At 42.2% G+C, this 288,358-nt stretch overlaps 12 protein-coding genes and 2 long non-coding RNA genes across 26 annotated transcripts; 6 read left to right on the top strand and 8 right to left on the bottom strand.

Moving 5' to 3' along the window:
* The first annotated feature begins 26,553 nt into the window (after positions 1-26,553).
* On the top strand, positions 26,554-31,261 carry LOC134874182 (uncharacterized). The gene is made up of 3 exons (XR_010167032.1): positions 26,554-26,631; positions 29,184-29,319; positions 30,662-31,261. It is a non-coding gene; the product is annotated as an uncharacterized LOC134874182 (long non-coding RNA).
* LOC134874181 (uncharacterized) lies at positions 30,886-40,419 on the bottom strand. Its single transcript, XM_063898217.1, has 5 exons — positions 40,217-40,419; positions 37,135-37,376; positions 32,924-33,033; positions 32,198-32,416; positions 30,886-31,543 (listed from the first exon to the last, which is right to left on the bottom strand). Exons 1-5 carry the CDS (start codon positions 40,217-40,219, stop codon positions 31,407-31,409), a joined length of 711 nt encoding a protein of 236 aa, XP_063754287.1. The 5' UTR covers positions 40,220-40,419; the 3' UTR covers positions 30,886-31,406.
* Positions 40,420-41,733: 1,314 nt separating this feature from the next.
* Positions 41,734-44,064, bottom strand: LOC134874058 (large ribosomal subunit protein uL29). The gene is made up of 4 exons (XM_063898046.1): positions 43,925-44,064; positions 43,294-43,430; positions 42,207-42,288; positions 41,734-41,923 (listed from the first exon to the last, which is right to left on the bottom strand). The coding sequence occupies exons 1-4, from the start codon at positions 43,925-43,927 to the stop codon at positions 41,774-41,776; spliced, it is 372 nt and encodes a 123-aa protein (XP_063754116.1). The 5' UTR covers positions 43,928-44,064; the 3' UTR covers positions 41,734-41,773.
* Positions 44,065-95,073: 51,009 nt separating this feature from the next.
* LOC134873403 (large ribosomal subunit protein uL29-like) lies at positions 95,074-182,549 on the bottom strand. 4 transcript variants are annotated; one of them, XM_063896971.1, is made up of 4 exons: positions 182,546-182,549; positions 97,584-97,721; positions 97,052-97,133; positions 95,074-96,768 (listed from the first exon to the last, which is right to left on the bottom strand). In XM_063896971.1, coding segments are annotated over exons 1-4 (372 nt in total). In that variant the 5' UTR covers positions 182,548-182,549; the 3' UTR covers positions 95,074-96,618. The 4 variants fall into 4 exon arrangements, with proteins under 4 accessions (XP_063753041.1, XP_063753039.1, XP_063753040.1 ...); XM_063896969.1 differs by lacking the exon at positions 182,546-182,549 and adding an exon at positions 154,795-154,798; XM_063896970.1 differs by lacking the exon at positions 182,546-182,549 and adding an exon at positions 134,727-134,730.
* golga1 (golgin A1) lies at positions 102,667-127,818 on the bottom strand. 5 transcript variants are annotated; one of them, XM_063896960.1, is made up of 24 exons: positions 127,657-127,818; positions 126,397-126,698; positions 122,715-122,805; positions 120,906-120,980; positions 119,591-119,688; positions 119,474-119,506; positions 118,375-118,503; positions 117,569-117,738; positions 116,886-116,976; positions 116,675-116,758; positions 115,005-115,130; positions 114,590-114,685; positions 112,225-112,320; positions 111,844-111,939; positions 110,931-111,071; positions 110,701-110,775; positions 109,061-109,150; positions 108,770-108,872; positions 107,777-107,937; positions 106,466-106,624; positions 106,294-106,353; positions 105,378-105,602; positions 105,190-105,276; positions 102,667-105,095 (listed from the first exon to the last, which is right to left on the bottom strand). In XM_063896960.1, exons 2-24 carry the CDS (start codon positions 126,523-126,525, stop codon positions 105,015-105,017), a joined length of 2,496 nt encoding a protein of 831 aa, XP_063753030.1. In that variant the 5' UTR covers positions 126,526-126,698; positions 127,657-127,818; the 3' UTR covers positions 102,667-105,014. The 5 variants fall into 5 exon arrangements, with proteins under 5 accessions (XP_063753030.1, XP_063753031.1, XP_063753033.1 ...); XM_063896961.1 differs by having other exon boundaries at positions 114,611-114,685; XM_063896963.1 differs by lacking the exon at positions 118,375-118,503.
* Positions 128,292-135,498, bottom strand: LOC134873402 (serine/threonine-protein phosphatase 6 catalytic subunit-like). The gene is given in 8 exon segments (XM_063896967.1): positions 128,292-129,128; positions 131,380-131,589; positions 132,488-132,567; positions 132,675-132,816; positions 132,909-132,974; positions 133,117-133,161; positions 133,163-133,213; positions 135,409-135,498. Coding segments are annotated over 8 exon segments (918 nt in total). The 5' UTR covers positions 135,484-135,498; the 3' UTR covers positions 128,292-128,879.
* Positions 136,707-168,853, top strand: si:ch211-158d24.2 (multiple epidermal growth factor-like domains protein 9). The gene is made up of 6 exons (XM_063896965.1): positions 136,707-137,620; positions 142,835-143,039; positions 152,431-152,570; positions 157,848-157,997; positions 165,166-165,429; positions 166,855-168,853. The coding sequence occupies exons 1-6, from the start codon at positions 136,894-136,896 to the stop codon at positions 167,379-167,381; spliced, it is 2,013 nt and encodes a 670-aa protein (XP_063753035.1). The 5' UTR covers positions 136,707-136,893; the 3' UTR covers positions 167,382-168,853.
* Positions 169,954-174,921, top strand: LOC134872980 (lymphotoxin-alpha-like). Its single transcript, XM_063896358.1, has 4 exons — positions 169,954-170,300; positions 171,775-171,805; positions 171,928-171,987; positions 172,871-174,921. Exons 1-4 carry the CDS (start codon positions 170,088-170,090, stop codon positions 173,281-173,283), a joined length of 717 nt encoding a protein of 238 aa, XP_063752428.1. The 5' UTR covers positions 169,954-170,087; the 3' UTR covers positions 173,284-174,921.
* Positions 182,550-198,379: 15,830 nt separating the features above from the next.
* On the bottom strand, positions 198,380-218,565 carry LOC134873499 (endophilin-B2-like). 4 transcript variants are annotated; one of them, XM_063897154.1, is made up of 13 exons: positions 218,461-218,564; positions 218,157-218,360; positions 217,495-217,636; positions 215,064-215,192; positions 211,552-211,685; positions 209,933-210,025; positions 208,364-208,426; positions 207,190-207,213; positions 206,174-206,263; positions 204,981-205,081; positions 203,674-203,688; positions 201,132-201,333; positions 198,380-199,924 (listed from the first exon to the last, which is right to left on the bottom strand). In XM_063897154.1, the coding sequence occupies exons 2-13, from the start codon at positions 218,217-218,219 to the stop codon at positions 199,817-199,819; spliced, it is 1,164 nt and encodes a 387-aa protein (XP_063753224.1). In that variant the 5' UTR covers positions 218,220-218,360; positions 218,461-218,564; the 3' UTR covers positions 198,380-199,816. The 4 variants fall into 4 exon arrangements, with proteins under 4 accessions (XP_063753224.1, XP_063753226.1, XP_063753225.1 ...); XM_063897156.1 differs by lacking the exon at positions 207,190-207,213 and having other exon boundaries at positions 218,461-218,565; XM_063897155.1 differs by lacking the exon at positions 203,674-203,688 and having other exon boundaries at positions 218,461-218,560.
* On the top strand, positions 207,551-212,395 carry LOC134873501 (uncharacterized). Its single transcript, XR_010166962.1, has 3 exons — positions 207,551-207,870; positions 208,369-208,437; positions 211,546-212,395. It is a non-coding gene; the product is annotated as an uncharacterized LOC134873501 (long non-coding RNA).
* Positions 218,566-221,005: 2,440 nt separating the features above from the next.
* dph7 (diphthamide biosynthesis 7) lies at positions 221,006-230,442 on the top strand. The gene is given in 11 exon segments (XM_063897390.1): positions 221,006-221,287; positions 221,618-221,772; positions 222,241-222,374; positions 222,999-223,086; positions 224,340-224,434; positions 227,192-227,349; positions 228,346-228,418; positions 228,496-228,561; positions 228,916-228,982; positions 228,984-229,089; positions 229,833-230,442. Coding segments are annotated over 10 exon segments (1,329 nt in total). The 5' UTR covers positions 221,006-221,287; positions 221,618-221,640; the 3' UTR covers positions 230,243-230,442.
* An 810-nt stretch (positions 230,443-231,252) lies between these two features.
* On the bottom strand, positions 231,253-231,660 carry mrpl41 (mitochondrial ribosomal protein L41). The gene has a single exon (XM_063896744.1). It carries the CDS (start codon positions 231,658-231,660, stop codon positions 231,253-231,255), a length of 408 nt encoding a protein of 135 aa, XP_063752814.1.
* A 1,363-nt stretch (positions 231,661-233,023) lies between these two features.
* On the top strand, positions 233,024-283,251 carry pnpla7b (patatin-like phospholipase domain containing 7b). 2 transcript variants are annotated; one of them, XM_063897660.1, is made up of 36 exons: positions 233,024-233,048; positions 233,973-234,016; positions 234,613-234,690; positions 234,914-234,946; positions 235,273-235,327; positions 235,510-235,589; positions 235,957-236,051; positions 236,557-236,697; positions 252,347-252,506; positions 252,611-252,691; positions 253,226-253,354; positions 253,465-253,545; positions 256,579-256,699; positions 256,800-256,871; positions 257,486-257,568; positions 258,404-258,553; positions 258,722-258,799; positions 259,635-259,840; positions 262,429-262,560; positions 266,145-266,268; positions 266,783-266,972; positions 268,325-268,474; positions 268,839-268,902; positions 269,046-269,214; positions 270,599-270,781; positions 271,076-271,194; positions 275,074-275,230; positions 275,454-275,570; positions 275,937-276,006; positions 276,561-276,677; positions 277,631-277,779; positions 277,928-278,080; positions 278,172-278,288; positions 279,521-279,605; positions 279,890-280,020; positions 280,739-283,251. In XM_063897660.1, exons 2-36 carry the CDS (start codon positions 233,975-233,977, stop codon positions 280,745-280,747), a joined length of 3,921 nt encoding a protein of 1,306 aa, XP_063753730.1. In that variant the 5' UTR covers positions 233,024-233,048; positions 233,973-233,974; the 3' UTR covers positions 280,748-283,251. The 2 variants fall into 2 exon arrangements, with proteins under 2 accessions (XP_063753730.1, XP_063753731.1); XM_063897661.1 differs by lacking the exon at positions 233,024-233,048 and adding an exon at positions 233,064-233,088.
* Positions 241,193-248,932, bottom strand: LOC134874095 (uncharacterized). 2 transcript variants are annotated; one of them, XM_063898097.1, is made up of 6 exons: positions 248,620-248,930; positions 244,271-246,925; positions 243,042-244,003; positions 242,699-242,860; positions 242,514-242,603; positions 241,194-241,766 (listed from the first exon to the last, which is right to left on the bottom strand). In XM_063898097.1, the coding sequence occupies exons 3-6, from the start codon at positions 243,984-243,986 to the stop codon at positions 241,437-241,439; spliced, it is 1,527 nt and encodes a 508-aa protein (XP_063754167.1). In that variant the 5' UTR covers positions 243,987-244,003; positions 244,271-246,925; positions 248,620-248,930; the 3' UTR covers positions 241,194-241,436. The 2 variants fall into 2 exon arrangements, with proteins under 2 accessions (XP_063754168.1, XP_063754167.1); XM_063898098.1 differs by having other exon boundaries at positions 241,193-241,766; positions 243,042-246,925; positions 248,620-248,932.
* Positions 283,252-288,358: the final 5,107 nt, after the last annotated feature.

Here is a 288,358-nt window from a genome sequence, read left to right as displayed (position 1 = left end):
AGACACTACATACTGATATACACCTGAACATCAGCAGGAGAGGACTCTTTAAAGTAGAGACACTACATACAGATATACACCTGAACATCAGCAGGAGAGGACTCTTTAAAGTAGAGACACTACATACAGATATACACCTGAACATCAGCAGGAGAGGACTCTTTAAAGTAGAGACACTACATACTGATATACACCTGAACATCAGCAGGAGAGGACTCTTTAAAGTAGAGACAATACATACAGATATACACCTGAACATCAGCAGGAGAGGACTCTTTAAAGTAGAGACAATACATACAGATATACACCTGTTCATGTCATAAAGTCATGATGGTAGTCATAGGTCGGACTGAGTATAAAAACACTTTCTTCACTGCATGTCTGAATTATGACATCACATTAACACAATGACTGCACTAGTAGAACATACATGGAAATCATTTCCATCCATGTCCTGGCCTATTATGTGCTCAAAGAAAACAAAACCGCTCTAAAAAACAATAAACATGTGTAAATGACACTAGTTACCACGCAAGGGAGAATTTAATTTTCCCTTTCCCACAATTGTTAATCCTGCTCGCATTCATTTTGGTTTGGGTTATGGTCGATGTAGTATTCCACTGTTTGCCTTGTTATTACTGTGATGATTGTGTTGTGCAATGACCCATCCTCTGCAGAGCAAGGATTCATCTTCCTTCTCCAGAAGAACTGAGGTAGTGACGACTCTTAAAATGTGTAGGCTGAGACAGGAAGGTGGAGTTCACAGATAGAAATCCCCTTTTTTTAAAAACTACAAATTACTTCCAGATCACATTCCTAGTTGGCAACACCTTTTATTGTTTTTATTTTTTGAGAAACACGTTTTTTTTTTATATGCTGAGCATGAGAGGGAGAGAATTGGTGTTTCAAAATGGAAAACCTGATGGTGTTGTGGGTGGGGGGACACTAACCGCAGGGTTAAGAGAGCGAATCCATCCCAACAGCTGCCCTCAGCCTCAGCCGCAGTGCCAGCCGTGTCAGTCCCACCCCGCACCAGACGCCAGCTCCAATCAGGCACTACATCAACACCACTTTGCAGCTGTTGGGTGGGTGGGGTGGGGGGGGTGGGGGGGGTGGCTTTTGAGGTGTCGCCTCATCGGAAACAGGATTGATTTGTTTTAAATGTCAGAAAATTCTTCACAGCTGTCAAAGACATAGTCTTTTAACAGAGGGGGTGGGGGGGTCTTCCAGGAACAACACAACTGTTAAGCGGGCCTGACTGTGGAAAGCCTTACTACATACTTACATAAAAACTGATTTACGTTTATGTTATTCCACAACTCAGTCCTAAAGTGATCCATTTAATGCGGGCCGGTTTTGGAGTCTACACAAATTGAATCTACAAACTTAATAAACTCACAGAGGAGGTTGTTCACAGCTCATCTACTGTGAAGGAAATTGTAAACATAAGGAAAACAATGACAAACAACACCAGAGAGGTTGTTTTATGTTTTATTGTAGAACATGTGAGGACATAACAGAACTAAAGTGCAATACCTTGTGCCTTTCTCTAAAAGCATCACCCATCTTGGGTTTGAGAAATGCAAGAAGCATCAGAAATCATGTTGCTGATTAGAGTCACTTCTTCTACTCAAAGAAAGCTAAGTGTGTTCACTCTGCAGCTAGTCCGTCTCATTCAGTGAGGGCCAATGCAGCTTTTACTGCTCTGTTCATAAGGTGAACAGCTCAGCATGCTCAGTCACCAGTGAGGAGCTCCACAGTTGAAAGCCACTGATTCGGTCAGTAAAAATGGTGATTCAGTTTCCCAATAACAATAATTTGCTATATACTGTATGCCAGGCTTCAAAGCACATCACAGCATGGAGATCTACTTAGTCTCTACTGCTGTCTATTTACTCTTTGATGCATTTGAACATTTCTATTCGACTGAGCGCTGGTGTATAGGACAGTATTAATACACTGAAAGAACTGAAACTGACTTTAATTAAATGTATTATGTCAACAGATTTCACATAACTGTATTAGATTAATATAATTGTTTTTAACCAACCTAATCCTGTCATGTAAAATGTCTTGAAATAATACATTTAAGTCAATGTTTCAGCTATTTCAGTTTTCATTAATATGTTTCACCTATTCTATTTCATGTGTTCTATTGAACAGCATTTTTACAAAGATTTGTATTTAGCTGTGACTGTGCAGAGAATGAATGTCATTTTGCAGCGGCTTTGTTCTAATCTTTTGTGATAGTTCCAAGCAATCCCAGACATACTTGACATTCAGCACAAAGCCAGTTTCTCCCCTGGCCCTGGAGGAATGCTGGCTGAGTGACAGCAGCCTCAATCTAGGCTAATAAAGAATGTGACCATTGTTGTGATGGTCAGATCTTCTGCGTGCTCCACAGACAGCTGCTGTCAGCGGACTCAGAGCTGTGACATATTTCCGCTGCATTCAAACACACACTGGCTTTATTCATCTGACGACACCGGAGGGGAAGAGTTCTGTGCAGCGTTTGAATGATTAATATTTCCAGAGATCTCCTGAGATAAAAGAGTGTCCCGTAAAGTGTTTAGTGGTTAGATAGATAGATAGATAGATAGATAGATAGATAGATAGATAGATAGATAGATAGATAGATAGATAGATAGATAGATAGATAGATAGATAGATAGATAGATAGATAGATAGATAGATAGATAGATAGATAGATAGATAGATAGATAGATAGATAGATAGATAGATAGATATACAGATAGACAGATAGACAGATAGACAGATAGATAGATAGATAGATAGATAGATAGATAGATAGATAGATAGATAGATAGATAGATAGATAGATAGATAGATAGATAGACAGACAGATAGATAGATAGATAGATAGATAGATAGATAGATAGATAGATAGATAGATAGATAGATAGATAGATAGATAGATAGATAGATAGATAGATAGATAGATAGATAGATAGATAGATAGATAGATAGATAGATAGATAGATAGATAGATAGATAGATAGATAGATAGATAGATAGATAGATAGATAGATTAAAATCTTTAAATCTGTAAAGGTGGAAAAAAAGCATAAATGTAATAAAATTAAAACAATGAACTGCAGAAGTATACAGTGGCTTGCAAAAGTATTCACCCCCCTTGGCTTTTTATCTATTTTGGTACATTACAACCTGTAATTTAAATGTTTTTTAATCTGAATTGTATGTGATGGATCTGCACAAAATAGTTGGTGAACTGAAATGAGAAATGTATATATAAAAACAGAATTTTTTTAATATGTAAAACTGAACATTGGCATGTGCATATGTATTCACCCCCTTTGCTATGAAGTCCCTAAAAAGTTCTGGTGCCACCAATTACCTTCAGAAGACACATAATTAGTGAAATGAAGTCCACCTGTGTGCAATCTAAGTGTCACATGATCTGTCAGTATAAACACAGCTTTTCTGAAAGGCCCCATAGGCTGCAACACCACTAAGAAAGGCATCACACCAAGAAGAACAAGAAGCTCTCCAAACAAGTCAGGGACAAAGTTATTGAGGAATACAAGTCAGGGTTGGATTATAAAAAAAATATCCACATCTTTGATGATCCCCCGGAGCGCCATCAAATCCATAATCTTCAACTGGAAAGAACATGGGATAACAACAAACCTGCCAAGACAGGGCCGCCCACCAAAACTCACAGACCGGCCGAGGAGGGATTTAATCAGAGAGGCAACAGAGAGACCAAAGGTAACCCTGAAGGAGCTGCAGAGTTCCACAACAGAGGCTGGAGTGTCTGTGCATAGGACCACAATAAGCCGTACACTCCATAGAGCTGGGCTTTATGGAAGAGTGGCCAGAAAAAAACATTACTTAGTGTTAAAAATAAGAAGGCACGTTTTGAGTTTGCCAAAAGGCATGTGGCCGACATGTGTATGGCGGAAGGTGCTCTGGTCAGATGAGACTAAAATTGAACTTTTCGGCCACCAAGGGAAATGCTATGTCTGGCAGAAACCCAACACATCCCATCATCCCAAGAACACCATCCCAGTGAAACATGGTGGTGGCAGCATCAGGCTGTGGGGATGTTTTTCAGCAGCAGGGACTGGGAAACTGGTCAGAGTCGAGGGAAAGATGGATGGTGCTAAATACAGGGATATTCTATTCAGTCTGCCTGTGACTTGAGACCGGGACGGAGGTTCACCTTCCAGCAGGACAATGACCCAAAGCATACTGCTAAAGCAACCCTCGAATGGTTTAACCGGAAGAATTGAAATGTGTTGGAATGGCCTAGTCAAAGCCCAGACCTCAATCCAATTGAGAATCTCTGATTTGACTTGAAGACAGCTGTTCACAAGCGAAAACCATCCCACATCAAGGAGCTGGAGAAGTTTTGCCATGAGGAATGGGCAAAAATCCCAGTGGCAAGATGTGGCAAGCTCATAGAGACGTATCAAAAGTGACTTGCAGCTGTAATTGCCGCAAAAGGTGGCTCTACAAAGTACTGACATTAGGGGATGAATAGTTCTGCACGCTGAAGTTTTCTGTTATTTTGTCCTTTTTGTTGTTTGCTTCACAATAAATTAAAAAAAACACATCTTCAAAATTGTAGGCATGTTCTGTAAATGAAATGATGCAATCCCTCAAGCAATCCATTTTACTTCAAGGTTGTGAGGCAACGAAACATGAAAAATGCCAAGGGGGGGGAAACTTTTGCAAGCCACTGTATATATACAGTGTATATGTACAATAGAAATCTCAATCTAAAATGTTGTAGATGAGTTAGAATGTTTTATAAAAGACCAATATATTACAGTAGCAGAAACCTAGAGAGAGTTCTGTCCCCCCACGGTCTTTCTTGGACAAAATATCCATAACAGAAAATGCCTCACACAGTGCGACCAGGTGTCTTTTAAATGTGTCCTCTGACCTGCACCCGATGTGTTCCGGTATGAGTTTGGACCAGTCTGTCCTGTGCCACATTCCCACATGTGAAGAGGAGAAGGAAGCGGTCATCGTGTCTGTCATCAGAGAGAGCAGCATGTGAGAAGTCACATGCCCCTAAAGTGTTGAAAATGACCCGTCTTTGACAGTACTCTGTACAACACGCTCACTCTTGACGGTAAATGTGAAGCATTGAGAACAACTGCTGCTTAAATCAATTCCACCCTGATGTCAGAAGGGGAAACCCCTTGTCCCCTCTGGCTGCTTTGCACTGACACCATCCAGCAGTGCAGATCAGTTTCTACTCTACGAGGTTTGGCATGTTTAATTCACTTGATGCCTCCAGATCCATAGGGACATGTTAAATGTTCTATTCATGCTGCCTCTCACAGATGTCAAGTTACCAGCACACAAACCGAGCAGCTTACAAAAGACAGCTGACCGTGTCTCATGTTTTCAATAAAGTATCTCATGGCTTCTCTTGCATCATGGTGCTAAGAGAAACTCTGTTTACATTTGTCATCATCTGTGCTCAAGATGTGGTTAATTGAATTTGTAGGACCCGGGCGAACACATAAAAAGCGTCATGAAACAAAAGGGAATCATATCACTGCCCTTTTACAGGTGGCTCTGTGCAATGACCTTAGGGAACAATTATTCTGAACAAAGCAGTGATGGTCATTTAAAGTATCTTCACGGATCACACACTGCGATATCACACACTCTAATCTTTGAGACAAAGAACAAGGGACAGAGCCCTGACTTCCGGCGCCGCAGTGATTTCACCCATGAGGTCGGCCATGCCAAGCATATCAATAAAAGGAGTCCAGTCTGCGTGAGCTGCTGTCCCCAGAGACTGTGTGTTGGATCCCAGCACGCTGAATGATAAAGAGGCAAATATGAAAGTAGATTTACAGCCAGATGTTGGCAAAGCATGCTTCATTTCACTTGTAAAACAGAGAGGAAAGCAGAGTGAGCATCAAAGCCAGAATAATTCCAAAACATTCTTTTCCAGGGAATGAGTTGCCTTATGTAGGAAATGTTACTCGAGGAGTCTGCAGAGGAAAGGTCATAATAACAAGAATGTGCACAGACACTTACCTAAAGAAACAACCTGGGCCTTTCTCATATCCACCGTGAAACATTTAAGGTCACATAGAAGATCAAAGTTCTGCCTATTGTTAGCTTACATCAGACGTCTCATCTAACAGGAAGGAAGGCTCTCAGGAAATGATGTGTTTTTGTAAAGTGTGACTTTTTTCTCCTTAAAATATGTTGAATATAACCAAGGTGCAGTGGTTGTAGTGTAGATAACATAACAATGTTAAATAATATAATAACGGTTGGAAGTTGGCGGTAAGTTTTAGTGAAGTGTAAATCAGAATTTAATGACATTTATGGGATTAAAACCACACAAAACACAAGTTTATTATGACTTTCACACTTTTAATAAACATGATAAATGTAAAATGTATAATCTGTTATGCATTAGAGAAAACTTGAAGAGAAAATGGGGGGGGGTATCAGTCTGCAATGAAGGAGTCAGGGAAATATGTTCTGATGATGTACGGTGTGTGCGTGTGTGCAGAGCTGGGAGAAGTACTCAGATCTTGTACTTGAGTAAAAGTACAAGTACTCAGATCTTGTACTTGAGTAAAAGTAGAAGTACTCAGATATTGTTCTTGAGTAAAAGTAGAAGTACTCTGATCCTGTACTTGAGTAAAAGTAGAAGTACTCAGATCTTGTACTTGAGTAAAAGTAGAAGTACTCAGATCTTGTACTTGAGTAAAAGTAGAAGTACTCAGGTCTTGTACTTGAGTAAAGGAGAAGTACCAGAGTGTAGGAATACTCTGTCACAGTAAAAGTCCTGCATTCAAAATGTTCCTCCAGTGAAAGTAGAAAGTACTCTCATCTAAATGTACTACAAGTAGCGACAGTAAAAGTAGTCATTGTTTGATTGGTCCATTTCAGAATATTATCTCTGATATGTTTTATAATTATTGATCATTAAAGTGTTCTCAGAGCTGGTAAAGGTGCAGCTAGTTTGAATGGCTTTGTATACTGCAGGGTAGCTGCTGGATTTACTCCAGGTGAACTAAAGTCTGATTTAAGGGCTGATCATATTTACCATCATTAATCCAGATCTGTAAAGTAACTACAGGGATTAAATACATGTGTGTGTGTGTGTGTGTGTGTGTGTGTGTGTGTGTGTGTGTGTGTGTGTGTGTGTGTGTGTGTGTGTGTGTGTGTGTGTGTGTGTGTGTGTGTGTGTGTGTGTGTGTGTGTGTGTGTGTGTGTGTGTGTGTGTGTGTGTGTGTGATGGAAGAGAAGCCTCAGATGAATTAGGCCATGGAGGCAGATCCTGAGCCTGATCGGGGGGGAGCCAGGTGTCTGATGCATATACTGTATATCATTCAAAGTGTGCTCATACTGGATAGGTTTCACAGAGACTGGGTGAACCCTTTCTAAAAGGGCCCATGAGTCAGACATGTCCCCGAGCTCATTTTCTTGGGGATGGTCTTTGAACACCTTGCTTTGCTACTATTAGTTAATTGTGTAGCATTTTCATATACACCCCAGATATATCCCATATTTCCTCATCAGAGACAAAAGATCTATATTCTCACCCTGGGATGCTTGGTTAAGCTTGAAGATTTGCAAAAAGACGCATCATGGCGGGGTCATCCAAAATTGAAAATGTAATAGTAGTTTAAAACAAATGTTCTTTCTTACTTTAACATCAGCTCTTTGTTGGTTAGCACAATTAGAGGAGATGCTTGGATACATTTAGAGAAATCTGTACATATCTGTACACCTGTTGGTAATTAGACCAGTATTGTAAGATTTGTTTTTTTTAAACAGTTTTTCTGATAGAGATAACAGCTTAGAGCCTATGGCAGCCTGGTTTTCTACACAACCGCTCATCCAAATAACGCTTGGCACTGCACCCCCCAGGTCCTCAGTAACACACACACAAGGGGGGGGTAGGATCCAAGCGTTGGTAAGATCATCAAAACTCAGAAACATACACACACGTGACAGACCACACTAAAAATATATACCGTATATATACAGCTCCGAAAAAAAATAAAAGAGACCACTCCAAATTATTCTTAAATATTTATCTTTGCATTCCAATGTCTGTTGAATTCCATCAAAGATAGAAATTGTCAGTAGTTTATAGATTACAATCACTTAAAAAAAAGTATCATTTAACTCAAAGACATACCTATAAATAATAAATCAAGAGAAAATTATAATGCTGAAGTGGTTTCTTAATCTTTTCCGGGGCTGTATATAATGAAATAGTTCAGTCAATCAGCAGCCTACATAAATACTGAAAAAGACAAAGAATAGGAAATATCGTCGATGCAAAGTAGCAGATCATCATGTTTAAACTCAAGCTTTTAGGACAAATATATATTGATTTCTGTATTTAGTTTTACAGGGACCAGTTGCATTTCTACTGTTTTGCATAAGCATCAGTGTTACTTCCTTCAGGAGCAGGTCCAACCCAGTGGGAATCAAAGGAGGCCAGTGGAGCGCTGGGTCAAACCTTTGTGAAGCTTGTTGAGAAGGTGGGGAGCGTTTCACTAAGATCAGACCCTCCTGTGCTTGGGTTTGCACTTGCAGAATTTAAGCTAATTGCTAACTGCTAGCTGAAGGTCCTTATTCCAGAGCCGATGCAAGCTCTACTCCTGGTGAAGCAGCCTCCTGGTGGCTGGGAGGGCAGGACATAACTCTGAGCCCTTTAAGTCTGGTTTTGGTGTCCTTATCCAAGTTAAGGGCCAATGGGTAGAGAGGTTATATACAGGCCTTGTGATTTTAGACTACATTTACCCGCTTACATGGCTGTTGGGTGAAACCTTCTGTCTTTAAAATGGCAGCTTTCAGGAACTTAGAACAATAGCGTTAAAACATTATAAAAAATTGTATAGCATTTCATACAAAGAGGTTTCAATATAAAAATCAACTAATGCTGGATTCATTCCCAAAAAAAAGTATGAAACCCTTCAAAGTAGCCAAACTATAATAAAAAAATGTTCCTGGAGATACATACTTTTACATGAGGGGTCAAAGCCAAACTGCTCACATGTGCAACAAAGATGTCTATGTTCTCATCAGAACAGGGACACTTCTCAAAAATGTCACTATGTCTATATTGCTCGGGAAGGACTTGTTCAGGTTTTTATAACAAAGGACATCTGGAGTCTGGACGACTGACCCGTAAGATGGTTTTAATATACACTCAGACCCATCGCTGCTCCTTTTACACATCCTGTCTCATCTGCAATGGACTACTTGACATACCAGCACGTTTTAATTAGGACTTGGACACATCAAACCATGTCGTATAAATCTGCATTGACATCAAATAATATAGCAATGTTTCAAGAAAGCAGCTAAACAACTAAAGAATTCAAACACAGGCAAACTGGCATTTCCTTTTCCTTTATTTTTTTTTTTACTGTTCTTCTTAATTGTCAACCTGCAGAATTCAGGCTATATTTGTTTGTATAGCAATGTTCTGTGGAACACACACAAACACTCACACAAACGGTGCTTTTCCCAGAAAACGTCACACTTGATCGTTTATGGTAAAGAGAATCTTGGAGTGTGTCCACTCTCCATATGTGAAGTCTATATGCAGGTGACTAACACATTAAAGCAACTGAACTTGTCTTTCTTGTGAGAGTAAAAGGTCACATGACATTTAACACATTAACATGTTAGTGAAATGTATAACCGATCGCTTCATGCTGATTGGAGCAGCAGAGCGAAGAGGCAGCCAGTTAGTCGGTGCACAGAGCAACTATTTTGGTCCCATCAGGGCGTGAAATGGGGACCCTCCAATTTATCTCCCCTTAATTATATGAAGATAGAAGAACTGAGTAAAGTATTAAGCAAAAGACCCGTCTCAGACAGCTGCCAAACCTATTGATCAAGTTAACCGATGTCCATGTGTTGTATCCTTACGTGGATGAAATGTACTGCTTTATCCATGCACTTAAAATAGCAGGTTTACCGTATGTTTCTATTATTTTACTTAGACATTTAGAACCTAGTAGAACTCTTATTTGTTTGAGTTGCAGACTTCACCCTCAGCTCACGTCCATTGTAGACAAGCTGTCAGTGAGACAACGTTTTCTCTGATGGACAAACACACGGCTAATAGATTTTAATATCATGATCCATGATAGGGTCACTGATCAGAAAATGTTACCTATTGACACAATCTCCACAGATACAGCTGTGATACAGCCACATTCGCACTCAACCCAACAGTAAATATTGCAGTTTTAAAAAGTAGTTCAAGGTAAAAAAAAAATCAACTTTATTGTCAATCTTTCAGGTTGTGTGTACCGACAGAGAGATCGAAATACTGTTTCCCACAATCCCAGGGATTAAAATATTTAAAAATTACATATATATATATATATATATACACATGCATAATCAACATAGACACATACATATGCACACATTAAAAGGCATAAATGAGCACAACAGTCAATATATAAAAAATAACACAAAATAACAGTCTCTTCAAACGGATGCGGTTGAATATATTACAAAGAGAAAAGCACCTTAGTGCAAAAGATTGTCCATGACAGTGTAGAAAGTGTCTGGTGCTGGATATGTGTGTCTGTGTGTGTGGGGTGTTAATGTCCAGGTCCAGTGTGGGTAGGGGGAGAGGTGGAAGGGAGGGGAGAGGTGGAAGGGAGGGGAGAGGTGGGAGAGAGGGGAGAGAGTTCAGCGTTCTGACAGCCTCGTGAAAAAAGCTGTTTCTGGGTCTGGTGGAGCTCGACCTCAGGCTGCGGAACCTTCTCCCTGAAGGCAGGAGGGTGAAGAGGCAGCTGGAGGGATGGGAGGGGTCACCCACAATGCTGAGTGCTCTGTGGGTGAGGCGGGGGGTTGCAGAGTTCACGATGCGCTGCAGGGTCTTGCGGTAGGATCCGGGGGCATTAAACAATTTCTCTGGTGAAAATACATTTAATTGTTAGTCATGTAGTTAGGCATGTTGTGGTTATGAAATGCTCATGTTTTGTCTTAATAGTAAATTTGAAAATAATTCAATGTGTCTACCGCGGTGCATTCATTGACTGGTTGCAGCACGTTTTTCCTGCCCAAGCGTTGATTTCTCAGTCCAATAAGGATGTGTCGTTCAGGTAGATCAGCTGTTGTGAATATGCCTATCAGCCAAGAATCTCACGGCTGTCTTGTAGAGCCGGTAGAGTTGAGTAACTCTTCAAGTTAATCAGGCTTAAAGACTCCTTCGGGTCTTGAAACTTAAAAATTGTGAAGTGTGTATTCATGTGTGTGTGTAGGCCTGAGAGACCTCAGCAGTGTGAAATGAGAAGTGTGTTTTGGATCCCAGTTCACTTCCAGACACATTCCTCTGCTGTGCCACCAGCAGCTCTCACTTGAAACTCAGAGATCAGGACCCCTGCTGCTCCAGCAGAACTGACCTCACAATACAAAATAAATAACAAATCTGAAATTAGGTTATTCATTTAGGACTGCACTCCGAAAAAGCTTATTTTCTCAGAGCTTTCGCATCATGTGCAAAGCATTGTTCCCTCTCTGAGAAGCTCCACATGGGAAATATTTTTTTTAGGTGAAATTTATCTGGGGTCAGATCACACCAGGGGTCATTACACTCACGCTGCTCACACTGGTAAGAAAGTGTGGAAATGTGATGCTCCTCTCATGAGAAATATCTTTCTTCACTTATTAAACCACTGCCCTCAGTCAGTGCAGGTAACACTCAGATTCCAACAACTTTATACAACATGCGTGCAACTGAGTGCTCTGAACTCTTCAGCCAGCACAGTAAGCCAACACACACTCTAAGTTCATGTTACATAATGATCATGAAACCAACCATTTACTTTAGGTCTAACTTGAGGAATGATGATAGTTAAACTGTTCTTGCGTCATGTTACTGACACATCTTCCAAAGATCCTAAACGATGGGTCTAATACAGCGACAGCAGTATCAATACTGATGTTGAAGGGAAATCAAAAAGCATTGAAGAGCAGTATATCAGCCAATCAGAAGCAGAATGCACAAAATATAATCCTCCAAGGGATTGTATAGTCTTAACTAGGACCAGTGGACCAGTAGTAATTCTTACAGATATATAATTATTATAATAACTTGAAACATTTAATTTAATTTGATTATACAAGATTATATCATATTTATCCATAAAGATGTTTTACTTGTGGACTGTTTTCTTCTTTTCTCGTTAAGCATGCTCCCAATTACTATGCTATGCCCAGCTAGTGAAATCATGGTTATATGCATGCATCAGCTACACACACACACACACACACACACACACACACACACACACACACACACACACACAAATCTCACACACGTGATCTCAACAAATGATTTGGCAACCCCAATTTAGTTGCCATTGTGGTGCGTTGAACATCAGACCCAGTGGATTGCTGCCTGTGGATGGTTGATATTTGAAAAGTGGCAGAAAAATAAATGTTTTGTTGTAAACGGCCATGGGTTCTTGAAGTTCTTAATTGTGTAATTTCAGTGTGTACCTAAAGTACATTTGGTACATCCTTTCACAGCAGGGGGTGGTATCATCACCACCTTGCTGATCCACTTATCGTTCAGATACTTTGGACATTCAGGAACCTTCCTGTGATCAGGCCAACATTACAAAGCTTTCTACTTTTAGACCTGTTTCACTCAAATGTACTGTTCATTTTTATACATGTGCATCTTCTTGTTGCGTTTTGATGCAACCTCACACACAGTTCAGTTTTTTTAAAACCGCCTCAGCTTTACATTCCTTTCTACTCAACACCTGCCCCAAAAGGTAATGCTTGGTTGGACAGTGTTTTACAACCAAGCCCCAGAAAAAAAGCACAACATTATAGTTTATCACATGTACAATATCCCGAGATTCTTCTTGTTACTTTATATTATGTTTAGGCCACTAGGAGACAGGGACACTCAAGCTAACAGACAAAGCATCATCATCCCATTGGAGCCTTCTTTTCATTGACCTGATGAATTATTTAGATATATTGTCAGTTATGTAGGGTTGGATAATTATTCATTGAGGTTTAATCCTTTTCCCATAACTCATAGTCAATTGATGAACTTTTAAACAAACATCACAGTGCTGCCTCTGCTTCATCCTCCAAACCTGCAGCACAGAGGGAGTAACACTGCTGCGTTTCTCCTGGCTGAAGACACACAAACTCATAAGAAAATGTATTGAAACACCTCATCAGCCTAATGGAGATCCAAGAGGGATCAATGGGAGTCCTGACCCAGTGAAGCTACATTAAAGCCCCCCCCCCCCCACACACACACACACACACAGAACTACACACCCAACATGCTGCTGAGTCTGAGAGAGGAGAGATGATTTCATCGTGTTCAGACAAGGAGGAAAAGTCACATTCTGTTGGGAAGGACACAGCAAAAATATAGTTTTTAGAAGGGCAGCAGTGTGATGAAACATTTCCACATTCACACTCATGAGCTCACACTGGGACTGACTTCAGAGGGGACCCCTCAGGAAAGGGAAAGATGCTGACGAATTGCTCCAAAGACGTGAGGATTTACTTTGGTTTCGGTGACCTCATCTGTGAGTAGTTATGCAAAATGTGTCCAGTCCAATATAACTTGAAATCAAAACAAATACAACAGAGGTGCTTCAATCTCTCCAGCACTGCAGCTCACATGGAGTTTTGAGCGGGCATTGCATCACAGATCTGTTTTGGCGATTTGTTTTTGTTGCCAAGCTTCGTTGTGTCAGTGGGAACTTTAGTGACATTTCCAAAGTCTGGATGAATACTGAGGGGGGCGAGCTTCATGTTCATGCATTAATGAGCAGAAAACTTCACAGTGAGGGCCTTTTATTCCAGAGTTCACATGGAGTTGATAAGACATCAATGTTTATTGCCGAGGATTGATGCTTTTAGTTTCTATCCAAAATGAAATGAAGGGTGTAAAAACTGACTGTTTGGGACTTTAGAGAGTATGTGTTAACAGGGATAACATTTAGTCTTTTGTCTAGAGCGCCTGCTTAATTTCAGTGTGATTTACTGTCATTATAATGCACCATCCACTCATGATTTCTTACAGTGTATTAGATCTAGTGATGTTAAGGAACACAAGCCCGAGCTACTCTGTCAACAAATTAAGAGTGCATCACATTATCTGAAAACATTCCCCATAGAATATGTTTTAGTAAATTCCCTGCAGCTGTGGGCTGAGAGGGGATTTTTCTGTAGTGATCACTGTTGGAATCGCAGGTCATGTGACACACACTGGTCCAATAATACATTTTCCCAGTCATTACTTAAATTGGAGGGGAACTACGCCCATTTTCAAAATTCATATATGATGACTAAATCTTTTAAACATGTTAGTTAACATGGACAACTCTCTCGAAATCCAAAAAGTCTTGAACGGCTCCATAGACAATGAATTGTAAAATGTATTATGGATGAAACTGAGAGCAGCCTGTTAGCAACAATACCACAGAGCTTATTTCAGTATAAAAAAGAAACAGAATATTTTGTGAGTCCACACAATCTGTCTCCCATTGGTTTTCTGTGGAGCTGCAGGGGGGGGGGGACACTATTTGTTGAGACTGTTTATTATTGCAGCAAACACAATTTTCCCAAAGGGATCATTAAAGTGTTCCTCTTACAGTAATAGATATAAAAAAAGGGGTTACAGAAATAAACAGAAGATTGATGGTGCAGAAAGCAGCTTGTGAAAGCATTTCAACTCAACAATAACCGTTATTAAGCTGTCCTATGAGCTGTGGATGCAGGGGTTTCAAGGTTTCAAGGTTTCAAGGTTTTATTTGTCATATGCACAGCAGATACAGCGTATATGTTGGCAATGAAAATCTTATGTCGCGTGCTCCTCCAACAACTCAACATGCATGGTGCAAATAAGATAAATAAAATAGTGCAAAAAGAGAGAAGAATATTTACAATATCAACAATAAAGATTTGAGGATGTGAAATATATGCATATGTGGAATACATTGAGAGTATTTAAATACTTTACATACTCTCAATGTATTCCACATTCCACAGCAGCAACATCTACCCTCTGACAGCTATGCGTGTGGCAGCATGGGTTAAAGGTCATGTGAAGCATTGTCCCCAAAGGCCTGTGGAAAGCACACATACATGCTTACTATTATCATTTTGTAAAGGATGCTGATTTGCTAATGTGGTAAACATTTAATCATATCAGAGCAGGATGGAACGGTGGCCGACAGACGCAGACGCGCTGCACTTTTAAAACTTAGCAAAAATGAATCACAAATGTGCCCGAACACATGCAAATGAAGAAGCGTCTCTACCAGCCTGACAACACATGCATCATTCAGATTACTGCAAATACATAATGCTGCACAAAGACCCGCTGCAAGAAGCTCAAACACAACGGAAACCAGGGGACATTAAAAAGTGACGCACACAGCTGGGACCGGAGCACTTCAGGATAATGAAGTAGGACAACAGTCTCTGTTGTTAGAAACTTTCCTAAAAGTTTTATTGGCTTATTTTGATGATATTATTGCAGATCTGTTGTGAGGTAACCCAGTCATTTTAAATATACTGACAAAACTCTGAAACTGATTACAGTACAGATTACCTCTACCAACAGTGACAGATCTGGCGCACATTTTTTTTGCACGTTTTTTGTTTTTACATCGATTTTTAAAGTGTATTTTTACCTGTCAGTACCATGGTCTCTGTTTTAGGTAGAAAATACCAAACTTGATAAAAAATTTAAAAAGTGAAGAATCATCTGACATTAAGAAATGTCAAATGCCGCTTTTCTGCGCTCCAGAGGAACTGCAACATTAACACCATAATAGTCGCCTCTCTGTTGGTCCACTTTTTAAAGTTTGATTTGTTTAAAAAGGACTATAGTGGAAACACCCATATTCCAAGCATTCATGCTCTGAGAAGAATGAAAGTGCTCTTTAGCCAAGATCACTCAGTCTTATTTTATATCCATACCACAACAACACATTTGCCTTAAACGGCTTTTTAATATGGACAGCATACCAAGCTCTCTGTGCTTTGTCCCTTGATTTGGATCCCCCCCCCCCCCCCCCCCCCCCCAAGGGCGGACAGACGTTCAATCAGACATCATTGTGTGCTTCTGTGTTGTGCACCAGATCTCACCTGGAGACGATCAAACTCCGTGCTGCTGATGTAAATGGTTTGTAAATGAAAACAGACAGAACCCCCCCTCTCTGCTGTATCCAGTGCAGGTTCGCGTGAAGACAGGCGCAGTGCAGGCTGTGTGAATTCCTTCTGCACCTGTCCTCCTTTAAAGTTAAATCAGTATGACGTGGTGATAAAAGCTGCACAGAGGAGCCCCAAATCCACTGAGTAATGTTCAGATGACTCCTCACGCATGACCTTTTATTCTGCTCTTTCACCTTTTGAATTATTACCCAGAGCTGGATACCTGGATTCATGCGGCAGCCTGTTGTTACTGTGCACAGTACAGTGCAGATGGATCAGTGTGTGTACACACTCCCTCCCTGCAGAGGCCCTGCGGTTGCCTCACACGTCTTTGAAACCGCTGGAGCCACTGTGCAGCCTGGCTCTGGTTTGGTTTTTATAAATAAGATAGAGGTAACATAGTGTTAAAGATCAGACGTGCAGACGGAATGAACATGGACGAGTAATAAAAGTGCATGACGGAAAGAGAAGAATGGAGCACGGGTTCTTATACTTTTCAATGTGGGTTACACAAATACAAATAAAGTTACAATGTCAAGAATAAATCAGAAAATAGTTTGATTAATCTGCCATTCCATTCGATTTCAAAATGTTTACTTTACTCTTGCACTTATACTGAAAATGTCACTTTATCTTATTCATTGAATATTTGTTATTGAAGTTTTTGCTGATATATTCATGGATGTCTAGAAATATGTACTGATGACACTCAGACTGATGTTGTCACTTTCTTTAGCATATATGAGTGATGATTTTAATCAGAAACGATTTCCCGTACACTTAACAAAAACAATCACAATTTAGGCGTTTGACAATAAATCCATAAATCATTATTTATTTGTATTTCAATATGCCACGCCTGGCTTGGTTATGTTGCTGCCTCCTTCTCCCTAATACCCAGAAGGCTGGGGGCCTGAGCGTGGTTTATTGCTGTTGGTTTGGATCCTGTTGAGACTCTTTAACAGCCTGCACCGCAGCTCCTGGCAGAGGCCTGACAGCAAGGCAATGTATTTAGTTACTGCGGCTGCCATGTTCCCACCAAGTAACCTGGGGAAAGGGAGGAAACACACCAGAGGTCAATAAAGCTCTCACGCTGACTCCATCAGCTGTTCTGCTTCAGCCCACTGTGGAGCTGGAACAACATGGTAACCTATGGGTTAAATCCACTAAAGCCTTGTTAAAATATAATCAATATTGCCATTGTGTCACACAGACCAAGGCTTGTAACTATGACAGTATAAAACTCTGACACCTTACCCCACCCCCTAGCAGCCCTACCAACCCCAAACAAATGGAGAGTGAGCTCACAGTCTCTCAGCAACCACTGAGCGGCACAGAGAGAGTTGTGGGTAAAACCAGTGTCTGGGTGTGGATCCATGTTCAGGAATGTTACAAAATGTGATTTAATTTGAGATGAGCATAATGATTCCTCAGAGAGCCGTGCTGGAAGACTGGTGAGTGAGAGCAGGTAAGAGCAGACAGAACTTTACCGTTGGGTGTGAGTAGCTGAAGGCAGTGCCGTTAACAGCTCCAAACCACACACACATGCTTTCTGTTAAAAGGCTGCTGATAACCTTTTGTCCAAGTCACTGAAACGAAATGGCCCAATCAGTTCCAGAGGTGTGCCCCTTCTGTTTTTCTTTAAAATGTATCAGGCCGTTAAAGGGTTTTTAAAAGTGCTAGCTGTGTGAACGGATGTGCAGGACGGTCCCAGGGCAAAAGGACACGTCGGCCATAGACACCAGAGCCCTGACAGCATTTTGGCTGTGCTTGATGGTCCGCTCTGAAGATTTCAGCAGGGAATTTTTTGACAATGTCTACTGCTGGACAGAAAAATTAGGGAAAAAAAGAATTGTGTAAATACAAATAAAAGCTTTAATGGTTCAATGCGTTAAATCAAGCTGCAGTACTCAATAACCTATTGTGTGTATTCAAAACTTTAGATTAAGTGTTCACCATTGCATGTTTTAATGAGAGTTGTCATTACCAACTATAACTGTACGTTATGGGAAGTTGAGAGTCACAAAGCCTCATTTATTTCCAGTATCATGTCTCAATCCGTTTCTAAGTGTTTAATTTGATTTTTAAATGATTAACTTCTTATAGGGAGACAATCCGTCCCTGCAGCTGCACTGTATGTGAATAATGATCTTCTGTCAGGCACCTTATGCCTTTACTGCACACACTGCATTTCCCATAAAGCTGTAGTTGTGTAACTGTAATGGAAAAACAAAAGCTTTCCTTTTAGATTTGTGTCTGGGTGTTTGCCTTTATCATTGCATTTCAATTACTATACAGATGTTCCTTAAGATTTTCTATCTTATTCTATATTTTTAAATGTTTTTTAGGATTTTGTGTTTTTGTATCTGAGATTCTGAGAAGTGACAGAAGGGGAATGCTCCCCCTGCAGACTGGTAGCTGTGAGACTATGAACCATGTGAGACAAGGAAATGATGGGGAAAAAATCTGATCTGGGACACTGACTATTAATTCATGTTATTATAGATACACGGTTGTGTTGAGGACACAACCGTGTATCTATAATAGAAATTGTTCCAGTTGTGTGAAATCTTCTGTTTATATCTGTAACCACATTTTGATTTTGTTGTGTTGAGGACTGGGATTCAGAGGAGGGTCCCCCCTCGAATGTGTGTTTGTTGATTATAACTTTTTTTTAAAGGGATTTTAGTTTTTCTTTCCCTCACAGACATAATGAAACCAACTCATTAACACACTCGTTTTAAAACCACAAAAATGTCGGATTTCAGTTTTAAGTTTTAAAGTTGTTGTTTTCAAATATTCAACATGTTTCCAAATCCACAGAAACCACTCTTCACATCATAATAAACTAGATCCACTGCACAGTACCTACTTACAAACTAATATTTTAATAAAGAAAAGTAAAGCACAAAAGGAGCATGTGCAGGAGGTGTGGTAGCATTCCAAATGAGTCATCAAACATAAGGCCCAATGACATCCTTCAGACAGACAGCTGGCCAGAAATGTAGTCAGCAGTTAAAAGTGTCCTAGTGCTCCCTAAAACGCTCAGGAGCTACAGATCATCACACATCTTCAGGGACGACAATGATGTCCAAACAGCATAACCTAGCTGTTGTAACCATATGAAGTGCTGAAGTATCTCATTTCCAATCTGGATCTGTTCAGCCTGTCTGCAACCGTCTCTGTCAATTCTATCTTCTCTGGAGAGAGGCCATCGTTACATGCTGCTCATTCTTTGAGTTTTCATGGAATCAGTGGTTAAATTAGGCCTGCCACACATTCATTAAGTCTAATATAAAAATAATAGGTTCAACTTGATATTATAATCCTTATATATTTATGTGATATTTGTTGACAAAATACATTTAATTAAAGTCAACGTTTCAGTTTTTTCCTTCTGGTTTGATGAAAATGATGTGAGTTATATGAAGCTGTCTTCATAGCTTTTGCCAATAAACTTATTATCATTATATATTTATTATTAGAGATTAGAGGGCCACAGGTCAGACAGTGCTCTCCATCCCCATCCATCACTTCTTTGACAATGCTGTTCATCCTTCCAGGGGGACAGAGACGTGATGTCATGGTCTGACTGCTTTTTGTTTTACATTGAAAGTCGTTCACTCTTGTCATTGTGTGGTTCTACTTTCTATCTTTTTCAGTGTCTTCCTTTCCTCATCCTCGCTGGTCTACACTGAAGAAAGAAAAAAAAAACGTAGAATTTAATTCATTTTCAACCAATTTCACATAACTGGATTAGGTTAGATGAAATCAATAATAATAAATTGAACTATTAAACGTTACATTATTGCTTTCATCTAACCTAATACAGTTGTGGCAAATCTGTTGACATAATACATTTAATATAAGTCAACGTTTCAGTTTTTTCACCCAAATGCTGGTCGCCTGCAGTCTCCTGCACTGGGTCCACCTGCTTATCCGATGTGGCACTTGGAGACTTTCTGACAACCAGCACTGGTGTGGAGGCTTGTGTCTTCTTTCATTGTCACCCATCTGGATGTGAAAGTCTTACAGATTTACGAAGAAGAGCTTCCTGTATTGAAGGAATAGTTATACCACACCATGTGGTTGACACATTTCTTGAATTTATTGAATACAATTAAATCCTGGTTCCACTTAGTGGATTCAAACAACAAAGACATTTCTTTAGAATGTTTCAGCTCAATAGGAATAAATTCAATGCAGATTATAAACATACTTTGAAAACACAGGGGACACCAAACATGTCATCCTATCAAGGCCAAGTTTGGAACAATGCAAACATATCCATCAGATGTTTTGCGAGACACAAAGTTATGTTTTTTGCCTGACTGTGCACCATGTGTGTTGGCAGTGTGACATACTGGATATGTGATGAATGCCTACAGGAAGAACCAGGCTGAGAGCGATTCTGCTCAGAGCATGTGTGTCCACAGTCGGTTCACACTCAGTGCTCCAGGGTTCACTCCTCAGAGAGTGGGCTCCTCCAGAGGCTCCGAGCTGCTGGGCCTGAGAGGTGACCACACACTGCTACCGCACACACACAACACCTCACACACAGGGAGTGTACAAAAGGCTCTAGGCATTTAATATGTTGACTTCTCCGTTTCAGGTTCTGGACTTTTGATTTGGACTTTTCACAGATCATGCGCTGTTGCCCACGTGATGAAGGTTCCACCCTATTCTTTTGTTATGAATGCAGACGCGGAATAAACCTGCTGTTATCACAAGCCTGATCAGCTCCTTAAGTCCTTTTAGACAGAAGACATCTCACAAGGGTCACACATATACAAACCCCCTGTAACCATACGTCTGTTGCCCATTGGTGTCTTAAATATACATCAATACAAGTGGTTGAATCATCCTGTCGTCGTCTCCTTGCCTTCTCCAACGTACACCTCATACCCTGAACATCCTGGCCGTGAAGCAGTGTTCTGGCCAACACTCCAGAGTGTGTGCGATTACAAAACTTGAATAGCCCTTTACTGTCCTACACATCCACTAGCCCTCACCCACATTAATGGTCCTTCAAGCCGGATATACATCGCACTCAATCTAGAACAAGATGGATCCTCAAGGGTTTGAAGCCTTTGGTGCGCGCCCCAGACGCCCTCCTCTTCGTTTTGATGACTATGAGGTCAACCTCCATGGCCTTGGATCTCACTGGCGCGGACATGAAAGAGACCAGATGATTCACATGACGGGAGCGGCCGAGAAGGCCACCCTCACCCCTCAGTACTCCACTCCACTATGCCCGTGGCTGAACTGGAATGCTGCCCTCCACGAAAGTGATGCATGCTACACACCCAAACGTCTGCTGCATGACCAGGAGGAACAGTTATGGCCCGCGCCACGAAACCCAGCAAGCCGCAGTCTGCAGAAAAGATTTAGAGGAGATCCAGCGTGAGCAGCGCCTGCTCCAGCAAACTCATCAGCGCATGTCGGCCGACCTGGAAGAACTAAAGGAAGTCCGTGCAGACATGCAACAGCTGGTCAGCACGGTGCGCAGCCTCCAACAGTTACAAGAGGCATCTGACAACCACCTGAACCCAGTGAACGCCGACGAGGATGATGACTGGCCCCCACCGCCACCGCCGCTGTGCGACGAGGATGCAACCGGCAACCAGCCTGTGACTGAACACAACCAAACTGATTGCTGACGCTTACCTTCACTCTGTTGCTCGCCTGCTCAGCAAGTTACTCCCCGAGCAGCGAGCAGAGTTCCGCAGATGCACGTTCAGTCAGCCAAGCACTACTTACACCCTCAACGACCTAGCCGAATGGCTGAAGTAGGAATCCTGGTGCCAAGACTTCGATGGTCAGCTATCCTCCCCCATGGACAGAGATCACAAGGATAGCCCGAAGCCTCACAAGCAATTCGGAAAACGTCCTGTCACTGTGCTGCACGGGTCAGATAACACGCCCAAGGAAGTTAGATCTCCCATTAGCTTCCCGACCAATGGTAGGCCTTTACCTTACTGCGCCTATTGTGATAACGGTGAACACCATCTAAGCCAGTGTGTAGCCATAAGTAAACTCAGCAAAGACCAGCTGACAGAGTGGATAAAGTTGAATCTTCATCTTCATCTTCATCTCTCACACCAAGCCGCGCAGTGCAATCTGAAGAAGCCCTGCAGGCTGTGCAACGTTCGCCATCTACAAGTTCTACATGAAGTCAACACGGGGCAGCAGAAAGGAACAACACAGGCAGTGGTGTCTCAGGACAGATGCGAGGCGTCAACAAGGGTGTTTTACCTCGACCGACCAGCAGAGGGCCGCCGGATCCTTCTCAAAGTCGCTCCAGTGTCCCTGAACCACGGCAGGCGCACCCTCGATACATATGCAGTGCTGGACGACGGGTCGGAGAGAACGATGCTGCTGCCGACCGCCACTCAGAAACTAGGCCTACAAGGCACCCCAGAATCCCTGCCTTTACGCACCATCAGGAAGGACGTGCAAACCCTCCAGGGCAACTGTGTCTCCTTACTCATCTCAACCAAAGCTCGGCCAAAGACCTGCTATCGCATCACCAACGCCTTCACAGCTGCTCGCATAGACCTCGCTGATCATACTTACCCAATAGAATCACTCCAGAGGAAGTATAGGCATCTGGGCGGGATACCCCAGCCGTTCGAGAAAGTCAAACCACTGCTGCTCATAGGCAGTGACCACCCACACCTTATCACTCCCACTGAACCCGTACGTCTGGGACCACCCGGCGGCCCTGCTGCCATCCACACCCGGCTGGGCTGGACGCTACAGGGCCCCTCCAGTGTCATCTGCCGTCTGAACAGCCCAAAGCAGTGTCTGCTGACCTCTGTCACACCTCAGGTGAGCGAGCTAAGGAAACATGTTGAGAAACTCTGGCAGACTGATGTCATACCCCTTAGGAGTAGCAAAGTGGTGACGCACTCGCAGCAAAACCACTTAGCCGTCAGCCTCCTAGAAGACAAAACCACCCAGGTGGAGGTTGAGGGCATATTGCGTTATGCTACTCCATTGCTGCGCCGCAAAGATATGCCATGCCTCCAAGCTACCCCTGACGCCGTCATGCCTAGCTTGAGAGGAGTAGAGAGACGACTCCAAAGACACCCTGAAAGGCCAAGGTGTATCGGGCGGAGATCAAAAACTTAATCCAGGCCAGGTTGTCAAGCTCGACCAGTCAGAGCTGAACAGGGGAGATGAGCCATGGTACATCCCCCACCACCTAGTTAGCCATAATGACAAACACCGCCTTGTATTCATCTGCTCACTCCAATATCGAGGGCACAACCTGGCGACCAGCACCCATGGCGATACGTCGACTCGGCACAGAACCCATCCGACGACATCACTCGTGGCAAACCTCTCCAGGACCTGGTAAGGCCCAACAGATGGAGTCAAGGGCCCCCTTTCCTGCTTGGGGATCCTACCCCGTGGCCTGCCGATCCTACTAAGGCAGGGGGAGACCTTCCCAACGCTACTGAGCTGCGCAAGTCACCTTTCTGTGGTGTGTCATCCGTGGCTGCAAAGCAATCAGACGCAGACCTACACCGATACAGCACATTGAAGGAAGTGCTACAAGCCACTGTCCAGGAGCTGCATGGGGCGGCTACCGAGGAGAGCTGCGCTACTGCAGAGGATTACCGTCAGGCTGAGAGACTTCTTCTTAGCAGGGCTCAGCGTGACGGTCTCCTAAAAGCAGGGAAACCCGTGCAACGCGGTAGCCGCCTCCTGAACCTGTCTCCAGAGCTGGACAACACTGGAGAGCTCATCAGGGTCGGTGGTCGTCTCCGCCGGTCTGAGGATCTAGCCTACACCAGCCTACACCCCGTTGTCCTGGATCCCTCACATCCAGTGAGCTGCCTCCCCATACAGGACTTTGACAGCCGTCTGAGGCACCCAGGGCCAGAATGTGTCTTTGCTGAAATCCGACGCACGTACTGGATTCTGCGGGGAAGAGAGGCAGTCCGTCGCTTCCAAAGAAGTTGCACAGAGTGCCATTTGGAAAGCAAAGCCAACAGTACCCAGAATGGCTGACTTACCGGTGGCCCGCCTCCATCTCGTTAAGCCTGTTTTCTACTCGTCGGGCATCGATTGCTTTGGGCCGTTCGAGGTCAAAGTGGGGCGGCGTACAGAGAAGAGATGGGGAATAATATTTAAATGTCTCGCAGTCAGGGTTGTACACCTGGATGTCCTGACCTCAATTGACACCAACTCCCTTCTAATGACCCTGCATAGGTTTATAACTAGAAGGGGAACCCATGCCGAGCTCTATTCAGACCAAGGCACCAACTTTAAAGGTGGCGAGAGAGAGCTGAGTGAGGCATTTGCAGCAATGTCCGCTGACCTTAAGCGGCTCCTTGCCCCACAGAAAATCCGCTTCTGCTTCAATCCTCCGGCTGCCCCTCACTTCGGAGGTGTGTGGGAGCGGGAGATTCGATCGGTGAAGACTGCCCTGTACACCAGAGTTGGTGCGCAGCCCCTGCAGGAGGAGGTCCTCCGCACCGTCCTCATCGAAGTGGAAGAGATCCTGAACTCCCAACCGCTGGGCTACGTTCTACCCAACTGCCTGCTGATGGGGTGGCCTGATGGCTCTCTGCCTCAGGTCGTCTACCCCAAGGATGAACTCCTCAGTCGCCGGCAGTGGAAGCATGCACAGGTGCTTGCTGATCACTTCTGGGCTCGTTTCATCCGACTGTACCTACCTGGGCTGCAGGCCCGGACGAAGTGGCAGTCATCTCCAGCCAACGTCACAGAGGGCTCTGTGGCAATGATCGTGGACCCCCAGCTGCCTAGGTCCTTGTGGCCTACTGGGCGCATTGTCAAGGTTCACCCCAGTCCTGATGGTCACATCAGGTCAGCAGATGTGAAGGTCAAGGACAGATCGTACACCAGGCTGGTCGCCTGGTTGGCTATCCTGCCTGGTTAATCCGACCGAAGAGGACAGTCACCCCCCTTAAGTATTGTTTAGAGTAGTACAGTATTGCCTTTTGCGTGGTGCAAATGTACCATGTACATTCGGGGGCGGCTGTACGAGAGGCTCTAGGCATTTAATATGTTGACTTCTCCGTTTCAGGTTATGGACTTTTACTTTGTTAGTTACGGGACCTACGTCAAACTGAGCGCAACGCGCATTGTTTACGTCTTATTCCGGCGTGCTCTGGTAGTAGCACATGTCCTCCCGTGTTGCTGGGTTAGGGTGCTTAATACATTAATCATTAGCATGGACTGTAGTTGTGTTTTATAAATCAAGGGACCAGCTACTGCATTAAAAAAGAAATGTATTTGAAATAAATAAGAATTAAAGTAGCCTAAATATAAACCAGAAAAAAAATCATATTCTATATACATGTATAATTCTAAATGTATTGTAACAATGTAATCCATGCTGTCTCATGTCAAGTAATTGTGTGATGTGTTCTTTTATTTCATGTCATTTAATGTCACGTTTTGTCATTTTAATCCATGTTATTTTGAGTTATGTAATTTAATTGCGTGTGGTATCCTTTCCGAATGTTGTTTAGCGTCCTGCTGTCCTTTGTTTTGTGTTACATCACTTCAAATCTCTTATCATTTCAGGCCATAATACAGTAACTCTTATGTCACACGATAAGGGATTTGATTGGTAGTCATTAAGTGAATTGAGTTTTATAAGTTACTAATTCATTGTCAGTGTGTTAACTACAGTACAGGGCGACCAGCCCAGGGTTTGTAGCTATGAAATGTACGGGGATGCTAATAGAATAATATATAGGTCATCCAAAAAAAGCTATATTAGGATCATTTCCACCGCTTTACCTGAACCATCAATTATCTGGGCTCCCTACGGAGCTACCAGACCCTCTCAACCGCACGTCCACCATCCCTGACAGAGAAAGTACCTCATACAACCCAGTACAAAATAAATCAATACTATCATTTTAATGCTGCCAGTATCACCACTGCTGTTTAAGAGGTAAGCATGTCATGTTATAAAAATGCTCACTTGTTATCTTTTACATTATATAGCATTTAGCTTAGCTTTTATCCAAAGCAATACAGTAACTGCAGTAACCCATGAAGATTCAAACTAAGGACAAACATAACAGAGCTGACATGTTGTTTGTATTTGCCAAGGTCAAACCGGTGGGTGTTCAGTTTGCAATGGAAGATATGTAGACTCTCCTTTATCCTGATGTCAGTGGGAAGCTCCTTCCACCATCAGGAGCCAGGATAGCCAAAAGGCCAGTCTTTGTTGGTGGGTACCTGGGTCCACTCCTTTTCTCATCACTGTTTCTGTCACAGTGCAGGGGTTGTGCTGTCCCCTCCAGCAGAGGCCCAGCAGTGGGAGGGGGACACACAGGGGGACGGCAGCAAGCAGAGGGGGAGGACCTGAGGTCACTGTGGGGGGAGCTCTCTCTGTGCGCCATCACAGAGCTCGATCCACTGAAACAGCAGGTAAATAAACATTAATGTCCAGGTATCTCCTCTGCTAACTGGTGGATCCGTCTCACTACAGGGGAGGTGTAGTCATCATTAGAGAGTTGGCCATCAAGGATACAGGCAAGCTGTTGATTAATCTGTCCTGCTGGCGGAGTATTGTTACCCTTTCAATTTAAACCAGTGTTGTCCAAGTTACTGCCCGGGGGCCAAATACGGCCAGCGGGCCATTTTGAATCGGCTCTCAGCAAATTCAGGAGTATAATGGAATATGGCCCACAAATGAAACTTGTGTTTTCTTATATCATACTTCTTAAATATATATGTAGAAATATATTACACAGTAGTATTCATGTGTTAATAAGCCCACTTTTCAAATAAATTCAGTAAAGTTGAAAAACTTTTTTTCTAAAAATCAGTTAATAATAAAAAATCCCAATGACTTAGTCACACAACCAGGTTGAAATATACCCTTCATATGTGCCCTTATTATCAGCACTCTGAGGCTCCTGTTTAAGGGATGAGCTGCAACACTGTCTGTAACAAAATAAATGAACCCTATGGAGAGCTGCGATGGAGGCTGTTTTACACATATGTCTGTCTACATTTTGACCTTCCATCCACACTTTTTAACAGCTTTCAAGAAATGACAGCCTCCATTATCTTTTGTTCTGGTGTTTCATCAGGCCTAACTGATATCATACGGAAAATATATAGCTACAAAAACTCACAACAAAGACACATCGACAATCTTTTAACCTCCCAGTTTTTGAAATGCTTGCATGATGATAAAGTAGTGATTTGTTGGCAACAGATTAATGGTAAATGTAAATGAGTATAATCAATGCTTTAGTGTAATTAAATCAGTACGGGTGATAATAGAAAGCAGAATGGCTGGCTGATGTTACACAATAACCCGTAACACACCGGATCAACTAAGTCCTCATCATGGTCTACAAAGCCATTAACCACACAGGCCCCACCTACCTACAGGACTTACTTAGTACACAAGATTCAAAAACATCATGCACCCTCAGGTCATCCAGCACCAATCTCTTAGCTGTTCCCAGACAAAACTGGCCAGCATGAGAGACCGTGCTTTCTCCTCCCTCGGTCCTCGTCCGTGGAATCAGCTTCCAGAAGACTTAAGGATCTCTGCATCACTGTTGATCTTCAAGAAAAGCCTGAAGACCCACCTGTGCCTCACCGCGTTTCCCTGACTGCTTCATTTTATATTTAAACCTTTTATGCTCTTAGCTTTTTTTTTCACTGGTTGATTTCTTTATATTCTTTTATTTCATTTTAGTTTGTTTCTTTTCTCCCCCATAGCATTGTGAAGCACCTTGAGCTAACGTTGTTTTTAAAATGTGCTATACAAATACACTATGTATATTAATAACATCTCGGACCGCAACCTCCCCTCCTCCTTCAGCTGACTGCCTCACCCATCTACTCACCCTTTCACACCCCATCACCTGCAGACCAATCTCTCATCAGCCCCTCACTTTATATATCGGACCGGTCCGGATCTTCGATCTTCTGTCAGTTAATCAAACGTGGTCTTCAGTCATCCTTTTGTTGCCTGCTCCCAGCCTCCTCCTCTTTCCTTTGTGTCTCTGCATGCAAGTTCGCCTGTTAGTCTGTTTGCCAGCTCCTAGAGTCCTGTTGGGAACCTGGAAATGTCGAGTACCCCAAAGGTTTATGTTAGAAATGTAAATTATGGGTCCTCAGCTCATACAATTTGCTGGATGCTGTAACTTGCATGGCCACTGAGAGTACAGATATGGCCACATTCTGGTTAATATTACCATTGTGGATCGACAAACGTCAAAAATAGATTCAGCATCCTCAATAGCCCCCAAAACCACTCCAAAATTGTCCAAATCGGCCACATCATTTTTGTTTTACTATTAATTATTTAATGTTTACATAAGCTATCATGCCATTCATTTTAATTAACACAACATATGATAATTGTGCAAATTGCCCATCATATCCGGTAGTTCCTAAGTACTGGGGACCCCTACTACATTTGTAAAATAAAACTTTGGGGTACTCTACGTTTCCGGGTTCACTATGCCGGCAACTAGACTATATCTAACCCCTAACCACCACCACCAACTTCTTCTAACTTTCTGTTGCTTTAATGGATAATGGGGGATAAATAGCTGCTGTTTACTCACACTGCTAACCACTTGAGAAGCCTTTTTCATCAGCACACACACTCACACATAACTTCCATGTGCCTGCAGATCTCCATGATCATATCCAGACAACATGCCTATAGGAATTCTTTCTCTGGCTTTGTGCAGGAGCAGCTGTGCCTATTTCTGGTGACTCAAACAAATAATCCAATTTCATTGCCAATTGACATGAAAGTTGTTCTGTTTTCCATTCTTGCGGTGTTATTTGTACTGAGGGCAGTGCATGTTTTTGGTGCAGTTAGGATAATTGCCTTTTGGATATCCTCTGGTGATAGAGTTAAGAAATGCTCTAAGCTATCACACGGTCCCAGATCTGAGTGTTTGGATTGTTGGCAGGCTGAACATGACATATGCATCTCCTCCCAGAATGTCCCACAGTGCCCTGCAATGAGAGGCAGGCTCATCACGGACATCCCGGCGCTGCCATGGTTTCAGAACTCCATCTGTATCTGCCTCTCTGTGGTGATGAGGAGCAAGAGACAAAGGAGCCATTACTCATGAGGTAGGAGATGCTGGGGTTTGGGGCGTGGAGGCCAAGTTGAGTCATAGGAGGGCAGCCATCTGCATCAGTTCCACAAGCTGCTCCTCGGATAATATCTTCCGCGACACACCTTCGGTTTTCACCCTCCTTTCCAGAATCTGGAACAGATCTCCAAGGCTGGTCTCAGAAGTGATGTCATTTGGAGGGTGGGGAGACAAAACATTTTTTCCCAAGCAATTACAATAACTGGGGTGCATGTAAGGGCATGCCCACTGGGTCTAAACCAGGGGTGTCCAAACTTTTTTCACCATGGGCCAAATACAGAAAAATATACGAAGGTCTGGGCCCCTTACTAGAGTTGAAGTATATTGCCTCTTAAGTTTGGTTATAAGTTAGCAAAATCAATCAAATGCAGGTAAGTTAAGCTTGACATTTGAATATGCTTTAGGAAAAAAACAGCCTACACCACAGCTCTCCGTAGGGCGCGCTCAGAGTGCTTATAATAAGGGGGAAATGAAGGGTATATTTAAAGCTTGTTATGTAAATCAGTTATTGGGCCTTTTTCTTATCAACTTAGATGTGTTAGAAAATGTTTTCAACTTTAATTGCCTGAATTTATTTGAAAAGTGGGCTCTTTAACTCATGAAAACAGTGTAATATATGTTTACATATCGCCTTGTGCTTGACTTATATTTAAGTACAATATAAGACAAGCACATTTTTTATTCGTGGGCCATATGACATTATACTTTTGAATTAGCTGAGGGCCAATTTAAAATAGCCTGCGAGCCGCATTTGGCCCCCGGGCCGTAGTTTGGACAACCCTGGTCTAAACGATCAGTTATATCCATGGAATCACTGCATGCAACTAAGAGGAAAGAGAGGATGACGTTCCAGGATGTTCCAGGATGTCCTGAAACATCCTGGAGAGGTGGAGGAAAACCCTGGGCTGTTAGGAGTAAACCCCAAAAAACGACGTAAGAAGTTAGTCAGTCTGTTGAAACTGCACTACTTCAGAGCTTTATGTTCAAAATGTGTCAAGCAGCATCCAGACGCTGTTTAGGAGAAATGATTCAATAGAATTAAAAAGCTCTGATAAAGCCACTGTATGCTACACACAGACACAAAGCCCCCCCTGCTGGTGAGCTTTGACTGGTACTGAGTGACCGAAATGAAATGTTAGTAATTAGTACATTTCTTTTACTATTGTTAAATGATTTCTCATTAAGGAATCATCACTTTAATAGTCAAGTTGCCAGCTCAAAGAGTCCTAATGGGAACCCTGAAATGTTGAGTACCCCAAAGTTAGCAGCGTGTAAAGGCCTCACTGCTACAGCTCTGCATTTTTTCCGGGCTCCTGCAGGTCTTCAGCAGAGGAGACCACTGCTCAGGAGGTCCCGTCATCACCGGGGTGTTTCCCACCCACACAGCAGCCAGGACAGAGTGGGCTCCACAGCCCCCCATGATGCTCCCACACACTCCCATGCAACCAAAAAAACGAATCCTGCATGTAGTGTCTAGCAGCCGGGACAGTGTGTATACTTCCATAGTTGATGGGTAATGATCTTTGTCTAAAGGGAGGTTAGAAGAAATGAAAGCTTCATTTGGTTGGATTCTGTGTCATTTATGGCCTAATAAAGCCTTGATTTGTCAGTGTGAAGAGGTTTTAAACAGTCACAGATGTCATACCTGAACTACACCATATACAGTATGCCTCACTTTGACATAAAAAAAGTGCCTACAGGCGTCATGACAAACAACTGTTTTTCTAGTTAATACCTGTGGCCTTTGCACATGTTTTCTATACTAAATACATATTTTTTCTTAGGATTACAATAAAGTGTTTTCATGTGCTACAAACATTAATGTATTAGTTTTTGCACTACAGTGAATCCATTCAATCAATTGTTTCAGGTATTTGTGGAAAGTTTGTTTTCTTATCAGCTAAGGGGTGTCATGTTCACAGGAGGTCCAGCGCTTCAGTTTTAAACCTGTTACTTTGAGCCAAAAGTCCAATACATCCTGCTGACTAACGGTCCTCCAAGGGACACCTTCAGGTCAGAGATGTCCTGCAGTGATCCCCCACCCCCACCCCTGCAGCTGCCTGCTCACTGTGGCAGTTGTGTGTAGGGTCCGGGGGCTGGCCTGCTCTCAGTGCACAGGTAGCACAGCATGCACCACACACTGTGCTCCGGAGACATCTGCACCCCACTGCTGCTCCGGAAAGGCCTCAGAGCACAGGAGCCTGTGGGACAATGCAGGGGGGGGAGGTGTACTCAGATCTTGTACTTGAGTAAAAGTAGAAGTACCAGAGTGTAGGAATACTCTGTCACAGTAAAAGTCCTGCATTCTAAATGTTCCTCCAGTGAAAGTAGAAAGTACTCTCATCTAAATGTACTTAAAGTAGCGACAGTAAAAGTAGTCATTGTTTGATTGGTCCATTTCAGAATAATATCTCTGATATGTTTTATAATGATTGATCATTAAAGTGTTCTCAGAGCTGGTAAAGGTGCAGCTAGTTTGAATGGCTTTGTATACTGCAGGGTAGCTGCTGGATTTACTGCAGGTGAACTAAAGTCTGATTTAAGGGCTGATCATATTTACCATCATTAATCCAGATCTGTAAAGGAACTACAGGGATTCAATACATGTAGGGGAGTAAAAGTACACAATTAACCTCTGAATTGTAGAGGAGTAGAAGTACAAAGTAGCATAATATTGAAATTCTCAAGTATACTAAAAGCATCTCAAAATTGTACTTAAGCACAGTTCTTGAGTAAAATTACTTAGTTACTTCCACCTCTGGATCTGGAGACTGTGGAGAGGTGTTTAGTCTCTTTTTGCTTGTTTCTTTAACTATATTGGCATTTTTTAAACTGAATATAAGACAAAATATTACCCAGGATGAAGTATGCAGCTGCACTGATGCCGAGGATGATGAGGAAGATGGTGCCCAGACCCAAATCCCCTATGGCACAGGCGTTTGGACAGGCACAGGGGCTCTCCACCCAGATGTGCAGGGGCCCCTCAGCGGCCAGGCTCTGCTCACGGATGGAAGAGAAGGACTGTTCTGGATTGCAGTGGTAATGCACCACTGTGAGGGGCCGTTCGTCATGAACTGAAGGGGGGGGGACACAATGATCATGGTCCACAGCAGGAAGTGACGGATAAACAAGCATCCTATTATCTTTGTTTTTATTATGTTATTGCTCAATGTTCTTATTTTGCTTTTCTTTTTGGAAAGAGAACATTTGACAAGAGGCTCTTACCAAGACAAGAATACAATTACTTACAGTATATATGTTTGTTCAACACCAATTTTAATGATAATAGGGTCTAAACGGTTTGAAAGTATATTATTATATGTTTTAGGTTCATTAAGATTATTCGATTATTAAAGATAAACTATTGTTGTCCCTTTATTCTATTTAGGATCATAATTACCCCTAGAGGATAACATTGCATGTGTTCAGCATCTGAATAGCTACTGCTCTGAGATGCTTTTTATTTCCTGACACCAGTACTGTCTCTTAATTTCTTTTACCAGAAGATTGAAAGATATGTATGATCCTGTAGCTGCATCAGGCTCACTGACATGCACCATAGGTGAGGTTTTAAAGCTCACCAAAGTAGGAGACAGACAGCGTCTTCAGGGAGTCGTTGTAGTGGAACTCATTCCCCTCGTGTCTTCCATAGCAGATATGTTGACTAATGTATCTGTCCAGCTTGTGAGACCTATTAATAAAATATCCCAAAACAAGCGGGATTCACCGGGCAGAAGAATGAAGCACAGAGATCTGAACATCCTTCTGGAGACACGACACAATACTATGATTCAATCAAGAACAAGGCAGTTGTCAAACATGTACGGCCCGGAAGAAATGAAGAGACCACTTCAGCACTTGTTTTATTAGTTATACGTATGTCTTTGAGTTAAATGCATTTTATTTTATTTTATTCTATTCTATAAACTACTGACAACATTTCTCTGTGTTGGAATTCAACAGACACTGGAATGGCTGCCATATATACCTTTCCGAGAACCAGCACCTTATCGTGGTGGAGAGGTTTGTGTGCCCCGATGAACCTGGGGGCTGTGTTGTCTGGAACCTTGTTTTCCTGGTAGGGTCTCCCATGGCAAATTGGTCTCAGGTAAGGGGCCAGACTAAGATTGGTTCAAAAGACCTCATGAAAAACAAACAGAAAAGTGAGGATACCCGGAGGAAGCCCGGGGTCCCCTTCTGGAGCCAGGCCCAGAAGAATGACTCATCGGCAAGCGTCTGGTGGCAGGGCTTGCCACGGAGCCTGGCCGGGCACAGCTCGAAAAAGCAACGTGGGCAACACCTCCACTTCCCTGTCCCACAGGCCCACCACATACGGAAAACAGCGATGGGGTCAGGTGCGCTGCCAGAAGGGTGGCAGTGAAAGCAGAGGGTCTCGACGGACCAGACCCGGGCAGCGGAAGCTGGCTTTGGGGACGTGGAACGTCACCTCTCTGTGGGGGAAGGAGCCGGAGCTTGTGCGGGAGGTGGAGCGTTACCAGTTGGATCTGGTGGGGCTCACCTCTACGCACAGCGTCGGCTCTGGAAACTTACTGCTGTGTGTGCTTATGCACCAAACAGCAGTTCAGAGTATTCGGCCTTCTTGGAGACCCTGAAAGAAGTCCTGTATGGGGCTCCTGAAGGGGACTCCTTAGTCTTGCTGGGAGACTTCAACGCACACGTTGGCAATGATGGAGACACTTGGAGGGGCGTGATTGGGAGGAACGGTCCCCCGATCTGAACAGGAGTGGTGGTTTGTTACTGGACTTCTGTGCTAGTCATGGATTGGCCATAACAAACACCATGTTCGAACATAAGGATGCTCATAAATGTACGTGGTACCAGAGGAAGGAACACTTTGAGGAACTCCTGAACCCAACAACTCCGCCTTCTATGTCAGACGCAGAGCTGGAGTATGAAGAGGGATCAACTCCAATCTCACCGGGGGAAGTCACTGAGGTAGTTAAACAACTCCACAGTGGCAAAGCCCCGGGGGTGGATGAGATCCGCCCAGAAATGCTGAAGGCTCTGGGTGTTGAGGGACTGTCATGGTTGACATGTCTCATCAACATTGCGTGGAAGTCGGAAACAGTACCGAAGGAGTGGCAGACCGGGGTGGTGGTTCCCCTTTTTAAAAAGGGGGATCAGAGGGTGTGTACCAAATTACAGAGGCATCACATTACTCACCCTCCCCGGGAAAGTTTACTCTAAGGTGCTGGAAAGGAGGGTCCGGCAGATTGTCGAACCTCAGATTGAGGAGGAACAATGCAGATTTCGTCCTGGTCGTGGAACGACGGACCAGCTTTTTACTCTCGCAAGGATCCTGGAGGGGGCCTGGGAGTACGCTCATCCGATCTACATGTGCTTTGTGGATTTGGAGAAGGCGTATGACCGGGTTCCCAGGGAGATACTGTGGGAGGTGTTGCGGGAGTATGGGGTGAGGGGGTCTCTACTCAGGGCCATCCAATCTCTGTACTCCCAAAGCGAGAGCTGTGTCCGGGTCCTCGGTAGTACTGTTTTCCGGTGAAGGTTGGCCTCCACCAGGGCTGTGCTTTGTCACCAATCAGCACCTATAAATCTGAGGCCATGGTTCCCAGCAGGAAACCGATGGACTGTGCATTCCAGGTAGGGAATGAGGCCTTACCCCAAGTGAAGGAGTTCAAGTATCTCGGGGTCTTGTTCTTGAGTGATCGAACAATGGAGCCTGAAATGGGCCGGAGAATCGGAGCAGCGGGACTGGTACTGCAGTCGCTTTACCGCACCGTTGTGACGAAAAGAGAGCTGAGCCAGAAGGCAAAGCTCTCTGTCTACTGGGCCATCTTCGTTCCTACCCTCACCTATGGTCATGAAGGATGGGTCATGACCGAAAGAACGAGATCGCGGATACAAGCGGCCGAAATGGGATTTCTCCGCAGGGTGGCTGGCATCTCCCTTAGGGATAAGGTGAGAAGTTCCGTCATCCGGGAGGGACTCGGAGTAGAACAGCTGCTCCTTCACGTTGAAAGGAGCCAGTTGAGGTGGTTCGGGCACCTAGTGAGGATGCCACCTGGGCGCCTCCCTAGGGAGGTGTTCCAGGCACGTCCAGCTGGGAAGAGGCTGAGGGGTAGACCTAGGACCAGGTGGAGGGATTATATTTCTTGGCTGGCCTGGGAGCGTCGAGGAATCCCCCAGGTAGAGGTGGTTGATGTGGCCAGGGAAAGGAAAGTTTGGGGCTCTCTGCTGGATCTGTTACCTTCACGACCCTGACGGATAAGTGTGCGTGCGTAAGTGCGTGGATGGATATGTAGAGATTAATATTTAAAAAACATGTGGAGTGGTCTCTTCACTTTTTCCAGAGCTGCATGTGAGGGCAGAGGGCCGGCTTTTCAAAGGTCTTTAGCAGAAATTCAGCCCAGTACACCACCATATTAAAATCTCTCAAACAAACACAGACAGATTCTAAAAATAAAAATAGATTTTAAATGTTAAAATGTGCCAAAAGTCTATTACAGTAAAAAAAAAAAAAAAAAACTGTAATGGGAGTATATTAAGAGTGCGGTTTCTTTCTTGATTATGGAAAGTATTTATCATCATTAGTGTATTGGCCCCCTGCCGGACTCAAAATTAAGAACACTGTATCCACATGATCTCCAGAGAGGTGATTCTATAGCAGTGTTTAATCACAATATAAAATAACATTTCAGTCTTTATTTGACGGCTTTATTTATAAATTACTGGAGATTAAAATAAATATTTGACACTGTTTCACAAAAGCTATACTGGATAAATGACCGCAGTCATAATATGGTCTACTGGTTATTACTGTAACTATAACACTAGATCAGGTGAGACATATGCCTTCATGTAAAAGCATGATTTAACTGTTTCTGTTTGGGGTGGAGCACACTTTGAACTGTTAACTAATAGTTATTAACATTGTTGATTCACCTGTTGTAATAGAAACCTCTACATTATTACTAATACAATACAAATATTAAAAACAAAAGCGGACAATCTTCACATTTAAGGTGCTGGAACCGTGAATGTTTCAAAATGACTACTACTAAAATACTTTTGTAAATGGTTGTAAATATACACATTTGTGAAGCTATACTATAACTATACTGTGAGCTAAAACATCATCAGGTACAAAGTCAAATATCTCCCAGGATTAAGTAAAGCAAAAGTTTAAAGTAGCAGGAGAGGAAAGTACTACTTAAGTACAAGTACCTTAGTAATACATTTTAGCTGTACTTCTGCAATGTGCCACAGGTACAAACTCATTGTGCAGAGATGAAGTAGAAGTCCTGCGTCAGTGAAAGAGCAGAATCAGTCAGCATGTTTTTTTAATGTCAGCACCGAGTTCTGTGTATTCCACCGTATGATTCTTTTTGATGCCAAAAAACCGGGCCAATGTGAGCACTCAGAGTAGTATCCAACACATCAGCCAATGTACGAAAGCCCGGTGTAGTTATGGACTCTGACCTGAATAAAAACTTGCATCAAAGGAATTTTAAAGAATTTGCATTTTAACCCCTAAAAAGCACATCCAGAATGACTACACTCCTGTCTCCAAACGACCTCAAGAAAACTGGTCCATGCCTTTGTTTTAGCAGGCTTGATTACTGCACCAGTGTCTTCACAGGTCTGTGGAACAAGACAACTACAACTCCTCTTGCTGCAGCGTTTCTCTTATCTCTGTTATGAATTATCTTTTTATTTGATTTGTTTTTTTATTATTATGTGTTAAGGCTCTGTTAAGCACTTTGAATTTCTTTTGTGTCTGAAATGTGCTTTTTAAATAAACTAACCTTACCTGATGGCGACACATGCAGCGACGTTGGAGCAATTCCCCCCCGGCTGGTCCTCTGGCTGAGAGAAGGGCAGGCAGGGGCTGAAGGACACAAGCATCTCTACACCCGCTGACATCTTCGCGGCTGGGAGTCGCTCCAAACGCCCCAGGAAACCATCGGCATCCCCCATGGCCTTCAGGTTTATCACCCCGCTCCCGTCCTTCATGATGCATTTACAGCTGTTGACTTTGAAGCAGCCCGACTTCTTAGCGGAGTCCGGATGAGGGGAGAGAGAGGAGCAAAAGATGTTAAAACAAACTAAGAGTGTGAGCAAGACTCTTTGAAGGCTCATGATGACCCTGTGCACCGGGTGGTAGCGAGCTCTGTGTTGTTGGTAACTGAAGATCAGCTGGCAGCATGGGGAGGGGAAGAAAGCAATTAGAATGAAGGTGACTGTCATTCCAGGCATTCCTCAGGCCTGTGCACAGACCAGTGTCTTTCCAACTACAGCGCAACACAGCAAACACGTCCTCCAGTCTGGGGGCAATCCTAGACACAAACATCATTTTGCAATTTTTTTTAAGCTGCAAACGATTCAATTTAAATATCATAAAGCCTGGACAAATTGAACCAAAAAATCAGCATGATGAGGGAGGGGCACGCTTTTGAGTGAACTGTTGAGAATCCTCTTCAAAGCTAACATTCAAAGTGAATGTAGGGTGGGGGGAGACCGTTTCTAAACGTTTTTCCTCATCAGCAACAACGCCGAGACCAGTGTTGTAGCACTCGAGTCCAACTCGTGAGCTAAATTTAGAGACTCCTGACTTGACTTCGACTTGAGCACTAATGACTTGAACTCGGACTCATGCATTCGGACTCGCGATGACTGGAAAGGACTCGACTTTGTCATTAAAACCCTAAGGTCGACGAACGCGCCGACGCGTTTTCGCAACGTTTTCGATATGTTTCTATTAATATCACATTTCTGTGAGTGTTATGTTTTTCAACTTTAACAACATCTATACTTAACTTTGGTGCTGCCAGCCTTTTTGTAAATAAGCTATTCATGATAAAAATACATGGTTATGTATGTGCAAATAAAGCACATTAGAGCTGTATTTTTGTGAGTGTTATTATTAAGAGGACAAGAGTGTAGTTATGAGCACTAAAGCGCATTAAACGCCAATGACGCTGGAAGTAGGGGTGCTGAGGGGGCTGCAGCCCCCCCCTGGTGGCAAGAGGCTGCACATGCAAGGCAAAGCCATGCCGGACAAGTTCATTTATTTTGCCCTTTCGCATTAAGACTTTTGACGTCATTGGGTTTCTCAGACCCCCCAACTCAGAAGGACTTCCAGCGTCCCTGTTAGACGCTAAATTGCATATGAACGTTCATAGCGCCCGCCATTAGGACACGCCTATTAGCTGCGGGACCACAGTTGTGTTTTTTTTAAGTTTAACAACTTGTATGCTTACTTTAGTGCTGGACTTGGCCTCGGACTTGATCAATAAGGACTCGACTCGGACTTGACTTGGATGCAGTGGCGGCTGGCCAATAGAGGGCGCTAGGGCGCCGCCCCACCACTCACCTCTCACCACATTTCCTTGAATAAGACATAAAAAATGAAATAATAAAATAAAAATATTTCGAAATATATGTATATATTTTTTTAGATGTGCAAGATAAATATTTCATAGTTAATGATGAGTAAAGTTGTTTCGTTCGTTGACATTGTCTGATTGGTGACGTATTTCCGCCCTGGGGCGCAGGAATCTTTGCCCATAGACTCTCGTTAAAAGTTGTACATGCGCAGTAGCTCCTCTTCAATACAAGAGATAAGACGATGTTGGGGCGCACCTCTCCTGCGCCCCGAGCTGAATGCAGCTGGATTTGGCGGCGGGGCTGACGTCATAGCCTTCTATCATAAAGTATGTGTATTGTCCATGTTAAATATGATATATATTATTTAAATATATAGATATAGAGATATATCTAGAGATAGATAGAGAGATAGATAGATATTTATTATATATGTATATTGGCCATCTGTATAGTAATATAGCACATCTGTATATTTGTTCATACTACATCTGTTTATACTTTGCCAATTATTCCCACCTCTTTATACTGCCCTTATCTTTACATAATCACTCTTAACTGCATATACTGTGCATACTCTATATATCACACTTGTTTCTCTTTGCACTTCTATCTATCTATCTATAATGTTGTTTTTGTTGTTTTCATTTATGTAAATACACTCGTTTGATACCTTAGTACATGTATGCGTGCTTTTTATTTTATTTTATACATTTTGGAGTTATAGCCCCCCCTGGAGAAAACTCCACCAGCCGCCACTGCTTGGATGAGTAGTGGACTCGACTCGGACTTGAACACTGGAGACTTCAACCTGGACTTGGACTCGAGGCATAGTGACTTGACTACAACACTGGCCGAGACCCAACACAGGAAAGAGGTGAACCAGCTGGCCACGTGGTGCATACATGCATGCATGTAGACTACAATCTCTTCCTCAATGTGGGGAAAACAAAGGAGATTGTTGTCGACTTCAGGAGCACCCACACCCAAACCCCATAGCTTCCTAGCACTAAATCACTGTGATGTTCGATAGGCACAGCCTTAAGACTGCATGCACTCATGAGCCTGTGAGAGATTTGGTGCTCATCATCAATCCGACACTTACCGATCAACCCCAGACATAGCATTGGTGACTACCATCTCATTGCTTTCACCTCCCTTCAGGAAAAGGTTCGCACTGATCGAGCTCACAATCAGAAATATTTATTTGCTTATATTTCCTGTAAATCATTTTTGTCCACATTGTAAATTTTTACATTCTTTGATGCTATTATTTATTATTAATTACATATGCTTGTTTATTTTCAATAATGTTTGCTCAACGCAAAAAATTCCAAATTGGTTCATTCTATTCCTAAACATCTTTTCACCAGGCTGTAGAGGCTAACTCTCCCCCTGCCCTGGACCTGACTTAACACGCCACAACGCATCAGTACTTTTACACTGGACTGACGTTTGCACGATTAGTGGGACAAGTATTCACCCGGTTGTACACCCCACCCACTGACCATCGATGGTGCTGCTGTGGAGCAGATGAGCAGCACCAAATTCCTGGGGGTTCCTCTCCTGCAGGAACAACACCACGCCGCTCGCCAAGAAAGTCCAGCAGTGCCTCTACGTCATGTACCTGTACTGAGGCGCCATCGAGGGCTTCCTCAGCAGCTGAATCACTGTGTGGTTCGGAAGCTGCACAGCCTCTAAGACCCTGCAGTGCACCATGAGCACTGCTGAGAGGATCATTGGTGCCTCACTCCCATCACTCCTGGACACTTATAACCCCGACCTCACCCGCAGAGCCCTCAGCATTGTGGGTGACCCCTCCCATCCCTCCAGTTGCCTCTTCACCCTCCTGCCTTCAGGGAGAAGGTTCCGCAGCCTGAGGTCGAGCTCCACCAGACTCAGAAACATATTATATTCTGCTTTATATTTTGTTTTTTATATTTTCTGTACAATTTTTGTCCAAATTGTATATTTTTTACTTCCTTTTTAAATGCTATTTTATTTTATTTATTGTAATTACATTGCATTGTTTTTATTTTTCTTATTGTTCTGCTGCAACGCAAAAAAAATCCCAAATTGGGATCAATAAAGTAATTCTATTCTAAACATCTTTTCACCAGGCTGTCAGGAGGCTAAACTCTCCCCCCTGCCCCCATTGGACCTGGACTTTAACACCCCACACACATCCAGCACCAGATACTTTCTACACTATGGACTGTCGTTTGCACTGGATTGTGGGACACAGTATTTCAATATCTCGGTCTGTACACACAAACTGAAAGATTGACAATAAAGTTGAGTATGACATGTCATATTATTGTGGTCATATATATCATGCAGTATTATTTTGGACACTTGGTGGCAGTCCTGAGATGTGCAGGCAGCTGTGAATATGGGGGCAGAGGACAGAAAAGGGGAGGGCACTCGAAGAGGGAGTAAAGCTCATCAGGTAGAAGAGGAAAAAACTGGTACATCCATCCACTGTAAGATCACTTAACCTCACTGTTACTGGCCCCTGAAGAATGTGTGTTCAACCATAACAGAAGGTGAGCACTGATAAAATTCAGCACGCTCAGAGTTTGGGAGATAAGTATTTTATTTCATTTCAGAGGGGTTTAGTGTGGGCTTCTTCAGGAGAGGATTCACTCTTGCCTCCAGGGGCGGATCGTCCCTGAAAGGGAAACCAATATGCTCATCTCAATTCACGACACTTCCACTACCAATGTCAGGAAATGAAAAACCCTGAAGGGTCAGCACCAGCCAATCCTACTGGCATCATTAAAATTAAAATGGATAAATATTATGACTGGACCTATGTATCCAGACAAAATCACTAATCAACATTTCTTGCAGACTTGAGGGGGTAATGACACCAAAAGGCCATTGTCAAAATCTCCATGTCACACCTGCAGAAACCTTTGTGCATGGTTTGTGATCAGAATTGCTTTGATGGACAAAGACACCAGTTCAAGTGTTACTGAAGTGCAAGAGATAACGTGTGTCGGAGAGAAAACTGAACAGACTGTTTTGTCTAACAGATTTTATTTTGTCAATAGAAAAAGCCTCTAAGCTTTGACTGCAAATTTGCGGACTGAGTAGAGGAGGTCTTTCCTCTGCTGTTTCTTGGTCCGCAGAGACTCCTCATGCTTGTTGAGCCGGCGGCGCAGAGCTCTGGTCTTCTTGGGTCTCAGATCCAGGGGCTTGTACTTCTTACCCTGGAAGAAAGGAAAGTAACTTTCAGTGGAGCTGAAAACATTTGGTGAAAATGCAAAGAGACAATAGTGAAGGACAGGAACAGTTTATACTTCAAAGTGATGTCTTCATGAGAAGTATTTCACACATTGATTATTTAGGAACACATCTCAAGTCTCAGTCTTTTGGTAAGCAGTTGTGAATGCATCAGCACAACATCAGCACAACATTTATCATCTTCGACGAGAGAACCACACACAGTGGGGCTGGGGGGTGGTTACTGCCAACGGGAAACTGCTCGCTCACCTTGTAGAACTTCCTCAGGTTCTCCTTCTGTGTCTGGTTGATTACAGTCAGGACTCTGGCGATGGACTTGCGGACCACACGGCTGCAGAGAACAAAGTCACAGTGGATTAGCACAGCACATTTTACATATGCGATTAGTGTTTGCAAAACATAAATCCTGTCAGATCACCATGAGAGAATACAGAGAAGTGACTGTTCTGACATGATTAACGTCACTTCACATTTCAAAATGCTGCCATTTCAGAGAATACAAGCCTGAGCTACAATGGTTTATTAAATGTGACTAATGTTGAAGCAGTAAGCCAGTGAAGGTACACATGTACATTCCATTAACAATTGTAAGTCTGATTTATAACCGGTTTACTCTGGCAATGCATAGTATACCAGTATATGAAAGTCAGAATGTTCCTGTAGCCCAGTTAATTATTTTAACTTAATGGAAGATTTAACTTACCTCATTTACAAGTTACATTGAGGCATTAAAGCACTCACTGCAGGCAGAGAGGGGGTGCCAAACATCTAGCAATAACATTTCACTATAATACTGTACATGGCTATCTCCAACGTTAAACCACGGATTAAAAATAGTCAGTAGTCTGAACCTAAACAGCAAATTATAGCGCCAACATTGGCAGTGAAAGGTCAATACAGCAGCGCCCCCTCCCTAGACATAAACACCTCACAGCTCATAAGGGACATCCACTTACCTAGAGCATTTCACCAACTGAAATTAGTGCTGCCAACATCTCTTTAAAGATGTAAATGAGTTACAAGAAAGGCAAAGTTTAGAGATGGGACTTAATATAATTCCCAAAGAGTTGTGTTTTGTCTTTTTAAGGTTTGGCCTATGGTAGTTTCAGTATTAGCATCAACATTTATAGGCAGGTTTCAAATTAAAGTCAGAATTCTTATTAAGTGACACTGGTGTGATTCTTGTGGATGATGAATAATAGGCAGACAGTAAATGAATGACGCCCTGAATCACACTGCATGGTTCTGAATAGGCTACCTTATAGCAAGGAAGAGTTGGTGGGAAAGTGTGCCCCACAGTTAAACACATTTCCATACCGGGAACAACGTTACTTACATCTTGGACAGCTTGGAAGCGGCTCCTCCGGTAACCTTGGCCACACGGAGCTGGGACAACTCATTCTTCAAGTCATCCAGCTGCTTGAGCAGCTCTTCCTTCTTCTTGCCCCGCAGATCTCTTGCCTTGATCTTGGCCTGGACCATTACAAAATAAAAATGTATGAGAGAAAGCAGCACATTGGTCTCACGCCACCCCAGACATATCTTCCCGACACGAGTCAGACGAGGTAATGCGGCTCGTTGTGGATAACAGAGCTACTTTAGAAAACCGCTTTAAAGTAGTAATATTGTGCCTGTCCTTACATAGTAAGCAGTAGCTATCAGTTATGCTATTTACAAAGCTAATGGTTGTAGACAAGCCGTTATTGTAATGTAGCAATATTAGCTGGCAGGCTATCGTTAGCCAGACATGTATCCATTAGCCTGCTGCTAGCAGCTCAGCCCCGTCTGTCAGAAGCAGCGCTTAAGAATTTTACATTTTATTACATTCCAGTGGCAGCCTACTTATCAATATACGCAGGGATATCAACATGAATAGCTTATGTTAACGTACAACTAAAACGAATACGGTTTACTTCAGATAAACATGACAAAAAACATAGTTTTTGGGCGAGTGTCGAGCTTCTCACCATGTTCCTTCTCGCAGCCCTGTCGGAAAGGCCGGACGCACCGCGTGCAGAGAAAAAGTAGCTTCCGGAGAGTTTCTTCCTCACCGCTCAAACTTCCGTTATGAGGAAATACAAACAGCGCTACTGACGGCGAAGCGGGGAACAGCGCACAAATCAAATCAACCTTTCGGGAATATAATATAAATCCTTCCGAATAGTAAATCATACAAAACCAGAAAAACCGGGCAATCGTTAGATTTAGTTTTCTCTTCATATTCTAGACTTAAAATGCTACAACAACACAATGTTTGTGTTCTGTATTAAAAGGAAAACACCCAGACTGGAAATATTTCCAGCCTTGACACTTTAAATGTATTCCAGGTGCTTCTCATTTTACAAGATCTGAGTTTTTAAGCACTTTAGTAGAAGGTTAGTCACATCATGATGATAAGACTCTGATCATATGTATTCATCTAGTTAAGAATATGATTTAAATATGATTTAAAAATATGGAATGAGCTGGTAGCTAGAGAGGTGCCAGTTCTCCTCCTAGGCCACTGCCGAGGTGCCCTTGAGCAAGGCACCTAACCTCTATCTGCTCCCTTGGCGCCGGGTACCTGGCTGCCTCTCTGCTTTGCCACCTCTCCTCTGCATGTGGTTGTATGTGCATGTATTTCCTCTGTGTTTGTGCATGTATATCCTCTGTGTGTGTAATGTGTGTCAACACAACAGAGTAGAGAAAAGCAATTTCCCTGTAAGGGATTAATAAAGTATGTCTTCTTCTTCTTCTTCTTCTTCTTCTTCTTCTTCTTCTTCTTCTTCTTCTTCTTCTTCTTCTTCTTCTTCTTCTTCTTCTTCTAAATGTATTCAGTGTTGTTGTATAGCCTCACTGCTCACTGAACCCTTAAAAAAAGACTTTAAAAGTGTATAAAAGTACTATAAACCTCTACTATAACTTGACTGTTTCTTCAAAAATACTTTATTTTTGATTCATAAAACCCTAATCAGTACAGGTTGTAGTAAAAAGAAAGGGGGATGTTACATTCTATATGCTTGGGGAGTCATTTATATCATGTAAGAGGATTTTGTAATCAGGATACAGAAAAATGAAACTGTAAAAGTTCCCTTAAAGTTACATTTAAAAAGTACTGTTAAAAATGTACTTGCAGGATTGCTATACATTTTTAGATACAGAATACCACATGTATTACATTGCCTGTAATTGTTGTGGTTTTCTTCTTTTTGACAGTTGAGTAAGTGGACACAGCATTTGTTAAAATACTATGGATGGTCTTAATCCATATCCACAAGTAAACTAAAAAAGTTTGTATTGTTTCCTTGTCCTTCCTTGCCCTCCCCCCCATTTTCCCCCATCATTTATGTGCTCATGGCTTTCATTGTTGGTCCATAACCTGAATTAGCCTAATCAAAGGCAAATCTCTGCACGGATGATATTTTTTTGATACAAAATATGTGGCTTCTTCTTTTTTAAGTTCACATTGTTCTGCTATTTTACATAAAACATTTTAGTAACGTAATCAGGTTACATTCATTTTATTTTGTGATACATTTTTAAATAACCCCCAACCCTGTGTATTGTTTCCCCACCACACACTCCAAATGTCATGATAAAACACCCTAAAGAAAAATTGACAGAATACTTGTATTTTGTGCCTCTACTGCAGGGGTGGCCAACTCTCGAGCCGCATGCAGCTCTTTGCCCAGTCTCAGTTCATATCGAATTTTAATTGTGTGTGGTTTTTGTGCGCATATGTATCTCAGTTCACAAAGGGTTAACAACACACAAGTTCTAGGCCAATGGTTACACAGAGTTTTCGACACCGAGGTGCTTTAGCCAATCAGAATGCAGATCCTGCAGTACCGGAGGCGGGCTTTACTCCACTATGTGACAGTGAAGGGAGAGATCTGCTCTGAACGGAGAAAATAAAACTCAGATAAAACCATAATAACTCAATAAAGAGTTGTCAAATCAAAACGGTAACACTTTGCGGTTGTAGGTGGGTCATTTCAGAATTGCGGTTACATTTGGTGTCCCAGCAAAAACAATGTTAATTATTTTCTCCTAAAAAAATATTTTCAGACCCTGCTTTCAATATTATCACTAAATAGACTGTATGTAAAAAAACAACAATGTTTGGAGTACATTTTATGCACAATTTATTTGTTAAATATTCATCAAATGATTCCCACACCCTCCAAAACCATCAAAATTGCCTGTCCCAGGACAGAAATTCACATTTTCAACTTGAATAAATATTACATAATTCACCAAAATTTGCAGATTTTTTATGATAAATCTATAAATATGTATATAATCAGTTGCACAGAATGTTATTTTCCTCTAACACAGCTGATCTTGATATTTAAAAAATAAAAAATGTACCTGTCCCAGAGCTCTGTCAACTCTGTTATGTCTGGCATAAAACTACATAAAAAAACCCTACAGCATTCAAATAAAACCATGTGACCTGCACCAAGTGATGTCCCTTCCTTTTCCTCTCTTCCTTGGAGGGAACAATGGTATGTTTATCTTTCTCTCTTAATAATTTGTGCAAAATGTTGAGAACAAACCAAGAGTATATTTATTAAGCGTCAACTCTGTTTGTATGATGTTTTAGTGAATCTCTCCATCATTTCTTAAAATATATATATATGATGGAAATTCATAAAGTTGTGGTTTTAGTCATGGCATGTGTTGTCTGGTTCTAAGATAGCACATGGAGTTAGACACAAAATGGTGGAAAATGTCAACTCTGTTATTGTCAACTCTGTTACATTTTCATGATAACAGAGTTGACAGCGACTAACAGTCACGTTTTCAGTCACTTTTGACCATTTTGCTGTAGTTAATATATAATTGAGAGTTATTTTTCTGTAAAGGTGAGATGTGTGATGTCGCTTTCCAGGTCATTAAAATGTAATTGAAGATGGTGTCGGCAGCAGAAAGGCAACGGCAGTACAGGGCACGGTGAGAGGCTGACCCTGAAAGGAGGGCAGCGAATTTTAAAAAAGACAGGGAGAGATGGATGAAGAGAAGGGATGCAGGGTCAACTGGCCAAGTGGCTACTCTGACTGAAAGGGGGAAGAGGCAGAAGAGGAAATATTGGAGAAAGGCTCAGCAAAGATGCAGAACAAGGAGTGATTTGAAGCAGAAATTTGAATTTCCTGTTCAGCCTGTCCTCCCTGATAGCACTGAAGAACAACCCATGCCAGTCTCCTCTGATTGCACTGAACAGCAAACAGCAGAAATCAAGTGGGGGAGCAAAGACATGATGATTGGACAATGGTGCGTCATTAAATATGACGATGACGTTTATCCTGGAACCATTCTTGAGGTCAATGAGACGCATGCAAAAGTCACATGCATGCACAAGGCTGGGAAAAATAGGTTCTACAGGCCAATTCGTGAGGACACTTTATGGTATCCCTTTGATGATGTCCTCAGAATCATCCCACAACCTACCCAAGTGACAGCGCGCCATGTTGAAATAGACAAAGAAATATGGTCTGAAATTGCTGAATAATTCTTACTGCAGGGACTGGGGGCAGGGTGCATTTGTTATTTTGTTGCATTCTTATTGATCAAATCAATTATCAAATCAATGATTTTATAGATGAACAGGATGGTGGGGTGGAGGGGGGTGTTATATTGTGATATTGACAACATGTAAACAAATTAACAACTTAACATTTTCAACTTTATAGATGTTCTGATGCAGTCTACCAGTTAATGTACGATGTGTTCACATTTTTGAAAGACAAGTTTTTAATTTCCCTCAGAATCATCCCACAACCTACCAAAGTGCCAACGCGCCATGTTGAAATAGACAAAGAAATATGGTCTGAAATTGCTGAATATTTTTTTATGCAGGGACTATTATTTTGTTGCATTGTTATTGATCAAATCAATGAGTTTATAGATGAACAGGATGGTGGCCTACAAGTGGGTTGGGGGTGGAGGGGGTTCGTTATATTGTGATTTTGTGATATTGACAATGTAAACAAATTTACAACTTAAAATGTACAACTTTATAGATGTTGCTACCAGTCATGTAAAATGTGTTCACATTTTTTAAAGACAAGTTTTTAAAATTGCAATGTTACTGGTTTGGACTTAAGTTCATGGTGTGTCAACTCTGTTATGTCAACTCTGTTCGAGTCACGTCAACTCTGTTTGTCCTATGTTTTGTTAAAAAAAAAAGACAATTAAATGCATTTTATTGTCAACAAAAAAACAGAAGATGTGTCATGACTAACTTACTCATTACAGGACATTTCTAAGCATTTGATTAATTTTTAAATCTATAGCCTAATTATGAGAAAATGAAAGGGCCCTTGGCAACTTTTCAATGAAACGTCTCAGTGTTTTAACTCCTGAAAAAATAATATTAACCCTAGAAAGCTTAAGTTTTAATTAATTGATATAGGGACAAATGTTCTCTCAGGGAAGACATCATTTAAACATGTATTGCATTTTAGTACAATAAATATTCAACCCACTTTGTCCATAACAGAGTTGACAGATTTTACTCTTAGTTCACCGATTATCTGTTAAAATATTAAAATTCTTACATGATTAAGCGTGGCAAATACTGGAAGAGTAAAATATAAAGTATTCTCTCTGAGAAATGAAAGAAAAAAATACAGAAAAAAACTTTTTTTTTTCACTCTTGTCTAAACTCAAAATGTACCCATAATTCTGAATTGACCCAGATATGTGTGAGAGGGCCTTGAATGCTGCCTGTGTGAACCTACCTCAGTCATGATTTTTTACACAAACATTTAAATATTGTAAGCCAGATTTGTAAAGGATTGTTCAAGGCAATGAATGCCAATTTAGTTCAAAGAAGCAACATGCAGTAATATAAAAGTAGTTTTCGCATGATTAAGTGAGAGTGTGTGAGAGACAGTGCACACAATCTTAATGGCTGACAATAACTGGCCTCTGGTCTTAATACTGATTTCTGTCAATATCATGGTGTGTGACATTTACAAGAAATCTGGCTGAGCAGAGGTATGCATGTCTGTCTGTGTGACGGAGTGTGTGTCTATTGGATGGGGTGTCTTTGAGTGTGAGTGTGTGTGTGTCAATTATTGTACATTTTTAGATTTTCGTTTCCTATGTGTGAGAGATAGAGAGGGGCACAGATGGAGAGTGAGGGAGCACACCACTGGCATAGCTAGGCCTATTTTAGGTGGACTTCAGCCCACCTACAATCCTTAAAGCCTACCCAAATGAACATTTTGAAATTGAAAAAAAATATTTTAATATTTGTATTTTTTATTTCTCATATTAGTGTGAGAGTTGTGCCCCCTCCCCTTACCAAGACTACACAGTTACAGTGGGGCAAAAAAGTATTTAGTCAGCCACCAATTGTGCAAGTTCTCCCATTTAAAAAGATGAGAGAGGCCTGTAATTTTTATCATAGGTATACTTCAACTACGAGAGACAGAATGAGAAAAAAAAATCCAGGAAATCACATTGTAGGATTTTTAATGAATTAATTTTCCAATGACTGTGGAAAATAAGTATTTGGTCAATAACAAAAGTTCATCTCAATACTTTGTTATATACCCTTTGTTGGCAATGACAGAGGTCAAATGTTTTCTGTAAGTCTTCACAAGGTTTCCACACACTGTTGCTGGTATTTTGGCCCATTCCTCCATGCAGATCTCCTCTAAAGCAGTGATGTTTTGGGGCTGTCGCTGGGCAACACAGACTTTCAACTCCCTCCAAAGATTTTCTATGGGGTTGAGATCTGGAGACTGGCTAGGCCACTCCAGGACCTTGAAATGCTTCTTACGAAGCCACTCCTTCGTTGCCCTGGCGGTGTGTTTGGGATCATTGTCATGCTGAAAGACCCAGCCACGCTTCATCTTCAGTGCCCTTGCTGATGGAAGGAGGTTTTCACTCAAAATCTCACGATACATGGCCCCATTCATTCTTTCCTCTACACGGATCAGTTGTCCTGGTCCCTTTGCAGAAAAACAGCCCCAAAGCATGATGTTTCCACCCCCATGCTTCACAGTAGGTATGGTGTTCTTTGGATGCAACTCTGCATTCTTTCTCCTCCAAACACGACGAGTTGAGTTTTTACCAAAAGGTTCTATTTTGGTTTCATCTGACCATATGACATTCTCCCAATCCTCTTCTGGATCATCCAAATGCCCTCTAGCAAACTTCAGACGGTCCTGGACATGTACTGGCTTAAGCAGGGGGACACGTCTGGAACTGCAGGATTTAAGTCCCTGGCAGCGTAGTGTGTTACTGATGGTAGCCTCTGTTACTTTGGTCCCAGCTCTCTGCAGGTCATCCACTAGGTCCCCCCGTGTGGTTCTGGGATTTTTGCTCACCGTTCTTGTGATCGTTTTGACCCCACGGGGTGAGATCTTGCGTGGAGCCCCAGATCGAGGGAGATTAGCAGTGGTCTTGTATGTCTTCCATTTTCTAATAATTGCTCCCACAGTTGATTTCTTCACACCAAGCTGCTTACCTATTGCAGATTCAGTTTTCCCAGCCTGGTGCAGGTCTACAATTTTGTCTCTGGTCTCCTTTGACAGCTCTTTGGTCTTGGCCATAGTGGAGTTTGGAGTATGACTGTTTGAGGTTGTGGACAGGTGTCTTTTATACCGATAACGAGTTCAAAAAGGTGCCATTAATACAGGTAACGAGTGGAGGACAGAGGAGCCTCTTAAAGAAGAAGTTACAGGTCTGTGAGAGCCAGAAATCTTGCTTGTTTGTAGGTGACCAAATACTTATTTTACCGAGGAATTTACCAATTAATTCATTAAAAATCCTACAATGTGATTTTCTGGATTGTTTCTCATATTCTGTCTCTCATAGTTGAAGTGTACCTATGATAAAAATTACAGGCCTCTCTCATCTTTTTAAATGGGAGAACTTGCACAATTGGTGGCTGACTAAATACTTTTTTGCCCCACTGTATATTAGATGTATCCTCTTCATTTTGCTCTCAAAGTGAACCAGATGCATGCAATTCACTTTAAAATGTTTTAAAAATCTGCCCGGGGTACCCCGGACCCCCCTAGAGGATGTGAAGTCCACACCAAACAAACCTATAACAAAATACAGAAAAGCGAGAACCGCAAAAAGGATAATAGGGCCCCTTTCATTAGTTTGCCACTCCAGAGTATATTCATATAACTTCCTCTAAATACTCAAAGTGGCTGCACAGATTGGATGTAATCTCGACACCATGACAAGTATTGTACTGTACATGTCATGACCTCACACCAGCGCCAAAAAAAACGGGATATAAGCGTAACAATACATACGAAGATAATACAATGAACTTCCTGTTTTGCGTTAAATAATGTCTCACATTTTAGAACAATAGAAAGTGTCATTACAGTTTAAAAGGTTATTTGACATGTGGGGACCTTTCCTTGAATGCTGCAGTATGTAATTACGTTTGATTGTCTCATTCATTGTTGGATTCCTGCTTGAGCTGATGTTTTCTCCCGAAAGTGTTTTTCTCTGGATTTCATTTGGGTTCATCTTTCTTTTCAAAGTCATCCTTTGAAATCTTACACAAATCTGCCAAGTTATTGTAATTTCTATTAAACATGTAATTACCTAAACTGACTTTGGAACTTATGAAAAACAATGATGCAAGTGAAGTGTATGAACCCCTACACATTTGGGGCTAAAGTTAGGTTTATTAACTCTCTGACAAAGATAAGATGAGATAAGAGAAGAGGTACTTTATTAATCCCAAACTGATAAATGTTTGCGTTGCAGCAGCATAAAACAAAAGGCATTGCACATAATTTTAAATTAAAAGAGTTTAAATAAACAATTCCAAATATATATAAACATTTCAAAGTAGAAATAGCATTAAAGAGTGAAAATCATACAGTTGAGTTGAGTGCAAGGAGTGAAATATTAAATTAAATATAAATGTAAAATGTACAGTGAGAAGCTATAAGTCCAGTAAACAGAGAGAAACTGTGGTGGAAACTTCTGAAGCAATGGAGACAAAACTCAGAGAGACACTGGAGAGCAGGAACTTGATGGTAAAACACTGTTGGGTTTATTCGGAGTTACGGCCGGAGAATTGACAAGACATTTACTGTAGACACGAGTTGCCACAGCCAAACCAATTCTGAAGATCTCGACAATATGAAGAGGTTTTAACTACTTCCAAATGGATAATCAACATTCTCAGAGCAGCAGACTAAACAAGCTCAGACAATATGTTTAACTTAAACTGTCATCTAGGTCAGAGATAAGGTTTTTACCGGAGCATCTGTGTCCAGATAAACTGGAGCTGTCCATAAACAATAAAGCCCATCTTAGATCAGCATGAGCTTGTACCCACTGTGGGAACAACTAGGCTTCGAAAGCCCAGGCTTTCCCTCCTTAATGAAGATAACAGCATCTGCAAGGCCGTTAGCCTATGCCAGAGGAGGACAGAGAGGAAGGACACAACTGGCTAACTTGAAAGCAATACACAAGCAGCTGTGAGGAGACCAATGGTCACGTGTGTGAAGAGGTCACAGGCCTGAGAGAAAGGTTACAAGCTTACACAAAATATTCCCTAACAGAAACTATACAGCTGAGAGTTCACTCCAGCCTAGGGGAATTTTTGCACAGAGTTATTGCAGTGGGCAGGAATGTTCTCCTGTACCTGTCCTTGTGACAGCGGAGCTGGAGCAGTCTGTTGAGAAGGAGCCTCGCTTTCTGTCCAGCTGCAGGTGGAGATGGTGGGTGGGGTTATCCATGATGGACAACAGTTTGTTAACAACAGGGAATATAATCTTCATAGGGCTGTGTTGGGGAAACAAGACCCAAGTGCAGTAAAACATGGGGAGGCAGGTAGGGGTCCAAACAAAAGGCGAGCTTTATTCAAAAAAGCTGTTAATGAAAATACTAAGCTAAAGGAAATCCGGGACATGACAAATACTTCATTTGGTACATGAAGGACGACAGGAACAGGCAGGTATCAAGGACTAGACCAGGTGGGAAACAACGACAACCGAACAGGAGACAAAAGGGCAACAGAGACTAAATACACAAGGGTAATCACAAGACAAGACACAGCTGGAGGGGGGAGAAACACAGGGGCAACAGGTGAACACAATGACACAATCAGGCACAGGAGGGAAACGCAGACAGGAAGTGAAGCTTAACATGACACAAGAGGGGAAAACATTTCAAAATAAAGCAGGAAACAGACACAAAACAAAGATCATGACAGGCTGTTACAAAAAAGGTGTGTGTGTATTTACAAGAGACTTATTGAAAATTAGAAATGTTTTTTTAATGCAAAACAAGAATACAAGTGACATTATCCTGAAAAACCACAACCGAAAGAAATTGTATCCCGTCTCTAAATTATAATTATTTCAAAACCAGAAACAATTTCAAAGACATTATATGTGAATGCTGAAAAACATCCCACATGATTATTTTATTATTAGTCACATACATGCACACAGCAGAGCACACACAGTGAAATTGGTCCTCTGTATTTAACCCATCCTAGGAGCAGTGGGCAGCTATCGTGCAGCGCCCGGGGAGCAATGGGGAGGGGGATTGGAGGTGTCCGGTGCCTTGCTCAAGGGCACCACAGCAGGGCCTAGGAGGTGAACTGGGACCTCTCCAAGTAGCAGTCCACTTTCCATATTTTTTCAAGTCTGTTCAGGGACTTGAACCGGCGACCCTACGATTCCCAGTCCAAGCCCCTACTGACTGAGCCACTGCTGGACACTTTATAATATCTGATCATGGGTGTTCTCTTTTAACCAATTACATTTCACCGCAATCTCCAGCAGCCAATCAGCATGCTGCAGTCAAACTTTCAAATTGTTCTCCTCCTGCGGCCAGCTGTGATTTCAGGTGTTTATGCTGCGGCCGGCTCCACCCCAACAACCTCCATCATCATATCCAGTGCCCAGCAGAGCTAATCCAAAGATCACACCTCATCACACCTCCTCTTCATCCCTTCTCCCCATCTGCCTAATACTGCGAAGGTCCCCCTTTTGCAGCCGAAACAGCCCTGACCGGTCGAGGCATGGACTCCACTAGACCTTGAAGAAATACACTCCTCAATGTCAGTTTCGGTAATTTATTGACAAGGTATTACATCCATGCAATTCAATCAACACAAATATATACCGCGAAACAGAGTATAGTAGTATAATATATATATAGTATAATATATAGTATAATATAATAGTGGAAACAGTCTTACATGAATGAGTGGACGAACGTCTCAACTCCAGGCGGAGTGAATGAACAATGTTTGAACTAAAATGGCCGCTCGGCACTACCGAGTCAGAGCACGGCATAACCCGGCAGCGACAGCAGTGACACTGCCCTCTAGTGGCCGGCGATAAACTCTTCATCCCCCCCAGACCGGAAAGCTATGGGCCAGAATAGGTTAACGGTCTAGATCCCGTATCCAGCTGCCAGACTCGGGCTCGTAACGTGCAGGCGGCCTCCTCACGCGGCCCGGCCGAATCGGCTGGGGCAGCGTCGGCAGCGTCGGCGGCGTCGGCGGCGACTGCGGCACCGGGAGCAGTGCACCCAGGAAGGCACCCGTAGGAACAGTGAGGTCAGAGGACGCCTCATCAGCAGGCGTCGGTGGGGAAGCGCCAATAGCCGAGTTGCGGGGCCCGACAGCCGGCCGCTGAGCAATCCCCTGGGGCGTAGCCCAGCCCGGGTGGATAGTAGGGATGTGACTTTAAGTCCAAAACACTATTCGAAATTCGCTAGACAACATTCGAATTGTATTCGAAAATCGAGCCCCCCCCCCCCCCCCCCCAAAAAAACAAAACAAAAAAACACACACGTGCGCTCACGTGCGACATCCCCCTCCTTCAACCACCACACACGACAGAAAGAGTAGACTTAACCAAACAGTTTACTGAATCAACAAAAACATTACAGAACGGTAAAATGGGCATATTCCCTGAGCATTTATCTCAGCTACAGCATGACAACAAACAAACAAACAGTTTTATAATTGCAACCGCTGCGCTGTTTTTCATTTAACTGCCTGTTTGGCGGAACCGGGTGAAACAGTTTCAGCAACGAGATCGAATGGATTTAACAGAAATAGCAAAGTAATAGAATAGTAATAAAATAGCGAAAACCTATTGCATATTTTTATTCAGAAAAATCAACATGTCAACGTGTTCGGGGTGGAGACGTGTGCGCAGCCTATTAACTATTAAGCCGGCAGCGGAGAACACGCGCTCCGACGGCACGGACGTTGCAGGCACACACAAATAGGCGCTCGCCAACTTTGCCAGGCGGGGGTATCTTTTTTGATTTGCTTTCCACCATGTCAGTGGGTCAGTGTGGAGCGGTGGGCACACATCCTGGCAGTACTGAGTCAGTTCAGTGGTGTATGTTGCCCCCTCTGCACTGTACTCCTCTCCAAATAGGACCGCGATTGCCGCTGCAGATAAGCAATCCTTTCGGGGATGTTTTGGCTCGGAGGGCCCTTCATCACATTCCGCTGCCTCTTCGGTCTCTTGGTCATCGGCCATGGACAGGAGGGTTCTCACCTCGGCCTGAACTGTGTCACGCACCTCATCAGTTGTGAACCTCAGGTGTTTGTGCCTGGGATCTAAAAATGAGGCAATGTAGGCGACTTTTCGTGCGCTGCTGGTATCCGCAGGTGCAAGCCGCGCTTTCAATGAGGTCGCCACATTTTTTTTGAAATTTGTGACTTTGTTGGACTCCTCTGGGACTTCCTTGAGATGCTTAGACAGAAGATTTGCAACCACCGGGTAAATCATGGATAGAGAGACATTTGACTCTCCGCACAAGGCGGTAGTGGCGCATTTCAGGGAGTGCAGCACTGGCATCAGTTCCTCCATCACAGTCCAGCTATCATCGGCCAGTTCCAGTGTGCGCGCGTCTGGTAGCTTAGTGACAGTCCTGTCCGACAAGACAGCGCACACAGCCCATCTCTGCTCTAGCAAGCGTTCGAACATGTCATATATTGAATTCCATCGGGTACGGCAGCTTTGCACTAACTTGTGGCCAGGGACGTTTTGGAGCTGTTGCTTTTGCTTCAGTGCTTCTGTTGCCACCGTGCTATGGTGAAAGTGAGATACAAGGCGATTGGCAGCTTTAACGACGTGGTTTATGTTTTGCAATTTGAACCCGTCATTTGTAGCGAGTTGAAGGGTGTGCGCAAAACAAGGCTGCGAGTCCCATCCCAGCCCAGCCTGGGAATTGGCGAGAACAATGTTACTGGCATTGTCGTGTACACAGGCAGTGACTTTTCCAGTGAGACCCCAGTGATCCCTCGCATTAGACAGGACATTTGCCAGATTATCAGCCGTATGCCGCTCAGGCATGGCTTTGGTCTGCAGAACAGCGCTCCGCATCTCCCATTCAAGCATGTAATGACAGGTGACTGTGACATATGATTCAGTGGTCAGTGCCGTCCACGAATCTGTGGTTAGGGTCATTGCGTAGGATGCTTGCATTTTCAATGTGAAGTTTTTCGAGTCTGCTAGTGATTGTTTTCCGACATGGAACTTTGTATTCAGGCTCAACAAAGTTCATCAACTCTCGAAACCCCTCTCCTTCCACAAAGCTTATAGGCAGCATATCTTTTGCTACCATCTTCGCGAGAAGCGCCGTTAGCTGTTCAGCACGCCTAGCATTCATCTTAGTAGACCTCACCATGAACGCGGCAACTGACTGCTGCTGTCCCGAAGTCACTTCTACGGGGTGTCTCGCTTTCAGGTGGTTGTGCATGGTAGTGGTTGATTTATGGTATGCCAGCTTTACCTGGCAGAGATTGCATTGAACTTCATTTTCGCTGATCAAAGTAAAGGAGGACCATACAGAACTTTTACTAGCTCGCTGCATTGTTGTAGCCTGAGCAATCGCACGTTTCAAATTCTTCTTCTGTTATTTTTTGTTTACTGTTATTGTTTCGCCTACTGTACTCTACTCCTACTGTAGCGGCATCTTCTGGCAGAATTTGCATATGTCAGCTTAAATATCGTTTAGGGACTAGGAAACCTCTTCATTCTTTTTTTTACCACATGAAACGTAAGTAGGTTCGGACGTATATTTCTATGTAAACAATGCGACATTCTTTCCCAGTGAAACGCAATAGGCCTACTAGTCAATGCGGCAATACAATAAAAAAAAATTTAAAAAAAAAAAACAAAAAAAAAACAAACAATCAATGCGGCATTCGAAATGAGTATTCTTTATTCGAACGTGTCACGAATATTCGACTATTCGAAAATCGTGTCCCAACCCTAGTGGATAGGTGGGGGCTGATGACCCAGGGCAGCGGGCGACGGCGCAGCCCACTGCTCACGGGCGCAGGGTGTGGCCGGCGTGTAGGCACGGAGGAACCGCCGGTTGCGCAGTGTCAGACGTCCCGAACCGTCAACCCTGACCCGATACTGGTCGTGGCCCGGAGACTCCACCACGATCCCTGACCTGTCCCATTTGTGGGGGCTCGGGCCTTGCTGGTTCTGGAGGAATACCCTTTCGCCGAGTGCCAATGGGCGGAGCGGTCTCGAGTGAGTCCCCAGAGACTCGGTGGTACGAGACATACAGGTCCGAAGGGCGTCCTCCTTCGCCGCCCATGCCTCGCGCCATAGCAGGCGGATATGCGGGTTCGAGAACTTCTCGAGGCGGTTCACGAAGGAAAGCGAGCCACGAAGGGGGCGGCCGAAGGTGATCTGTGCTGGCGAAAGGTCGCAGTCGGGGTCAGGTGTGTTACGCAACTGCAGCATAGCGCGCAGGAAGCGGTCCTGATCAAGGCTGCCCGACGGGCCGGTGTTGGATATCAGGAGGCGCTTAGCAGTCTTAACCGCAACCTCCGCCTTCCCATTCGACTGCGGAAAGCTAACGGAAGACACACGGTGTTTGACGTGCCATAAGCGGAGGAAGTCCTCAGTGTGGCTCGCCTTGAATTCCGGACCACCGTCGCTCGAGAGCTCCTCCGGTACGCCTGAATGTCCCCGGACATCCCGGGCCAGTAAACTATGGCTCGGGCATGCTGCCCCATAGCTGAGGTCCCCTGGTGAGCGGCATGGAGATGCCGAAGGACCCTCTCACGGAGGGACGGGGGAACCACGACGCGGTCCCGATAGAGCAGGACGCCGTCCCGGGCGTAGACGGACTCACAGACCGATGACAGACTCGCCAGGGCAGGGTCGTTAACGTCAATCCCACCCTCCTGCTCGATGAGTTGGAGGATGTGGCCGAGGCATCCATCAGCCGCTGTTTCCCGTGCGAGGAGGGGCCAAGAGACGGCTCCGAGCTCCCGTGCGTCGTCGCGGATGGAGGCCATGAGTGCTGACTCCACGGTGTCAGGTCCGCTCGGCAGCCCCAATGAGAGGCCGTTCGCTGAACCCGAGGGGGAAGGATGCCTCGACGTGGCATCAGCGGCATAGTTGCTCTTGCCAGGCAGATGCACAATGTCGAAGCGCCATGGGAGGGTGCGCTGCTTGAGTCTAAACAGACACGAGTTTGTGATCTCATCCAGCGTACGGTCGCCAAAGATTTTCACCAACGGCTTATGGTCGGTGACCACGACGAGGTTGTCGGACCCCTGCGTGAAGTACCGCGTCTGTTTCAGGCCCCAGGCCACAGCTAGGGCCTCTCCCTTGACGGCCGCATAGCGCTGCTCCGCAGGGGACAGGAAACGCGAACCCGCGAGGGTGATCCTCCACCCTCCTGGACAGCAGTCCGGTATGCCCGAGGCACAGTGACAATGTTGCTGGAGCAGGAAGTAGCCAATGCCACGCATGGACCAGTCAGGGCGGAGGCAGGTACGCTTCTGCATGTCGTAGATCTCCACGCCCTCGCGGATGGCCTCCATTATGGCCTGCTTGGACGTCTGGAAGGCCTCCTCCAGAACGGGGGACCATAGGAACACACAGCGTGGGCTGAGGAACGGCTTAAATGGAGCCATCGTGTCACGCAACTGGGCATAGTTAGCCACCTGGTTGACAAGGCCGAACCAACTCCTGATGTCCGTCGTGGAGCCTGGGGTGGGGAAGTCCCGGATGGCGTCCAAGTATTTTGGGAGTGGTTCGATGGTAGATTCCGACACCCTGAAGCCAGCGAAGTCGACGCACCTCTCCGCGAACTGAAGCTTGTCCAAATTCAACACGATGCCCGACCGGCCGACACGCGTCAGGAAGTCGATGGTCCTCCACCAGTGTTGCTCCAGGTCGGTGTCATCCACACAACGTTCCTTGCGTTCATAGTCCGAGAGGACGGCGTCAAACCGACGGTTGTAGCCATCCCCTGACGACAGGAAACCCTGTGGTGCCCTGGTGTAGCGCCAACGGCCGAAGGGCGTGATGAAGGTAGTGAGGTGGCGATCCGACTCACGCAGGGGAACACTGTGGTAGCCGTTCCAGGCGTCCGTGACGGTCTTCCAGGTGCCCTTCGGGACGCGGCGTGCGAGGTGGAACGGGGACTCAGTGGCGAAGGTCTCACGTTGGCAGAACTTGTTGAGGGGGAGAGGTCCACGGTCCTGCGGGGGGAACCGTCGTGCTTCCGAGTGACTACCATACGATGGCACCACGCCACCGGCTCGCCGTATGGCACGCGTTCAATGACCCCAAGGGCTTCGTCCTGCAGGAGGTCATCGTGAACCCTCCGCTGCCAGTGTAGAGGCACCGTAGCCGCGGTGTGGCATGCCTTAGGCGTAGCTGCGGGGTCCACGTGCATCTCGATAGGTGGCCCCTCCATGCATGGTAGTGCCCGATGGGGGCAAGTATTGAATGTCGACGAGGCATATCTCCCGAGTAGCCAACCTTTCATCCGGTTATTGTTCTCTGGCGTACAAGGGAACGGCAGTACTGCGGGGCGCGCCGGGGGGACAGTGCGCTGAGGACATGAGCACTGGGCGTCCCGGGGGTCACTTGGCCCCCACGCAGCCGCCGTTGGTTGACCTCGTCGCATTGATGGACAGGGGCTGGACTGGCGTGTCAGCCGTGTCAGGGCTACGCCTGTCCTTGGGCCCCCCTGCAACGTCGTCCGACGGGAAGTTAATGGGCAAGAGGCCGAGGTTGAGCAACGACTCGTAGGAGAGGTACATGGCCCGGACTGAGCTGCTCACGTATACCATGGAACGGCAGGATGTAGTACGCCCCCCGCTGCAGGTCGTCGAGAGCCTAGCGAAGAACGCTCCCTTGATGGCTATAGGGGAGCGGTTGGCGGCCGACAGGCTGAGGCTGACGGGTCGCAGGTCGTCCCGCGCGAAACCGCAGGCCAGGAACTCCTCCAGAGACCAAAGGTCTGACTGCGCGCCAGTGTCCGCGACGGCGGATATTCGAGCTCCGTCGGCCGAGCCCCGGTTGCTGGTGCCATCCCTCAGCCCGACTGGCATGTCCATCGAGATGGTGATTAATGCCCGGGGGTGGTCTCTCAGCTGGCAGCGAATGCGCGGAATGCCTCGTCGCGTTCCTGGCGTAACTGAAGTAGTTCGGTGCGCAGGACGCATGTAGCAACTGGGATGACAGCTAGGGAACGCATGACGGTGATCAGGTCTGGCAAGGGTCCGGAAGGGGCGTCGGGGACGGCTTTCAACAGGCTGTCTCCAAGTACAGGCCCAGCACACTGAAACAGCTGGAAGGGGGCCTGTGCGTCCCCTATGCCTGAGCCGGCGCGGAATACGTTCCAATGGCGGATGAACACGTTCCATTCCTCTATTGACACGCCCACATCAACTTTGGGCCGATCGAGTCTCGGGCCATGAGGGGCTGGGGCCTGGGCTGGCGCGGCCATGACAGGCGCTGCGTGCTGGTGGCTACATCCATGAATCGTCACTATAGCAATGACGAGTGCTTCAGACAAGTCATCGGATTTGAACTCGCAGCCGGGGACAGGGCATCCAACAACGACCATGGTGTCGTCATCAAGAAATACACTCCTCAATGTCAGTTTCGGTAATTTATTGACAAGGTATTACATCCATGCAATTCAATCAACACAAATATATACCGCGAAACAGAGTATAGTAGTATAATATATATATAGTATAATATATAGTATAATATAATAGGAAACAGTCTTACATGAATGAGTGGACGAACGTCTCAACTCCAGGTGGAGTGAATGAACAATGTTTGAACAAAAATGGCCGCTCGGCACTACCGGGTCAGAGCACGGCATAACCGGGCAGCGACAGCAGTGACACTGCCCTCTAGTGGCCGGCGATAAACTCTTCAGACCTCTTAAGGTGTGCTGTGGTGTCTGATACCAAGATGTTAGCTGCAGATCCTTTAAGTCCTGTAGTTGCGAGGTGGGGTCCCCATGGATCAGACTTGTTGATCCACCACATCCCACAGATGTTAGGTTGGATCGAGATACGGGGAATTCGAAGTCAACACCTTGAACTCGTTATTGTGTTTCTCAAATAGCCTCCTTGCACGGTAACCGTAAATTCTACTTCCGCTGTTACTTGTATGCGCGTCTAAACTTCCGGTCGAACACTTCCGTGTTATGATAGCGTTTGACAGCTGGATACCGGTAACCGGCTTTTACTATTTAGAAGTGTACAATGAGTGTGTTCACAATAAAAGAAAGACGACTGACCTTTCAAAGGGTGGGGACATCGGCACTGCACTGTTGTGTACCTCAGTGTACGAATTCTTCGAGGTACAATAAGCTACTTTCCTTTCATTCATTTCCCGTTGACCCGGCGGTACGGGCCGAGTGGCTGAGGAGAATCCGAAGGGATAATTTCAGTCCGACGAAACATTCAAAGGTCTGCAGTAGGCACTTTAAAAGCACAGATTTTGTCGTGACAGCCGGGGGACTAAGAAAACTCCAAAAGGGATCAGTCCCTGTTCTGTTTTCTTGGAACGGGTTTGAGCTATCGGCACCTAGACCGAGTGTTTGGGAGAGGCGCCCGCGGCCAGATGTGGAGAGTCCCGATGTCTCTGACAACGAGATGGAAATCGCGGCTGTAGCTACTGACCACGACTACTCGGTGTTGCCACAAACGGTGATACGAGCAAGTGACTTGGTTGAGGACAACGAAGCCTTGCGTCGGAGGATTTTGGACATTGAACATTGAAAAGTCGAGCAAAGACCACGTTAAATTATAAAAGTAAGTAAAGCTATTACCACAGTAATATCACTATGTAAGCGCTAATGTTAGCTATGTAGCTACAATAATATTGTGCCATAGTTACAACTTACCTTCATAATTGTCGATATAACTGGATAGGTACATTTTGTATCCCTTATCACGTTTGCTCTTCGGTGTAGAACTGCCCATCCGAACAAGTCGGTGGACATCTGAGATGGAAATGTTTGGGAGATCCTGCAGGCATCTAGTGTAGAAACTCGCCATGTTTGACGTTCACCGATATCACACCGGAAGTTTAGAAGCGCATACAGTAACAGCGGAAGTAGAATTTACGGTTACCGTGCAACGAGGCTATTCTTCCTGAACCATTTTTGCAGTGTGGCAGGGGCGCATTATCCTGCTGAAGGAGGCCACTGCCATTGGGGAATACCGTCTCCATGAAGGGGTTAGCATGAGCACTGTTACGTGCCAGGCAGGCTGTACTTGTTGTGTGGTTCTTCCCTCCTGCTCTTTTCTCTCCTCTCCTTTTTTCACTGAAGCTAATCCGCAGCTGATCAGTGCCTCCCTGGGCACCTCAAAGTGATGGCTGATTGGATCCCCTCAGCCTCAGGGGGCCTATCAGCAGCCACGGCCAGTCATAAAGGAAGCACCAGGAAGCCTTCTTTCTCTCAGACCTGGGGTACGGTCGAATAGTCTATTCCTAGCTACTATTCCTTGACCTCTGTGTGAAACGTCACGGGGTTCAGGAATAGTGGATAGGAGAATTCAAAAGGACTTAGGAAAAAGACTGTGGTGCTTTGAGAATCCGACTGCACTTACACTATCCACCGTATTTATGATGAAGGACATTATTAATGTGCGTCTGCTGTGGGGAACTACAGCTTCTATAAAGCGGACTACTGAAAGCGCATCTACTCTGCACCGTGCTCTCTGATGGTGCTGTTTTATGCTTTATGAACGAGGACAACAGAGAGCCGCATGATCTTCATTACAAAGGCTGGAAGTGAAATAAAAAAGGAAAGTGAGTTATGCTCATCCCCCTCACCCTCCGGTCCACACGTATTATTCCACATGAATCCCGATGCCAATACGTATGATTATATGAAAAATATTTAAAATAAATACAAATGTGTTTATTATAAACTAGTTATGCCTTAACCTATCACTTTGTATATCACAATTCAAACATGTTTTGAAACGTTTAAGAAACCCCACACAGCTCAGTTTATTTGATCATTTCAGAAATAAGTAACGTTCATATTTCTCCTTTTGATTAATATAGAGCTGAACGTTCAAAACAAGGCACTTTAGCAAGTAATGGTATAAGTTTTAAATTGCTTAATAAGCATAACCATACTTTCACGAAACGCATTTCTCCGTCACGATCGGTTGTTTCCGTGAACGGCCGAATGTTGTGGCACGGGAAATGTTGCGGCCGCAAGGCATTGTGGGACAGCGTTTTCTCCTTTCCTAAAGGAAGGTGCAGTGTTTCCTAAGGTAAAGGAGGTTATAAAGGAAGTTTCAGAGCTCCTTTCCTATCATCTAGAGCAGGGGTCAAACTCATTTTAGCTCAGGGGCCACATGGAGGAAAATCTATTCCCAAGTGGGCCGGACCGGTACAATCAGAGCCGGTCCGGCGCTATTCTGGGCCCGGGAGCAACATCGCGCCAGTTACAGTACGTAGCCTAAACATTTTCCTTTAATTACCAAGAGACTTAATATTTCAATAAACAATGTTTAATCTGCATTACAAAAACAGCAGAGTTGAAAGAAAAATAGAAGCAGTTGTTTTACGGTTCACATCGGGAAAATGAAGTGAACTATTTTTTTTCTCAGGTGTTGCCTAAATGTAAGTGTGTGTGTGTGTGTGTGTGTGTGTGTGTGTGTGTGTGTGTGTGTGTGTGTGTGTGTGTGTGTGTGTGTGTGTGTGTGTGTGTGTGTGTGTGTGTGTGTGTGTGTGTGTGTGCACAAATAAGATGTCTAATGAACTTAAGATGAATAGCATTTGTAAGAGAGAGAGAGAGAGAGAGAGAGAGAGAGAGAAATTAAACAAACCACATTAGAACAAACCTCAAATCAAAACAACTTCAATTCAGGAATTGACTGAAAACCAGCTCATCATTCTCCACTGAAACCAAGGCATTTTTAAAGCACCACATATTTTGAAACTCCCCCACATTTTCTGTTAGACGAATAAAACTGAAATCAGTTTTGACCCTCGCTCTCACCATGCATTTAAAGATCAGCGCAGCATCACAAGCCATCGAGTTCCCAACTTTATTTCTCCTGCTGAGGTAGATGGCCATTTTTGCCTGGCCCAACAAACAATTCAGGAGCTGACATTTCACCTTTTGTCTCTGGGTGTACCTGTAACCAAGGATGAACACTTTGGGGGAAAAAACCTCTCCAAACAAAACAAACATCTGGGTCAGTAGCTGAAAGAGACAAAGGAGTCGATCACATTCTGAGAAACCGTGAAAGATGGTTTCCCCACAGAATGAACAGGTATCACAAATAGCTGGGTTGATCACTGACACAAAGGCCTTGACAGCAACCGCGCCATGCAGCATCCTCCACTGTAGATCCCCCATTCTCTTTTTCAGCGCTCTCAACTCAGGCCTCTGAGTCTCAGTCAGGGCCAGGCAGGCTCTCCACCGGGTGTCCACTCGGCCCTGCAGTCTGCTCTGGTTTAGCACTTTTGTCATAAAATAATACATCCTTTTGTTTGTCATGGTGCTAAACTTAAAATCAGTGACATTATTGAACCTTAACAAAAAACTATCACATGTGACGTCAGGAACACAAAGTATCTCCGGAAAAGAGTCATTTTCGTTTGGTTCAGTAAGTCTGTTACGGAAAGAAACAGCAAGTGCCAGTAATGGTTCGCTGAGCTGCTGTTTCCAACCACTCAGCAGGAGGCTGGTCACTCTGACGGACCTGATGCCCAAACGTGCCGCCAGGCCCGCAGCATTGTCCAGGCGAGGGCCACACACCTCCAGCACATGTCCCAGTGTGAGGATCTTCTCTTCACAGAGTCTCTGCTGTAGAGAAGGCCCTATTCCACACAGAAAACGAGCCCCGTGGACCACCGGCACAGTTCTCCGTTCTCTCTTTCCGGAAAAGCCCCCACACCTTGAAAAGTCCCTTGTAGAAGCATGAGAGGTTGTTCAAATGTAATCCTTTAAGGTCCATTAGGAACAGCGACTCAGCCAGGCCCAGCCCTCCACAGCGCTCCAGTACAGCACGAGCCACGGGTCTCCATACCAGGTCAGCAGGTCCAGTCAGGAACCTCTGGACGAAACGGAGCCTGAACGCAGCCCCTCTGCTTGCTAGGTGAACAAGTCCATGTCCCCCTTCTTCCTTTGGCAGGAAAAGGATGCTCTGCGGGACCCAATGCATGCGGTCCCAGAAGAAATCCACCATTAGAGCCTGCACCCTGGACAGCAGGTTTACAGGCGGGTCTGAACATGCCAACCGGTGAGCCAGCATGGAGGACGCAAGGTTGTTCAAAATCAAAATACACCCGTTAAAAAAAAGTTTTGGAAGGATCCACTTCCACTTCTTTAATCGGCATTCCACCTTTTCCACGAGCCCGTCCCAGTTTTGTAAACAAAAGGTCTCGTCACCAAGATAAACACCCAGGTACTTCAAACCTCCGCTCTTCCAAACAAGGCCCCCAGGTAAAACTAGACCATTAAAGTAGCCTGCCCCTACTGCTAAGGCCTCACTCTTCCCCCAGTTTACCCTAGCAGAAGAGAGGTTGCTAAAAACACCCACAGCATCTATTAGAGCATTGATATCAGTTTGAGTTTTCACAATCACCATTACATCGTCTGCATACGCAGACAATTTAAGAACGTGATCGCAGCCAGGAAAAGAAAAACCATGTAGTTTGGACCTTAGGTTGTGTAGGAGAGGCTCTATGGCCAGGGAGTACAGCATCCCAGACAAAGAGCAGCCCTGTCTGACTCCTCTCTCGGCTTTAAAAGGAGCACACAAACTAACGTTAATCTTCAGTACACTCTCAATGTCCCTGTACAAGACCTGGATCTTGGCTATCAGATCAGAGCCGAACCCAAAAGCCTTCAGCGTCTGCCACAAGTACTGGTGCTCAACTCGGTCAAAAGCCGAGAAATCAGACCAAGCTCACAGCCCAATGAACCGGAGAGGTCCAAAACATGTCGAATCAGAGTAACGTTGTCAGTTATCAACCTGCTGGGTACACAGTATGTCTGGTCTACATGAATGACATGCTCCATCACTTTCCTCAGCCTCGTCGCCAACACTTTGGAGAGCAGTTTGTAGTCGGTACAGAGAACGGATACAGGACGCCAATTCTTAATCTCCTGCAGGTCTCCTTTCTTGGGGAGGAGAGTGAGCACCGCCCTCCTGCAGCTCAGCGGCAACCTCCCCTTACTGAGACTGTCCCTGAGGACACTCAGCAGGTCGCCACCCATGACAGGCCAGAAAACGTTATAGTGGTCTGCAGGCAGGCCGTCTATGCCAGGAGCCTTCCCACACTGCATGCTCTGCAGGGCCTCCTGCAACTCCTGGGCAGAGAGCTCAGCTTCCAGGTCTGCCTGGAAATCTGACCTGTAGAGCTCTTTATAAAACCTGACAGCACACTGCTGAATGTTGGCCGACTCCTGAAGCAGCTGCCCAGTGTCTGACCGCAGGGAGTGCATCAGCCTCCTCTGACCGTTCTTGCGCTCGAGACCGAAGAAAAAGTGAGAGGGAGCATCCATTTTCACGATGTTCTGAAACCGGGATCTGACCAAGGCACCCTGAGCAGAAAACCCCAGCAGGTCGGACTGAGCTGCATTTCTACTTTTGAAAACCTCAACATGTTCTCGCTCTCCTGGGGAGTCTGCCAATCCCTGCAGCTCCACCACTTCCCTCTCCAGAGCCCTCAGAGATCTAGCCATGTCCTTGGTGACATTGAGAGTGTACCAGTCTGGCTAGAGACAACAGATTGTCCCTACAGTGCACCCAGGTGTTCTGCTGCTGGCCCGGGTAAAAATGCCTCCAAATGTCACACAGCTCGAAAGATTCTGTGATCCTCACTAAAGCACTCCTAGAGGCAGCATGCGGTTCCCAGTGGTTCCAGCACAGGGTTTTCTGTGCAGTTAGTTAGGAGAGGTGGAAACACAAGGGGTGCTACAGAGTATAACCAGAAAAGTAAAAGATCGGATCCTTAATCCGGTTTGATGGAAAAGACAACACTCTACAAGTAACCACAGGATCGGTCTGAAACACAATGACAGTATACTTCCTGCATTCAAAGAAAAAAAATTAAAAACTCTGCGGCGAATCGGATCTAAATCTGATTAAACCACATCAAGGAGTTTGGTCAGGCCAAAGCCTAGGGATTGGCAGCCATCGTTCAGATCTGTCCCGGAGTGAGCTGAGCATCGGAGAGGAGATCGACGAGGTGTCCATCGAGGGCCCGGAGACCAGCGACAAGGGTTTCATCGCTGCCTCACTGCTGCCTGAGGCCTGCTGCTGCACTGCTCTGCTACACTGCTCTGTGGTAATCCTACCTGCTGCCTCACTGCTGCCTGAGGCCTGCTGCTGCACTGCTCTGCTACACTGCTCTGTGGTAATCCTACCTGCTGCCTCACTGCTGCCTGAGGCCTGCTGCTGCACTGCTCTGCTACACTGCTCTGTGGTAATCCTACCTGCTGCCTCACTGTTGCCTGAGGCCTGCTGCTACACTGCTCTGTGGTAATTCTATCTGCTGCTTCACTGCTGCTTGCTGCCTATGGCGTGCTGCTACACTGCTCTGTGGAAACCCCATCTGCTGATTCATTGCTGTCCCATGCGTCATGTACTCCTCTTACCCTGCCTAGCCTGCTTGCTTGCTGGCCCTTTGGTTAATTAGCCTGCTTGCCTGCTATCCCTTTGATTAATTAGCCTGCTAGCCCCTTGGTTAGCTATCCACATTCCCTGCCAGCTAATCTAGCCAGCCTCTGCCTGCTATCTGCTCACCAGTGCCTGCTAATGTTTCTGGTGGTTACTTGCTAACACTCATGTAGACTATGGACTAACAAGTCCGTGACTGTGGATATACAACTTGTGGGTGAGTGTGACCTAACTTATCCAGCTAACTGTGCCAACTGTTAGCAGCAACTTTTTTTCCTCGAACCTAGCATGGCCTGCCTCAAACTATTCAATGTCCTCCTTCTCCTTGCTTTCCTCCTTACTGTCTCGCCCCCCTCATCAGTTGCGCACATGGGGAAGTTGATATTCTTCGACCCCCCTCATTTGCCTGACCATCAAACTGACTCAGTCAACATCTATAATAGAGACTTGGCTTCCCTGCTGTTTACACTGTCTCTGGGGTCACCATCAATTGTAAACATTACTATTCCTCCTCTGTCTTCATGTTATGTTATGAGTCTTCTCAGCAATATGATTATTTTACCTTCTAATCTTCCTACACTTGACAAATGTAAACACAATGACTCATCCTCCCTTTGCCGTGCTCTGATTGTGTTACTACTCATAATCTCTGGTAATGTTCATGTCAACCCTGGTCCTTTTGATACTGTTCCCCCCCTCAATGGTTTTCAGTCACATGATCTCTGTTTCCATGATTTTTGTGTTAGAAACAATATGGGTTTTCTGCATGTAAATGTAAGAAGCTTGGTGCCAAAAATGGACCAACTTAAAGTCTGGGTGGAATCCTCCAATCCCCATGTCCTTGTCCTGACTGAGACATGGCTCCGTAATTCTGTCTCCTATCCTGATACCAACATTAATGGCTATAATCTATTTCGCCAAGACAGATCATCTAAAGGTGGAGGAGTAGCAATCTACTCTAAAGAACAACTACACTGCTCAGTGGTACTTGCCAAGTCTATTCCGAAACAGTTTGATCTCTTGATCATTCAGATAAGGCTATCGAATAATTTTTGTATTACAGTGGCCGGCTGTTATCGCCCCCCCTCAGCCCCTGCATGTACTCTTGAGGCTCTTAGTAGAGCACTGGCACCTTTCACTAAGTCTGAGCTTGTTCTGCTTGGTGATCTCAATTGGGACATGCTTAGGCCTCCTGAGAAAGTCATACAGCAGTTAGACTCCCTTAATCTCCAGCAAATTATCACCCAACCAACCAGGCTCAACTCCAACTGTCCGGAGAAAGCTACCTTGCTGGATGTAATTCTTACTAACACTCCCCATATGTATCAATCTGGTGTGTTCTGCAGCGACCTCAGTGACCACTGTTTTATAGCCTGCATTCGCAAAAACATCTCCACCAAACAGCCCATTACCATCAGCATTAAGCGCTGTCTAAAGCATTTTAACACCCAAGCTTTCCTCCATGACCTGGCCAATATTAACTGGCACAGAGTCAGCCTGGTTCCCTCTGTGAATGATGCGTGGTCTCTGTTCAAAGACCAGTTTAGTGCTGTGGTCAATAAGCATGCCCCCCTCAAGAAACAACGGTTGAAAAATCGTCACAGCCCCTGGTTCACACAAGAGCTCACATCTCTTCTCCATCAAAAGAATGCTGCATGGAGAAAAGCCCGTCTATCAAAGTCTCCCACAGACTTCCTCAAATTCCGGCAACTCCGCAATAAGGCTACACAAGCCGTACGCCAGGCCAAATCTGGTTACTTCAAGGCTCAATTCACACAATGTAGCTCCGATCCCAATGCTTTCTGGAAAACAGTAAGAAAACTTCAGAACAAGCCCTCAGCCATGCCTGTTTCACTCAAAGTCAATGATCTTGTCATCTCAGATAAGACTGCAATGGCAGATACTTTCAATAGTCACTTTGTAAAGTCTGGCTTTGTCTTTGAGAACACACTGTCCAAAGGCCCTACTATATCGCCTTCCACAGCCCATAGTCTTCTAAGCCCCCCACACCTGCACCCTCCCACACACAGCTTCTCCTTTCGGCCTCTTACAGAGGGGGAGGTTTTAAAGGAACTGTCTGCTCTAGACCCCAAAAAATCAGCTGGGTCTGACAACCTTCCCGCATTTTTTATTAAAACTGCAGCTCCCATCATTGCAGCACCCATAACCAAACTCTTCAATCACTCATTCCATACGGCTGAAATACCCTTTGACTGGAAAGAAGCCATCGTCCTGCCCTTGTTTAAAGGTGGTGAGCAGTCAGATCCAAATAGCTACAGACCCATCTCCATCCTGCCCTGTGTGTCCAAGGTATTTGAGAAGCTTGTGAACAATCAGCTCACTAACTATCTTAATACTTTTGGTATACTCTCTGACGCACAGTCTGGGTTCCGCGCTGGGTATGGGTGCACAACAGCCACTTTAAAGGTATTGAATGACATTACATCCACGCTAGACACCAAACAACATTGTGCTGCTATTTTCATTGACCTTGCAAAGGCCTTTGACACTGTTGACCATCCCACCCTCATCAGCAGGCTGAGTAGTATTGGGGTCATAGGTCACTCGCTGGCTTGGTTCTCTCACTATCTATCTCACCGGGTGCAACGCGTAAGGTTCGATAACTCACTCTCTCACTCCCTCTCTGTCACAAAGGGTGTTCCTCAAGGTTCTATACTTGGCCCATCACTGTTTTCCATCTATATCAATAACATTCCCCTAGCTGCTGGCAATTCACTCATTCACCTTTATGCCGATGACACCATCTTATATGCCTCTGGTCCTTCTCCCTCCTCTGTCCAATCCACGCTCCAGGATAGCTTTCTCCAGGTACAACATGCCTTTACACAACTGAAACTGTCACTCAACACAACTAAGACAAAAGCCATGTGGTTTCATCGGAAGGGTGTACCCTCTCCGTCTCCCTTAAACATCTCCACCTGTGAGGGGGCAATCTTGGAGCAAGTCTCCACCTACAAATACCTGGGTATCTGGTTAGACACTACAATATGTTTTTCACATCACATCTCCCAGTTACAGTCTAAGGTGCGGGCTAAACTTGGTTTCCTTTACCGCCACCGCCACTCTTTCACTTCCTCTTCTAAACTCACGCTTATAAAAATGACTATTCTCCCCACACTTGATTTCGGTGACACTATCTATAGAACTGCCTCTAAGGGCACTCTTGCTAAACTGGACACACTCTATCACTCTGCCATCCGTTTTGCTACAAACGCCCCCCTAAATACTCATCACTGCAGTCTTTACTCTCTGGTAAATTGGCCATCGCTTCATACTCGTCGTCATATTCACTGGCTCACTCTCATTTACAAGACCATCCTTCATCAGACACCCCCCTATTTGTCCCGCCTGCTGCATCGTCTACCTACCACATATAACACTCGGTCCTCTCTTCGCATCCTGCTAACAACCCCTCAAACTAGATCCTCACTCGGCCTTGCATCATTCCAGTCAGCTGCTGCCACAGATTGGAACGCACTACAAACACACCTCAAACTGGTCACTTTCATTTCCATTCCGGCCTTCAAACACTCCATCTCACACCATCTCACTGATCCCTGCAAGTGTTTCCCCTCCGTCTAATCCTTCAGCTCAGTCTCCCATTTGTGCACCTAGGCCCGCTGATTTAATGGTTTTAATGATTTTGTATAACCAATCCTTGTTTTCTATGTCTTTGTATGTTTTTTAAGTGTCACCTATTTTTGTTTTATGTCAGGCCATCTTTGTAAATAAGAACTTGTTCTTAATGATCTGCCTGGTAAAATAAAGGTAAAATAAATAAAAATAAAAAGTCACCCCCCAGGAACAGATACTCCTCACTACTGCAGGTGCTAAGGGCATGCTTCAACTGCTCAAAAAATAAAAGCCTTTCAGAGCCCACACTGGGAGCATAAATATTAATGAAACATATTTTAACCTTCTCAAAAACAGCATTTAATTTCAACAAGTGACCTGGAATGACGTCCTCAACGGTGCAGGAAAGGGTGTGAAACCTCTGGCAAAGAGAATAGCAACCCCTCCACTATTGCTGCACTTATGGCTGAAGAAGCCCTCCCCACTCCATGCCCTCCTCCAGTCACTCTCATTGTCAGCAGTGCTGTGAGTCTCCTGGAGAAACATCACATTCAGATTCTTACTCTCCATTAAAGAAAACAAAGATGCTCTCTTGGCATCCCCTCGAGCGCCGTTAATATTCAGAGCCCGACTTTATGTCACCCATAATGAAAGTATAGCTGCATCCTAAACAAGTCAAAACGATAACTGAAGAAAAGGAAAGGAGAGAAAAGAAAAACAAGATGTACTTAATCATGACTTTCAGCAGTTTCTTCTCGGATCTTCTGCAGTATTTTCCTCAGCCTGTAGATCTCTTGTTTGCTGAAAGTAAGCTGCCCAAGGCCTTGTGTGCGCCACATGAGAACCTTGCAGAGTCGTGAAACATCAGCTGATCAACAAAAAAACCCTGAACTTTTACCGCCTTCATCCCTTTAGTATCCTTTAGGAAGCCTCGGATCCTCTGGAAGGAATACTCCTCCTCACCCCTGTCTACCTGCACTTTTGTTGTAAGCCTCACTGTCACTGTCCTCCGAGTCCTCTGAGAGTCCCTCTGGCTGAGAGGAACACAGCGACTCTGTTTTTAAAACCTTTTTTGTTAGGGCCACGTTGTTGTTGCACACCTCTGCACTTTTTCTTTTAATTGCTAATTCGAGCAAACCCTCATCCATGATGACTTCCTCCAAAACAGATTCAGCCACCCTGGCTGCGGTGTGCCCACTGTCTGTGAGTGAGTTACTGAGTGAATCGACAGCCGGACCCATAGCCACTGCAACGACAGCCGGCCCCGCCACCTCCGCAGCGTGCCCAGCCCCCACTGCAGCGACGGGAGCAACGACAGGCGGCACCGCCACCACCCCAACGACAGGCGGACCTGCCGCCGGAGCAGCGGTAGCCGGACCCGCCACCGGACAAGCGGCAGCCGGATCTGCCGCCGGACCGTCACCCGCTCCCGCAGCCGGACCGTCACCCGTTCTCCCAGGGCACGTGCGGATCAGATGTCCCTGAGCTCCACATCCAAAACATCTCAGCGTTTCAGACGTGACATGAACAGTGTAGGCAAAATCGTCAATACGAAAGCTTAGAACCAAATTGAGTTCCCCCTCATCCTTCTTTAGGATCATAAGCACCTGTCTCCTGAAAGAAACCACATGCTTAAGGTGCGGAGACTTGCAGCCGAGGGGGATCATTTTTATTGGAGACAGAAGCTGCCAGTGCCGAGCCAACTCTCTCTCCAACAACTCGTTCCGCAGAAACGGGGGTGGCAAGGGGTAGCACGGGTAGCAGCGTCCCTTTAACCACTATCCCGCTCTCCACCAGCTGATTAGCTTTCTCAGTGCTGTCTAGGAAAATGACCACAGCACTGTTCATCCGTGAGGCAGATTTCACCCTGCCATATCCCACCACCGCACCCACAGCCAAACTACACTCCTCTACCGAAACACCGCCAGGTGGAGAGAGCTTGATGGCGTGCTGGCGAGTCAGCTTCTCCAACCCGGAGCTGCTGCCACGAGACGCCATGCCGTGCCGAGTGGCTGCGGTAGCAGCCGCCTGGCAAACAAATAACCAGTGCCAAACAAACCCACCGAAATTCGGTGACGTGATGCACAAAGTTATACACAATCACCCAGTGAAAGAAACACATGCTTAAAAGGGTTTGAAAACTTACAAAACTGTTAATTACCACCAGGGCTATAATAGGCTCACCTATTTATTTGGGTTATGTTGCTATAAACATCAAGTTTTCAGCACGATTCAGGGCAGTCCAACCTGACGTGTGTGTAGCTGACAACGTTAGTACGTGAAATATCACGAACAAACTGCAATATGGAAAATAATAAAATAACACCCTAATTTCGGGTAGTGCGTGATTATTTCAATCATTTTCAGTGTCACGTCTGATATGCAAGAAAAAGGGGAAGAAGACAAAAAATACTTTTGCGTTTTGGAGACGGAACGTATTAGTAGTCTCTCCCGCCTCTCCCTCCCTCTCCCTGTCACACACACAAACGCAAACACTATTCTGTCCTCTTTTTTTCCGAATTGGCAGAGCCTAATTAAAAGTAGCCTAGGCACAGCCATTGTCTTCTTCATACTTGGACAGTATAGTTTATTTAAAGTTATGATATAGAAGAAATATTGAATAGGCTTTTTAAGGATAAGCATCTGATGTTATGCAATCAACTGGCTATGTACATTGCCTAACAACATATACAGTATATCAGATCAGCAACTGTATCAATATATATATATATATATATGCATTTATTTATTCATCATTTGTGTATTCAGGTTGAAGAAGATAGTTGCAGCTCAAAAGATGACAGGGAGAGTGCAGGGTAATTGCCAGGATGCTCAGAATCACACCATTTCAAACGCCCAAAGTCAGACAGTTACAGCCTGGAACAATTTTTGCTTATCACCCCCAGCAAAAGCCCAAAAATCTGTCTCTGCAGAGAGTGTTCATTGTAAAGATGGCACAAATCGCAAATGTCTCACATACTGTGAGGAGAGTCACACGTTATATTCTACAGTGTGTTCGGCATTTTCCAAGCCATATGAAACAAATCCCTTCATAAGTGGAATGCAGGACTGGAAGCATGTCAATCAAAGAGTAGAGGAGCATGAAAGGGGGGCCATGCATAGGGTGTGTGCTGAAGCATATTTCTTACGTGCATCAAAAGCTGATATAGCCATTCTGCTACATGGTCCCCAAATAGTGTCCCACAGAGACCAAATAAGGAAAAGACGGCAAGTGTTGGAACGAGTTGTTGAAATAGTTAAAGTCATTGGTTAGAGAGGACTTAGCTATAGAGGGACACAATCTGAAGCAGCGTACACATTGGATGACCTGAGTATTGACCATGGGAACTTTTTGGAGCTTGTAATTCTTCTTGGGAAATAGGATGTATGTCTGAAGGAACATCTCACTGAGTGCATTGAGAAAAGTAAGAAGGTGCACCAAACAGGAGATCAGGGTCGAGGCTCTCTTGTGACATTTTTGTCCAAAACCACTGTGAATAAAGTCATCTCTACAGTGCAGCAACTTATACAGGAGACCATTGCAAAAGAGGTTAGAGAGGCTCAGATGCTTTCAGTGTAGATCGACACAACCCAAGACATCACATCCCAAGACCAGTGCTCTATAGTCTTAAGGTATGTCAAAGACACAGTTCAGGAAAGGCTTCTTGCAGTAGTGAAGTGTGAAGCATCAACTGGCCAATATTTTGTCACAGTCCTTGCAGATGTCCTTGAGAAATGTGAATTGGAGATCAGCAACTGCATCAGTAATGCCACTGATGGTGCATCCAATATGCGAGGCCAATACAAAGGTTTTTCCGCTCTGTTGTCCTCGAAAGCGCCAAACCAAGTGCATGTGTGGTGTTATGCACATGTGTTAAACCTGGTTCTGGCTGACACAATTGAAGTGGCTATTGCCAGTGGATCCTTGTTCTCACTAATGAACGATATTGCTGTCTTCTTTCATGAGTCATACCAGAGGATGAATGTGTGGGAGCAGGAAAGTCAGTTGACATAAGCATCTTTCCATGATTGGAGAAACAAGGTGGTGGGCCAAGGATGTTGCCTTGAGGAAGATTTTCGGGTCCTTTGGGAAGCCAGGCCAGTGTGTCTACACTAATGTCATCAGGGCACTGAAAAATACTGAAGGCCAGTTTAACCTGAAGACACGCGCGTGTCAAAGCAAAAGGGTATTTGGAGGGTTTAATGAGGTTTGAGACAGTTCTGACTGCTCAGCTTTTCCTCAGGATCTTTGAAGTCACAACACCACTCTCTAAATAATTGCAGACGCATGGTTTAGACATCTTGACTGCTCACCGAATGGTTCTGACCACTGAAAATGCCCTCAAGAACATGTCACGAGATGTTGAGTCAGTGAAGAAAGCTGCTGATGTTCCCATGGTTCCCTCTATGCAGACATGGCTGTCCTTGACCCAAGACACTTTACCCAAGTTTGTTTATCAGGTCTGCCTGATACTGCTTTTCAAGAAGTTTCTCTCAACTCAAATATATAAAGAATAAATTGAGGAACACTAATTCCCAGGAACATCTCGAAGCATTTATGCTTATGGCCATAGAGAAGGACATCGTAATGTCCTTGTGCAGTGAGCTCATTATAGATAGAGTTGCAGAGACCAGTGCCCTGTTGAGTGAGGTTTTACTGCCACAGTATTGAGTACATTTTCATTAGCAACCTAAAAATAAAGTTTCTATCCTCCAAGTTCAAGTTAATATAGGTTAGGGCTACCTTCTTTGTGAGTGTTCTGAGATACTTTTGTTTTATTGTGGTTTTATTGATGTTTTGCTATAAATAAATACCTCAGAAATGATCATTGATTGTGTAATGTTATTATCTGTGAATATCTTCAGTCTATAAGGCTTTTGGTATAGTATCATGAAACGCTGGCAAGTGGTTATTTAAACACAAAATTGCATATGGGCTGTGGGCCTAAATTGTTGAAAAAGTCCAGGGCCTTTTTTTAGCCCCAGTCCGTCCCTGATTACCACTCTCCGCTATACTCACCAATCGAGTGAGTGAGTGAGTGAGTGAGTGAGTGAGTGAGTGAGTGAGTGAGTGAGTGAGTGAGTGAGTGAGTGAGTGAGTGAGTGAGTGAGTGAGTGAGTGAGTGAGTGAGTGAGTGAGTGAGTGAGTGAGTGAGTGAGTGAGTGAGTGAGTGAGTGAGTGAGTGAGTGAGTGAGTGAGTGAGTGAGTGAGAGCGATAGAGAGATAATTTGATCCCCTGCCAATTTAATTAGTTTACCAACTTAAAAACAAATGAACAGTCTGTAATTTTTATGGTAAGTTTATTTTCACAGTGAGAGACAGAATATCAAAAAGAAAACCCAGAAATGTACATTTAAAAAAAAGATATAAATTAATATGCATTTAATTGGGGGAACTATGTAGTTGATCCACTTGCAAAACATGCCTTAGGGGAAGGAGGTTATAAGCCAATATGTTATGCTACATGGCCCCCTCCATCATCCCCTTGATGCAGTGATGTTTCCACCTCCATGCTTGACGCTGGGGATGGTGTTCTTGGGGTCATAGTCAGCATTTCTCTTCCTCCAAAGAGTTGATGCCAAAAGTCTTGATGTTGGTCTCATCTGACCACATCACCTTCTCATAAACCTTCTCTGAATCCTTCAGAGGATCACTGGCAGCAGGGCCGGCCCCAGGCACAGATGAACTAGGCGCTCGCCTAGGGCGCCGAATTGGTGGGGGGCGCTCTCTAGTGGCACCCTCTAGTGGCACCCTCTAGTGGCGTCCTTAAGCATACATCTTTCTCTTAACAACTTTGATTAACAAAAAAAAGAAATAAAGCCCTGGTGAAATAAAACCTCATTAAAACAAAAGAACATGGCGGCGACACATATGTTGACACATAGCTTTAAGTTCATTTTAATTATGTCACATAGGGTGCTTTGGATAAACACTTTGGTTGTGAGCTATCGTTTACATGGGTGGTATATTATGCTAATATTATTTTATATTTTAAATTGCCCAGATACACTCCAGTGTAGAAGTAGTAGTGGGCTATTAATGCATATGGTCTAACTTTATTTGTACAATGTTCTAATGTGGTAGCACTATACAATAGACCAAATACAATGGTGTAACTAACAGCATGGATGGATTCTATGCTTAAATTCAGCTGCAGGTGAAGGGACATCTAGGACATCTAGTACTTCAGCAACCAGTGAAACACAGACCAGGGACACAGAGCCTGCAGCAGGTAAGTCTATTTAATAATCTTTATTTTACTTTATACTTAAAAGCTTACAAAACAATGATTTCTTTACACCTAATGCCAATTTCAAATGTTTTATTAATTGTTCATTGTTGATCTTATTAAAAAATTATGATTTAGATGTATTTACTGCCTGTCATATTATGACTCACAAGATCAGTGATAAATCTAAACATATGAACAAGAGAGAAAATCTGTCAGTGAATTGCCTATTGCCATAATATATCTGCATTAAAAGATTAACATCAATTGTATGTATTTGCCTTCAGGTGAAGGAGCAACAGACACAACCGGCCCTGCTTCTACACTACAGCCTGCAGACACCCTATCCCCCACAACAAGTTCTGATATCCATGAGTCCGTCAGGGAGCACCTATTGATCCTGCAGACTGGTCAACCCTGTCTGACTCAGTGAGTACTGAATTAGTCAATAGAGGACCATATCAAACCAATCCAGATTTCACCTTTCCCAAACGACAGGATGGACGAAGTTGCCATCAACAGTATTTTTACCGAAATTTAGTGAATGGAGAAAAATGTAGCTGGTTGGTGTACTCAAAGAACAAAAATAGTCTTTACTGCTTCTGCTGCAAGCTCTTCTCAATGAAAAGCTTTACCCTGATCAGCAGTGGATTAAATGACTGGAAAAATTGCGGCCAAGTCCTAAAAACTCCCGAGAGTAGTCCAGAATATTCGCAGCACATGTCATCCTGGAAGGAACTGGAGACCCGTCTCGAAAAAGGCCAGACAATTGATAAACTTGAAATGGCACTTCATCAGGCTGAAACGAGGACATGGCGTGAGGTCCTGACTAGGTTGGTGGCCATCATTCAGTCATTGGCAGAGCGCAATATTCCACTTAGGGGAGGGTCAGACAGGCTTTACCAGCCAAACAATGGGAACTTCCTCAAAGAGGTTGAGCTCTTGGCCAAGTTTGACCCATTCCTCAGACAACATGTTGCTGTGGCTGAATGAGGAGGAATGCACACAACATACTTAGGGAAGACTATTCAGAACGAGTTGATTGATTGTATTGGTGACAGAATTGTGCAGCATATGAGTAGGGAAATAAAACAATCAAAATATTTCTCAGTCATTTTGGATTGTACTCCTGACGTGAGCCACCAACACCAACTGTCGGTTGTACTTCGAATCGTCGCGATACAAGAAATAAGAGGGCACGTAAACGGTTACGTCATGACGCAAACTATGATTATTTTTTTTTGCAACATGCAAACCGCCCAAGCGAGCCCTATCATCCAATATGATAGAGAACAACTTTTACACATCAGGTCGCTGGTGGACAGCAATAATCCACGACGACCTGCAAACAATGGAGAGTCTCCGTGTTTACCTGCTGGAGCTCTACCTGTGGAGCGCAGGAGGAAGAGACCACGAGGTTCCCGGGCCGGGGTCCTGGTCAGGCTGAGGAAACGTGAAAACAGGCCTCCTCTACCGAGTTTACTTCTGGCAAATGTCCAATCCCTGGATAATAAGCTGGACGAACTCCGTAGCAGGGTGGCATTTCAACGGGACATTAAGACCTGTAATGTTTTGGTTTTCACGGAGACTTGGCTCGACCCCACGATACCGGACGCCGCCATTGCTCCACACGGATTCTCCATTCATCGCCAGGACCGGACAATAAACTCAGGGAAGAGCAAGGGAGGAGGTGTGTGCTTCATGATTAACAACAACTGGTGCTCAGATGTGGAGATAATTTCTTCGGACTGTTCTCCCAGCCTAGAGCACATCATGATCGGATGCCGGCCTTTTTATCTGCCGAGGGAGTTCACATCGGTTGTTCTAACAGCAGTGTATGTTCCGCCGCACGCTGACAACAACACAGCGCTGGAGGAGCTGTATGGGATTATCGACAGGACAGAGACTTCTCGGCCAGAGGCCGCATTTATTGTGGCCGGGGATTTTAACAGAGCCAACATGAAGAAAGTCCTGCCGAAATACTATCAGCACGTCAGCTGCCCCACGCGCGGTGGAAATACACTGGACCATGTTTACAGTCCTTTCCGGCATGGATATAAAGCCCTCCCCCGCCCCCCCTTCGGCAAGTCAGACCACATATCTCTTCTTCTGCTCCCGGTTTACCGGCAGAGACTGAAGAGGGACCGACCTGTGACAAGGACAGTGCAGCGTTGGTCCGAGCAGTCTGACTCTGCTCTCCGCCACTGCTTTGGCACCACGGAGTGGTGTGTGTTTGAGGAGGACGATATAAACACACACACTGACGCGGTCATTTGCTACATCGGCAAATGCATCGATGACGTCGTGCCGCGGATTACTGTACGGACATTCCCAAATGAGAAGCCCTGGATAAACGGCGAGGTCCGAGCTAAACTTAAAGCACGGGCCATCGCGCACAGCGGCAGGTGATTTGGATGAGTACAGGAATTCCAGGTATGCACTCCGGAGAGCTATTAGCAGTGCGAAAAGACAATACAGGGACAAGGTGGAGTCGAACTACAAGGGCTCCAACGACAGAAATATGTGGTCTGGACTAAAAACAATAACAGACTACAAAAGGACAACGAGTGGTGCTGAGGAAGTGTCTGCATCTCTCCCAGATGAACTGAACACATTTTATGCACGCTTTGAGAAGCCCCCGGCTGTGGAGGCACAAAAGGCCCAGGATCCCTGCTCACTGGTTTTAACCAGTGCAGATGTGTGTAGATCTCTGAAAAGGATCAACGCACACAGGGCTCCTGGACCTGATGGCATCCCTGGCCGTGCTCTCAAGGTGTGTGCAGTTCAGCTGGCAGATGTGTTCACAGACATTTTCAATAGGTCACTGCTCCAGTCTGTAGTCCCCACATGTTTTAAAGAGTCCATCATTGTCCCTGTCCCCAAAAAGACAAAACCCATCTGCCTCAATGACTACCGCCCAGTTGCACTCACCTCCATCATCATGAAGTGCTTTGAGCGGTTAGTCAAAACTTTTATCACCTCCTCCCTCCCTGACTCACTGGACCCCCTGCAGTTTGCCTACAGAGCAAACAGGTCCACGGATGATGCCATCTCCCTCACCCTCCACACTGCCCTCTCCCACCTGGACCAGAGGAACACTTATGTGAGAATGCTGTTCATTGACTACAGTTCAGCATTCAACACCATTGTGCCCTCCAAGCTCATCATTAAGCTCAGGGACCTTGGGCTCAACAGCGCCCTCTGTGACTGGATCATGAGCTTCCTGACGGGCAGATCCCAGGCAGTGCGGATGGGGAACATCACATCCTCCACCTTGACCCTCAACACCGGAGCCCCTCAGGGTTGTGTGCTCAGCCCTCTCCTCTACTCCCTGTTCACGCACGACTGCGTGGCCACACACAGCTCCAACACCATCATCAAGTTTGCTGACGACACGACCGTCATCGGCCTGATCACAGACGGCGACGAGACGGCGTACAGAGAGGAGGTCAGAGCCCTGACATCTTGTTGCCAGGACAACAACCTCCATCTCAATGTCAGCAAAACAAAGGAGCTGATTGTGGACTACAGGAAGAGGCAGAGAGAGGCACACACACCCATCACCATCGACGGGACTCCTGTGGAGAGAGTCAGCAGCTTCAGGTTCCTCGGGGTAAACATCAGTGAGGACCTGACATGGACACATCACACCAGGGTCATATCCAAGACGGCTCGACAGCGGCTCTTCTTCCTCCGCAGGCTGCGGAAGTTCAACATGGACTCCAGGATACTCTGCAACTTCTACAGGTGCACCATCGAGAGTATCCTGACTGGCTGCATCACCGCCTGGTATGGCAGTTGCACCGCCCTCAACCGTAAGACTCTACAGAGGGTGGTGGAAACTGCTCAGCACATCACCAGGACGGAGCTGCCATCCATGGAGGACCTCTACACCCAGCGGTGTAGGAAGAAGGCCGGTAGGATATTAAAGGACCCCCATCACCCCAGCAACAGTCTGTTCTGTCTGCTGCCGTCTGGCAGACGGTACCGCAGCATCCGGACCAAGACTACCAGACTCAGAGACAGTTTTATACCACAGGCTATAAGACTGCTGAACTCATGAGCTGTGTGAATGTCTACTCACATCTTTTATAGTACACACATACAGTGGTATGCAAAAGTTTGGGCACCCCTCTGAGATTTCATGACAATTTGCTTTTCCTTTATAATAGAAGATCACAGCAACAACATTTGTTTTCCTACAAAGATGTAGACGTTTTAGTGTTTTCCAGACCAAAATTCTTAGGGTAGCATTACATAGTTTTATTATAATAAAATAAAATGCAAAAAATGGGATATGCAAAAGTTTGGGCACCCTTATAAATAGCATTCATTTCAACACCTGTACGGATTTATAGCTGACAGGTTGCTGCACAAAATTGCTTTGATTAGCTCATTAGACCTTCAATTACAAAGACAGGTGGAACCAATCATGAAAAAGGCTATTTAACATAGGTAATAGCTGGCTGTGCCTGGCCTAGGTTCTTTCTTAGGGAGTGGCAAGATGGGGACCTCAAAACAACTCTCCACTGACCTGAAAGCTAAGATAATCCAACATTATAAATTAGGAGAAGGGTACAAAAAATTATCTGACAGGTTTAAACTGTCTGTCTCCACAGTCAGAAACGTAGTTGTGAAATGGAAGGCCACAGGAACAGTCCGTGTCAAGGAAAGATGTGGTAGGCCGACAAAAATAGGGGAAAGGCACAGGCGAAGGATGGTGAAAATGGTCACAGAGAAGCCACAGACCACCTCCAGAGAACTACAACAACATCTGGCTGCTGATGGTGTAGTTGTTCACCGTTCCACAATCCAGCGTACTTTGCACCAGGAAGAGCTCATTGGAAGGGTGATGTGCAAAAAGCCTTTCCTGAGTGTTAATCACAAGAAGAGTCGCATGAGGTATGCAAAAGCACATCTGGACAAGCCAGAAGCATTTTGGAACAAAATACTGTGGTCAGATGAGACCAAGATTGAGTTATTTGGTCATAACATGAACAGGTATGCATGGCGAAAAAAACACACTGCATTCAATGAAAAGAACTTGTTGCCCACTGTAAAATTTGGTGGAGGATCTATCATGTTATGGGGCTGTGTGGCTAGCACAGGTACTGGAAAACTTGTTAAAGTTGAGGGCCACATGAATTCCTTACAGTACCAGGAGATTCTTGACAAGAATGTTCTAGAGTCAGTCACAAAGTTGAAGCTACGCCGGGGTTGGATTTTTCAGCAGGACAATGATCCTAAGCACCGATCAAAATCCACCAAGGAATTCATGCAGAAGCACAGGTACAATGTTCTGGAATGGCCATCCCAGTCCCCAGACCTTAACATCATTGAAAATGTATGGATTTATTTGAAGAAGGCTGTCCATGCACGGAGGCCAAGAAACCTGACTGAACTGGAGACGTTTTGTGTGGAAGAATGGGCCAAAATACCACCTGCCAGGCTTAAGGGACTTGTCTGTGGCTACAGGAGGCGTCTACAGGCCGTTATTGCAGCAAAAGGAGGCAATACTAAATATTAATGGAATTATTTCTTAGGGGTGCCCAAATTTATGCACATGCCTATTTTTGTTTGAATGCACATAAACATGTTTCTGTTTGACCAATAAAAGTTATTTCACTACTGAGATGTTTCTGTTACCATAAGGTATAACATATGTTAAAATGAAGTTGCTGCTTCAAAAGCTCAGCAAGTGACAAACTGATGCAGTGGTTTTCCTAAGGGGTGCCCAAACTTTTGCATACCACTGTATATATATATATATATATATATATATATATATATTATACACATCTGCCATACATATCTGTTTATAGTACACATATCTATATATTACACATATCTGCCATATACATCTGTTATACGTAATATATGCATCTGTCCATACCTCCTCATTCAACAGTGTAAAGTGTTTAAATACTTTCAATGTATTCCACATATGTATATATTTCACATCCTCAAATCTTTATTGTTGTTATTGTAAATATTCTTCTCTCTTTTTGCACTATTTTATTTATCTTATTTGCACCATGTATGTTGAGTTGTTGGAGGAGCACGCGACATAAGATTTTCATTGCCAACATATACGCTGTATCTGCTGTGCATATGACAAATAAAACCTTGAAACCTTGAAACCTTGAAACCTTGACGCAGCTCCATTCGGCCTCTGAGTGGTGGAAACACAAGGGGTGCTACAGGCTAGAACCAGAAACGCAAAAGATTGAATCTTGAACTGGATCCATCCATCCATCTATCTTCTCCCGCTTTTCCGTCAGGGTCGCGGAGGTAACAGCTCCAGCAGAGAGCCCCAAACTTTCCTTTCCCTGGCCACATCAACCAGCTCTGACTGGGGGATTCCAAGACGCTCCCAGGCCAGCGAAGAGATACAATACCTCCTCCTGCTCCTAGGTCTGCCCCTCGGTCTCTTCCCAGCTGGACGTGCCTGAAACACCTCCCTAGGGAGGCGCCCAGGTGGCATCCTCACTAGGTGCCCGAACCACCTCAACTGGCTCCTTTCAACGCTAAGGAGCAGCGGTTCTACTCCGAGTCCCTCCCGGATGACTGAACTTCTCACCTTATCCCTAAGGGAGATGCCAGCCACCCTGCGGAGAATTCCCATATCGGCCGCTTGTATCCGCGATCTCGTTCTTTCGGTCATGACCCTTCTTTCTTGACCGTAGGTGAGGGTAGGAACGAAGATGGCCCGGTAGACAGAGAGCTTTGCCTTCTGGCTCAGCTCTCTTTTCGTCACAACGGTGCGGTAAAGCGACTGCAGTACCACTCCCGCCGAGAACCATGGCCTCAGGTTTATAGGTGCTGATCCTCATCCCAGCCGCTTCACACTCTGCCGCAAACCGATCCAGTGGGTGCTGAAGGTCACAGACCGATGAAGCCATTAGGACCACATCATCTGCAAAAAGCAGTGGTGCAATCCTTAGCCCACCGAACTGCAGACCCCCTCCCCCACGACTACTCCTCGAAATCCTGTCCATGAATATCACAAACAGGATTGGTGACTCTTCTGCCCTCAGCTATGTGGCGCTACACAGCCTAGACAGCGAGACAAACTGGTCGAGGAGTCTGAAGAGGCTTTCAAAGCGTTTACTTGACACAGTTGAATTTTGTGAAACTGAAAAATACAAAATAAAGACATGTTTCAACCCACTTTCATTGTTTACCTATTCTAGCATTACGCTATTTAATTTATGCTAAACAAAGGACCAGTTCAATGCTAAGCTTCACAGAATTGCTAGCTAGCACAACATGTTTCAAACTAAATGCACGATTACACTTTACACATTACAAACATGAATATATACGCTTAAAGTTACCTAAGCACATATAGTTGACCTAGTTGCAAGATAACTACTTACAGATTGTCCTGTATCAATTTCATACGTGAGCAACAGAAACAGCACATCTTTTCCCCTCGTTTACCGTTTGCACACTGACTACACAGAACGTAACTTACTGACAATTAAAAACGATACATAACTTGGCCACTAGATGACAGTATGTTACCACATAAAAGGTGATGTTAGCGACAAACCTAGGGACAGAATAGTGACAAAGCGCAGCCCTGGCGGAGGCCAACCCTCACCGGAAATCGGTCCGACGTGCTACCGAGGACCCGGACACAGCTCTCGCTTTGAGAGTACAGAGATTGGACGGCCCTGAGTAGAGACCCCCTCACCCCGTACTCCCGCAGCACCTCCCACAGTATCTCCCTGGGAACCCGGTCATACGCCTTCTCCAAATCCACAAAGCACATGTAGACCGGATGAGCGTACTCCCAGGCCCCCTCCAGGATCCTTGCGAGAGTGAAAAGTTGGTCCATCGTTCCACGATCAGACGAAAACCGCATTGTTCCTCCTCAAACTGAGGTTCGACAATCGGCCGGACCCTCCTTTCCAGCACCTTAGAATAAACTTTCCCGGGGAGGCTGAGTAATGTGATGCCTCTGTAATTGGCAAACACCCTCTGATCCCCCTTTTTAAAAAGAGGAACCACCACCCCGGTCTGCCACTCCTTCGGTACTGTTTCCAACTTCCACGCAATGTTGATGAGACGTGTCAACCATGACAGTCTCTCAACGCCCAGAGCCTTCAGCATTTCTGGGCGGATCTCATCCACCCCCGGGGCTTTGCCACTGTGGAGCTGTTTAACTATCTCAGTGACTTCCCCCAGTGAGATTGGAGTTGATCCCCCTTCATACTCCAGCTCCGCCTCTAACATAGAGGACAGAGTTGTCGGATTCAGGAGTTCCTCAAGGTGTTCCTTTTTTATATGGTTCCTGTTTCAAGATCTACATTAAGACTTCTTCTACTGAGTCTCTCCCAGTTCTGTAAAGTAGAGGGGACACAGTAGTCGTGGCGAGCTACCCAAAATAGAGCTGTGTATTAGTGAGTTAGGATTTGGACTGTGAATTGTGATTTGATATCTTGTGTGTATTGACATTTGATTTTTTGAATGATTTTTAGTTTTTCCTCATTCCCTTTACCCAATACAATTTAACACGTAAAACTTACCTGTTGGTTGTGCGGCTCCTTTATTCTTCCACTCAATGCAGATTGCAAATACCCCTTTCTCTTATAGCGAATCTAGACTTCAGATTAACTAGTCCATGAGGTAAATAGCACACTGATAGAAATATCTGTACCACCCAGTGTCTTTATTAAATGATAGTAAGCGCTGAGGCGGGTTACACACACACAACAGTCAGAGTTTTCCCCCCCATAACCCGCAGGTGTAGGGAGGCGACCCTCTCGTCCACTGGGGTAAACTCCAACAAAGCGGCACTCAACCGGGGACTTGTGAGTATCCCCACACCCGCTCGGCGCCTCACACCTTGGGCAACTCCGGAAAAGAATAGAGTCCAACCCCTATCAAGAAGTAGCTTTCACTGCCACCAGTGGCGGCTGGTGGAGTTTTCTCCAGGGGGGGCTATAACTCCAAAATGTATAGGATATATACAGATGTGCTATATTACTATACAGATGGCCAATATACATATATAATAAATATCTATCTATCTATCTCTAGATATATCTCTATATCTCTATATTTAAATAATATATATCATATATAACATGGACATTACACATACTTTATGACAGAAGGCTGTGACGTCAGCCCCGCCGCCAAATCCAGCTGCATTCAGCTCGGGGCGCAGGAGAGGTGCGCCCCAACATCGTCCTATCTCTTGTATTGAAGAGGAGCTACTGCGCATGTACAACTTTTAACGAGAGTCTATGGGCAAAGATTCCTGCGCCCAGGGCGGAAATACATCACCAATCAGACAATGTCAACGAACGAAACAACTTTACTCATCATTAACTATGAAATATTTATCTTGCACATCTAAAAAAATATATACATATATTTCGAAATATTTTTATCTTATTATATCATTTTTTATGTCTTATTCAAGGAAATGTGGTGAGAGGTGAGTGGTGGGGCCGCGCCCTAGCGCCCTCTATTGGCCAGCCGCCACTGACTGCCACCCTTGTGCCTGCGCACCTGACCCCATCACTGTTTCCCGTAGGTGGTGGGCCCGTGGGACGGGGAAGCGGAGGTGTTGCCCACGTTGCTTTTTCGGGCTGTGCCCGGCCGGGCTCCGTGGCAAGCCCGGCCACCAAACGCTCGCCGACGAGTCCTCCTTCTGGGCCTGGCTCCAGAAGGGGACCCCGGGCTTCCTCCGGGCTTCCTCGCTTTCATGTATGTTTTCCATGAGGTCTTTTGAACCAATCTTAGTCTGGCCCCTTGCCTGAAACCAATTTTCCATGGGAGACCCTACCAGGAACACAAGGTTCCAGACAACACAGCCCCCAGGTTCATCGGGACACACAAACCTCTCCACCACGATAAAGTGCTGGTTCTCGGAAGAAACATAACCTGCACTATTTTATTCTAATGTATCCCTGTTAAATGTTGCACTATTTTTAGTTATCTTTTCTTATTTGGTTTTATGTCCTATATATAATATGTTGCATCATTGGAGGAGCCTCGGACCTAATATTTTCACACTGTAGCTACTGTGCATATGATAATAAAACCCTTGAATCTGGAATTATTATTTAAATATTATTATGTTTCAAAAAATATGACGATCTAAACTTTATTTCTAAGCACAGTAAGTTGATTTGAAAAAATATTAAAGACCAAAGAAGTTTGATAGTTTATTCATTATGAGAGGTGGCCACCCTATTCTCTTCCAATTGTAACTCCAATATTTACAGATTTAACTTCGTACTTTGTTTTGGGAGTGTACATTGAAGTGGTTGGGGTAAAAAAAAGATAATGAATGAATAAAATATGGTGTTACAGTGTCAGTAATGTTGTTTACATGCATTAATGAAAGATATTGAATATTGTACCAACAAAGCAGGAAGTAGGAAGGAAACAACGCCATTATGTGACTTGTAGTAACATAAAAGTAAATCCTTTAGCGTATTGAGGTGAAAGAATAAAATGCTTCATGTGTTTCAAGACTCTGAACATAGGTTAGGTTTTTTAAAGTTATGATTCATTGATGACAACAAACTTTAAAAAATGTATATATAAAATGGCTATAAAGAACTTAAAAAATTAAATATGCACATGAACCAAATACAGGTTTGGACAAGAAACGCTTCGCTTTACCTTGTTTTATGTTTTGATTTTTTTTTATCTAGAAGTGTATAAAGTTACTGTTTTGGTCTGCATAGATTGATCAGGCCGTGTCGGTCTTAATGGTCCTGATCATTTAAAAGAATGGTCCACATGAAAATAGCAACGGTAAAAACACACTTTGACCTTCTTTAGAAATGTACCTTACAGGCTATTCTTTTTGCCAGAAATTCAACAGGGGCTACCTAAACATGTTTAAACTCGGGGTCGATCAGTGAGTTGCAACAACTTACATGAACATTAAGATAAAGGGTTAGTTACTTTTCTTACATTTCTCTAATCTGCAAACTTCAAACAAAACTTTAAACTCATACAGTATACACAGTATTTCTGATTTCACAATCAAACAACTTGTCTCGACTCACCTCGCCGCCGCACCTATTCTTACAAGCAGGGGCGTCGCTAGGAGTGCAAAACATCCGGGGCTTTAGCCCAGGGGCCCTCGCTCTGTGCTGCGGGGCTGTTTCGTAACCCCGTCACGACTCAAATGTTTTCATTTTGTTACAAGCATTACTGTCGCAGACGCAATGTGTGTGTGTGTGCTTGCGTTCATGCTACATGCATGCAAGTGACTACACTAGAGGACTACAGACTACAGAGTACAGACAACATATAGTTCAAACTTCAAACTTTCAAAGTACCTGAGAAGTTGTCTCACAACAAGAAGTGACTAGAGTACTACAGAGTACAGACAACATATACATGATGTAGTTCAAACTTCAAAGTACCTGAGAAGTGACTAGAGTACTACAGAGTACAGACAACATATACATGATGTAGTTCAAACTTTCAAAGTACCTGAGAAGTTGTCTCATAACGAGAAGTGACTAGATTACTACAGAGTAGTACAGACATTCAGACAACATATAGTTCAAACATTCAAAGTACCTGAGAAACCCTGACTAATGATGGTTTTAAGTTAACAGTTAAACTAGATATTTTAAACAAAACTATGAGGCCTAATGCCTTATCTAAAGTTGTAAACAGAGTAGAAGGCCATATGCCTGTGACACAGTGACAGTGTTATCCAAAGTGGTCTAAGTGTTCTTGTTGAGGAACAGGAGAACGTTCACGTTCTCTGGATCCAGGCAGGCTCTTTCAGTGGAAACTATATCTCCAGTTGTGCTGAATACCCTCCCACTGGGAACACTGATTCCAGGCACAACCAGGTACCGCTTGGCCAGGCTACTCAACAGTGGAAGGCTTAGGCTCCTTTCCTTCCAGAAGGCCACGATGTCATCGGTGGAACAGAGTTTTGGGAGGTTTTTGTAGGTGTGTATTTCCTGTTGTGCCCTGATGCTAATAGGCAAGGGTGGTTCCACATGAGTAACCTCTACATCCTCATCTTCATCTATGAAGATCTCCTCCATAGCTGATAGCTTTGCCAGCTTCACAGGGACTTCCTCGTCCTCATGACTATCCTGTGTCTCCGTCTCCGACTGCGTGGCTGTGACGTCCTTGGGCTCCTTTTTGACATGGACGTCTTGTCTGGCTTCAATGGCAGGAACCACTCTCTCCCAGACTTCATCTGTTGCCATTCCCTTAAATCTGGGATCCAAGGCAGTGGCTTCTTCCAGGAACTCCATTCTTTGTGACTCCTGGTAGCGTGTTTCCAGGTCATTTAGGGTGGCAGCTTTGATGTCACAAGCGAACACATAGTCAGCTTCTTCGTCTGGACTGAGGTGTTTTCTCAGTTTGTCCATCATGGGGAGAACTGGACCACTGGTGGGGCGTTTTTCTGCCGACATGATATCTGAGTGTCCTGAAGGCCAGGCCAGAAAGAATGTCTTGAAAATTAAGAAGGCTTACATCCCAACTGAGGTGAATGAATAAAAATATTATTTTTTTCGCCCAAGAGTGAAGACATATTTCCTTAGATAAATGAGCCACTAGAGCTTTTTGGGATGGATCTGGTGGGCAAACTGACCCAAACAGCAAAGGGCCACCAGTACATCTGCATGATGATTGATTATTTTACGAAATGGACAGAGGCTTATCCACTGCAGAGTAAAAATACCAATGAGGTCACTGAATGTATTCTAGACTTTTCTGACAAATTCGGTGCACCCAAAAGGATTTTGTCCGACAATCGAGTTTGTCAATCGTGTAAGCACACCTTTTCATGCCATCTGTGACTATATTCACGTTTCAGCCTTTTCTGTCAGATCAACTTTCAAATATGTGACAAACTCAGGATCGAAAGGAGTTTGTGCTCGCCCTACCATCCCCAGACGAATGGTTTGGTGAATGGGAACATGAATGGGACTATTCAAAGGTATTGTAAATTTATATGGTTTGTTTCCGAGAACCAGCACCTTATCGTGGTGGAGAGGTTTGTGTGCCCCAATGAACCTGGGGGCTGTGTTGTCTGGAACCTTGTGTTCCTGGTAGGGTCTCCCATGGCAAATTGGTCTTAGGTAAGGGGCCAGACTAAGATTGGTTCAAAAGACCTCATGGAAAACATACATGAAAGCGAGGATACCCGGCCCGGAGGAAGCCCGGAGGAAGCCCGGGGTCCCCTTCTGGAGCCAGGCCCAGAAGAAGGACTCGTCGGCAAGCGTATGGTTGCCGGGCTTGCCACGGAGCCCGGCCTGGCACAGCCCGAATAAGCAACGTCGGCAACACCTCCACTTCCCCATCCCGCGGGGCCACCACCTACGGGAAACAGCGATGGGGTTGGGTGCGCTGCCAGAAGGGTGGCAGTGAAAGCAGAGCCGGAGCTTGTGCAGGGGCTCACCTCTACGCACAGCGTCGGCTCTGGAACCTTACTTCTTGATACGGGTTGGACTGTGTTCTTCTCCGGAGTTGCCCAAGGTGTGAGGCGCCGAGCGGGTGTGGGGAAACTCACAAGCCCCCGATTGAGTGCCGCTTTGTTGGAGTTTACCCCAGTGGACGAGATGGTCGCCTCCCTACGCCTACGGGTCATGGGGGGGAAAACTCTGACTGTTGTGTGTGCTTATGCACCAAACAGCAGTTCAGAGTATTCGGCCTTCTTGGAGACCCTGAAAAGAGTTCTGTATGGGGCTCCTGAAGGGGACTCCTTAGTCTTGCTGGGAGACTTCAATGCACACGTTGCCAATGATGGAGACACTTGGAGGGGCGTGATTGGGAGGAACGGCCCCCCTGATCTGAACCGGAGTGGTGGTTTGTTACTGGACTTCTGTGCTAGTCACGGATTGGCCATAACAAACACCATGTTCGAACATAAGGATGCTCATAAGTGTACGTGGTACCAGAGCACCCTAGGCAGAAGGTCCATGATCGATTTTGTCATCGGACCTGAGGCCGCATGTTTTGGACACTCAGGTGAAGAGAGGAGCGGAAATATCAACTGATCACCATCTGGTGGTGAGTTTGGTGGAGTGGCAGGGGAAGCCTCTGGAGAGACCTGGTAAGCCCAAACGCGTAGTGCGGGTGAACTGGGAACATCTCTCTAGATGTTCCCAGTTCATCCCAAGTCCAGGAGGCCTTCAACTCACACCTCCGGCGGAGCTTTTCAGGCATCCCTGTGGAGGCTGGGGACATTGAACCAGAGTGGGCGGTGTTCAAAGCCTCTATTGCTGAAGCTGCGGCGGGGAGCTGTGGTCTCAAGGTCTTAGGTGTCTCAAGGGGCGGTAACCCTCGAACTTCCTGGTGGACACCGGTGGTCAGGGAAGCCGTCCGACTGAAGAAGGAGGCCTTCCGGGATATGTTATCCCTGGGTACTCCTGACGCAGTTGCAAGGTATCGACGGGCCCGAAGGGCAGCAGCCTCAACCGTGGCCGAGGCAAAGCAGCGGGTGTGGGAGAAGTTCGGAGAAGCCATGGAGAAGGACATTCGGTCGGCACCAAAGTTGTTCTGGAAAACAGTCCGACACCTCAAGAGGGGGAAGCAGGGAACCATCCAAGCTGTGTGCAGTAAGGATGGGACGCTGTTGACCTCAACTGATAGTGTTTTAGGGCGGTGTAAGGAATACTTTGAGGAACTCCTGAATCCGACAACTCCGCCCTCTTATGTTAGAGGCGGAGCTGGAGTATGAAGGGGGATCAAATCCAATCTCACGGGGGGAAGTCACTGAGGTAGTCAAACAGCTCCACAGTGGCAAAGCCCCGGGGGTGGATGAGATCCGCCCAGAAATGCTGAAGGCTCTGGGCATTGAGAGACTGTCATGGTTGACATGTCTCATCAACATTGCGTGGAAGTCGGAAACAGTGCCGAAGGAGTGGCAGCCCGGGGTGGTGGTTCCTCTTTTAAAAAAGGGGGATCAGAGGGTGTGTACCAATTACAGAGGCATCACATTACTCAGCCTCCCCGGGAAAGATTACTCTAAGGTGCTGGAAAGGAGGGTCCGGCCGATTGTTGAACCTCAGACTGAAGAGGAACAATGCGGTTTTCGTCCTGATCGTGGAACGACGGACCAGCTTTTCACTCTCGCAAGGATCCTGAAGGGGGCCTGGGAGTACGCTCATTCGGTCTACATGTGCTTTGTGGATTTGGAGAAGGCGTATGACCGGGTTCCCAGGGAGATACTGTGAGAGGTGCTGCGGGAGTATGGGGTGAGGGGGTCTCTACTCAGGGCCATCCAATCTCTGTACTCTCAAAGCGAGAGCTGTGTCCGGGTCCTCGGTAGCACGTCGGACCGATTTCCGGTGAGGGTTGGCCTCCGCCAGGGCTGCGCTTTGTCACCAATCCTGTTTGTAATATTCATGGACAGGATTTTGAGGTGTAGTCGTGGGGGAGGGGGTCAGCAGTTCGGTGGGCTAAGGATTGCACCTCTGCTTTTTGCAGATGATGTGGTCCTAACGGCTTCATCGGTCTCTGACCTTCAGCACTCACTGGATCGGTTCCCGGCCGAGTGTGAAGTGGCTGGGATTAGGATCAGCACCTCCAAATCTGAGGCCATGGTTCTCAGCAGGAAACCAATAGACTGTCCACTCCAGGTAGGGAATGAAGCCTTACCCCAAGTGAAGGAGCTCAAGTTTCTCGGGGTCTTGTTCTCGAGTGAGGGAACAATGGAGCGTGAGATGGGCCGGAGAACCGGAGCAGCGGGAGCGGTACTGCAGTCGCTTTACCGCACCGTTGTGACGAAAAGAGAGCTGAGCCAGAAGGCAAAGCTCTCTGTCTACCGGGCCATCTTCGTTCCTACCCTCACCTATGGTCATAAAGGATGGGTCATGACCGAAAGAACGAGATCGCGGATAAAAGCAGCTGAAATGGGATTTCTCCGCAGGGTGGCTGGCATCTCCCTTAGGGATAAGGTGAGAAGTTCCGTCATCCGGGAGGGACTCGGAGTAGAACCGCTGCTCCTTCGCGTTGAAAGGAGCCAGTTGAGGTGGTTCGGGCACCTAGTGAGGATGCCACCTGGGTGCCTCCCTAGGGAGGTGTTCCAGGCACGTCTAGCTGGGAAGAGACCGAAGGTAGACCTAGGACCAGGTGGAGTGATTATATCTCTTCGCTGGCCTCAGAGTGTCTGGGAATCCCCCAGTCAGAGCTGGTTGATGTGGCCAGGGAAAGAGAAGTTTGGGGCTCTCTGCTGGAGCTGTTACCTCCACGACCCGGACGGAAAAGCAGGAGAAGATGGATGGATGGATGGAGATATTTGTTTTCCGTGTCAAACCGCTGAACCTGCAAACACAAACCGCTCTCTGTGCATGGGTTTTTTGAGACTCCCCTGACGCTCACCCGATTTGTACTTGTAATGTTTTCTATCGATAGCCAATCAGATGTCTCCTCTATTCTAAGCCAATCTCATGAGCGTGCCCCCACGAGGGTATGATTTCTTGCGTTCGTGACGTAGCGCTTCGTATATGCATTTTGCGCTGTCCGGAGCTGACAGGTCAACTTCAACATGGCGTCTAGCACAAGTGATAAGTGTCTCTGCGTGAATGATTCAATATGCTTTAGGTATTAATTCTTGTGGCGTTAGTGATGTGTTACTGATAGCAAAGTTTGAGAACCACTGGTTTAAAGTGATCATAGATGAGTTATGGAAGAGAATAATCCAAATTAACTTTTGAAAAGATAATAGGGATAAAATGAGGACCATTTCAAACAATGGCGGGGACATGTCCTGAGCAAATAATTGGTCCAACTTCCTGATGAAACTGTCAAGAAGACTGGAGAAAAAGGCAAACACAAGATCATAATCTGACCAAACTGCTGAGAGCTGAGCTCTGACTAGAACTGTTATTTTATCATGTTGGCTTCAGTTTATAAACCATGTAGTTCTAAGGCAATTGAAAAGATGTTACAGATGATGATGAAAAACACTAAAGCCGTGTCTCAATTCAACGACCGCATCCTTCGGAGGCTGCATTCGTAGACCGCTTGCGTCACTTCCCCCGAGAGAAGGCAATTAAAAAAAAAGACAAGACTCCTCCAAATGTGACCCACTTTTCCCGGATTTAGAGGATACATCTGATGTATCCTCTGCGGTCTACCATATCCCAGGATGCAAAATGCTCACTGGTGACGAGTGTCGTTTATTCAATGTAAATAGAGGTCAGGTCTCTGCAGCTGCAGGGTGGATTTAAAAGCAGCAGCAAGCAGAGGAATCACTAATGAATGTGAATACAAATAAACAACTTCTGCTGATATGTGTTTTACTGCTGGTGATGTTAAATGACATGATGGATTTCCTCTGTGTTTGTAATGGAAGTTCTCATAATAGAAGACATGAAGCTGCAGAGATGAGGGATATATTCTTACCCCTACTTTTGAGATTAGATGAAAAAGAAAAGACGAATTGTTAAATACATTGTTTATTTCATTTATTCAGGTTTGAACCATTATTTACAACATGAAGTATGACAGTGGAATAATAGGATATCTCTGTCATTAAACAGCCTTACATTCTGTTTTAATTATATTAATAGGTTTAAACCACAGCTAGATAACTTTAGAAAACTAATATTGTTAAGAATCAATATATACAAGATGCTTTTGTTGATTAGTTAACCAAACATATTTGTATTATTACAGAAAGATTAAGACTTGTTTTAAATGGGTAATGATATGATTAAATGACATCAGCTATATAGACATCATTTACTTGTTAACTAATATAACATTAGTAATGAGGCCAAAGGAACAGCTTCATCTTTATTCTATTTATTTCATCGCCGGCAGTAATCTCCAATAAATTATTCAACAAAAAAAGGAAAAGTAAAGTGAGAGAGACACGGCTTTAATAACAGACACTTTGTATGATCAATTAGGCTGCCTATAAATATACACGCACTTGAAATAGAACAGGACCGAGCCTATATGGTCTGCTGACTTGCTCTCACTTTGCACCTGGATTTGAGACAGGTTGACCCTCTGCAAAAAAACAACCCTGTAGCTGGAAAGCTGATCTGTTGAAAAACCTCTGAAAAACCTGTTGGATGAATAGATCAAGCAGCTGACAGACAAGAAATAGACGCAAACTACAGAGAGAAATGGCATCCATCGAGGAGGACCAGTGGACCACTAAATGATTGTTCATTAAATAACCTTTAGAAGCTGTCTCACAAGAATTAACATAAATGCATTACAATGAGCAGAACAATTAATAAAGTGCACATGAATCTTAAATGGTGAACATAACTTACGAAAGTTAATGAAAATGTATTTTTGGTAAGAGTATAAAGGGATCATTTACTGTGAAAGACCAGATCAGTTTATTACTTTGAGGCGTTTAGATTTTTTTTTTAACCATCAGAGCTAATATTGCCTCAAAAAAATGCTCACCTCCCTGAAGCTGGGTTATTGTTTTTTAGCAGTTGGGTCAACTGTAATCTTTAATAATGCAGGAGGGAAGGTTCTGAAGCTCCTGTTCAAAATCAGCCCAGCTCTCCAAGATTTACAAGTTATTAGACAGCGTCACTCAACACAACTCAAGCGCGCGCCCCCCCCCCTAAATACTCTTAAATGACCAGGCAAACAGGATTTCAAAATCTTTGCAAATTTATTATGTAGAAAATATCACATTTACATTCAGTTTTCGCTCAGTACTACACGGAAGCACCTCTGGCAGAACATGTAGCTGCGAGTCTCTCCCCCCCCTCCCCCCCCAACCTGATAGGTCTCTATAGCTGGAACCCGTCCCAACATAGTGCGGCCATCACCATGCTTTAACCTCCTCTAGGCACCACGCTTAGAACTGAGGCGACAGTTCCATCTATCTCAGAGCATTGAGTCTCGTTTCGTCTCCAAGCAGGCCCTCACTTCACTGAGGAAGGTTGGCACAGTATCCCTCAGGTTCAGCTGTGTTGTCATTGGTCCATTCTTTAACCAAGTCACAAAGCCTCTAAGCTTTGACTGCAAATTTGCGGACTGAGTAGAGGAGGTCTTTCCTCTGCTGTTTCTTGGTCCGCAGAGACTCCTCATGCTTGTTGAGCCGGCGGCGCAGAGCTCTGGTCTTCTTGGGTCTCAGATCCAGGGGCTTGTACTTCTTACCCTGGAAGAAAGGAAAGTAACTTTCAGTGGAGCTGAAAACATTTGGTGAAAATGCAAAGAGACAATAGTGAAGGACAGGAACAGTTTATACTTCAAAGTGATGTCTTCATGAGAAGTATTTCACACATTGATTATTTAGGAACACATCTCAAGTCTCAGTCTTTTGGTAAGCAGTTGTGAATGCATCAGCAGAACATCAGCACAACATTTATCATCTTCGACGAGAGAACCACACACAGTGGGGCTGGGGGGTGGTTACTGCCAACGGGAAACTGCTCGCTCACCTTGTAGAACTTCCTCAGGTTCTCCTTCTGTGTCTGGTTGATTACAGTCAGGACTCTGGCGATGGACTTGCGGACCACACGGCTGCAGAGAACAAAGTCACAGTGGATTAGCACAGCACATTTTACATATGCGATTAGTGTTTGCAAAACATAAATCCTGTCAGATCACCATGAGAGAATACAGAGAAGTGACTGTTCTGACATGATTAACGTCACTTCACATTTCAAAATGCTGCCATTTCAGAGAATACAAGCCTGAGCTACAATGGTTTATTAAATGTGACTAATGTTGAAGCAGGAAGCTGGTGCATGTCTAGAAAAACACTTTTTAGGCTGAAAGAATAAAAGTTATCACTGTCATCTCAAGTCTCAGTCTTTTGGTAAGCAGTTGTGAATGCATCAGCAGAACATCAGCACAACATTTATCATCTTCGACAAGAGAACAACAGGACTTCTGTCTACCATTTATAAGATCTCTTCCTTGGCTGCCTGCCTGATTAAACCATGTCCTACCGGGAATAACGTTACTTACATCTTGGAGATCTTGGAAGCGGCTCCTCCGGTAACCTTGGCCACACGGAGCTGGGACAGTTCGTTCTTCAGGTCGTCCAGCTGCTTGAGCAGCTCTTCCTTCTTCTTGCCCCGCAGATCTCTTGCCTTGATCTTGGCCTGGACCATTACAAAATAAAAATGTATGAGGGACAGCAGCACATTGGTCACAAAGAAATAGGAAGTTCAACAGCAATGTAGCAAACAACTGTTGAACAAGCAATCCTGACATTAAACCCTTCTGTCATATTCAATACTCCCCCCCCCCCCCCCCCCCCCCCCCCACATTTTATTTAACACCCTTCTAAGCTGTAAACATCTCAGACTACTGGTTTGCAATGAGTACTGAAAATGTATTCCAAAAATGACCAAGGTTTTTGGTTTGGGTGTGTACTATCTGATGGATGGACCTAATGTAGGTTTCTCTTCATTGTGCTACAAAGTTGAATAAACACTCAATGTATTGAAAGTGGTGAACAGCTAATTTAAATGTGTAAATGCCTACTGTGGAGCTTTTTTTAATCCGGCCCGCCAAACTTGAAGAAGTTCTATTAATAAACCTTGTTGATGTTTTATTTTCCCTGCAATTCTCACGTGTCCCAATAGGTGGCGCACTCTAGATACATTGACCTTTGTTGGGGTGAGGCGTATTACTCCACGTTTGCGCTTTACTCTTTCAGCCCTTCTGTAAAGATGAGCGGAGCTAAGAAAAGGAAAGTGGACAGAGAATGTCCAGTATTTAATAAAGAGTGGACAACGAAATACTTTTCACCGAATAACGACTAGTAAAGAAATAATAACTGCTGTATGCCTGATATGCCAATAGACTGTCACGGTTTTCAAAGAATATAATATCAACTGGCACTTTGCCACAAAGCACGCTAAATATGCTAGCAAGCAAGCAGTCAACGAAAGAACGGGAGGCTACTGCGCAGAGGTTGGCAGCTAATTTACAGACTCAAGCTGCCATTCATGAGTACCAAGCAGAGGCGGCTGGCCCATAGGGGGCGCTGGGGCTCTGCCCCACCAGCTGTTGAGGGGAAAAATATTTTTTGCATATTTTTTTTTAAATCAATGTCAGTTTTACTTAATAGTGTGTGTGCCTTCATGCAATTTAAATCATTTAAACAACATTTCCACCAACTAACACTCATTAAACAGTGAATTTCCAATGACAGACCGTGTATCATTCTCTCATGGGGCGATCGGCAAAGTGCCCCTGACCGGCAGCTAAACAGCCAATCCGGTTATGGTTGCTAGGGGGAAATTATGAATAATTGGCCTATCAACGTCGCCAAATTTAACGCCGGTGGGGCGCTGGAAATTTAGCCCCAACTGCTACGTAAAATGCGTGAAGGTTTAGGATTGCTGTAGCTACATAAGGAGCCAGCGATAGTTTTTTTTCGTAGTGCGACTCCCAGACTCTGTCCTACGCTACGTGGGGAAAAAATACGCGCGACGACGAAGAGAGATGATGGCGATGGCGGTGACAACTGGAGTTCAAGAGCAGCTTCCACCAAATTCGGTGAAATCGTTAATAATATACCCTTTTGCGAGACGGACGACGGAGGAAAAACTTCTCGTTAAGGAGCTGGGACCCGACAAGCCTGAAATCAGCATTTCCCAGCAAATCAAGCTGAAAGATAAATCTTACAAACGGAGTTTTTGTCGGAGCTGGTTCAACCGCAAGACGTGGCTGGCAGGTTGTGGAGCAGCCAATGCACTTTTCTGTTTCCCCTGTATCCTCTTCAGAAGTGACCAATGTGATTCGACTTGGACAAAGACTGGACTAACTGACTTAAAACACCTCTCTGAACGGATCAAGAAGCACGATCGATCCAAAGTTCACATGGAAAACTGCGTAAAGCTAGCTGTGTTCGGAAAGATTAGCATAGCAACGCAGCTCGATGATGGGCACCGCATCGCTGTAAGAAGGCACAATGAAGAGGTAGATAAAAACCGCAATATTTTATCTAACATCATCGATTGTGTACATTTTTGCTGTGACATGCAATGACAACTGTATGGCACTGATGCTGTTTTCTCCAAGTAAATGCATTTTCCCTTGAGAGAGGGTATTAAAATAATCTGTTTATGTAAACATTTTTGAAAATAACTTGGTTCTAAATTCTTTGTATATGTTACATTTTAATAGGAAAGTTCTGTTTCATTCTCTCTTCTCAACCCACACTCACTCATTCACTCACTCACTGTTGATTTGTATAGATTCAGCTGAAATCATACCCTTGTTGTTAATTTATCCCTTGATTGTATTGTATAGTATTTGATAGCATAAAGTCTAGTATAGCTGTAAATTGTTACTTTTTCTGTGAAGCTGGAAACTGTGAAATTAAATTATTATTGTGGAACTGTAGTCATTTTCCGACTGTTCATTTGAATGCTTATGCTAGATTAGGCAGGGAAATCTGTTGGCACACTAGCCCCACCAAGATTTTTTTTCACCAGCCGCCACTGGTACCAAGGCAGGTTTTATGCTTTCATTCAAATTAGCAAAAGCCAGCAAGCCTCTAACTGAGGGCGAGCTTTTAAAAGAATGTATGGTGGAGACAGCCGGTGTCTTGTGTCCGGAGAGTGAAGATACATTTGAAAGAAATCACGCAGGACCGTGACTCGCCGTGTGGAACTGATAGATGAAGCTATAACCAGCGACTTAAATAAAAAGGCAGAGTCGTTCACGTTATATTCATTAGCACTGGATGAAAGCAACGATGTAAAAGACACTGCTCAGCTCCTCATTTTTATCCGAGGGATTACCTTTGAAATAACGGAGGAGTTTTTGACAATGGAGTCTCTGAAAGGAAAGACACGGGGAGAGGACTTGTACGACCGGTTGTCTGCTGTCATCGAAAATATGAAGATGCCTTGGAGTAAACTCATCAATGTCACTACAGATGGATCTCCAAATGTAACGGGGGAAAATGTTGGCCTGCTGAGGAGAATCCAGAATAAAGTGAAAGATGAAAATCCTGACCAGGATGTTATTTTCCTTCACTGCATCATCCACCAGGAATCTCTATGTAAAGCAGCTGAATCATGTTGTGAATACTGTTGTAAAACTTGTCAACTTTATATGCGCAAGTGGACTTCAGCACTGTCAGTTCGTTCCTAGAGGATACTGATGCGGACCACCAGGACCTACTTTATCACTCCCGTGTCCGCTGGTTAAGTTTGGGCAAAGTGTTTCAACGAGTGTGGGAACTCAAAGAGGAAATCGGATCGACCTACGTGTGTGAACAGACGTTCAGCGCCATGAACATCAACAAAGCCACCTCAGATCCAAGTTAACAGGCCAGCCACAGATCCATCCTGAGAATCGCCACAACAAAACTACTCCAGACTTTGCACTGGCTAAAAAGGGAGCCCAACAACACTGTTCCCACTGAAACTAAAAGTAAGTTTCTCTGTTGTGTTATGCAAAAAATGCATTTGAAAAATAATTTGTTAAATAAACATTATGTTACACATCACTTCTGTTAAGGAATGAGTCCCAAGGTGAATATTTTTATTGGGGATTTTATAATTTATGCTCTTATTGAATGATTTTATTTGCAGTGTTTTAATTGTAATTCTCTTTTATTTCTGTGCTGTTATTTTTGTCGACCTGTCCAGGGTGTACCCCGCCTCTCGCCCAATTTCAGCTGGGATTAACGAAGACACATGTACACGAGCGAATGTTAATCAGCCATGTTTCCACTTGCTAACTGCTAGTAACTTAGCTTATCATATCGGTAGCAAGGCTTCACAACATTACATTAGGTTTGAGCAACGTGCTGTCAACACATGCAGGACAGCTCCCTGAGAAGTGTGTGTGTACGGGTAACATTAATGGTTGAAGCTCAACATAAAGTAGTGACTGTGAATGAACAAGTAAGAAGCTCCTCACCATCTTCTCGTCGCGGTCCTGTTGGAAAGACCAGGCACAGCGCGTGCTCACAATATGTAGCTCCGGAGTATTTCTTCTTCGTGGATTTGAAATCTCACTTTGATTCTAAACAAACAGCGCCAAGTGGCGGCAGAGTGGGGGTAACGCTTATATCTGAGCTAACGACAAAGGATGAACTACACAGCAAGAACTCAAGACTCCAATAAAAGCGAAAACATATCAAAGTTAAAGATTATGAGCAGCTGAGCTCAGCTGAGGTTTGAAGCGTGATGGAAAAAGGCCTAAAAGTATGTCCTTGTGATATTTTAGTTTTTAACACATTTATAAAAAAATATCTAGTGATGTATTTCGCCTTATTATGTTGTATCAAGTGCACATCGTTGAAGGAAATTGGCTAACAACATTAAAAAGTAAGATGGGTCTGGATTCTTCATAAACATGTTTTAATACTAACAATGAACAAATGTAATATAGCACTGGGCTCTCAACTACAAGGCTCTGGGTGAAACCTGCTCCTTTGTGTCGAGTTTCCTGTCACTATGTGCTGTCAGCCATGTCCCACAAGGTGTGATTTTATCAAACCCTTTGAAGCGAAATCATAAAAAGATAACTACATAAAATCTGAAGTGATTGTAAAGTTTGATTTAAGGGTTCAAACAGAATCAGGCTAAAAAGTGCATTCTCCTTTGTTTCTCAACTAGAGAGAGTATATTAACCAGCAGAGTTTGGGTGACTACATCAGACTGCAACACGTCACAGACAGACATTGTTGCAGTCAAAGATGCACTTCTGTGTCCAAATGTAAAGAAATATTCAGCAGATACAACTTCATACACCAGAAAAACACAATTGTTGAATATACCATAACTGATAATCTGATGCAGACAGCACCCCAATGTATTTCTGCTTCATATTGCATGCAGAATATTCAAAAGAAATGCCATGACCTTTAGACATGAAGGTAATTGGAAGGCTAATTTAGAGATTCAAGGTCAACAGCAAACATGCAGATTCCCTGGGCTCTCCACAGATGTGAAAATAAAGTTCATCATGCTGGAAGTGATATCAACCTGAGGAAGCATTATGTTGGCCAGAAACACGCTGAGGCAGGAACAAGCATGTGTTGTGATCTTAGATAAGAATGATACATACTGCAAACTGGTCACATCCAAACATTTACATCCACAGATTTATAAAGATTTCAATGCATACAGTATGTACATAATTTTATATAAATAGACATGTGGAATGTATTCAATTTACATTAGCAAAGGCAGGTAAAGGTAGAGCATGTCCTCCGGTCATCATTTACATAGCATTCACTTATTTTATCACATTGTTATATTATTTAAATGGACAACTATAGCCTAAATGAGAGGTCTAAGTGGTAGGTGGGCCTCCACACATTTGCAGCTCAGGCTCAGTGACTGGATGTGAAAAAAGATGTCATAGAACAGCATTTGTATGATGTGTTTAAAGAGAAAGATCACAGATGCAGTAGACTTTTACAGTTTTTCCTTCTTTCCCAAAGTCAAAATCTGATGAATAAATACTTTGGAAATACCGTTTTAGATAATTAACGAAGTCTGAAGTGAACGAGTGTGTGGGCACCTTTTCCTAAGCCTTCTCTGAGTTGAGGCACAGAGTCTCACACTTTCAAAATTCCACCTCAAAATTATTCCAATTGGTTGTTTCAGTGTAGGACAGTGAGAGTGTAGGACAATGAGAGTGTAGGACAGTGTGAGTTTAGGACAGTGAGAGTGTAGGACAGTGAGAGAGTGTAGGACAGTGAAAGTTTAGGACAGTGAGAGTGTGGGACAGTGAGAGTGTAAGACAGTGTGAGTTTAGGACAGTGAGAGTGTAAGACAGTGAGAGTTTAGGACAGTGAGAGTGTAGGCCAGTGAGAGTGTAAGACAGTGAGAGTTTAGGACAGTGAGAGTGTAGGACAGTGAGTTTAGGACAGTGAGAGTGTAGGACAGTGAGAGTGTAGGACAGTGAGAGTGTAGGACAGTGAGTTTAGGACAGTGAGAGTGTAGGACAGTGAGAGTGTAGGACAGTGAGAGTGTAGGACAGTGAGTTTAGGACAGTGAGAGTGTAGGACAGTGAGTTTAGGACAGTGAGAGTGTAGGACAGTGAGTTTAGGACAGTGAGAGTATAGGACAGTGAGAGTGTAGGACAGTGAGTTTAGGACAGTGAGAGTGTAGGACAGTGAGTTTAGGACAGTGAGAGTGTAGGACAGTGAGAGTGTAGGACAGTGAGAGTGTAGGACAGTGAGAGTGTAGGACAGTGAGAGTTTAGGAAAGTGAGAGTGTAGGACAGTGAGTTTAGGAAAGTGAGAGTGTAGGACAGTGAGTTTAGGACAGTGAGAGTTTAGGACAGTGAGAGTGTAGGACAGTGAGTTTAGGACAGTGAGAGTGTAGGACAGTGTGTGCAGGCAGCAAATTGGAGCAAAAGCTGTGTTTCGAATGACAGTGTAAAGAAATAAAAAGCAAATGTGCTTTTACAGAGAAATGAAAGCAAGGACGTTTCATTAAAAGATAAATGCCCAACTTACTTTTGAATTGATACAAAAAAACGTTAATCATAATTAATCCTCGCTCACAACTTGGTAAACATGTCAGTGTTAGAACATTGGGTGTGCCATTTGACAGATAGTCTGGGTTCCCTTATTTGTGCAAGTTGTAAAGTAAAGTAGTCTTTTAAGAATTGTATGCCTTTTCCATTCGACCAGATACACACATTCCTATAGTGAATATATAAAATGATTTGCTGCTATTCCAGCAAGGAGAACGCAGGATGACACTTTGAGAAGCCTCAATTTCTAAATGTAGATACATTTAGATCCTTTGACAGAATTGTTAACTATTTGTCAATTTGGCAGGTATTATTAAATGATGATACTGAAACCAAATCAGCTTGGGTCACCTGTGCCAGTCGTTTAATGACATTCTCATTGAGAAGCCCTCTGTGATTTATACTTAAAGGAGAACCATGTGAGCGTTAGAAATGAATGCTGCATCACTCGTCCAGTAAAGAAGTCACAATGTTCTTCTGTTCTGACAACAGATGTGACTGTGTAGTATTGTTAAAATGATCTAAGATAACAGTCAAGTCAGTCTGTCAGCTCTTCCAAAACTTTCTCACTTCCTGACATGCTAACCACTGTGATGTTTGTCACAGAGAGAAAACATCAGACTTCATGTAGACACTTAGAACCCCAGAATGAGTGATGTGTGTTTACTCTCTGTAACATATTGCCACAGATCCATCTGCCCCGACAGTTGAGAAGGAAATAATGTCATTTAAAAATCAACTGATTAAGAAGATGCTGTGCAGCCCTTCTCTTTCCCACCGGAGCAGAATAACAGTCCTTCCCTCACAGAGCCAGAAAACCCAGAGAGGCTGTTCAGAGTTTAAAGCTAGAGCCGGCCCAGTTATGGGAGCCCCAGCAGCAGCTTTTCCCTCCTTCAGTTTCTTTCTCTCCACCGCTTCAATTCTTGCTGCTGCCACTCAGCTCCAATGAGTGGCAGAGCCTGAGATTGAAGGCCGCATGGCACCCTTTGGAGAAGGCTTGGATCCAAACCAGGACATCTAGAACATTTAACACAGCAGATAAGAATTCAAAGTTTAATCAACCAAACCACTGCACAGACAGGTGTTTGAAGCCTTAAGAGTGAAGACCAACCTTGTACTCCAGAGTTTGTTTCAACATGTCCTCTTCCTCACGAGTGAAGTTCAGCAGCACAGACACAGCACGTATTAAATGGAATGCCTGGCAGAGCAAGACACAGAGATTCAGTCTTGGTAACAGAACCAGGGTCAGTCAGTTGACAAACAGCTTCTCAGCTTGTCTCTTTGTGTCAGCCTACCTACCTCAGCCTCTCTACAGGACATAAACTTCAGTACGACGTGTTTGAGATACTCAAAGTTGATTTCTCTTGAGTCGTTGAGGTCTGATGTGTTGGTCACCGTGGTGTTGGAGGTGGGGGGGCTAAGCGTGGATGCTGGTGGCGGCTCTGGATAAACCCTCTCTGGTTTGTCGGCCCGGCTTTCTGGAAACTTCTCCTTACCTTCGGCTTCTGACTCAGGCTTTAGCTTCTACAGAGCACAACAAATAAACACTGGTCATTCAGAAAGTATCCATTTTCATATGAGTTACACTGAAATCCTTTAAACCCATTTTACCCTCATAAATCCACTTCAAAACCCCATCAGGAAAAAGTCAGAACAGGATTACAGATGGATTGGGCATAAAACCAGGCTCTGGCTGGGCTACATTCAGAACTGTCCTTAAGCCACTCTGGGTCGTCTGCAGATCATGACGTGTGTATGTTTTGACAATATATAAAGGACAGGCTGGACTGGCCACAGAGGCAAGTGAGAAATATAATACATTCTGCTGATTTCTTTTCTGAGTCTGGTTATAACGTTTTTCTTTCTTGTGTGTATGACTGAAGAACAAGTGGAGAAAAAGCCATAACAAAGACACATCTGGTATGTTACAAAACAACATATAGATGTTAATTGTGTTTAGAGTGCTTGGAGACATACCAAGTTAGTAGAAAAACTATCCAGAAAAAAAAAACCCTTGCCAAAACCTTGTTTCCCAAACTGTTTTCACAGATGATATTTTTTGAAAAAATGAGAAAGATTATCTTGGAAAAACCTTTTTTGAACCTGGATAAGAGAGAGCAGAAGTCCCGAGAGGCAACTGAGAACGATACACATCTTCACAGTCGGCAGACATATTGTGAAAAGGAAACAGCTAAGAAGACCTTCAGTGTCTCACCAGTTCCTTCTGCAGCGTCCTCTTCAGTTCTGCCAGTCTCTGCTGCAGCTGCTTGATGGTCTGCAACACAATGACAGTGTGTTTCATGTGTGGGGATGTCTGCGTCTGCAGGTTTCATTCTGAAAAACTGATTCAAGCTGGAAGAACAGCGTGGGGTAAAAAGATAACCAACCCTGTTCTTGTCAGTGAGCTGCTGCTCCAGGTCTTTGTTGACCTTCTGGATGTGATCCAGGTCATCCACCGTCACACTGCCGTTCTGATCCTCCTCACACACCTCGGGGCTGTGGAGCTGCTCTGTCAATGTTTCCACCTCCACTTCCAAGAACGAGATCTGAGCAACAGAAGGCAAACCACACTGAGCACTGTCCTGAGTATTAAGTTTCAAATACTTTTACTGCACTTCATTTTGAAATTAAGTATTGTACTTCTCCAGCCACTACACTACATAGTTACTAGATACTTCGGAGATTCAGAATAATACAAACATAAATCAGCTGCTTAGATTGAAGATTCAGGCTTTATTGTGATATGCACGGTAGCTACAGTGTGCTTTTTATTATGATGTATTATAATGGATTAAGACACCCAAAAGTATAAAACATTATTTAAGTTAGCTCCACCTTACACATTAATGCATCACTTATTATAGTCCCACAATAAAACACATTTGGCATAATGTGTACTTTTAGTTTTAGTTGTTCAAGTATAATGTGATGCTAATACATTGTTACTTCTACTTAAGTAATTTCTTAATTTCTCCACTATGGTTAAATACTTACTCAAGTAAAATATCTGTGTACCTCTTCCACCCCTGCAATGACCTCTTTGGAGATAACGTAGCATATAAAAAGCTTATCATATGTGATAATCTCAATGTAAAAAGGGTAAGCTGACGGTGGCACATTCAAAGAGAATGTGATAAATACAGGTATGAAAAACTAAGTGTGAAATCAACATTATTTTTACACTTAAACTTTTCTCTTGATGGAATAGTTTGGATATTTTGTGCGCCAACAACATTGTCTTTTATGCTAAGTGCATATTGTGTGTGAACTAATAGCAAGCCTCATAAACTGTGGAGTATCAAGGTAAAACTAAAAGGCCAACTGTAGAGAGTTCAGCTGAACTGTTCTTCACAGTCGCTGAAGTTAATGGGAATACCGATAGGAAAAGGGACAAAAGTAAAACTCCCCTCTTACGTGCTAGAAAACTAACAAGGTCAAGTGTCCGTCAATGTAATGCCATAGACACGTGTACGGAAAACGTGTGCAGAAACAAATGTGAAAAATGGGTTACAACAAAGAATCGGGACGTGGTTTATCATCCTTCACCTAGGTCAACCAAGGAACAACAAGGCTGAGATTTCCTCCAACAATGTGCCATGCAAGAGTATGAATGCATGTGGGTATGTGTGACGCTGTGTGTGACGCTGTGTGTGACGCTGTGTGTGACGCTGTGTGTGACGCTGTGTGTAGGTGCTGACCCGGGCTTGGCAGGTATCAAGGTGCTGCGTCTGGCTGAGCAGCTCCTCCCTCAGACTGCTGAGCTGGGAGTCTTTGTCCAGCTCCATCTGCTCCAATTGCACCCGCTGCTGCTCCAGTTCTGCCTGCAGCTGCACCAGGGAGGCCTGCCGACACTGCACCTCTGCAACACACGCAACAACCATCAATGATGAAACAGTTGGAACATTTAGGATTTATTTAAAAGAAACATTTAAAATCCCAAACTTGAAATATACATCTGTTTTATGATGACAAACCTGCAGAGCGACTGGCAACCTAAAGCCAACAATGATACAACTGTTGGTAAGTTCACTTCTAAGAGGCTTGGGCAACTCCCAGGTAAAGCATTTCAACCTAAAAAGCCTGGACCACTGCTCTTAGACCAACGATGCTTAGAAGTATTCACAGCTCCACTAGTGTTTTTCAGTTTGTCAGGTTGGAAAAGAAACAGCTTTGAGAACATCATGTAATCTCTCTCAAGAAAGCCCCACTTTTCAGTTCATTTAGAGTGAAATGCATATTACAGTGAAATCAGATTAGAATGTTTCTGAAGGGGAACTGCAGCCACAAAACCTGCCTGGATCACTGGACACCCATCCCCTCTGTTCTTCGATGTTAGAAAAGTCCAGTTCTTACATTTTAGTTTTCCAATGGAATCTTTTGCCAGCGCAAAGATAACTTTGTCAGTTCCCCCGTTCAGAAACATAGACAGTTTTGCTGTCTCACATTCTCATCTACTGCAGGTAATACACTGACCATGAATACGTACCTCATACAACGGAACCACAAAAACATCCAAATGAACCCTTTAAACTCAATGTGGTAGCACAGGAACTTCAGGTGGAAATGTTTTTTAAGTATGTGAAGTGTGTGTGTGTGTGTGTGTGTGTGTGTGTGTGTGTGTGTGTGTGTGTGTGTGTGTGTGTGTGTGTGTGTGTGTGTGTGTGTGTGTGTGTGTGTGTGTGTGTACGCACCATTCTGAAGTGTTTCGATGTCTTCTTCTTTCAGTGATAGCTTCTTTTTGACAGTGGACAGCTCCTGCAGTGAGCTCTGCAGGGATGTGGTCAGCTGTCCAGCCTGACACCGAGCAAAGGAAACACTTTTCATTACACTGCACATGCTTTCACACTCACACTCAGAGAGACACGCCGCTCTGCATTTCTTTTACATTGTCTTACACTCTGTAATAACCCGATAAGATTCAGTCAACTGAAAACGGTGACTGCTGGTCAGGTTTGTGAATTTTCCGTGTGTTTCTTACAGACCTGTGTTTGCAGCTCCTCCTTCTGTCTTCTGCTGTCTTCCAGAGCTTTGGCGATTTCTGTGCTCACCGTTTGCCGACTGTTGAGCTCTGCCTGAGGGACAGAGGCAAGACGTGAGGACTACAAACACACTCTGCTCTCCTTTATGAAATCAGTCTTTACAACTTTACATTTGCAGTGGATCTGACCATCCTGCTGAACGTCACAAAGTACTAGGAGGGCACAATGTGGATAAAATAACTCATTGTGACTTCTTGGCTGATATTAAATTGCAATATGCTTCATGATTGTACTCTGCTCTGCTTGTGGATGTGCTTTTATTGTATTTTTATTGAATGTGCTAATTTTCAAATGTAATTATATTCTTTGTTTGCACTTTAAACTGATTTCTAGTAACTGCACACTTTTTAAATGTATTTTATATTATTTATTTGGGGTTTTTTTGCATTATTTTTTAATCTGCCATGTCTTATGTTGGGAAGTTCAGTTGTGTTTGTGTAATCAATGTATGTGAAAAATCAATAAATACATGTTTTATAAAAATATGCTTCATGATAGTGAAGGGATTTATACTTTTTTTAATCAAAATGATCATTATAATTGGAAAATATACTAAATGATTATGTTTAGTTAGTTGTAGAATATGAATTGTAGGCCGGTATATCTCTGCAGCTCCAGATTCCTTCATTCAAATGGTATTTATACACAATTTAAGCCAAATGTGGTGCGATCAATATGAATATTGCACTAGTCCATATATAAGTACTAACAATAAGATAAGAAGACATTCTTATATAGCTTAAATATAGCTTTTGGGTTTGTAATATGGCTGTTAGAAAAGCTGTATGACATTATGTGAAGGCGGTACAAAATTTGTAGCTTTATGGGTTTACATAGTTTTCTGATCAAAAATCTTTGTGTAACTTTTGGATCCAGTTCAGTACTGAACACCTGGGATAGAGTTTGATAGATCTCTGACCAGTACTGATGAATGAGAGAGGCTTCAGTATGTTGGCATTCATCACAGGAGGGACTAACTTCAGGATACATTTGGGATAGATCGTGTTTTGAAACATGAGCTCTATGTACTACATGCTTTTAAATGACATTGTCAATAGCTGTTTTTAAAAACAGTGGGTTGAATCACTGTCTATTGCTTATTAACAAGCAAGACTCACCATAGCCAAGTCCTGGAGAACGGTTACCAACCCGAGTTTGCAGGTCTGGCTTGGTGGTCTGTCATACTCCCTTGCTCTGGAGAAACTTACCTTTATGCTTAAGGGTAAATATTCTACCTTTGAAAAGGATTTGGAACAACCTTTCTATTATTTCTCGAGGGGGAGAAAGCCACAGCAACCTTTTTATACATTTGCGATATCATGTGTAAGCCTATAAGTCTCTTATTTTGTTGATTTGATTGTAAAAACATGCAGATATATTTCCTTTGAAACATGTAATGGGACCTTTGAAGGAAGATGCCCTGATGTGTACCCGCTGTCTATCTTGCTTTTTGCTTGTTCTTCTTTTATTTATGTTGTTTATGATAAATGCAATGAGTGAACATTTTCAATAAAAAACACTTGATAAAAAAACAAACTGTGAATATGAATTATGGAAAGCTTTGTGTATGTAGGGGATCTCACCCTGCACTGTTCCAGCTCCTCAGTCCGCTGACTCAGACTGCAGGTGGCCTCGTCCCTCTGAGTGTCCAGTTCAGCCTAACACAGGAGCAAGGGAGCAACAGCTGTGTTTATATTAAGATGGTATCCATTAAACAATGTCTCTCAGGGGAACAGCATGACCACTGCATAGTGTCACATATTACAAATACATCTTTGCAGAATGAAAAGAGAACAGAGGGGGCAGAACATACCAGCCTGTCCTGCAGCAGCTGTCTGTCTGTCTGCAGGGAGCTGATGCTCTGCTGCAGGCGACCGGCCATCTCCTCACTCTGCTGCTGCAGCAAACACACCTGCTGATCCAGAAAGGCCTTCTCTGCACTCCACTCCCCCTGCTGATCACAACAAACATAAAAAATGAATAGTTAAACAAAAGCATCTGAAAACCCACTTTGAAATTTGATTTCCAACCCATTGGAAATCCATATCTATTTATTTTTTGTGTGCACATAAACAGTGAAAATATTTACTAATACATAGTGTGACAGCACAACCGTAATGGTTATATTCATACAGTGCATCCGGAAAAAATGAAGAGACCACTCCAAATGTGTCTTAAATCTTTATCTCTACATGTATGGCAGCCATTCCAGTGTCTGTTGAATTCCAACAGTCAGTGTAAAAAATAATTTACCTCAAAGACAAATCTATAAATAATAAAACAAGAGAAAATGATAATGCTGAAGTGGTCTCTTAACTTTTTCCGGGGCTGTATATACTGTATATATAAATCAGTTTATTGAATATGTTTTCAATAAATTGATTTTCCGATCAGAATACCTGCGTTAAAACAGAGAACTTTATGGATTGACATTATTTATTATTTTTATAACAAGATGACAAAGTACAGCATTTTGTAAATAATAAAATATTATTGTAATAATTAATATAATATTTTAATTTAACCATTTATTGACCTTAAACTTTGCATTTATAGTTCCCAATTATTCTATTTTCGGTGGAGCGAGCTCTACTTGTTAACTATCCTGAGGCAGTTTGCTGAGAATTAAACCCCAGAGCAACCAAAGGATTTTTAACCTCGGGTAAAAGTCTGCCTACAGTCATTTCTGGAATGGTGTAAAGACTCTTGATAGTTGTGCTTCTCACCAGTTTCTCCATGTGCTGCTGTTTCTCTGTGATCTGACGCTCTGCACTCCTCACTCTGTCACTGCTCTCCACCACTCTCTGTTCCAGATCAGCTATCTGAAACAAAAAGTTGTACAATGATTATTTATAGTATTCTATACGTGAGCAACATCAGCAGCCATTCAACATACATCAATGTATTTCCTATCAAGGTCAGGACCCATGTACTACTACTATATCTTATAAAGTGAGAGAAGTGTTTCACTCTCTTTCATGTATACTTCCTCTGCTCCCCACTACTATGTGATGTTGTTAATGAACAATGCTTTAAGGGATCAGGAAGATGAAATATGTAAATTAGTAAAGTTTTGATCTGTCACCGTGACAGTAATGTGTGCTTACCTGTGTGTCTGTTCTCTCTCTGTAGGCTCTGGAGGAGTCGTCCTTGTGCCGGAGAAGGGTCTGCAGCTCAGTGATGTTGCAGTTCAGTTTGGATACCTGGATCAGAACACACAGCATACACGGATTTATTACTTTCAATGTGAAAGGTTTTCCTTTGACAACCTTTGTGTTAGAGCTGTGTTAGAGATTATTAAATAACTTATTTAATAATATATATTTGTGTGCATGTCTGTGTGCCCTTATATAGCGGGGCAATCACACACGGCTGGTGACCTTAGACGGGAGCCAGTATAATCTTTTTGATCGTGCTCTTTTTGTAATTGTTTGGACACGAGGACATACCATTTATTTTACATTAAAACAAGAAAGCCTATGTTCGTTTGTATGCCGGATCAACAAAATAAATCTTATTCAACACGATGATCTCGGTATGTGTTTTTTGGGAACAAAGAGAGGCGATCCCCCTAATTTGAAAAGAAAGGACAAAAACGCCACGACACTTTGCATGAAAGTTGCAACAGCTTTGTCATAGTTAACCTTGAGCTTGTGATCAGAAATGAATAAACAGTAAAATAGGCAAATGTTTGTTGGTACCCATGTCTGCTAATTTAGCACAATGAGTAAATATTATATCAGTCATCATTCAAATAAGAGCAAAGAATCATACAGTGGTATGCAAAAGTTTGGGCACCCCTTAGGAAAACCACTGCATCAGTTTGTCACTTGCTGAGCTTTTGAAGCAGCAACTTCATTTTAACATATGTTATACCTTATGGTAACAGAAACATCTCAGTAGTGAAATAACTTTTATTGGTCAAACAGAAACATGTTTATGTGCATTCAAACAAAAATAGGCATGTGCATAAATTTGGGCACCCCTAAGAAATAATTCCATTAATATTTAGTATTGCCTCCTTTTGCTGCAATAACGGCCTGTAGACGCCTCCTGTAGCCACAGACAAGTCCCTTAAGCCTGGCAGGTGGTATTTTGGCCCATTCTTCCACACAAAACGTCTCCAGTTCAGTCAGGTTTCTTGGCCTCCGTGCATGGACAGCCTTCTTCAAATAAATCCATACATTTTCAATGATGTTAAGGTCTGGGGACTGGGATGGCCATTCCAGAACATTGTACCTGTGCTTCTGCATGAATTCCTTGGTGGATTTTGATCGGTGCTTAGGATCATTGTCCTGCTGAAAAATCCAACCCCGGCGTAGCTTCAACTTTGTGACTGACTCTAGAACATTCTTGTCAAGAATCTCCTGGTACTGTAAGGAATTCATGTGGCCCTCAACTTTAACAAGTTTTCCAGTACCTGTGCTAGCCACACAGCCCCATAACATGATAGATCCTCCACCAAATTTTACAGTGGGCAACAAGTTCTTTTCATTGAATGCAGTGTGTTTTTTTCGCCATGCATACCTGTTCATGTTATGACCAAATAACTCAATCTTGGTCTCATCTGACCACAGTATTTTGTTCCAAAATGCTTCTGGCTTGTCCAGATGTGCTTTTGCATACCTCATGCGACTCTTCTTGTGATTAACACTCAGGAAAGGCTTTTTGCACATCACCCTTCCAATGAGCTCTTCCTGGTGCAAAGTACGCTGGATTGTGGAACGGTGAACAACTACACCATCAGCAGCCAGATGTTGTTGTAGTTCTCTGGAGGTGGTCTGTGGCTTCTCTGTGACCATTTTCACCATCCTTCGCCTGTGCCTTTCCCCTATTTTTGTCGGCCTACCACATCTTTCCTTGACACGGACTGTTCCTGTGGCCTTCCATTTCACAACTACGTTTCTGACTGTGGAGACAGACAGTTTAAACCTGTCAGATAATTTTTTGTACCCTTCTCCTAATTTATAATGTTGGATTATCTTAGCTTTCAGGTCAGTGGAGAGTTGTTTTGAGGTCCCCATCTTGCCACTCCCTAAGAAAGAACCTAGGCCAGGCACAGCCAGCTATTACCTATGTTAAATAGCCTTTTTCATGATTGGTTCCACCTGTCTTTGTAATTGAAGGTCTAATGAGCTAATCAAAGCAATTTTGTGCAGCAACCTGTCAGCTATAAATCCGTACAGGTGTTGAAATGAATGCTATTTATAAGGGTGCCCAAACTTTTGCACATCCCATTTTTTGCATTTTATTTTATTATAATAAAACTATGTAATGCTACCCTAAGAATTTTGGTCTGGAAAACACTAAAACGTCTACATCTTTGTAGGAAAACAAATGTTGTTGCTGTGATCTTCTATTATAAAGGAAAAGCAAATTGTCATGAAATCTCAGAGGGGTGCCCAAACTTTTGCATACCACTGTATTTGCATCAGATTTCCCTTAGGGAGTGTTAGGAGAACAGTGGGTTACCTGTGTCTCCAGAGCACTCACAGTGTCAGCGTGGTTTGTCCGGACTAACAGCAGCTGTGCTCTCGTCTCCTCCAGACTCTGTTCCAGGCCACACTTCTGAAAGACAAGAACTGGACTGGTAAATGGTCTGGTTTCCAAATCCAATTTTTTTTTCCCTCTTTAGGACAGAAAAAGGATTTTGTATACTGAAAATATTTCAGATTCATTCCCTAATAAAGGGACAGGGCATAATCAGAATGAAATGTAAGGTGAGCTCAAAATGATATTCTTCTATAGAGATTAAATAAAAAGACCAACAACAACCACATCTAAGTTCTGAATATATTTAGACCTTATTTAAGATTTGTTTACAGTTTTGCAATACTTTAAGCTATGAACAATACATGCTAGTTTTCATCTTGAGGATGTTGTTCACCTCCTGGAGAAACTCCTGCAGATGCTCGTCCTGGCTCAGGTTCCCCTGGAGCCGCCTCTCAAGAGACGTCACTTTCTTCTGAAGGTCCGCTAACAAGCGCTCCTTGTCCTCCTCTGTTACAGCAGCCTGTGGATGCCATGGGAAAATATAAATATCCAAAGTTTTACTTGAATTGTTAATATTGTTATTTTATACACCTGATAAGCTATTAGTAACTAATCTGTCATGCACCCTTGTGTTTACTGTCTGCTCAAAGAGAGAAATAATAATCCTGATTGCCCAGCCTTGATCACACTCTCAAACCTGACAAGATTTTCATTCCTTAAAGGGATAGTCCGGTGAAAATTGACCCCAAGGTCTTCTTCTGCATGAAAATTTATCAAGTAAGCCCTCCAGAGAGTTTTTTTCATTCATCAACCAGTACTGAGCTTGCCCGGAAAAACCGGGGGCAACGCTAATAGCCCAAATAGCTTACAGTGCATTTGATCGGGGCAGTGCGCAGAACGCTTCCAAAACAGCATTTTTTAACCACTAATATTGCTCGAAATAGCACCAAACCTCTACAGTAGCATGACTAGGGTCCCTACACATAACACGGAGCACCAACAACGTAGTTTGCAAACCCGAAGTCTATTAAAAAGAGCTGTTTTACAAGACTCACCAACTGCCCCCCATACCAGCTCCTCTCCAAGGAAAGTCCGCACAAGTCGATTATTGAATGCCCCGGAGTTCAGTTCAAGGAGGAATGTTTGGAATGTATAATTCCATGGAAATTCATGTTTAGTGAGTGTTGACACGGAAATGAAAGGAGTTGCCTGTAACTTACATGCAACTCCTTTCATTGGAATTATACATTCCAAAGCATTCCTCCTTGAACTGAACTCCGGTGCATTCGATAATCGACTTCTGCGCACTGCCCTGATCGAATGCACTGTAAGCTATTTGGGCTATTAGCGTTACTCCCGGTTTTTCCGGGAAAGCTCAATACTGGTTGATGAATGAAAAAAACTCTCTGGAGGGCTTACTTGATCAGTTTCCATGCAGAAAAAGACCCTGGGGTCAATTTTCACCGGACTATCCCTTTAAGCCCGGATCATACTTCTGCATTAAATCTGTGCCACAACTGATGTACCCTAAACCATTGCCTGTGTTACACCTCCTCAGAAATGTAAATGCATATTGCAGTGACACAAATTGTTGTAAATCTGAATATTATGGATATCTTGCATTGGCGGGGTAAAGGGACCCCTAGGGGTACTTGATGGGATTGCAGCAGGGTGCGTAGAAAGATTAGGGATTGCAATATGTTTCCACCTAACTATTATTTTTTAAATCAATGTTCATAAAACTGCCCCCAGAACCATCAAAGCCAATGAAAGACAAGCACACTCAAGTGTCTCATTAAAAACTGTAGTCTTAACAAAAGATGTTGAAACTGCTAGAAGTGAGTCTTAATATTATTATTTTTATGTGAAGTTTAAATGCTTTTGTGTTAATGGGGAGGTATACAAATCATTTTCTATTAAGTAGCAGTTGGGTTGAAAGCTAAAATGTAGGCGAATCGTCACAGATGAGTGAGGGGTTCTAGAATAGAGACCAGCTCCAGGGGTACACAAGACAAAAACAGTTGGGAACCACTGTTTCAGATGATGCACATGAATGCTTCTGACCTTCTGTTGTTGCAACTTCAGGGCATCATGCTCAGTCTGCAGTTCATGGAGGGACCTCTCTAAAGTGGACACCATACCCTGTGACTGAAAAACAAACATCTCGCAAACTTCTCCCATTCACAGACAGCTGCATGGAACGTCATTTCGGCAGGAGTACCATTGAGAAGTTAAGTAAAGAAGTAGGGGAGTGAAGCGTGTGTTCAGGCCTGACCTTGTGGAAGTCTTCAGAGACCCGCTGGAGGACGGCCTGCAGCTCAGTCAGCTTCTGATCTGCCTCCTCTCTGAGCAGCAGCAGCTCCTCTCTGTGCACAGACAAGCCCTTTGTGTTCTTTCACTCAAACCAACAACAAAAACTAATGTAGACTTAAAAAGAGAGGACATTAGTATACAGGGGACATAACGGTGACACGATTGAGGTCTAAAAGGTTTCTTGAATATGATATCATCCACTTTTGGGAATTATTATTATTAAAGGGCAGAGACCAGTTGCACAACAGGGGTGGGGAATATGGCCAACACCCTCTATCACAGTTTATGTCATTTTCTTTCACGGTTAAAGGTATGTATCAAATAAAGTAACTATTCTGTCAATTGGTTTGAAAAAAAAACATACAATACACATTTGATTATTTTTTTGCATCATCATCAAGACTCAAAGCAGTAAACAAAAAGAAGTGTTTTACTTTTAAACTGTATATTGTGATTTTTCTGATTGTATGTTTTTTTGTTTCCTTTCTTTGTTAACTTTAAAGTTAGTCCCCAGCAGTTCCACTGGGGATTTCTCTGCCTGGGAAAGTTTAGCTATCTGATAGCACAGCTGATTCAGAAGATTTACCAAGAAGCCAAAATAAAGGAGCATAAAAATCCCATCACTCCTGCTGCATCCCTTCTTACCGCTCTATCTCCAGCTCAGTGTTGATTCTGCAGCTCTCGTCATGCTGCCGTTCCAGAGTCTGGAGTTTCCCTCTGACCTCAGACAGCCCTCGCTTTGCTGACTGAACTTCAGCCTCCTTCTGCTGGAGCTCCTGGTCCTTCCGGCTGAGCTGCTCCTCCTTCTTCAGCAACTGATAGACATACATGGTAAACAAATCATAATCTAAGAACATACATGCCCAAAATGAGTGCTGATATGAACCCAGGTGAAAATGACACCTGAACAAACACAGAGACTCTCACTTTTAAACCATAGTTCTTCCAATGACAGTAAATCCTTTCAGTTTCAAAGTTCCCATTTAATAGCTAACGGCATCTCTGCTTTGAAGCTGCGCTCTTATACTGCAGATATGTATATTTAAGCCTCTTTGAGCAATAGGAAAAGCGGTATATATAACTTATGTATTATTATTATTTAAAAAAGAAGTCATTGTAGACTCTTGGTCTAAAGTGTTGCAATATTTCAACTGTAATTTGTAATATATTGTGGAACAGTCTAAATGATCTACACCTTTTTATATTGAGTATTCTTGTGGTTGATGCCCTTTATACTGTAGATATGTATATAGACTTGCTGCTGTTTATTGTTTTTATTGAGGTACTTTTATTGTATTGTGTTTATATTTTCTTCCACCTTTATATATTTGAAGGCCTGTGCACATTTGCTGCAACTAAATAATTTCTAATGTTTGGATCATTGAATTATCGATACATTTTACTGTATGGTATTGCTGTAAATCCATCCATCCAGCTTCACATGTACGCACCATGTGTTTAACTTTAGCCAGCTCCTGCTGCTGAAAGCCCTCCAGTTCATCCAGGTCATCCCTTTTCTGGAAGAGTGCTAAGCTTTGCTCCATCATCTCCTCTAGCCGGGCTGACAGGGAAGCTTTCTCCTAAACAAACACAACAGTTATACCAATTTATGGTACACGTGCATTGTTCATTTTGAGGGTATGAGCAGGTTCCAAGGCCTAAGCCCCTGGAGAAATAAGCCCCTTACACCCACTAACATCTGGCTTTTGATTCTGCAGAGGAAAAGTGAACATTCTGCATTCAATCCTGACTCTGCAGGAGTATTTATCTGATCAGCAGTGAAAGAAACAAGACACCGGGTGGACTCACTGGTGTTTGCCACTTTCTGGACATGTAGCTCTGTGAAGTGCTTTGAATTGATTTTACAGTGGATACAGAAAAAACTGGTATTTGGAGCATTATTATAATTAAAACATGTACAAAACAGTAACCATACCTTGCTGATTTGATTATTTTGAATAAATTAACTTTTATTTACACTCAACAGAAACCAAACAGACCCATTGAAACCTCTTTTGTTAGTCTTTCCACTGCTCTGACAAACACCAACTCTGGTTTGAAAGTGTCTAATAGAACGTGACCCACCATAAAAAAAACAGATATGCATGCTGGTCTACTGGTTCTGGGAAAGGAGTCTATCCCCTCTTCGACTGGTGTCTCTGTTTTTGAAATATGCATACATGTGCTCATTTTGGTGGAAAAGGGAATGTGTGCTTTAATACCTGTAGTTCAGTTTGGTTTCAACCAATTAATAATATTTAAAAAATGTTTTCCCTTCAGCTGTGGTCACTCCTTTTACATACTTCTATAGACAGAGTAGGACACGAGCAGAACAAACTCTTGGTTTCACTTCTTTTTGCTTTCTAACATATAAAGGGACAATCCCTATAATCACTGGGTGACATGCATACTCTATGCCATGGGTGTAACTTTAAAAAATCATACATTCACTATGATAAAATCCTGTGTCCAGTCTGGAACTAGATTTCCAAACAGTTATAATAAACAGTTTATGATTTGAAAGTCATTATTATAGAATTAAAAACGCACCTTTTCCAAATCAGTCATCTTCTCCATCCATTCCTGCAGGTGAAACATATAGAGAGTGATGATTAGACATGCCATAAATCAGGACTGTGCATTAAGTGAAGCAGGGGTGGTATTTACTTCATCCTTCTTCTCCAGAGCTAGAGCCATCCCCTCTGCCATTTTGGCTCTGGTGGCCTGGTGAGTCTCATTCTGGTCTTGAAGTTTCTTTATGGAAGCTGGGCAGTGACAGTAAGAAAGAGAAACAGAAAGGGAAAGATGGGAACCATACAGAGAGTTGTGTATGAAGCCAAAGAGAACATACATTTGAAATAGCACAGACGGTGGCATTGTTAGTAGTTGTCAGATTAGGAAGTGTGTCAATCTCAAAAGCAAAGACAGGCAATAACAAGCAATGCTTAGCAGCTGACAAAAACTAAAAGCACAATTTATAACACTGCAATTATTGTGTGACCTCAGAAAAACACCCTGAGAAGTAGTAGCTGCACTTTTCATTCAAACTTAAAATACTTCATTACCAGATTGAACCAACAACAAACTCAAGATGTCACCTGATAACTAACCTCAATAATTAATAGTTCTTTACTCTGAGCTAAACCTTTAAAGTTTGCTCTTATGTCATTCAAATCCAAATGTGTTTGCCTTCAAAATTCAAAAATATTTTGGGAGAAGGGCAGACTTCTTGGCCTAAAAACTGGCACTAGGGAGGAGCATGGATTTGCTTGTAAATTTCCTGAAAACACTAAATGTCCACAGCATGCAGCTGGGTCGTACTGCTGCTACCACTCTGTCATTCCACAGTGCATCGGAAGACCTTCAGTAACGGAGCGTCCTCAAATCGGGATTCTCCTAACGTCGTCTCAAAGGAAAGGAACGCAGCTCTATATGTAGATAAATCAAGCACCATAAATGCACCGAAAACCTCTAAATTCAACCTCGGTGTCAAAAAATACCTACAGTATATTCTTAAACTGTTATCAAAAGTACATGCAATAGAAGTGTGTCCAACATACCAGAGTGGAACACAGCTTTAAGACAGGTTGTTAAACAAAGGATCTAATAGTCTAAATGCTGTTAATGCTCATCAGCGTTCCTACACATTAGGCCAGCTTTAAGCAGCAGGCAGTTCGGGTGGTTGTCATATCAGATGAAATCTAGGAAACCATTGTGTGAGGCAAATTGAGAGAAAGTGAGAACACCAACAAATGAAAAGAAAATGCTTTGATTACATTTTATCATATGTTAAGAAATAGTAGACATTTTAGATCAGAAGTAAAAGCATTCAGCGCTCCAAAAGCAAGCATATAAGCTGATTAGAGGTTCTGATCTGAAAGGCTCTATATGGCAGAAGCTGATGACAGGCTAAGTGATTGTTGGTAACAGCAGGCAGACAGAGGAGAGAGAGGAAGCTCATTGGAGGAGTAGAGGTACGTACAATCCTGTTGCCTTTCTAACGCAAATTCAAGCTTGTCCTGGGTCTTCTGCATAATTCGTAGCTGCTCAGCGTAGTCTAGTGTTGGGAGGTAGGGATGATGATGGGATGAGGTATCAACAGTGTCGCGCACACACACACACACACACACACACACACACACACACACACACACACACACACACACACACACACACACACACACACACACACACACACACACACACACACACACACACACACACACACACACACACACACACACACACACACACACACACACACACACACACACACACACACAGCAAAAGGAGAGGGAGAAAGCAAAAGGGAAAACATGATTGAGAAATAATGGAAGGGTAAACTATTAATGATTTTCTTATCTGAGAAAACCATGCTGTTTGAAAGGCTGTGTATGCGACCTTTAACCTTTACTTAGGGTACAAAGTCACATTGGCCACTCACAGGAAGAAGGGGTTATTAAGACCGAGTAAAGGAGAAGAAAACACCCTAAGCCTCAAATATGTCAGGAGAATGCACAGCAGTACATGATCATATCCATTCTGAGACATGAACATGCTCATCATCAGAAAAATACATTCTTCGTGCTGAATCCGGGTCATACGTTTTGATCATTAAAAAAAACAAAGATTTATTTGAAAGTTCAAGTGTTTATCCTGAACTTCAAAATACAATGATGTATTCAAACACAAAATAAGTATTTAAAATATTTTTTCAGGTTGAATATTATTTTGATTCAGTTGATTTTTGGAATAAAATATTTATTTTCATAATTCACTTTTATACATATTTTGATATCTGAATCCTTATTTTTTTCAGTTGCTGATTTTACGTTTTCAGATTCAAAACGAGTCTTTCAGTTTCAAATCTCGTTTTTTCAGGTTTCACATTTTGTTTCACCTTCAGATCTTTTTTTCACTTTCAGAAACAAAAAGATCTGAAAGCGAAACAAAAAGATCTGAAAGCGAAAAAAAAGATCTGAAAGCGAAAAAAAAAGATCTGAAAGCGAAAAAAAAAGATCTGAAAGCGAAAAACGATGTGGAGGCGAAAAAAAAAGTGAAACCTGAAAAAAGGAGTCTTGAGACTGAAAAAAATCAGGATTCAGATATCGGAATATGTATAAAAGTGAATTATGATAATAAATATTTTATTCCAAAAAATTGCTGAACTGGATCAAAATAATATTCAACCTGAAAAAATATTTGAAATAGTTGTTTTTTGTTAGAATACATCATTGTATTTTTCAGGATAAAAACTTGAACTTTCAAATAAATTGTATTTTTTTTGAATGATCAAAACCTATGACCCTGATTTAGCTCCATAGAAACTGAGTCTCAAATTTCTAACTTTGTGGCAAATTCAGATGATGGAGAGAGTAAATCAAAAAAGAATATACATTTACAAGATGCAGAAAAATTGTTCATGCTTCTTTTAAAATTTGATTGGACTATTGGGATGCATTTTGAGTAGAACTCCCTAAAAGTTATTTAACATGCTTCTAACAAAAACACATCTCTCCATCTTGGCCACACTACTCACAGTAGCCAACAATGATTTTTAGCATCCTTCTAAGTGGACACTAAACTTTGTTAATTTACTTTATAATTTTATATATGTAAAGCACTTCAAGCGGCATGTCTTGCATGAAAGGTGCTACACAAACAAAGTCAATTATTATTTGTATTATTATGAGACTCTGTCCTTCAGAGATAGCATTTTTTTCCTATAACTTCATCATCAAACAGCTATGATAGGATCTATGGCCGCAACACTGCTGCATGTTGGACTAACCTGATAGCTTGGCCTCCAGCTTGCGGATCTGATCATTCCTTCTGAGAAGCTGTGCAGGCAGGTCGTCCCTGGAGCTGCTGCCATCAGATGCCTACACACACACACACACAACACACAACACACACACACACACACACACACACACACACACACACACACACACACACACACACACACACACACACACACACACACACACACACACACACACACACACACACACACACACACACACACACACACAAAAAAAATCCAGTCAAAACCCCTCAAATCTGTCGGTAGCTTCACTCTACTGGCTACTTTATAATCTGGTGGTTGTTAGTCGGACATTTTCAGGAAGTCCACACATCAATCCAAAAGTGAATCATTGATGTCTCATATCAAGGTGTTCTGTACAATCCCACACAAATCCGGATCTGCAGAACTCAGACAACACCTCCGCAGATTTTAATACAAAAGAGATCTTTGTTTTCCTTAATAAATATTGTCCATCACATCACCAAAAAATGTAGGTTCTGCCGATTTTCATTCTGGATCATCGCTGGGAACTATTTAAAATATATCTCCAGAATTGGGTGTGAATACCAGGGTATTACTGCATGTCATATTTGGCTAGTCAGCTGCAGGTAATACTATGAAGTGGTTGCAGAAAGGAAACACCAGTCATGGTCACGCAAACCAGTCTGTCGAACTGAGGCCCCCCCCACTACTGTGTAGGCACTAGAAACACAGTGTTAGCTGGCAGCAGGCCTCCTCAGTGACTTCACTAAATTATTTAGCTAAGTGAAATTGAGTTGACTATACAGCCTCAGGAGGCTGGCCAGCCCTGTGACTGTGCCCTGCCGGGCTACCGCCACGAAAACAGGTCAATTTAGCATCCAAAAAGAACAACTCAGAAACTAAAGACAGGCAGGTCAGCTGTGTGTGTTCTGGTGTGACACGAGAAGTGAATCAACAGGGCTTCATGTTAGACTGGTTGGTTTGGGAATGAGTAACACCATATCCTGCCTACATGAAATGAACACAATGTCAGGCACACCCTGGCCCTGCCTACCTAGAACTACCTGACTTTGACTACTTCAAAAGCTGTCAGCCAGGGTTTCCATCATAGCACTGACATTCATTCCTGCAATATTCTATGAGTCTCCAAAACTACAGTGGCAAAAAAAGTATCTGAACCCTTTGTAAGGTCCTGGTTTAATGCATGAATTGGTCATTAAAATTGATCTGATCTTCACCAAAGTCACAAGGATAGACAAACACATTGTGCCTAAGCTATTAACACACAGATATTTATAATCTTTTATGTCTTGGAGGGAAAAGTAGGGGAACCTTTGATTTGTTATAACTGGTAATACCTCCTTCTGCAGTAAAAACCTAAAACAAGCGCTTCCAGTAGCTACGATCAGACCTGAAACACGGGGGATGGGGAAATGGAATGGAACCATTCGGACCAATTGGAACATTCTTCCTCACAGAACTGCTTCAGCTCAGCCATACTATCAGCATGTCTGGTCTGAACTGATCTTTTGAGGTCATTCCATTCGGACACCAGTCTGACTTTATCCTGGAGGATACCTTGATGAACTTCAGAATTCATTTTTCTTTTGGTGATGGCAAACTTTCCGAGTCATCAAAACAGCCCAGATCATGGTGATCCCTCCACTTCATTTTACACATAAATGTAGGTTATTGAAAAAGGGTTCACTTGTTCTTGTGACTGTTATTCAGAGTGAAGAATGGGAGAATATGTATGACAAGGCTTCATCCTTGATCACTATAATTTTTCAATGTATTTTCTATTACGGAAAATAAATATGTACTACTGTCCTGTTGAAAATACTCAATTACTTCTTTGAGAAGTTTCCGCTCTTTTTGTCACCCTGAGTATGGCAAAACTAATTGTAAACATTACAAAACAACTTTAAGGTTTTCCTTTTTGTAATTGCTGTGTTGATTTAGCATACTATATTAAATGATGTATTTAATCATTAAAAATGGTTCTGTGAACTGCACAGAGATGTGACACTGAGGACATGTGTTCATTTGGCAGTGGTGCTGCACATAAGAACAGGCCACAGAGGGGATTACTGCCGCTGGACCCCGGCCATCAGCATCAACAGAGTATAGACTGCTGGCCTTAATATCAAAGTGCTTTTTATGGTGGACATACAAAGCATCTACAAATATTAAGGGTGCTTTGTTCAGCAGGTTCTGTTTATCCACTCAAATAAACTCAATGTAATGCAGTTCAATGAAGGACCTTTTAGGCCACAATCCGATTATTTATTAGAGTTACTGACATTAATCAATTTGTTGAGAATAAAGTGATTTCATTCAACATAATACATTTTTTTATGGAAGATGCTGTGATCACTGCCATGTTTCACACATTATTTGTGAAGCAGAGGTGTGTTGATTGGCTACTATTCCTGCAGTTCATAGAAACCTTGACGTGTTATCAGATCAGGAATATGGAGATGTTTGTTTCACCTTTCAAAGCTCTGGCACTGAGGACAGATTTTAAAATAGCCGAGCAATGGTTTTCCAAGATGTGAGGAGTATAGTGTCAAAAAGCTTATTTTAAAAGGAAATAAAAAGGAACATCCTACAACTTTTAAAGGTTAAAGATATTAATATTTAATATGATACTACTCAACTGTGAAAGCAGCTGTTAAAAATGTTGGTGGATCTGGGGTACCGGCTGGTGTCATTAGGGAGACTACATATCAACAGGGGAATGGAGTTTGAAATGTGCATTATCAAAGAAGCTACCAAGTCACACTGTGGGAAATCAAATGTAGTCTTTTTGAAACTTGACCTCAGTGAGCTTGAGGGCCGAACACAGAAACAACTTTAACTATCACAAGAAGTTTATCATTTTGAGAAAATTGTTCTAACTCAAGTAGATGGTGGAGTCCACACCACAACTATGACGACAACAGCCAACAATGACGTTGGGATCACTTAAGAGCAATTTGAGGAAAATAAGAAACATTGAATTCAAATTGAATCCATCTGAAATTTAAATATATTCATACATCAGGGAGGGTTAGTTGATAGTCTTTGGATTAGTTAAATAATCTGGTGCTGAAAGACACACAGTTGCAGGACGAAGCATCGGTCAATCATAAACTTCAGTTTTTATTCGTATTATTTCCTTATCTTAATTTCTTTCTGATGGTAACGTACAGCAGTAACAGGACATTGATACTTATTATGGGGCCTCGGCATGTTTATCGTTACTCAGTGTTGATGCTTCCATCACAATGTTTATCGTGAAATAATACAAAAGAACACAAACATATTATATGGAAAGATTGATAATAACAGTTTGATTTTTCTCTAAGACAGTCAATAAATCATCCAGCAAGAACAAAGCTGTTTAGTTTCTTCTTGAGGAACAGGGCTAACCATTAAACACTTATTATGATTTTAGATTAACACTTAATAGTTAATTACTGAACTATCTTGTAAAGTGATAAAGTAGTCCCTAAAAGTTGTCCCTATATTCCGCTGTGGGTTGGAACACAAAGGTGTGACGGTGTTAGGCAAACACAATCTAATAAAGTATCCAAACAGTGGTCGATTAGCATCGAGAAGGGAGCAAACCATCTACAAAACATGAAAACATCTGATTGCATTAGAATAGTAACTTGTGATGAGTTGGTGAAGTACTTACAAAGTCATCCCCCGAGTCTGCCCCCACCGAGGTGATGGACTCCTTGCTGATGGTGCGCGGTATCCGAACACCACTCCGAGGTGCTGTGGCCGCCTCCTCTGCGATCTTCTTCTTCAACTTGGCAAACATGTCTGTCCTTTGAGTGTCTCTTTTTTGGTGCAATTTGCAGTTTCTGGAGAGAAAAGGACTTCCTGCGACACATGGAAGTTTATGGCTCCTTGTTCTGAAGGCTGAAACAGAGCTGCGTCCTTATACAGTACAACTTGAAGCAAGTTGATTCTGGTAATTCCATTCTGTTACAGCTAGGAAAAGAAAAAAGACACTTATCAAAATGTAGGAAACAGTCACATGTCACATTGTTTTAATGAGTCCAGCAACAAGATCATTCAAGAGCTTTTCTGAATCCGTTATTATCATTTTATAATTGACAGGCTGTTTGGGCAAAAATAATGAGAGAAAAAAGATGGAACATTTTGGTTGTTAAGTCTTTCTACTTTATAGGCCGTTTCTTACAAAAAAATGATAATGAGGTAATAAGTAAATAGTTTACTAGGATTTATTTTACTGCACTGGAAAATAGCCATGTTTGTCAAATTGGTATGTCACTCCAAATGTTTCTTAGGTCTTTATCTCTACATGTATGGCAGCCATTCCAATGTCTGTTGAATTCCAACACAGAAATGTTGTCAGTAGTTTATAGAATACAATACAAAAACATGATAAGCATATACCTCAAAGACATATCTATAATAGTAAGACCGGAGAAACTGATAATGCTGAAGTGGTCTCTAATTTTTTTCCGGAGCTGTAGCCTATGTCCCAAAGCTGTCCAAAAATGTGAAAATCATTTTCAACCTTCTGAATGCTTTCCATTCTGCACCAGAGACTCCAAAGGTCTGGGTTAAAATGCTTCTTCATAAGGTTGAGGAAATGATATTGTGGTGTAAGTATGCGATTCATCAAAAAGGATAGCATTAGGGAATAAAACAATATTTTGAGTTTATACTTATGTGTTTCCGTGTCAAAGCTACTGCGTATCCTTACTGACTCAACCTTCTAGCCAAAGTGATTTCACAAAACGCTGCAAAGCTGTCTGTGTTTTGTTAGTATTATTCCATTGGAAATGCACAATGACACTGTCAGACTGTGTTTTGACAGACAGCTAGCCAGCTAGCTCTTCTAGCCATAACAATAAGAGTCAACCTTACCACCACCGGGCGATGCTAGCTGTCGTTAGCTTGCTAGTCGCCTTTCTCTTACCATATTAACTTCAGTCCGTAGCGTTTTCAAATGTTCAATGAATGTACGTTCGCTTCTTTGCCGTATACACTTAACGAATAGCTATCCTTGTGACAGTCGATATGTGCTAGCTGACAAGCTAACTGCCGCTAGTTGGTGAGCTACACGTAATCATCCAAAACAGATGACTGCTGACGACACGACAGGGCCTCTGTTCATTGGCTACAGAGCTGAGAGGAATATAGGCGCATGTGCTCATTAGAGGACAGGGGAGTAACAGCCAGTCAGAGATGCACAATCGAGATGAACAATACATATACTTCAACATCTCTGTAACCTTGTAAAATGTGTCTAATTAAATAAAAAGTGTATAAGAGTATGTCAACAACAAATATCAAATGATTGAGAAACGCTTAATTCTGCAGTGGCTTTGACAAATGGAATCCATGCCTCTCCCTACTCGAAGTAACTGAATTTGCAGAGGTGAGAAAAAGTAATCACATATTTACGTAAGTAAAAGTACCCGTTATAAATAGTGAAAACACCCTATTATAAGTAAACGTCTTACATTTAAATTCATACTTAAGTAAAAGTACAGAAGATCAAACCATACTCAAGTACAATATGAATACAAAAGTAGAAATACTCCGGCTCTGTTCAACATTTACAATTGATGGATTTCTTTATTTAAAAACAGAATGGTGACACAGAAAAAGAATAATTACAAGCATCCAAATCTAGAAATCACAGAGAATATTCAAATGTATCACATGCCTTACAGAAATCTATCAAATGGATATAGCCACATTTTTTTACACATTTACTGTTATGTTTATATGTTTATTTATAATATAACATTTTAACACTAAGTGTGCCAATTTGTGCAGTGCTTTATTATCTGACATCCAGTTTTAATACATAAGCATAACAAAATTAATTGAAACATTGTATACAACACTGCACCTGCAATTTCTCAGCAGAGGGAATTTCAATAGATAACTAAAATCTAAATTTATAAATATGAACATTTTACAAGGGTCATTTTCATCCTTCCTCTAAAACAGCACAGCGACACTGCTGCGCCACCTCACTTCTCTGTACTGGGAATAACAACGGGCAGTTGGCACAGCAAAGTGCACTGTCAATACTCTAAATGTACAATAAAAAATTCATATGGGTTTATAAGTGCTGATGCCACTGTCTGTGCACTGAACAAATAGCTGCTTGGTTTGGTTTTAATGTGCTTACAGGAAGTAGGGTGTAGTTGTTCGGGGTGGGATAACCCTCTCAGAGTCAGGCACTGCTCTGAAGAGCTTCGGCTCTCTTGTGTTAGCATCTTTAAAGACCATAATGGAGGCGATGTTGCCGCAGCGATAGCAGTAGTTCGGAGCCGACCACACTGTGACCAGCTTCTCATCGAACATGAACTTGTAGCCTTCGTGGACAAGTTGGTGTGCCCTGCAGATCAGCTTCAGGTTGTTGATGTGAACAAACTGTAGTTTTTGAAAGATACAGAAAGAAGAAGAAAAAATGTTAAAAATTTGACAGACTTTAATACCCTGATTAGTTAACAAATGCTGTGCTCAGATCACGGTCAGTATTGGGATTTTGTCATATGAAGTGACATTTTATTAGTGAATTCAAATTTAACAACACACCACAGATAAAATGACTGACTTTGCATTATCTTTGAGTAAATTGAACTGCGAATAACATAATACCTACTGCCTATTTGCTCAAAAATGACTGAGGGGCCAAGTTCTGTGTTTGGAGTCAGGAAAAATCCGGTATTTCACGTACCAAAAAGCACTTTGCATTGCTGCTATTACTATGGGGCTTGCACACTGTGTGTATTTTCAGTATTGCATCCGGACAGTAGTGAGGGGGACTCAATCTGTTGTTGACTTAAACTCATGACGACTGGAATCAGGGTTTTACTAATGCTAAACTTGACAGAAATAAATGACTTAAGGCTCTACTTGAAATTGAATGACTTGACTTGATCTGAGACACGTTGACCTGAACTACTTGTGTAATTTTACATTTTCAGCTTAAATATTGAATATAAAAAAAGTTTATGTTGACAGTTGGGGAGGAGCAAATAAAATAAATGCTACAATTGCATAGATGATAATACAAGACGTGCAAAACAACAGCTTTAGAATTCTATAGGTGAAAATGTCTTCATGTTTACTACAGAGTATTTATCATACACATTGGGGGTGGGCATTCGATTACATTTTCTTAATCGATCGTTGGGAGAATTAACGATACATTTACGATTAATCATTAATATTTTTATATTAAAATTCATTATTTATTTAACTTTTTATATATTAAAAATGCAATGAAAATACAAAAGTACAGCGTGTTTTTCCTCGATGAGATCTTTATTACAAAAAGAAAACTCTTGTGGCAGTTAAACTGGACGTTCAATGGTTAAACTTGAAGGTTTAACAGCGGAGCCTGCAGCTGCGAGCCAGCGCTCTTAAACACAATTGACCCTCGTTTGTTCCTAAATAATAATCAAAAAACAATCATGTTAAACAATAACTCAACCAAAAACATAATAATACTTCGGTCTGTCAGGTTTTGTCAAAATGTAACTCAAAACTATCCAAAAGGCACCGAGTCGAGAAACAGGGTGAGAGAGACATTAACCTACCTAACAATTAATTAGTCTACTTAAAGCTGCAGTCAGCAGGATTGTTTTGATCATATTCACTGAAACCGACACTATGCTCCCACAGAACAACATAAATCATCCGGTTTTAGAAAAACAAACGCGTCTCTACCTCCACCTAGAGCCTGTTATTTGTTTTGCAAAAATCCACCGCGCCCGGTTCTTCTGGTCCAATCAGCGCAGGGCTACAGTTTGTGCACACACAACAGATCCCCCCTCGCGCACGTTACAATATCACATGCACACGCCTGTAGTTCGCACTCGCAGGTGTGTTGGATTATACGAAGCGTGATGGCGGAGAGAAACACTAACAAGCTTCCAATTCCTCGGTTAACAACTGAAACTAGGAGGTCCAAAACAACCAAGGAAAAGAAAACCCCTGTAGAAAAGAAGGAAACCAAGAAAGAAGGCGACCGTGCAAGTGATAAAACCAGAATCAACATCGGACCGGCATTAAATTAGATCGATGCTGAAGAGACGGGCACGTTCACAGAAATCTGGTGCACACGCACTGACGAGCACCAACTCGATGGGAGGGAGCTTAGGGGCAGTGGGGGAGGGGCGTGAGAGTAGTAAACATTCAAAATGTAGGTTAGCCAGTCTTGCCGACTGCAGCTTTAACAAAGCCTCATAAAAAATAACTAGTAACTCTATACAACTTCAGCACCAGTCTACTGATTTTTGTTGATAAAGATAAGCATGTTAACATGCTCTGGGGTCACTTGGCCAGCCTGGGGAACCTTCCCATCCCACGCCACACTTCGCCGTGAACTCTTCATGATTACTGTTGAAAGCAACGGAAACTCGCAGGTAACTGAGCATGGCGTTTTAGTCAAATATTGCCCCCCGGGTGGTAAATTCTTTAATTGCTTTCACACTATGCAACACAACCTGCATTAGTTTTATCGATAAAAATCTAACGTGATCGACAAAATTCTTAATGATCCAATTATCGATCGTCAATTAATCATGCCCATCCCTTATACACATGTTTTTGTTGATGAGCATATAAGAACTCAAGTTTACATGTTTACTCTTGGAACAACGTCAGGGCGACCTACCTCATTTGTGACCTTTGCACCAAAGAGCCAGCCGGCTCCTCTGGGGCTGATGGCCCAGGTGTCCACGTCTTCAGGGTCGGACCACACCAGGTCACAAAATGCTCCTTTGTGAGGGATCTCCTGGTTCCGCTCAATGGTTCGAATTTGATCCAGAGTTTTTATGTCTGGGGAGAGGCCTCCGTGGACACACAGGATCTGCTCGTCCATCAGCTGAAAACAAAATACAGATTTAGGGCGTCATATGCTAAACAATTGAAATGTGTTGTCAATGGTTACACACCATTCAAACAATATGGAAGTGATTCAATAAGGACACCATTGGGAAAGACAGAAAACAGGCAAACGTACACAGAAAACTGTATTTAAGGGTTTCAGGGATTTTCAAGTTTGAAAACTATTTAAAGAAAGGGCTCCTTCTAAGTTTCTTTTAACAGAATTCAGAAAGCTGAAAAGCAGTGACCTAGCTGCTACTGAGGTCAGATATAGATGGATATAACGTATCAAACTGTATGTTTTTTAAGGAACCAGCTCATTATTGGACGCTTTGTTAGTGAGGAAAAGCACATTCTAATGATCTATCACATCATATTGTTGTGTAACCCACGGCTGATACTGTATTCAGTGGTAACATATATCACCTGGAAAACAATTTTGCTTACTAGACGAAAAAGGCAATTTAATTTTTAAGTGCATATCCATTGTTGTGGCATGGTTTATGATTTCAAAAAATGTGGCGGTGAAAGAGAAGAATTTTATTTAAATTAAAGAGAAAAATGGAGTGAAATCATCTTCTCATTTCTGTGCAATAAAAAAAACTGGCCAACCCCCCAAACATGTTGTGATGGTGTCCCAGTAAGTTGCCTTGCTGTAACATTGTCCATGTAAATAATAAGGGCTACAAAGTGAACAATTTTGAGCTTCTCTAGTGATACATGATGGATTTACTCTCTACTGAGAAATAATTTACCATCAGAAATAAACAGGAAGCCCTTTAGAGAACGCTATGTTTTATAGGCATGATGAACCATCATTTATCAGGTCACATATCAATCTTTCTTCTTTAATAACAACAACCAAAGTTAAAGCCCAGTCACAAGTCAATACTTACAGCTGCAACTGTTAACATATCAAACACTTTGGTGCAGTAACGCCAGGCATTTGCATTCCCATACTTGGTCTGGCACTCATCTGAAAGACAGAGTGCACATTTTATTTCCAACAGAAGGGTGTGATTATTGCCCAGGATGTGAGATATGTGATAGTGCAGATTGAACATTGGCATAAATCCAATCTACCATAAAAGCCATAAACCTGGGTGATCTGTCTGCTCTCATGGTTTCCACGTAGAAGTGTGATGCGGTCGGGCCATTTGGCTTTCAGCACCAGCAGGTAGGTGAACGTCTCCAAACTGTAATAACCTCGGTCAACAAAGTCGCCCTGCAGATGACAGAGGATTACTATCAACATCAGTCGAATAGAACACATTGAGACAGATGCATTTAAGTTCAAACTGATTTCAACGCACAAACCATGAATATGTAGTTTGTGTCAGGAACCTGGCCGCCCGTTCGGAAGAGTTCACAAAGATCATAAAACTGTAGAAACAAAGAGATACACGTTTAGTGCAGGCATCACATTTTATGTGTAACAGAGACCAAAATCTCTGTGAACCGCAGGCTCTGTGCGGCACCATCAGGGGAGACGAGGAGTTTCCTGCCGAGAACTTCTGGGTTTTACCTGTCCGTGTATGTCACCACATACTGTTACAGGAGTGGAGACAGGGCTGCACGTTGGACTCTTCCAGCAGAAGGTCACACACGTAATCACATAACCTCTGTATGGATAAAAACACAACACAGACATAAACCATGAGTCATCTTTTACCACTAGCATGCTTTTCACTGACAAAACTTTCAGGACAAAGTATTTCACTTGATTTTCCTTCAAAATGCTGTTCTTAGTGAACAGCGTGTGAAATCGTTTACAGCCTGTGAACCAAGACTAATAAGATTGATTTAAGGTTATCAGCTCTTTATGGTAGGGTAACACTATAACTGTTCAATGAAAAAGAAAATCTAACATGTAATAATGTCGTTAAATGAACAACTAATAGGGGATCGAAAGATTTAGAATTTTTATCAAAGATCACAAACTTCTACTATCGGGCTAAAACCTACTAAATAAATGTATATTAATAAGAAAAGGGAACTTCCATGTGATGAGCACGGACCTAACAAATGCGGGTCGGACTTGGATACGGAATCCTGTTACTTTCGTAGTATAGCTACACCCACTAGTGTCTATAAAATAAGATATGATGGCATTGACGGCTTGGTCAGAAGGCCACAGTAAGACTCTGACTTATAGCCAGCCGAAGAATTCCAGTGCTGTGCTACAAGTGGTTTTAACACTGCAAAAACAATAAGTCAATGTGGGGATGTACACACATTAGGTTATCGGTGTAGGAATATATATATATATATATATATATATATATATATATATATATATTTATTTTTTTACATTACACTGCATGTTCAGAGGCCCAAAAGCAGCTGGAGAGATTTATAGAAGGGTTATTAAAATCCTCATAATTCTGACTGGTTCTAGTTGACATTCACTTTCACCAGCAGATTGAAAACTTCAAACTCACTGAACTGTGAGTACAACTGCATCTATCTATGTAACATATTCATTATTACCTTACTACTTATTTAAAATATGGTGCCAAATGTACTCTAATAGTAGTTTTATTAGTAGTTTTCCTACTATCAAATGCTGTCCGCTGCCACTCTTACCACTTTCAAATCCAGGCTGAAGACCTTTCTTTTTGCCGCTGCTTTTAAATGAACTCTTCATATCTGACGCTGCACTGTAACTTTAACATGTATTTTATATATTAGCTTGTTTTATGTTTATTTTATTGTCTTTGCTTTTTAATGACAGCAATATTTCTTAATGCTCTTAATGTCTTTCATTTTTGTAAAGCACTTTGAATTGCCTTGTGTTGAAATGTGCTATATAAATAAACTGGCCTTGCCTTGTAGAAGGGAAGTATGTTGTTCCTTAAATTTACAGATTTCCCTTAGTTTTATTCCACTCATGGGAGTTATAAAACAAAGCATGTACACTTTATGCAGTTTTTTGTCAATGGGAAAAAGTATGTTTCTATTTTACCTCTTACTCAAAAATAGATGGGCTGTCACTCGCAGCTGCTTTACCAATACTTACAGTAACATGAAACCCAAAACACAATCAAAAGTCAACACAACAATCTACCATCAGGTTCCCTGACATCTTCATACGGTCTAATTATTCTTTCTTTATACATTTTCTTAAACCTTAAGATGTTCCTACAGCCCATTAAATCATTTGGTAAAGAATTACACAGTTAACAGAGATACACATCTGCTTTAAAGTGCAGACTGATGCTTATAGTTACATTGTGTGTTTTGCTTCAAGCACAACTAATGTAGTCTGTAATTCAATTAAATCTTTACATTTTAACAGCCTTGAAGTATATTGATGTGTTCTCTTGGGGATGTGCATTACGCAACCATTTCACTGCTTTTTCTGTAGTGTAAATTAAGGGTTTGAGTTAATCATACAGTATGTGTTGCCCCACACTTCAACACAGTAAGTATACTAAATGCTTCATTGATCACAAGTCTTACCATAAATCCCTGTGAGGGACAGTGTTATGCTTTCAGACAGCTGCCATCCCACCATCATGACAGGCAGCCTCACTACGTCACTGTGGTTATCTGCTCATTTTACCCTCAGCAAGGAACGACATGTCATTCCCAGTGTTAGTACATATAAGACGACAGTTGGACTTGTGTTTTTGTATTGCAGCTAAACTGAGCATTTGTTTTGAACTGTGTTCACTTCCTGGCCGAGAGATGGAGTCAGCAGGCTAACTTACTAGCTAGCTCACGTTAGCTAACAGATAATTACGCTGTTACAACATACCATCAGAAGTCAATCACATGTCTCAACAAAAAAACATTTTCATAAAGACACATTTACCTTCAAGTCATTTTCTGGGAGATATTTACACTGTTTGGCAATCTCTGCATATTTATCCAGATCTAGAGGCGCCATGGTGCCGAGCTTGTAGTCATGCGCAACTTCCTGCAACAACTCCGCGCGCTCCCTCTACTGCCACCTGCCGCCTGTGATAACCAACAGCTCTCACTGTCACCTTCCACAGCCGAAGAAACACAATCTGTCTTCAAGTGTTTTATTCATTCGGTTCCCACCGGAGGTATAACAGTGTTTGACTTTGCTTTAGTGAGTTTATCATAACCGTATTAATAATCTTTATTCTTCACTATATTTGCAACACCTGTGTAACATGCAGCAGTATTTTTTGCAGTATTGTATTTCAATTTGTTCTTTAGAATTATTTTAAATATTTGTTTATGTCTTCGTATAAAGTATGTTGCATTGTTGGAGGAGCGTCAAACTTAAGATTCCCATTGCCAACATTGTGGCTTTTGTATGACAACAAAGTCAACTGTACTTAAAATAATACAGATTTGACTTCACGAGCAACGCAGAATAAACACAAAATTCAAATAATATAAGGGAGAAGGAAAGCAATAGCGTAATAAACAATTTAAGTTGTTGAATATTTGAAGAAACTGACTTCAAAACTGTTCATTTTACAGATGCAGATTCACATTGTGACCACCGCAGGGCAGTGCAGGCTGATATAAACTAGATGCCAACCACTTTCTCTTTGTACATGCATGCATACATTGAAAATGCAGACATAACACCATATACCACTGCAGGAGAATAAACATTCTTCATTAGACACTCATGACAGCACACGTCAATACAGACACATAAGCATACTATTACTTCCGTTCAAAAATGTAAAAACAAATATAATAGAAGCGTTACAATGTGAAGGGCAGATACAGTTGCGGCCTACAGAGAAGTGTGTGACGCATTTTAAAAGTGTAAAAATAACAATTAAAACAAATTAAAATGTAATATACATTATGGGCTAGTTATAAATGTCCGCGGTGTCCTAAAGTCACCTGAAGGTAGTGAAGAGGCTGCTTTATTTCACCAGGCAGTCATTAAAGATGCATTTATTTTTTAATGAGTGATTTCGAAAATAAATTCACATAGAAAGAGGTGTTAAAGCGGAGACAAAGGAAGGTTCTGGACCTTTCACTATAAACATTTATCCCACAACAAGCTGCCACAGCATTTCCATGACATAAGGGGGAGGATACCTGTTATGCGTTTAACTGTAACACTGTATGTAACTGTTTCTAGAAGCCACACTATCTTTCAAAACGATCTTCCTTAAAGTAATACAGTTTCTGAATAGAACCGTTTATGTTTTTGATAATCTCCAGAGGAGTGAGTACGATTGATGATTTATAATATATTATTTCTCACAAGGTGTTAGGACGATTATCCAACCAGCGAACCCTCACGAGCAATGTTGACGGGCTCTCATTGGCTAACGACTACGTCAGTCTCTGGTGGCCCATGGTAGGTTGCAGAGCAGGTGAAGTGTTGACTGTGGTTCATAGGGCAACAAACAGCAGCGTACACCGCCGGGGACATCAATGGTGGAGTACGCGTCTATTCAGGGAAAGGTCTGAGAGAGACCACTACTGGGGCTTACATGGAGAGCTGAAAGTGAATATGAGGCTAACGTCCTTAATGATGTTCATATCTCCGAGTCTGCTATTTATTTTGTATGTATATATTGGATTTTCTGAAGCTGCACCTCGCATCAGCCCCTACGATGCGCCGCCTATCTCCAGGAAGCCTGGCTCAGCCTCCGACACCTGGGAGACCTTCCACACCGACATGCCTCGTTCTGTACCCGAGAGCAGCTTGGCTCTCGGGCCTCTAACGGGACTCAATCCGCAGCCTGCCATTGTTTCTTCCGGCCCGACCACCACTACTAGCTCTATTTCTAAAACGGCAAACACCTTCCAGCCTCCAACAACGGACCGGAAAACCACCACCGCTTCTGCTACAACCCCCCCTTATAATGGAATAATCATAGCCACAAAAGAACAGTTAACTGCGCCGATTTCCAGATTAAACGGCGCAAGCAAAAGATCCACCGATGCACAATCCTCACTTTTCTCTCCGGAGAAAAGGCTGCAGACCATGGTGTCCATGGTTTCCCAGCGCACAGCCAACGATGCCTGGGCAGCAGATAATATTGGCACATCTGTTACCTCAATAGAGAATAGTCAAGGTGAGTGACGTTACCTTTGAATTAAAAAGCTACCAGAACTGTTTTAAAAAATCGTTCAGATTCAAGAAATAAAATTTTAAAAAGCTTTTGGATATGAAGAGCTATAAAAACGATGAATTGCATCTATATTTGACGTATTTCTGGTTTCATGTTAAGAAAAACGAGTCTGTGAAGAGACAGCCGTGTCTATGTTAGCCTGGTAGTAGTAGCAGCAGGGTGGTCTAACGGGGGGTTTGACGCAGAGAAGGACCGAATAAACCAGATTGCAACAATAGGCAGACCTCTCAGATTGCACGGTGTACCCCCTGAACATCGGGAAAAAACCAAATCCCTTCATATTAAATAAAAAAACATTAATTCTCAAATGTTTTCAATCTGTCGCTGTTTAGCATATTTTATGTTCCAAAGGGCCTTTATCATAAGATGAGTGTTTCATATATTACAGTGGACTGCGAAGGGGGGGCTATAGGGGTGCAAGGATGATCCTGTTGTTGTTCAGTCAGTGTATCCAATCCGTCCCTGCATCCACAGAGACCGGTGCCCCCGTCATGTTTGACTAGACGTGTTTGATATTGAAGGGAAATTACAAGGAGCTGCTCAGAGAGCGGCTGCATCCCCTCTTTTGCTGTTTGCAAGGCAGATGCAGACCAAGGCCCTTTAAACCAAAATGGCCAGACAGGCCAAGCCATGAATGAGCAATGACAGTCTCCATGTGGATGTGTTGTTCTCCATTCACCTCAGCTGCACAGGCAGGCATTTCAGAATATATTCACAATCAGAATACCTTTATTCATCCCACAGAGGGGAAATTTACATTCTTACGGCACGTAACGAGCCAAAGATAGATTAATATTATTTAAGAAACATGCATAAAAATAAAAAGATAAATGAGAATACACACAATTTACAGATTACATGAAACACATCCAGTACCAGTAACCGTTGTGTTCCCACGCCTGCTATTAGCGGTAGGAGCTTCCTCTGACTAAACTACATATGCAACAGTAGTATTTTCCAAACCATTTCAAAAATTCAAAATAAATCGACAGTTAATTGTTAAACACATCAATTGATGTATTCCAAAAGGCTGTATTCTTAGTTGTAACTTCATAATGCCCATAAGCCAGAATAAAAAAAACCTGCAGAAAATCATTTTCATTTCCTATTCTGACTGATATTGGCCCCTCACATCAGAGGTCCAGTCCAGTCATGTTTTTTACATTGAGCTTTTGTTCTCCATCCTATGTATTACCTCACTGTCAGGATTGATCTCAGTGAGAGAAGGAGGATAAGTATAGCTGGTCCTAATGTGGATGAAGATGAAGGGTCTGATTAATCTCTATAATATCACACAAAATGCACATTGAGTGGCTGCTTAAGGATCTCCAGATGTTCAATAGAATATTCTTACAGTCAGATGTGGTTTTTGAGAATATATTTTAATGATGTAAATGATAGATTTTATCTGAACACTCACATACTGCAAGTTGTTTACTGTTCTGTTCAGTGGTTATTGTCTTTTTTGATTCTTGCAATTATGCTGAACATCAATTCTTTCCAGCTTAATGAAGTGAGTGAATGTGTTTGGTTTTTAAGCTGACAAGCAATAAGAAGATGTTTGGTTTAAGGAAATTATGACACCCTTTTTCACCATTGTCTGACATTTTATAGACCAAGCAAGAGAATAAGGGCCAGATTAATAAAAAAATAATAAAATACGCTAGTTGAAACCCAACTATCAATCGGCATAATTACTTCCGTTGATTTATTTTAAGGTTGTTTAGCAGGTTATGAGTTGAGATGGTAGCGGGTTTAGCATTCTCTACTAAAAACTCTTATTTATTGGATTCATTTAAGCCCTGAGGCCAAAATGCAACCTGCACCATGACACAGGAAAAATGTCCCCATACCTTATTGAAAGTGTCACCAGGAACTTCATCACTTTTCATTGTTCTAGTCTAAAGGCATCAGAACAACAAAGACGTCAATAAAGGCGTCACTTGGGGTAACGCCTCGCCCAGTGAGCTGCTATACATACTCTGGCAAGGCAGCGACCGCGCAGACAGATGTGAGGTGTGTTTTCGCGTGCTTTTTAGGAGGAACTTTCTAAAGGTTAAACGAGGTGTGATTCCCTAGCTGAAATTTAAAGTAGAGCGATGTGTTTTTTTTTGCAGAATAACGCTTCAACCGCTGTTGTTTTCTCTGCAGCAGCACAGACAGGGGAGCTGTGAATTAGGCAAGAGAGGAGTTTTGGGACACAACCTGTTCTGAACTGCCTGCAGTTGAGTCTCAATACCAGTCATGCTGTCACAGCACTTCACAGCAGTCGAATAGGAGAGAGCTGAACTTAGTTTCCCCCCTTCCCTGACACAGGTCTACTCCAATATACATCAAACCTGTTGTTCGTTTTCAAAGACGGCCACACGGTGCCCCTACCCCACACCTAGACGAGGCCTGAATGCAGTGTGGGAATCGATATGCATTCACTTGATGTCACACACTCTCAGGCGTGACTGGGCAGATAGTCACTTTAGCAAAGGGCTTGATGGTGTACTGCAGAGACTTGCATAACCACAGGCTTTTCTTAGTTACGTAAAAGTCCGAGCAACAGTGCAAGGGGAGCATAATCTGAGTGGGACAGAAATACATTCTAACTCAGCAGTCTGTTCCTCTTTATCTGACTGCTAGCTGAGGTATTGTGTGAAATCTGTGTGTATGCCGTTTTACAATTTATTTTTTTATTTTGGTCTCAGAGCTCTTATCTATCTGAGCCCAGAACAGAGACACACGTATAATCAGGCTTTCAGTCGTCATTCGCCACACCTAACCTAAGATCAGATGAATAATAGATTGCCACTCCGTACTCTACCAGGTCATCCACATGTCTGTCATTATCTCCTCTGGTATCTTACAAGGTTATTACAGCTAAGTTCCTAAAGATAACATGCTATTCTTAAGGTTTAAGACGTTCCAAAAAACAAAAACCAATGAATTGTACCAGATGTTATAGAGGACTGAGAGGTGGATGTTCAGTATGGCTTCTGTTTATTCATTCACAACACTACAATAAAGCTCTATACAAGTGGTGTTCAAAGTCACATTTAAACCGTACAGCCTTTTCCCCTGGCCTGTGATGTTTGTCCCAGATATCTGGATAGAACTGCCGCTGCTCTGCAACTCTGTAGCCTTGAAATGGTCAGATTCAGAACCCAGGGCCCTCGTTTTGACTGGCCCCTTTGGTGGACCTCTTAACCTGTTCAAAATTCCACTCATTCTGCTTTAATTCCCAAAGTATCTGCACCAATAGGTCATGCTTTTTATAACTTCATGGCAAGCTGTTATATCCACCCCAATTCTATTTCTAAAATATTTAAATAAATAACAATTTTTTTTACTTAATTCATTGAGATGTGTGTTTGTAAAAATTAACTGTTGTCAGTAAACACTTTAAATCATCATTATTGGTTTAGTTAGGGACTTTGGCTAGTTGGAGTGCAACTATAAAGTCCTTCAGTATTAAACTTTTGTCCGCTCAGGTGCGCACCAGTAAAGCCATTAGAAACAGGCTCTTGTTAAAAAAGGCAGATTTTTGAATTCCTCGATGGGTGAGAGGAATATGGTCGAGGAAAGGGAATTAGCAGCTCTGCCGTTGTACTGGGCGGCTCCCAGGGGCCGATGGTACAGGAATTCTGTGAATGCATTTCACAGCATTAAGTAAAGCTCACTCGATGTGCTGGTTGCATTATCAGCTCCAGTCTTACAGTTCCTGGGTCTGGTCATGCCTGCATGCCCTCCTCCTATGTGACTTCCCTGCACACAGCCCTGGAAAAAGTAATGTCACAAACGCAGTGTGTAGAACAACTTGATTGATTGTCTGCAGTGTTCCTGTGTCTACTGTTAGTCTGTCACTGTAATATCGTACTGAAGACAACAGCATAATGCCTTCTCCGTTTCCAAACACAGAGCCTCCCTGTTCCTATTTTGCAAATACGCAGGCAAATGTAAACCAGTCAGGAAACAAGAAAGGATGCAGGCTGTTTAGGCAGAATAATTATTTGCAGATATTATTCTAACCGTTTAAACGTCAGTATGTCACTGGAACACAGTACTAAGCTGACCTGTTACAGTATATCAGGGGTGTCCAAACTTTTTTCCCTGAGGGCCACATACAGAAAGAGATACAAAGGGCAGGGCCCCTCATTAGAGGTGAGGTATATCGCCTCATAAGTGAAGTTATGAGTTAGCAAAATCAATCAAAGTCAGGTCAATTACTCTTGATACCTGAATATGCTTTAGAAACATCACAGCTCTCTGTAAGGTTCCCTTTATTTTGTCGGCAGCTCTTTCCTTAAAACAGAAGCCTCAGATTGCTCATAATCAGAGGAAATACGACGGGTTTATTTCAAGCTTATTATGCAAATAACTTATTGGACTTTTTTTTTATCAACTAGGATTTGTTTGAAACATTTTTCATAGGGATGCACCGATTGAAAAAAGATCTGCGATGTTAAGAATAACAATTTTGCCGATGTTTTACTATTCAAACTGTAATAGTAGCATAAGGCAGCCTATCCCTTTAAGAGAGAGAGTGGGGGATACGTGTGTGCATATGTGTAAGAGTGAGAGAGAGGTTGAGCGAGCCATAGTAAGTGTCTGGAAGTAATGGGAGTAGCAGCAAGTATAACAAAGTCACAAATATAAACGACGGCCTCCCAAGAACACTGAAGAATGGATTTAATTTACCGATCCTGCAGACACCCGCTACACTGGGAAGAAGTCCTGCAGCATGCAGCGGGTAGCAGCAGCTCCTCGGAGAGGAGAGGAGAGGAGACTTTAAAGTTACGGCAGACCCACAGTCACTGTTCTAATCCTTCAAAATGATGCCCTGACTTCAGATTTGGTCCTTCAGATTAAAAAAAACAACAACGCTAAGGCGACTTCTCCCGGTCAAATAGCAAAACAATATAAGAAAAGCACAATTAAAAGTGGGCTGTGGGCCGCATTTGGCCCCCGGGCCGTACTTTTGACACCCCTGCAGTGTATGGTCATAAATGTTTAGCTTTTTGAACATTAAAAACAACTGAGACATAAAATCCGTATGATATGTTATAATGTAAATAAGTACATGTTGTGCAGACTTGTGTTATACCATGCAACATTTTCTCCTTTCTTGTCTCTTCTTTTCACTGTCCTCCCCCCTGTCCATGTCCACAGAGAGTGTGTGTAACTGCAGCAGTGGTGCTGAGGGGATTCTGGATCCGGACGACTGTGATCACATCACGGGACAGTGTTCGTGCCTGTCGGGCTACACTGGTCTGCAGTGTGAGGACTGCGAGGAGGGACACTACACCAACGGCACCAGTGGCTGCATGCCCTGCGCCTGTGACTCCTACGGGGCCGTGAACCACCTCTGTGACAGGTCAGCTTCCCTCCTTTAACACGCCCTCTGGTAGCTATGATGGAAATGTGTCTACTTACTTTCAATTAGAAAAAGGACATGGGTAAATGTCTGTGCTTCGTTTGTCGTCTCATTTACTTATTGGATTGAATTTGTATTTAGAAGTTGTTGTTTTGTAGCTAAATGTAATTTCTGCGGACTTAACAGTGAAATCCCATTCGTTTACGTTTACTATGAAGTGACCATAAGTATAAATCCAAGAACTGTCACTCTTTGTTACAGCCCATTGTTTTAGTCACTCAAAGGAATAGTTTGGATGTCTTAAGCTAGCTTTGTATGAGGTACTTTCCCCAGGCATTTTATCACCTAGTGCAGTTTGAAGTAGTATACTGTAGTTACTGAACCTGCTCAATGCACACTATGTTAAGAATGTTTTCACCGCTTTGCAGTAATACAACCCTCTCGGGGGGAACTTCATCCCGTATCTGTGATATTGGCCAAAGAACCCAGACTCCATTAAAAATTATACCCTTCACAACACAGGGATGCTGTTTTTCCACTGGCAGATTATTGGACTTATTGCCTGATTAGACAAACAGATACCTTAATTGTGTATTTGAAAGTGTACAAACATTGACTGTCTGTAAGATATGCCATGTACCTGCATAGTGTCTGCAGCTTTATGAAGGAGTACTATCTTTAGAAGCAAAAGTGCCTTAGCCTGCCCAAACAGGCTGTCTGGTGTGTTTGTGTGAGTGAGTGTTTGTTATCTAAGGACTGAGACAAGATGTTCTGGGGCTCAGCTTTGCTCAGACATTATGTTCACCATAACACCATGGCCCTGCAGGATCATTGTTGTGAGTGAGTGAGACCATCATCCCACAGGCCGCCCCGGAAGCAAAGATGTTGAGACCCCGCTAACTCCTTAAATTCTATGTTAGAAAACACATGGCAGACCTGACGTGCAGTTGAGTCTCAAGAACTGTGACTTTGAAAAGAAGCTGTGTGTGTGGGTTAGGGACCGGGTAAAAATAGCGGCTGCACTTTCTGCCTCTAACCATGAGAAGGAATGCTGCTACTGGAGTCAATGTGCAATGTGTGTAGGGTTTGTGTTGTCATGCTCAGAAGAAGTCACAGCTCAAGCTTAACTAAACTAAATCCTAATTAACCTGCCAGTTATTCACTGGAAACACAGAATGTCATTTTGCTGTTAGAGGACCTGAGTTGCTGTGGGTTTAATGGGATGTAGGTGAAGGTGCAGGAAGGTGGGTTATTTCAGTGCTTCAAGCTTTCACACAGAACCACACCTAATACAATCCTTCTCAGACAGTCTGAGCCCATGCCTGGCCACTGCTAACCCTGTTAGCCTAGCCTAGCGCCCCCCCAGGAGCTTATCACTGGGAATTACACTGATTAGTCAGCTTTCCTACCCCCAGCATGCTGCTCAAGGTATATTTTCCATTAAGTAATGAGCAATCTAGCTGAGAAAGAGCGGGTCAGGGCTTTTGTTGTGTCCAAAATAGTATGCATGCACAAGAACAAGGTATATAGAAATACTGTATGTATGTTGCTAGCCTTGTTCAAACTTAATTCCAAATTCATATTAAAAACCAAAGTTTAAAAACTGCATCAGTTTTCTTTAACTGCTTTATAACTAGTAAAGTCCAAGAAATATTCCAGCATATAACCCTGGTACAACAGCAGAATCTAGATTTTTGACATTGTACGTTTATTATTTAGCTAATTGACAAATGATATATCTTCATTTTGTTAGCTGTGGTCAGAGCCAAGCTAGCTGTTTCCACTTTTTATCCTACGTTATACCGCACAGCCATGAGTGTTTTTTTAATCTAACTCTCAATGATGCATAACAGCCTCCCCTCATCTGGGAAAGCTTTGCACAACAGTTTTGGACCTGGCTTCGTGGATTGGCTCCCATTCAGCTGCATGAATGAAGTCCGACACAGATTGGGTTGGGTGGGGTTAAAGTGGCTCTGTGCAGGAGAGAAGAGTTCCTCCACACCATCTGTCACTGGAGCTGGAACTTTGCACAGGAGTAATTTCATGTTCAAACAGGAAATTCTTCCCCAAACTGCCGCCACAGAGGGCACTCTTACCCACTCACATCTATCTTTAATTCCTTCTTCAATGGAATTAAAGCAGGGCCACACAGTGATTTGAATCAGTCTATCATTCAGTTTGTCAGGAGTGTTGTTAGACTGCCTGACTGGCAGCACAGGGAAAAGCTAAAGGGGGTTGTTTTTTATTCACAATACACCAACAATCACACATGTGATCACACTCAGTGTGAGAGTAAGGAAGTGTTTGCTGTGATAAGGCTGTCCCACAGACTGTCTGGGACAGCATTAAATAACTGCAGCACAATGTGAGGCTCAGAGCCAGAGCTCTTCACTAAAGGCTCTGTTTGGATGCAAAAACCAGATTTGGATTTGTGCTCAGCTGTAGTAATGGCGTGATGCCGCTCTGCTCTCCTGAGCGCTGATAGAACTGATGCATTTTTGATCCATTGTTGTGTTGGTGCATTAGTCTGGATAGCTGGCCAAATATAGACGACATGACATCACAGGGAGATATTTGCAGCAGCTCGGTCTGGTAATAGAATACTTATTTTCAGCTTGTTCAAACATCATTTAGAAATCTTCGTCAGTTCCTTCCAACCAAAGAGCAAGACCTTCTCTCTAGTCATGTCTGTTCATGTCAATAAGCACAAAATAGAAATACCCTGTGCAAGCAAATTTTTCCTTTTCAAACACTTAATGAGCAGAAGCCACAATTGCATATATTGCAGCATGGACAGTACATGTGGAAGCAGAGCGGGGGGGGGGGGGGGGGGTGTAAAGCTTTCTCTTATGAATAGACTTTGATATGGCAGCTCAATATCAAAGGCGTCATTTAGTTCAGCATTCCACATGTGTTAATGTGTTGCTAAATGTAGCTGTGCTTATAACTGCTCGACACTCTTTAATTGACATTATTCCGGGCGATTACAACATGACATATGAATCCTGTTCCAGCATTTACAGATTTGAGTGATATTGGTTTATAATAGGAATACAGAACAAAAGCATGGCCAGCTTATGCTACCAAATACTAGTTATCATATGTCGTCTGACTACTTTGGGAAACCGAGAGTACAGTATTGTAAAAATAGGGGGAGAACGGCTTGAATAATTAGACCGTGTATGAAACACATACATACGTGTTTTTTTTCATATGTCACTATTCTCTTTTGGAAAACCGGCCTTATTGATATCGGGTTAATTCAGTCACAGCAGCTGTTCACTGTGAAATGGTAGTTTGCTAAAGGAGGTATCCAGATTGAGACACAGCTTACTTTAAGGCACAATGATGCTATGAGCGTTGCTAGCCCCAGCATGCTATCATGTTAACAATGATGTTTCAAGAATGTTAAACATGTTCCTCATCTTTAATCGGTGTGATAACATGCTAACATCAGGTAAGTGACACCAAAAGTACAGCTGAGGCTGATGGGAATTGTTTTTTGCAGATGCAAATCATCAAAACAGTCATGAGGGATACTCCCCTGGTATCCAGTAACCTACTATTCCAGTTTTTCAAACACAAAAATGACACATTTACAGATATGCTACCACCTAATACCATTTCCTCCTCTGTGCGCTCTTAATTCAGTGTTCTATCTGCAGTCTTTCTACAAAGGATGTTTTATTAAGAAGACACACAATGTTCAATATGTTGAGTTTGGTCATGCCAATACTTTGCAGAAGAGCTGTTTAAACCACTTGTGTCTGTCATAACATTTCAGTCAGTCCTGTATTTGGGTCAGCTGCTGTGGGCGTTGTGTGAAAGGCATTTCTTTTCACAATAATAATGTATGGTGCTATGGCTTTAATGAAATATTGATTTTGGGTGCAGATGTTTCCGCCTCCCCATCATCTGTCACTGCAGTGGATGCATCATTGCCCTCCATGTGTTTTTACTCTGCATTGATTGCTGTGTCTGATGCTATTATTTGTATTTGCTTAACAGTCATATGAGGGCACAGTTGCTTGAGAAAATACCTCGTGTTTTGCTTTTTTTTGGTTGCATGAAAACGTGTTGGGAATGTATATACAAGTCGGAACCAATCCTATGCAACCACCACTGGAATCTAATTCTACAAACTGTGCTAAGGTGCCGCCTTTCCAGACAGCAGCAGACAGGACAGTTTGTTGCTGGGGTGATGGGGGTCTTTGATAATCCTGTGGGCTTCCTTCCTGAGCCTCTGGGAGTAGAAGTCCTCCATGGATGGCAGCTCCGTCCTGGTGATGTGCTGTGCAGTCTTCACCACCGTCTGTAGAGTCTAACGGCTCAGGGCGGTGCAGCTGCCGTACCAGGCCGTGATTCAGCTGGTCAGGATGCTCTCTATGGTGCACCTGTAGAAGGTCAGGGTGCTCTATATGGTGCACCTGTAGAAGGTCAGGATGCTCTCTATGCTGCACCTGTAGAAGGTCGTCGCCGTCTGTGATCAGGCCGATGACGGTCTTGTCGTCAGCAAACTTCATGACGGTGTTAATAATAATAATAATACATTTTATTTGGAGGGGTAAAACCAGACACACAACAGGAAATGGCAGTACAGTTTCTAATGAGAATGCCCGTTTGAATAGGTGGGTTTTGAGTTGGATTTTGAATGTTGTTATGGAATCTGACTGTCGGATATGTAGTGGCAGGGAGTTCCAAAGTCTGGGTGCCGAGCAGCTGAAAGCTCAAGCACCCATGGTGCTGAGGTGAGAGCTGGGGATGGAGAGTAGTCCAACGGAGGAAGAGCGGAGGCTGTGGGAGGGGGTGTGGTGTACTCCTGAAGGAGGTCAGTTATGTAGATGGGGGCTTGGTTGTGGAGAGCTTTATATGTGAGTAGAATGTTTTCTTAGTCAATACGGTATCGTACAGGAAGCCAGTGTAGTTGAATGAGAATGGGGGTGATGTGGTCGGATGAGTTGGTGCGGGTGATGATCCGGGCAGCAGAGTTCTGAATTATTTTCAGTCTATTGAGGAGTTTGGTGGGAAGGCCAGTCAGGAGTGCATTGCAATAATCAATCCGGGATGTAACGAATGAGTGAACCAGGATTTCAGTGCTGGGTTGGGACAGAGATGAGCGGAGTCTGGAGATGTTCCGAAAATGGAAAATGGCAATGCGGGTGATGTTTTTAATGTGTGGTGCAAATGAAAGGGAGGCGCCCAGAATGATACCGTGTTGGAGCTGTGTGTGGCCACTCAGTCGTGTGTGAACAGGGAGTAGAGGAGAGGGCTGAGCATGCAACCTTGAGGAGCTCCAGTGTTGAGGATCAGGGTGGAGGATGTGATGTTTTCCACCCGCACTGCCTGGGGTCTGCCCGTCAGGAAGTTCAGGATCAGAGGGTACTGCTGAGCCCGAGGTCCTTGAGCTTGATGACAAACTTGGGCACAATGGTGTTGAATGCTGAACTGTAGTCGGTGAACAGCATTTTCGGGAGAGGGAAGTGTGAAGGGTGATTGCTCTTTAGGCAAACTGCAGGGGGTCCAGGGAGGCAGGGAGGGAGGAGGTGATGAAAGTTTTGACTAACCACTCAAAGCACTTCATGATGATGGAGGTGAGTGCCACTGGGCGGTAGTCATTGAGGCTGCTGGTTTTAGTGTTTTTGGGGACAGGAACGATGGTGGAGTTGAAACCTGGGGGTTACAGACTGCAACAGTGACCTGTTGAAAATGTCCCTGGACACCTGTGCCAGCTGAACTGCACACACCCTGAGAACGCGGCCGGGGACAACTCCATTGCCAACCAAAGCCACTGACTCTTGGGTGGATTTATTGGTATTATGTTGACCAGATACAACATTTCAATCTGAAAGTTTGAATTTGTTGGAACTAGTATTTGTTCCCTTTCGTTTGAGTGAGCAGCCTCCAGTCCTAAGTTTGTGATGGGAGATAGGGCCGGCTTCAGAACAGAACTCAGAAAGGGACAATTCCTTTAAGCTGCAACCTCCAAACAAATTCTGGCTGAGATGTTAAACTATCCTATTTCAACCTCGTTTGGATTTTTAGATTTTAAACCATAAGCATTTTTAAATGCTCAAACCTGAGTGGCACTAACCCTGTTACATGCACTTTATTTGATGTTTCCCCAAAATCCACCCACACAAACATTATACCGTGACAGTAAACAAGCTAAACGGCATTCCAGATCTCCTCTTTGACTACACGAGTAGGAATTTCTCTGAATATCTGGACGTGTCCATGCTCGTGTGGAGGAGCGGAGCAATGACCCAGCTCCTGCTGCGCTGCTGACGTGCGCTCTGCTGACGTGCACACCCTTTCACACCCAGCAATGCAACTGAACCTGCTTATTGTAGCAGACGATCACCTCGAGGTCATTAAAGTGGCGACCACTTCCTGTTGCACAGATGATGACTGCTGTCTGCTCTCAAGCCACACGTTACAGCCGACAGGCAGCAGCAGCAGAATGGGGTTAAGCTTCGTCGGCCATGTCATACTGACCTACTTAACACGCAGATCTGACACAGAGTGCCAGGCCAGTGCAGTGAAATCACACCAAAACAATGACAGCCCCCCCCCCCTCTCCCAAGACGGCACAGATGACCACCAGCCTTACTGACTACTGGGGCAGCAGTGGGCAATTTAGTATAATCACAATCAGACCTCCTTTATTTGTCACTGTTATTATTGATTGCTCTGCGAATTATTTTCTCCATTGCTTTATTAATTAATTGTGTCAAATCCTCATTTCCCCAAACCCAATTTGAAACCCAAAGATGTTCAGTTAATTCACATCAAGAGGAGCAGCTAATCCTGAATATATATATACAGAGAACTAGGTCAATCTGTCTTGTTTTGGGGGGGAAATGACTTACTAATATGACTTTTTATCAGATCTAATCTTGTTAATATCTAATATTTCATCTTTTTAGTATATTGGTGGATTAAGACCATTGAGCAGGACTGTGTTATAGTGACATTGGATTGAAGTATCTTGATTCTTAGCTCATTTAATTTGCTCCTCTCTGGTTACATTTTATTCTTCAACAGTTTATTTGAGATCCATCTGATTCTGAATTCATTTTCAGAAGATGTTTTAACAGTTGGGTAAGATTCTTTTTATTTTATTTTACAAAACAACAAAAGCCTCTTGACACATTATACACATACTGTATACACCATATACATACATATGCGTATGTACATATAACTAAACATGCTTTCCAAATCTTTTTGTTTGTTTTTTTGCAGACATGGCAAAAAATAAAATAAATAAATAATAATAATTAAAACAATAAATAAAAATAACAAAATAAATAACTCTTAACATGTTTTATTTTTTTAAAAAAAGGATTATACAGGTTTTGCAATATCATTGTAATATGACTGTTTATGTATTATTGTGCAAGGTTTAGTGAGAATGAAGGAATTGCAAAACGCCAGCCTGTCAAACACTGACAACAATATTTTGGGTAAAGATAGTCGATTATCAGTATTAGTATTTTAATATCCAAACAAATGTTGCAATGGAATTTCTGGAATCCAATGTGTCCCTTTTTCTGACTACAGTAGAATAGTATATATCTACTGTAGTGTGTGTGTGTGTGTGTGTGTGTGTGTGTGTGTGTGTGTGTGTGTGTGTGTGTGTGTGTGTGTGTGTGTGTGTGTGTGTGTGTGTGTGTGTGTGTGTGTGTGTGTGTGTGTGTGTGTGTGTGTGTGTGTGTGTGTGTGTGTGTGTGTGTGTGTGTGTGTGTGTGTGTGTGTGCGCCTGCGTGCGATAATAAGGACTGTTGATCTCCCAGCCTTGTTCCTAGCAGTGCCCACGCCCCGGGCCCCTTCATTTGCATTAAGTGCATTTGTTTTAACAAAGCCCAGATTGTATGAAGAGCCACACACACGCTCTTGGAAAGTGCTCCCAGTCACTTATGATTTACTTCAATTGTTTTGAAGTTATTGTCCTCCGATTAAGTTTGAGTCCATTGTCTGGGTTGGAGGGCTGATCAGGCTTTATTAAGCATTGCACTTTTCCTAGGAAATTACCTCGAGTCCTGAGAGCCATGGATGATTTCTCACTGGGAAGAAATAAAGCCTCTCCTGGCCTCTCCCTATTCCCTCATGTATGAATGAGCATGCACTAACAGACAGCTACACAGGATGCTGAGAGCGCAGATCCAAACTGGAAGCGACACTAACGAATGAAATAAGTTATTCATGTGGGTATTATTGCCGAAGAGCTGAAATGCAATTTGATATAATTGCTGGAGCAGTATCCACTAATATGTTCTCAGCTGAGAGCAATCAGACTGTTATGTCAAACACATGAATCTGATTTTAAAAGTGTGATTCCTTGGTTTGAGTTCTATTCATAGATGGACTGACACTAGATCTCTTTAATGATTGTGTGCTGAAATTACTGGAGCTGCTAATGAATGGTGGAGCGGTAAACTAACAGTGAGACGGATGGTTCATTTCACAGGATTGTCAGTGTCACTCAGCTGCTATAGCTGTTGGGGAAATGCACAGATTGCTTCCTTTCATAATTACAATTGGGAGGAGTAAATATTACGTGTGAATGTTGAAGTCTAGCTCCAGTGTTTGTGCATTTCCACTCAAGGACTCTATCTGATTTGTTTCAGATGCATGCTGTCAGTAAAGGGCTCCATTTATTTCTGCTAAAAGTTTAAAATAAAAACGGCACTGTGTCGTTTTTGTAGGATCTAATATATAAAACTGTACAATGTCCTTTTAAACAAAAAACATTGTGGAACTCTTATAATATTGTTTACTTATTGCTTCGATCAGCAAATACTGCAATTGTTGTGTCAGCAGCAACAATTTCAGAGATGAATATCTCTAAATGAGCCCAAACTATGAATACAGGTTTTATATTGTGTGCTGCTGGTCACGATCTGCAGGCCGAGCTTAACGTGCCCAACATGTTGATGGAGAAAGTGATATTAATGTGCTTCCCACATGCTTCATACCTGGAACTGGTTATAGAAAGCAGATGGGTGAATGTGAGAACCTGTGGGAAGTCAAGTGTGGAATCACCATGACAGTCTGGACATCAGATGCCATGATGGCTTTCAAACAGCAAACACACTCAGCTCACATCACACTGAAAAAAACTGGAACGTTGACTTTAATTAAATGTGTTTTGTTAACAAATTTCACATAATATACTCTATTAGGTTAGTTTAAAGCAATAATATTAAGCTAAACCTTATTATGTTTTATTTAAACGTGATATTATTGCTTTCAACTAACCAAATACAGTTTTGTGAAATCTGTTGACATAATACATTTATTAAAGTCAACGTTTCAGATTTTCGGTGCATTTAAATGAAATGTTCTGTGTGCTTTCTATTGATTTTATTGTCTGTTCTGCCTCTTTCAGCTCAGGGATATGTGTGTGCAAGACTGGAGTGTATGGACCAAAATGTGATGAATGCCACCCGGGCTTCTACCACTTCAGCAGCACCGGCTGCCGGCCCTGCCAGTGTCAGAACCACACCAACTCGTGCCACCCACAGTCGGGTAAGTCTGCTGAGCTCAGCCATGTGTTACTGTTAGACTGATGCACGAAAGAGTGACTCAGGAATGAGTCCTAAAACCTGGAATGAGTTAGCATTTTCCCACTTCCAGGTCCCATGTGTTTTTGGTTAGATGTCTCAAATAATGTCTGTGGTGTGGTGCACAAGCTTTACAGATTTGCTCCTAAAAATGGTGGTCTCATAAAGACAAGTGTCTATATGAGAGTAATTCACATCATTAGCCAGAACATTAGCTGCCATTAGCTTAGCAGTGTTCTCATGTGACCCGGCTGTAGTCCCGTTTCAAACCACATTAGATTTTTACTTCTGCCGCTTGCATTTACAGTTTAAATATCATAACAGCTGTGTAGGTGGAGATCATCCTGCTGAACAAAATGTAGCTATCATAAACCATCATTCACACAGATCTTGTTTTCTGGAATATTCCTATATCCAACTGAAAAATCCCATCACCTGCAAATACACTTCATCACTCAAGATTCAATTCAAGGTTCAAGGGTTTTATTATCATGTGCACAGGAGCTACAATGTGGTTGACATGAAAGTCTAAGGTCCTGAGCTCCTCCAACAATGCAACATATTATAATAGGACAAAATAAGAAAATAAAAGTAGGATAAATTAGAATAAAATAGTGCAGATGAAGTTAACTATATACAATACATTTATAAAATAAATAAATATAATAAGCTAAATTACGCATGGAATGTTGAAAGTGAGGATTCTATGAACTTGTAAATAGAAATAAATATAAGAACAGAATGTAAGATTAAATATTGTACAGTGAAATTCAATTAAATACTGTTTGCGTATTTGAGACTAAGTGATAACTATTAATATAATAAATAATACATTGTAAGATGCAACCAGATAAATGTTTTGGGTTATGGAGGCTCAGGTGTTTAGCAGTCTTATTGCCTTTGGGATGAAACTATCATTGCAATCTTCACTGTTTCATTTATGAAGATTGTCTTGCTGTATAAAATGTGTAGGTTTCATAAATGTTTGCCTCAGATTGTCTGCAATAATTCAAAATCCAGCACTGCAGCTCGGGATTGTTCTAAAATTGAAAAGTAGAAGTACTCAGATCTTGTACTTGAGTAAAAGTAGAAGTACTCAGATCTTGTTCTTGAGTAAAAGTAGAAGTACTCAGATCTTGTACTTGAGTAAAAGTAGAAGTACTCAGATCTTGTACTTGAGTAAAAGTAGAAGTACTCAGATCTGGTACTTGAGTAAAAGTAGAAGTACTCAGATCCTGTACTTGAGTAAAAGTAGAAGTACTCAGATATTGTACTTGAGTAAAAGTAGAAGTACTCAGATCTTGTACTTGAGTAAAAGTAGAAGTACTCAGATCTTGTACTTGAGTAAAAGTAGGAGTACTCAGATCTGGTACTTGAGTAAAAGTAGAAGTACTAAGATCTTGTTCTCGAGTAAAAGTAGAAGTACTCAGATCTTGTACTTGAGTAAAAGTAGAAGTACTCAGATCAGGTACTTGAGTAAAAGTAGAAGTACTCAGATCCTGTACTTGAGTAAAAGTAGAAGTACTCAGATATTGTTCTTGAGTAAAAGTAGAAGTACTCAGATCAGGTACTTGAGTAAAAGTAGAAGTACTCAGATCCTGTACTTGAGTAAAAGTAGAAGTACTCAGATATTGTTCTTGAGTAAAAGTAGAAGTACTCAGATCTTGTACTTGAGTAAAAGTAGAAGTATTCTGATCTTGTACTTGAGTAAAAGTAGAAGTACTCAGGTCTTGTACTTGAGTAAAAGTAGAAGTACTCAGACCTTGTACTTGAGTAAAAGTAGAAGTACTCAGATTTGGTTCTTGAGTAAAAGTAGAAGTACTCAGATCCTGTACTTGAGTAAAAGTAGAAGTACTCAGATATTGTTCTTGAGTAAAAGTAGAAGTACTCAGATCTTGTACTTGAGTAAAAGTAGAAGTATTCTGATCTTGTACTTGAGTAAAAGTAGAAGTACTCAGGTCTTGTACTTGAGTAAAAGTAGAAGTACTCAGGTCTTGTACTTGAGTAAAGTAGAAGTACTCAGGTCTTGTACTTGAGTAAAAGTAGAAGTATTCTGATCTTGTACTTGAGTAAAAGTAGAAGTACTCAGGTCTTGTACTTGAGTAAAGTAGAAGTACTCAGGTCTTGTACTTGAGTAAAGTAGAAGTACCAGAGTGTAGGAATACTCTGTCACAGTAAAGGTATTCTAAATGTTCCTCCAGTGAAAGTAGAAAGTACTCTCATCTAAATGTACTTAAAGTAGCGACAGTAAAAGTAGTCATTGTTTGATTGGTCCATTTCAGAATAATATCTCTGATATGTTTTATAATGATTGATCATTAAAGTGTTCTCAGAGCTGGTAAAGGTGCAGCTAGTTTGAATGGCTTTGTATACTGCAGGGTAGCTGCTGAATTTACTGCAGGTGAACTAAAGTCTGAATTAAGGGCTGATCATATTTACCATCATTAATCCAAGTCTGTAAAGTAACTAAAGGGATTAAACACATGTAGTGGAGTAAAAGTACACCATTCACCTCTGAACTGTAGTGGGGTAGAAATACAAAGTAGCAGGAAAAAATGAATATTCAAGTAGAGTACAAGTATCTAAAAATGTTACTTAACTTTACTTTACTTTACTTTACTTGAGTAAATGTACTCAGTTACTTCCCACCTCTGAAAACAGGTGATCCCATTTTACAATGATAAGCTTTATTATAGATTAAACAGCCATCAAGTACATTAAGAAGATAGATTATCCTTTAATCTGAAATAATGTCAGCATCTTTTCATTGATCTCATGCACCGTTATTCAATCACCAGAAGCTTTGTGATGTCTCTATATCTCCTCTCTAAAACCATATGACAATGACATGCTGATTAGTGCCTTTATTGAACGCACTGCTGTTTTGTGTGGTTCCTTTCTACGAGGAGTCAGAGCTCTGAAGAGTAACGGAGCAATGTTTGCCAATATAATGCTCATTAAGTTCCTAATAACTTTAAACCATTAGCTTTGTGTACATTAGCACCTGGGTACTATATGCTGAAGATAGACACTAACACAAAGTACACAAACCCCCCGGTGTGTTTGAAGTAAATATTTAGCGGGGAACTGCAACTAAAACTAAGGAGATCAGGAAATGTTCTAGAGAAGAAGCAACTGTAACATGTTGTAAACCCAGTTTCCAGTGTGATTTAAGGTTCTCCTATCTCCGATCACATGTGGAGGAGGATTGCTGCTCACCTCCCAGTGGTCATGACACCACATGGGGGTGGGGTGGGATGGGGGGGGACAGATGGAGAAAACTGTGTCTGGGTTCAGTCTTCACTGTACTGTGGATTAACAAAGCTCAGGTTTTAAAGCTCCTCCTGAAAGACTCACCCTGCTCTCCCACTTACTCAGGAGCACATGCTAATTATACAGACTCCCAAACAGCGGGGCCCTTAGATAAACATGACAGGGATCCATCACTTCCAACAGGACCGACAGGTTGTCCCCGCACTGACCTGATTTACCTGCTGAAAAAAAGAATGCGGAGAAAAATAAAGATTTTTAGTTTATCATGAAAAACAGTTACTTTCCACAAGAACACAAGTTTTGCAATGTTAAAGTTATGTCATACTCACCTCTGAACCTTGGAAGCACACATGTTTAGAGATATGAGGAAAAGAGCAGATAGTGTGGGAGGTGCACAGTAGCGGCAGGTCAAAGGAATCCCACAATAAATCATTTCACTGAGGAAAGCCATCATTTCACATCAACAGCAGTATATTAAGAGCTGTTGTTACTCATCACTGGGCCATCATTTAGTGTAGGAAAGCACCTACCTCCAGACCAAAGCCAAAGCCCTCTTTAACAACTCTTTAGGCAGTAATGTAGAGTCTGCTGCAGTGACTCAGACGCCTTCAGCAGCACCTCTGTTGACTCTGGGTGAATTCATGGTTTGAGCCAGTGTTCCACCGACACAGCAAGCTAAGCACAATGACTCAACCACAGGCAAGCTCAACTGCAAACAGCATTGTAGTGAAAACACCATCACAAATATTTACATCAACAATAAATGACTGTATTGTGGGAATTCAAAAAATCAGTATATTGCCACATTTTTTTCATTTTATCTACAGTGAAAATTACTTTTACCGTCTATGGAATTTAAAATGACTGTGTGGATAGCACCTAAAATGGGCAATAATTACCTACGTGTATCAACTTCAATAATAACCCTTATATATGAGAGATATGTAGTTTATTTATTTTCTACTTTTTTATTCATATATTTATGTTATATATATATATTCGTATTTTCGCTCTTTTATGCAGTCTCTCCACTCTCAACATTCCAACAACTTGAGGTGATAGAGTAGCTCCGTATTCTTTCTGCTCTTATTCTCTTCTCTCTTTTCTTTTCCTCCTTGTTGTGTTTACGATAACGATAAAATGGATCATCACAAGTCAGTACTGCAAAGCAAAATCCGGCTCTGTAAGGACGTGCAAACGCGTCAGGATTAGGTTTCATAAAGATTGATTTGCAGAAACTTTTTGCCCCCTGTTTCACCGCTCATGTAACTTAACGCTGTAATATTTAATTCAGTCTGTGTGCACACTGGAGTGAAATCTGCAGGCAAGACTGACCTTTACCTCCATCTTAAAATATACGAATAAGTGAGCAAGGACAGGTTTCTAAAAGAAATGTCTGTGTTTGTGGATGTGTGACTGGCTGTGTTCTGTGTTTGTTTTCCCTCTTTTCTTACTTGTTTTTCTGTACTCTGTTTGATTTGTCGATTATATAAATGTTACAATTTTAAGGATCATGAGGAATAAATCAGTAGAATATATAAAGAGCTTATTTTTTCTTTTTCTTAAACCACAAATATAGTGTCAAAGACAGATATAGAGAACTTCTTGATCAGGAGTTAGCCTTCTTTAAAAACCTGATCCGTTCGTTCCACTCAGTATGATTTCCATCTGAAATTACACACCAATCTAATAACATCAAAACCCATACTGTTGGAATGATTATGTCAGCCCTTATAAAGTAAAGTTACTGTATATATACAAGTGACATATCCCCTAGACTATCCCAAGTATTTGAGAATCTCCAGAAACAAATCAGCACAATCTTAGACTAAAAAGCAATTGTTATCAAAAATGTAATTTCTGTTTGTAATATTGATAATTGATATCAGAGTTTGATACTTCTGTGTCTGTGTGTTGTTACAATATTGCCCCCCTCCCCTTAATCATGTGATCCTGTTCTGTCCTGCAGGAGTGTGCCTGAACTGTGAGGGTAACACCCAGGGAACCAACTGTGAGGAGTGTAAGCCCGGTTTCTACCGCCGCCCGGGAGCTGACCCCACCCAGGCCTGTGCACCCTGTCCCTGTTCCAACTCCACCTCCACCGGCACGTGTCAACCCGGTCAGTGGCTCACATGCACATGAGGCAGCAAGGGAAGCACTTTATCCTTTGTTGTTACAGAGATATGGATGGATGGAGAGATAGATACCTCTAATATACCACTCTACTGAACATATAAACATAGTGTCCTATATCCATTAAAACCATGTGTACAGGTGCTTGAAATGAAAGTAAAATATATCCTGTGAGGGAGTGTAAGTAGGCAGCAGTATGTAAGTACAGTCACCTCGCTGGTTTAATAAACAACTATAAGTCCGTTTGGAGTGTCTATAAGGTAACATTCAGGACATTTTATGTGGAAGTCCAATAGAGTATCATTAAGAAACGAGTCAGCATTTCACCTCTTCCAGTTACCTCATCTACAAGATGGCTGAAAAAGGCCTGCGTTAACACAAGCGGGAGAAGTTTCCACATGCTGTTCTACCACATAAACTATGTCTGCCCCACTGGTGTAGGTATCAATATGTGCGTTTGCCACAGAACATATTTTTGCAAAATGCAATGTAAAGATCCCAGAGGTGTTTGATGAGGGAGCAATGCTAACTTCCAGGTCAGCCTTCACAAGTGCGTCATCACTATGGAAGTCATCACTATGTTTAGTGTCTTCTTATTATCAACAGTAGTGCATAAGAGCTTCCACTCCTACCATTATTTACCTTACAAAAAAAAGCCTAAAAAGTCATACACAAATACTCACTCAATGGTCATCTGCCCTCCGGGCCTGGTGGTGTTTTCCAGTTTAGCCTTCACGGGTCCTTAGCGCGCCTCTGATTGGAGGTTTTACTCGTCACTGTGCCGCACACAGGCTCTCACAGATGTTCAGCCTCAGCATTCAACTGGACCTGCCCACGGTGACATTGATCCAGCGGAGGGATTCTGTTTCCAATGGCATCAGAGGACAATCCGAGCAAAGGAGGGGCACCGCTGATGGTTCCCACCCCGGGCTCTCTGCTGCTTTTCTTCCACCTTAGCATCAACTTAAATACTGTCAAATGTATTCTTGTCCAAAACATCCTCTGCACAGGTTTTTTGGGGTCCTACTTTTGGGTTTTAGTTTTCAATACAAGCAAGGTAGTTATTATTATTTTGACTATATTTATTCAGTACAACTTTAGTTCTGAAGTTGGACTCGTTAGCAGCAGGGTGCCCCCTGCAGTGTGTCCTGCATCACAGTCCCGTGATGGGACGACCGCTGGATGCAAAGAACACCCTGTGAGCAGGAGAACCCCGCTTTCTGGTACAGCAGAGCACACACTGATGAATGTAGATCTTTTACAGACCACATTCAGACTCATTCAAAGCTCTGCTCTTTGGTCCTTGGTATTCTGACACCCAAACCTGACATGGACGATGTTTTAAAATATATTTCCACTGTCAAACATCACTGTAGCAGTACTGTTGATATCTGAACATGACATCATGTCATATACTTGTATCCAATTGTTCAAAGTGAAAAGAGAAGTGAAGGAGAGAAGCCAACGCCTGTGTGTGTGTGTGTGTGTGTGTGTGTGTGTGTGTGTGTGTGTGTGTGTGTGTGTGTGTGTGTGTGTGTGTGTGTGTGTGTGTGTGTGTGTGTGTGTGTGTGTGTGTGTGTGTGTGTGTGTGTGTGTGTGTGTGTGTGTGTGTGTGTGTGTGTGTGTGTGTGTGTGAACTCTACAACAACAAGCAATATAATTCTCCAACCACTACCAAGGCAGGGCAAACAAACAATAAGGTTCATAATAATGCATTTGCTATGTACTGCCAACTGCCATTGTTTGTTTGGAGGTAGATGTGCAAGTAGTGACATGTTTAAATGCCAACGGTTTCCAGTCAGTTTAAGTGAACTTAAGAGCATTAAATCAGACACATAGTAAATAGTTGACATTCGGAAATACAAGACTATGGAAGTAAAATAATCCCCTGTACGAGGGGAAATTATCCAAAAAACAAGCAAGGCTTAGTTTAGCTTGTGGTTGGTGTTATCTTTGAACAGAGCCAGACAGTTACTGTTATCTAGTGGGCTGATGGCAGTTTCTTATTTTACACCCAGTCTGAAAGCAAATACAAATACTCCATGTATTATAATATTGAACTGCTGCTGTTAAAGTCCAAAGACATAAAGTCCAACACGTTTGTGTCAGTTATGGTTTTGAAGGGACCTTCCAGTCTTAGTCAGTCCCACACATACAGTGAACACAACTGAATTCAAATTCAGTTCCATTAGTGAACTGAATGGCCTTTCTTACTTTTAAGAAGCATTCACATAGTTCATGAATCAAAGCATCTTGAGTGGCAGGACGTTTCAGACATTAGTTCCAGCCTCTGTTCATCTAGTCATGGAGAGAGATGCATTCTCTCACCTGCCTCCCGATCCACAGCGACCCGCCTGACTGACATTTCTGTAGTCTGCGTTTCCAGATCAGCAGATAGGTCCCGGTCCCCTCACGTGGAGCAGTATTTGGTGATAGGGTTTTGTCTCTACACACTGCTCCCCCCACATAAATCATTGAAAATGTTATTAATGTGTTTTTATTAATTCACCAAATAATCTTCTTAACTTCCAGAAACCTCTTAACTTGCCAATACTATCCTAACTGCTTGATAACCAAGACGTTGTATCCTAACTAGAGATTTAAAAAAAAAAAGGTACACCACACACATCTAAACTCTAGTAACCCAGAGAGATCCTTTATTATATACTTTCCTCGGGTAAGTGCTAGCTGACGTGTTTAATCTGCCCTCATGTTGCCTTTACACAACCGGCTAAATGTCAAAAGGCAGAATTCACTGGAGGCTAGTGGCAGAGTCTAACCATGTGCTGTGGGATGATGAAGAACCCCTCAGAAGCAGGGACCGGCTGCACCATGACCCTGGATGTAGCTGATCAGCTAACACCTTTGTTAGCTAGTTGTAGCATGGGTTGCTTGGTGAAAGCTGATAAGAGGTGAAGGATGGAGTATTTCAAATGAGTTGAGACTCTATACTAGAGTTCTTTTAATCTCTATTTGGGATTTACAGTGACCTTCCTGTATAGCCCCTCTTCCTTCAACTCCAGGCTGCCGCTGCTCTACTTACAACACACCCAAAAGTCTCTGATGGGTTTGGATCTGGGTTGAACTGCAGTCACTTCACATTCCTTAACCAGCCTTTGTTTTCGGCCTTAAATGTCATTGTGAAACACCAGACTAACCTGGTACACCTTAATGCTTAAGTCATGTGAGTCATGAAGACATTCTCACACCATCCTCCGGTGCAGAGAGGATGGGAACATGGAATCATGTTTGCCGCCTGCCACTGGCATGTCACAACAGGCACAAAATTCACCTGAGCAGAATCTCTCCAATAGCTGCAGAGCTCCAGGCTCGTGCCCCTAGGGTGCTGGGAGCCATATCTGTCTTCCACCAATGGGAGAATCTCTCTGTTATCACGTTGTTAAGGTGAATTATCCCGTGTGTTTATTGTATCAACGGAGGAGCCGGGTGTGAGCCGGAGCCCTGCAGCTAGTCTCTGTGTTTGAGAAAGGACCCCAATGCTGCCTCCACTTCCACCTTTCCCCAGCAGTGTGTGAAGAGCTCCCCTGCAAACATGTTATTTACTGAACAGTTGTCAGGAAGTTTCACCAGATATTTCTCTAACTGGACACGCCCACATCTCATCAAAAATCATCAAATCTACACACCAATCGTGTTCCTTCAGTCAAAGATAACCTAGTTATCAAGTAACCTGTTTCAGTGAGCGGCAGCACTATAGGATAACCCAGTTCAGTTCATCAAGATTTCTGATTACTTCTGTTTAAAATGGGCCACGCTATTTTCATAGTCATTGAACTTCTTTTTTTTAAATTAGAGATAATGGACATGTAAAATATCAAAGACATATTCCCATGCATTCTCCAACAGCTCAAGTCTTCAGAATGGATGTTGAAATATATTCACAGCTAAAGTTTAAACTAACAATCCTTTTTTATTATCGATTCATTCCGGGATTATTTTCTTGATTAATGCACATTATCAGTCAAACACCAAATGATGTTAAAGTTGCAATGATATAAGAAGGACAAAGCAGCAACTCAGATTTAAAAAGCTTTTACAGTTTAAATGTTTGACATGATAAAATCTCTGTGATTGTGGAGTCGCTTAATGGGTTCATTGTTTCATTCTGTTCTGCTAGCAGACAGGACAGCAAAGGAAACCAGGTTACACAAATGAATATTGTATAACTTAACCTCCAATTCAGAATCCTTCACAGTGTAAGCCGTGTTACGCCAGTTGACAAATCATCCACATCAAACTGCTCTCGTACCCAATCTGCAAACGGCCTTTTGAGACTTCCATTCAGCGTTGCATCACTGCATTTACTCAGTTATTCTTCATCATGTCATCGCACCTTGCCATTCCCCTTTCTGGTCCAATGGCTGACGACGCTGCCGTGTCCTGCCGCTCCATTGGTAGAAGTCTGTGTGGCAACACGTATAGATGCACTTAGGCTGCCAGGTTATGTTTGCCCCGAGGTTGTGCAATGTGGGAGGAAGGGACACAAACCAGGCTGAGCTGAGCTGGGACAGCATGAGCACAGCTGGCCCATTTCAGCGCCAGTCAGGCAGCAATGGGGGGGGCATTATATTCTCTGTTTGGACAGAAACACGAGGACAGGATCACACATGTGCTCAGGAGGAGAGTGGCTCTCTGTCAGTACTGTGTGTGGCTGCGGAGGATGTTTCAGACCAAACCTCCAAGTAGATGTTGCCCTGGCAACAGGGACAAATGGGATGATGCCACAATGCAGTACCATTGCTCAGGGAGGATAGATGCTTTTTTAATGTGCTGATGAGGCCTGTATATGAATAAGCTCCACACTGAGACATGGAGAGGTGAAATCGAGCATTGCACCGGTTCAGAATGTGGGTCACACACATTCAATCATCCATGTATGATTGCATCTTTACTCAGTGGTACAGGAGGGCCGGGCTCATCCGGTTTAGCCTGAGGTTCATCAAATATTTGTGTTCACTTAATTTCTCTTTCAATCTTAAGTTTTTCCACTTCTTGTATGAGTCAGACAGTCAGTGTGTGGCAGCGGAGAGGAGGAGTACGGTACAGCAGCAGGTCTGAGAGCAGCTCATGTTTCCGCCTGGTTATATAGCCCAGCAGGCCGCTGCCTTTGACCCTCAGCAGAGGTTAAATCTAGCTTATCAGGAGCAGCCTGCACAGAGCTGGAGTACAACATCAACATGTGCATCACTAGATAGACTCCAACATGAAGTGCATTGCAAGGCCATTATCTGAGTCTGAATCATCCATCTGAGAGCTGTGGTGTGGGGAGGACGGGTGTCTGAATGAACAGCACCAGCTGGTCTGCAGAGCTGCATAGGATAGTGTTTGTGTGTGTTGTGTCAGTATTTACATGTCAGAATTATTTAAAGCTTCCACAGCCATGGTTGAGTCTTCATTGTTGGTGGGTGAGCCCACCCTGAGGCAGCCCCACCTTTTCTCTGAGGGATAACCCTAGCTCCTCTCCAAGCATGGCTCCAGGAGGATTCTAGTGCGGTGCAGTCAGGTGGTGTCTTGTGTTGACCCTATCATGACAGCCTATACAAATGTTTCCAACCAGAGCCCCTACCATGTGCTTTAACCCTCAGCATCATCCATTCACTGCTTCTTTGTGTTAAGGAGTTGATCTGATTTCCACTTTCTGAACACCTCCCTGTGGAGGTATTTCGTGTATGTCCCTATGCAAGGGACCCTAGGGCAGACCTCAGACATGCTTGGGGGATTGTATGACCCATCTGCCTGGGACACCATGAGATCCCAGAGGAGGAGTTGGAGGGCATGATTGGGGACAGGACATCTGGGCTCTGTATGGAAGCCTTCATACTACTACTATCATACTGTACTTAAACCTATCATTTATAAATGAATACAGTTGCCTCAGGTGTAGCATTATTTGGGTATAAATTGGAGCAGCTACATATTAAATCAATACTTGCCTTTCAGGTAAGACAGAATGTTGAAACGTAAAGCTGTAGAACCCTTCTAAATGGCCTCCTGGTTCTGTGACAAACATCTCTACAGACCCTGTGTTTGTAGAGATGTGATCCTTAGGTCATATTCTTGAGGGAAACGTGGTCCTTTGGGGACGCGGTGCTGCAGAGGCTGCTGACTCTTTTACTGTTTGACATTACCTGGCCCTCATAATGAATTTGAATCGATTCCAACTCCATCTGAGCATTAAAAAACTCCACTTAATAAAATTATTATCTGTGGTGTTTGGTGCTACTCATGAAACCTCACTGAGCCTTGAGTACTAAACCGTGTTTGAGAAAAGTATCAGTGATCTTACATTATGAAAATAAGAGAATAACCTGTAGTTCATGCACATCTGAGGGTAAGAAAGGTTTGAATGTAGTGAGGAAAGATGGGTGATTTAATATTCCATAGCTCTAAACTAACCAAATTTAGCTTCACTATCGATAACACAACATCTCACCATCCACAATGGCAAGTCACCTTTCTGTTTAATATAAGCTTCAATTATATGATTGAAATTGATCAGAATAACTTCGTTCCTCAGTCCCAGATCAATACCCTGTCATCTAGAGACACCTAGTGGTGCAAGTGTGAGCTCTTTCATTTTGAGACATGCGTGCACATTGGATATTAATAATCCATTTGACAAAATAGTAAATCAAATGATGTTTGTGATATTAACCGGTTGAGGTTCATACATGTTGATGAATTATAAAGAAAATAAGGTGTACAACCTTATAGTGATATATTGGCATTGTTAATAACGTATATATTGAACAAATGAAATGAAATGTAATAATCTTGTGTAAATAAGCATCTCACAGATCCTCAGTCAAATCCTTTTTTGAACAAAGTTTTACAGTTGTGGTTACAGAATGCATCTCTACTCTCTCTCTCTCTCTCCGTCAGATACTGTATAATGTGTATATAATATTGGTATTATGAGCAATCATGTTTAAGAATAAGATGTGATGCGGCATAATCTATTTTCTGATTTCGTCTTTGAAACCATTGAGTCCATAACAAGTGTTTTACAATCAAACGCCTTTCCAGAACATTAATACTCTTTAATAACTGCAGTTTAGCCTCCCTTGTAGCTGCATCATTAGCGGTGTTCGGCACTGATGTGTGTGTCTGTGTGTCTGTGTGTCTCTGTGCAGCTGGCAGTGACCCCCCAGTGTGTGATCAGTGCCTCTCCCGGTACAGTGGGCCGCAGTGTGACCAGTGTTCAGACGGCTTCTTCAAAGCTGCTGGGCTGTGTGTTCCATGTGACTGCAGTGGCAATGCAGACCCTCAGGATCCCGCCCCCTGTCACCCCGACACCGGAAAATGCAAATGCATCAACAACACAGACGGGGCCCGGTGCCAGCTCTGTGCCGAGGGCTTCATAGGAGACGCTGGAGTACACGACTGCACCCGTCCAAGTAAGAACCCAGCACAACATCCTCATAAGGGTCTCTGTTCACTGACTGTCAGGTAGAGAGAGTAGTTGAGGCGTCTCACTCACAGCTTCAAATCACTTAGTTGTTCTAATAATTGCACAGAGCTGTAACTGCCATGTTCATCTCTCAATATACAACTCCGGAAAAAATGAAGAGACCACTCCAGCATTATCAGTTTTTCCGGTTTTACTATATATAGTAGATTTGTCTTTGAGTTGAATTGTATTTATTTGTTCGTATTGTATTCTATAAACTACTGTCAACATGTCTCTGTGTTGGAATTCAAAAGACACTGGAATGGCTGCCATACATGTAGAGATAAAGATTTAAGAAACATTTGGAGTGGTCTTAATTTTTTCCAGAGCTGCGGTTTGTACATTTCTGCACAGCCCTGCACTCTAACATATAATATAACACAGCGCAGTTTGACATATATTATCATATATTCATTGTAATGTGTTTTTATTGGATTTCTTTTGTATTTTTACATTTGGTTTAAAGTCTTGTCTTTATTCTTTTTAATGCTAAATAGTTGTTTTTTTTAAAGATTGTCTTTCTAGAATCCTTATTTTGTTTACCTTCTTTTACCACTTATGTTGTTTATATTCACACCATACACCAAAGCAAAGGCCTTGTATGTATAAACGCACCTGGCAAAAACTTGGTTCTGATTCTGACATGCACTGTATAACAAAGCATGAATATCTTACATATTTTTCTGTGGGGTTGTTCAATAGAGATATTAGATAGATAGATATTAGTTTTCCGTCCCCTAGATTGGAGAAACAGATGCAGTGGATGCCACGCTGCTTTGTATCTGAAATTCACTTGATCACACAGACTTACTAATTGATGGATGCAGGGGTAGACCTCCTTTATTTCAGAGGAGGGTAGTGGCTCAGAGGAGACCATGATTGGCAGCTCCAGTTCCCTGCCAGTAAGGCTAAAAGGTATATATATAGAATATTGACAAATGCATTATTTTTAAACATCCAAACCATTTTTGGATACTTTTAGATCAGCAAGATGATTAGTTTGGTCACCTTATTTTGAGTGAGAAATTCAGCACCAAAGAACACGCAGTCTTCTTTGTTAACAATAAGTTCATGTCAGGATGATGTCCCGCATAGTCTGCCGTAAGCCTCCAGGGTTTCAAAAGTATTTCACGGGAAAAGAATAAAAGAAGGCTTCAGGAATATCTCCACTAGCAGGTGTTGGTTTCGCCACAAGGTGTCACTAGTTACTTTGGTTTTACTTCAACTTCCTTGAGTCTAGAAAGCATTCAGATTTTTGTTTGTTAATAACAGGCCTTCATGACATTGGACATTGAGTATTGTGAATTTAACGAAGTAGTGAAGTCCAGTCTTTAAACTATTATTAATGCTTTCAATGCTTTTCTCTCCTCAGCCCCCAGGCTCCTTCCCACACCTGCACATAAAGCCACAACAGAGGCCCCCACATCCAGTACATCTTCCCCCACCTCAACCACCACCAGCACAGCTTTGACCTCCGCCCAAGCAAGAGGCGTCCCAGCATCCACGTCCAGCAGCAACAGCAGCATGACGCTGAGCACCGCTGCCAACACGCAGGCACTGCTGACCAGCCTGAGCAGCCCCACTGACAACACCACCGCGGCCCTGACAGATGTGTCCTGGACACAGTTCAACATCATCATCCTGGCTGTCATCATTTTGGTGGTGCTGGTGCTGCTGGGCTTCGTCGGAGGTGTGTACACCTACCGGGAGTACCAGAACCGCAAGCTTAATGCCCCATTCTGGACCATTGAACTGAAAGAGGACAACATCAGCTTCAGCAGCTACCACGACAGCATCCCCAATGCTGACGTGTCCGGCTTACTGGAAGACGAGGCCAACGAGGTGGCGCCCAACGGCCAGCTGGCCCTCACCACGCAGGGCAACTGCTACAAGGCTTGACTCCATCCGTCCTCACACCAGCCGGCTTAGATATACCAATAACACAAAGCTGCTGGAAAGTAACAAATCCAAAAGCTTGTTCATGAATGACTGCTTGTTGTTTCCCTGCAGGTCTGCGGCACTTCACTACACAGTGAGATCAGACAGATGTGATCAAAGATAAGGAAAAGACAAGCAGAGTTTTCCCTTTATGATACGATTTGGTGTTGAAAGGGCGATCAGTGAGAAAAGTTTTTGGTTTGAGGTGCAGAGGGCACTGTTGTGCAGATTAGTTTGGTAATTGGCATGACGTAGGACAGGTGCACAGCAGACAGCTGTTGGCTGAAACGATTAACCCCACATTAGTCGGAGGACTAACAGGAGCCTAGCATTTCAGATATTTTTTAAATGGACTTTTGACTGTTTATGTTTTAACTGGATCACTTGCACGGTGTTCCTCAACTAAGACAATGATTGTTATTTAATTAATTTTTATTCTGTTCTTATTTATTGGTTGACGTTTCATTCTTGGGAGAAATGCTGCACATGTATGGTGTGTTTGTTCATGGTGTTTTATCTTATGTGCTGTCGAACGGTAATTTGAATTGGCCAATATGTTTTCATGTATAGTTTGTGTGTTTGGAGAGAATCATAGGGGAAGATGGAAGGTGCTGGCGCAAGAATTTTAATGACCTCACTTATTGTTTATAGGTTACTGTCTTTTTTTCAAGTGTGCCAGTTCACCTGAAGTATCTACGAGGAGTGTTTCTTTTGAAGGAACCACCACTACCGTGTATAAAGTCTCACTACTACAAGTAGTGAGTCATACTGGGCAAACACAAACCGCAACAATCTACTTGGAATCTAGTCTTCGCTTTGCTGACTACCTCAGCAAAAGTTAAACATAACATTCATGTAGAGGTTTGGTTCTGTGACTCTACTGTAATATTGATGCTGTTGCTATGGAGTGAAACAAGCCTGCACCCGGTCAAATTTCCTCAGTCCACTAATCGTTTTCATCAACTTAACTCAAGTTGCATCATCTAAAACGGCAAGTTGCTTTCAAAGCTTTACACCTGATCCTGGGTCCAATGTTTGCTGTGTTGTTAGGATACCTGGTTGGGTGCACTTCATTTTATGAATGAGAAAAGCTAATTCTGGAACTAACTCCTCAGGTACTGGCTCTTTCCCTAATGTGATCACTGTAAATATGATTATTGTACAGATGAATGTGAATAGTAGCACTATTATTGTACAGGTAGAATACTGTGTTTACACTGTCACTTAACAGGCTCCCAACCTTTCACTCTCCAGGGCAGACTCTGCAGTCGGCCGTCAGCTTTTTTCTATTTTTATTTGTATTTCTTATTCTCAGTGGATTTTGCCATCTACGCAGCTGCTGGACAAAAATGCACCACCCAGAACTCAAAACAAAGAATACAATTGTGTAAATAACCCAAATCAGATCTCAAATAAAGATGGATTTAACTGTTGTCTGTGTTTCTTGCATACGTTTCGTTTAATTAACTAATTTATTTGAAGACATAAACATTTTCAGTTTGAGTCAAAAACCTGCTGATACATGTTAAACTGAGATTTAATGAGAGAAACTGAAAACAGCTTTCAAGTGTCCAAATGTGCGCCATTCTGCACAGTGACGCTCAAACATCAAACAAGTACAATAAGAAAACAAATCCACATGAATTATTCATGTCTTCATTATTCTGCCTACATTGATTCTGCAGATTCCTCTGAAGGTAATGATGAATGTATAATCCAAAACAACATTTACATTGTGCTGCTGCAAGGCTACCTGTTGGCTCTGCTCATGATCTCCATCCCCAGTGCAGCTGAGGGCTATCCATAAGGTTCAAAAATGACTATAAAATATTAAAACTGCTGACAGCACTCCTGTACACTTCTCTTATGAATATTGCTGTGAATCATCTGGCCATAAATGATGCGAAAGGAAGGTTCTTTAGTTGTATGTGTTTTTTGGGGACTAGCCTAGATTTCAAGTGAATTCGAGTCATCCCTTTTATCTACATACAAAATGAAAAATACTAAAGAAATGAGAGTACATTGACACAAGTTATTTAAAATACTACAAATAGATCATCAGTCATGAAGTTGCTGAGTCCAGGGTAGCCTGGGTTACAAAACAAGTCCCAAAATAATTATATTATTCAAGCAGATTATCGCAAAATGTCAAAAAAAAAAAAAGTGCATTCCTTTTCAACATGATAGCTGCTATTCATTTATTATGAGGGCTAGCCATGGGTGTCACTGGTTATTGTAGGGGCCAGGACCCTCCACGGGGTTTGATGTGATCATGGCTCAATATTGTGTTAACAAAGGCGAACCAGTGCAACAGGTGTTGGTAGAAATTAATCCTCCACTGACCATCACACATCTCTGTACCAACAGCAAGGGGTCAGCGTGTGGGCTGTATTAGGGTCCTGTTATTTGATATTAAACAATAGAAACGTCAAGACATTTCTATTATGGGCCAACTTCTGAAAACCAGATGGGAGTGTGGAATTTCTGCTGAGGTCGAAACGTGGGAAGTGTCCGGAAAACAAAGTGCAGGAAGAGGAATGTTTGAGTCGTGACACTGACTGAAACTCGTTTTAATCGAGACTCCTTTCCAATGGGGAGCTTTTCAACGTGGGCGAAAGCAGGCTGATAAATACAGATGCAGGATGGGAGCCGGCGACTGAGCTGAAAATGGACACAAAGTACTGCTCTTGCAGCTGTGGAGGGCAGGGAGCATTACTGCCGCTCACTTTGAGTCAGCCTCCCCAGCGGAAACAGACGCGACCACCACTCATGGCTCAGTGTGTGACCGTGGGGCTGCTGCTGCTCATTCTAGCAGCTCTGGCTCTACTTCTCACAGTGGAGCTCCGAGGGCGAGGCCAACCCGCGTCACCGGACAGCCAGGTAACTTTTACACTGTAACAGTGGCTAAATAACGTGTTATTATTTTTGAAATCTGTGCTGTTCAAAGTATCTCACTAGTTTTATCAACTAAATTCACGCAACTGGGCGAGAGTCTTTAGTAATCACAACGGTAGGACACGGTTATTTAAGCATTTTAAATGGGTCGAAGTTTATTCTCTGTTTCAATGCTAGCTAGTGTTTTCTCATAATTGTACCAAACTGCTCTGGAAGTCCAAACCAACCCTAAACTGGTTTGCTTCCCCTCATGCGCACTAAGGAAGCAGCGCCGCTGTGGAGCTGCTCTTAGAAACACATCACCGGCGTTCCCTGGCTAATACCCGCCCTCGCTGAAATTGAGTGCGTTTATTTTCAGAGACTATGGTATCTGCATAACAACGGTGCACATGTTTTGTGCTTTCAAATACCAAATTCAAGGTGGGTTTATGGGTGGGAAGCTATCTGTACAAAGATACTTGTTAACGGTTATACAAATAACTGCATACAAAAAGTTGAATTAGATATTACTCAAAGGAAGATAAACTAAATATAGCATTGAAAACAAGTACTAAAAAGCAAATCCCACTAAAAACCAATATGTCTTTGTCAGTGATTTGTGGCTGCTGCATGCTGGTGATACAGAAACAAGTGTTTGCATGTTTTCCCAGTTGAGGCTGATGACTGCTATAATAGTCAGGGTCATGCAAATTAAGGGTGACTATCCCTTCAGAAAGGGCCCTTTCTGAAGGGATAGTCACCCTTAATTTGCATGACCCTGACTATTATAGCAGTCATCAGCCTCAACTGGGAAAACATGCAAACATGTGTGTGACATGTGCATGTGTAGAGCCAGCGAGAGTGTTTTCTAGAAGTGACAGTTAGTAGAAGCAGTACTGACCTGTCTTCAAATTTAGATATATAACAAGTTACAAATAAAAACATCGGCCTCTAAATATAAAACTAGACTGCCTCCATTATTAAATGGGTTATTGAACCCAAAGCCTGTTGCTTTGGTCCTGGATGACTGCAGAGTTAACCCCTGTATTCCTCGACTACGGTCTGGGAACCAAGCAGGAACGTCCAACACATGGCTCTGATTTTATTTCAATGGCCAGGCCCAGTTAGAACAGCTGCAAGAACAACACATTGAGTGTATGAGCCTCAGATCCAGTTTAACTGAAGCAGAAGGCTTTAACCTCATTTATTGTATATTTAGATCTCAGTTAGTTCATTTTGTAGGAATATTGTAATATGCTAATTAAATAAATACTGTTCTGCTTTTACGATGGCATACACTTAACAATGTTACAACTACATTAACACAGTTATTTGTTCAAATATAATAATTGTATGAATAGAAATTGTAATAACAGTTGTGCCATTATAATAATCACGTTCTATTGCATTTAAAGTATTGTAGTATTATTTTTGCATTTTTATCGTTAATTAACCAGTGACGTTGTGTGTTTCCATACAGCTGACAATGAAGCCTGAGAGACAAGCATCAGGTAAATATTTACATTCTACTGGGATAAAGGTTATATTGATTTTGGGCCAGGAATAGGATTATGAGCTTGGGAAAGCCGTTGTTGTTTAATGTGTTTAACAACACTTTGAATCTCTCTTGTAGAGGGCAGCTTCGAACATCAGCACCAGAAAGACTCCAACCATCCAAGTGCCATGCTAACAGGTAACACATGAGCGCCAAGCTGCAGAGGTGGGAGGAGCACTCTTATACTGGAGTAAAAATAGAAGTACTCAGATCTTATACTGGAGTAAAAATAGAAGTACTCAGATCTTATACTGGAGTAAAAATAGAAGTACTCAGATCTTATACTGGAGTAAAAATAGAAGTACTCAGATCTTGTACTTGAGTTAAAGTAGAAGTACTCAGATATTGTACTTGAGTAAAAGTAGAAGTACTCAGATCTTGTACTTGAGTAAAGTTGAAGTACCAGAGTGTAGGAATACTCTGTCACAGTAAAAGTATTCTAAATGTTCCTCCAGTGAAAGTAGAAAGTACTCTCATCTAAATGTACTTAAAGTAGCGACAGTAAAAGTAGTCATTGTTTGATTGGTCCATTTCAGAATAATATCTCTGATATGTTTTATAATTATTGATCATTAAAGTGTTCTCAGAGCTGGTAAAGGTGCAGCTAGTTTGAATGGCTTTGTATACTGCAGGGTAGCTGCTGAATTTACTGCAGGTGAACTAAAGTCTGATTTAAGGGCTGATTATATTTACCATCATTAATCCAGATCTGTAACTAAAGGGATTAAATACATGTAGTGGAGTAAAAGTACACCATTTACCTCTGAATTGTAGTGGAGTAGAAGAAGCAAAAAAGTACCTCCAAAATGAACTTAAGTACAGTACTTGAGTAAATGTGCTTGGTTACTTCCCACCTCTGCCAGGCTGCAGGGTTAGGTTTCTACGGACTTTTCTAGAAAGACACGGATGTTTGTTTGGAGGGAAGTCAACAAAGCTAAAATGCATATTCACAGCTTTCAGAAACGACCCATCAATAGAAACAGTTGTCACCTCTCTTGTACCTGTCTGCTTTCGTCCTTAGCTCCAAAAGGCAATAAGACTGATGGGCAGTATCTTCTATGGGAGAAAAATGAAGGAACTGCTTTCTGTCACGGGGGTTTCGACTACTCCAGGGGAAGCCTTGTCGTGCCCCGGGATGGCCTCTACAGAGTCTTCCTGCAGATCACCTATGAGGGCAAAGGTTGGCAGGAGTGTGGCAGGAAACTCAACTGCAATGTGTTTGTTTGGCAGAAAAGTTACATTCAGGATAAACCTCTCCTGATGTCAGTTGACACAATAGTGAGTAAGAAATCGAGGTGGGAGAAATCCCTCTATACAGCCGGCCTGTTCAACCTGGAGGCTGACAGCAGGCTACGAGTCACATCATCCTGCTACGAAGGTATTGTTTTTAACGAATACCACATGTTCTTTGGTGCTGAACTCCTGCCTCATTAACCTGATCGTTAGGATCACCTTCACCTACTCTGCAAGTAGTTCGCACCTTTGACCCCATTGAAACGTAAAGGGACAGTTTGGGTGTTTCGGGTTGAATGCGATACTTTTCAATAGTCAGAGTTTGATCAGAAGAAGGAAGCTAAGGCATGTACTGCTGTGGACGGAGGGCATCAGCAAAACATATTTTAGATACCTAAAAGGCCCAACTAAAAGAGAAAGTGTATGCCATATGTAGAATTAATTTGACATACAAACTGATGGAGGCAGCCAGAGACCTGACTCTTGATGAAGACTGGTGACAAGAGAGCATAGATGGTGGCTTAAGTTCCCTGACCGAAAGGGCTGTCAGAATGCAGGAAAAAATGTAAGGTAAAGTTAAACTTATATACTGCATCTACTGATAAGAACCTCGTAACCCACGTCAAAATATCCAATGTACCCCTTTAAGGGAAGATAGTTTTATGCTTTTCTTCTATTACTTCTCATGAAGAGTCTTTACTAGCGATTAAGCAAGAAGCTACCAGAACCTGCTCGACCATAGGTCTCTCTTCACCTCACACAAACTGAGGACTTAGTGATTTAACTGAGATGCACTAATCTAAAGAAAATGTATATATATTTTGAAACATATCCTATGACTTATTTTACAAGTTGAAGTATCTTGATCATTTATGCAGAACCCATCATGCTTTATTTATTGTCTGTTTTTGTTGATTGAATATTTTTGTGATTGAGACTGTCGGATGACCCTGAGGATTTTATAATAGTCAACAAGTATTTTCTGACATTTAAAAAAAGTGAAAAAACTGATATTCCAAAATAATGAACAGATTTGTCTGGTGTGGTGTTAATGCTAATTGAATATATTGAGAAGGCTCACAGAGATGGGATGCCAATAAGCTAATATGATGAGGATCCTTCTTGTTAAAAGGTATCTCATGTAATTCATGTTGAATACATATCAAAGGATTTTCAAAAGCATCAGGAATTATTCTTCAAGGAACAAGATGTTCCACAGCAGATTCTGCAGAACTCAGTCAGTGCACATCACGCCACGCCTGTCTCAGCAGGGGAATTTTTCGGCTCCGTGGGTTGCATAAGGAAGTTGGAAGAGAAGTAAACAGCCAAATTACTGGCAGAGGTGATGCTCAGGCCTCCGCAGTGCTGCTGACACTGGGCATGTCAAAACCTCTTTTGGTTTGTTGATGATTGAAAATATGCTTTCAACTCTGCCAAAGACAAATAGTTAAACTTCTCCAATAAACAGAACTCAAGATGCTTGATGAATGCCAGAGTGTAGACATGGTTAAAGGGTCATCAACCCCCTGCTGTGTGTGTGTGTGTGTCGCTGGGGCTCTGTAAGCTGATCACACATGGAAAGGGTTGTCTCTGTTTTTCTTCACACTGGGCTCTGCGGTACAATATGCTGACCTGTTAACTAAGTTAAAGCTGTGTTTTAATTTATTATTGAGCTCATTGGTTGTTTCGACCCTGCACACTAAGTTGTTGCTATGCAAATTGAAAAGTCCCTACTTTCGAGGACATCATATGATTTGTAAATGTCTATATTTTTATGTATGTGTTTTGCATTTTGTTAAAGAAATGTTACTTAAAACCTAAATAAAACAAATACCACAAGTTCTTTCTTAATGTTTATCCACTTTTTTTCAATTGCTAAACATTTTTTTTGCAAGCAGGGCTCGTTTTCTCAAAACTCTAAACACAATTCACAAAACCACACACTCAAGTACAAAACACCTCATATATCCTGCAAAATGAAGTACTGCACCCAAAACTACATAAACACGTACCAAAACCAAACTTTAGCACCAAATGACACACACTTCGTCTACAGTAAAAGACACTTTGTCCAAACAACTCCACATGGATCAATCCAAAGCACTCGTCTTTATGGGCTTTTTCTGTATGGGGAGAATTCTGCACCAAAGAAATATGTGCACAAACACAAATATTCTGTTGAAACAATCTTCATTTATTTTTCTATACAACTAAAGAGCGCAACATGCAGGCACAGCACATACAGGTACAGTTGTGTTAACACAAATGTGCTCAATATCAAATACAGGAAATGGAAAAGAAAACTTTGAGGAAAAAATCTAAAAAATGTTTTTGAATAAATAGAAATACTAATCAATCAATCCTCTTTTGAATATGACGGCATTATTTTGTCAAATATGTCAATTCAAACTGAAAGAAATATACACTTAGACATGTCAATGAAAATCTTCAGTCCCGAGCTCCTCCAACACTGCAACATACACTGCCTGGCCTTAAAAAAGGTCACTCTAATATTCGTTGGACCGCCTTTAGCTTTGATTACGGCACGCATTCGCTGTGGCATCGTTTCCACAAGCTTCAGCAATGTCACAACATTTATTTCTGTCCGGACCACTGCGCAAAGTCTTCTCCAGCACATCCCAAAGATTCTCAATCAGGTTCAAGTCTGGACTCTGTGGGGGCCAATCCATGTGTGAAGTGATGTCTCATGCTCCCTGAACCACTCCTTCACAATTTGAGCCCGATGGATCCTGGCATTGTCATCTTGGAACATGCCCGTGCCATCAGGGAAGAAAAAATCCATTGATGGAATAACCTGGTCCTTCAGTATATTCAGGGAGTCAGCTGACCTCATTCTTTGGGCACGTTGCTGAACCGAGACCAGACCAACTGCAGCAACCCCAGATCATAGCACTGCCCCCACAGGCTTGTGACATTTTCTTGGCCTGGCAGTGTATATATAAAAGACAAAAAACAAATTAAAGAAATTGTGTTTAAGTCAGTAAACTTTAAATAAAAATTGTAAAAACAAACATTTCAAAGATGAAGCAGTTTCAAAAGCGGAATATTTGATTAGCTGAATGGTGACTGTAGCTGTATAAACAAGTGACTTTTAGCAATAATGTTTAAAAGATGTGCAATAGTTTAAGTATAGTTGAAAAATATCCACTTAAATCTTTTTATCCTGCAATAATTATCTGATCAATTGTAGTAAGGTATAAATGAACTGACATGATGACTGCAAAAGCTAGAATGGAACCAGCAACCTTCCTGATGGAGAGAGCAATGCAGCACCACAGAGCCACAGTCACACCTGGAATAAATAGTGTGGCTGGCTTCTTTTAAGGGTACATGAACAAATGTGTGATAAGAGAAGAAAAGAAAGTAAAAATTATTGGAAAAGCAGCAGAATATTAACTTTTGAACTAAAACCATATGTCACAAATAAGAAGGCATGTTTTTAAGGTACCATACAAATATGGCACCTTTTTCACAACTAGGGAGTTTGCAGGTATCTCTGTCGGCATGGAGAACAAGTGTGTGCAAGTCTACTTTAAAAAGACAGAGATTATTTGCCCCAGGCCACATTTAATGGGTCCCAACACTTTTCAAAACAAAGTATCACCCATGGTTAAGAATATAAATATTCCAGTGTAACAAGAGCAGCATTTGGAGCCAAACTACATGGTAACCATTAGCCAGGTCATTTGATGGCACATTCAGCTTCCCACATAAGAGAACACTAGGCTTTATAAACATACATTAAACAGAAATGAGATCCCAAAATAATATGCAAATTGCCATAAATGTCTGAATGTAGTGTACTGTGTGTGACACAGGGGAGTGGATAAGGTTGGATCTTATCCACTCATGGTTTCTAGGTTTATCTCTTATCTGGGACAGCCCCATGGTTTACAGTCTACAGATTTATTGGTTGGTAACACCTGCTGTCGGATAACCCTTGTCATAATAATCAATGTAATGTGTCATAGTGGCTCACTAACCTGGATACAGAAATACTATTTTCGTATTGTTGTTGAAGCATAATGTTTACCCATCTACATGAATCACATTCCAGGAATGCTCTCCCTGCTTTACTCCACCTATCCAGGCTGCCGGTTGACCTTTTTCTAACAATGATGCAATGCCCCTCAGGTATTCAGGAAATGATTTGGCCAGGTGAGTCATTTACAGTAATAATATTTTTGCTTTAATGTGATTGTGTTTTCTTTCTAAACAGGTTAATCTGGAGAATGTACCTTATGTTTATATCTAAATAATTTCTAGAACAAATATCCAGGTCATATCTTATCTATTTCTAATGAATGAAAATGTCATTATTGATGAGAACCAGGTTTTGGCAATTACCCGCAGGCTGATCCCACAGCTTCTCTCAAGGAAAAGCAAAGCAAGGCAAGGTAAGGCAAGTTTTTTATATAGCACCTTTCAACACAAGGCAATTCAAAGTGCTTTACAAACATGAAAGACATTAAGAGCATTAAGAAATAATGCAGCATAAACACATTATAAAAAGGCATTTAAAAACCGTAATTTAAGAGCAAAGATAATGAAATAAACACAACAGGTATAAAACACATGAATACAAGTTACAGTGCAGAATAAAACTTACAGTGCAATGTTAGATAAGAAGAGTTCAATTAAAATCAGCGGCAAAAGGAAATGTTTACAGTCTAGATTTGAAAGTAGTAAGAGTAGCAGCGGCCCTGCAGGGTTCTGGGAGTTTGTTCCAGATATTTGGAGCATAATAACTGAACGCTGCTTCTCCTTGTTTAGTTCTGACTCTTGGGACAGAAAGCAGACGCGTTCCAGAAGACCTGAGAGTTCTGGATGGTTTATAATGTAGCAGGAGATCACAAATATATTTTGGGCCCAAACCAGTCAATGCTTTATAAACCATCAGCAGAACTTTGAAATCTCTGACAGACAGGAAGCCAGAGTAAAGACTTCAGAACTGGAGTGATGTGATCCACTCTCTGAGTGTTAGTGAGGACTCGAGCAGCAGCGTTCTGAATCAGCTGCAGCTTTCTAATGGATTTCTTAGTGAGACCTGTAAAGACACCGTTACAGTAGTCCAGTCTACTGAAGATAAAAGCATGGACAAGTTTTTTAGATCCTGCTGTGACATTAGTCCTTTAATCCTAGATATGTTCTTCAGGTGATAGTAGGCGGACTTAGTGATTGTTTTAATGTGACTGTTGAAATTCTGGTCAGAGTCCACGACTACACCCTAGGTGTAGTTTCTGGCGTTATCTGTTGTTTTGAACATTGCTGACTGAAGCTCAGCGCTGACTTTTTGTCGTTCCTCCCTTTTGTCGTTCCTCCTTTTTGTCGTTCCTCCTTTTTGTCGTTCCTCCTTTGTTCCAAAAACAATGACCTCAGTTTTCTCTTTGTTTAATTGGAGAAAGTTCTGACTCATCCAGTCATTGATTTGTTCAATGCACTTACTCAGTGTTTGAATTGGAGCATAGTCTCCTGGTGAAATGGTAATGCACATGTTTGTATCATCTGCATAGCTATGGTAACTTGTTTTGTTGCTTTTCATTATCTGAGCCAGTGGTAGCATGTACAGTGGGGCAAAAAAGTATTTAGTCAGCCACCAATTGTGCAAGTTCTCCCATTTCAAAAGATGAGAGAGGCCTGTAATTTTATCATATGTATACCTCAACTATGAGAGACAGAATGAGAAAAAAAAATCCAGGAAATCACATTGTAGGATTTTTAATGAATTTATTTTCAAATGATTGTGGAAAATAAGTATTTGGTCAATAACAAAAGTTCATCTCAATACTTTGTTATATACCCTTTGTTGGCAATGACAGAGGTCAAACGTTTTCTGTAAGTCTTCACAAGGTTTTCACACACTGTTGCTGGTATTTTGGCCCATTCCTCCATGCAGATCTCCTCTAAAGCAGTGATGTTTTGGGGCTGTCGCTGGGCAACACGGACTTTCAACTCCCTCCAAAGATTTTCTATGGGGTTGAGATCTGGAGACTGGCTAGGCCACTCCAAGACCTTGAAATGCTTCTTACGAAGCCACTCCTTCGTTGCCCTGGCGGTGTGTTTGGGATCATTGTCATGCTGAAAGACCCAGCCACGTTTCATCTTCAGTGCCCTTGCTGATGGAAGGAGGTTTTCACTCAAAATCTCACGATACATGGCCCCATTCATTCTTTCCTTTACACGGATCAGTCGTCCTGGTCCCTTTGCAGAAAAACATCCCCAAAGCATGATGTTTCCACCCCCATGCTTCACAGTAGGTATGGTGTTCTTTGGATGCAACTCTGCATTCTTTCTCCTCCAAACACGACAAGTTGAGTTTTTACCAAAAAGTTCTATTTTGGTTTCATCTGACCATATGACATTCTCCCAATCCTCTTCTGGATCATCCAAATGCCCTCTAGCAAACTTCAGACGGGCCTGCACATGTACTGGCTTAAGCAGGGGGACACGTCTGGAACTGCAGGATTTCAGTCCCTGGCGGCGTAGTGTGTTACTGATGGTAGCCTCTGTTACTTTGGTCCCAGCTCTCTGCAGGTCATTCACTAGGTCCCCCCGTGTGGTTCTGGGATTTTTGCTCACCGTTCTTGTGATCATTTTGACCCACGGGGTGAGATCTTGCGTGGAGCCCCAGATCGAGGGAGATTAGCAGTGGTCTTGTATGTCTTCCAGTTTCTAATAATTGCTCCCACAGTTGATTTCTTCACACCAAGCTGCTTACCTATTGCAGATTCAGTTTTCCCAGCCTGGTGCAGGTCTACAATTTTGTCTCTGGTCTCCTTTGGCAGCTCTTTGGTCTTGGCCATAGTGGAGTTTGGAGTATGACTGTTTGAGGTTGTGGACAGGTGTCTTTTATACTGATAACGAGTTCAAAAAGGTGCCATTATTACAGGTAACGAGTGGAGGACAGAGGAGCCTCTTAAAGAAGAAGTTACAGGTCTGTGAGAGCCAGAAATCTTGCTTGTTTGTAGGTGACCAAATACTTATTTTACCGAGGAATTGACCAATGAATTCATTAAAAATCCTACAATGTGATTTCCTGGATTTTTTTCTCATTCTGTCTCTCATAGTTGAGGTATACCTATGATAAAAATTACAGGCATCTCTCATCTTTTTAAATGGGAGAACTTGCACAATTGGTGGCTGACTAAATACTTTTTTTGCCCCACTGTAGATGTTAAAGAGCACAGGCCCCAACATGGAACCTTGAGGAACCCCATATGTCATATTTGTCAGCTCTGATGTGTAGCTGCCTATAGAGACAAAGTGTTTCCTGTCCTTTAAGTAGGATTCAAACCAGTTAAGAACTGTTGCCGAAAGTCCCAACCAGTTTTCTAGTCGGTCTAGTAATATGTTGTGGTCAACAGTGTGAAATGCAGCGCTGAGATCTAATAATACTAACACTGAGATTCTGCCACTGTCTGTGTTTAAGTGGATGTCATTGAAGACCTTAACAAGAGCAATCTCAGTGCTGTGGTGCGGTCGAAAGCCTGACTGGAACACATCGAAACAGTTGCATCCAAGAAATTACTCAGTTGTTTGACAGGCCTGACAGAACGAACTGACCAAAAGATGGACCCAGCAGACAGCCTCTATGAGGTAACTTATAATCTAACTTGCCTAAAAAATGACTGTCGATACGCCTCCAGTACAGAGGAGAGGCATGCCATCATGGCCGAGGCACGCATGGAGATGTGTTCGAGGCCGTGGCTAAGAGACTTATTACCCGAGTGGGTGGAGGAGTTTTTTGGAAGCTGTGAGGCAAAACTTGTTTCCCGGCCTGCTAGCCCCAGGCATACTAGCTCCCTGCCTGCCACAGCTCCCCACTTGGAACCTTATGTGGACCCTTTTGTTGGCTCCCGCCTAGTTTTTGGAGGTCCGCGGAGCCTGCAACAGTCCACTAAGGGACGCAAAGCCAGGCGACCAGCCTGTGCTCCTGCAGCCAAACCTCCTGCAGTCAAGCCGCCTGCAGCCAAGCCTCCTGCAGTCATGCTTCCGGCTCAAGTTTTGGCCCTAGCAGCCGCGTTCCTGGCTGCAGTTCCGGCCCTAGCAGCCAACTCCTGTCCTGTAGGCGGCCCGGCCGACTCCAGCCCCGCCTGTCCTGTCGGCGGCCCGGCCGACTCCAGCACCTGCTGCCCTGTCGGCGGCCCGGCTGACTCCAGCACCTGCTGCCCTGTCGGCGGCCCGGCTGACTCCAGCACCTGCTGCCCTGTCGGCGGCCCGGCCGACTCAAGCCCCGCCTGTTCTGTCAGCAGCCCGGCCGACTCAAGCCCCGCCTGTTCTGTCGGCGGCCCGGCCGACTCAAGCCCCGCCTGTTCTGTCCGCGGCCCGGCCGACTCCAGCTTTGCCTTTCCTGTCGGCTCCGGCCCCGCCTGTCCTGTCGACTCCGGCCCCGCCTGTCCTGTCGCCTCCGGCCACACCTGCTCCGTTGGGGGCCCTGCCGTCACCTGTTCCGATGGGGGTCCCACCAACACCTGCACCTGTTCCGATGGGGGTCCCGCCAACACCTGCTCCGTTGGGGGTCTCGCCATCACCTTTTCTGATGGGGGTCCCGCCTGCACCTGCTCCGTTGGGGTCCCTGCCGTCGCCTGTTCCGATGGGGGTCCCGCCAACACCTGCTCTGTTGGGGGTGCTGCCGTCACCTGCTCTGATGGGGGTCCCGCCAACACCTGAACCTATTCCGTTGGGGGTCCTGCCGTCACCTGTTCCGATGGGGGTCCCACCGATCCATGTCCTTTTCGGGGGCCCGGCCGAAATACGTCCTCCAGCCTGTCCTACAGCCCGTCTTCCAGAGGTGTCTCGTCGCCTTCCAGACTGTCCTCCACAGCTGTCTCGCCGCCTTCCAGGCCGTCCTCCGGAAGTTTCTCGCTGCCTTCCGGAGCTATCCCGCTGTCTTCCAGGCCGTCCTCCGGAGCTGTCTCGCCACCTTCCAGGCCGTCCTCTGGAACTGTCTCGCCTGCCCTCCGGAGCTATTCCACTGTCCTCCAGAGTCCCCTCGCCATGGTCTACGCCCTTGCCTCCGCCCCTGTCTCTGCCCATGTCTCCGGCCTCCGGAGTTCCCTTGCCACAAGGCCTGTCCGTGCTTTGTCTCATGCTCTGCCTTGCCCGTGGGCCGTCGGCCCGAGACACCCTTCTCATCCTCTGCCTTGCCCCGGGGTCGTCCGCCCGAATCCCGCCTCCGGACCCCCTCCACCCACCCTTGTGGCCTTGGTCATGCGTCCCTCCTCCGGACCCCCTCCACCCACCTTGTTGGATTTTTTGGGACTTTGTTGGGACGTCTGGAATCCGCCCCTTGAGAGGGGGGTTCTGTCATGATCCTTGTTTTCTGTCTGTTTTCCTGTTTTAACATTTTGAAATGTTTTCCTCTGTTGTGTCATGTGTTTTACTTCCTGTCTTTTGGTTTTCCTTGTGTCTGATTGTTTTATTGTTGTCACCTGTTACCCTCATGTTTCTTCCTCCCCTCCCCAGCTGTGGCTTGTGTTGTGATTAGTGTCTTTGTATTTAGTCCTGCTTTCCCTTGTGTTCTCTGTCAGTTCGTTATCATCTTTCATGCGTTCAAGTCAAGTGTTTTTCATGTCCTGGATTATCGTCTTTCATGCGTTCAAGTCAAGTGTTTTTCATGTCCTGGATTTTTCCTAACTTCGTATTTTTGTAAAACAGCTTTTGGAATAAAGCTCGCCTTTTGTTTGTACCCATACCTGCCTCCCTTTGTTGCTGCACTTGGGTCCTATTTCCCCAAACCCTGACACATCTTTGTGGTTTTTATCCAGCAAGAGCTTGGCACTCAGATCTGGCAGCTGCTGGTAGTTCATTAACAGATGGGAAGTGATCCTACTTTCCATTCCCCCAGAGGATAACTTTTGATGCTATCTTTTGAGTAGGAGTTGGTTTGCTTCATTGGGGAAGGAAGGTAACCTAACGCAATTGTCCACAAAGAACCACTTGAGTACTGTATCGACCACCTCCTCATTGCTCTTACTGAGACCCTGCTCATGTTTGTAGCATTTGTTGCTCAGAAAGGGTTACATATTGTAACGAATCAATGTATGCTTCTTAATAAAAATATTCCCAAAATTAAGTGAAATGTGCTAGATAAGACAGACATGAACTAGAGTATTATTGCTCCTATGTGACGCAGTACCCGACCTGTCCATTGATGGGCTTCGGAAACAAAGCGCAGTTTTGCAGGTTGGATAATGTAAACTGTTATGGTGATGCTGTGAAATGCATGTCTCTTGGAATTTCACATTGTGGAAAAAAGTTTTCATCTGATAGTAGGAACATCCCTTGGGTCATTCAGGTGAGTGTGTAGTGACAGCACTGAAATTATCCCCATTAGCTGTTATTTCAGGGGTCCAACCTGACATAGAGTCCAAGAATATATCATCCCGGGACATTATCAGAGATATTTTCAGCACACTAAAGAGAGCTCACAGACAGAAAGACAATGACTCACACTAAGATTATGTGTCATTGGTGGAGATGGGTGGAGGGGCCTGAAAAATACATTTTTTCAGCAGTGTTCATAGAACATTTCCTCTCTGTTAAATTGACTTTTTCCTCTGCAGCTGCAGGATGTGATAATGGACATTGGATAAGACATTGTGATCAACCCTTCCTTCCTCTGCATCATTAAGAGTAATGTCATTTTTAATTGCTTTTCATAAACTCTAACCCAGACTCAAATCTGTTTAAGGATCTGACTGACACAGTTGTACATTTTACAGCGACACTGTTTAACTGTACACAGTGTAGGCTACTTTGCTCACCCGTGCGCCGCAGGCCTTGATTGTTTTAAAATGTGGTGTGTTCAGGGGTGTAATACATTACATTGCTTTCTTCATACAGCAGAAATCGATTGCCCAGTTGACCAACTGGTCTGCAGTGTATTCCTGCTATTTACAGCTCACATTGTTCAATGCAAAAGATGCATCTACAGAACTTTGCCTGTCACACAGAGGGACAGCCCTCCTTACACACACAGGTAATCGGTGCATTTGCATTCATGAAGTCAAATGGAGTTGTTGATGGGAGTGTCTGTTTGTGCGTCTCTCCCAGATGAGCTGAACCCTATTTATGCATGTTTTGAAAGCAGCCAGGCTGTGGAGGTGTAGAAGGCCCATGATCCCTGCCCTTTTGTTTTAAACAGGGCAGATGTGTGCAGATCCTTTGAAAGTGTTAATCCACTAAAGGCTACTGGACCTGATGGCATCCCCGGCCTTGTTCTCAGGGTGTGTGCAGTTCAGCTGGCACAGGTGTTCAGGGACATCTTCAACAGGTCACTGTTGCAGTCTGTAATCCCCACATGTTTCAACTCCACCATCGTTCCTGTCCCCAAAAACACTAAAACCAGCAGCCTCAATGACTAGCGCCCAGTGGCACTCCATCATCATGAAGTGCTTTCAGCGGTTAGTCAAAACATTCATCACCTTCTCCCTCCCTGCCTCCCTGGACCCCCTGCAGATTGCCTACAGATCAAACAGGTCCACAGACGACGCCATAGCCCTCCCCCTCTAAACTGCCCTCTCCCACCTGGACCAGATGAACACGTATCTGAGAATGCTGTTCATCGACTACAGTTCAGCTTTCAACACCATTGTGCCCTCCAAGCTCATCATCAAGCTCAGGGATCTAGGGCTAGGCTGCAGAGGTTCAACATGGACTCCAAGATACTCTGCACCTTCTTCAGGTGCACCACAAAGAGCATCCTGACCTTCTACAGGTGCACCATAGAGTGCACCCTGACCTTCTACAGGTGCACCATAGAGAGCATCCTAACCTTCTACAGGTGCACCACAGTCTGCTGCTGTCTGGCAGGCGGCACCGCAGCATCAGGACCAAAACCACCAGACTCAGAGACAGATTCATCCCACTGGCCCATGAGACTATTAAATACCTGAGCTCTTTAAAGTGGTTGCATCTCATAATTTGTTTAATTTATTATCTTAATAGTTATTAGTAGATCAACAGTATTAATTGGATATCACTGTACAAATATAACCTTACATTCTGTTCTTCTATATTTTACATTTACTAGGTCACTTTCAACATACTCATCATTTGGCTTCTTTTTCTGATATGTATAAAGTTAACGTCATCTGCATTACTTATAGACTGGTCTTGCAACATAACCTGCACTATTGTTTTCTAATTAATCCTCCTGTTTCATTTTGCACTATTTTTATATTATTGTTTTATTAGTCTTAGGTCCTATATATAATTACATATAATTACGTATAGTTACATTGTTGGAGATTTTCAGGACTTAAGATTTTCATTGCCACAACTACACTGTAGCTACTATGGACATGATAATAAAACCCCTTGAAACTTGAACCTTCCGTAGAACAATAATAATAATATTAATAATAATATGTTTATTAGGTATAGCACCTTGCACAGAAATATCATTCATGTTTATTAGTAATAAAAATAATAATAATAATAATTTCAATTTATATAGCAGCTTTATAGGAACCCAAGGCCGCTTGCCATGTTGTGAGGACCGACAGAAAACACATAAACAAACAAAAAATTAGAGCAAATAAAAGAATAGCAAAATAAAGTAAATAAAATAGAAGCGGTTGACTCTCTCTACAGTTGTCCCGTTGATGGGTATCAGAGGGTGTGGTATTCATATTCTGTACAAACCGTAAAATCCACTGACAGAAATGTAAAATGTGTGATATTGGGCTATATAAATAAACTTTAATTGACTGATTGATAAAGAGAGATTGAGAAGATGTCATCGTGTCATTTTAGACCATTTAAGAACTTTGAATTTATAACAGAAAAACCCAAACAAACCAGAATCGCAGAAGAAGCCATACAAGCACTAGTGGATGAAGTTATTTAACATGAAATGCCTCCATTGGACTCCTTTGTTTACTGAACATAGTGACATCACTATGTAACTGTATAGATTCTAATGGCTAGTGCACCAACACGGTTTTAAAGGTATGTTTAGTTTTTAGCAGGTTCATTGTTGGAGAATTTGGATTTATGTTGGATAAAGAATGGTAACTGAGTCTCTGCAGAAGAACCTCTCACACTTTCACTCAGAATAACTGAGACATATCTTTCAAACAATCAGTGCTTTGCCAAGGAGTTGTTCAAAATGTTACTTTGGACCGTACTGAACATAAAAAGAAATGAAAAGAATCTGCTATCATTTCAAAGAAGTCTTAATGCCACAGGGGATACATAATTTAAAATCTCATTGGATTTGTGTTGGGAGTTCTTTTGCATGAAGATGATGGCTGATGCACGTTGGTCATTTTCTACTACTGCTGCAAGGCCTAAGGACAAACAATGACATGCCAATTCTTGTTTTGCCATTTTTTTTATCAAACAAAAACAAACGCTATAAATGTACCTCTTTTTCCCAATTAGTGTGCCAATGATCGCATCCTTAGCACAGGGTGAACTTTGGGTTCCTGGCTGGAGTGAAATTTTGATATCATTGGTTTAATTACACATATGCGCACTCAGGGTGCGATTTGACAAAAAAACAGAGGGGGGGATGTTTTTTTTAATTTATTCATAGACAAGAACATTGGACTTTTAACTTGCATAACTAGGGAGAAAAAAACGCAAAAAGTAGACAGGCCCTTTTTTCGGGTCCGTGGATTAGTCCCCATCACAACATGGCAAAACTTTTAATAACCCATACATGGATTTCTATTCAACGTCACAAAAACATGCGTACGCACTAACAGGCAGAAAGCACCATAGAACAGCATCAATGCTCTCCATGAAAAGACCCTCCAATTAACTTAAATCAAACACTCAAAATAATTCACTAAATAGCACAACGTGCTGTCAACACTCAGGGACAGGTCTGGAAAACTAGACAAAGTAAACAGTCGGCTCTGGTGACAAATTTGTGGTGGCTTTTTCGTTTTTCCTATCGGGGCATTGTCTGCAGCATTTCGGCCCTCTTCTATCCACAATTCTGCAAATGGGTCCTGTAAAGTAAGATGATATGCTGCTCTGAACGCGTTTCATGTTTGGTTCAGCGCTGTTTTTCCTGCGAAGTTCCCGCACAAAAATGTTACAATGTTTTTGTGTTCGATGACGTTCAGAAATATGCACCGTCTGCCAGAAGGCTGCTGAATAGCCTACTCTGATGTAAAGACACTGAAGATCGTTAGATTTCAAGAGTTTAAGTAGGCTAGCAATTAAGTTGCATTCATCGCTATCAAGGGGGGGAAATCCTTGTCCCCACCGGAGATAAAAATAATTTAGCAGAGGTAGGGATAGGAAAACCAGAGGGGGGGAAATCCTCACCATCCCCCCCTACAAATCGCACCCTGTGCGCACTAAATGACTGCTATCCTGTCCGTAGCGGGACCTTAGCCTATATATATATATATATATATATATATATATATATAGGCTAAGTATATATATATACCCTTTCCTTCCGCAGAGTTCGCCGTCGACTGACGAAAAGCCTGGCGTTAAGACGGATTCTGCGCATGCACAATATGGGTCGAGGATTGACAAACCGGCTCCCACTGTTCTGCTGTCTGTTAGCGTTGTTAAGAGTGGTGGGGGCGGGAAGGGTGTGGATCAACAGCTAGAGAAGCTGTCAACTCAACACTATAAATAACCAACCAAAAAACGATAGCCGGTTCATCTTGTTTTTAGAGCGAAAATAGTTTGGGCAGCGTGAGAGTGTAAGATCTGAGAGTGAAAGCGTGTGTCACACGCCAGATGCGTGAGAGTAGGCAACCATGTCTTACCAAAAGACTTGCTTTTGTAGCATGTGTGAGAAGTCTTGAGTGCAGTTGAGTTGCTTAATGTTACAAAAGAGCAAGCTTTAATTGTAAAGGCCTTCAAGTTAAAAAAGGTAAGGGCAGAGTCGGCGCCAGAGCAGATCTACTGGAGGGGCATTGGGTCATTGGCGGGGGGGGGGGGCTTGCTTGCTTTTGTGACATTAAAAACTCTTTAGCAACTTCGAACTCAGCGTCAATTATAGTCGATTGTGACAGATCGAGAATATGCTTCACAGCTGGTAGGAGGGGCATCAATGACCGCTAGGGGGGGCACGGCCCTCGAATGCCCCCCCTTAGCGCCGGCACTGGGTAAGGGAGTGGTCTACTGATCTACCCCGAAATGTCAGGCATGTTTTGAAGCTGAATCATTGAATTACCAGTCATTGCTAAATCCGTGAATGTGAATGATGAATAATGCTCTTGTATCAGCAAGTTTAGAGTGCTGGTCATAGAGCGAGGAGGCCTCATGCTTATTCATGAAAACTATATAAAGAGGTTGTAAACATTGGTCAGGCTTCAGTATCACTGATGAGTAATAAGAGAAGTAAGATGCTTCAGTATAACATCCCACTATACTAAGGTGTCGTACACCATTCCATTCCTGAATATGGTGTTCCTCTTCTCTTTTTGTAAACGTTTTTCACAGGAGAGGTAAACTGCACTGTTTTGGGACATTTCTGGATTAAGTTATGAACATGTGTTTATGCTGAATTATTTCTTTCTTATTTAATCTGTGCAGGAGCCTGTGTGAGGGTACTGTAGTAACGACTCGTTTGTTGTTCATCTGTTGTCAGAATAAGAGGGATTGGCTCCGACGATAGGCTGACTCACGTCTTATCCTTCAACAACACCGCGCAGACATCGACATTAGTTACACATTATCAGTTAGAAATGTAACAATGCGAGGGCGCAGCCGAACACCGAGCGTGTGAGACGTGCTTTTCACAGCTCTGTGACAAATTTCAATTATTAACAGTCCCTTCATCAACATTTCTTTATACTAGCTGACTCAATTTTATTTGCTTATCAGTGTGCCGAGCTGGCATTGCGCTTTGAATTCACCAATGTCTTCTGTAAAGCCAAAATCCTAGGCGCCGTTTGTAAAGCGGCTCACGCTGAAAATAACAGCAACATTTTGTCACATTTAGCTTCAAACAATGTTGTAAAAACTGGTGTGAATTTTTGAGAGTCACTTTTTTGCACATTTACAACAATATTTGTCAACTTAGAGATATTTTTAATATTTAAATCCAAATGTTAAATCTAAATGTTAAATTTAAATCTAACTGTTAAATCTCAATCTAAATGTTAAATCTAAATCTAAATGTTAAATGTAAATCTAAATGTTAAATCTAAATCTAAATGTTAAATCTAAATGTTTCGGGTGAAACTAAATATTTAGCTAATATGCAAATTGAAATGCAGGTAACAGAGGTCTGGGGTTTCCCACACATAGACCATTGTGTGGCGCGGCGCCACAGTCACCATCAAGCGCCACGAATAGATTCCTAATTTGTTTTGTTTTTTTCAACGAGATAATTTGCGATCACATGTTGTCAAACAGCTTTTGTACATAGCCAAAAAAAACCAACAGCATCTTTGGAGGATTTGGCAGCATCTGCAATGACGAGGTTTAATGTGTGTGCACCACATGGAACAAACACAGCTCTGGGATTCATTCTCAACAGTCTGGCTTGTACTCCTTGGTGATTACTTTTCATATTGGCCCCATTGTCATAGGCTTGCCCTCTGCAACTGTCAAATGGAATTTTCAGATCAGTCAGCTTGTCCAAGATGACTGTAGACAGACTTAAGCCAGTTGTAGCCTCAACATTCACAAAGCCGAGGAAGTGCTCCTTTATCTCTGGCTGTCCCTTAAAGCCACACTTCTGAGGATAATGGACATCTGCTCCTGGTGACTAATGTTAGGTGTACAGTCTAAGATAATGGAGAAGTATTTTGAGTCTCTCACTTGAGTCACAATAGTTGTGAGAATCCTGATGAAATCTTCATCCTCAACTGTGCGAGCAGGTAGACCAGTACGTCCAATCCAAAGAGCGATCGCCTGTTCTGTGGCGCGTTGTTCCACCGAGTCTGACTTGTATTTGGATCCTGCAGTGAAGGCTGCTAGGATAGATGACTGTGTCTTGACGTTCTTTGGACCACCAGGTTTCTCTTTAGGAGTTCTGGTCTCTGGGATCTGGTTGAGGAAAAAACAAAGAAGGGATACAATTACTCTATCTCTGTATACAACACACACCTCCTGTAAAGGTTTACAGGTGAATACAAAACAATCAAATGTAGGTATATCATAAAAGTACTCAAAGTACTATAAAAAAAATAGTCAAAGTACTACCATGTTAAGGTATAATGTACAGTGGGGCACCAATTGTGCAAGTTCTCCCATTTAAAAAGATGAGAGAGGCCTGTAATTTTCATCATATGTATACCTCAACTATGAGAGACAGAATGAGAAAAAAAAAATCCAGGAAATCACATTGTAGGATTTTTAAAGAATTTATTTTCAAATGATTGTGGAAAATAAGTATTTGGTCAATAACAAAAGTTCATCTCAATACTTTGTTATATACCCTTTGTTGGCAATGACAGAGGTCAAACGTTTTCTGTAAGTCTTCACAAGGTTTTCACACACTGTTGCTGGTATTTTGGCCCATTCCTCCATGCAGATCTCCTCTAAAGCAGTGATGTTTTGGGGCTGTCGCTGGGCAACACGGACTTTCAACTCCCTCCAAAGATTTTCTATGGGGTTGAGATCTGGAGACTGGCTAGGCCACTCCAGGACCTTGAAATGCTTCTTACGAAGCCACTCCTTCGTTGCCCTGGCGGTGTGTTTGGGATCATGGTCATGCTGAAAGACCCAGCCACGCTTCATCTTCAGTGCCCTTGCTGATGGAAGGAGGTTTTCACTCAAAATCTCACGATACATGGCCCCATTCATTCTTTCCTTTACACGGATCAGTCGTCCTGGTCCCTTTGCAGAAAAACAGCCCCAAAGCATGATGTTTCCACCCCCATGCTTCACAGTAGGTATGGTGTTCTTTGGATGCAACTCTGCATTCTTTCTCTTCCAAACACGATGAGTTGAGTTTTTACCAAAAAGTTCTATTTTGGTTTCATCTCACCATATGACATTCTCCCAATCCTCTTCTGGATCATCCAAATGCCCTATAGCAAACTTCAGACGGGCCTGGACATGTACTGGCTTAAGCAGGGGGACACGTGTGGAACTGCAGGATTTAAGTCCCTGGCGGCGTAGTGTGTTACCGATGGTAGCCTCTGTTACTTTGGTCCCAGCTCTCTGCAGGTCATTCACTAGGTCCCCCCGTGTGGTTCTGGGATTTTTGCTCACCGTTCTTGTGATCATTTTGACCCCACGGGGTGAGATCTTGCGTGGAGCCCCAGATCGAGGGAGATTAGCAGTGGTCTTGTATGTCTTCCAGTTTCTAATAATTGCTCCCACAGTTGATTTCTTCACACCAAGCTGCTTACCTATTGCAGATTCAGTTTTCCCAGCCTGGTGCAGGTCTACAATTTTGTCTCTGGTCTCCTTTGACAGCTCTTTGGTCTTGGCCATAGTGGAGTTTGGAGTATGACTGTTTGAGGTTGTGGACAGGTGTCTTTTATACTGATAACGAGTTCAAAAAGGTGCCATTAATACAGGTAACGAGTGGAGGACAGAGGAGCCTCTTAAGAGAAGTTACAGGTCTGTGAGAGCCAGAAATCTTGCTTGTTTGTAGGTGACCAAATACTTATTTTACAGAGGAATTTACCAATTAATTCATCAAAAATCCTACAATGTGATTTCCTGGATTTTTTTTTCTCATTCTGTCTCTCATAGTTGAAGTGTACCTATGATAAAAATGACAGGCCTCTCTCATCTTTTTAAATGGGAGAACTTTCACAATTGGTGGCTGACTAAATACTTTTTTGCCCCACTGTATCTGCACTGATGAGTTAGGTTGTGTGTGTGTGTGTGTGTGTGTGTGTGTGTGTGTGTGTCCCAACTTTATTGTAAGCACAAGTTGTGGTTGGGGCCGCACAATGTCACTTTAGGCTAAGCTAGCAGACTAGCAAAGCACAGGTAACTTGACCTGTTTAACATGTCACAACGTGCTGACAGAACATAAACACACAAATGGATGACCACAACGTCACTGAATGTAAACATGGCTAACACTAACGCTACAGAAGCCTGCATGCTCTTAATTTAGACACATGGGGAACAGTAACCGGTCTGAAATGCTACATTTTCCTCCATGTTTCAGTCACTCACTCACACATGGGTCAAGACAACGCATTACACTTGCCAAAAATCCCTGCATGTTCTACACTAGGCCTACAGTAACACACACAAGATAATGAACTGACGTTAGCGTAACCAAGCTAACGTTAACTTAAACCTGAAGTTAGCAGCCCATTTGCGCCAGGAATATGTGGAAAACTTACTATAAGCGTACTATGAAATTTATCACAAGCCGATTGTCGAGTAACATTGTATGTACACGCAGTGTGCGAACTATACCACGGTGTCCGGGGGAGCCGGAGGGGGGGGGGGGGATTCTGATCTGTGACATAGGCCTATTAAATAGAAAATCCGTTGCACACGGGGTGCCAAAGGTCTACATTTACATGAAACAGAAACAGATTTACCGAGCATGTATGGGCTACGCAAACTTCAATCAACTTGATAATAAATAATCCACGGACCACCAATGTAACGTTTGACTGTTTAATTAGCCTAAGTCAATTTAAAATAACTAAAAATACATAGGCTACATTTCACATGTCATGGGCTTTAGCCTATAGCCGAACACACGCGATAGGTGCGGCAGCGCAGCACCAACCATGAACATATATTAATATTAACAATACAACAATACGCAACGATGCACATAGAGGGAGAGAGCAGACAGATGACAAGACGCTGCATGGTGGAAGAGATGCTGATGGTCCATGGAGCCACTTGCGGGAGAGAGAGAGAGAGAGAGAGAGAGAGAGAGAGAGAGAGAGAGAGAGAGAGAGAGAGAGAGAGAGAGAGAGAGAGAGAGAGAGATTAGACGCTGCATGGTATTTTTGGCATTTTTTTCAACACAGCAAAATTCAGTTAAGCGGGTCTTACCTAACACAAAAGCGACCACAGCGGTCTGGGCTCAGTTGCTTTTGCTCTAGGTCCACTAGCCCATGATGTGGACAGACGATGACCCGACTTCAGCCAAGATGTGATGAAGGGCGTTGGATCGAATCTCTCCAGTGGAGGTCCATTAAGGTCCACGAAAAGTAGTGAGGAGGTGCTGGCTTCACGCAGTCTATTGCGAGTCTTACTGTCCGTGTCATTCATAGCTGAAAAGCCCCTCTCGCACTCCGATGAAGTGGGCAGGTAAGTTCTGCTTGCAATGGACAGTTTCTCCAGCGTTTTGCCTTGTGCAGGTGCAGCATCTTGTAACTTCCAGTCGCGAAGCTCCTGTACTGCTTCACTAGCAGATTCACCGAGTTCTTTCGCAAGGGCCCGTATTTCTTTTTCCCCATACATTATAAGTGCGTTGCGGTCCTGTGGCCAAAAGCGCTTGTTGAGGGGTTTGAGCATATTGACAAGATCTGACTCTGGCATTCGCTTCTTAAGATTGTCGATCACAGACTGATAGAACTGACCCCTTTTAATTTTGCCGCTGTACTCCACTAGCTCCACACCTTTGAACAGTCTTTGTGTTATGCGGTCCTCGGCCTTCTGTGCTGATTTACCTCCACACTCTTTCAAAGCAGAAAGTACATCGATGCACTGCTGAATCTGACAATTCGCGCTCACTATGTCGATGTCTCTTTGCTGCAACCTTAGTGACAGGGCCTGAAGCTCACGAAGCATGTCTTTCATGCAAGCCAGATCGGCTACAAATCCAGCGTTTGAGAGTTGTTTATGGAGCCCTAGGAATTTCTTCCTTTCCGTGTCATTACGAGATGGATCCTCACTTGCGATTTTGAAGTGTCTTGCTAAAGCAGGGTAGTTGTTCCAGACGGCCTTAACAGTTCTAAAACTGCTTGACACCCACCTGATGGTAAAAATCTGCCCGATTTTTAAAAGCTGCATATTCAACTCCGCTGCTGCCTCCTCCAGGAGTCTCGCATTCTTTGCGGACTGATTGTACAAACTGTACAACTTTGAAACAAAAATTTCGAAGTGGTTACATCCAGCAACAAGTTTAAGAGAGTCATGGACTGCCAATTCTAGCCGGTGACAAAGACAATGTATAGACTGGATTTTGGGGAAGTCCTGTTTTAGGCGAGCAATGACCCCACTGTTTTTGCCAGTGAGGACAGACGCGCCGTCAGTGGCTATGCTGATGAGATTGTTAGACAAAAACTCGTCATCAAAACCTGCAACACGTAGAGCCTCTCTCAGGCTGTTGTAGATGGACTCGGCGTCTGTGCCCTCGACTAACTCTTTGAGGCCTAAAAACACATTATCCACATCTCCCTTTCCTGTCACGTCACATCTCACATATACAATCATATATGCACGTCCGTGCACAGTGCTCTCATCAATAGTGATGCTTATTTTTGACTGGGCCTTTTTAACATTACATACAAACTTTTTCTGCATTTCGAGTGCAATGTGGCCAATAATCTCAGCACAGGATTTGTCGGATCTGTGTACAGCGCCTACCTTTGCCCCATTGATCTCTTGAAGCTGCATGACAGGTGGGAGTTTTTTAAATGCCATCCTTTCCTTTGCTATCATATACGCAGATCGGAAAGCATTGGACGTTTCCTCCAGCAACTTTCCGTTGATTGCGAGAATCTGGTTCGGCAGTATTGCTTGTTTTCTTGTTTCTGCCAGTTCAACTGCCCTGTTGTGCGCCACACTATCCCGATGCTTGTAGATTTTCTTACGCAAGTTGTTCTTAGTTTTACTGGATACGTCCCCGTTCATCCATTCTTCTGATAAGTGCACTCCACCTTTATCAGTACTGAGGAGAAGGCTTTTAGCATCCCTGCAGAGAGTACAGCCTATGGATCCATCCTTGGAGAATAGCCATGGGAGGCGTGTGATCCACTCACTCCACTGTTGGCTGGTCCAGCCATCCGGCAGCCGCCGGACCACCGCAGCAACTTCACCCCCCCGATCTCGAGCAGCAGGCAGGGAGGAAGAGGAAGCACAAGTGGGGTGGTCATCAGCAACATCATCATCTTCTTCCATATCTCCTTCGACCTCTACTATGGTAATTGTAGTCATCACGTTAGAAGCCTCTTCTCTTGGCTCATCTTCTTGTGTCTCTTCAGCACACAAGTTATCTTTAACTGTCAAGTTAGCACTAGCAGCACTGACATTAGCTCCCTCCTCTCTCGGTACTGTTGTAACAGCAGTCACAAAGGATGTGCTTCCACCAGCTACATTCGTTTGGTCTTCTTTATCAAGTTGTTTGGCAGTCTTTTTAAAGAAATTGCCCAGTGTAAGTTGTTGTTTTTTTCTTTTCAACATACTGTCAGCAGCAGCAACAATACCTTGTAAACATGTAGTGCTACAGTAAATAAACGATCACGTGAGTGAATTGGTAGTGGGCGGAGCTGCAAACAGCGGCAAGCAGGCGACACTTTTTTCATGAATCATAAACTCTAAATTGATAGTTTTCACGTGACGTCAGAATGCACGTTGGAGTGCAAGAAAAGCTTTCCACAGCTGTCAGCCACTGGAATTAACGAACCGATTACCTTTCATTCAAAATCACTTAATATCTCTTTGCTTAACATTGTCTGAATAAGGTAGTACAATGCAAGACAGTTGTTGCTCGGTTGATTGTTCAAATCGGCTAAGAGACAAGTCCGGACGATGTTTTTATCGCATAGGCTACCAGCAGATAAAGAAAACTCAGACGATGCTCCTACCCCAGAAAAGCTTCCAAAGTCAAAACAACCCTCAAAGTATGTGTCTTTGCAGTGATCGTTTTATCAAATGGTAAGTTCACCTTATGTAATTAAAATACTTAAACCACCGTGTTATGAATCGTGTAGTTTCATAGACTGGCTGAATATCGCAAATTGCGGGTGAGAGTTATCTAGCTCAGAGGATGCTATGCTTTCCCAGGATAACAGTAGGCCAACCTAGTTCAGCCTACACTTTACCAGTTGGCTGCTGAAGCTTGTTTTGAGACAGAGGGCTGATTTGTAAGAAAATAATTATTTGCAAATTCAACTATTCACGTGTATACTTTGAGGGCTGCCAAACTTTGATGGCATCTCCGAAGGCAGGGGTCACGTCTTATTGACTGTAACCACAACCTGGTTTTTTTTCTGCTGCTGATATGCCTAGTCCTGGCTTGTCTCCTCACCGATTTGAACAACCAACCGAACAACAACTGTCTTGCATTGTATTACTCAGTCAGAACACATTAAGGTAGAGATATTCATTGATTTGAATGAAAGGTAATCGGTGATCCTAGGTAAATTCCGGTGGTAGAACTAGACAGCTATCGAATGCCTTTCTTGCCCGCCAACTGGGCCTTTTGACGTCATACAGCCTGACAACTATGAATAGAATTTTATTTCACTTATTTTACACCTTTGAAAAAAACATTACCCAAAATGGCATTTATTTGGTCATCATATCAATATTTTAGAGAGCTCCCCTAAAATTTCGCAAACCATGTTCCCAGGGGAGCTCATGTCACCACTAGGGGAGCTATAGCTCCCCCTGCTCCCCTCCAGTTCGCACCCTGTGTACACGATATGTTAACAGGACTAGTAACTTACCTTAGAAAAAATATCGGCGTGGTGAACCTTCGGGTGCCGCTTGAGGTTGGTCGTGTTCTTCCCACCTACTTTGTGGCCACATGTGCCACCATCTCCCTTTACAGCACATTCTGTTTTGTTTTCTGCTGGATTATATATGAAATATGTCCATATATCTAAACGTCGATTCCGACCACCAAGCCCCTTTGTTGGCGCTGCCGCCATGGTCAACACCTGAGTGACTGCAGGTGTGTTTTAGCGCCGAACGTGCGCTGGGCTGGCTGCATGCCAGGTTGGGGGGCGTGACCAAACAAGGGCATGATGCAGCAGCATTGCAGATACTTTTTAAGTTTAATTGACAGATTACATGCAAAATAAGCAGAAATGTCATCTGAATGTCTGACAGACCACCCACTAACGTTTTCGTCCATTCTCGTCTCGTTAGCGAAAACTCACACATGTTTCGTCATGTTTTAGTCATCAAAGAGACATATTTATTTCGTTACCGTCTGTTATCGTCATGAAAAAAAGGGTCGTCAACGAAAAGATTTCGTCATCGTCATTGTTAACGAAAACAACACTGATGAAGATCAAGTTCATTTCTGGCAATGGCTCCTAACAATTCAAGGAGGTCCTTGCTCTCCGGATTCTTGCATGAAACCATGTAATACCTCCATCCCCGCTGCTCTCTCCATAGCTTGAAATGGCACACTAATCTCTCCAATATGGAATGTTTCTCTTCCCCCCTGATTTAACTACAATTATCTATTGTGTTCTCTACCGCCCATAAGGTTCGATGGGGGAATTCTTGGCGGAATTGGATGCCCTCCTTTGTGACATCTCTGAAACTCATAGCTCTACTTTCTTTGTGACTTTCAGATCCAGAAAGAGGACTCATTTCAATTTCTACTCCAGTGAAACTCCTATTCTCTCCTACGGTCTCCATCCCAACCTACTCACAGAGCACCTCATGTTCACCAGAAACAGCTCCACATCAAACCTCTGAAACCCCCCACTTCATAACTCCGATCACCTTTTTGTATCATGTTCTCTACCCCTTTCCAAAACTGACAGACCTCTCTTCCTCTACACTTACACTTACTTATTTCTGACCTTAACACTTTGGAATGTTGTGCAGTGAGGGTTGGCGTATCGAGTACCAGTAGGATACTTGCTGTTGGATGTCCCCTTGCATAAAATCAAGAGCTAAATGTAATGTAACAATGTTCTTGAGAAAAATAAGGATGTTGCTGCATTTATAGAGGAAGTCCACTTTAAGGGTCAGACTTCTACAGACTTATTATTCTCTTCTTCAACAGTATATTCCGGGTGTCAGATATATGCAGAACATCTATCTGATTGGCTGAAACACCAAACAGATCATTGTAGCATCCCATAAACCCCTCTGTTTCAGCCCTGTTCCCAAAGTGCTGATTCTGTCTTTAGCTATGCAAATGATGCTGCTGGCCACGCCCCTCTGTAAAGAGATTGGTTATACAAACACAATGGTGCTCTAGGAGAAAATCCAGGTGACAAGGTTACCTTGGTTGGTTATTGGCTAATGGTTGCACAACCATACAACATCACAAAGTGTCCAACATTTTTATAGGCTTGGATCAGGACAAAAAGAGAGGGGTCTTTGTTCCTGAACACAGAGTGGACACATATTTATGTATAAATGACATGAAGAAGTGGATTTTGCATAAAAGGTGACAAATATAAAGTGTATAACAGCTGTGAGAGTGAATGAATTCAAGTAAATCTTACTTTTTATTAAGTTCAATACTATCCAATCATTCAGCATGGGTAAGGAACAGGCAATACATGTTTTGACAAAATATATAATAATAATAATAATAACAATAATTTAATAATATTACTACAATATGAGGTAAACAGAATCACAGCAGTACAATTATAAACATTTGAAAAGAAAAGTTCTTCCAAAATAAATGCAATGAGCAGAGTAGAGAGCAGGACACAAAGCTCCTCTACCTCTGATGGCAGACTTTGTATCTTCAAGGATTTAGCTAATTTCACAAACCCTTATGATGATGGTGGGTAAAAAAGAAATTGTGCATGCATGCATGTGTACACAAACCAGATGGTTGCAAACATATTGGTGCTGCAGTTCCCACACAAACCCAATCACAACATGTCCAGCAGGACAGGCTGCTTGCTGTAGCACGTGCAGCACTAACACTGGTGACACTTTTATAAACAGACAAAGCAGCGGCAAACAGTAACGTTGTTAACTCAGAAAACACAAAACGGGCAAACAGAAAATCCCCCATGCACACACACGTTTTTCAGAGTAGTTGCAGTCTTGCATGCAGCCGTGTACAAGTGTCGGACATTATGTTGAGAGAAGCAAGTTTTTAGCTCTTAGCAGTTCTTTCTCATCATATTAATAAGGCAGTTAGGGCAGGGGAGGGGCATGGTTTTTCAAGGTGATTCAAATTCAAAGGAACATCCTCCAGCGCTGTGAAAATGTGCGCCAAGGACAAAACAAATGTAATCAAAACCACAGTGACATGACTCAATGGCTGTTAATAACACAGGAATCACATTCATCTCAAAGCAGTTAAGGCAAACCTGTTATCAAAGAGTTGAGTAAGGGAAAAAACCTCCATGAAAAAAGGAAGAAGTCACATCTTTCATTTGCAAAATAAATGAATAATATACCTGCTAGTTTCAGGGAATTTCAAAAGGAACCACAGCAATGAAGGATCTGTCAACAACCTGTATTCTGTCAACTTTTATTTTCAAGACTATATCAGCCCTTCATCAAGAGAATCTTGGAGGCGTTGTTATTGCATGCTTGTTTGGTCCACACTGCTGCAGAAGACAAACTCCGTGAAGTCTATGCGGCCACACTCATTTGGATGGAAATCCCTCTAATGACAGTATGACTATTGGGAAGCACAGCAATAAATAGGTAATAAATAAAAACTGAGAAAATCATCACAATCATCCACCAAACAGATCCAAAAGGAATGTTGACTCTCCTGCACACACTGTAACAATGTCTCCAGTGTGGGGGTGGGAGTGTGTGTTTGAACATGATGTTGAAACGTACAGGTTAGTGTCAAATGTAATGAGCAAATGATATACCATGGCTTCAGTAGTAATCATAAACACACGCTTATGCATGTGTGTGTCAATGGTGTGTGTTTAAAGTGCATCTGTGTTGTTTAGCTGAGGAGCTCCAGGTATGTAACAGGCACTTTTCCTTTCTGGTTCCCTCTCTCTCCAATCAGCCAGTCAGAGTCCATCCCCGGCACCGTGTACACTGTGATGAGCTGTAACACAAAGCGCATTGTCACTGATAAGACTAATCTTCGAGGTGTATGGCTAGAGGCAAAATAACGGGGGGGGGGGGGGGCATTATCAGAAACATCAACAAGGAGAAAATGTCATTTAAGACAGTAAATGTGGGGGATGGTATAAATGCCATGTGCTTGTCGGGGTGTTATAATTAAGGCTGCACAATTAACCGACATTCATCAAAATCGCAATATGGACCAGACCAATCTCCTAATCACAGTAGGTGTTAAATTCAGTTAAAGGTCCACTATCACGCAAAACACACTTTTTGATGTCTTTTATACATAAATATGTGTCCCGGTGTGTAAGCAGGCTCACAAAGTGTCAGAAAATACAACCCTCTCTATTTTCCTCATTACCCACATCCAGATTTGCTGTGGACTTGACATTATAACCGAAATGTGGGCTGGCTTTACATTGAACTCATGGAAACGTCCCGTCCACCTGACACGTCCCAACTTATCGTCCCCAATATACAGTCTGCGAGATGAATCCCCTCTGCAGCACCTCTGTGTGTCTGTGTATTCAGCAGGATGTCTGCAGGAGGGACTTAGAGTTGTTGTGTATATAATACATATACTGTCTCTGTTCTAGTGGTAAACTCTGAGAAGTGTTTCAGAAATAATGCTGGATGTGGTTTGAACATAATATGGGGTTTAATCACGGCAGCGTTTAGCTGAGTTTCTCCCAGTAGAAAACTCTCTTCAGAGGAGAGATCATGATGCTCCAAAGGGGCGTGGCCAGCAGCAGCTCTAAAGGGGCGTGGCCAGCAGCAGCTCCAAAGGGGCGTGGCCAGCAGCAGCTAGTTCATTTAAAGCTACAGTCACAGAATCAGCACTTCAGGAACAGGGCTGAAATAGAGGGGGATGAGGCATGCTACAATGGGGTTTGTATTTTGAGCCTGTATTCAAGTTTCACCTGCCATGCATGACTACATTGTGTCTTCACAAAAGCTTGGGCATATTATGCAACAGGAGTCAGATCTAAGATATCCTGGCAGACTGAGTGTTCCAGTAACTTGGTACACTGGAGAAACGGCCACTGCACTGTCCCTTCTGCTGCTGTCACACTCCCGACTGTGGGACTTATATAAGGATCATCCCTTATCAGCATTGTGACATTTCTGGCTCGTGCCCATCTTTCAACAGCTGTCATCGGCTGTAGTTGATGATGAAATCTTACCTCGTCCGCCAAAAGGGAGAGCTCGCTGGAGTCAGCAGCATCATAATCATAAAGGACTTTGGCCTTCCGGGTCCCACTAGCTGGGGCCTGAACTTCCTCTATCTTCAGTGTGTCCATCTCCACCGGGCTGCTGGTGCCTTCTGATGCAGAGCCCGCCGGAGCTACAGCGTGAGTGGAGTTCACTGCAAACGCATTGGGAAGCCTGAGGGAGAGCAGGAGGAAAACATACATTTTAAATTAAAAAAAGAACACAATAATAGTACAAACAGTCAACAGCCGAAACAGACAGTATCTAGAGTAGTGCTTCAGTACATCTACACTGGAACAAAACACACTGCAGGACGAAAAGTGATTAGTCATGCTCCATCCTGAGTCAATGCTGATGAGAAAACTGGAGTCATTCACAAATATGACCCTATCGCAAATCACACACAGGAGAATGCTGCGTAGTTTTTGGAAGCTCTGTTGGCTCAGGTTGGATGTTATCATTAGCAGCAGAATGGAGATTTATAACACATCAGTCTGAGATTAGAATCAGAAGAGTTTAATTATCCTTTATGGAAATCGAGTATTGTGATATTTTAGAATGAAATAAAATAAAAGTTTAAGGAAGAGAATAAAAATATTTAAGTGATAATGAGCATTATAAAAAGATTCAATCAAATTAAGATATTCATTTAAACAAGAAGTCCAATAAAAAGGTAAAATAAAACTAGTTAGAATAAAATAGTTATATAAAATATATATCTTTTATGGAATACTTTGTCTACATTTTAACCATCCTTCGGTGATAACCTTTCATTCACTATATTTTATATAGTTGTTGATGAGAGCAGCAAAGGGGCGGCGGAGTGTTGGCCAGATAGGTCTAAAACCCGTTTTGTGTGCAACTCTCTTTTCACTGTCTCCTTTATAATAAACACCACCTTTCTGCTGGTGCTGCAGGTGGGCAGAGACAATTTTATGGAGAATACCAGCCTGTCATTTTGCCACCATGGAAATAAGGACTAGCTCATTGGAAAACCAATTATCCACTATTATTTATATATACAGTCTATGGTCCCAACCTATCGTCCCCCATATACAGTCAGTGAGCTGAATCCCCCCAACTATGTGTCTGTGTATTCAGCAGGATGTCTGCAGGAGGGACTTAGAGTTGTTGTGTATATAATACATATGCTGTCTCTGTTCTAGTGGTAAACTACGGTGGTGTATTGCTATCACACAAAAAAAAAAAATAAGGCTCAGTATCAAGTAATTACGTGAAAGTTTCTTGTTATAACAAGATCTTTTTGAAAATATAATTATCACGTTATAACGTGATAATTTCACGTTATAACGTGAAAATATAATTATCACGTTATAACGTGAAATTATCACGTTATAACGTGATAATTATAATTTCACGTTATAACGTGATAATTATATTTTCACGTTATAACGTGAAAATATCATGTTATTTCAAGATAATGACATGGACGAAACAGCGTTCGCTTCAAAGAAATAGCCTATAAAGGAAGTAAAACGGCCCGACGCGCAACCGAATTGCCCGAGATGGATGTTTCTGATAATATATGCTTTTATTTCCTACTTGGCCTGAGACACTGGGAGATATTGGCATTTCTTAGGATGGACGGAATTATAATAAGCATGCCAACGCTAAGGAGGCGACTGAAGTTCTTGGGGTTGTTCAGGAGGAAAGCCCAGTCAGACTTGGTGGATTTCTTATCTCAGAATAACGTGATAGTTGCATATCTTGTAAAAACGTGAAAATATCATATCTTGAAATAACGTGATAATTTCACGTTATAACGTGATATGATATTTTCACGTTATAACGTGAAAATATAATTATCATGAAATAACGTGATAATTTCATGTAATAACATGATACTTATCTTGTTTAAACGTGAAAAAGATCTTGTTATAACAAGAAACTTTCACGTAATTACTTGATACTGAGCCTTATTTTTTTTTTTAGTGTGATAGCAATACACCACCGTAGTAAACTCTGAGAAGTGTTTCAGAAATAATGCTGGATGTGGTTTGAACATAATATGGGGTTTAATCACGGCAGCGTTTAGCTGAGTTTCTCCAGGTAGAAAACTCTCTTCAGAGGAGAGATCATGACGCTCCAAAGGGGCGTGGCCAGCAGCAGCTCCAAAGGGGCGTGGCCAGCAGCAGCTCCAAAGGGGCGTGGCCAGCAGCAGCTAGTTCATTTAAAGCTACAGTCACAGAATCAGCACTTCAGGAACAGGGCTGAAATAGAGGGGGATGAGGCATGCTACAATGGGGGATCTGTTTGGTATTTTGAGCAAAACACTTCACAGAAGTTTTGTATGGATATGGCCCTACAATATATTGTTCAAATATAGCATGATAGGAGACCTTTAAGCAGGAAATGATCCTACTGCAATGATTTTCAGTCAGCAGCACTTTTTGTTGAATGTGGATTTGAGAAGCATTGCAGAGCAACTTAAAGCGTGTCAGAACATAAAACACACACAGAGGAAGATCACACAGGACGACGAGCCGTACTCACACGTGCTCATCACAACTGATGGCAGGAGACAATGAGAAGGATTCATCAGGATTTGACCCAACCAAGAATAACAGATTCAGACAGCAGGACATGAGTTGAGGAGTTCTCAGTTCTAAGAAAGATATGGGCTTAAAATCCTGGGCCAATAAAGGCTTGTGTATAGATTGGAGATCTATTCGATAAAAATATTCTTAGGTGTTTTCAAGATTTGCAACAGAAATATGACATTCAGACTAAACACCTATTCAAGTTCCTGGAGATCAGAAGCTTAATTTCCAAGACGCAAAAGTCCTTATCCATGCCTACTCGCACCTCTATGGAGGAAATCATGGTAAACCACCACTCCAAGATAGGCCTCATTTCTTGTGTTATGAAATTATATTGGATGGTTCTTATGGTTCCTCAGAAAATAAAAGATTCTTGTGGAGTGAGGACCTCAATAGTGCCATTTCAGTTGAAGAATCCATAAACACCCATTTAAAATTAATCAAATTTAAGTGGTTGATGAGAACTTATATAACCCCAAACATACTGAATAAATGTGTTAAATGAGGAACTATAGGTACTTTTTTCACTGCCTATGGGTCTGCCTGTATATTTAGACTTTCTGGAAGGAAGTTCCTAACATCCTTTCCTGTTACAGGTGTGAAATTCTCATTATGCCCTAAATTATGCATTCTCAATATTTTTCCTGTAAACTGCAAGTCTGATATAAAGATGACTGTCTGCTGCTTATTAAAAGCAAAACACACCAAAGCCAAGTCCTGGAGATCAGTTACTAAACCGAGTTTGCAGGTCTGGATTTGGGGACCATCAAATTCCCTTGCTTATGAAAAACGTACCTTTCTGCTTAAGGGTAAATATTCCACCTTTGACAGAATTTGGAGAAGTTTGTTATCATTTTTTGAAAGTGAGAATGCCACAACAGCCTTTCTATGATTCTGCAATTTCAAGTGATATGCGTATGCTTATTTTTCTTTTGTTCATTTGATTTGAAAAAACATACAGATATATTTTCTTTTTAAATATGTAATGGGACTCGTTGAATTACCTTGCGATAAAACTTTGTAGAAAAAAGCCCTGATGAGAATCAGCTATCTATTTTGCTCCTTACTTGTTTTGTTTTTTTTGTTTTGTTAATGTTATAAGTGAAAACGTTCAATAAAATTAGATTTAAAGAGTTCTCTGTTAGCAACCTGATATTCCATCACACTACAATTTGACTGCTTATTTTCACAGTAAACAAATAAATGATTGACCCAGTGAATCCCACGACATTTCTCCATTTTGTACCATGTGACTCTCACCTGCTCAGCTCTTTCTGTAGTTCTTTCACATGGAAGTCACACTGCTTGTAGTAGGCTGCCTGGGCCTCCACAAACTCATGCAGGCATCGCAGGTGGTTCACCTGCAGATACACAACAACCAGTGATGTCGGTAACGCGTTACTCGGTAATGCGTTACTTCCAAACCAGTAATCAGACTAAAGTTACTTATCCAAGTCACTGTGCGTTACTATTTTTGTCATTCTCCTTAGTAAAGATATATGTTTGCTTTCTTCTTGCGTCTTCGGAGGTGACATCTATGAGACAATTAAGCCACGTTTTCAGCACGAGGACACCTCACGTGTAATACCACGCAGAGACACAAACGTAAACAACAATGGAGGGAGGAGAGAGATGCGCATTTTTTAGCTGGAAATACAGTCGCTATTTTGAGTTTGAGTCAGCTACAGATGACAATATTAAGGTTCATTGTACTCTGTGCTGGAGACAAAGTGCTGTCTAGCTTCAAAAACACTACGTCAAATCTGAAGAAACATTTGGAGTCGCAGCACTGCACAGTCAAACTTACAGAGCAGGTCCCACCAGGTGGAGCGAAGCAGAGAGCTGCGACTAAAGCAGGAGGTCCCCCACCACCCAAACAACCAAAGCTGGACCTTGGTGCAAAACCAGTAAGTGTGGGAGAGATGAAGAAATTGGTCGGGCAGTATGATGGAGTCATTTTTATGTTGAGGCGGCGGGGGGTGTTGTCGGCAGCTGCTGAGAGTAACTTATAAAGTAACTTGTAATCTAACTTAGTTACTTTTAAGATCAAGTAATCAGTAAAGTAACTAAGTTACTTTTTAAAGGAGTAATCAGATTACTTTTTCAAGGTAACTGTGGCAACACTGACAACAACACGTCTCTTATTCATTGTTATTCATAATAAACAGCGGCCCAGGCTTTAACTGAAATAATACTACTCAACACAATTCACTGTGAAGTGTATTTTACAGTTTGACATTTTAAAAACCCAATTTAAAAAAAAATGTGAAAAAGACCAAGTAGCAACATTTTAAATAAAACTTCAGCGCTCTGAATGATGTGATACTTCAACGACCCACAGGAAACAATTCCAGCAACCTGGATTGTGTGTTTGTTTGTGTGTGTGTGTGTGTGTGTGTGTGTGTGTGTGTGTGTGGTGTGTGTGTGTGTGTGTGTGTGTGTGTGAGACCTACATGTGTACTGCTGATGCCCTCCAGGAGCAGCCGTGTGACCTCTGCTTGCCGATCAAACTCAGTTTGGGCCACTCTGAGCTCATGCTCAGCCTGAGACAGAAGGGAAAACATCAGTGACATTTCTTTCTTTATTTCTCTTGAAATACTTTCCACATCTCAAGTCCTGATTCTTTGGAGTGATGCGTAACTAATACTAATAAGATAATGAATAAAAAAAAGGCTGACTTCAATAATAACCTGATAGGCCTGGTGATTTATACGTGAGGAAGTCTCACATTCAGGCCTCAGTATGCTTTAAAGAAATGAATTCAGGATTGATGCGTCAAATTGTTTTAGACTTTCTCAAGCCCTATTAGAAAGTTTGTGTCTTCTCCCTGACAACAGTTAGTTGTGAATGGCCTGTTATAGCACTTTTCCACTGAAATGAGTTCAATGTTTTACAGTTGGTTGAACTAGCGACCCAGTACTGAACGGTACAGCCTATCCTTTCCTCGCCCCAGCTACTGCTTGAAAATAGTAATTCACTGTCTCACCATTGGCTTTCACTCATGCACATTTCCCCATAAATATATATGTTTTATTCAGTTTTAATTGACAATGTATGGCAACATAGCCAGTAATTAATGTAAACATGGATGCTGTTAGCCTAGCCACAATGATAGCAGGTGGTCATTCAAAGTATGGTATACAGTATAGATATGTTAACATATAGTTTGTCACGTGTGTGTTTGGTTAAGGACTTATAAAAATGTGTGTGGTTGCATTCTAGGCATTTTTCAATTTGAAAGATGCAGCTTATATTATATGACACATTTTTGATCAGGGCACAAGCTGTGGTTGCTCATCTAAATGCCTCAGCCTCTTCTTCCTGGAGCTGGCATGGCAGAATGTTGGTGCCGCTGTTGAAATGTTTTTTTGGGGCCTTGGTGCAAAAGAGAAATCAGTGGGCAGTTGTGTTTTGACATATGTTGGTCTGAATCATGGAGAGTTCACTTTCACAACATTCATGTACTTACTTTTTCCAGTTCCTCACCCCAGAGCTGAGGCCAAAGCATTCAAAAAAAGAAGAGAAAACATAAGTCATACCAAGGATATTTGTATAGTTCCTGGATGCCTCTCTGATTAGTGGTAGGTCTGATAGTTAAAGCTGCAGTAGATGAAAACAAACCTTTTGGGTTAAGGATGTATTTCACCTGATATTTTCACTGAAATATCATGTTGTCACTACTTTACTCATCTGGACACTAATTTGTTTCAACAAGGCAAAGATTTATTTGATTATTAAGTTATTCAATGCTCCAACCAGCTCCTGCTCTCTTTGTTTTGTTTGCATCTGGTAACCTTTTAGCTGGGGCTGAGACAATTTAGGAATCCCTCACACTGTGTGAACAGTGAGTCAGAGGGAATGCTATGGTAACTCACACTTAATCATAACATTTACAGCTCCATGTTCCTCAAGAGGCTGAGAAACCAGTGCGAGCGTAGCGTAGCGTATCTTGGCTATTGTCATCCAGATGAGAGAAATATAAGGGGGAACCAGAAACCGATCAACAGAAGGAGACAGTGAAGACTTCGAGGAATTGGAGGGTGAAGAATAACAAATACCAGGAACAGCCGCTGCAGTGAGGTTTCACCAGTGTTTACTGACTACGTGTTGTGTGTAGCTTTAGATTAGAGCTTCACGAATATACCTGGAGGTGCGTATATAAACCAAAATATAACCTGAAAAGTCTTGCTTAGTTTTGCTTTAACTTTACAGTTTGACCACCTGCGAATGTGATGCACTGCGTGTTATCATTTTTTTGCATATTTTTTTAAAACTAATTTCAAAACAGGTTTGTTTTCGTTTTATGTTTTTATTACATAAAAAATACAAACAGCAGATTAATAGTTTTCAGATTTTCTTTACATCCCCTTAATTTCAGTATAGGCCCGGTTCTTTAATTAAAAAGGTCCCCAATTATGCAAAATGCACTTTTTGATGTCTTTTATACATAAAGTGTCAGAAAATACAGGCATAGATCCCACGTTACACAGAGGTCAGTTCACTCTCTGAAGTTACCACATCCGGAGTATGAACAGTAATAAAGCTAGTGATTCAAAGCCATTTACAATAAGTGACTGCACATTTACAAAACTGAAGGATTTCTGAATGTGCACATTGAACCTTTTACCACAATCACTCCTTACCGCAGATGCACTGGCAGAAAGCACATAGTTTCGGGGTCTGGTCTCCTGAAAGTCTGGAGCTGTCTGCAGAAACAGTAAGGGAGTTTAACATTTATACTACTTTGTTCTCAGTTTATACATGAAACCACATGGTGCTTCCTGCTAAGTATCAAGAAAACAAGCAGGAAGTTTAGGAGAAATAAAACAATGACCTTGCTGAGTTACACTATCAGATGACGGAACACTGAACTGTGAACTGGTCGATCTGCATTAGTAACAGTGGGCGGATTTCAGTTTTTACAGAATATTCATAAAGACAATAATTTAATATGATATTATTTAAATTTAAAACTGTTAAATACAAGTTTTGCAATTTGTTCTTTATTTAGAATGACAAAAGCTGCGGGGGTGGTTTTGCATTCCTGCCAACACTTGACAGGATATTCTTTCATTGGGTGCGCCTGAAATCATAAAAGAAGGCGCAGAGAGATGATGCAACACAACTATGTGTAAACATCTGATCCACTGAAACTAGTGACTAACCCGCCCGGTTCACTGGCCTGACTCAGACATTGCAAATAGGTCTTGTTTATATTTTTAGCCTTGAGCAGAGCATCGTCATGCAGATGCTAACATGCATAAAGGTAGCAAAAGTCTGACTTTGTGAGTCACCAAATGTTTGACTTTGTTATGGTCATTGTGAAAAAAGGAACTGATAATAAAAGTCAGACTTTTCTATTTTTATTTTAAACATTCAAGGAACAAAGTCAAGTGGGGAAGGCAAATTATTAATCAGAAACTTCCTTTCTAGGCATATGGCTTGTTCCTTCCTTAGAAACAAAGCTTACAACTCAAATAGATTTGGTGCAAGGAACCCAAACTCATTGCTCCTGAGCTGACAGTGCTGCACAGCCACCTGCTGGACAAACTATATAGTACATGTATTCTCAGTTGGAACACTTGTGAGGCCCCAGCTTTTTCACCTTTCAAAGTGGGGCTGTATTGGACACTTCTCCACAGTCTCTACCTCTTTGCTCTGTATTGGCTCTATGTGTACCTTCTGTATTTCAATTCTTTATTGACCAGATTTCCACATATTTTTCCGACAGATACCATCATACTTTAGCTGCCATATTTTATTCACAGCAGCAATATAAAGATCATATTTCTATTAACGTTACATTTGGTAAATATTCAAGTTACACATGCATGCCAAACAGAGCACAGTCATAGAGACTATAAGTGAATAACTGTCTTCAATAAGTTTAAAGCTTTCTCTGCAAAGTCCCAACTTGAGGTTGAAGTTGTTTTTTCAGTCCATTGCTTTGCTTTTTTAAATTAATTTGTTTAAACCAATAATTAATAGTTTGTTGTCACCAATAATTGCATGGAACAAATCATTAATTCAGAGCAAGTGAGAAAGGAAAAACAACCCATGTGCATCAAACTGAAAGACCATAAAATCGTATTTAATACTCACTTCCCCATCACACTGCAAAGGTTATGAACACACAGAGTTAGGGTTATAGTTAATGCTTGCAAACACTTCCGGTACATTTTTAACGGGGATGTGACTGCGGGGGAACTCACCGCAGCCTTGGCCTCAGCCGCCTTGGCCTTCTTCAGGCGGGCTTTACAGGAATCAAGGTCCAAGCGAAGATTTTCCAGAAGACGTCGTTCTTTCTGAAATACACACAATGGCCAAGTGAGAAAAACAGTGTCATGCACGAGTAAAGCACCATGCTGACTCCTGGTGCTGAAGTTCAAATCTTACAGGGATAAGGCTTTGGAACTCTTTACCTTCTCTCGGCTGGTTATCTATAAATCCAGATTCAACCTCTGCCAAGGTATTTTTACCAGCTGTTACTGTGTCCAACCATTGTTCGGACCCAAAGAACTTTATTTTGGTCTGTTGGGGACCCAAAACTTTTGCTGACCGGTTCTGTTGTGATTGGTCAACCGCTTAGAGATGTCCCACCACTTAGCCTATCACATACAAAGCATTGGAGCGCTAACCAATAGAAGTACTAGTGTTCCATAATGATATCATTATGTTACGGAAGTAATCAGGGGTCCAATGGATCTATCACCTGAAGAACATATCTAGGATTAAAGGACTAATGTCACAGCAGGATCTAGAAAAACTTGTCCATGCTTTTATCTTCAGTAGACTGGACTACTGTAACGGTGTCTTTACAGGTCTCACTAAGAAATCCATTAGAAAGCTGCAGCTGATTCAGAACGCTGCTGCTCGAGTCCTCACTAACACTCAGAGAGTGGATCACATCACTCCAGTTCTGAAGTCTTTACTCTGGCTTCCTGTCTGTCAGAGATTTCAAAGTTCTGCTGATGGTTTATAAAGCATTGACTGGTTTGGGCCCAAAATATATTTGTGATCTCCTGCTACATTATAAACCATCCAGAACTCTCAGGTCTTCTGGAACGCGTCTGCTTTCTGTCCCAAGAGTCAGAACTAAACAAGGAGAAGCAGCGTTCAGTTATTATGCTCCAAATATCTGGAACAAACTCCCAGAACCCTGCAGGGCCGCTGCTACTCTTACTACTTTCAAATCTAGGCTGAAAATGTTTCTTTTTGCCGCTGATTTTAATTGAACTCCTCATATCTAACTCTCCACTGTACCTTTAACCAATGTATTTTATATATTAGCTTGTTTTATGTTTATTTTATCGTATTTAATGACAGCAATATTTCTTAATGCTCTTAATGTCTTTCTCTTTTGTAACGCACTTTGAATGGCCTTGTGTTGAAAGGTGCTATATAAATAAACTTGCTTTGCCTAGCTGGTTTATAATTAAATCCATGGCCACTGCCCGATTCATGTCAGATGAGTTTAAAAGTTGAAAGACATTTAATTGGGTCTTATCAGAGGGTGAAATATCAACCTCACGGAAATACAGTAAGCATCTACTGTACATAGATTATACCAAAACTGGGAAAGATAAGTTAGACTTCATAAACTTTAATTCAATAAGGATTTCATCTAGACAACAAACTGTTTAGTTTCATATCTGAGAGACCCAAACTACAGCCTTTAAAACGCTAAAGGAAAACCAAATTCCTCAATATACAACCAGCCCCTGCATCACAAAAAGCTGTTGGTTAATAGTTTACTACAGACACTAAATGAAACAATCAGTTCAAAATTAGAAATGTTGATGTGGTGTAATGTGTCATGTTTCAGACTCACGGATATTGTCCTCCAGTCACCTTCAAGAAAGTTCCTGAGCGGGGTGAGAAAGCTGATGGCAGATGTCTGGAGGAACTCCCTCTCTGCAGCTCCTAATCTTCTTTCACATTCCCCCACCTCCATCAAAGTACTCCCTGCAATAACCAATCATCACAAAGTCATTATTTCAAACTTCCTCTCCTCCCAGGCTTTCAGTGTGCCGCTACAGTGTCTATGTGTTGCTCTATTCTAAGCTAATGCCTCGCTATAACCCCTGAGTGCTGCAAATGCTTCGTGTTGACTGATAGACTCAATTAAAAAACTTGCACAGATGAAAAAATAAAGATGATGTGTATGTTTTTTTTATTTTAAATATGGAATCATAAGATCCAAAAGAAAGAAAACATGAGTGCATATGTAATATAAGAACACCTTCTCTTACGTAAGGAAAAGACATACAGACCTCATCAGTCAGGAATTTCATGATCAAAAACAGTACAATTGTCATGATCCTGGTTTCGGGTCTGTCATGTCTGTGTGCTGTGTGTTTTATTCAACAAAAGGTAGGCTGAGGTAAGTTGTAGGGAGGCAGGGAACAGGCTGTCAGATTCCCCATGTATGGCAACGATCCGGCAGAGACTGGCTGTTGCAGCAGGCTTACATACTGGAGTTGGCTTGATTGCTGGGCAGGGGGGCTGATTGTTGATTAGGATCAGGTGAGTGGAAGCTGGATGGAAGACAGGAGGGGGGAAGGGGGAAAACGGACAAAACCCCAAAAACACACCAAGCACTCATCATTCATACTTAAAGCAGAAAAATAAACAAAAAACACATTCAAACTAGGTATACATGAGTCAAGAGTGAGGACCCATGACAGTACCCCCCCCCTAACGGGCGCTTCCGGGCGGCCCACCGGGTTTCTCGGGGGGCCGCTTTGACCCTACTATTGTACGGGAGTTCCATCGCCGGCACCCCGAGAAACCCGGTGGGCAGCCCGGAGGCGCCCGACACGGGGGGGGTACTGTCACTGTTTTGTCTCTTTTCCCCCTTCCCCCCCTCCTTTCTTCCATCCAGCTTCCACTCAGGAGTCGGCCGGAACGCAGCTGGAAACATGGCGGCTAGGGCCGAAACTTGAGTCGGAAGCTTGGCTGCAGGAGGCTTGGCTGCAGGACGCTTGGCTGCAGCTTGAGCCGGAAGCGTCACTGCTGTGACCCGAGGTTTCAGGGTAGGGTGCAGGCTTTCTGGGGAAGTGACAAATGTCCTCAAATACTCCGGCAGTGAGCTCACGAACCATGGCCTTTCTGCCACTTCCCGGCATGCACGAAGGAGAGCTGCATCTTGAGCCTCTTTAGACAATGCTTTCCTTTCCCTGTATCCCCTGGTTAGTGTTGGTGTGGTTATTTTTGGTTGAACGTACAGCTTTAATTTAAATAAAGCTCGCCTTTTGTTTGGACCCATACCTGCCTCCCGTTTGTTTTACTGCACTTGGGTCCTGTTTCCCCAAACCCTGACAACAATTTAACGCTGGGTTCAAGTTTCCTTTTATCTTTTACCATACCCGTCTTCATCACATCACATTTTTCTAAAAACATCAAGAAGGAGTTAATGAATTGGCTCTGTGTATCATGAAGAGAACATGCTCTTTTGAAATGAAAACCTGAACCATGCTCCAGTGGCTCTTTGCATTCTACACATGAATAATAGAAAGCCTGCAGCCCAGTGGCCACACAGTGACACACAGAGAGAGCACAGCGATTCATCTGTGCTGAGTGAGAGCGTTCTTTAAAGGTTATTCAAATAATAATTAACCAAAGTAATAATCTCACGACTGGTCAACAACAGGGAACGTGTGAGCATTGAGGCAGTCAGCAACTGTCCTCACTGTAGCCGCAACCATTAATCCAGTGAGCCTTCTCATGTTCTAGCCTCTCAAAAGTAAAAGTGTACAAATCACTTGTTGTGTATTCAGTTGGAAAATACCTGGGCAACTGTTCCCTCTAAAAAATATTCCAAAAATATGTGTTAATAGCTAATTTAGGTGAAGCACTTACTCCCTATTTGGTAAATGACACACACTCACTTCCAGGTACAAAGCTTCTTCATCACTTGTAAAATGAGATTAAATACATCTTTAGTGCCACACAGTATCATATCTTGTTAACAGAAGATGAGGTCGCACTTCACATTCAGATGAAGTGATGACACAGACAGTGACGAAATACAAATTCTCTTTTGCTCTAAAACGTTCATAGATCTTATTCTGGATTGATGATAAATATCCTGACTACTGCTGCTGAGTGCAAAATGATCTTTAATTTAGCACAGCACGGATGAAGGCGGATCTATCTGCCTGATACATCTGCCTGATACACAGAGCATGCCTGCAACAGCCAGTGGGGTGAACATGAGAGAGATGGATGAACCGTATACATAGAATACAGTTCTCACTTATTCTATGTTGAGAGCAAATTGAAAAAGTGTAAATACAAAAAAAAGGTCACTCCAAAATCAGATGAGATATAATCTAGATCACCATAATGTGCTCTTTTATTGTGGAGCCTTTTAAACATTCATTTTGAAAACGTTTGCTTTTTTATGAAATTTCTGCTAAGAACTGGTTAGAGAGGACATTTTAATAATTTGTCAATACTCCTAAAAATTTTAACTGTCCCTCATACATTGCATACTTCACTTAAACTAATGGAGATACGGCAGCTTTAAAGAGGCTCAGCCTTTTTTGTTCTAGGGGTTGGGGTTGAATCAGCTGGTCATTTTGGAAGCTTTAGATAGTGCTGAATAAAACTGCAATTTTACTGACAGCTGTTTTTAATACTTATATTTAGTCTAGTGTCATTGGTATAAATTGGGAGGAAAAAATATTAGAAAAACAAAAATAAAGTGCTAAGGAAGAATATCACAAGCTCATAAAATCTAGAAAACATTGGTAAAAAAATAAATCATATGAGAGTGTCCACATTTGACCAAGTAAACTAATGATTTAAATGGGGAATCAATGAAGAAGTAGCATCGTCAAATACAAATAAAAAGTCCCACTTTTCACTTGATTTTAACATGCAATCATTCTCTAGATACTTCTCCACTATAAGTTAGATAGGAAGCTGGCAGACTCAACTGTGGCCGAGACAACTTGGGAGTAGTCGCCAATACAATGTGTACATTTACACCATGGGTTTACATATAGAAGAGACCACTTCACTTGGGTTATCAGTTTCTCTGGTTTTACTATTTATAGATATGTCTTTGAGTTAAACATATATATATATTTTTTTATTGTATTCTATAAACTACTGACAACATTTCTCTGTGTTGGAATCCAATAGAAACTTGAATGGCTGCCATACATGTAGAGCTAAAGACTTAAGAAACGTGGATGTGGAGTGGTCTTTCCATTTTTTCCAGAGCTGTATGTTCCACTTAATCTAAATCTGGACTTGATATTTACAGTAAACAGTGGTTTTAGTCTTAATCAAGTTTTGCCCCTTGAGACATTTTTATATCGGATGCATACTTACCATACGGAGTTCCAGGACCAAACTCCTTTGCTGCATCCTGCATGTAATGGCCAAGCAGCTCGGCATTGGTATTTCTGGAGGGGGCCTTCCTGTCCAACTTCTCATAGAGAAACTCTTCAATCCTGGCACCTACACAGAGAGCCAAGAAGAGCTTTCAGTTGTGGCCCAGCCAGAAAAAAACAAGTGTTTGGAGTGATTAGTTTTTTTACGCCTTCCACTGATCATTTTGTATATATGTATATATATATATATATATATATATATATATATATATATATGTCCAAAGAGAACAAACCTAAGGATAGTTTACTAATACTCAGTGGTTGGTATTGGTATATTGCGCTCACTTAATTATGATATCATTTTAGCTTCTTGTAGCTCATACTTATTTGTGGTTTATTTTTCACACATTTATTGTTGATTTCAAGCCAATAATATGAACCCCCATAGAGAGCTCAAAAACTGATAAACATGAAAAATATCAACAGGGGTATTTGGTGAACATAACACCGTAGAACACCTAGTTATTGTGATCAGGGTCAATGAAAAATCAGAAGTAATAAGGGTCATTTTTTATCTTTTGTTAATTAGGTGTGCTTGCTGGATGTAAAATTAGCTACCATCAAAATGAATATGTAAGCATGTGAACTGTGCTTAGCCTGTGTACTCTTAAATTCCTAATATATCGCGATCAAAGATGTACCAATCTACATGCTTAGTATATTGTAGATATATATTGTTGCTTAAATGAGCTTTAGCCTCACCCTACCAACATATATACACTTCAAGCACGACCAACTGAAAGAAAACAATCAAAGCAGAAAGACAACTGATTCTCTTGCAACATGACTGACCTATGGCAAACATTTCATCAATCTATTCAACTGTATCCATTCAAACTATATATGCTGCAATGAGTGTTTTTGACTGGGGTCCCCAAGGATCCAAATACATTGGTATTTAACAATGACATTAAGTAATTAGGAACAAATTGGTACACAAAGTTATGAAATGATGAGTAAAGCACCATCAATATTTCCCTCAACAAAGATGTATTGCAAGGTTTCAACTATTCTGTCTACTGTCTGCAAAGCAATTATTAACTTAACACTAGAGCCTTACAAATGTTACAGTTAACCTCCAACTCAGCCCCAACAGTGACATGAGTGAGATGTGCATTAGGATTAGGAGGCTCTTAAATCCCTTCAAATGATCATGATCAGAGTTTAGATAACCACTCTTAAGTTAATTTTTGAAGAAGATCCATACGGCTCAGCTCTAAGGGGCCCCTGTCTCCTGTACGGTTGGTTGTTATATATATTATCTGAATGCATTTTGGTCATGTTATGTTCATCAATTACTAATTGCTATGGCTAATAACTCAGAGACATGAAAGGTTTCCACAGCACAGCACTAAAATAGGTAGGCAGAATACTTACCAGTGTGATCGACTGTAGCATGGAGAATCAAAAAGTAACATGTTAGAGTTCCCTATTCTCCAGCATGTCATTCCATATCACTGTACACCTATGCATAATAATATATGTGTGACCTCTTTTAATCAAGGCCTCCTTACAAATAACCTGACACTACCTTCTTGCACGATGTGTTGCAACTATGCTGACTGACATGTTGTAAGAGGTGCCTACTCTGAGAATAATTTAAAGGTTTTTTAAGGCTTGTAATTCTTTAGTGTGTATTGTGCATGTGCATGACAGATTCCTGCTGTCGGTTTACGTTATTCTGCTGATCAGTTATAAGTTATACAGTTATAAGCTGCTGTGCACAGAGAGACGCAATACTGTACCACAAAATGAAGTGAAGAAGATGGTTCGATAACATGGAACTAAAAATTGCTGAACGTTTTGTCAAGCATTGGCCTTGAGATTTTGTGGGAAATATTATTCAACAAGTGTGTCATACCTCAAGGATCCACACTACATTTTGGTAAATAATTTTATATACCTACAGTAATTTTCATTTGTTTACAGGAAAAAATCCACATGGTACCTAAAACTAAAAACTCTACTGACAATGTAAGCTACTTAAAAAGAAAACTTGCCCTGTTCTGCAGGCATACAGCGGCAGCAGGACTCAGATCATCAGCACCTCAGAGCTCATATTAATACACAATATGCTCCACTTGTTGGACAAGAAAGACTAATCTGCCCTCAGGTCTGAAGTTGAAGAACAGGTGTTCAGGGGGATCCATTTATGTGAAATAACTCACTTTTGTTTGTCATCATAAAATGTGCATTGCAGAGTGCATGCAGACTATACGTTATTGTCCATAATAACCTCTTAACAATAATCATCTAACAACAAATTGCAAACTACAGCAGAGTGGTAGTTCTGCTTAGAGACAATATGTAGCCTTCTCTGGAATAGCCCTTAAAGCTCTAATGATAGGACTGCTTTATTGATGGCATACTTGGGTTGGGCTGCAGCAGAACTTCAGTCTGTCTGTAGATTTTCTCAGTCCACAGTTTGGTGCAGTCTGCGCGGGTCATCAGGTTCTCAAAGTGAGCGTCCAACTCCGTCTTCTCTGCCTGGCCCAGCTTCTCCTCTGTGAACTGAGGCACAGCAACACAACCAAACTGAGACACAACTCTTCATATAGTCAAGCTTTCATCAGTTATTATAAAAGCGTAGGGAACTAACGCGATATCATGACGTCATGGAGGGTCCTGTTCACGACTGCTTATTTATTCAGTCACCATCAAACTTGTCTACATTTAGATACAACGTTACATGTTTTACTAAGGTATTTAACTGATTCGTGATAATGTTTTACTAAGATATAACGTTACATTAACAAGCAAATGCCTATCATGGTGGCTAACAGTCTTTGGATAGCCTGTTTTTAATTAAAGTGAAACGTAGGCTTTGACTGTTTGACCAAGCTTAATACTAAGTAATATACTCCTCCTTTGCTAATATGTAGCGTTACGTTAGCTTGTCAGGGAAATTGCCACGGTAGTGTTGCCCTAACAGCAGTCCCTGAGTAGCGTCACTACAGCTGGCTGTCAAAAATGAAAGAAAGCAGCACGAGCCGAACCACCGCCGTGTTACTGTGCAAGAGGGTTACATTACCTGCACAGCCCGCGTGAAAAACACTCCAGCACCGGATGCTATTTTCTTCACGTTGAAATCCATTATGTTGGTATCTGCTAGCTAGTGATCATACACTCGAAGCAGACTACTCGTACTCGACACGGCTGGATGTTGTAGGATACGCAGGCAAACAGCAAAGGTCACGTGACGCCACGGCCCTAGTAGCGTCAAACACTCATCGGTCTGCCAAATACATTTAAAAGCAAAACAGTTGACTCGAGTCGAGTTTCTTTAAAACAATAACGTCATACATCTTATAAATGACAGCAGTAACACCACTTACATTCATTGTATGGTCTTGCCTTTAATGATTGAATTCGCAATACCAACAGTTGGCCAACAGATGCCACTATAAAAGCGACTTCAAATCTTTTAAGTTTTATTTTGAATGTTTTCCCGGAAGCTTGCTGTATTGTCCGACTGTAAATGTGTCTGACTTGCAAAACAGGCTCAAAAGTGACGCACACACTACTACTACTACTACTACTTGCCCTCTCAACTACTTATTTAATGTGTACACATATGACGATAGAACTACAACATTGTTACTGGATATTGGCTCTGGCAGGGTACATCCAAGATTATAAACATCCCATTAAATGTATCAAAAGTTCGATGCAGCGGCATTAGCAGGGGCGGTGCTGTTCATTGGACAAGGACGGGCAATTGCCTGGGGCCTCGTCGTCGCGTTATTCGTATTTCGTTTTTCGCTTTTTTAATTATGTATTTATTTATTGTCATTGCAAACAACCAATAATGTATAATAAAAATTACAACACAATTATTTGGTTTAATGATTGATCCTAAATTTATCCTAAATCAAAGGACTGCAGCTCTGTTTTCTGTCATCATAGCAACTCGTCTGAATGTTCATGGTGGTGGTGGTGTGTGGAGCATAGTCGGATGTGACGTCACTGCCAGTTCCGCCCTCCGAAGTATATGGAACGCGGCATTGGTGTGGAGTGACAGAATGAAAACGGTTTCTAAGTGATAGTGAAAAAAGGAAGAGAAAAAGGGAGGGGGAACAGTTTGTGGAGAAATTGCCTAAGCTAACAAACTTCTTCCACTCGAAGAATTCTTCCACAGAAGAAGAACTCATTATGGATAGTGTTAGCACAACATCTTGTGAGCTGAGTTTAGCTAATGCTAGCAGCAGCAGTGGCACAGATGCACAACCAACTACCTCTACCAACGATGATGAATCATGCGAAACAGTTGTTTGGGAACAAGTCACTAACATTGCCGAAATTGACAACACTGACGCACTTGCTGGTGATGCCACGGTCACCACTCCAGCGGCAGAATCGCTATCGTTGGTGGGTGAAACCGAAAGCAGTAATGTTAACGTCAACCTAAACGTAGTGTCAGCGAAGACCCTGCATTATGGCCAGACAAGTTAACACAGAGAGCGAGTTGAAATAGTTCAAAAAGGCCCAGTGCAAATTAAGAACTTTGATTTTTCACAAAATACAGATAAACCCCCCATAAGATTTACCGAAGAAAACTATGCCACGACGATGAGAAATGGAGAGAAAATCAACAGAAAGTGGCTGGTTTATTCAGTCGGTGCTGATGCAGTCTATTGTTTTGGTTGTCGCATCTTTGGGGAATCAAACGCACCGCTTAGTTCCAATGGTTTTCTTACATGGAAACATTAGAGAGCACCCCTTGAGACTGAGACACGCACACACACACACACACACACACACACACACACACACACACACACACACACACACACACACACACACACACACACACTCAACATACATGGTGCTTATTTATCTTATTTGCACCATGTATGTTGAGTTGTTGGAGGAGCATGGGACATAAGATTTTCATTGCCAACATATACGTTGTATATGCTGTGCATATGACCAATAAAACCTTGAAACCTGAAACACACACACACACACACACACCACCCATAATTGTAATGATTTCAAAGGATTGTTGTAACCGTTTTTTACTGTCAATTTCATCTATTCAAAATAAATATTGTGTGTCACAAAGTATGCCTTAAAAAACAAAGAAATGTTTGTGTGTGTGGGCCTGGAAGGGGGCCTCCAAATTGTCCTTTGCCCAGGGCCTCAAATGTCCTAAAACCACCCCTGCTTAAACCCATTCCTGACCATTGATGTGGAACAGATAGCTGCCAAATTTCAGCAGGTATTTGCTCTGCTTAGTGGGGTTGACATGGAGATGGTTGATTTGCAAAATGACATTGAGTTAAAAGTAAGATCACGGGAAAGTAACTTTTGGGGAATTGTCAGCAGGGAGACGTTTCCCCTCCTCGCCTCATGTGCACTAAGAGTGAGTGCCTACTTTGGCTCCACTTACCTCTGTGAAATGGCGTTTTCACAGATGAGAATAATTAAATCAAAGTACAGGAGCCGCCTCACTGACAGACACTTCACAGACAGTCTCAGACTGGCTGTCTGTAGCTATGAGCAGAACTACAAAGCACTTACAGACAGTATTCAGTCACAGCCATCTCACTAACCTGGGTGAGTAACATGCCAGTTTTGACATCTGATGGCAATGTGAAAAGTGATGATGCATAAGATGGTACATAACTGCACTGAGCTTATTTACACTGACTGAGAATGTTGTTAAAACACAATTACAGTTCTATTTTAATAATAATAATAATAATAATAATAATAATAATAATAATAATAATACATTTTATTGATATATATTTTCTAAAATGCTGATGTTAGGTAAGTTGCATGAAGCTTGAGTGGATAAGCATAACACTGCATGTGATCTGCTCACTGCTAGTGTGTTTTGTGTGTGTGTGCCTTCTGTGAGCAAGATGGCGCCGAGGATGGCTGCCGTGTCTCGAGCTCCTCAACTCTTTTTGCAGTATTTTATTTATCTTATTTGCACCATGCATGTTGAGTTGTTGGAGGAGCATGGGACATAAGATTTTCATTGCCAACATATACGCTGTATCTGCTGTGCATATGACCAATAAAACCTTGAAACTGTGTCGGCGTAGTGTGTAGGGGAAGGTTTGGAATTGAGCCTTGAATTTTGGCAATGTTGTTGCGTCTGAACGATGACGTAATGACGTAAAAAGATGTCGATTTTGAGCTGGCTCACATGTGAGTTTTGTTGATGATTTGTCATGTAGATATTGAGTATTAGACAAATGTTAACTTAACTTTGGTATTTGTATTTACCAGTTGATTATCCGCTGACTGCGATGGTCTTAACTCATGGCAGTAAGCGTAGTGTGATACCGCAGCAAGTTAAATAAGGTTATAGCCTGCTAGCTAAGTACCACATATGTATTAGTTAGCTCAGATTTACCTTACTCGATGTAAGCTTGATACTATTGCGTAAGGTTTTATGTAATACATATTTGAGATATGAGTGTACTCGATTTACAGTCCACAAGTAACTGGATAACTTTTGTTTTTGCACCGGCACAGTAACGTTATGCTAAGCAGGGGATATGGCTTCGAAGTCGAGGACCCAAAACCTGCAGGTGTTTGACACGGAGCTGAGCGCCGACACGGTGGAGTGGTGTCCTCTTTCCTCCAGCCACCACATCCTGGCCTGCGGGACATATCAGCTACAGAAAGGGGTGAGAGTAACGTTACACACTGAGGATACAGAGAGAAATGTCCTAGGACATCCCATTTCCTGTGGGCAGAGTTTCTAGCCTGATTTATCGATTAGTTAAAATAAGACTGTATTAATCCCAAATCGGGAAACAGTTTTTTATATATCTGGAGTGGTGGTGTCAGGTTAAGGAAAGACAAACGTTAGAATTTATGAAACTAATCTGACGTGAATTCACTTTATTCGTCTGTTAGAAAAGGCATGACATAGCCCAACATCAAACTTCATGCACATATCTGGTAGTTTCTGAACTGATTGTTTCCTTTCTAATTCCGACGAAAAAAAAAAAGAAATATTAATGTCATTAAATGTATTGCACTGTACTTATTATATGATTATTTGGGACCTCATTTATTTCAGCAGCGCATATTGGAGCTACAGCTCTTGTTACTGTCTGACTGATTATGTCACTTCCACATCCTTCCTGCAGGCTGGGGAGGAAGATGCTACACCGAGCCGGACCGGCCGTTTGTACCTTTTTGAATTCCGGCGAGAAGGATCAATGAGCCCCCCTCTCACTGAGCTACAGCGCCTGGACACGGCGGCTATTTTAGATTTGAAATGGTGAAGTGGCTATTGACGTCCTTGTCTGCTTCATTCCTGTTAATAATTTAGCACAGGGGAGTCCAAACATTTCTCACTGAGGGCCACATACAGAAACATTTATGAAGGGCAGGGCCCCTCAGTAAAGATGAAGTGTATTGCCTCATAAGTTAAGTTATCAGTTAGCAAAATCAATCAAATGTTGGTACATTGTTCTTGATACTTGAATATGCTTTTAAAAAACTGCATACATCACAGCTCTCTGTAGGGTTTGCTTTATTTTAATACAGTGTGCTTTCCTTAAACAGAAGCTTCAGATTGCTGATAATAAGGGGGAAATATAGGGCTATTTTTCAAGCTTGTTGTGAAAGTACTTTTTTTTTCTCAACTAAGATTTGTGGAAAAAATTTCAACTTTATTTGACTTAATTTATTTGAAAGTGGCCTTATCAACACATGAATACTGTGTAATATACAGGATCTTTATATATGTATTTAAGTACAATATGAGACATCACACGTTTCAGGTGTGGGCCATATTCCATTAGACTTTTTGAATTTGCTGAGGGCCAATTGAAATGGACAATGGGCCACATTTGGCCCCGGGCCGTAGTTTGGACACCCCTGATTTAGCTATTGTTCTCAGGTGCCATGTTCCGGTGTCAGGCGAGGCGATGCTGGGAATGGCAGCTGCCACCGGAGAGATGCAGCTGTACACACTGTCACACAGTCAGGTGAGAAATGTGGAATCAGAAGAATGGCAGCCAGTGAGTGATTATACTGCAACACAGGTTTACTTATACAGCACCTTTCAACACTAGGCAATCCAAAAAGCTTTACAAAAATGAAAGACATTAAGAGCATTAAGAAATAGTGCAGCAGGAACACAGTCATTAAAAAGCAAAGATAATTCAATAAAATAACAGCTTTAATTTACATGAATAAAAGTTTCAGTGCTGTGTGAGAAATGAAGAGCTCATTTAAAAGCCGCGGCAAAAAAAAACGTTTTCAGCCTAGATTTAAAAGTAGTAAAAGTAGCAGCGGCCCTGCAGGGTTCTGGGAGTTTGTTCCAGATATTTGGAGCATAATAACTGAACGCTGCTTCTCCTTGTTTAGTTCTGACTCTTGGGACAGAAAGCTGACCCGTCCCAGAAGACCTGAGAGTTCTGGATGGTTTATAATGTAACAGGAGATCACAAATATATTTTGGGCCCAAACCAGTCAATGCTTTATGAACCAGCAGCAGAACTTTGAAATCTCTGACAGACAGGAAGCCAGAGTAAAGACTTCAGAACTGGAGTGATGTGATCCACTCTCTGAGTGTTAGTGAGGACTCGAGCAGCAGCGTTCTGAATCAGCTGCAGCTTTCTAATGGATGTTTTAGTGAGACTAATGACTGATTTTCTTAATTTTGTCAGTGAAGAAGGAGGCAAATTCATGGAGTGAAATTCACTGTGAGGCCTGCAGCTGATGTTTCTGTACAGAATCAGCATGTAAGGTTTTTTAGGACATGATCGTTGAATACATCAGCCTCTGAGATTTGAAACCATTTCTTTCAAGTCCAGTCGAGCCATTTTCTCATAACTGCAGAACATAAATCTGAATAAACTTACTTATAATGTCTCTTCAAGTGTCTTGTTTTATTTATACAATGTGCAAAATCAGAAGACTTGAGTCTGTACAAAGAATAATATTCTAACTTGATTGTTTTCTGTGCTGTAGATACAAATAGTCTGGCTTGCCAAAGAACAAAATAGATGGATCAGGGAAACATAATAGATGATGTTCCGCATAGAAGACATGGATCTTTCAAAAGTCTGAGAACATCACAACCATATGTGCTTCTGTTGTTTAGCAAGGTCTAACTGTGAACGGTCAGATTTTAAAGTAGAGTTGTTTCTATTGGTCCTTAGATCACTTGACAGTAGATGGACGATATGTTGTGTTGTTGTGGTCCTCTGCCCTCACTGATATGTGTCTCCAGTAGGAGGGCGGCCGCAGTCTTCACCCTCTGTGCAGTTTGGAGGTGGGAGCCGAGCGACTGGCGCTGTCTTTAGACTGGTCTACTGGAAGAATGGACAGGTAACAAACTACCTGCATCTGGTTTTATCTCTCAAAGTTCACATCACACTTTCTGTCACCCGCTGGCCTGTGTTCCAGCTTCTTTCAAACCTGCCTGTCTGTTCCATTTTAATGAAAGTGGTATTCCTTTATGGAATTCCTTAACTTTTAGCACAAATGGTATCTAGGACTTTAGAATGTACTGATTACAAATTGGCTGTCAAAAGTCAAGGTCATCGTGACCTCACAAAACTTTTTTTTTTCAGTCGTATTAAGATTATTTAACGCAATCAAATGATGAGAATTCCACAGACATGGATGTATACAGTATACAGTGGGGAGAACAAGTATTTGATACACTGCTGATTTTGCAGGTTTTCCCACTTACAAAACATGTATAAGTCTGTAATTTTATCATAGGTACTCTTCAACTGTGAGAGACGGAATCTAAAACAGAAATCCAGAAAATCACATTGTATGATTTTTAAGTAATTAATTTGCATTTTACTGCATGACATAAGTATTTGATACATCAGAAAAACAGAACTTAATATCTGGTACAGAAACCTTTGTTTGAAATTACAGAGATCAGACGTTTCCTGTAGTTCTTTACCAGGTTTGCACACACTGCAGCAGGGATTTTGGCCCACTCCTCCATACAGATCTTCTCCAGATCCTTCAGGTTTCGGGGCTGTCACTGGGCAATATGGACTTTCAGCTCCCTCCAAAGATTTTCTATTGGGTTCAGGTCTGGAGACTGGCTAGGCCACTCCAGGACCTTGAGATGCTTCTTACGGAGCCACTCCTTAGCCCCTTAGCCCCATCCATCCTCCCCTCAATACGGTGCAGTCGTCCTGTCCCCTTTGCAGAAAAGCATCCCCAAAGAATGATGTTTCCACCTCCATGCTTCACGGTTGGGATGGTGTTCTTGGGGTTGTACTTATCCTTCTTCTTCCTCCAAACACGGCGAGTGGAGTTTAGACCAAAAAGCTTTATTTTTCTCTCATCAGACCACATGACCTTCTCCCATTCCTCCTCTGGATCATCCAGATAGTCATTGGCAAACTTCCTACGGGCCAGGACATGCGCTGGCTCGAGCAGGGGGACCTTGCGTGCGCTGCAGGACTTGAATCCATGACGGCGTAGTGTGTTACTAATGGTTTTCTTTGAGACTGTGGTCGCAGCTCTCTTCAGGTCATTGACCAGGTCCTGCCGTGTAGTTCTGGGCTGATCCCTCACCTTCCTCATGATCATTGATGCCCCACCAGGTGAGATCTTGCATGGAGCCCAGACCGAGGGAGATTGACCGTCATCTTGAACTTCTTCCATTTTCTAATAATTGCGCCAACAGTTGTTGCCTTCTCACCAAGCTGCTTGCCTATTGTCCTGTAGCCCATCCCAGCCTTGTGCAGGTCTACAATTTTATCCCTGATGTCCTTACACAGCTCTCTGGTCTTGGCCATTGTGGAGAGGTTGGAGTCTGTTTGATTGAGTGTGTGGACAGAACTCTTTTATACAGGTAACAAGTTCAAACAGGTGCAGTAATGAGTGGAGAACAGGAGGGCTTCTTAAAGAAACACTAACAGGTCTGTGAGAGCCGGAATTCTTACTGGTTGGTAGATGATCAAATACTTATGTCATTCAATAAAATGCAAATTAACTATTTAAAAATCATATAATGTGATTTTCTGGATTTTTGTTTTAGATTCAGTCTCTCACAGTTGAAGTGTACCTATGATAAAAAATACAGACCTCTGCATGATTTGTAAGTGGGAAAACCTGTAAAATTGCAGTGTATCAAATACTTGTTCTCCCCACTGTATGTAAACAGCATGGTTTTCTAGTTATAACTGAGACTTAAAGTCATTGATATTCTAAACATAATTAAGGCTGCGTGCAAAACCACATAGTGTGCTCTGGAGCTGCCCTTACAACGTGTAACTGTTTCATGCAGTTGGGACATAATACTTTGTCCTAACAAGGCTCCTCAAGCGTTGTCCCTCTTGATCATACCTTCCCTGTTCTTAAGATGTTTGGTCAGAATAGCCAGAAACATGTTTGATTGCATACTGCAAAATGTGACCTGATGCTCTAGAGCGGGGGTCACTAACCCTGAGACACTGAGAGCCACTGAAGGATAACCAGGAATATGCAGGGCTACTTGTTTGATATCATCTTTCTGAAGAATATACATTTGCTACCTATAACATGTTTTGCTTATTGCTGTTTCAGCAAAATCATTATAGTTATTTTTACATATTATTATCATATATTATTTGATATATATAGCTACAGTTTATGGTCAACACGGAGCCGATGAGAGAGGAGGACAATAACCAACACTGCAGCTTATTGGGCCCAAACAGGTACATTTTAAATAGCGTGATTTTAGAGGGCAGTGTTTTGGTCCGGACAGACCTCTTCTCTGTGCCGTGAACTATTGTTCTGACGGTAGAGACTGCTGGCACACGGACACTGGATCAGCAGAAGCACTTCAGAGTCCACACATTTTGAAACATTTCTCCCAGCAAAAGTCGAAAATGCCCTCTGAGTGGTGGATTTCATTTATGGATCATGAAACACTCGCTACACGGGGCAGAAATCCTGATGCCCCTGTATTTGACATTGTGTGATAGTATGAGTATAGGGAATGCAGGGTAAGTCATAACTCTCTCTGATGAAAGACATTACATTGGCATTGACATGATGTACCTACACACACACACACACACACACACACTCTGTCCTTAATAAATCAGTAATTGTGTGTGTGAGCAGCAGTGATGTGCGGGTGGTGTGCAGTGACTCAGCAGGCTGCGTCAGCGTGCTTTCTCTGGCTGAAGGCGCTCTGGTCTCCCTGTCCCAGTGGAAGGCACATGACTTCGAGGCCTGGATCTCTGCCTTCTCCTACTGGGACACACAGCTGGTGTACTCTGGTAACACTCAACTCATTTTTAACCCATACAGCACTTGCAGGGCTGTCCCCAAGCAGAAATGATTTATTCTTCATGGCTGTCGGCACGTTTATGCATAGTTTAGCAAAGGTAACATCGTATGTAACCTAAGTAATTAATTGATAATGTTACATGTTCAATATTACACCTCCATCGACGGAGTTGTTTCAGTGAACGGTGCGGACTGCTATGCTCAGGAATAAGGAGAAAAAAAGGGAGCAGGGTTGTTATTTAATCTTCATTTAAAGTCAAAACTTTAAGAATTAGCATTCAGTAATAGTGCCAAATACATTTTATGCATTTCATTTTTTAATGAAGATCAAAAGTTCTGAATCATGCCACTTCTAGCACCGGTTCTGGTCCTTAGGAGTTTACTTCATGCTCTACTTTTTGACCCCCTGTATGCCTAATCCCCTCAGAGGTCCCTGATGTAGTGCCAAAGCAGGTTGGGGATATTATTTTCAAAATACATCTGATCTTTGAATAGATATTGCTGGAAACTTGATTTACTTTTCTCTATCTTCAATTCAAAACATTATTCAATTGGATCCAAACTATTACTGACTTTTTATGTTTTTACATTAACACAGGACATATAGAACAATATTTGAATTGTCATGTATCCCTTTATTAACCAAGCAGGGCAGTTTGCAGTTAAAAATAATTGATGTGCTCAGCGTGAAACAAACAGTTTCAAACACTGTTTGTAAATTGTTTAATTCATGAAAAGCATTTCTCTATTGCAACTTGCTATTACTCATCAGCTGACATAACCTGCAGGCTGAAAGTGACAACAAATACAGAATGTATTTCTTCCTTTTTACTGTATGATTTATGATTGTATCTTTTGTTATTGGATGTGTAATCATCCTTTGTGGGGCATGACAGGAAACTTATTTTAACTGCTTTATTTTTCTAATGATAATGTCTGTTTGCCTCTGTATGCGTCCTCACCCTGTCTCCCTGTGTGTGTAACAGGCGGTGATGATTGCAAACTGAGAGGCTGGGACCTCAGGGCCGGTCCAGCCTGCCCCACTTTCACCAGTAAAAGGTGATGTTACTGTCAGCAATCATCCGTCTCTCTGTTGAGGCCAGCTACATAACACTCTCCACTTTGTTTTCTTGAAGGCACTCGATGGGTGTGTGCAGTATTCACAGCAACCCGCACAGAGAGCATATCCTGGCTACAGGCAGGTAACCATTCCCATAAACTCCCTGTGGTAGCGTGTTGTCTTCTGAGAATGACCTTTTAGACTGTCTGTGTACTACCACTGCTTCCTGTCTTTGGTCCAACTTTTTCTGTCACACAGTGTGAGCATGGTTCCCCCTGGTCAGTGAAATCCATAGAATGTGTCAATTTGAGGGTAAATCTAGGCCTTCAAAGATTAAAGAGATAGAGTTGTTTACAGTGCTTGAATTTATATCCTTTCGCTTACACAATATATTTGATCAGTGTCTCAAACTAGGTTGAATTTGAGAGAACTTTGCATTGAACGAGATGTTTAAGAATGTGTGTGAAGTCTGTGTCCTGGTTTTGTCGTTGTGCAGCTACGATGAGCAGGTTCTGCTGTGGGATGGCAGGAACATGCGGCAGCCTCTCAGTGAGACTCCGGTGGGGGGGGGGGGTGTGGAGGCTGAAGTGGCATCCGACTCACGAGCAGCTACTGCTGGCCGCCTGCATGCACAAAGACTTCCACATCCTTCACTGCCAGCAGGCCCTAGGTGAGTGAGAAAGAGTAAATACCTGCTCTGGATGGTGTTAGAGGATTTTAGTCATAACGTTAGTTAACCAGTACCAGTCAATAGTTTGGACACACCTTCTTATTCTAAGGTTTATTTGATTTATTTTAATATGTTTCTACACTGTAGATTAATACTGAAGACATCAAAACTATGAAAGAACACGTATGGAATTATGGAGTAAACAAAAAAGTGTTAAACAAACCATAATATATGATTTATATTTTAGTTTTTCAAAGTAGCCCCCTTTTGCTTTGATAGCTTTGCACACTCTTGGCCTCTCTCAATCAGCTTCATGAGGTAGTCCTCTGGAATGGTTTAAATGAACCCAATATGTCACAGAAGTTTTAGTTTCGTTGAGCCATCTAAGTCAAAGCAACCCTGGCTCTGTTGAACTTGCTTCTTTAGTATACCCCCCCGGATCCTAATTACAGAATGATCTGAGATCCATTCGCTAATATACACCGGGGAACTGTCAATAGACCGGAGACATCCAGAGTTGTGCATTGTTTGAAATAGAGCCTGTCAGAACAAGGACACCTAATAGTGAGCGGTTTATGCAGGGCTATAGCTAAATGTTTGAAGCTTTGATGAAAACATTTGATTTCTAAATCAACATCTCATTTAACTTAAGGGAGAACAGATCCTGAATAGAAGCTTTAAATGTAAAGCCCTGATTTGTTGTAGGATTGTCTCAACATCAGTGTTTTCATGTCATTCTCCAGAGGCCAGTGGAGGAGCATGTCCTGTGGTAGCCTCCTACATACTTCACAACTCGCTGGCGTACGGAGCCGACTGGTCCCACCTGTCCCTGGAGGAAGCAGCCCCCTGCTTCCCTGTCGCTGCAGAACCAAAGGAAAGCCTTACAGAGAGCGGAGGGCACTTGAGGATTCAGTATGAATCTCCCACTGCCAGCTTTGACACTTCCTTGGAGGACGATGCAGGACGATACATCCCAGAGGGCATTGCAGCGCCCGCTGTCCCCCCGGCTGCAGCCCCTGCCTTCAGCTCTAAAGAGGACAACCCTTCACTGTCCTGTCTGCTAGCCAGCTGCTCTTTCTACGACCACATGCTCCATGTCTGGCACTGGGACTGGACTCCAGAGGAGGCTCAGCAGGAATCAGAGCAATGCTGACCCGGCTGGAGCTCTGGCTGCATGGACACTAAAGAAAGATCTTCTGTTGTATTATAACGTGTACCCCAGTGAAGCAGGATGTATAGCACCACAACATCACAGGCATGATTCGCTGTCTCCACACTTTAAATGTAACAAAGGTTAAGTAAACCCTGTATTTGTTAAGACACTTGATTGTTATAATAAAACTTTGATTTAAACGCATAGCTTATAATCCCTATTCTGCACAAATGTGACTATCTCCCACATACCTTTCTTTAAAGTTTATTTTAACACTTAGTGATTGTGTCAAGAGAAATTAGTTAGCAAAAGCACCCTGAAGAGCAGCATGAAAAGTAATGCCAGGCATCGGCTGCTTCCCAGAAATCATCCCCATATGCCTTAAATAAGGGGTGAAAAAAAAAAATTAATTAAACCTTTTGAACATGCTATTTTTTTGACTACTGCTATTTATAATAAGTACTGGATAACAACAACAGAACTAGGCCTACATTGCGTAGAGTGCCCATACAGAGAATTCAGCGTTTGGCGGGAAATTATTTGGATCAGTTCTGTAAAAATGCAGACAGTGAAGCATTACCAACCACACACAGCACGTCCTCCTTCAAACTCTGGAACACCTCTGTGATGACAGGACTAAATCAAAAACTTTTAGAAGCCATTTTAATTGCAATCATTACACTTTCTGACAAAGTTACATTGACAAGTGAAGGTTTACTGTGAATGTATAAACTTCAGTGACTTCAGAGTCAAAAGGTCTTTGAAATCAAGGGGTTATGAATAAAGTGAAAATAACTATAGGGAAATAACTCCTCTGTACAGTGACTCTGCAGTATGGGTCATACACTAACAGGTTTTATTTTTGCCCGATGTCAACCACTTGTATGAAATCATTTTCCAAACACAGACAGTCCCATGTGTGAGGATTTTCCTGAAAGTGTCAAAGTTGTCAACCGCTTTCACTTTGAACACACTGCACATTTCTTTGTCAAAACAATCCGCATGCATCTTTACCGAACATAGTTCTTTGGATACAGCTTGAAGAGCTTCCCCTCCTGCTTGGGATTAAATCCATATCTCTCCAGCTTTTCTTTGCTGAAAGTCCCTTCTTCAAAGTCTTTCTTGATTTGAGGGGCCACTACTTCAGCAAACACACTCTCTGCTGTGAGGGGGGGCTCTACTCCTCGAGGAGAGCGATATGAGACGTAGGGCTTAAGTTTGAATCCTTCCAAGCTGGGCACAACAAACTCAGGAATCATGGTCCGTATGGACAGAAACTTCCTGCTGGACAGCCTCAGCCCAGTGGGCCTCGCGCCCCTGCCTTTGTTATGAGTCCTTGATCCACGCTTGCTGGTGAACTCAGCCATTCTGTCCGCTCCTCTCACCAGACCCCTCAACAACGTGGATAACACCCCCATGGTTCCACAGGGTTTCCTCCTTTGAGGACAGAGAAAAGGAAAAAACATATTGTTTGACATGTATTCTAGGGACAGTGGTGTAATGTATTGAAGAACGTTTACTCAAGTATTGTACTTAAATACGATTTTGGGGTGCTTGTACTTTACTTGAGTATTTTTATGTTGTGCTACTTTATGCTTCTACTTCACTACAATTTGAATGCCAATATTTTACTTTCTACTCCACTACATTTATTTCACAAAATGATTTACTAGCTACTCTACAGATTATAATCTGACAAGGTATGACACATGATTAGCAGTTAAGACATCGCAGCTGTATATAAAGAAATTAAAAGTAGCTCCCACATTACCAGCTGTGATGAACACATGAATGCATCAAAAAACTAAATAATCCACTAATTTAATATATATCATTCTTATAATGGTCATTATACTCAATAGTTACTTTTACATTTGGTACTTTAAGTATATTTTGATGCAAATACTTGTACTTTTACTTAAGTAAGATTTTAATTTCAGGACTTTTACTTGTAACAGAGTATTCCAACACAATATCTGAGTACTTCTTCCAACACTGTCTAAGGAAGACAGCAGAACTACAAGAAAAACCCAGCTTGAATATTACTTTTTTAATGAAACGCTAACCTCCGTTTGTTAACATTCAAAGTATGAAATAAACAGGCAGTAGACACATCTATCGCTAGGTTTGAGAGAAAACACAGTGCTGCCTTTTCTGCAGTGAATTCATAAGCTAGCTAGCTATTGATAACATGCAAGCTAGCTTATTGCAGTTACTTGCATCTTCTTGCAAGCTATATTTTCTGATGTTATTACACGAAAATATGTGTTTCCGTTCGGTTAAATGTTATAATTGTATCTCTATACGCTAATAAATGATAACAAAATTCGACTCCTCTCACCTTGAGAGCACTGTTTGTCCAACACAAGCAATGTGCTAGCGCTATCCAAGGAAATGCTCAGTGATTGGTCCAAAAGCCACACCATCCACCAATCACAATCTGAGATACTAGAACTGGACTGTCAGTGATTGTCGTTCGTCAAGGTAACCAGGTTTAGCTGGAATACATTCAGTTTACCTTCAAAATAAAGGCTAAGGAGGCAAAACAGTATTTGCAAAGTGTATCTAAGTTATCGGTAAAGTCTACCTGATTTATGCATATACTGTGTAATAATAAAACATTTAGGTATTGAATTGTACCCTCCATCCTCTCTACACAGAGCCCATCACTTCTGCTTTTACGCCATGGTCCACGCGCGTCAACATGATGCTTTTATTTTTAGAGTGACAGGACATTCAGGGCGAACAGTCCTCATACTATTCTTAGGGTTGTAGATTCAAAGAAACTTTGACACCAGAAAGAAAGGTACGTTGGGAAAAATATGTTTTCGGTTCTCTAGAAAAGGGTAAGCTATAGCTGAGTTGATTTGTTTAGTTATCACTCGACAATCCAGCTTTCAACTCGCACTAGGTTGTCCTGTTGTGTGTTTGTAACGGACTGCAGACAGAAGCGGACACCCTCTGTGAGAGTCAGCTATAACAAAGTCAAAGTTTATGTTACATGCAATGTTTGCTCTCTGTGCACTCTTATACGGACTATAAGTTCATGTTAAACTATAACTGTGAGAGTAATTGTACTTTACCCACTCTGCACTCACGCTGCATGTGAATCCAGTCAGCCAGGAATATGATGCTCCTTGTTGTCGCCAAACTTGTGATATATCTGGCAATTTCCCTTTAGCCAAATGCTCTCACGTGCACCAAAATAGGATACGACGTGAATGCCTTAATCCACTTTTTATTTCAACATATAGATAACAAAGCACTGAGAAACAAATATTTATTATTATAGCTAATTTTTAATCGGCACACGAATAGAGACTTAGACATGGAGAGTATGTGACAGAAGTGGTCCACGGATGGATCTGGTAAACAAAGTCACGTTAGGCTTGATCCCATTATCCCGGTGCAGAGTACTGGGGAGACAGCATGATGGGGGAGTGTTCGGTTACAGCCACTCAGCTTGTGACCTTTTTCTCTTGAGCCATGTAGGTGATCTTTAACCCAGATTCTGAAACAGACTTGGTCATTTCTGCGATATTAGCGTCAATCGTTTGAGTCCCGGGCTTTCAATATTTGAACACAAATGCTTTATCAAGATGTTCTACCAGGACAGTATCATTGTGTGACCATCTTCTGAAGTTTGAAATTCACATTTTTTACGTTGGATGAAATGTTGTTTGACTTTAGTTTATATTATTTCATGTAACTCAATGCTGCATTGAAACAGGCATGGAAGAGAATGAGGAAGAGGAGAGCTGCAGCATATACCCGGTAAGTCTCCTCAGCACCATCCATTACACTGCATTGTCTGAAAATTCATTTCCATAACCTTATCCCGAGCGCGGCATTCAGGCACAGGATCGTCATTTATACTAGGGACACAGGGTCCCCACCACTTTTGATAATGGCTCACAACTTTGCATTAGGATAATTTGTGAAAAATAGCATGCACAAAGAATTGGACACTTTGAGACAAGACAACATGTGCAATTTGGAGGACTGTTCTCACTTTCTGGCTGTATTTTTGGTAACCCAAGTGGTGCAGTTTAATATTAGTAATAATTTAATAGAGAGTAGTAAAGCAAGTGTTGCTCCTGCTTTGCAGCAGTGCAGCATAGTTACTGCACTCGTTATTGTAAGCATATGTATGATATAACAGTCAGCATATAACTCAGGGTTTTTTTTTCCTAATGAAATACATGACACATTTGAAACAAGTATTCTGCTATGCGTTATGTATTTTACACGACTAATGCAACTATTACGGTTGTTGCCTTGTCTTCTGCTCTGACTGACAGTCCATCACACAGCCTGACCTGTCTGCTGGGTTTCTTCTCTCTGTGTTGTTCCTGTGCGTCATGTTTCAGAGCCTGCTGCTTCCAATCGGCAATGAGATCAAGGCCAGGATGCAGCAGCTTGTGGAGGAAAGGATGGAGGCCAACATGGTAAGCACCCACAGTCACTCTCTGACTGTTTTTGGGGTTTTAGTTGAAAGAATATCACTAAAGTGTGAGTTGAAGTGCAATGGAGAAAAGGATGTAATGGCGACACACAAATGACTTCTGTGTTGTCTTTTAGCACATAACATGTTGATGGGTAATATAAATAAGAGGGTTGTTATAATATACATGTGTCATTTTTATCCTAATAGTCTGATCTCTCTTGCAGTGGACAGCTGTGCTGATTGGAGCTGTGACGGTTAGATAGAATCGGAGGATGAAACCCTCTTTATTTGTCACATGCATGCACACAGCAGAGCACACACAGTGAAATTAGTCCTCTGCATTTAACCCATCCTAGTACTAGGAGCAGTGGGCAGCTATCGTGCAGCGCCCGGGGAGCAATGGGGAGGGGGGATTGGAGGTGTCCGGTGCCTTGCTCAAGGGCACCACAGCAGGGCCTAGGAGGTGAACTGGGACCTCTCCAAGTAGCAGTCCACTTTCCATATTTCAAGTCTGTTCGGGGACTTGAACCGGCGACCCTACGATTCCCAGTCCAAGCCCCTACTTACTGAGCCACTGCTGGTTGTTTCTGTGGTTGGAGTTGTGGTGTTCCTTCTTTACAGAAGATACAAACTGTCAAGTCAGTGCCCTGCACACTGCAGCCCCTGTTCCCTTTCACACTACATCTGTTTCTAAAATGTTTCAGTATGAACTTATGTGTAAAAAAGACTTTAAGTACTTGAACAGTTGTTGGTTCAGACTGGTGTGACAGACACTCTGTAGATGGCCTCTTTACATTACATTACTTTAATAATGTTTCAGAGGAGCAGGCCGGCGTTCCACACTATCGCTTCAGGAAGAGAGACAAGGTGATGTTCTACGGCCGGAAGATCATGAGAAAGGTCAGTGACTTTTTAAAGATAGCTAACAATATTACATGTAACATTTCTTCATTAAAATGTACATAATCCCAGATGTGCCTAACAATTTAGTTTTTAAATAAAGTAAACGTAGCGTTTCAACTTCATACCCCTTTTTAAATGGACTTTTTTCCAGTTTTAAGCCACAGTTTTATGGTATACTTTTTAGATCTTGGTTATTCTTAAATCACTTATTTTTTAAGTATTTAAATAATCGGCCATCTCAAACATAAGTCTGAGCTGAGAGAACATTGGAAGCAACTGAGTGTTAATCAATTTTAATCACCAGGTCTGTTTGTTAAGGAGAGGAATGAGTGCTAACACATCAAATTGTTTTTTCCCGTTGCAGGTTCAGACGCTGTCTTCAGTCCCTGCGACCGGTTCAAACTCAGCTTCTCGGCAAAGAGTGAGGAAGAGGACCAAAGTCCTGTCGATTGCTCGCAAGTGAGTCGCTTTTTCAGCATTTTCTGAACACAAATGATAAGCTCCAGGGTTCAAAGGTCATTGGCATCTTTGAAACAGTTGTTTGACAATCTAAACTCAAGGTCTAAGTAAGCACATTGAGTTCAGATTATAAGATGGTAGATAAGATGGTATGTTCACATACCAGTGAACAAAGAGAAAACACAATCAGTGCCGGTCAGCACTGAATATTGGATCTAATGTAGATGATGAATAAAAAAAACAACCTCTCATGCTTATTATTAGTTATTCTAAATACTTTTTTTAATAATCCAATTAACCTGAACAACCATTCAGCATTTCCATTAAAACACTTAAATAAACAGAATTGCACTTTGTATATAGGCATTTGTATTATCAAATACGAGTGTGTTTAGAGAAGTCGAAAAGGTGTGTGAAATGATCTTCAGAGACTTATCTGCCAAGCAAAGTATTCCGTTCTGTCAGTTTGAAGGAATGTCGTTTATATATGTGTGTGTGTTGTTAGGATCCTGCGTATCGGGAAGGAGCCCCCCACCCTGCAGCCTAAGGAGCCCCCCCCCTGTCTGCTGGAGGCTGACCTTACGGAGTTTGATGTGCAGAACTCCCATCTGCCCTCCGAGGTGCTGTACATGCTGAAAAATGTCAGGTTAGTAAAATGGAATGCTTTGTCCCTTTTTTATAAAGTATCTTTCTTTATAAATACAACTTAGAACCCCAACCCTAACCAACTGAAGAGAAAATCAATACATCTAACTAATACAACACAACCCTGCCAGCAACTACATCTAAATAGCTATCTTATTAAAGGATTACCACATTGAGTAATATTCTCTCCTTATTCGACAAGAATTTACAAAAAGTGTTGTTTGGCCTTTACCCCATCCTCCTCAACCTGTTGGGGGTCCGGTGATCACGTGTTTTCTTCTCTACTGTGACATCAGCATTCAAAATCTTAATTAAGTAAAAGTTATTATCAGCAATATGTACTTAACCCATCTCTTGCGTTTGGTTATACCCCCTTCCCATACTATTTTCGGTCTAAATTGACCGGTGTGTTATCTCTGGAACCCCTTATCCAATTTTGATGGTTGACATCTCATTTGAACAGTCAAAGCAAGTAGAATCAAGGGGTGACAGACAGAATGACACCAGGGGTGAATTTCTTGTTTGGTTTTGCAGTAAGTTCAAAGCAGTGGCTCAGTCAGTAGGGGCTTGGACTGGGAATCATAGGGTTGCCGGTTCAAGTCCCCGAACAGACTTGAAAAAATATGGAAAGTGAACTGCTACTTGGAGAGGTCCCAGTTCACCTCCTAGGCCCTGCTGTGGTGCCCTTGAGCAAGGCACCGGACACTTCCAATCCCCCCTCCCCATTGCTCCCCGGGTGCTGCACAATAGCTGCCCACTGCTATTACTGTATATTACTATATATTATAAAAATGCTTGCCATGTAGGCTGTGTTTACTGAAATGCTTTAGCTAGTGTTGTAGCTGAGATTATTCCTGTTCAAATGATGTATGGGATATATTGATTTGATACAAGCAAGCCAGTGTTTCATTGTGTTGTTTCAACTACAGCAGTGGTCTCCAACCTTTTTAAGCCCAAGATCCCTGACCTCCACCTTGGTGAGAGGCAAGATCTACCTATTTAAGCGTTGAAAGAAAAAGACAGCCCAGATTGTACTTCCAACTTGACGCCTTTTATTCAGGCTAACTGTATTTGAATTACGTGAAATGCTTTGGTCCAACGTTCAAATTTATGCAACAAAAACACTGTAACTAGCTTATCAAACTGGCCATAACTACACATCAACTTCAATTCTAACACATCAACTTCAATTCTAAATTATTCAATCATATCAGATTATGCAGATCATATCAAGTGTTATGCTTATCCACTGAAGCTTCAAGTCACATTAATATCAGCATTTTAGAAAATAGAACTGTAATGCTAACAACATGCTCAATGCAATTAGGCAAAGTACAGCTTTATGTCCAACACAAAAAATAAAGGTGTGGCCTATTTCCTTTTGTATGAGGTTATTACTTTGTTCATAGAAGGCACACACACACAAAACACACTAGCAGTGAGCAGATCACATGCAGTGTTATGCTTATCCACTCAAGCTTCATGCAAGTTACATAACATCTGCATTTTAGAAAATATAAATCAATAAAATGTATTATTATTATTATTATTATTATTAAAATAGAACTGTAATTGTGTTTTAACAACATTCTCAGTCAGTGTAAATAAGCTCAGTGCAGTTATGTACCATCTTATGCATCATCACTTTTCACATTGCCATCAGATGTCAAAACTGGCATGTTACTCACCCAGGTTAGTGAGATGGCTGTGACTGAATACTGTCTGTGAGTGCTTTGTAGTTCTGCTCATAGCTACAGACAGCCAGTCTGAGACTGTCTGTGAGGTGTTTGTCAGTGAGGCGGCTCCTGTACTTTGATTTAATTATTCTCATCTGTGAAAACGCCATTTCACAGAGGTAAGTGGAGCCAAAGTAGGCACTCACTCTTAGTGCACATGAGGTGAGGAGGGGAAACTTCTCCCTGCTGACAATTCCCCAAAAGGTACTGTCCCGTGATCTTACTTTCAGCTCAATGTCATTTTGCAAATCAACCATCTCCATGTCAACCCCACTAGGCAGAGCAAATACCTGCTGAAATTTGGCTGCTACCTGTTCCACATCAATGGTCAGGAATGGGTTTAAGACGAATGCAGCAATATCTTCCATGACGTCTAATTCAACACAGTAGGTGAACACAGTACTGCTCAGGGTGAAAAGCGTCCTTGTCACCGATGGCCTGTGACATTTTCTCCAGGCTGGGAGTGTGTCAATATCCTGTTTTTCAGCTGTGTGTTCCAAACACCGAGCTTGGCCTTGAACGCATTCACTGTGCTTATCATGTGGGGCAGGTGTCGGTCTTTTCTCTGGAGCTCGTTGTTCAGTGCGTTCAGTTTTGCCGTCAGGTCTGTCAGAAACCCCAGATCCAGCAGCCACTGATCATCTGACAGCTCCTCATGCTCCTCGTTCCTTGTCTCCAGAAAAGTCTTTATCTCGGGCAGCAAATCAACAAATCGCTGCAGCACTTTGCCGCGACTCAACCACCGGACATCAGCGTGGAGGAGTAGGTCTCCGTACGCGGCATCGAGCTCATCCAATAACGCCTTGAATAAGCGGTGTTGAAGCGCTTTTGCTCTAATCGAGTTGATCAGTTTGACCACCATCTCATAACTTGAGAAAAGTTCACGACCTTCCCCACCAAGGCCTGCTGGTGAATGACACAGTGGTAATTCACAAAGTCAGGAAAATCATGGTCATTACGGCACAGCGCAAAAAATCCAGCGCGCACACCGGCATCGATGGGGCTACACGTCCCCTGACATTTCCTCGACCCTCTTCGCCACTGTATTGGGGCCAAGCTGGACACTGCGGAGCGCGGTGTTTTCAAAAGTAATTGCCCTCTGCCTTGAATCTGTCCTACACTGTAAGACATTTCAGGTCAGTTCAACTTGCAAATGAAGGTTCACCTGCTGCCTTAAAACTGCAAGTTAACTCAATTTAAGATTACCTTTGTTTCAACTCTGAAAATAAAGTTCAAAAGGTTGATTATACTACACTGTTCTAGTTGTCACAATGTTGTTTTTTAAGTTGTCAAAGTTGACTTAACTTTTAATCACTTGTAATGTTAACTTGATACCATTAGTTGAAACAAAATATAGTTATACATCATTGATACATGAAAACTTTTAATCACATCTTGTTTAAACTTGATACTGTGAGTTAAAACAACATTTTTTTTAAACATTATCAATACAATAACATTCTTTAGCTAGTAAAACAAACAGATATTTCATTATTATTGTAACTCACAGTTCTGAGTTAAACTAACTTAGCCGTATTTATACGACTCCCCATTTAAAGTTAAGAGGATTAAAATTCTAAATTTGTTTCAACTTGCATGGTAAATGACAGAGCTTCACACTGAATTCTTGCATTTGTCCAAGAACATTTATTTTATAAATACATTTATATAAACTTTAACAGAAGTTAAAGGTTTTAACATGCCATACCCAATGTATGTCTCTGTAATGTACAGAGGGTGGACTTGCAGACAGACAAGACAGTCAGACAGAGGGTGGACTTGCAGACAGACAAGACAGACAGACAGAGGGTGGACTTGCAGACAGACAAGACAGACAGACAGAGGGTGGACTTGCAGACAGACAAGACAGACAGACAGAGGGTGGACTTGCAGACAGACAAGACAGACAGACAGAGGGTGGACTTGCAGACAGACAGACAGAGGGTGGACTTGCAGACAGACAAGACAGACAGACAGAGGGTGGACTTGCAGACAGACAAGACAGACAGACAGAGGGTGGACTTGCAGGCAGACAAGACAGACAGACAGAGGGTGGACTTGCAGACAGACAAGACAGACAGACAGAGGGTGGACAGACAGACAGACAGAGGGTGGACTGACAGAGGGTGGACTGACAGACAGACAAGACAGACAGACAGAGGGTGGACTTGCAGACAGACAAGACAGACAGACAGAGGGTGGACTTGCAGACAGACAAGACAGACAGACAGAGGGTGGACAGACAGACAGACAGACAGACAGAGGGTGGACTGACAGAGGGTGGACTGACAGACAGACAGAGGGTGGACTTGCAGACAGACAGCGAGACAGAGGGTGGACTCGTAGAAAGAAAGAAGGTGAGGTGGGGTTGAACAATGAGGTATGTGAGATAGTAAACAGATAATCATAAAATCTCGACATGAATATGAACAATGTGGAACATTGATACATCTTAAACATGTCTTGGCATCAAAACAGGCCTCACTGAGGTTGACAACCGAGAGTGCTGGGGAAAGGGGGACAGATGGGCAGGTGTCATAAGAGGCAAAAAGTGAGATAACCGGTCCATATCGTCATATGAACAAAAACAATGGTGTACATTATAAATACTTACTTACTTATCCTCACTTAAATTTGTGTTAATTGAACACAATTTTAAAACTGTCAATGAGAGAATAAGTATGGCAAAGTTGTACAGAGGAAAAATGTGGTATACGCAGAGCTTTACAAAACATCAACATCCACGTCTAAAAGATTCTTTAACAACAATTCGAAACAAGTTTGTTTTCATTATACCTCAAAATGTTTTGCACATTTGAACTATTTTAGATTTTTCAACAATTTCAGATTTTTCAACTTCACAAGTGACACATTTGTCACGCATACCTGACTTGTGCTGAACAAACTAAGCCGATGAAAACCTGTATGCTAGTGTAAAGAACAAGGCAAGCTTCCCAAATAACTGCTGCCTCCTAGTAGTTGCTTGACGAGTGCATTTCTTTGTTTACATGCGATATCTAAGCAGTTTATTTCTGAGTCCATGGATTCTGGCTGAACATTGGTCCGGTTTAATGTTCATGACAACCCTCTGCAGGAACTCAAAAGAATACTTCATATTACGTGGGTACTCAAGGTTTAGGCAGTAGATTGCACCCAGTAACATGGCAAAGCCTGTGGACACATCTCGGAGGTCATGTAGGATGATCTTCTCCTCTACTACCAGAGCCACGTTGAAAACATCCAATGGAAATGCATCATGCAGAGGGCCTTCGTGTCCAATCAACAGTCCAACTTGCATCCCGCTCATTAGCACGTCAAGGGTTTCACCATGAGCCTGAAAACATAAAGACAAAAACACACATCTTAACTGACTGACTTAAACATCACTGCTAGGCTAATAGAGAAAGGCTACAAATGTCTTTGACATTAATTGAGTGAGTGTTGTCATTGCCTTTCTGAATGTTCATTGTTAAGCCCAAATAATAAAACAAACCAACAGTAATTTTGGCCACTAGGAGGAGCTAAACTGAGAGAAAATGTACTGAATGTTCTCTATTTCTCAAAAATGTAGTATATTCTGATTTTAAGTATGAATAAGAATTCAATGTTATATACATTGCATTTGAAATGAAAGAATGATTATAATAGACTATGCATCATACAGCTACATGCACATGGACAGAAACTCCGGGACACACCTCTTAACTAGCATATAACATGTGGTCCAAAAAAATAAATCTAGGATGTAGCCTACTACTTTATCATCTCAGCAAACCCTTCTCTGATATACTATACTATATATAGTATATACTATACTAAGCTATTTTAAAAAGTAGCCTAATGTGATAAGTTAACATTACATTATTTAAAAACAATATAAGTCTGGATATTTTATTACATATTGGTTAAGTTACTGCATTTTAGGTTTCATTACATTTTCAATTTAAATTAAGGGCACATTTCATTAATTTTTCACTCATTTACTATTTTATTTGTAAAAAATTACCCCTTACGACTTATGAAAATAAAAAATGTTAAAACAAAACAATGTAATATAAAATGTGTAAATACGGTGTCTTACATCACACATCCTGATTATGTCAGAGGAATCTTCTGCAAGGTAGCATGGAAGACCAAGTAGGACAGCTGTTCTTTTGTTTTGGTTCGTGTCCTACAAGAACAAGACAAGAGTTTGTGAATAAGATACCCAAGCCAGAATACTAATTTTAGTACATTAACAAGAAATGATTTCTGTGCAGTACATACCTCCTTTTGAAGACAACTGAGAACACTGCTCAGGCGCACCCTCCTGCCTGATGCAGCAGCTTCTCCGTACATCTGTAGAACATCTGGCACCAAGGCATCAAGTCCATCCAGGAATGACTCCAGCAGGTCTTTGGTGACGATTCTACTGAACTCAGCACTGAGCTGAAACCAATAATATTACAGCAGAGAAAAGGGCAATGAGTGAGGGAAAATAAGAGCAGCATAGAGCTCTAAGGGACACAAGGGAAACACAAATATGATTGCAACATATAGTGCATAGTTTGACTACCTAAAACAACAAAATATAGGATTTCTATGCTGTACTCAGTTGGCAAAGAATTACCTGTCTCTCACTAAACAATGCAGGCCATCTGTCCTTGACTGCAGCAATGAGTGGCTCGTCACCAATGATCTCTTGTCTTCGCTGGGAGAATGTTGCAGTCATCAATTCATCGAGCAGGTGCAAATCTGGCTCTCTCTTCTGCACTTCCAAAAGCATGGTCTCACGATCCTTCTCTGATTTAACAGTAGTTTGTCCATCAGGTGGCTCTGGTAAGTAGTGGATCTCTCCCTTTTTTGCCGTCTTGACTGGCTTGGTGTTTCCCTGTCTTTTTCTTTTATTTACAAGAACTTCAGGGCATCCAGCTGCCATCATCCTCTGACGGTAATTGCCCATCTTGAATATCAGGCTGAATCTCCAGCAGTACCATCCTTTACCTGAACCCGGCTCCCTGAGACAAGGATGCTTTGCAACAAGAGCTTTGGCTACGCTTTCTAAATTGTCTTTACTTGGATAGCAAGTGATTCTGGTTATGCTATCAGCCAGTCTGTCCAGTATTTCACTCTTCACACTCTTTGAGATGACCGTCACAGCTCCATCCTTGGCATAGGCATCATTTGCTACCCTCAGCTGAAACTCAACGTCATGGGAGAAATCTGAAATAACAAAGGGATCAGGCCATTCTGAAGAATCACCACTACTAGGGGGCTCGGGGCTTGCACTATTCTGGGAACTAAGGCTTGCAGTATCTAATGTCGAGTCAGAAACTGGTTCAGAAAACGTGAACAGAACTTTCAGTGTGGCTCGTTCAGTTGGTAGGTCCTTGATGTCTGTCAAATTGCAGAGCTCATTCCCAAAGTCTGGATCTTCAAACTGTAAAAGGAACTTCCCACGGAGGCCCAGAGTGTTGCCCAGAACTACACATAGCTCATCAACTGATGGGGGAACCTCCTGTAGGGTGACACGTCTTATTTCCTGAGGTGAGACGATGACTCTGAGAAGCATCATTGATGAGATACCAAGAACTGAAACACAGTGAACAAACAAGAAAACGCTTCATTAAACAGTAAATAACATAAATCTAAAAGAAGCTGTGAATGGAGTTAAAACAGCAGAGAGATTACAACAGATAGGGAGGGTGAATTCAGAGATCAGGTAGCCATTTCTACACTACATCGTTATATAGCAAATAGTGTCGTCTAACCTTTAAAGTGCAGTTTATATCCCGTTATGTGGTCCAAAGATTAAGAGTTTGTTTAAATTTATGACAAACCAACCCAATCAAATATTACCTTAATGTAACATGAATGTCCTTGGAGTGACGAGCAGCTTTTCTTCAACAGGGTATGCAGCAAGGGGAATGTAGTCATTCAGACGGTCCGGATCAATGACCACAATTGTTGCAGGATCTCTTCTGGCAAGCTGGTAACACCTGAAATGCTCTTGGAAGGTCGCTGTGAATAGTTCAGTAATGAATGATATGTAACCATCCACTACACAGATCTCCAATACTCTCCCAAAATCTGGCAGTCCACACGTCTGTCCAACTGAGAGTACCATGCCTTTAGAATATTTTGTCCCATTCAAGTAAGCAATGGAGGTGAGTGAAACAGAGTCCAGACCTTCAAACTTATTCCATACAGCCTCTCTGATTGCAGCATCTAGGATGCCCACAGACACAACTGATACTCGTCCAGTCTCAATGCTTGGCTTGAAAATAGTTGGCATCTCCAAGTAATATGACAACATCAGTTGATGTCTTGTGGCCAACGTGTGCAGAATATTTTTGAAATTGCCAGTATTGTGAACCATTCTTTTAAAAAAAGAATGTTTTGCCTCAAATCGTATTGTCCAGAACTCAATTAATGGTCCAAATTTCTGAATCAGAACAGGATAATGTTCAAGATAATGATGTTTAGGGCGTAATTTAGTACCAGGAAATAATTCTAAGAGCAACTGTCTGTGGTCAGAAATTTTGGCTTGTAGGTAGCACAGGGTTTCTGTTGTGAAAGAGGGGCTTGATAACACCTCCACAATGTCTTTCAGTTCAAGGATCACAGACCAAGTCTTTTCACTCTCTGGAACATGATGGCCAATCAACAGTGGAAGAAATCTCAGAAGTGCCCAGTTCTCGTGTCCGTTGCCACCAATTGTTCTTTTTTTTGAAAAGTTTGTTGGTATTGTCTGAGGCCTGTTAGTTTTGTCAGAAAACTGAAAAGGAAATGATGCTATTCTATCATTAAGATCATTCAATGTGAAATACTTTTTAGCAATAAGATCTGAAAGACATATGCATAGTTCCACAGGTACAATTCCCTCCAATAAATCGTGCAGAAAATCAGGTGGAAAACCTTTTACAGGATGAAAGTGGGCAAGTCTGCTTAAAGGACAGTCTCTCTTCAAACCATGAACACACGAGGCATTAGTTGTGTTAAGCACATTAATGGCTTCATCAAACAGTTCTGGTGTTCTCAAAGTAAATGCCCCACTTCTGACATCATGATGCTGAATATCTTTAAGGTTAGCCAAACAAAATCTGCAAAATTTCTCCACGTTGAAAGACTCTTGGTATCCAGCAAGGGAGTGTGCACCTAAGTTATCGGCAGACACATACAAAACAGTACCTTTGACACAAGACCCAAGTCTTTTCACAAATACACCAGTCGTCTCTAAATGCTGAAGGTCTCTAATCAGAGGCTCCAAAACTTTGCTGTAACCATATTGTTTTATATGTACAGTTTTGCACAATGCAGCTAGATAAATTGATGATAATGTTGATCTAAGTCTTATGGGTAAGTTAGCTATCACCCAATATATACCACACAACTTATGTTTCTTTCTTGAAGTTCCCAATGGATTACAGATTTCAAAATCATCAATGTATAAGCCAAGAGCTATGCCTAATTCTTCAGCAAAAAGTTTGTTTTCTTTAAAGTATTCACCATCTTGAAATGAGCAGTAATGACCTTCCTGTCCATTGGATCTCTGTAATTTCTCTAGAATCTCACTTCTTTCCAACAACTTACTTAACAAATCTAAAATAGGAACATAAACAAATGAATGATTTTTTTCTTGTGGATTTAGCACATATTCAACCGGTTCAATCACTGTAAAAATCTTTCTGTAAAATGACTGCCTTTTACGTTCTGTGCCCAAAGGCCCTGCTCTTGAAAGAAATTTGAGTGGGTTCAACGATTGTATTTCATCAGACAATGATGTTACAACAGAGGCATCAGCTGCACAGTTATTTTCCTCCAAAACTTTCTCTATAATTGTTTTAATATTTTTATAAGCAAAGTCTCCAATGTCAAATAACTCATCAATTACTTCCTGTACTGCAGAATTTGAAACATGCAGAATTGTTTGCATACGGATAAATAAAGATGCCAACTGACGTTTAATTGCCTCTCCATTTTCAAGAGGAGGTACACCCTCGGGTACTGAATCATATGAAGTTGATGCCTCAGTCCCAGAAACAGAATCCTCTTCTAGCACTGCATTTGTAAGTGCATGGTGTACAAAAAGCTCTGGTCTTAAACTGTTTAAGGTGGACAACCTATGATAGCGACTTCTATGAGAAGTAAATGTTGACAGTACATTGGACTTGAAAGAGCAACCTGCAAACGGACATTTAACTGTTTCCCTGTTCCTCAAATGAGTCTTCAGATGGGCACAATATTTGATAATGTTACTAGGCTCTGAGAATGTACACAAATCACAGCATAACTTGGTCACAATTTTATGACCTTTTGAATGTTCTTTCAAGTGGTTTTTAAGTTCAGTTTGGGTTTGAAATGTGTTCAAACAGTCTTGATAAATGCAGACAAGGCCTGAACACCTCCGGTGATGTCCATGATGCTCTTTATAATGCTGTATTATTTTTCCTTGGCCACTGGAGGAAAAGGCACAAAACTTACATTTCCACATGAACTGGACGTGCTTGAATTCTGTGAACAGAAAAATTAAAAATGAAATTAACATAACATTTATTTAGACAATTAGTGGTTAAGAACAGTTATCTATTAACTACAAAAAAACAACAACAACTATAAACCAATATTCTATGTTATTTTCAATTACATTTAGTTTATTGGATTACGTTTAGCTAACACTTATGCAGTATGATTCAACAACCCTGCAAGAATTACAACCTTTATGGTGTTTAAAATATTCAGTTTGGGTTTGTTATAAGTAGTGTTGCTGTTAATTTTGAAGACTGTAAATTGTGATGTTGAATATTACATTATAAACTGAATAAAACAAAAACACAAATCAATATTATTTTTCAATTCATCAGTAGTGCCAACATGAGTTAAGTAGGCTCTAAAACCTCCAACCTGTTGATAATGATTAGTTAAGCATTTAATATCCTATCCTTCCTTTCCTACCTCTCTGACTAAACATTAAAATAAATATATTTTACAATCTGTTCAACTCAATGGTTTAAACTGGTAAACAGCCCTGTGCCATCACAGATCCTCTCCTCTGTCATCAGCCTACTCCTCTGTCAACCAAAGTAATAATTCAACAGTTCTCAGACACTTAACGTTAGTTAAAACTATATATTTTTTATCTATAAATGACGTTCATTTTCAGTTAATTCATCAAATTGCAAGCTGTCATGGGTAGATGTGTTCGAGCGACTTGAACTTGGTGGTAAACACCAAGGAAAATGATGGGATCGTTTATTTTCCCAAATGAAGGCCCATAAGGCAATAAAAATGAAAACAGCTTTAAACAGCTACCATTCTCCCTCTATAAACTAGAAAACCTTTAAGCACGTAAACAGTGTACTATTGCTCCTATTTTGGCATAGCCAAAATATATAAAAACAGCAATAAAAATAATTACGACAACACAGGGTCACTTCCGGTTTACCCGGAAGTCGTGACGTGAATTTAAACCGCGTTGACGCGGCACGCAACCCCAAATACAAACACCAGACGAGGCTGGTGAGACGAACATTTACGCTGTGTTAACATGTAACTAAACTAAATAAACGGACATGGAATTTAACAACGACATACTTGTTTGAGTGGTTATTGCAAAAGAACAGGTGACGTTAATGGTAAATGGTATTAAACAGAAAGTTGTAATGCTGGTACTTGCAAGATTATAATAAACTGCCGTAGCGGGTATGATAAATGAGATGGTTGATAAACGATTTGAAAACAGTATGAAGATAACGGAACACATAGACAAACACACAGGCAACATTTACACTCAGTCTCTTAATAATGTCCTGGGTAGCGATACGCTACCGTGACGGTCTCCATCTGTCTGTGTAAAACATACCGGTAATAGGGGACCGAGGAAAACAGCGCATGCTGCTCATTATTAATTATCGGCATAATATCCATGTTAAAACAACTTTACTACATGAATTGGAGTAACTAGTCAATATAAAATACAAAGAGTGAGCAAAGCACGAGCACGAAGTGACAGCAGCCCTAACACGCAGCCTCAACCGTTAGGTGGCTAACTAGCAAACTAGCTAACTCATGTCGGGCTCGAATAAAAACTAATGTTGCAGTCACATTTTCCAGGCTATTAAAAAAGCACAACCTACACATTTAACGTTATTACGTTACTACACATGAGGTTAATGTTAAAAGACTTAATTAGAGATAATTAAACTCACCTGCTGTTCCTCAGCCTCGTGTAAAAAAAATCTGCTTCGACACGTTCACCACTCGTCACTTCGGTCCCCGCGTCGTGTTACTCCGCCTCGGTTCTAGGCCGTTGTCAGGCATAGTCTCTTCCCGCGTGTCGAAGTAGTCCTTGATCATTTACTACAAAGTGTCTGTATTTCGATATGATATATGACTTATCTGCGGTGTTTAAATTATTCTGTTCATGCTTCAACCTTGCCATGAATTAAAGAAGACAATTAAACTCAAAAGTCCAAATATTAATTTTGTAGCTCCCATTGGCCCACTCCCGCCTTTTCCCCCACGCCCCGCCCCCCCATCTGATAACTTTGAAACCCAAGTTCAATCAACACATACTGATCTGATAACATTTTCAAATAGTCAACACAATTAATAACAGTAAGTTCTACTTTTTAAAACTCACGCAGATGAGTTCAAAATCCAAAACTTGTTAGAGCTCTTTGTGTTAAAGAGAGGAAGTAAGTGGACTTAACTAAACAGAGCTGTAATGTTTTACAGTGTACCTTATTTAATTTCAAATGATCAAACAGGTTTTGTTCAAGACAGACAGTCCTTTTTTAATTTGCCGAAAAGGCATTTGATAGAGTGGAGTGGGGCTATCTTTTTCATACTCTATATAGATTTGGCTTTTTGGCCATACATTTATCAGGTTAATCAAATTAATATACACCGACCCTACAATATTTACCAATTCTGTTTCCTCTGAATACTTTAGTCTAAAAAGAGGGACAAAACAAGGTGACCCCTTAAGCCCACTACTCTTTGTTCTAGCTATAGAACCACTTTCAATTGCCTTAAGAAATGACAGAGTACGATAGAGGGTGTTGTGCGCGGGGGCATAACACACACGGTTTCACTATATGCAGACGACCTGTTGTTATATGTCACCAACCCAATTACAAGTGTTCCTAGAGTCCTTGCTGTCCTTGACAATTTTGGAAAATGATCAGGGTACAAACTTAATTTCAGTAAAAGTGAATATTTTCCCATTAATAAATTATCTGAAAGATATCCTAACTTACCTTTTAAGCTTTCAGCTGATTCATTTACATATCTAGGTGTAAAAGTTACCAAGTCCCACCATCATTTATTTAAAAACAATATTGCGCCTCTTCTGGAACAGACCAATAGGGATATTAAGCGATGGTCAGTTCTGCCAATATCCCTCATTGGTAGAGTAAACTCAATAAAGATGAACATAATACCTACATATCTTTACTTATTTCAAGCCATACCTATATTCATACCAGTGTCATTTTTCAAGGCATTCAACCAGTCGATCTCTCCATTTATATGGAACAACATATCTGTGCGTATAAGGAGAGAATTTATGGAGACCAAAATGTTGTGGTGGACTATCACTACCAAACCTCCGTTCATATTACTGGGCTGCAAATTTAAATGCCATCTCTCTATGGCTAAAAGACTGGAATGGCACAACCCCTGCATGGCTTCAGATTGAATTAGCCACAATTAGGCCACACTCACTCCGTGCATCTTTAGCAACAATAGTGAGTAGTGTGAATGGAAATGTAATTGTAAATCAATCTTTGCGCATCTTAAAACAATTTAAAAAAAGTCTGGGCATCCCAAATATTTCTATCTACTCTCCAATAACTAATAACCATCTTTTTCAGCCATCTCTGTTAGACAAGGGCTTTCAGACCTGGCAAGATAGAGGTATCTATGGCATAAAGGACTTGTACATTGGCAACACCTTTGCCAGCTTTGAACAGCTGTCAACAATATTTCAACTGACAAATGCAATTTTTTTTCGTTACCTACAAATCAGAGATTTTGTGCGTAAGAAAGTACGCTAATCTATTACATAGAGGTAGAGTCTCAATGATTTATGCACAGATCATGAACACATTAAGTCCCTCTGTTTCTCATATAAGGGAAGCATGGACCAATGATATTGGGATTCCACTCTCTGATGAAGAATGGGAGATGGCCCTTTATAGGGTGCATGTGTCCTCTATTTGCTCGAGACATGCACTAATACTAATACAAGTCATACATCACCTACACTATTCAAAAGTTAGACTTGCAAGGATATTCCCAGGTATCGATCCTATATGTGACCGATGCAAACAGGCCCCTGCGACCATCGGGCATATGTTGTGATCTTGTTCAAAGCTTACTGAGTTCTGGAACTCTTATTTTGATACAATTTCCCAGACGTATAATTACAATATCCAGCCTTCCCCTTTAATGGCCATCTTTGGTATTACACCTTGCCTAGATGACTCAGATCCACCAGCATACCTGCAACGGGTCATAGCTTTCTCCTCTTTGTTGGCTAGGCGTGCCATTCTTTTTAAATGGAAGGATTCAACGCCTCCAACATACAGTCAATGGATCAGAGATATGATGCAAAATATAAAACTAGAGAAGATTAGATGTACCCTGAATGGCTCTATCAATACATTTCATAAAACATGGGATCGATTTGCTCAATATGTGAGTATGTTGCCTGGCCTGGAACTGTAGTTATATGCTGTCATTGTCCATGTGCTGTTGATCTGTCCAATTCATGTTGGAATATGAGATGCCTTTTTATTTTATTTTTTTGTTTTGTTTGGTTTTGTCTTGTGTTTTACATTTTTTATCAGTGTTTATTTATTTATTTTATTATTGTTTCCCTTATGTCTGTCTAGTAGCATGTCATGAGAGATGTCTGTTTTTAGTGTTAACTATACGTTATACAACTGTGTAATGTAATCTGATATCAGTTTAAAATCACCATAAATAAAGTGGGAAAAAAATCAAAAAAAATCACTGAAAGTGGTGATCATCAACTGTATATGTTCAGAGGCCTAGTGTGGAGGTATACATAAGGTCTTGAGGCAATCGGATGAAAAACACAATATTTATGATAACAAACAAAGTCACTCGGTCAGATATGACCTGAAATGCAAGAGAAGGGTTGAAGGATAAAAACTAAAAGTAATCATTGTGCTGAAAAATGGCCTTTAAGTGCATATATAATTCTATTTATTATGTGAGATTTCTAGATAATATTGTTATATTTTCTTACTGTTGTACAGAAAACAAAGGTCTGATGGACTTTTTGTATAACTTTTGTGACTCAAATAGTTAGTCCACTAGTTTACTTTTCAGAGATGCATTTTTTTAAAAGTATGTAAAGCTGTAAAATAAAAGTAGTGGAGCAAATAACATTATTTCCCTTTTAAATGTAGTGGAGGAGAAGTATAAAGTCATATAAAATGGAACTACTAAAATAAACTAAAGTTGATCTTTATTGCCTCATAAGTTAAGTTAGAAGTTATTCAAATTAATCAAATGTAGCTCAATGATGCTTGATACTTGAATATATTTTTAAATTAAACCGCCTCCATCGCAGCTCTCTGTAGGGTTCATTTATTATTATTTTTTGTCATCTAATATTTGTTAGAACAAGTTTTCAACTTTAAATGACGGAATTTGAAAAGTGGGCTTATTAACACATGAATACTGCAGTGTAATATTTGTTCATATATATATATATATATGAAGTTTCAGGTGTGGGCCATAATCCATTAGACTAGAATTGCCTGAGGCCCGCAGTTAGGACACCCTCGGCATGAATACTATAGTTTCAACCGTTCTTTCTGCTTTCCTCAACTGTTACTGACTGTGTCCCCCTATATAATGTATTATTATTATTATTATTATTATTATTATTATTATTAGGGTGCTCGGCCACTTTGAGAAGCCTCTGTTCCTGGAGCTGTGCCGGCATATGGTGGTGATCCAGCTGCATCAGGGGGAGGCTCTCTTCAGACCAGGGGACACTGACGACAGTATTTACGTGGTTCAAGATGGCCGCTTGGACATGTGCATCCATGAGAGCGTAAGACCTCAGGGCTGACCACAAACTACTGCCTGCAACAGGCACACAAATATTTCCCACTCAGCGAGGGATCAGTGGGATGTAAAGGTGTTTTCTTCCTGCAGGATGGGACCGATGCTGTGGTGAAGGAAGTGTTGCCAGGAGACAGTGTTCACAGTCTGCTCAGTATCCTGGACATCATCACTGTACGTAGAACAGAATAACAATTCACACTGCAAATACCACACGATGAAACTAACTCCTGAGGAGAGAAGCTACTTAGATCTTTTACTTAAATAAAAGTAGTTTATCACAGTTTAGAATACTCTGTTACAATTCACTAACCCTAATCCTTCAAGAAAAGGATTAACGTTTAGCATCAATTTGTATTTAAAGTAAGTTTTAAAAGTGCTGTTCCTGCACCAAGGCACATTTCAGAAAAATACATTATATAATAAAATGAGTATTATGAAGTAGTGATTCTATTCTTCAATCTAAGTGTTTCACATGTGCTCACATGTCTACCGGCTGTTCTTCCTGATGGAGATTTTTAGTTTAAGGTATCACATAAACACTTTAAATAGATGTTATTAAAATGGTGACCTGCTGTGCGTATTAACTTGTGTTTTATTCATTCTGTACTTTTCTTATGTTATTATTTACATTTCTTCATGCATGATAGTGGTTTTGTTAGGGTTGTTGATTCTCACAGCATCCTTCTTTCTCCACTGTGTATTCAGGGCTATCCAGCGCCTTATAAGACAGTGTCTGCCAGAGCTGCAGTCACCTCCACCATCCTGCGTCTGCCCGCTGCAGCCTTCCAGTCAGTGTTTGAGAAGTATCCAGAAACTCTGGTCCGTGTCATCCAGGTAAAGCGTCCACTGACACTGCCATATTGCAAGTGCCATCTGAGCCAGAACATCAGCCAGGCCGCTTCACGCACTACATCCATTCTCTGTTTGTGACTCCTCCTCTGCAGATAATCATGGTGCGTCTCCAGAGAGTCACCTTCCTCGCCTTACACAACTACCTGGGCCTGACCACTGAGCTCTTTAACCCGGTACGGTTTGATTTTGCTGACTGTACTCCAGACTGATGGATTACCTCACTTTTCACTTTCAATTTTGATGTTACACACATTTTATTCTTAATTTGTTGTGCCACTCTGCTTCATTCTGTTTACTGATAAGCATCACCTTCTCAAGTTAGATAAAACGAGATTCAGTTGTTGCACAGGTGTGCAACAAACATCAACCACCCAATCAATGTACAGCTCTCAGAGAACCACCAGCTGCAATTCAACAAGAGGTGGAGTAAATAAATGCCTTCCATGTGTAGAACACTAAGGCATTGGAGGTTTCAGGTATTCTGATTCTGATCACAACTGTAGGGAATCCAACAGGAATGTTCTGTATCAACGTTCACTCAAAAGGAAAAGAATGATTTAAAGCTGTAGCTAGGTCATTAAGGCCCGATGTGATCATTATGCTTAGCTTAATTAAAACATTTAAGGGAGGATGGTATTGCCCCTTCTTCAGAGTTTTTTTAATTGACTGTTCCAATATGGGAAAAATTCAGTGAACCCTAAGGTATTCTGCTAACATAAAACATACAGCATACAGCTTATGCTTATATATTATACATACCCAATATACCCTGACCCACAGATGACAAAACAATAAGGTTGTTTATTGAAAATAAAGAACAGGTTAGCATTAATGCCTGACGTGGTGCACAAAAATACTGTAGCATAATTCCATTATTTAAAGCTGCAGTCAGCAGGATTGTTTTGATCATATTCACTGAAACCGACACTATGCTCCCACAGAACAACATAAATCATCCGGTTTTAGAAAAACAAACGCGTCTCTACCTCCACCTAGAGCCTGTTATTTGTTTTGCAAAAATCCACCGCGCCCGGTTCTTCTGGTCCAATCAGCGCAGGGCTACAGTTTGTGCACACACAACAGATCCCCCCTCGCGCACGTTACAATATCACATGCACACGCCTGTAGTTCGCACTCGCAGGTGTGTTGGATTATACGAAGCGTGATGGCGGAGAGAAAGACTAACAAGCTTCCAATTCCTCGGTTAACAACTGAAACTAGGAGGTCCAAAACAACCAAGGAAAAGAAAACCCCTGTAGAAAAGAAGGAAACCAAGAAAGAAGGCGACCGTGCAAGTGATAAAACCAGAATCAACATCGGACCGGCATTAAATTAGATCGATGCTGAAGAGACGGGCACGTTCACAGAAATCTGGTGCACACGCACTGACGAGCACCAACTCGATGGGCAGGAGTTTGGGGGCAGTGGGGGAGGGGCGTGAGAGTAGTAAACATTCAAAATGTAGCCTAAGTCCCCTCGATTAGCCAGTCTTGTCGACTGCAGCTTTAAACTAAATATGTGACAATAATCAAAAGGCCTCAAGACAAGAGGCTTGCAAGTTTAATAACACATTTAACTTAAGTCCCAGTCACATTATAAAAAGGAAAATATAACAGCCAATAATTCATTTAGGATTATTTTGGACGTGGCTTCTTGTTTCCAGTAGGTTAAGGTTAGTTAACACACATCTCTCAACTACTGAACAGACAATAAATACATGTGATGATGAATCCCTTCCATCTGTGCCCCTCCGTAGCCTTTCCTGACTCAGGGTTAAGAGTCCAGATCCGAATGTTAAATTGAAGGGGCCGTGACTCGCTCAGCAAACACCTTTAGCTTTTGAAGCAGTTGTTGATCACTCGTAGCCCCTACTGACTGGTGATGGGGGGCCGGGAGTCAATGATGGTTTAAAAATAGTCAATAAAATAGGGTTATCCGTCATAAATGAGCACACAAAATATTAGGCTGATGGTTCCAGGAGTATTTGAGGTTAGCCAGGACAACACGGCTGAACACCTGGCCAGAAAGTGAACTCTAGGTTCACTAAGCCATCTAATGTTCTCAGCTCAATATCTTCATTAGGTCATCCTTCTCCACAGAATTATTTTTCTTTACCTTTTTGGATAGTAGCCTAGTAGTAAATGGAAAAAACGATATACTGCATGCTGTTGTGTTAATACATATTTGAAGAACACTTCAAATATTAAGAAGTGCAAGTGTTATGAAGGGTTAACATATCAAATACACTTCAAACCTCATCATATCAGTAACATAAGAATCCTACTCTATAAATACAGAGGTGTAAAGTCACTAAGTACATCTACTCAAAATTGTACTTAAATACAATTTTGAGCTACTTGTACTTTACTTTAGAATTTCAGTGGTGTACTATTACTCCACTACAATTCAGAGGTAAATGGTGTACTTTTACTCCACTACATTTGTTTAATCCCTGTAGTGACTTTACAGATCTGGATTAATGATGGTAAATATGATCAGCCCTTAAATCAGACTTTAGTTCACCTGCAGTAAATCCAGCAGCTACCCTGCAGTATACAAAGCCATTCAAACTAGCTGCACCTTTACCAGCTCTGAGAACACTTTAATGATCAATAATTATAAAACATATATTATTATAAAATGGGCCGATATTACCTATACGTATGTGGGGCGGCAGTGGCTCAGTAAGGTTTCAGTCGGTTCACGTCCCGATCGGACCAACAAAAAATATGGAGTGAGCTGGTAGCTGGAGAGGTGCCAGTTCTCCTCCTAGGCCACTGCCGAGCTGCCCTTGAGCAAGGCACCTAACCTCTATCTGCTCCCTTGGCGCCGTGTACCTGGCTGCCTCTCTGCTCTGCCACCTCTCCTCTGCATGTGGTTGTGTGTGCATGTATTTCCTCTGTGTTTGTGCATGTATATCCTCTGTGTGTTTAATGTGTGTCAACACAACAGAGTGGAGAAAGCAATTTCAATTTTAATAAAAGTATGTCTTCTTCTTCTTCTTATACTTGAGGAACTTTTTGATTGCAGAACTTTTACTTAGCAGAGTATTCTTACACGCTGGTAATTCTACTTTTTCTTTAGTACAAAATCTGAGTACTTTTCCACCTCTATATGAATATAACCTAAACACATATTTAATAAGATGAATTTACAAAAGGACATGTTTTTTTTCAATGTAATATGAATATATATGTGTGTTGCAGGAGAGCCAAGCGATTTCTCTGGTGTCGGTGGCCAATGTTCTGGGGGAGGGTCATCCACACCGGGGCCTCCGTAGGCAGCCCTCCCACTCTGATGATCAGGGCTCCGAAAAAAGTGACACAGGTCAGAAACAACACCAATGTCCCACACTTCACTGTTAGGCTGCAGGAATGTGTTCTCAATATCGTTTGTCTAACATCTCTGTTTTCTTGTCAAACAACAGAAAAGTCGAGTTTCTCAGAAACTTCGAAATACAAGAAATCCCGCTCATTCTCCAACCCGGTGGCTGTCACAGGTCCTTTCTTTTATTTGCTTCACTTTCTTGTCTGGATAGGACATATGCAATTCAGTGAACTATGGTTACTCTGGAACCCTGGAACAAAAAAGGGATAACTATTACAGAAAAACATTGGGAGTATGTTTTTCCTCTTGTTAATTTCAAAAAGGTATGTCAGTTCCAGTTTACAAATTGAAGTACTAGTTTTAAGCTCATATAAACAATAAGAGACTAAATAAATGACAAAAAAAAGGAAAATAAGTGAATCAACCTATTTGTTTTTTTAACCATCAAGCTTGAAATGTGATCTACTAGAAAGGAAAGACTTCCACATGATATCTGAGATGTGAAGAAACATGAAAATGCAGTTTATAAGTGCTTCAGTGCAAACAGCAGCAACACTCACTCAGCCTCATCCTCACACTCTGCCTCACACTCTGCCTCACACTCTGCCTCACACTCTGCCTCACACTCTGCCTCACACTCTGCCTCACACTCTGCCTCACACTCAGCCTCACACTCAGCCTCACACTCAGCCTCACACTCAGCCTCACACTACCTGCACAGGGAGAGGAGCGTTGTTTGTTGAGCTTCCATGAGCACTGTGATGATGGGATGTTTTTCTTCTGCAGGTGAAATGTCCCTCGGTCTCAACAAAGTGTATGAACGGGCTCAGGTTTCCAAAGAGGAAGCTCTGCCTCCCAGTCCTGTAAAGGTCTCTGTGAAAACTTTGTCTTTTTTGTTCTTGCTGTTGGTTTGAATTCAGATTTGAACATTTGCTTCCATTTACAAAAATGTATTTTAGACTAGTCTGTAAGGTCTACTCTAAATACTGCTCCTCAATTAGTCTCAAAATAGGATTGGTTTAGTTTAGTTTAGCATTGATTGAGTTCAGCTCAGTTTAGTTTGGTTTGAATTAATTTTTGTGTAGTTTGAGTTATGTTTAGATTGAGTTTACTTTAGTTTAGTGTAGTTTAGTTTGAGTTTAGTTTAGTTTTTAGTTAAGTTTTGGTTTATCTTAGTTTAGTTTTTAGTTAAGTTTTGGTTTATCTTAGTTTAGTTTAGTTTGAGTTTAAGTTTAGAGTAGTTCATTACGTTTTCTTTGCTACTGTTCAGTTTTGTTAGAGGAGTAAAGTTTAGTTCTGTTGTCCTGTCTGTAGTTAGTTAATGAGTTAGTCTAGTTCCAATTAGTTTGATTAAGTTCAGTTTAGTTATACTTAGATAGTTTAGTTCAGTTTAGTCTAGTTAAGTTTAGTTACATTCAGTTCAGTTTATTTTACATTAGCTTAGTTCTGTTTTGTTTGGTTTAGTTTGCTGTGAGTTGGAATCGATATCTTGCATGTGCGAGTCCGGCCTCACAGCTTGTTAGGTTACAGCAGAGTACCTTATAGCCCTATTTCCTTTAGGTAGTACAGTGTTGGCAGTCCTTTTAATTGACTATTTTACAACACTGCACAGGCATGAACAAGGTGTTTAGTACTTAGAATATGTGTTTAGTTTATGGTTTAGCATCTTTCTAATCTCACTGATACACTTTTCTGTCTCTTCAGTCAATACTCAAGAAGAGTGTGACCATGCAGCACACTCCATCAGCTGTTTACCACTACAGTGACACTGGAGCAGAAAATGTCCAGCATAACAAAGTTAACGCCATTTTCCAAGCTGCCAAAAAGGATCTGCTCAATGTCATCCAGCTACAGGTAGGGGACAGATTCTATTCACTGTAAGATTATTCCACACAATTCTCCGGTCAGAAATATTGAATCCCAACTATTTTACATATGGAAATGTAAAAGCAACAGTGAAAGACTGATACTAATGTGATTCTATATATTATATATTATGTTATTTGGTTTGTTCTTGATCAGGACCCCAGTCTTCTGGAGGGGAGAGTGAACCTTCGGCAGGTCAAAGCTGGCACTGTGGTGGCTCACCAGGGAGACCAGGTCAGTGTGACGGACCGACAGACAGACACTCTTTGTTGAACACACACTTCATCAAAGAACAAAGTGCAAGTGTATCTTTGAATAAATAATGTTGAGGATTTCCACAGAGACAAGGCTATGATTATTCAATCACTAAGTGCTAAAAGATGGCTTTTACTGCTTGATGGCATTATTTCCCTCTATAGAGTAACAACATCCCACTTCTGATTTGACCGCTTGAGTATTATGGTCTCACAAAAGAAAAATCAATTTTCGAAATGTTTTTTATTCCCCATTCTTAGCCCATCTGAAATAATCTGGTATATTTACAGAGCTAAAGATAACAAAGGTGTTTGCTGCATTCACACAACACATTTGCTCCTTGTGAACTAATGATCCCCACCTGTCTTCAGAGGAAGCAGGAGAAGGAGCATACTCTTGTGTGTAATGTAAATGTATTAAAGGCGCCCGTTGAAGTGTTCTGGTAAAAAAAAGTTTGTATTTACATTCAGTGTTTCTAATTTTGAAAACTGTTGTAACCATCATAACTAACCAACTGAATGCATCTACCTCCACATAAGACTTTGCAAAGCTGACTTTTGTTTCAAGTTTTCAACATGCATAGTTTAAACCCATGTCACAGACAGATTTTTTCCTGGCTTGTCAGCAAACTTCTGTGGATCCATGGAAAAGTGTCCTATAGCCTTCTGAAGCCGTCCATGGTGTTCCCTAAGGCCATTAACAAAAAAACGACTGACAGCCACACAGCCCAGGACATATCCAGATAATTCACACATGTTCGCCAAACATGTAATCCTCGTCAAGACCATTTCTAACTCCTCAGCCTCTCTTCCAGGATGCGAGTGTGGCGTTTATCATCTCGGGGGCGCTCCATGTCTACCAGCGTATGATAGACCGAGAGGAAGAGTCCCTGCTGTTTGTCTCCCACCCAGGGGAGATGGTGGGTCACCTAGCCGTCCTCACGGGGGAGCCCCTCATCTTCACTGTCCGAGCTCACAGAGACTGCACCTTCCTCTCCATATCGAAGGCCCACTTCTATGAGTAAGATTACGCTTTTCTACTACGCTGCTACACACAGTTACTACTCTACTAGACTAGACTCTCACCAGTGACTGTTATTTTTTTTATATATTTACTGTTGTGCCTTCTTTTTATTTATAACTTTTAATATGTGAATATATGTATGAGTATGTGTGTATATATATATAAAAATATATATATTTTTATATATATATTTTTATATATATATATATATATATATATATATATATATATATTCACCCCCCTTGGCTTTTTATCTATTTTGGTACATTACAACCTGTAATTTAAATGTTTTTTAATCTGAATTGTATGTGATGGATCTGCACAAAATAGTTGGTGAACTGAAATGAGAAATGTATATATAAAAACAGAATTTTTTTAATATGTAAAACTGAACATTGGCATGTGCATATGTATTCACCCCCTTTGCTATGAAGTCCCTAAAAAGTTCTGGTGCCACCAATTACCTTCAGAAGACACATAATTAGTGAAATGAAGTCCACCTGTGTGCAATCTAAGTGTCACATGATCTGTCAGTATAAACACAGCTTTTCTGAAAGGCCCCATAGGCTGCAACACCACTAAGAAAGGCATCACACCATGAAGACCAAGGAGCTCTCCAAACAAGTCAGGGACAAAGTTATTGAGGAATACAAGTCAGGGTTGGATTATAAAAAAAATATCCACATCTTTGATGATCCCCCGGAGCGCCATCAAATCCATAATCTTCAACTGGAAAGAACATGGGACGACAACAAACCTGCCAAGACAGGGCCGCCCACCAAAACTCACAGACCACGGCCGAGGAGGGATTTAATCAGAGAGGCAACAGAGAGACCAAAGGTAACCCTGAAGGAGCTGCAGAGTTCCACAACAGAGGCTGGAGTGTCTGTGCATAGGACCACAATAAGCCGTACACTCCATAGAGCTGGGCTTTATGGAAGAGTGGCCAGAAAAAAACATTACTTAGTGTTAAAAATAAGAAGGCACGTTTTGAGTTTGCCAAAAGGCATGTGGCCGACATGTGTATGGCGGAAGGTGCTCTGGTCAGATGAGACTAAAATTGAACTTTTCGGCCACCAAGGGAAATGCTATGTCTGGCAGAAACCCAACACATCCCATCATCCCAAGAACACCATCCCAGTGAAACATGGTGGTGGCAGCATCAGGCTGTGGGGATGTTTTTCAGCAGCAGGGACTGGGAAACTGGTCAGAGTCGAGGGAAAGATGGATGGTGCTAAATACAGGGATATTCTATTCAGTCTGCCTGTGACTTGAGACCGGGACGGAGGTTCACCTTCCAGCAGGACAATGACCCGAAGCATACTGCTAAAGCAACCCTCGAATGGTTTAACCGGAAGAATTGAAATGTGTTGGAATGGCCTAGTCAAAGCCCAGACCTCAATCCAATTGAGAATCTCTGATTTGACTTGAAGACAGCTGTTCACAAGCGGAAACCATCCCACATCAAGGAGCTGGAGAAGTTTTGCCATGAGGAATGGGCAAAAATCCCAGTGGCAAGATGTGGCAAGCTCATAGAGACGTATCAAAAGTGACTTGCAGCTGTAATTGCCGCAAAAGGTGGCTCTACAAAGTACTGACATTAGGGGATGAATAGTTATGCACGCTGAAGTTTTCTGTTATTTTGTCCTTTTTGTTGTTTGCTTCACAATAAATAAAAAAAAACACATCTTCAAAGTTGTAGGCATGTTCTGTAAATGAAATGATGCAATCCCTCAAGCAATCCATTTTACTTCAAGGTTGTGAGGCAACGAAACATGAAAAATGCCAAGGGGGGGGGAAACTTTTGCAAGCCACTGTATATCTAAATATTGTTTTATTGTATTCTATAAACTACTGACAACATTTCTCTGTGTTGGAATTCAACAGACACTGGAATGGCTGCCATACATGTAGAGATACAGATTTAAGAAACATTTGGAGTGGTCTCTTCATTTTTTCCGGAGCTACATATATATTTATATACACTGCCCAGCCAAAAAAAAAGGTCACACACTCCAATAATCGTTGGACCACCTTTACAAGCTTCTGCAATGTCACAACATTTATTTCTGTCTTGCATTAATTTTTCGTCAAGATCTTGTATTGATGACGGGAGAGTCGGACCACTGCGCAAAGTCTTCTCCAGCAAATCCCAAAGATTCTCAATCGGGTTCAGGTCTGGACTCTGTGGGGGCCAATCCATGTGTGAAGTGATGTCTCATGCTCCCTGAACCACTCCTTCACAATTTGAGCCCGATGGATCCTGGCATTGTCATTTTGGAACATGCCTGTGCCATCAGCGAAGAAAAAATCCATTGATGGAATAACCTGGTGATTCATTATATTCAGGTAGTCAGCTGACCTCATTCTTTGGGCACGTTGCTGAACCTAGACCAGACCAACTGCAGCAACCCCAGATCATAGCACTGCCCCCCACAGGCTTGTGACATTTTTTTTGGCTGGGCAGTGTATTTTTACTGTATATATAAGACTTTGCAAAGCTCACAAACATTTAGGCATTTCACAGTGTGTTCTTCTCCTCACGTCACTCGGATGCAAACACATGCGTGTTTTTAACCTTGCAGGATGATGCGTGACGACCCCCGTGTGGTGCTGAACGTCGCTCACACTGTGGTGAAGAGGGTGTCGCCTTTCGTCCGACAGATTGACTTCGCCCTGGACTGGATGGCTGTGGAGGCTGGCCGTGCCGTCTACAGGTATTTACTGACACAATTCAGACCAACTGTTAAGCGGGCAGCAGAACAGGTGGACCCAGGTGCGAGATCGGCGGGTGAATAGGGGGGAAACCAAGGCTGAGGTTAAGGGTCCGGGTCTGAGCGGTCCACAGGGACTGGAGCAGAACAGGCAGGACTGCAAGGGAAGACAAAAACATAACGGGATCAGGCAAGGGAACGAACGATCAAAAAGGTATCAAAAATAGTTACAGACTTGATGTATAACTGACGAGCAGGTTCTACGATCTGGCAGAGTGGATGTGGCAGGGCTGACTCTTTATAGGAGTGTTTGATGGTAGAGAGGGTTTCAGCTGGAGGGTTGCTGCTCTGACTCCAGCACACCTGTAGACAATCAGACCGGGAAAGCTGCTCAAAGAGTGGTAATGAATAGTCAGGGTTAGGGATGGGCATTCGATTAAATTGTCTTAATCGATCGTCGGGAGAATTAACGATCGATTTTCGATTAATCATTCATATTTTTATATTAAAATTCACTATTTATTGGCTATATTAAAAATGCAATGAACATACAAAAAACAGTGTGTTTTCCTCATTGAGAGATGTATTACAAGATGAACAACTCTTGTGGCAGTTCAACCGGATCCGTTCAATGGTTGAACTTGAAAATATGCGCTGCTGTGCTCTTAAGCAGCGGAGCTTGCAGCTAGAAGCCGGTGCTGATGAACACAACTGACCCTCGTTTTCTCCCAAAATAATAATAGTATAAAAAATAATCATGTTAAACAATAACTTAACCAAAAATATATAATACTTTTAGTCTGACAGGTTTTGCCAAATGTAACTCAAAACTATCCAAAAAGGCGAGAAAGAGGGTGAGAGAGAGATTAGCCAACCTAACAATGAATTAGGCTAATTAACAAAGCTTCATAAAAATAACCAGTAACTCACATACAACTTCAGCACCAGTCTACTGATTTTTGTTGAGAAAGATAAGCACGTTAACATGCTCTGGGGTCAGGCGCGAGCGCAGCCTGGTGACCGTCAGTTCAGCCGCCGAAAACACCCGCTCTGAGGGGACAGACGTCGCCGTGATGCACAGGTACCTCCGTGATGCACAGGTACCTCCGTGCTAACTTGGCAAGCCTGGGGAACCTTATTCCATTCGCTTTCCACCAGTCTGTAGGGTTGCATTCCAGGGGTGGGGGAGCCTCCCTCAGAAAGTTATGACGTTCTGCTCCTTCGATGCCAGACTCGCATTGAGTGGTATAGTGCTCCCCAAGGAGTTGTGTCATAGCACAGACCTGGGACTGGGAGGCCGTGACTCCAGTGTTTGCGCTCCCCTCGTCCGTGTCAGACAACGCAGGCTCCTCGTCTCCCCCAGCCATTGCGATAGCCGCCCTACCGATCTCCACTGCCTCTGCCAGTTCAACCAGTTTCACATTAGCAGCCATTTTCTGTGTTGGTGTGAGAAAGCCCAGGTGCTTGTGACGAGGGTCCAGCATTGATGAGATCATGGGGGCGGAATACACAAACTCTTCAGACTGAACCTGTAAATGATGGGGGAAATCAATAAGAAAAAAATGCTGTATCTAAATAGGCAACACAACGCAGATAGGAGGCAAGTATGCATTAGAGAAAGACAGGCCTACTCCAATTGGCTATTTATTATGGAAATCATTTAAAGTAAGATAAAAAGTTTAGCTTACATTCATTCGCTTGATGAGGGAGGACCGCACGTTTGTCTTGAATTCGATGAGTCTGGGCCCGTCTTCTTCACTGGGCATGAGGTGGATATTGATGAGGCCGAAGGTGACGGGATAAGTGTTCGAGATGGAGACGTCTTTCTCTGCAGAATTAACCGTGGTGGCACATTTAAGTGCTGACAGCACAGGCTGTGTGTCCTCCATCATCTGCCAGTTCTCATCCTTCAACTCCAGGATCCTGGCATCTTGAAGCTTGGTCACGGTTCGGTCCGACAGCACAGCAGCAACAGCCCACCGCTGCTCCACCAGCCGATCAAACATCTCGCACACAGAGTTACACCGTATTTTAAACGACTGGATAAGCCGGTGAGTTGCGAGGCCCATTTGCTCCTGTTTCTTTTGCAGTGCATTGGTTGCTGCAGTGCTGTGATTGAAGTGGCTAACAAGTTTACTAGCTGCTGATATTACCCGATATAGATACAGTGCAAGTCCGTCATTTATGGCCAACTGGAATATGTGTGCAAAGCAGGCAACGGAAATCCAGTTGACTCTGGTGGGACTGTTGGCAGCAACAATATTGGCCGCGTTGTCATGAACGCATGCAATAACTCGGTCTTCAAGTCCCCATTGCTCTACAGCTTTATTCATTTTCTCAGCGAGGTGGTCAGCTGTATGCCGACCTGGCAGGCTCTCTGTGAGCAGGACCGCTGAGTTCATTTGCCAGTCATCACTGATGTAGTGGCAGGTGATTGTGATGTAGCTCTCAGCTGTTAAAGCGGTCCAGCGGTCTGTGGTTAGAGCAACTCTTTCAGCTGTGCTCAGTTCTTCTAACAGCTCCTGCTTCCGTTCTTCGTAGTGAGTTTCTATCAGTCTGGTGATGGTACGTCGTGACGGAATGTGATATGCTGGTTCCAATAAGTTTATCAGTTTTCGAAAACCTTCGCCCTCAACAATACTTAAGGGCAGCATATCCATCTCAATGAACTTGCAGATCCCTTGTGTAATTTTCTCTGCTCGTTGTGCATCGCAGCTCCTCCGTGCTAACATCGAGTTGATGCTAGGTTGAGACCGAGAGCAGGATGCACCGCCACTAACCAGGGTCGGATGCGCAAGTGGTACATCATTTGAGTCGTGGACGAGTTGTACTTATACACAGCTTTGCAGTGTTGGCAGTGAACTGAGTCATTCTTTAAATCAAAATGGTCCCACGCCACACTTTGCCGTGACCTCTTCATGATTACTTTTGAAATACACGGAAACTCCCAGGTATCTGAGGAGGCCTGTGGCGGTTTTTTTCAAACATTGCCCCCGTGTGGTAAATGTTTGATTGCTGCCACATAGCGAAATTCATTGCATTCCTTCAAGACTCACACTACGCAACAGAACCTGCATTAGTTTTATCGATAAAAAATTAATGTCATCGACGAAATTCTTAATGATCAATTAATCGATCGTTGATTAATCATTCCCATCCCTAGTCAGGGTGGTGAGTAGAAAACACAATGTAACACCAAAACTAATGAGTTATATTTAAATAAACCTTATTAGACCAAACACTCCTTTGTTAAGCTTATCCTAATCAGTTATGTCCAATGTTAATTTTTGTTTAAATTCTCTACTTTGTATCATTCCAATCTGTTACAATCATAGAATATATGTTATTGATTCTGGTGATGTTTTATTCCAGGCTAACTTGAGCGAAATAAAAAATGATACTTTTATTATTTTATTTTATTATTATTATTATTATTATTATTATTATTATTATTTGTTTTACTTAAGTATACTGCATTCATTTCCCAAACCATCATTTTTAAAACCATCTAATCAGTGAAAGAAACAATTATTCTAACTAAATGAATGAAAATGTGGGGTGATCTTTTAATTCCTTATTGTTTTTAGACAGGGAGACAAGTCAGACAGCACCTTCATCGTACTGAGCGGCCGACTCCGCTCTGTCATTGCAAAAGATGATGGGAAGAAGGAGCTGGCTGGAGAGTATGGCCGTGGGGATCTGATTGGTGTGGTAAGTGTTCACAAACTGCTGAGCAGACACTCTGGGGAGCGCTCAACCAGGGAAAACTTTGTTTTTTGTTAAAATAAAATGTGGTGAGCGAGGCGTAATATGAAAGAAATGTTAGTCTTTGACGATCAATCCTGATATTGTATATCTTAAGGGGGGAGTGCAGCCGTGAGTTGAATAGGAAACCCCCCTGGGGTCTAGACACTGGTAAGGATGTTGAAGATCTAGATTTGTTGAGGTGTGGTCTCCTGGGCCCTGGATGTAATGAATAGAGGTTGTTGGGATGGAGGCGGGCCGCAGCATAAACACCTGAAATCACAGCTGACTGCATGAGTGAGGAGAACCATTTAAAGTTTGACTGCAGCACGATGATTGACTGCTTGAGATTGTGGTGAGATGTTATTGGTTAAAAGCGGACTACTGATTAATGCAGCTGCGGAGTGAATGATTGTATACTCAGTCTTCCAGAAAGAACTTGTGCTCAAGCTTAATTAAAACAGCTGTTGGTCCGATGCAGGTGGAGGCTCTGACCCACATGAACCGAGCCACCACGGTGCACGCCGTCCGGGACTCAGAGCTCGCCAAGCTCCCTGAAGGCGCTCTGAACTCCATCAAGAGAAGATATCCTCAGGTGGTCACCAGGCTCATCCACCTGCTGGGAGAGAAGATCCTGGGAAACATGCAGCAAGTCAGCGGACCCCTGGCTGGTAATTACACCCCCCGTTTGTGAGTGTGTGTCACCAAGGACCAAGGTTAGACAAGTTATTTTCTATAATAATTTATTATATTTTTGTTTTAATGTTTGATTTGATTTCAGTTGAGTTTAGTTTGAGAGTAGGGGTGTCCAAACTATGGCCAGTGGACCAACTTTGGCCTGCGTTCCATTTAGAATTGGTCCTCAGCTAATTCTGAAGTCTAATGAAATATGGCCCCCACCTGAAACTTCTTAAATTATACTACTTAAATATATATGTGAACAGATATTACACTGCAGTATTCATGTGTTAATAAGACCACTTTGTGAATTCCATCATTTAAAGTTGAAAACTTGTTCTAACAAATATTAGATGATAAAAAAGCCCAATAATTTATTTTCACAACCAGGTTGAAATATACCCTTCATATGTGCCCTTATTATCAGCACTCTGAGGCTCCTGTTTAAGGGATGAGCTGCAACACTGTCTGTAACAAAATAAATGAACCCTACGGAGAGCTGCGATGGAGGCTGTTTTTTATAAAAGCATATTCAAGTATCAAGCAACATTTAGCTACATTTAAATGGTTTTAATAACTTATAACTTAACTTATGAGGCAATAAGCCTCTCCTCTATTGAGGGGCCCAGCCCTTCATATGTTTTCTCTATGTGGCCCTCAGTGAGAAACACCCCTGCTCTAGATTGTGTATGCAAGTTTTGTTTTGGTGTTTTAGCAACAATTTAGTTTCAGTCATACAGTAGTTTTATTTGTTTGTGTGAGTGCCAGGTATAATGTCTCAAAAGCACTTAGATGCATAAACAAACACAATATATGTTTGGAGAATTGTGTAGGAATGGTCACAACGTTGGTATTTACTTCAAGACTCTTGAAGAGTAATGCATAGCTCCATCCATGGGATGTCAGGTCTGTTCAGTGTCTGTGGTTCAATGTCACAACAGATGACTTAAATTCATGCTGTCGTCTTTTTGGGGTATCATTAAACAGTTTAACGGTGATATGAATAATGTTTTTTATTTAGTATTTTACCGAGAACATACATGACAGTAAACAACTGTTTAGATTTCCTTTGAATCAGTTTGGTTTCACTTACCACAATATTGTTCAATTACCTTTTTAGTTTATTTTATTTAACATTAATAACAACTTTATGGACTGCAAATAATAGCGCCACTATCAGATAACATGTGAAGATCAATCGGGCTTTAGTATGGATTAAGATACAAGAAACATGCAGAATAGATAAACAGGGAATAATCACAGAATAGACATGGTTTTTTATTGCATGTTTCAAACCAAAAAGTTATATTTCTGCCTAAAATGTAATGAGAAATCTCCTCTGCAGCTCGTAGTCTGGCCCTCCACACCCCCACCAGCAAGTGGGATGTTGGGAACCCAGCGTCCAACCTGTCCACTGTGTCCATCCTGCCAGTGTCTGAGGACGTCCCACTCACAGCTTTCACCCTGGAGCTGCAGCTGGCACTCAGCGGCATCGGTACACACACACACACACACACACACACACACACACACACACACACACACACACACACACACACACACACACACACACACACACACACACACACGTAACGGCACCACAGGTTGGATTATAACCTGCTTCCACGTCCAAGTCAACTTTAATGTCAATCTTTGAGTTTGCGTGTAGACAGATAGATCAAAATAGTGTCTCCCACAATCCCCACGAATAAAAAAGTATAAAAAATACAAATACTTTTTGGGATAAGAAGGATGTACTTTAGAATCTGCACTATGATATGTTGTGCAGCACACTCATTCACAGTGATGAAATAGGTCCTGTATTAAAAACTATTGTGATGTCTTTCTGTTTTCTGAAGGCCCGACTCTGCTCCTGACCAGTGACAGCATCAAACAGCGCCTCGGTGCTGCAGCTCTGGACAGGTAGAACTGTTTACCTTTAAGATAATAACTTAAAAGCTCTGATGGGCGAAGTCATACAAGTCATTGCTGATTCGTGTTTCATTCACAGTAATACTTCCTGAGAAATCTTGCACCGTCTAATATTTGTTCTTCATCTTTGAAAGTGTCCATGAGTATCGTCTGTCCAGCTGGCTGGGGCAGCAGGAGGACATCCATCGCATTGTCCTCTACCAGTCTGACCCCACCCTCACGCCCTGGACCCAGCGCTGCATCCGCCAGGCTGACTGCATCATCATCGTGGGACTGGGGGAGCAGGAGCCCACTGTGGGGGAGGTCAGTTCAACTGCACTCATTGTACAGCTGCTGGAGCTCTTATTCCGAAAGCAAACAGGACTTTCCCTCTTAGAAAGTACCTTGGTTGGTTATTGGGTAATGGGGGCACAACCCAAAAAAACATTGTGACATCACAATGTGTCCAAAATCTGATCAGCTGATTTTTAAACAGGTTTTTATAGAGATGGATCAGGACAAAAAGAGAGGGGTCTTTGCTCCTGAAACTTGAGTCTCTGAACATTAAACTAAATCATTATTCTGATACTAGAGAGAATACAGGTCAAAGGACCTTTAGCACTGTCTTTCCGGATGCTGCTGCCTGAATCTCAGGACTGTAGAGTATCTGCCCCCCCCCCCCCCCAATACTTCACATGCCTGACAGCGACCAATCAAACCTGATTCAAAGTGCAGATAAGTTAAATCAGAGAATGTATCACACAGTAATAAAATGAATCAGCCAATGTAATAATTGAAAAACCTAAATAATTCAGAAATCAATTTTATATTATTATAAGCTCATTGTTGTCAAGGCTGGACTTAGGACCTAAAGAAAAGTCCTTTATTGGCGATTGATCCAAAATTCATGCCCCTGTGCCAGGTAAACAAGAATAAACACTTTTCAAAATAAAACAGGAAAACAAAAACAGATCTTGACATGGCAAAATAGAACAAGGAAAACTAATACCATGTAACATTACCCCCCCCTCAAGGGACAGATCCCAGACGCCCCGAACCAAGTCCAAAAAGTCAAGCAGGGTAGATGGAGGTGGTCTTGAGAAGGGGGTCAGGGCAGGGAACAGGGTTCGGCCTGAACAGATCTTGACAGGGCAAAATAAAACAGGGAAAACTAATACGGATTATGACTATGGTCACAAACTATTAACTGTGCGTGGATAAGGTAGCTCTTAATAACTGATTCAAAAAGCCTTTCAGTTTAAAAAAAGAGTTGGCTGAGTTATGAAGGTGAGGAGAGATATAAAACCACATGCTCACACATTGTAGTTCAGGAACTCAGAGGGAAAATGAAAATATGTGAGATAAGTGAGAGAATCCTCTCCATCAAAACTACTTTTGAAGCACCTTGGAGATGACAGCTTTGGGAAAAGTGAGTGTAGGTCAGATCTGACACTAATTAGAGCAAGCTACAACTCACAGTAGCTATAGTACGGCTGTGTGTAGCCTTTGAAGACGGGTCATTTTGACCTCAGCCACACCATGTTTCTGAGCCTGGGACTTCAGATTGCATTGCCATTACCACACTGTATCAGTGCATATGACAATTAAGCTTCTGAACCTTTGAACTGTGATCCTTGAACCAGCGCTGTATGAAGCAGCACCCTGCAGTGCAGCCTGTCAGCTTCTCCTTCCTCTCCTCAACCTGTAGTTGGAGAAAATGCTGGAGGGCAGTGCAGTGCGAGCTCAGAAGCAGTTGGTGTTGCTGCACAGGGAGGATGGCCCCCCACCCAAAGGGACGGCCGAGTGGCTGAACATGCGCAGCTGGATCTCCAGACACCATCACCTGTCCTGCCCCCGCAGAGTGTTCTCCCGGAGGAGTTTACCTAAGCTGGTAATGATCACCAACCTGAGGTCTTTTCAGGGCTCATCATTCAGATATATATATCTATATTCTCATTTCATTCTATAATATACTTCAATTTGCCATATATTCTCCTATATTCATTCTCCCAAGTTTTTTAGTTTTGTAGGTTCTGTTGTATATTAAAATTAAAATTTGGTGTGAATACGTGTCATTCTTTTTTATGATAAATTGTTTCTTTAAAATTATTTATTTTTATAATTGACATATTTTTATAGACTTCTGATTCTGGTGTGTGTGTGTGTGTGTGGGGGTTGTTTACAGAGAGAGTTGTACCAGCGTGTATTTGAAAAAGGTCCGGATCGTCATTCCGACTTCTCTCGTCTGGCCAGGATCCTGACAGGGAACAGCATCGCCCTTGTGCTGGGTGGAGGGGGCGCCAGGTACTTGATACTTTATAAAGTAACACATTCAGTGCACACCAGAGAGACTCAACGAGACATTATTTACCATGCAATCACAAGCCAAACTCCACATATTAGCTATGTTTTTCCCAGTAAAGATCTTTCTAACATCTGCATTCAAATATTAACAAGTTTCAAATCTCTGTAACTTATCATTTTAATCTGGTAACAGTCACAGCCATAGTTCTACGATACACTTCTAAAAGAACCTGTTCTTTTTCTACAATATATTTCAACGGAAAGAATGATTTTTTTCTTTGGGAAGTCCTGGATCCTAACTGATCAGAGACACAAGCTGATCAAACATGTCTGGTGAGTTCGCAACTCTTCCATTTTTTTCCCTGTCAAGCAGCGTTAGAGTAATGCAGAGTATGTTAGGTTTTTCTGAGAGGTGCAGACCTCTTTGGATAAATCTGCTTTGGTTTAAATGAACGATAAATCCTGACCCGGAGATGCTTACTGCAAAAATGGTGAAGTGACAGCCAAACTGTTGTTTTTAGAATCAATCATTATTACATCACTGCATGATGTGGTTGCATATTCCAATAAGCAGGTCTGTTCTGATGTGTGTATTCCTGTCTCTGCTCTGCCTTGCCCTGGAGCTTTAATAAAGCTACTATATTTTTTTAAATGTTGGTTAAAATGTTCAAAATGAGCTACAGTCAGCCCATTGGTTTTTATGGATATGACATTAACGGTACAAAAACAGCATCCTCTGCATCCTTACTATCTAAACCTTCTGTAAGCATGTCTCTGTCCTGGAGAACTTATGTTGGTCTTCAGAAAAAAGGTTTGCATTGTGCACATTGACTGACCTCTCTCATACGGTCCAGTGGTGTCATGTCTCTGATCTGTTCGTCCTCCCTACGGCAAAGATGATTGTTCTCTCTAAATGATGGTTTATACACTTTTTTTTCATCTGTGGATGATGGTTGTGCACATTCCCTGAATACTATAATAATTGTAATTATAATAATAATATTATATAGGTTTGCAAACTCTTTAAACTCTAAGCAGCTATTTACCAGCAGTGTTTCCTTCACACAGCAGCAGTTCAAATATTTTTTAGACATTAATTATGTAATCAAATCAAATATAAAACCAAAGCTATTTGCCACAGACAGGGCCCAAATGCTCTCATTGGTTGAAAAGCGTGATGTCACCCATCCAAAGCCAACACTTTTTTTTTTTTCAAATCTTTTTATTGAAAAATCAAGAGTAGTGACAATGACGTATCAGCAAGGGTACATAAGATTTGTCACTCTTTTTGTCTTTTTAAACACACAAAACAAAACAACCCCCTCCCACCCACCCCGACTGGACCCAAACAACAATAATAATGACCAAAAAAAAGAAAAGGTTTTAGTGACAGGTATCTAAAGATAACCACTCCTAAATAAAGTTAAAATACAAACAAATGAATAGGATCACCATGAGATAAAGCATGACTTCAGAGCTCTGCATGTCAGGCCAAGTATGTTATAGCGTGGGCCCAAGCCACAAAATTCCATTACTGACTACTTATAACTTGGTCAGTCAGTGTGCCGGGGAGTTCTCGAAGATTACTAAAGTATGACAAAAGAGGTTCTCAGACTGACAGAAATGTGTCTGAGCCTCTCATTGCAAATTTAATCTTCTCCAAATGTAAAAATAGCATTACATCTTTCAGCCATTGTGCTGCAGTGGGTGGGATATTTGATTTCCAATTAAGTAATATTTGTCTCCGCGCAAGCAAAGAAACAAATTCCGGGTTCCGGAGCTTGGTTCTGATGGGCTGTAGTAGGCTAGCATCAGCAGACCTGAGGGTAGGGGTATAGCTGGTTGAGGTCAGGGGGTATGAGAGGTAAGGGGGGGTGAGGTTGTTGAGGGTTTTGTAGGTAGGAAGTAATATCCACACCTTCACTGCTCTGTACCTCTCTACCTCCTGCACATCAACACCCCCCCCCCCCTAAGTATTTGATACATTAGAAAAACAGAACTTAATATTTTGTACAGAAGCCTTTGTTTGCAATTACAGAGATCAGACGTTTCCTGTAGTTCTTTACCAGGTTTGCACACAGCAGGGATTTTGGCCCACTCCTCCCTACAGATCTTCTCCAGATCCTTCAGGTTTCGGCGCTGTCACTGGGCAATACGGACTTTCAGCTCCCTCCAAAGATTTTCTATTGGGTTCAGGTCTGGAGACCGGCTAGGCCACTCCAGGACCTTGAGATGCTTCTTACGGAGCCACTCCTTAGTTACCCTGGCTGTGTGTTTCGGGTCGTTGTCATGCTGGAAGACCCAGCCACGACCCATCTTCAATGCTCTTACTGAGGGAAGGAGGTTGTTGGCCAAGATCTCGTGATACATGGCCCCATCCATCCTCCCCTCAATACGGTGCAGTCTTCCTGTCCCCTTTGCAGAAAAGCATCCCCAAAGAATGATGTTTCCACCTCCATGCTTCACGGTTGGGATGGTGTTCTTGGGGTTGTACTTATCCTTCTTCTTCCTCCAAACACGGCGAGTGGAGTTTAGACCAAAAAGCTCTATTTTCGTTTCATCAGACCACATGACCTTCTCCCATTCCTCCTCTGGATCATCCAGATAGTCATTGGCAAACTTCCTACGGGCCAGGACATGCGCTGGCTCGAGCAGGGGGACCTTGCGTGCGCTGCAGGACTTGAATCCATGACGGCGTAGTGTGTTACTAATGGTTTTCTTTGAGACTGTGGTCCCAGCTCTCTTCAGGTCATTGACCAGGTCCTGCCGTGTAGTTCTGGGCTGATCCCTCACCTTCCTCATGATCATTGATGCCCCACAAGGTGAGATCTTGCATGGAGCCCCAGACCGAGGGAGATTGACTGTCATCTTGAACCTTCTTCCATTTTCTAATAATTGCGCCAACAGTTGTTGCCTTCTCACCAAGGTGCTTGCCTATTGTCCTGGAGCCCATCCCAGCCTTGTGCAGGTCTACAATTTTATCCCCGATGTCCTTACACAGCTCTCTGGTCTTGGCCATTGTGGAGAGGTTGGAGTCTGTTTGATTGAGTGTGTGGACAGAACTCTTTTATACAGGTAACAAGTTCAAACAGGTGCAGTTAATACAAGTAATGAGTGGAGAACAGGAGGGCTTCTTAAAGAAACACTAACAGGTCTGTGAGAGCCGGAATTCTTACTGGTTGGTAGGTGATCAAATACTTATGTCTTTCAATAAAATGCAAATTAATTATTTAAAAATCATACAATGTGATTTTCTGGATTTTAGTTTTAGATTCCGTATCTATGATAAAAATGACAGACCTCTGCATGATTTGTAAGTGGCAAAACCTGTAAAATTGGCAGTGTATCAAATAATTGTTCTCCCCACTGTATATATATGTATGTGTGTACTATAAACAGATGTGAGTAGACATTCACAGAGCTCAGGAGTTCAGCAGTCTTATAGCCTGTGGTATAAAACTGTCTCTGAGTCTGGTGGTCTTGGTCCGGATGCTGCGGTACCGTCTGTCAGACGGCAGCAGACAGAACAGATTGTTGCTGGGGTGATGGGTGTCCTTTAATATCCTACCGGCCTTCTTCCTACACCGCTGGGTGTAGAGGTCCTCCATGGATGGCAGCTCCGTCCTGGTGATGTGCTGAGCAGTTTTCACCACCCTCTGTAGAGTCTTACGGTTGAGGGCGGTGCAACTGCCATACCAGGCGGTGATGCAGCCAGTCAGGATACTCTCGATGGTGCACCTGTAGAAGTTGCAGAGTATCCTGGTACATTTACCATACTTTGGTGAACAAGCAGGTTATATTGCACTTGTGTGTGAGCATCTTCAGCAATATGTGATAGCCCATATATCCTGTGATGTGATGAGGCCTATCTCTCTGCAGGGGCTTCTCTCAGGTGGGGATCCTGCGTGCCCTGAATGAAGCGGGGATCCCTGTGGACATGGTGGGGGGCACCTCCATCGGCTCCTTAATGGGAGCACTGTACGCTGAGGAGAAGAGCAACAGCCGCATGAGGGTCCGGGCTCGGGAGTGGGCCATGGTGTGTGGACATTAGACAGAAGATATGAATGCACTTTTTAATAAATAGAAAAGATTAGATTTAGATTTTTGTTATGCCTTTTCCTCCAGAGTTTGGTCTATTTATTATGACCCAGTCCAATATTTACAAAGTTCTCTTGACTCTAGTTTCACTTTTGTTATTGCTGTTTCTAAGAGACAATTTAATAGTTTATTACACTTTTTTCTTCACTTCCCTTTCTCAGGATATGACCTCTTTCTTGAAGAAGATTTGGGATCTGACCTACCCTGTTACCTCCATGTTTTCTGGATCATCCTTTAACTCCAGCATCAGCTCCGTCTTCAAGGGCAAACAGATAGAGGTAAGGTAATGGGTTTCTTTTAAATAAAGTATTTGAAAAGACAAAGAATAATACGTAAGCAGTTGGGCAGATATAGACTGAGCCAAATTGAGGAGATCAGTGGTATGGTTCCAAATCCCTTAAGCTACTTTTACGGGCTCTGCTGTGAAGATTATTTAGTGTTTAATTTAACATTATGCAGCATTAAATCCTCAATTTTAATATTGAATTGTTTGCCAGTTTCCGTGGGTTGAAACAATAATAGCATCAACTACATATGGTACAATTGTGACAAAGCAACATTAAGAACTCATGATTTCAGTAATATTGGGCGGATACTTTGTTACAAACCTGTTTCTGTCTGCTTTACCACCTTTCCTCTGCAAGGACCTGTGGCTGCCATACTTCAACATCACTACAGACATCACAGCATCCTCCATGAGGGCGCACACTGATGGTCTGAGCGCCTTCTGGCTCCTTTTCATCTAAATCTTCTTATACATTTATTGCTTCTTCATTTTGAAAAGTCGGGTGGAATGTTATGAAGTATATTTACTTTACCTGAGTATTTAAATCTTATGCTACTTTATACTTCTACTGCACTACATTTAGAAACTTTTGAATATACTTAATACATTTGATGGATTTAGTTACTAGTTACTTTACAGATTTAGATTATCAGCTAGTACAAAATATAAATCAACTAAGAAACAAACACTGACATAATTAAGATATCAAGCAGCAAATTACAAAAACTCAGAGTACTTCTTTCACCTCTGTACCAAATGTGATATATTTATTTTTTGCAAACATGTTTTTACTCCACTTGAAGGGTGGAAAAACAGGTGTGGCAAAACAGATGAATACTAATAAAAAAAGCATCCTTATGGTTCTTTATTTCTTGGATATGTGATGTGAAGTATGTGTAATACTGCTCACGGTCAGAATCTATTTCTACTAAGTCTTTGTTTTCTCATAGTCAACATGTTGATCTCCTGTCTCTGTCTCCAGGTTCTCTGTGGCGATACGTCCGGGCCAGTATGTCCCTGTCTGGTTACCTGCCGCCGCTCTGTGACCCCAAAGATGGACACTTACTCATGGACGGAGGATACATCAACAACCTGCCTGGTGAGGGACATTTGGAGGGGGGGTTTCACTGTTGTATTCAGTCTAAAGCAAGGTATTGGAACATCTGCTTTTTAAAGGAATTAAGTATTTAGTAAAAAAAATATTATAGCCTTATAGACTGGGAAATGCATATTATAGACAGCTTCCAATGTGCTCACAATCCATTTACCAGCATATGTGAGACATTCGGCATCATTAGAGTGATGTTGCTATTATTTATCAGGTCCTTCGCACAGGCGACTTTGATTTGGACAAAAAAAAAAAACATTTTCTGAGAGATGTATTCCTGTTAGTTGTACGCCACTGATTAAGCGTTGCATAAGGACCGATGCAGCAGGGTTTCTTTATTTATGTTTTATTTTATTTGCATTTTAAGTTAAAATAAATGATTTCATTACAAGGAATACATAGCAAAAATAAACACAGATAGATGTTTATATTAATTATAGAACAACCGATAAATCAGAAAAAAATAATTCCTCACATTCTTTTTTTTTTTCAAAGCCTGTTGTCAACAGTACCCACAATGCCATTCGACCACCGAAAGTTGGCTTGGAGCTTTGCATGTTTCATAATAGTAGTGGCTAATGTAGCCTGGAGACTCATACGGAGATAGAAAGCTACCGATTGCATTCAAAGTCCACCCCCCAAGATTTGCTTTCTTCTACCTTCAGCCCCAACCGGTGCTAACACGTGACACATCATTGAAGTGATGTCAGACTTTGTCAGATACTCCTTGTGACAAAAGCAAGACTTTATACAACCTGTTTCACGCAAAAAAAAAAACAGGACAAAGTATTCATAGTAACATCCATAGTTCATGTTTTCTTGGAACAGTTGTACCTCTGGCTTATAACTGTGTGATCACATGAAACCTCCTGCTCACAATAAGAAGCCAAAAAAAAGATAATCAGGACCTGAGAGAATGAACGTGGTCGTCTTATTTGTTCCAGCGGACGTGGCTCGCTCTATGGGGGCCAAGGTTGTGATTGCAATCGATGTTGGAAGTCGGGATGAAACCAACTTAACCAACTATGGCGACTCTCTAAACGGCTGGTGGCTGCTATGGAAACGCTTCAACCCTCTGGCTGAGAAAGTAAAGGTACAATTCATGTCAGAGGTGTTCTATTGTTATTAAAGTGGGAAAACGTCAATTGTATCAGCTGCTGATATTATTTGAGAGAGATAGTGGAGACTATGTGAGAATGGTGGAATGTAAGTAGAGAGACTCAACTCATGTTACCTCCCAGGTCCTGAACATGGCAGAGATCCAAACCCGGCTAGCATACGTGTGCTGTGTGCAGCAGCTGGAGCAGGTCAAAGACAGCGAATACTGCGAGTACATCCGGCCACCCATCGACCACTACGGCACGCTAGAGTTCGGCAAGTTTGACGAGATCGCTGTGAGTTTCCGCTCTGTTCCTCAATGTGATATTACCCATGCCCACTCCACCTGAAGGCTCAGAATCTCCCTATGACCCCCACTGTGTGTAGGAGGTGGGGTACCAGCACGGAAAAACATTGTTCGACGTGTGGCAGCGCAGTGGTGTGGTGGACAGCATGCTGAAGGACAGACATCAGGAGGAGTTCCACAAGACCAAAACTGGCCATGTGAGTGCAAACCACAGACACTACTGACATGGACTATAGATTTAAAATTCCTCATCATGTTGTGTTTTACGCATCAAAGGCACAAAGTATGTCATAGTTCTTCATTTGGTCCGTCCTTCTGTCCTGTTCTTGTTAAGGTTGTTAACTCCATATATCAGGAACGCCTAAAGGGAATTCACGTTTTCTTCTTTCTTCTGTTTGACATTTCATACAAATGTCTCACAGGATCAAATAATTAAGCACATGCTGCTTACAGCCTATTTTAGCTCACTGCTATAGTTTTACTATCCAGCTGCTCTTATCGTCCCCCAGAACGACTCTTAAGCCTCCATATGCTTCTCGTATAAATATGCAGTAAACAAGCCGTCTGTACGCTGTGTCCAGCACCAAAGCAAACAAATAAAGATAAAAAGTGAATATAGTGAACCATCTAGCAGTTAAAAACCAGCATATATAAGTTATTTTCATCAAGCAACCAGAAACATGTCTCAAAGTAAATGCTTGTGTTGCTCCATATCTCTTTTGTGGTTACATGGTCAGCTGTAGGCAATATGTGGTCAGAGAGTCAGTTCATGTGGCCTAATAAACATGTTGTTCCCAGCCTATGGCTTCTTTAAATGAATGTTTTAAGAGTTTTATCATGCTACCTTTTTAGATGCTTTAATTATTCATTATTATCCGGTGAATCACCAGTGCCTCCTTCATAACCTTCAAGTACTAAGAGTCTCAGGCTCTGTACTTCCCATGCTCACATACTCCCTTAAAGACTGCACCTTCAGTGTGGGGACGATCTGTGCCTGAACCTGTCAACGGACCGCTGAGGGCCCTCAGGGCTCTGTTCTGGGTCCTCTTTTCACTTGGTTAATTATTGTAATTTCTCTATTAGATACTTAAAATGGTTTATTGGAAGCTAATGCAATGTTTTTCTTGCTGATGGTTCTCATGGTTGTGTTCACTAATTGTGTGTGCAGCATTATACACAGTGCCCTCCTCTACACGTCACCTAACTTGTGGCATGCCAGATATAAACAGAAACAGGATTTACTCTCAAAGCATGCTCTGCAGTGACAGTTAGATGCACTAATTGAGGTGTCAGTGGTGTCATGGTAAGCCATTGAAGCTTGATTTTAGCATCTTATTGATGCCATTTTATGTCAGTTTGTAATGTTTCAACACAAGGAGGAAGAAAAAAGCCAGATTGACTTTTGAGAAATGCATTTTCTGTGTTTCAGGTGGTCACCTGTCCGAACGCGTCCTTCACAGACCTGGCAGAGATAGTGTCGAGAATCGAACCGGTCAAGAATGCAGTGATCGATGGTTGGTTTTCAGAACATATTGTAATCAATAACCAATGCATCAAAAGGTTTTATACGTATACAAACTCCTCTGGATCTTCCTTAAAACACAGTTTTTGATTTTCATTACTCTATATCCACTTCCAACACGGGACATGTCCATCAATAGCTCTCAGAAGTGTTTTAAAAATACATAAATCATTGTGGAAGCCATATAATGATAACGTTTTATGATTTTAAGTATTAATTTGTCAAAAACATTTGTTAAAACAATACTTAAAAACAATGCTCATGTTGTGCCTGTAGAGGAGCTGTCGGACGATTACCAGACGGACTATGATGAGGAGGCGGTGGAGAGCGCTCTCTCTGACTACGAAGCCTTCACTCACGGCAGTGAACACACTGAAGAAGAGGAGACAGCAGACACTGCTGAAACAGTGTGTACAAATCAACAGCATTTACTCATTGTTAATGATGAGTGAGGAGTTAATGACTGATTTTGTACTTAAGTAAAAGTAGAAGTACTCAGATGTTATTCTTGAGTAAAAGTACAAGTACTCAGATCTTGTACTTGAGTAGAAGTAGAAGTACTCAGATCTTGTACTTGAGTAAAGTAGAAGTACTCAGATCTTGTACTTGAGTAAAGTAGAAGTACCAGAGTGTAGGAATACTCTGTCACAGTAAAAGTCCTGCATTCAAAATGTTCCTCCTGTGAAAGTAGAAAGTACTCTCCTCTAAATGTACTTAAAGTAGAGACAGTAAAAGTAGTCATTGTTTGATTGGTCCATTTCAGAATAATATCTCTGATATGTTTTATAATGATTGATCATTAAAGTGTTCTCAGAGCTGGTAAAGGTGCAGCTAGTTTGAATGGCTTTGTATACTGCAGGGTAGCTGCTGGATTTACTCCAGGTGAACTACAGTCTGATTTAAGGGTGATCATATTTACCATCATTAATCCAGATCTGTAAAGTAACTAAAGGTACTAAATACATGTAGTGGAGTAAAAGTTCACTATTCATCTCTGAACTGTAATGGAGAGGAATAAGATGGAACTACTAGTCTCTAAAAATGTTCCTTTAGTACAGTAAATGCACTTTGTTACTTCACACCACTGATTGATTGACAGTGATGATGTTTTTCTTTGTTTCACAGGATGAGTAAATTCAAGTCCGACTTCGACGCAGTCCTACACCGTGACATCCATTTCAGCAATGACTCCAACAAACATGCATGTAAAGGCAGTATTTCTGGCAACAATGAGGAATTCTCAAACATGAAGCTTACACTCTTATCCAATAAGCAGCCAGGTAGCTCAAGTGTTCCTCTAACACACTCAGCAGGTCTGTAGATGGATACAGGGACTTCTTGTTCAAAGCTTTCAGCAACAGAAGGGAGTTTTAAGATCAGCGGTTTAAAAAGATCAGTAAGAACCAGGGTGAAGAAACCAACAAACTGGTTTGATTAACAGCACAGTGTATTTTTCTACTTGTTTGACACAAGTTGTTTTGTATGGCAGTTCCTCGCTCTGTTGTTCTGGGAAAATAAGAAATGAATACCTACAAGCAATTCACACACACTTAAAATGGACTGGACATTTTTCATTTCATATTTATAATAAACAGGGCACTTTTTGCGACTGCCATAATAAGCTCAGATCCATAAAGCACTACAGTGCGTTTCATGATGTTTACATATAAGTTAAAACAGCTAATATGCATGTGCCTTGAGCGAACGCCCATTTCGTCCTAATGATGAAGGGATTTCTTCTCTTCAGAGAATAAACACGACACAGGGTGCATCACGTTAATCCCAACAAGACCTTCAGTATAATACACTTTTTCACGCGTGCAAAATAACTTGCATTGGATGAGTTTCATGTATGAATTTCTTACATGAAGCCTGACTATTTAGAAAACACAATGAAAGTCTCTTTTTTCATGGGAGTGGAGAGACTAGTGCAAGCATCAGGTCTAAACGTGTCTGGAATACAACCTGAGTTCCACAGCAGCACCGCAATGCAGGGAAGGCAGACTATGAGATGTGTCCCAGTTTAATAAATATATATTTTGTTGGATGCACACTGTCCGACAATGCGATGCACAAAAGACATGGTGGAGCTGCTCGCTGCCGGAACAAATTCTAATGATTTTGAATGGCAGTTAACCTCTGTAGAATGAGAAAAAAGAACTTTCAGTTTTGGAAACCTTGGCCTTCCACATTTCCCCGCATTTTGACCCCATGTAGCTTGATTTTTTCTTTACATTTAAAATGATTTGACTAGTAATTTGGGTGGGAAAATAAATCAGGTTATTAATAGCCCATGTTTGCTGTTTTTTAAAACACTTGGATCTGAATGGGAAGTACCGGTTTAAGTCAAATACAAAAATGACAGCTGCTCTTTTAAACTTGACATGAACACATGTGTGCAGTCAAAGTATTCTGTGTGAGCACAAACTTAGCCCCAGGGGAAATCTACAAAGAGCAGACCTCTCAGCCAGCGGTGTGTTCACAGTCTCCTCTAATAGTGCCTTTACTGATTTGGGAAGTCGCTTTTATTTGTAGTATAGAAACAATGTGTTGTTTTGCTCAGTGATATCTGTTTGTTGTTGTTCCAACTCGAGGGGGCCTTCACAAGAACTGTTCTATTAGGGTAGTATTATGTCAATTTCTACGACAACACATGAATGCAGCACAAATGCTCTTTCTCTGGGAATGCAAGTTAAACAATATTTTTGTATCCGTTCATCCTTGGCCTATGCCTCTCACTTCCATAAGCTTTGATGGAAATAGGGCCATTAGTTTTCTGTGATCCTGCTGACTGACAGACGGCGGACTGACAGTTATTGCGTCCATCATAGTTTTCCTGATCATGAATACACGTCTCCGAATGTTGAATGTCTTCACAAAACAAGCCACGTTCTTCATGCAACTTTACCTTACCCAGGCAGTTTGCACTATTGTTACACAAAGAATGGTTGTTGTATTTGGATAAAATTAATCATTAAACCTGAGGACAGATGAGTGGTCTCACCTGCTAGGACTGAACCCATCTCTTTGCAGACAGTACAGCCTTGTTTGTGCCTGGAATGTTTGTATGTGACACTTTATTATAGAGTATTGATAGAAGGTGCTCATCCTTGTGAGTGTGATGATGACAGGGCTACCTAAAACTGGTACTAACCCACCGTTTAATGTAACATTACACTTTTTTTAGCTGCTCTTTCATCACCGTGGTTACAGCTCCTGTGGTTTTGATTTCTGATTTAAATTTTTATGACCTGAAGGGAAAAGTGTCAAGCGTATAGTGACTTCTGAGATAATGTGAACACCATCTCTGTTTTGTTAATGATTTTTTGTTAATAGGGAGTATTATGTAAGAACACTTTCTGTTAGACATTGGCTAGGGGTTTTTCAGTTTGTAACTTATTATTTGTGAAATAGTTTCACAGACTATTGTAGAAAGCTTTAGAATATTTAATTGTACATGTTCAGTGAATAACCTGCTGGTTAAATTTAAACTAATGCACTATTTGATAAAATCTTAAAGCCAAAGATGTGGAAAAACTGAACAGAAATCCAGACAATGAGTTCTTGTTTGGAATCTGAACTGAAACTGTAGGCCTAACCAATTTCTCCCTGGGATAATAAAGTCTTTCTGATTCTGATGTTGACTCAATACCATGTTTTCTGAATGACTGTCTCGTGTTTAGGGACTATACGTGCTAGATGTATTTACATGTTTATCATGTGACCTCATGATATAAAAATGTCAACGCTGCCTGATGCATGACAAATATCAAGCACAAGAAATAACCAGATGTTAGAATTTCCTATGTTAGATTTTAACTGTAGGATTTGTACTTGAGAATTTCATAGAATTGTAAAATATAGGGTTTACTTGAGCCTATCCTTGCAAACAGAAAGGCAGGTGTTTGTCCAGTGTCCAACATAATAAACTAGTTTCCTGTCCGTCCATAAAGAAAAATGTTTTTTAAAGAGTAAATTGGATAAACATTTATTCATAAGAAGCTAGAGACGCCAGATTCCTTGTGTCCATCGAGACATGGGGTGATACAGGAGGAACACACAGCACCTTTTTTCCCCTGATGCCCATGCTTATGATTTTCTCGAGCATCTTAAGACAACTCAAAACAGATGTGGATAAAAGTATAAAAAAAGGTAAACAGACAACTAAGACACTATATCAAAAGCCGTCGTTCTGTGGGTTTCAAATCCAAGCAGAGGGTCTGGATCAGGAATGTCCCTCAGTGGTTAAACAACTTGGACCCCTAAATTACCAGGTCATTTTGGAGGAGACAGACCAAGATGTGAGAACAATACATGTGTGAAACCTTAAACCATTTTACCCTAGTGCTGAGGACTTGGAACTCATGAAAAGTGTACTGGATAGGAAGGCTCTGGAGAGGAGGACTTCTTAGGCTTCCTAGATGAAGTGTCAGTGGGAGGGTCTGAATCTCTCAGCGATCACTGAGTGCTGTCTTTTCAAGGGGGCAAGAGTGTAGCAGGAAGATGGAAAATAAAAACAAACCTCCCTTCCCTGAGTGAGTCAGATTCTCAGAATGAAATGAAAACAGCAAAGAAAAGCAATGAGGGTGAAGAGCGGAAAGTGATTGTGGAGTTTGGTGAACAATCCTCTTCTAAGTCACACCCAGTGGCTGACTAAATCCATTCACAAAGAAATTGGATTGAGAAGGTTGAAACGACAAATGCAAGACAACAGGTAAAGTTACTGAAGATGAAGATCCTGAATGAAGTTCGAATTAAAAGCCATGTTCCTGGTGATCAGTGGAGTCCCGTTAGAAATCAGCAAAGAAGAACTCAAGAAAGAAATGAAAGGGGCTAAAGTGTCTGTAGTTAAGCGTCTTCCTACTAGGTATCCGGGTAAGCTAGTGGTTAGATTGTCTGTTCTCCTTCAATTTGAATCAAATATACAGCAGGAGATATAATGATAGGTTGCATGAGCTGTCCAGTGAGATAATTTATCCCTAAACCTCTGCGATGCTTTAAATGCCAAAGGTTTGGGCATGTGGCAGACAAGTACAAAGCAACAAAGCCTAGGTTGCCAAAATGTGCGGGGAACATGAATATGGCAGCTGTGCTGCAGGTGCTGAGCAGAAATGTTGTAACTGCGGTGGGGAACATAGTAGCAGAGATATAGAGTACAAAACAAAGTTTCATATGCTGAAGCAGCAGAGCAGGCATCACAACACATGGCAAGGAAATCCCAAGTAGCAGCAAGGAAATTCTCTTCAAAACATTTCCCCAAACATCCACAGGTACAGAAAAGCTCCCCAATATGTTCACATACATGTGTGGTAAGAGAGGATACATTGATTGTTAATGAATACAGTTTTGAGGCTTTCATTGGAAAAGATGGTGAATGTTGCTTTGCTGGAAACAATAGTGGAAGCAGCAGGTTCATTTCTGGGTGTAAAGGATATAACTGTTGAAATTCTACATGATATGCTAGCTCCCAACAATGACGATTCTCAGAAATTAGAAATGTTTTTTCTTATTCTGCAGTGGAATGCAAGAAGCCTTATTGCAAACTACCAAGTATTCAAGGCCTTTAAACTTAAGTTAAACGAGAAAAAGGGAGGGGGATGTGCATTTTTTGTCAAAAGAAATGTCTCGATTTAGAAATAGTGGTGTTAAGTTAAGGATTGCAGCTTCATCCTGCGCTGCACTCGGAGAGATATAGTTGATGCAGAGACGGTGAACTGTTTAGCTCTTAGGCATGGTTTATTGTACCCTTCGCTCAGCCGAGCTAACTTGGAATACAACACAGATCAGGACAAGTGCATGAAGTGAACACACCCTCATTTGCATATGATGCAAACCTACACATTTACACTTTAGTGCCCCACAGTGGTACAACAATAACACTGCATCCTCCTGTCAACTTAAGCACAGAATAGACACAATCTATATACATAAATCTCAACTGAGGACATAAACATCCAACTTAACAAATGGGTGTAGAACTTTGGGCTAATAAAAGGAAAATGAGTTTCTTGAATTTTTACAATCCATGCAATAATCTCAAAATAGAAGAATTAGAAAGACTGTCAAGGAAATGAAATCATATGGTGTGGTGATTTTAATGCTCATAATATAATGTGGGGAGTGAGATGAACAGATTACAACGGACAGATAGTGGAGGACTAATGGAGGTAAAGGGACTAGTTTGTTTAAATAATGGGCAAGGGACAAGACTCAATTTTAGAGAAGGGAGAGAGTCTGCTATAGATCTAACTGTGGTATCAAGTGAATTAGCTTCTGGTAGTAGTTGGGAAGTATTGGCAAATAACATTATGGTAGTGATCATCTTCCAATCATTATCAAATCTGATGTAAGTAATGTGGTTGAGCTAGGTGGTATAATGAGATGAAATATTGCTATTGCTACATTGAGACGTTTGCTAAAATGTGTGATAATGAAATTGATAAGATTGATATGGCAGGAAGAATTGATGAAATAAATGAGCATTTTACTTCAAATATAAATAAAGTTGCAAAACAAACTATTGGGAATAAAACTGGTAAACTTAGTAAATGTGTCACGATGGTGGAACGAAGAATGCTATGAAGCAATCCGAAACAAAAACAGGTTGTTTGGAAAATTAAAAAAGACACATTCAGTACACAATTTATAGGAATATAAAAAGGTGCAGGCACAGGGAAGGAACACTGTTAAGAGAACAAAAAGGGAATGTTGGAGAGCATTCTGCTCAAGCATTGGGAGGACAACACCATTGGATAAAGTATAGAGGGAATGATTAAAAAGAGGAGGGGAATTAGTCAGCAGAGTAAGCTGCCAGTGTTACAGAATGGAGGGGAAATTGGAAAATGCATTTGTGGGAGGAGCAGCAGAGCGGAGTATGTGGGTTGTGCCCATGTGACAAATCTCCTCTGCCATTGTTCATTAAGCGAGAACTCTCACGCAAAAAAAGTTAGAAACTAATTATTGAAATTCAACAGATTTCATAAAATTCACTTAATCTGTTGGAATTCAAAAAATTTTAAAACTATCACTCACTTTTGTCGTTTGTTTTGAGGGAAAGGAGAGGAGAAAAGAGGAGGAGAGCAGGAGGGAGGGCAACATGAAGCGTGGCCTCTCCCAATCAAAAGGTCCAAATGAAGTTATCATATATTATTACTAGATTTGATGTTTATTTCATGTGTTCACAAGGGATTTGAAGATTTTAGCTTTGATTCACTTTTGATTTTTAAAGTGGAGAGGAGAGGAGAGGAGAGGAGAGGAGAGGAGAGGAGAGGAGAGGAGAGGAGAGGAGAGGAGAGGTTTTCAAAGTCCCTTTATTGAACTATTGCATGAGTAAGAACAGATCAATCACTCTCGCCTCATCACTTGAGCGGAGTGAACACAAAAAGCATAAAATAAAAACATTCCTGAAAACAAACAGTCAACCACAAATCACAAATGAACAATCAGCTCTCCACCCCCACACAGAGCATAATCCCCCCCAAACAGCCCAAATCTGACTGAAGGTCTGGACAGACTTCTTTTTGGCAGAGTACTTTGGGTAAAAATAAATAAAACAAAAGAGAGTCCTCCCCGAGCCCCTGAAACCACCTTTTTAAAAGATCAAACAGAGCCGACAGCCGAGGACACTCAACAAATAAATGTTCCAGGGTCTCAGCCTGTGAACAGAAAATGCACCCCTCCCCCAGCTCCGGATCAAGGTGCGCTCTGTATCTGTTTGAAGCTATAGCCCCGTGTACAATCCTCTACTGGAGGTCTGCTGTCCGCTTTTCAACGGGCAGCTTGTACAGGCACCGCCAGCTGCCTTTCGGGGAAAGACTGGACCCAAGAACTCGGTCTACCTCGACTCCTTTACCCCCGCCAAAGAGCTCAGGTTGAGTACCTTCACGCAGAGATGGTAGACTGCCTTTTTCTCCGCAGCTTGAAACTTGTCCAGGTGTGGAGTTGTGAAGGACAGCAGCTGACCACCTCCCTCCTGCCAGTCCCCCACAGCTGGGGTGATTACCAGAGTTGGAAAACTGTAATCACTGTCTTTGATCCACTGATCACAGAGGGCAGTGTTCTCAGCAAAGACCCTCAGGGACTGCGGCAGGGCAGCACAGACTTCCTCCACCACTTGGTTGATGATCCTGATAGAGGTGATGTAGCTTTTCCTCCTCAGGATCTCCAGCGATGTCATCTTAGACTTCATGAGATGTCCTAGCTTAGTACAGCCAGCCTCTCTGAGACTGGCTCGCAGACTAGCAGACTGTAGTGATCTAGTACTTATCAGTTTATTGAAGAACAATGGTTCCTCAAACAACCACATGCCAGGGATCTCATTGGTGACAAGGGAGATCTCAAAAATCTGCCATGCCTGCAGTACAGAGGTGTAAAATGGTGTCAGGCTGGAAAGATCCACATCCTCTGGTGTTAACAGGAACTGCTGCTTGTGGTAGCCCAACCTCCGAACTCTCCTCAGCAGCAGTTTAGCCATTTCCAACCAGCTTGGGCAACTGTCATAGAGCAGACTCTGTGCAGTCCGTAGCCTGAAAGCGGCGATTTTGGACTGGATAAGGATCAATCCTTGTCCTCCTTCAGCCACAGGCAGGTAGAGAGTCGCTGCACGGACCCTGTGCCGTCCAGACCAGAAGAAGTCCACGATTGTTCTCTGGATGTCTTCCATCAGGCCTTTTGGTGGTGTTAAGGCCATAAGTCCGTGCCAAAGGGTCGAGGCGACCAAGTTATTGGTAACCAGAACTCTTCCCC

The sequence above is a fragment of the Eleginops maclovinus genome, chromosome 12, assembly GCF_036324505.1.
Source record: "Eleginops maclovinus isolate JMC-PN-2008 ecotype Puerto Natales chromosome 12, JC_Emac_rtc_rv5, whole genome shotgun sequence".
NCBI lineage: Eukaryota > Metazoa > Chordata > Actinopteri > Perciformes > Eleginopidae > Eleginops > Eleginops maclovinus.
The sequence above is the reverse complement of the archived record's forward strand: the minus strand, read 5'-3'. Positions and strand labels throughout refer to the sequence as shown.

Bases quoted from the DNA above. Each gene is read 5' to 3' on its own strand.
- si:ch211-158d24.2 (XM_063896965.1), top strand. From the start codon at position 136,894: ATGGTAGGTTGCAGAGCAGGTGAAGTGTTGACTGTGGTTCATAGGGCA. The intron at 137,621-142,834 runs GTGAGTGACGTT...CCATGTCCACAG, and splicing joins CTCAATAGAGAATAGTCAAG to AGAGTGTGTGTAACTGCAGC. The intron at 165,430-166,854 runs GTAAGAACCCAG...TTCTCTCCTCAG, and splicing joins ACACGACTGCACCCGTCCAA to CCCCCAGGCTCCTTCCCACA.
- mrpl41 (XM_063896744.1), bottom strand. From the start codon at position 231,660: ATGGGGGTGTTATCCACGTTGTTGAGGGGTCTGGTGAGAGGAGCGGAC.
- golga1 (XM_063896960.1), bottom strand. From the start codon at position 126,525: ATGTTTGCCAAGTTGAAGAAGAAGATCGCAGAGGAGGCGGCCACAGCA. The intron at 118,504-119,473 runs GTGCGTTTTTAA...GTGTTTGTTTAG, and splicing joins AGATGACTGATTTGGAAAAG to GAGAAAGCTTCCCTGTCAGC. The intron at 116,759-116,885 runs GTCAGGCCTGAA...TTTGTTTTTCAG, and splicing joins TCTCTGAAGACTTCCACAAG to TCACAGGGTATGGTGTCCAC.
- LOC134874058 (XM_063898046.1), bottom strand. The intron at 42,289-43,293 runs GTAAGTAACGTT...TGTTCTCTGCAG, and splicing joins GCTTCCAAGCTGTCCAAGAT to CCGTGTGGTCCGCAAGTCCA. The intron at 41,924-42,206 runs GTGAGCGAGCAG...CCTTTCTTCCAG, and splicing joins ACCTGAGGAAGTTCTACAAG to GGTAAGAAGTACAAGCCCCT.
- LOC134873403 (XM_063896971.1), bottom strand. The intron at 97,134-97,583 runs GTAAGTAACGTT...TGTTCTCTGCAG, and splicing joins GCTTCCAAGATCTCCAAGAT to CCGTGTGGTCCGCAAGTCCA. The intron at 96,769-97,051 runs GTGAGCGAGCAG...CCTTTCTTCCAG, and splicing joins ACCTGAGGAAGTTCTACAAG to GGTAAGAAGTACAAGCCCCT.
- LOC134872980 (XM_063896358.1), top strand. From the start codon at position 170,088: ATGGACACAAAGTACTGCTCTTGCAGCTGTGGAGGGCAGGGAGCATTA. The intron at 170,301-171,774 runs GTAACTTTTACA...GTTTCCATACAG, and splicing joins CCGCGTCACCGGACAGCCAG to CTGACAATGAAGCCTGAGAG. The intron at 171,806-171,927 runs GTAAATATTTAC...TCTCTCTTGTAG, and splicing joins GCCTGAGAGACAAGCATCAG to AGGGCAGCTTCGAACATCAG.
- LOC134874095 (XM_063898098.1), bottom strand. From the start codon at position 243,986: ATGATGCTTCTCAGAGTCATCGTCTCACCTCAGGAAATAAGACGTGTC. The intron at 242,861-243,041 runs GTAATTCTTTGC...TATTGGTTTCAG, and splicing joins CATTGTTTAGTGAGAGACAG to CTCAGTGCTGAGTTCAGTAG. The intron at 242,604-242,698 runs GTATGTACTGCA...TTGTTCTTGTAG, and splicing joins TCAGTTGTCTTCAAAAGGAG to GACACGAACCAAAACAAAAG.
- LOC134873499 (XM_063897154.1), bottom strand. From the start codon at position 218,219: ATGGATTTCAACGTGAAGAAAATAGCATCCGGTGCTGGAGTGTTTTTC. The intron at 211,686-215,063 runs GTAAGTATGCAT...TGGTTATTGCAG, and splicing joins TGGTCCTGGAACTCCGTATG to GGAGTACTTTGATGGAGGTG. The intron at 207,214-208,363 runs GTAAGGAGTGAT...CTTTGGCCTCAG, and splicing joins TTTCTGCCAGTGCATCTGCG to CTCTGGGGTGAGGAACTGGA.
- LOC134874181 (XM_063898217.1), bottom strand. The intron at 33,034-37,134 runs GTAAGGTTAGTT...TTTTATTAATAG, and splicing joins GCTGCATGTGTCGCCATCAG to GTCTCACAAGCTGGACAGAT. The intron at 32,417-32,923 runs GTGAGCTTTAAA...CCCCCCCTTCAG, and splicing joins GCTGTCTGTCTCCTACTTTG to TTCATGACGAACGGCCCCTC.
- pnpla7b (XM_063897660.1), top strand. From the start codon at position 233,975: ATGGAAGAGAATGAGGAAGAGGAGAGCTGCAGCATATACCCG. The intron at 275,571-275,936 runs GTAAGGTAATGG...TTCCTCTGCAAG, and splicing joins TCAAGGGCAAACAGATAGAG to GACCTGTGGCTGCCATACTT. The intron at 278,289-279,520 runs GTGAGTGCAAAC...TCTGTGTTTCAG, and splicing joins ACAAGACCAAAACTGGCCAT to GTGGTCACCTGTCCGAACGC.